The sequence below is a fragment of the Boleophthalmus pectinirostris genome, unplaced genomic scaffold (genome assembly GCF_026225935.1).
Source record: "Boleophthalmus pectinirostris isolate CB_2022bp ecotype Guang Dong unplaced genomic scaffold, ASM2622593v1 HiC_scaffold_16, whole genome shotgun sequence".
Lineage (NCBI taxonomy): Eukaryota > Metazoa > Chordata > Actinopteri > Gobiiformes > Gobiidae > Boleophthalmus > Boleophthalmus pectinirostris.
Genome location: NW_026571095.1, coordinates 19,815,995 through 20,104,352, shown reverse-complemented (window position 1 = coordinate 20,104,352; position 288,358 = coordinate 19,815,995). Strand labels below are relative to the sequence as shown.

At 38.4% G+C, this 288,358-nt stretch overlaps 3 protein-coding genes across 4 annotated transcripts; 2 read left to right on the top strand and 1 right to left on the bottom strand.

Annotated features, from left to right (window-relative positions):
* The first annotated feature begins 21,355 nt into the window (after nt 1-21,355).
* LOC110170439 (LIM/homeobox protein Lhx8-like) lies at nt 21,356-24,292 on the top strand. Its single transcript, XM_055151729.1, has 8 exons — nt 21,356-21,614; nt 21,752-21,907; nt 22,405-22,526; nt 22,639-22,859; nt 22,954-23,054; nt 23,137-23,232; nt 23,320-23,494; nt 23,571-24,292. The coding sequence occupies exons 1-8, from the start codon at nt 21,534-21,536 to the stop codon at nt 23,645-23,647; spliced, it is 1,029 nt and encodes a 342-aa protein (XP_055007704.1). The 5' UTR covers nt 21,356-21,533; the 3' UTR covers nt 23,648-24,292.
* A 188-nt stretch (nt 24,293-24,480) lies between these two features.
* Nucleotides 24,481-35,056, top strand: klhl20 (kelch-like family member 20). Of its 2 annotated transcripts, XM_055151728.1 has the most exons (15): nt 24,517-24,612; nt 25,410-25,473; nt 26,287-26,333; nt 26,383-26,544; nt 26,959-27,067; nt 28,051-28,257; nt 29,185-29,343; nt 29,532-29,626; nt 29,723-29,838; nt 30,357-30,540; nt 30,686-30,829; nt 30,907-31,040; nt 31,280-31,488; nt 31,993-32,099; nt 32,406-35,056. In XM_055151728.1, the coding sequence occupies exons 4-15, from the start codon at nt 26,390-26,392 to the stop codon at nt 32,488-32,490; spliced, it is 1,704 nt and encodes a 567-aa protein (XP_055007703.1). In that variant the 5' UTR covers nt 24,517-24,612; nt 25,410-25,473; nt 26,287-26,333; nt 26,383-26,389; the 3' UTR covers nt 32,491-35,056. The 2 variants fall into 2 exon arrangements, with proteins under 2 accessions (XP_020791708.1, XP_055007703.1); XM_020936049.2 differs by having other exon boundaries at nt 24,481-24,612; nt 26,287-26,544.
* Nucleotides 35,057-171,981: 136,925 nt separating this feature from the next.
* brinp2 (bone morphogenetic protein/retinoic acid inducible neural-specific 2) lies at nt 171,982-287,258 on the bottom strand. The gene is made up of 8 exons (XM_020936108.2): nt 286,897-287,258; nt 252,622-252,812; nt 248,966-249,147; nt 240,936-241,041; nt 225,089-225,325; nt 176,194-176,416; nt 173,276-173,582; nt 171,982-172,803 (listed from the first exon to the last, which is right to left on the bottom strand). The coding sequence occupies exons 1-8, from the start codon at nt 287,256-287,258 to the stop codon at nt 171,982-171,984; spliced, it is 2,430 nt and encodes an 809-aa protein (XP_020791767.1).
* Nucleotides 287,259-288,358: the final 1,100 nt, after the last annotated feature.

Sequence of the window (288,358 nt, the reverse complement as noted above, 5' to 3'; positions counted from 1 at the left end):
AAAAAATCTAGAGTATGCGCTTGACAACTGAGCCACCAAAGTGACAAAAAGAAAGTTATCTAACCAGTTAACCAGTGATAATAATAATTTGTAGGTAATAATTATGGGATCAGCACCCTTTTCTGATGGCATGATATGAAACAAAAATAACTCCCAGTAATTACCTCACCAGTATAAAGCCTAGCAGAGGCAGTAATGGAGTGGGAGGAGTTGAACAAGTACAAATGCAACAGTTAATGGCTGTATCTGTCTCATGTAAAGGCTAAGGTGATCCTTCAACAATGAACACTTTGTTTCCTTGCTTGCTGAATGGAAACAACCAAGTTACAAATATGCAGTTTGGATGTAGCAAACCAAAATTACATTAAGTTAGAGTAGTTAATCAGAAATAATAACATTTACTTCAGGATACAGTTATTTTCATTTGTTTTATTTCACTAATGACAAAGGCTAATGCATACTAGATATACAGCAACACACAATGTAGTGTATTGCTCCCATCAGATTTAATATGATGAGATTTATACATCAAACACTGCCCAGAGAAGCCAATGATTCAACATGGCATAAAAGCTCCTAAGCTGTCGTTTAAAATTATTCAAAAGGGATGGACAATATTCAAATAACGTGTTCATACATACTGTATGTCAGATATTCAAAAGTTCACATATATTTACCACTGAAAGTTTTGTTTGTCTTTTATTTGTGTTCATTTCTTGTTTGTATTATTTATGTATTTTACATCTCATTATAGTGCAATGTCTGTGCTACTGTGTCCAAGTCTAATCATGAATTGTATATATAAAAAAAGACAGATATCAGATATTGGCACTGATACAGAAAAATCTGCTGGATCTAATATCGGCTTGCAAATATCATTTTAGCCAGTATCCTAGTTGGACATATACATTGCGGTAATAAAATTGTTTAATGGTCATATTCTGTTGTTTTGCTGTTACCTGTGGGATAAATAACAGCTACGTAACACATTTGGATGAGTTTTGGCTTATTTCATTTTTGTTTTAAGGAAATAAGTGCAGTTTTTAGCGTCTGCACTAATACTGGGTGATATCGAGTATTGGCAGATAGTAAAGCTATAGCTTCCCTATGGGTTTTTATATTGATCATCAGCAACTCAAACACAAATTTAGAAAAAAATCTACAGTGACTGTCTCATTCACTCAACTTCACTGTACCATCATCACATGTCAGGGCTAATCCTCGTCTCCATTACTCTAGTGCAGGGACAGAGGGACAGTGAAGACCTTTAAATGGAGCTGTGAGCTGGAGGTCACCCCTGTCACCCCTCCACCTCCCCCCACCTCCACACAGGACCCTACCCCCCTCCTCCCCGTCAGGTCGAATGTGACTCCCTCCTCAGCGGGACAGAGACCTTTGTGGTATTGGTCTGTTTGATCTGCTCATATACATCGCCACCACCGAGGTCAAAGGTGACAAATACATGTAGGTGAAAAAGTACACAGTGTGTAGAAACAGGGATAACTCATAACTATTACAATGATTTGTTTGTGTGCACTTTAAACTGAGGTTGTTCATTAGTAATCGGTTAATCAAATAAAGGCTACAAAAACTAAAAAACAGGCAACCGTAAGATAAAACACAGAAGAGATTTCTTGAATAAAGACTGACCGATATATTTAACATCTAGAGGAACGGCCAATATGCCAATATTTTTGGGCCAATTATTTGGGAAATTCTTTAATTTAAATGAACTACAACTAGAGCAGAATAGTGCTGTTTTGTGCAGTTATCTTTTGGCACTAAAGTGTTCAACTAAAGTTGTAGGCATATTCTTTACAGCAGTCGGCCAAAACAAATATTGCCCTATGATGGAGATTTAAGGCCCATAGCCAATATGCTACTTAAAGGATATGACATAAAAGTTATACAATAAAGAAGATCTAATGGTCATATTGCTGTGATGGACAACCACTTTTCTTTTAAATAAAGCAGCAATATATCAGTTTTCTGGTGGAGTGTCTCTGCAACAAGTTTGTCTCTGTGGAAATGTTGCTTTGCCAGGAATGTTCAACAATATGGCATTAACCTTTGCCATATAGACAAGCAAATGATGCCACTAAGCCAAGTTATGGGTCAGATAATTAGAAAGCTGAGTCCACTGACAGTAATAATGCATGTTTTTATTGCAATAAAAACACCTGTAGTGGAATAAATGTGAATACTGTGGAAGATTCTAGGCACAGCAATAACATGTGGAGACAAGCAGGGGTTAGAACCTCCACCAGAAAAGTGACACAGTGCTCCTTTAAATGAATGTGATTTCTCACCATCATCACTGGGGGTAAAGACTTAAGATAAAAGGCTATATTCATTCACTTTGATGATGCACCTCTTCAATCAATTCACATCCCACAGATGCCATATTGACTGCACTTTTGTAACTGTGGAAACCATTGGCCTGTAAACCCAATGACATATGGCTCAATACAACAATACTCAGAGGGCTGTGCAATTTTTAGCAACTGGTTCTTAGACTGTGCCAAGACCATCTTCTTCACATCATTACACCACCAGCCCCCAGCTACACTGTGTCCTTTAAGCTGCGGATCATTAATATCAATTCATGGTAATAATTTCAGCAGGTTTGACTTAGCTATGACATAGTTCAATGAGTTGTACATTTTATGATTGACTATGCAATTAAACTGTTGAATATCAAACTCTTGCCACAATAGGAGGAGTTCAATAGATCGTAATTATATAGATGAAGACCATTCTAAAAGCGGAAAGTTGCAATGATGTCTTATATCAAACACAGGGCTATTACAAAAGGATCAGGTAAGCATATAATACCTGACCAAACAATTTGGCAATAGCATAGCAAAACATTTTATGAGGGTTCAAATGATTTAGTGCAGCCACTCCACAAACTATTGCTTACACAAATCCATGTTTCCTTTACACTGCAGCACTTAGGCAATAAAGCATCTTCTAACAAATAGCTTATTGAGCACAACACTCTACTCATCAATAATGGAGAGATACTTAGAACAGAGGCTGTAAGAGTGACAGGGGAGAGATTCAGTGTGAAGAAGGTGAATCATCATAGGGTATTAACATGTACTTAGGCCTGGAAAATATGACAAATATGGCGTATGAATGAGTCCTTAACAAAGCGTCTGCTCCATTCTTAGATATACCCCAAAGACACCAACAACCAAATTTAAAGGTGCATAATGTAACTTTTCAGGTGAATGACCCATCATGTGCTTGTGCTTGCTCATTATCTATTGTTATGAAGACAAGGAGATGTCACCACCAGGCACAGATCTGTGGAGAGGCGGTCCTGTTTAAAGTAAGAATGTATGTTTTCGAAGGTATTATGGCAAACACTTGTTTATAACACTTATACGTTAACGTTTATAACACTTATTTGTTTATACATGTAAAATAGATTATTTTAATGTCATATTGTGACATTAAACTTTCCAGGCAAAGATATAATATCTCCATTGAAACACCCATCCATAAAAGTTATACCTTTAAACCTGACATAATTTTTATGGTTGATATAGCAACATTGACTTTTGAAGCATTTCCAATAACTTCATGCACAGATAAGCACTCTAAATAAACTTTAGCCTCATGCTGAATGGTAAAGACAGTGAAAAGCATCCTCTGTCTCTCTGAGTGAGTCTGACCCATGTCTCGCCTGGCCCTCTGCTAATCTGGGTGGGATTGTTGCGTGTAATCCAACCAATCCCTAAAGCAGAAATCATGGCATCATCATCACAGCAGCCATACCAAAGTCCCAGATAATCTCCCATACTTCCTGTTCATTGTCAACAGAAACAGAATGAGTTGCATGTTTTTTGTTTACACATAAATGAACTAGCAAATAAATGCAATAACTAACTCACTTTAGGATAGTGATACTGAGTATCTTAATATACCTTATCTCTAGCCTGATTACTTAATATCAGTGGTATTAGATGTGGAAAGAAAAAAGATTTTGGCAGTAAATATGACCTACTTTTTGCACCATTATAGCTGGGTAGAGTGATTCAGTGATTTAAATTGTTACCTTCCAGCTTAAGTCAGCAGCAGTGAAGGCTGTGACTTTTAATGCATTGGTCACAGTAGAAGTAAATGTTGTGCTTAGATACAGATTTCAATTTCCTTCAATATTAGATGCTGCCGATCATCATTGGGATAGAGATATGAGGGACCTGCTATTTTTAGTCTGAATGTGTCACTGTGTGATTCAAAATATAATTTTGGTTGTTTGCTCTGTCCACCTATTGAAGCTCTGCTGTCACCAGGCACTGTAACTCTTCATTTCCTTTTTCTGCACTTTTAGCAATTACACTGAATACTAGGTGCTTGTTCTGTAGATAAGTCTGTCAACAACAGACACATGGACTGCCCTAAAAGTAATGGCCAATTTGCCAAAATGTGGCATTAACAATATCAGTTTGGTATATCACAAATTAAAACCCAGCTTTAGATGAGATAGACTGGCTCAGTTGACCAATCACTGAAATTAAAAGAAAAGTATAATTTAAAGTTATTCACAAATAAATAAGTGCTTATTTTACTAGTTACATGAGGTAATGCAGTACACTGTGCACAATGTTGAAATAAGCCATAATGCTGCACCTGTGTGAAAAATATACCAGTTTTCATATTGATTGTGCCCATTCAGATTATTCTATGAAACTCTAACAATCTTGTGTCTGATTTTCACAAGTTCATCTTAACATTTTACAGGGGGAATCATCTCTCTCAGAAAGGTCTTGTTCCAGTGTTACTCGTTACACGTGATCTGATTTATACACTTGTGTTTGTGAAAGTATGAAATCCTTAATGCAGTAGCATACTGGACAATATGGTAATGAGGAAACTTTCTTGTAAATCATCAGTCTAATGTAGGCCTACCTACTGAGGATGCTCATTCTGAGATGGTTCCCGTCCCATCACTATGCAAACAGGTGAATTCAGACACATGAAAGTGTTCACCAAAACTAAATCAGACAATTCAGGAGCATTGAGTTGCTGAATAAACCACAGACAACATTATTTGCAAGACTTTTGAGGTACAATAGAAAAAAGTCCCACTTTTGATGTTGCTTTACAATAGGTAACAGGAAAATAGACTGAATATAGTTGTCTGAAAAAAGAGCAGACAGGCAGAAATGTGCTTAGGTAGAACAATGTGTCCTAATCCACACAAACTAGGAATGGGGAGAAGGGGGGCGTGTATTGTATAACAACCAGCTTCATGGAGCATCACTTTGAAATGGGCCATAACATTTGAAACCTTAATACACGAGGGATGCTATTGATAACATGCCTTACTGCACTAAAATGGGTGCCATTGGAGTTAGATCCATGATAACAGACCACAGTGTATTCTTATGATCACGTGATTTGAAAGCTATAAGTCATGCAGGACTAGGCCACTCCAAACGATAGAGTGTGGTAAAAAGAGCCCATTGAAGAATATTATAGAAAGGCCAGTACAGTGTGATCGGGACTAGGGTGTACCATTCGGACTGCGGCACCACCATAACAAAGAGACACGGATCCACGGAGCCCTGCGTGAGGCGAGGAGCACCCCACCAAACCTAACACGCCCACTACCAGCTAGCCAGCCCGTGCCTCACGCCTGGGAACACCAAACCAGCAGATCATCGTACAATAGGCTAAATATAGGCCAAATGTCTTTAGCTTAACCGCTGCAGCGAGACAGACCACCTAATAAAAAGATCAAAACATGACACGGATTTCATCAATCATCTTTGGGACGTCGTCGTGCGTAAAATGGCACCATGACACGTGATAATAGAGATGTTATAGTCGTGTAATAGTAACTCACCGTTATTCCACGTTCCGTTTGTAGTGTATTTCAGTGTGGGTCAGTCAGACAGTGAATGTGATGGGGAAAATCTCTCTCCACCTTTCTCCAGGCAGACGAATGCCAGGACTCCAGACGCAAGGCCCGCCCACTTTGAGACCGCTGCAGCCAATGGGAGCGTGAGGAAGAAGAAAGAGCTTTGTACTCGGCTGCGGCGGCTTGTAGGCATGGATGTGTTAAGCTGGAAGGCGACTGGGATGCTGATGATGCTGGCTGGCTGCTTGTATAGGACGGGTTTAGATGCTATTGTATGCTATACGTTGACAAGAGTAAGTTTGAACAGAACAGATCTTAAATCTTATGCTGTTGGCTATATATATATATATATATATATATATATATATATATATATATATATATATATATATATATATATATATATTTTTTTTTTATTTATGTATGGAAAAGCTCTATTAAAGAATAAGCCTGTGGATTTGTATTGACTGTTCATGTGCTGGTACAGTGAGAGTGATGCTAATTGCAGTCATTCATTTAATAATCGATCAAGTGAAAGATTAGGAGTCAAAACAAATCACTGGCTTTGGTCTTGGCAAGGGATAGGCTGCAATAAAGACATTCCCCTAAAATAGAAGTCGGCCTAGATCCTATAGGCCTACATCTGTTATAGGTCAGTGCATGTTTTCATTCATCCTGATGTTTTCTTCTTCTTTAAAAAGTACTGAGATAACTTAAACTTACTCAACAGCAATGTGTTTAGTTTATTCAGTAAATAAGAACAGATGGCACTCTGAAAATGACTAAAAAAGAACTGGCAAAGATTTAAAGTTGGGGACAGCCATAATCACACAACCACTCACTTGACACTAGAACATCATGTTATAAATCCTACTCATGGGTGTTTGTCAGATTTATTAATTTAAATGTGACTCTTTTATTTGTAACATTTAGGTGAATATTTTCCCATATTATTCGCATAAATGAAGTGCTGTTGCTGTGATCACATGACATGGGGGTGTCAGACGGGGCCATGGGACGATCTGATGGGGCTAACCCAGGGACTGTCTGGAGCTGATAGAGAAACGTGGGTCTATAGGATTACAGAGGATTAGATTTCCCATTCCATTTCATTGCTTTGTTTCTAATTTCTCCAATACGGCATAAAATGACACTTTATACAGACGTACAGTTCACAGTTGACATTTACTGCCACTTTGAATTTAATGGTTAATGATGCTTCAGTACAACGCATAGACTGTATGGTACAAAGTCAGCAGTCAAATCAAACTCAAGATGCTTCTATCAGATGCAATACATGAAAAAGGACTCAACAACAAAACTTATCCCTATTACACATTCATTTCATGTAAACTTTGTTGTTACTTACTTCACCCTAACCCTATTATAAATCAAACTCTCGTTGGAATTTATTGCTACATTGACTGATTTCTATATAATGTGTACATCAGTGTAATCAAACAGGTATGGTAATCAACTATCAACTCAAATGCTGGTATATTTTTCATTTTGGATAGTCCCAGCTTTGGCTAGTTGATAGACCTCACATGTAGCCTGTTTGCTTAAAGGTGCAATATTGATTTGAAGTACAATCCCTTGAAAGTACGGACATGGTAAGTTTAATTCTTGGCACCGTCTCTCACATTTGTTGGGAGGAGTCAGTTCTCAGAGTTCACACACTGCGTCACCACAGACTCACTTTCCCATCAGCCCCTTCTCCCTCTTCTTCTGGTCTCTCTCAGTGTATTATGTAATTTCTGCCTGCATCATCTCTTCCTGTATCTATCTCTGTAGCACCAGCACTGCATCTGTCAGACTTACTCTTTCGTCTTCTTTCTGTGTCATATACTCACAACATTTTACTGTGACAATGAAATAATATTAATAATAATCAGATAATAGTAAGATCAATTTTTTGGCACATGTTTAAACTTTACATGCACAAAAGAAATCTGATTATAACAAAAACACATCGTGGCGGTTAATAAGTAGTAGTCTTCCTGAACATGTGAGACAGGCTTCTACTTTGACTGTTAAAATCCAGGCTCAAAACAGCTCTGTTTAGCTGTGCATATGTCTGAAAGGTTTTCATTCTGCACTATTCTCTCTAATTTATGTAATTAATGTTTCTCTCTCTCTTTAATTTTATGATGATTATTCATGTTTTGATCTGTTTTTATTGTGATTTTAATGTATCTCTTATTCTGTAAAGCACTTTGAATTACTTTGTGTGTGAATTGTGCTATACACATAAACTTGCCTTGCCCCTTGCCTTGCCTAATTAGTAGCTTTTTACAAGTAACTTACTTGACAGAAAATTAATTTTACAGCACTTTCACTTTCAATCTTTAAAATTCCTTTTTTATTTTATTTTATTTTTTTTTTTTTTTTTGTCAAAACCTCAACAGATGTGAACAAAGAAATCAGATTATGCACATCAGATGTAACAGTTTACATGACATTTTAATAATCTGCCATTTCACATAGCCCCTGTGCCATCTGCCCCATAGTTGTGAAGAACATTAAACAACAATGTACACAGATTCACTTAGTGTTGCATCTTTGTTGGCATATCAGATAAGATAACCTTTAATTGTCCCACAATGGGAAAATTACAATGTTGCAACACACAAGTTTAAGAAAATTAGACTTAAGTACAACACTGTGCAAGTATAATACAATACAATACATTAAAGGCCAGATTTATTTTAGATAATTACATTGTTACATAAAGAATCAATATCTATAAATAGAAGAGGTTACAAAAGGTGTTCGGGGATGGAGTGTGTTCCCAAGCCCACACACATGTATAATAGATGAATATACTCTGCATTGCCCTTGACTCTCTCACTGGGCACATGCCCAGGCCGGAGCTCCCCCATCAAGGCAGTCTGCTATACCTATAAAATACAACCAAACATATGGAAATTTAAACACACATCATAAATTATTCAGTTTTATTGAACAGAACAGACTAACTACCTCAAGGTAATTTTATCAGTGTGTGTGTGTGTGTGTGTGTGTGTGTGTGTGTGTGTGTGTGTGTGTGTGTGTGTGTGTGTGTGTGTGTGTGTGTGTGTGTGTGTGTATCTGTAAAGTATATAGTTTCCTCAGATGCTTTATGGGAGGATTTTTTTTTTTTTTTTAGAACAAGTAAAATCTTAATTTTGTTATCGTAAAGAAATTGTATGCATGATTATTTATGTTTTTTTTTTTTTTTTTTTTTTTTTTAATAAAACAAAAAACTGTTTCCAAAGTACAGCTAAAAATAATCATAAAAAACAAACAAAATAGCATATGCAAAATAATCTGGCTAGTCCTAAAACAATAAAACCAGGAAGTCAAATAAAAGCAAACACATAACATAGAAATAAATAAAATAATAAAAAGATAAAAAATAAATAAAAGACACATGCTGAAGTTTAGATATTCAGATTAGAGCGTCCTGAGGTTTTCACTAACCAAGGGAACAGCAGTCCATTGTGATGGTAATACAATAGTATATAGGCAAAAAGAAAATATTGGTCATTTATGCTGGTCATATGTCATATAATAATAAACTATATATATTGATAACTTATCCTTTTTCTTGCTTTTAAAGGAACTGATTTAGATTCTTTGTCCCCAACAGATAACAACTTTAATGTTGCTTTATTCTTCATTACAAACACATTGGACATGATGACTGGTTATTAATATCATTTTGGTTTTCAAGATCATTATCCAATCAGAAACCAGAAAGCATTAACCCTTTCAACATATGATGACCTAATTCAAGAGTGGAACCCTACAGTGCCACGAGTTAGCAGACGAACTGACATTTCATACTCACATCACATTATGTTACCACTGGACAACAACTGTAAATTTAACATTTTTGTTTATTTATACAATATTAATGCAGTTGTCATTATCAGTGCAGAATTGAGCAAACCAGAGCTGTACATGACCTTGTGTATATTTATAGTGCTGTGATGATTTGGTTTTGAGGTTGGGGGATTTGGGCCGAAGCAGAGCAGGGGGTGTCTGGGTTACTACATAAGGGAGAGTGGACGGGGGTTAAACATATGGCTGTGAGAAGCTCGAGATATAGATGTGAAAATAAAAGCAGTGTAACCTCTGCACGGTGATCTTTGAAAGTGAAAGGTTAGGTCAGTTTTGATCTGGTCAGTACTTGTTTTCTGCAGCAGCACATATAGAAAAGACTGCCGCTGGCTATAGCCTTTGACGGTTTCTTGTTGCTTTTATGTTCATGTTTAGTTTTTATTGACTGTTGTCCAAGTTGGATCCATCTGTGCAACATGTCAAATTAAAGATGCACTGTGTAGCTTTTTCTCGTGGAAGGTCCTCCTTGTGTTTGTTGAAAGGTTATTTTGCATGGAATGTTCTAAACATCAAACATATGTAGAAGCAGGTGGCGGCACTATTCCAGGCCAAATTACACGCTAGATCTGTGGAGAGACAAGTCTTCCTAATGTAATAACACAGGCAATTCAAGTTTTTCTGTAGCAATAAATTAAATAAATGCAAATTTAATGGCATAGTGTGTGTAGTCAGGCAAAGCAATAACAAAGACGATGAGAAAATGTGCAAAGTGCAACTAAAAGGTCAAAAAAACTTGTGAAATGTAAACAATGGGATAATACGTGACATTTTCTTTTATTTATTGAAGAGTGCCATCTGGCGGAAAACATAGGTACTGCAAGTTTATTCAGTCACTATTTTTTTTCAAGAGGATTTTTAACACATACTGTGTCAAACAAATATTAGTCCTCTATCTGTAGGATTTGCATTACACAAGTCTTGATCATTCAGTTTTATTTCAGGAAGAACCATGACACAGATAATAAACAGATAATCCAAATGTTTCATCTCAACAAATTGTCTAACACTTCACCAAGTTCATTGATAACCTGTGACACTATATGCTCAAATATTCCTATGATTTTATTGTTATAGCATCATAACAAGACAACACAAACTGTCTACCATTGTGCACCGATCATTATTTATAGGTTACTATAATTTAAATATATTTAGAAAACAGCGTTACACTGTGGCCATTTCCTTGAACCATTTTGTGTTGAGTCCAATGTCTCGTCCGTTAGTCCAGCCTCTCTGTACTATCCCTCCATCATCAGCCCATTCATCCAGGCTTCCTCTGACTCTTGTTGTTTGTATGACTAAGACCACTGCTTTGTAAGTGTGCAGCCACGCCGTATTGTTGAGTCATTTGTAGTTCTCTGCTTGTCACCACTTTCAAACCTTTTACAACATTGCAGCCCAAATAGCACCCAAAGGACTGCTCTCAGGTCACACGCGCAGACAGACGAATGCTGTGATTCATGTAAAGTTTCCTCTTAAATGAGACCAGGAAATGAATTAATGCATTGTCACCAAAAGCATTAGCAGCACGTTAAAGAGTGTCTTGCTGACATATGACACATTAAATTTAACACCCTAGTCATATCACTGGGCTGAAATATGGTGAAACAAAGAAAAAATAAATAGAAAATCTATGCTGGAATAATTTATTTGTAACCTAATCACAGTGTATTCCAGTGTCCCTTATCTTAACTAACAGGTATGCAATCTAATAAATGACAATTTCTAATTACAGAAAAAGTGAGTGACTTACATTGTGCTTAAAGTGATGTGTTCCTGTATCACATACACAATAACATAAAAATTAAGATGTTTTTGATGGACCACATATGTTGAAAATCCTGGAAAAAATGGCATACTCCGATGTTTGTTCAAAGGAATGGGAATATGCTGTGGAATTTACATGATCTGACTGTTATTGCAGTGTGTTGGAGTAGAGTATAAGGTTGAATTTGGACCATGTTATTAGTTGAAACTGGAGTTTGCTTAAGAAACTCATGTAAAAGTACAGTTCAGCTATTACCACACACGCACACATGCACACACACTCACACACCCACACACGCACACTGAAATGTGATCTAAACCACTCTCTCCCTATAATGTTTGGTTTAAAATCTCTTACCATTGTGTGGCCGCAGGAACTACCACTGTTTCCTGCCTACATCTGTGTGCATTACTGTATATCCAATACAATGCAAGACATTAGTGAAGATTAAAGGAGAGCCTCATGGATTTGTCACTTTTCCTGTTGGCCAGACAGAAAAACATTGCACGAGGCAGCACTGGATGGCAAAGACACTAATGTACTCAAATGGAACGGTCAGCGGAAATTAGACTATTTTGTTCTCTAAGCAAGCATTAATATTGCAATAGCTACATATAATGGCTTTGAAGAATGTTATCTGATATGCTTATGTTTTTTAATATTTAAAGCTTGCATTGCATTGCTGTGCTCACTGCCAGCCCAGTCCTTGTTATCTTGGCATGCGAGGTATAATACTCTCTACAACTGAAACATAATCACACTACCCTGCACTAGACTGGAATGGACAATACTATCACAGTGTCTTAAAGGTTCCTAATCCCACACTGATGGTAAATAAACTTCTCCAGCGCTAGAACTGCGGCATTCAGTTGTAGGGTCAGTAATATTTTTTCCTTAACTGCTACATTTGATGAGCTCTTCTGATAGTGCTCTATGTTTTTGACAATGAAATTGTGTGTGATTTACATCGATTTAAACTGAAATAAGAGACTGCAATGAAAATATATGGAAAAAACACACAAACTCTAAAAAATATTATGTCTCCCATCAATGCATACAAGACATGATATCATTGTTGGTCCAAAAAAGCAGGAGCCTTGACTGCAGTTTTATTCTGTGAATGGTTTTGACCCTTGGCTTATGCAGCTTGGTCTGTGGTGGTTTCTATGGTGTAACAGGATTTCCTACCAGTGCTATATAAACACACTGGGTCCCCAGGTCTTCCCTTTCTCCTCCTCCTCTCCTCTCCTGCCCTGTCTGCCCGGGCCTGTCCCTCTGCAGCCCTCTTACCCTTTGTACCTGGGGCAAAGTTTGATGTTTGGGTTTGACATCTGACAGGAGTTGAGACTGTTTGGATTAGGCAGCTCCCAGGTCTCACTGTTACAAGACAAATTTCACAGTTTGTCTGAAATAAAAGAAGATTATTGACTAGGGAAATTTTGCACTCAGATTAAAAGATATAGATTCTACTGCAGATGAAGCAGAGCTTTGTTTATTTGTATAAAGACAAATATATATGCAGTATAAGTGAACTATAATAAAATAATTTCTTGTTCTTGTTATTTTGAAATAGTAAATCCTTTTGCTATGCCACAACAAAGAAGGTGAGTGGTTAACCCTCTCAGCGCACAGAGACTGCATGTTTCTCCCCATGTTGCATGCGTTAAAGGATGCATCAGATGCAGAGATCATCTTGAATACTTAATTTCTAAAATGGATGCCATCCAGAACACACCACCTACAACCATTTTGTGACATGCAGATCCTCATGACTTGTAGGTAAATTAGTTGTTGATTATGGTGTATATTGATGCCATAAATCAAAAACAACATGTGTAGTCTGAACAACAGTGGGCAGGTATTGGCAGTGTAAGTGAATACATTAGCCAAAGCAGACAGGGCCTCCCTCACTTCCTCTGTCTGTGTGGCTCTGAGCGTCCCACTTGGCCTAACACCTCCAGACACAGACAGGAAATCCATGTCAGCACGATTTTCATTCAGACTAACTGACATTTGGTTAAAATGTGGCTTTGAACTATTTTAAATTCTGTGTTTCCCTCTGGCTTTCAGTGCAAACTAAAGGTACATGTGCAGTGCTGTTTTGTTAACCATTTGCACTTCATGGGATTAGAAATGTGCAAGTAGGCATTGGATTTAGTGGTATATAGATGCCTTCACATTCTTGTTTGGTCCTGGTTTAAATTAAATCCTGGTTCGAGTCCATGTTTAGTCCTGGTATTGTCCACTTTTAGTTCCAGTTAAGTTCCAATTTTAATGAGGTGTGTGTACAAATAAACACACCTATATTATATTAGTGGGTGAATGTGTTGAGAAAAGCATTTGTTTTATGTAAACAACTCACTGAATGACAAAATGCATGAATCACCAATGCAGTGATAATTGTATTATTACAAATAATCAAACAGGCTTAGTAATAAAAGCCAAACTTTTTAATCTTGCACTGAAAACATGTCCACTAGCCATGAATACATTTCTTAAAATCAAGAAATACATTGCAGTAGTTGATCATGCAAAACACAGCTCCTATGCATGTGAATTTTCCTTCTCTAATTAGTGATTAATAAATACATAACAAACAGAAACAGATGTAAAGCTGTTTTAATATTGTTTTCTAACTAATAATATAATGAAATACAATGTGATAGTATTGTAAGTACTCAGAATACAGTACTCTGATTGAACTATGTGTCAGAATAGGATACAAAACACAGTTTAATTCAGGTAGTCTGTATTATGTGGCTGTCCAATGCACTTAGCACATCTTTGAATTAGACGTGTTTAAGGGCTCCAACCAAAATCTCCAGAAGCTATTGTTTATGCACCACCCAACGAACCAACCAAGGCATTTAGCTCCTCCATTACCTCTGTGTGTTTACCTCTGTGAGCCGCTCAGAATAACCTGTCACTCATCAGCCTCTGTTCACCCGCTTCCTCCAATGGCGTGACTCGAATGGGGCAGGGGGCGGGAGCTAAACTCAAACAGGATAGAGGCAGGAAAACAATATGTGACAGAGAGGTGGGCTTTACAAAGGACCGGAAACACAGAGGAATGAAGGACAGAATGGAGAGATGAATTGGAGATATAAAAACACGGATACAAGAAGAGTGCTGTTAACAAGATTAGAAAATATGTTTTGTGCTTGAATGGGACTAAAAATAAGTGTCTGTAACTTTAAGCGATGTTGGAAGTCCTCTTTTAGAATCAAAGGCCATCCTGTGGTAGTTATGATATTATTTGATAAACAGGGGTGTCCACACTAAAGACATGATGAAAGTTTAGTGACAACAACAATGACTCAGAGCTTTTAGTTTTTTATCAGAGGACTGACTGAGGAGGCTTTGATCTCAGCTTTGATCTAATAAGCAGCCCATAAACAATGTATGGAATAGTATGAATAATAATAATAATAATAAAAAAAAAAAAATTAAAAAGAAAAACTAAAGCTTGCCACATGGTCAGTTCTGTAAATATTTCAAATACAAAATATTTCAAATCTGATGTAAAATGTAATCATTCATGCGGCAAAGAAACATAGCATTATATAGGCAAAAAGGAGCAAGTTCTGAGATGAATACTACGTGTAATTAGAATTTAATATTTTAAATATTTTTGTTATTGGCATTTGGTTTAAAGGTGCATTAGGTACATTTCAGCTGGAGGGCTGTCACCTGATTGTCGCATTAAACTTTCTATTTTCATGATAACAAGCAGGTGAAAACAGTGGGCCAGGTCAGATCTGTAGTGAGGCGACACCACTTACACTAATAATGCATTAAGTTTCAAACTGTGGACCATCCCAGACAAGGCAAAACATCTCCTTGGAGCCGAGCTGTGTCCAACCCCCCAGCAGACACAGATGAGGTATCTTTTCTAAGTGAACTATAATTTTAAATGGCAAAAGGAGAAATTCAATTTGCCAACTGGACAAAGGTTTATTTGGTCGTATACGTTTCTCAGCTCATCCAAGCTGCTTCTTCAGTTCTAATCAGACGCTGGTGGACAGTGCCTTATATCTGTCTGAAGGGAGGAGCTAACTACAATGAAACTACTCTGAAACTAACACCTACTTGTTTACAGTTTCTATTAGTGAGTTGGGCCTACTGAGCTGCACTGAATGTGGGGTCATATTAGTATAATCATTCAGGGCCATAATATAATTTTAATAATTAATGTTTAATTATAATTTTAAATTGCCTTTTTAAAAATAAATCTTAAAGATACTTTGATTAAAAAAGATATTGAACATGTGCAAATGTAATCTATGCCATAGAATAGTATCCGTGAAGTGACTGACAGTTCAGGTGGTAGAGCGGTCCACACCTTGCCTGTGTGAATGGAGTTAGTGTACTCAATAGCATTTGCAGAAATAGTGAAAGGAAACCCAAGCTAACATTGTGTTTTTGTTCCCACATTTGATTTGTTGTACTGCGACTGTGAAGTAGAAGTGCGTGTGACAGAGAAGGAATAGTGAAAGTGGTCTGTCAGCACCACACCAGGCTCTCAGTGCAGTTGGTGCTTGAGTTTTAGGAGTTACTGCCAACTGAATGACAGACAGATCTTTGAAGCCCTCAACACAACTGTAACACAATATACAAAAACACTATTGACAAAATATCTGTGGTTTGGAATTCAACCTGAAGGATTTTTAAAATGTACTAATATTTAAATTTGTCTAGCCACACAGACAGGGAACTATATAGAAAACAAAAGGTTGAAATGGTAATACTGGTAGTTGTATACAATAATACACTATTCTGCCTAGTTTTACCTAGTTAGACCATTCTGGAGAAGTTTATTGGTAGTTTTCAGATTCTAGAATGAGATGATGTTTGACTCTTTGACAAGAGCCAAATTTCCCTATTGGTGACATTGTGCTTTACCATGTCACTTAGTAAATGCACAAATGCTGAACCTGGTATTTTCAATTATTAACTATACGAACTATGTATTACAATATATTTTTTGCATTCTAACAATTTTAATTTTGCCATCTGATTTCATTAATATTGTCCTATAAAATGTTGTGATGTCGTCTGAAACCCGGCAATATAATCTTACTTTCTGGTTGGACATGAGCAGAATGTCCAGCGAGCATGTTGAGGTAATTCTATGACTGTCTCCTTAAGCAACCATATTGTAAACACAATAGTTCTTACTTGCCAAAAAAAATGTATGTATGTATACATGTATGTATGTATGTATGTATGTATGTATGTATACATGTATGTATGTATGTATGTATGTATATAAATATGACAATACATTGATTTAATTAAATTAATGTTCAAGCTGTCAGAAAAATGTGTCTTTTGCATAAAATATACCAGAATTTTAAATGGAACTTCATGATAAAGAATTCCTTTTTAGAACTCAGCTTTTATTTTTATATATATATATTTTTTTCTAACTTTCTTTCCACAAACTGCCACTTGACTGATGTAAAACTATGGTAAATATTTATCACAGGTTGTATCGGACCAAACAATGTAATAATTATTAATAAAACACGAAAGCACGAAACGTTAAAGCTCTTTTTCAGTCATTGTTGTCCATTGGTGCCATTTGCTCTGAAATGCATCTGACCCAGGAGGCTCAGAAGTGCTAAACTCAAATATTTAATAATCGTACAAACAGCCAAACTTCACATGTCAGCAGACAGCTCAATCCATTATTCATATAGAAACCATTTGAGCTGTGACATCAAAGAGAATCATTCCACAGACCTGATGCAGACCTGAACAGGGACCATAGACTCTCAGTGGAGCGTTAGCACGTTAGTTTAGCCTCTGAGGACAAACTGGGCCTTCCTCTGGAGCTGAGGGGAGCAGAGTCTGAAACAGAGAAGGTGAGATGAAGTCTGTTAGGGCTGGTCAAAAAAACTACCTTACACCAGATAGCATCACGCATAAGACTGCAAGCTTGTGAACCATTTAGTTATATGTATAATTGCATTGTAAGTATTTGAAACACTGGGGTTAGTGTCAATAAATGCTTGCTACAATAATTTTATTCCAAACTTCTTCTGATGCTTGAATTGAATTTATTGGGACATTGCAGTTACTAAATAAGTAATTTGTCAAGTGTGTGTACTAATCCGTACAACCTCATTATCGGAAGTCAAAGAGGGACTGACCACTTGTGTCTACCACCTGCTGAGCTCCACTTCAGAGCATTAGTGAACAATTATCTAAACTAGTATTAGAGAAACAGCTAATGGAGCAAAGTAAATGAAAGCAAAAATACTGTACACTTCCTTTTCAAGAATATCACACTTGAATTCATGACCTCACCATGCATAAAACCGTAAAACTGTACAACCATATTAGAAATGTAGATTATACAGTATATGAATCCCTTGAAGTCCACAAATGGCTAGGGGGGCCTATAGGAACCATCAGTTTTTGTGGACGATGTCATTTCCTCCTCTGTCATATTGGACCACCTTCAGCCTCATGTTGCGTCGCCGGGCAGAATATAACTCATCTGTCATTGGCCGCTGATACTAATGCAGCCCAGATGTGGCTCCCCCAGACCTGCTCATTTACTCTTTGTTGTCAGAGAAATACAGTACCCAGAATACCCTTGTTTATTTGGGTTGTCATGGTGATTGGTGGTATTAAGGCTGGAGGGATTGTGGACAGGAAGTCAAAAATGAGGCACTTGTAGTCTACTATGCTATGTTATTTTCTATAATAGCATGTCATTTTTCTGGTGAATAAAATTGTTGTTTGTTTATAAAGCAATGTTTTTTTTTATGCATAAAACTCTATTCAGGCCAAAAACTGGGTCAGACTTAGTTTAAACCCTAGTAAACCCAGTAAAAGTCTATCAAAAACCACTGAACTCTATTGCTCTGCCAGTATGCCAGACTATGGATATACTGTATACACATGAGAGTAAAGTGGTCAAAAATTTTACTCAAGTAAGCTATACTCAAAAAGAAAATTACACAAGTAGAAATATTTACCTTTATAATCATTTGAAGTTAAAGTAATTAGAAAGATAAAACATGAAATGCACAAAATTGATTTTCTTTAGACCACAAAAATTACAACTAAATTAATTTCTTTATTCAAATCATATCTGAAGGAACAGTACAAGAAACTCATTTAATATTGTCAACAAAAAGCTTTGTTAATTATAGACTTACTCACAGTGGTAAAAGTAGCCAAAACTTTTTCTCAAGAAAGAATATTGGTACACTGTAAAAGTAGTAGAAGTATGCAGTCTGAAAACTCCTCTCTGCCATCAATCTACCCCAGACCAGCTCAGGTCACATAAGTAGTTTACTGTGGAATAAAATGAATGAACCATGCACATAAATGCATAAAACTAATGCTTTATTATCTACAAAGTCATTTTATAAGCACTGGCACCAAGTTGAAAAGCATAGCTACTCTCAAAGAAGCCATACCTTTGTGTAGATGATAATACCTGTTTCATTTGCATTTTATTGATTCAGTAGGTCACTAATTATACATGTCTCTGTATTTTAACCCAGGCCTTAACATAGACCTTATAGGCTCAGGTATCCACTGGAAAACCCGCTGGTCTCCCTCATACATACCACATGTACAGTCCAATCTAATCTTAACTTTGTTATAATCAAACTGAACAATCTTAAACCCATGCGAACAGTGACACGCCCGCCCCACTGCACTCCAGTCTCTGAGATAAGTCTCTTCTAAACTGAAAGAAACAAGCTTTAAACCAAAAACAACTGTGTGTTTGTGGGATGCTCGGATGTTTTTGGCTCAAAAAGGGAAACCAAACCCAGAAACAAACATGGTCCAAACGCACGAACTATGACGTAAGGATGATAAAGCACTCAAATAGGCCCTTACCTCAAATGTACCCCACAATGTAGGCTATTTGAATTAATAGTTTGAACAAAAACTAAAAATAAATAGAACAATATGAAACATTGGGACAACTAAACAAAACACCAACCATCATCAAATCTTAATGATGTTCTGACACGCCTGAAGCAAACAAAATGCCTGCCAGAGTATAAAGCATTTGTTTCTAAATTGTGGCAGGTGTCTTCTTGAGTCACTGTAATCCAGGGTTCTCAGACTTATCTTAAACCTTGCATTTAAAGAAGTAATTAACATTTGAGTGCCCCATTACATCATTTGGTCCAATGTCAATTTTATTTTATTTTTTATTATGTAAATTTGTTTATGTGCAATTAAAATTTTGTATTGCATTTATTTAATGAAATCTGATTATGAATTAGCCAAGGCTAAACACTGTGATACAGATACATGTTTCTTGCATGATATCTGTCCAATAAACAAATAAACATACACATTTTCTTCATTGACCATGTGTTTAAAATCTCCTATTTTATGTGGACATAGTGCAGAGATAAGGTCCAGAGGGATTCATAATCTTATTCCTTAGTCTGGACACTTACTATGGTTGAGTGCTCTCAGGTATGGTTTTAATCAGGGTCCATTGACTTTGCATCTGCCATCACCCTCGCTCCAGTCTGAGGTCTGAAAAATAGAGACCCTGTCAGAATAAGAGCACTTCAGTCAGATTTCAGTAATGCACATGCAATTGATTATTTTATTGTATAAATAATTACAACAAATAATTCATCATTTGCCTGTAAGTATTTTGAGATAAAGGGTTGATGACCCATTACTTTTATTCTACATGGTACCATGACGTATAGCTCTTTACAGTGTATTAGAGGACAATAGCGTTATATAGGTGTTGCTGTACTGTACTGTAGGCCTACTAAATGCCCACTACTGCTATTACTGCTACTACTCCACAATTTCTGCTATTATAATTTGCATTAATTTTAAAAATCAAAAGATGATGGAAGTTGATAAATAGTAAGCCTCTAAGTCAAGTTTACAGCGTCAGGATGAACTTTCATTGTGAGAATTGGTATTATAATAGGCCTATAGGCTATTGAAGAGTTATTACGTTATATTTGCTAGTACTATTGTACCTTATTTAAGTTACAATTTATTACATTACAAGGGTCCTGTGGTGGGAGGTGTACAAGCTAATTTGACCTGGTTGAAGTGATGCTGTAGCGGGCTGGGCCTCGGAGTGGGGGCGATGGGAGGTGCAGTCGACCCTGAGCGCAACATACGCTCTGCTTTAAAAGTAAAAGGATCGAGGGGGTAAGGACTCACTACACACAAACTTGAGTCTTTGAGAGGACATTGGACTAGCACGGAGGTCAAACAGAGCTCCCGGTCTCACGGAGCGGCAGCTGCGGGACAAGAACATCTGCCTGACGGGGATGAAGTGAGGAGGCGCACGGATATGTTCAACTCGGTCCCCAACAGCACGGTAAGACAGAAAACACAAGGAAATTTAGTTTAAAGTAAGAAGAAAACGGTAAATTTTAGATGAGCATGGTTTAGTCTTTTAAATAGTTCATTGGTAAAAAACCAAAAAACAAAAGCAAAGTTTTTCTTTGACGTAGGCCTGTGTAATAACGCATAATTTCAATTAGCAAACTTAGCCCATAGGAAGGCCTCGACATAAAAGCTGAAAGAATGTCCATATAGGACAGACTTATGTGGCTACATTATGGCTGAATATAGCTATTTCTATTGGCAGTAATAGAGAACTCACTATTTGTCTAGATATAAAATACCTATTGGTCTCTCATGACCTCCAGTTTTATTACATTGAAACAGAAGGACCTCAACAGCCTGCTGCCAAATCCACAATGTAATACAAGTGGATCTCGTGTTGCGCGTGGACTACAGGCACGCGCGTGCTTATTGCGCGCACCTGCGTGGCTGCGTCCTGATTGGTCCAATCAAGCTCAGGTGTGCGTAGTGCTCTCGGTTTGGCCCCGTGTCTGCTCAGAGCGGCGCCACTTTTTGTTTTAAAAGTCCGTAAATAAAGTTAAATGTATTTGGGGGTGATTAATAAGCCAGTGGTTACCCTGGTAACATGGCCTAGCCGAGGACCTCTTTAGGGAAACCTCAGCTGCCTCAGAGGCAATGAACGAGTTACAAGACTCAGGCTTGGAAGATGTTTTTTCACTGCACCAGCATGAAGACGACAGCCTTTTACTCGACGCCGTAGGTGCAAAGTAGCCCAAGATTTACAAAAACAAACTTATTGATGTCGTCTTCCTACAAAATTAGCTTTGTTTGCTAACTGTAGTGTAGACCTGCTTGCAGCTATAACTCCTGTGTTTAACTGACTATTTTTACAGAGCTCCTCGGGCCCGGATGATATTTTCGAGGAGGACTTGTACTCTCCCTCGTCTCTGTCCAGCTGTTCCTCCTCGGCTCTCGCAGTGACCTCTGTGCGGGGCAATCCTGTGTGCTCTTCTTGCGGCCTGGACATAGTGGATAGATATCTGCTCAAGGTAACACTGTGTGCAGTGCACATACAGCATTATTATTTTTCACCACACACCCACACACACAACTTTCCAGGAGTGGTGAATGGTTCTATTGCATGCCAGTAAAGAAGCTCATTGGAAGATAGCAGAATATAAAACAAAAGTAGAAAAGTGCATTATATAATGTTTGTGGTTTTTAGTTACCCTAAATATTTGCAGCTCCATTTTTCTTTTAAATATACCCATAAACTGTGTATGCAGTCTATGGGTGTACTACGTTTATCATCACCTCTATAATTTTCAACTTTTCATATGCTTGTAGCACATCCCTGAAGTGTATAGACTAGTGCTTTATTTGAAAGACACAAACAATGTAGACCTAGAATGCTTAATAATGTGTTGATGCATGGCTTTATTTATAGAGCTCTTTTGGTTGTGTGTGTGTGTGTCTATAAATACATTGTAGACTATATTTGAATACCATGACTCAGTTTAATGGTTGGAGATTTTCTTGTCCTCAGGTAAATGATTTGTGCTGGCATGTACGTTGCCTCTCATGCAGTGTGTGTAATACATCACTGGGCCGTCACGTGAGCTGCTACATCAAAGACAAACAAGTCTTCTGCAAACTGGACTACTTTAGGTGGGTTGAGCAATGCATGACTTATTTTTAAATTTTTTTTTAAAAAATAAAACTAGTCAACGCCTCTTGGAATTGAGCCAATACTGACTGAATATTGAACATGTCTTTTCAGGAGGTACGGGACACGCTGTGCACGCTGTGGCCGCAATATAAACTCCAGTGATTGGGTGCGGCGTGCGAGAGGGAGCACTTTCCACCTGGCCTGCTTCTCCTGCACCTCCTGTAAGAGACAGCTGTCCACCGGAGAGGAGTGCGGACTGTTGGAGAACCGAATCTTCTGTCGAACTCATTATGACATAATGATGGACAACATAAAGCGGGCCAGAGAAAGTGGTGAGACCAAAATGCATCGAAAGTTTTCAGTTTAAATATATAAATGACACAATAAAATATACATTATACTAACAATCTCTACATGCTGTAACAGAACAACACAGAACTGAAGAAGAGATGTCTGACAAGGATTCAAACTCTGTGCCCAGACCAGCTAAAAGAGCCAGGACCAGTTTCACTGTTGAACAGTTGCAGGTAGGATTTCTCTTGATCAGTGGCCAATGCCAGTTAATCCTTTGTAATCGAATGGGTATGTATTTATTTCTATACATTTCAGATAATGCAAAACCAGTTTGCCAAAGACAACAACCCCGATGCCCAGACTCTGCAGAAGCTGGCTGAGCAGACTGGTCTCAGTCGGAGAGTTATACAGGTATGGACCAATGCAAAACAACAATTTGGAATAAAACTTTAAAAAATGTATTTTATGTATTGGATTATGCACATTTGTGTTTGTTAGGTTTGGTTTCAGAACTGCAGAGCTCGTCAGAAGAAGCATGTCAATCCACTTCCTGCTGCCCCTGCCCTGATGACTCTAGGTCCTGATCAGCTGAGTCCTCTGATGGACGACCTCCAGTACAGCACATATCTGTCTTCAGATACTCCACTTCTCACCACACTCACTTATGTGGACGGTACACATTCATTTAGTTGTTATTTTACTAAAAATTACAAGGTTAATTTGCACACTTTTTTTTTTTTTCCTTCAAGTTCCTAACCCTGATCCACTGTTGCTGCAACCGCTCCTCTCCCACTCTTTGACACAGCTGCCAGTCAGCCACGCTTGAGACTACTCAGAGGATTAATACCACAGCCATGATGCACTCTAAGGCTTTTCTATAATCTGAATATGGATGGAATTGAATTTCAGTTTAGAACTCATGATATTATTTCAGTTTAAGATGAATTAACAGGTGTTTATTAATGTCTAGACAAATATGGCTTTATGCTTTATACAATGTATTTGTAAGCTATTTAATTTATTTTGAATAATATAATGAAATTTGGCACTTTGTTGGAAAATGAAGTAAAACTTGAGTGTACATTTAATTTAAGAATGTTTTATTTAAGAAGGGTGTTGAAGACCATTTTCAGTTTTGATATGGTAAATATAAGTTTGAATGGCAATCAAACTGTGACTGTGGCTTTTTCGTTGTGGTCCTAACAACAACAGTGTCATTCTCTGGTATTCTCAATTTATGTAATGTCTTGATCAAAAGTCAAAATGTAGCTTATGTAAAACAAACATGATAAAGATATCTGCATATTATAAAATGATAATTCAGCTATAAAAGAAACCTTACACAAATAAACTGATGTTTGTAAATCAGACGTTCAATAGTATTGATTCCCAAATGCTGATCTAGCCCCATCTGCTGGTCAAAAGGTGATCATGTGCTGCACACTGAAATAAAATGTTGCTCATTTCCATATTTTCTGCGTATCAAAGTTTTGACTAAAGAGTTTTAAAAATGCCAGAAAACATTTACTTCTATGGAGTCCAACTGTCGAGTTGTAAACGATAGAAGTTTACAACAGTTTTACAGTCTACACGTTTCTATTCAGCTTTAAAATTAAAGAATTACGTCATTCTACACTTTTATTTTGACAGCGTTCTACCCGGAAACGGCGCTTATTATTGGCACATGCGCAGTTTAGTGGGAGGAAAACCATCAGAGCTAAACGTCGGCATTAAACTGTAAACATTAGCGATCAAAGCGACTTCTGTCCACCGCGGGAATGGAAGCACAAGGTAAGCTTTGTTTTAATTATGACTGTATCACAGACGGCTGGATTAGTCGTTAGTTGCATATTTTTTATGTACGTGTTATTCAAAGTTACCCCCAGAGGGGAAGTCTAAAATATTCCTCCTGTGGCTCCGTGACAACGACGACTACACCGATCAAATGATTGTCAAATGCTCTTTGGAATTATCAAAAGCAGGTATTTTTCCTGCTAGTATTTTGTGACTCGATTGATTTAGGTCGATCTGTGAGTTTTATCAGTGTGCTGGTCTGAGTAACTGTGTTAGCTTCAGGAGTTAGCTAATTATTAAACACTACTTAACGCTACGTGTGTTACGTGTTATTTATTACTTCTACTGTAATGTATGTGTGCCTAGATTCTGCTACTCTAAGTACAATATGTTCTCTCAGACAGTTGTGTCACGATGAAGCACAATGCTGCGTTTCTTATGTGTAAGCTAAATGTTAGCATTTTCTGTGCTGAGCAGCAGACAAATGTCACAATAATGTTAAGGATCAAGACCTCAATCTAGTGATTCAAGGAGAAACGCAGACGTTATTTCAAACAAATAGCATTTGGAGTACAAGCGTAAAGAATAGAAGGCAATAACTACTGTCAAATTTCTTAAACATACTCTAGTACTGCGAAGTTACCAAGGTTAAAACTGAAAGGCAGTCAAAATGAAGTATACACATTTGCATTGCAATATTAATGCCAAATGAAAAAGTAAAAGTTTTAAAATTCTCAATTCCATGCATTCAATTTATTTTGTATTAATAATTATTTATTCTTCTTATTTTTAAGGTTAATTGCAAGGTGTGGAGCTCAACATTGTTCTTTAGTGCATGGACGCAAAGCCAATGCGCAGGTAGGTGTGGCCTTTTAAATATTTCTTTTTATTGAAAGAATGAGCCTAATCTTTATTGAAGAGCAGGACCGGTCCCTCATGGATGAAATGTGTTTCCTTTCCTTGCACCTTTTCTCACACTTATGTAACCTCTACAGAGCAAACATGTGCTACTGTCTGTTGGGTATTTGAGTAGCAGCCATAAAACCAGCCTTGTCCTAACTCTCTCTATAGATGGGACTAACTCCAGGCCTCTGGCATGGCTGATGGCTCAATAATAAAGCTTCTGTTCAGTGTCCACTCTGACAGGTTAATGGCACAGACTAAGAGTGGAGTTCCAGTGGGAGTCACCAACTCACTCTTTTCTATTTATAAACAGTGAAATGCTCTCCTTCTAAAAATATAGTAGGGCCTTCACTGCAAGGGGAAACTACCTGAACATATCGAGTGACCAGGGAGGTTTCCAACCCTTGAACCAACTGAGGCAGAAAGAAACTAGACACTTATGCTCAATAACTTCAATTTCATAAATAGAATAATTTGTGTTGTTTTTTTTCCTACTTGAAGAAAATGTTTTGTTCATTTTGTGCAACACTCTTTGACCAGAGGCAAGGAACAGTTTAAGACCTCCTTAAATCAAGTATAAAATGTGCATTTTTTTAAAAATTCAAATATAAAAAATGCAGTATAACTCTTTCCCATCAATATACCACCATACATATTATATTGTAGATGCTATACATGAGTATATTTGAAACTTGTAGAACAACTGTTTACATTTGATTTGGCATTCAATTGTGAATGAATGAATGACTGGTGTTTATCTTTTATAAGGGCCACCAGCGCACGCCAAGACGCCACTGGAATGGACATCACCAGCCGCTGTACTCTGGGGGACCCCAACAAGCTCCCTGAAGGGGTCCCCCAGCCCGCGCGCATGCCCTATGTCTCAGACAAACACCCACGACAGACTCTGGAGGTGATCAACCTGCTGAGGAAGCACCGTGAACTCTGTGACGTGGTGCTGGTGGTGGGCGCCAAGAAGATTTATGCTCACCGGGTCATTCTATCGGCCTGCAGTCCATACTTCAGGTAAAGTCTTATAGTCGAGTAGAGCTGTACAGACATTTGTTTATGAATTATGGACTGGACTTGATTTGTCTATAAGATTGGAAATCAATTCATTCAGTCTATTGTAAGTCTTATGTTGTATTCCAGCTTCATCCTAGGCTATAACAGTGACTACAGTTGCATGCACAGTACATACTCAAAACCTAGTTATTATCTGATATTAAATTCACATGTAAATGAAAAAATCATCAGGTTTCTTTCTGATCATGATCCCGTGACTACTCACATCAGATTTTGCAGTTACATGTTATTTAAGTAATCATGATAGTCCACCAGATTTGGGTGTGAACACAGCCATTGTGCTGCTTAATTGCTACTTAATTGCTATGTGTACTCTATACTTCAGAACTAAATCTTTAAATATCTTTTCAATAGGGCTATGTTTACGGGGGAGCTGGCAGAGAGCAGACAAACTGAAGTTGTGATTCGTGACATTGATGAGAGGGCCATGGAGCTGCTCATTGACTTTGCCTACACCTCACAGGTAAATAAAATAAACTTTTGAAGAACAATTTCTCATACGCATTTAATCTTGTTAGAAAAAGTGCTACAAATAACATTGTAAAATAATAAATTAAGTAATTTATAATTTGTTGAAGTAGATACCAAATATTTATGCGCTGAAAATACAGAGTTGTGAAAGATGCCATAATGTGTTGTTTAGATAACTGTTAAGCTGTGGAGCATGTCTGTAGATCCTCTTAAAGACATTTATGGGATTAAAAATATGTGTGTCTGGCATTTGGAAAAAAAAAAACCAAAAAAAACTATAGTGGGTTTTTGGAACACTTTTCTGTTACGCTACCTGCTTGTCTCCATGGAGATGACATTGCTTTGCCTAGGATGTTCCAGAGTATGACATTAAATTATATTTTACGTTTATTCAATTATATTTATTTTAATTACTCAAAAATACCACGAGAAACACACATTCTTACAGTGGGCCAGGTCACCTCTCCAATGATCTGTAACATGTACTTGAATATATATGATTTTAATGCCATAATGTGGAACATCCTAGGCAAAGCAATAACCATGGAGACAAACAGGTGGTGTGCCCTCCATCAGAAAAGTTTCATAGTGCACCTTTTAAAACTCAACAAAAGGCAATATAAGAAGGGAAAGTTTCATTGGAGCCACAGGGGAAATTTTACGAACAAAGTTTATGTACAGAAAGTCTGCAACAATAATAATTGTACTTTTCAAATGAATTAACTACACCTTCCTATTTCAAAATTGAAATATTCCACCAGTGAAATGCAGTTGGTTTTATAATTGCACACTGAATCAAGGTTATTGTAAATGACTAAATGTACTAAATTTTGTCTAGACATATTTTTATAGTTGTTCATTTTTTATTACAGGAGGTTGGGAGGAATGAGTTGTCACAAATGTCCAACATTCATGTTTTCCCGAGTGCTAACTGTATTAAACATACTAAACTGTAAGTGCCTGGCTGTCCCATAGGTGACAGTGGAGGAGGGGAACGTTCAAACACTGCTCCCTGCTGCGTGCCTCCTTCAACTGGCTGAGATCCAGGAGGCGTGCTGTGAGTTCCTCAAGAGACAGCTGGATCCCTCCAACTGTCTGGGAATCAGGGCATTCGCCGACACACACTCCTGCCGTGAGCTGCTCCGGATTGCTGACAAGTTCACCCAGCACAACTTCCAGGAGGTGGGCTTGCATTTAAATTCACTTAGGGCTGTCCCAGTATCACATAGTGTCGAGATTAGGTCCAGTTCTTGCCCTGTGAATTTGTGTTCGCATACTTAGGGCTGTTCATACATTCCATTAAATAGTATTACTTTGTATAAAAGCAGTTGTTTTTTATTGATGATGATATGACAGCACTTTCTTTAAAGCTCTAACTGGACCCACTTGGCATTAAGTTTAGTTTGAACCAAAGAAAAAGTGTTCTTTTGGTTCTTTTTCTTTTTTTGGTACCCAAATCTTTTTATTTGATACTTTACTGATACAGATTGATTACATCAATCATTGGTACTTACTTGATAGACATGAATTAAGATAATTGAGGTTAAGATTGTTGTCTGAAAGGATACAGCAGCAGTTCATGCATATTGACCCATTGTAAAATAATGCATGAATAGAATCCAATATTTACAGTTTACGTTTTCCTTACATCTATTTTATACGTGATTATTTCTTAAAAGAATAATAGCTGATATTCCCATATTTGTTGTTGACTGTTTGTAGTATACTGTCAAACTAAACTTGGTCGCTTGTCAAGTGAAATTAGTTCCCCAGGATTTCTAAACATAATTAACACAGTTGTTGATATAATTATGTGTTTGTCATTCATCTCACAGAGGAACGTAAATGGCAGAAAATCGGAAACCCGAGCAGCATTTAGATGTTATTTTAGATGCTAATTGCTGCTATTATGCTATTCTAAAACGCAATATTTTGTCTTGCCCCCTGCCCTCAAGATGTCTCCTGAGCTTATTGTCCCCTTATTGCTATGAGGGAGAAAATCTAAAAAGCAGACATCTCTCATTTACATGAATAACTGCTTCTACTTATTGCATGAATGTATTTTTGTGCCCACCTGCTGACTGTCCATTTCTCTGTGGTCTGTTGCAGGTTATGGAAAGTGAAGAGTTCATGCTGCTTCCTGCCAATCAGTTGATCGACATCATCTCTAGTGATGAGCTCAATGTGAGAAGTGAGGAGCAGGTTTTCAACGCTGTGATGGCCTGGGTCAAGTACAGCATTCAGGAACGCAGGCCGCAGCTACCACAGGTTTGATATATGCAGTAGTATTTAATTTTATGGTCTATTCATGTTTTATGCTAGACTTAAACATTTACAGCCACATTTAAGCACATTGATAAAAAAATATTGTTATAAAGATATTGCAAAAGAAATTTCTTTCTGGCAATACTGGCCACCTCTATTTTTCCGCATTTATAGATGTATTGTGTTTTCAGGTCCTACAACATGTCAGACTTCCCTTACTGAGTCCTAAGTTCTTGGTCGGCACTGTTGGATCAGACCCTCTTATAAAAAGTGATGAGGAGTGCAGGTAGGCATGCATTTATAGTTGAAAATGAAAGTGTACAATAATGCTTTCCTATGCAGTTGTTTGTATTTTGGGCATTGACTTAATGCAATGTTTCAGAGACCTGGTTGATGAGGCCAAAAATTACCTGCTGCTGCCTCAGGAGAGACCGCTGATGCAGGGACCCAGAACTCGACCCAGGAAACCCATACGCTGTGGAGAAGTACTGTTTGCAGGTCTGCTTAAACCATTCCATCCTGATAACAAATTTCATTATCAAAATCTTTATATTAGTTCATATTATATGCTAGGCTTGCTTGCAACTAAATGTAACTTTTGAAAACTGATGATGTATATTATTATAGTATATTTTATTTTTAAGCGTTCATCAGACTTTATTTGTTATTCTAACAATAAAAACACATGAAATGAAAAGTCATTTCTCTGTGGTAAAACATAAAACAAACATGTTTAAAATAATAACAAAATTATCTAAAATATTCAGAGGGGTGAGAGTGAGTGGTTAGAGCGCCTATCCATCGCTCAGACCTTTTGGTTTTATGTCCTTAGGCAAGACACTTCACCCACATAGCTGAGAATGAATATGGTTTATGAGTGATAGTTGGTAGTCTGAGGGGGCTATGGTGCAGTTTTGTCGCTCAGTTTAATGAATGTGAGAAGCTTGACAAGCCTGTAAACACCTGTATCCTCTTAGGGAGGAAACTTGTGGCTCATAAGTCTTTTGTATGCTCAGTTGGTGGCTGGTGCAGTGGAGATGCCATTTCCAGTGTGGAGCGGTATGACCCTCAGACAAACGAGTGGAGGATGGTGGCCTCCATGAGCAAACGCAGGTGTGGAGTTGGAGTCAGTGTCCTGGATGACCTGCTATATGCCGTGGGAGGACATGATGGGTCATCATACCTCAACTCTGTAGAGAGGTCAGGGGTTCTATGCAACAATTTACTTTTCTTCACGTTCTACACCTAAACTTGACCTGACTTTGAATACTTTGAATCATCATAGAATATATTAATAAGTAATGTTTTGTTACTATTGCTTCCTAACATGTCTTTACTTTTTTAGATATGATCCCAAAACCAACCAGTGGAGCAGTGATGTGGCTCCGACCAGCACCTGCCGCACCAGTGTGGGCGTGGCTGTATTAGGAGGTTACCTGTACGCAGTTGGTGGACAAGATGGAGTATCCTGTCTGAACATTGTAGAAAGGTCAAAAGAACTGTGCTCTATGTTCACATACTATTTTTCATAACACTATACTTATTATGAATGGACTTATGTCACAGGTATGATCCAAAGGAAAACAAATGGACCCGCGTGGCCTCTATGAGCACCAGGCGGCTGGGTGTGGCAGTGGCAGTGCTGGGAGGATTTCTGTATGCTGTGGGGGGGTCCGATGGGACGTCACCGCTGAATACAGGTAGGTAAAAGTCTTAAACTCTGTAAATCATAAGTTGTTATTTTAATATAACACTTGAAGCTTATTTTCTATGGAACGATTTGAAACCTATATTGACAACAAAATAATACAAACTTGTCTACATAATGAGTTGTGTTTTAGAGCTGTTTTAAAAGCTATAGTTCAAATTATAGTACATTTTCAGAGGAGAGGAAAAAAAATAATCCATCCAATTCATAATTTTATTTTTTTTTTTACAGTGGAGCGTTACAATCCACAAGAGAATCGCTGGCACACAGTCTCTCCGATGGGCACCAGGAGGAAGCACCTGGGCTGTGCTGTGTACCAGGACATGATCTATTCTGTGGGAGGCAGAGATGATACTACAGAGCTGAGCAGTGCAGAGCGATACAACCCCAGGACCAACCAGTGGTCTCCAGTGGTTGCCATGACGTCCAGAAGAAGTGGGGTGGGTATCTGATGCAAAATACTGCTAAAAAATACTAACTGATTGATTTCAAGATTTCAACTATAAATCGGGAAGCAGTTTGAATAACAATGAGTCTTTTTAGGTCATATAATATCCCATTGAAAAGATAGTTGGAAATTCATTCAAGTGAATGGGTTTAGCAGGTTCAATACATAAAATATATTACTAGACCAATACAGATATATAATGAGTTAAGAGGATACTTTCTGAAACTGTTCAGCTTTGATAAATAGAATGGTGTGCTGCTGGGGCAGAAGTAGCTCAGTTGGCAGAGCGTTTGTCCACTGATCCAAAGGATGGTGGTTCATAAACATTATTGGTTGAGCGGTCAGATCCATCTTGTGTTGTGATTCCAGCTCCATACAAGTTATGAGCAAGGTATATGGTCCTTGTTGTAAAAGTGCCTTGAAGGTGGAAAAGCCCTGTATAAAAATGTGAGCATTTACCATAATTTGCTGAGTCTAATGCTCTGTTTATGTACAGGTGGGTCTTGCAGTTGTAAATGGTCAGTTGATGGCAGTAGGAGGTTTTGATGGGACAACGTATTTAAAAACTATAGAAGTATATGATCCAGATGCAAATACATGGAGGTAAGTGTTTTACTTTACATGCAACTTAATAAACAATACATCTACTTGCCTATCTTACATTGCTGTGAAAACTTGTAATTTGTTCAAAAAAAAAAAAAAAAAACTCAGATCAAAATCACAAACTATCTGCAATTTTCTGCTTTTAATGGTAGTTTTGTCAGTAGTGGGTCAACATATATTTAACCCAGTAATCAGAACAATTGAACCAGAGATGCTACCAATCAAAACCAAAGCTCCAAGCTTAGCTAAACCAATATCTAATTTACTTGTCTATGTTCAATATTCATATATGTTTCTGTTGACCAGGTTATACGGAGGAATGAACTACAGGCGTCTCGGTGGAGGTGTGGGTGTGATCAAAATGACTCACTGTGAATCGCACATCTGGTAACATCTGCTCCCCCCGCTCTCACACTCCTCCCCTGTCCTCTGCTTACTGTGCGGACGCCTCTCTTCACTGACTCTTGTGCCTCTGAACACAGACACTGCTTCCTCTTGAGAGCCCTGTGTGAAAAGGGGGGATAAGATGGACACCAGAACGAACTTGAAAAGTATCTTAAACTTGACTCTGTGATCAATACACTCCACATGGGGTCTACTCGGATTGGATTTCCGAAGTTTTTATTGACACAATTTAACTTAACTGTGCTTGTAAAGTCCTGTGATTGAGAACTGCCTTAGAAGCGAGTATACTATGAGGACTTTTTTTTTTTCCAAGACATTTTTCACTTCGAGCATTAATGAAAGCCCATATTGTTCTTGTTTCTTGGTTTGAGATGAGATTTTTTTGTTTTTTAGTTCCAACCACATCAAAGATATTACTTCATGGTATATATATAAAACAAAGGTTACAATTTTTACATTTTCATTCTAGACTAGACTAAAGCATACACTTAGGATTTGGCTGTTACCTCTTGGTCTTTTTGTGTAGCATTCAGAAAGCTGCCAGGCAGTTTTCTTATTATGAAGCTGTTGATGTGATTTTAAAAGCAGCAAAACAAGTACTACGACAAACCATGGACTAAGATTTGAACAATGAACCCACAGTTGTTTAATCAGGCTGTGAATATTGGATCTATAGGAGGCTTTGGTGAAACTGGTAAAACATTTCAGGTCTGATGGCTAGTTGGAAATGGAGAGCTGAATAAATGCGGATGGGACTAGGAACAATTATAATGACTCAAAGTATCAAACACAATTTGAAAAAAAAAATGCTTCTTGTAATGAGAAGGTGAATTTGGTTCAGTGGTTTTCTGCGTAAGCTTTGTCATTCAAGTGACCAGTGATTATTTTTGTTTTGAGAAATTGCAAAATTAGCTTTACACACTCCATACATGTTGGCTTAAAGATCCCTGTATTGAAATGGTGCGTCCTGCCAAGTTGGCCAGTGAAAGCTCCAAATAAGCAAACAACCTGTGTGCACTTCTTAAAATAGAAGAGGCGTGCTAGGAATGGTGTCTGTCAACTAATCAGCTGCATCACTTTATTAGTATTACATAAGCATTATAAGGGATCACAACTGCTGAGATTTGGACACTAATCATTCATTTGACCTTAAAATGAAGATTGATGCACATTACAGATTATTTTGGTACAGAGTAAGGATGCCCTCTCCTGTTGAATATATGTACTGTAATGCTAGTTTAAGATGAAGCTCTGAAGTATTTTTGACCCATGGTTTTGAGAAAAATAAGGGGAGATGACATGGATACGTGGTTTATAATTGCACTCCATTTGGGAATGTTTTTTGTTTTTTTTTTATCTTTTTTTTTTCCATATAATTCTATGAGTGGGTAGGTGGAGATGGGGCTCAAATTTGGTGGGTTTAAGTGACATTTCAGAGAGAATGATGCAAATCAAAGAGCTGCTCATTCAAGATTTCTGCACTTTAAGTTTTGTGCTCTGGATAATGCTACACAGATGTTTTTATGCATTGTACCCAGTGTACTGTATAATGGGTCACATAAATAGCTTTTGTTTAATACTTTTAAGTAGTTTGATATTTGGATCAATGGCTTCTGGAAAAAGTAACATCCCATGCTCTTCCAAAAAGGTTCATTTGATCTTATTTTCCACAAATTACTTTTTTGTTTTCAACTAACAGCCCAGTTTGTTTATCTACCTTCTTTGACTTCTGTCTGTAGTCATCATCAGAAGAGTCACATGCTGTTGCTGTGATGTGTTTTGTCAGCTGATTTTTGGCACATCTCTGGATAAAAGAAGCAATAGAAATCCGAAAACATGCCCATAACACACTAAACCGAGACGAGGGGGTGTTCTCGCTTCCCCACTTGGAATACTGTTCTGAAGAAGTCAGACTGTAGAGGGTGCTTAAGTCCTGCTTCCCCAGACCAGGGAGACTGTGTAAATCAGCCGGCAAGACCCGTCATTGCAACATCATGTGCCTGTTTTGACTACTTGTCTGCAGTCAGCATCACGTCAAGGTAAATCAACAAACCGGTCTGTTAGAGCAGGGGATGTTACTTTCTGTTTTCATCTATCTTTACCAAAAGATGTCTGCCTTCCAAGTTTACAAGTGCGATGAAAAAGTTGATGATACTGTCACGATTATTTTAGAAGTTCAGTTGAAAGTGAAAGTGCGTGTTTTCCATACAGAGTGAGGTAATGTGTTTTTGTTTTGAATGATGAGAGATAACAACGCTAAATTAAGTTTAGAACCATTATGGCAATTTTAGTAACTGCCACTCATAAGGTGTGTTGAATATGTGGTAGATGACATTTTACCCACTTTGCAACAAAAAATGATTTATACCAGGTAATTGTAAAATCATCAGTTTCATACAAAATGTTTTATACAAGCTTGCACAAAATTGCATTGGCCTTGCATAATTTGTTGTACACAAACTTGGAAAACCTTTGTTATTTTATTTATTTTTTTGTTTTTGCCATCTGTTTTACATTTCCCAGTTCAGTGTATTACAGTCAATGTGATTGTATTAAGCAGATAATGGTCCGTTTTTTGTAGTCTGTAAAATGTATTGACAAATGCACAGACACACACACAGACACACACACAGACACACACACAGACACACACAGACAGACACACACAGACAGACACACACACACAGACACACACACAGACACACACAGACACACACACACACAGACACACACACACACACACACACACACACACACAGACACACACACACAGACACACACACACAGACACACAGACACACACGACACACACACACACACACACACACACACACACACACACACACACACACACACACACACACACACACACAGACACACACACACAGACACACACACAGACACACATTAGTGTATAAACATAGCACTACAGCATCAGCTCTGCATCAGTCACCATATTCACTGTAAAATTAAAAATGACATGAAACTGGTCTATGCCTCAGTTTAATTCCACAAAGTGTTCGGAATGTACAAATATTAACTTTAAGTATTCTGTTACACTTTCAATTATTTAATAATTCAATATATTTATTTCCTAAAATCAAAGGTGCTGGTAGTTCATTAGGCAAATAGGCATTGAAGTGCACAGTATTTGAGAGTAAAATAGAAAAGACTACGCTCTCGCGTTATATACATTACAACATTATGTTTTAATGATAAATGTAACATTTTTACAATACCATACAACTCCATGTGAAAGTGTGTTTTTCAAGGTATTCTGGCAACATAAATTCACAAGATTTGGTTTATGCAATACTGTAGAACACAGACAAAACAAACTCCATGGAGACAAGAGGGTAGCAGGCTTCTTAGTTCATATACACTAACAATCAAATGTTTGCACACACTTTTAGTTTTCTTCTTTATTTTCATGATTATTTACATTGTGGATTTTCACTGAAGGCATCAAACTATAACTGGACACATATGGAATGTAGCAAACAAAAAATAAAACTCAAAATAACTCAAAACTTATACTGACATTAACATGTCGTGTGCGTTATTCTATGTGCCTGGATGTATTGGCTTAGCATGGTTCAGACTGCAGTCCCTCTCCTCTGCACTGTGAAGGTCGCTCTGATTATCATGATGAGCGGTGATTACGGAGGAGGCTCGAGCAGTCCGGGGTCAATCAGAATAACAGCTCCAAATGAACAGTGGACATTTGCACACAGGAAGCTGATGGGAAACATCATTATTATCGTGGCTTTTGATGGCTTTTGTGGGTTACAAATGATGTAGAAAAGTAGGACAATACAATACAATGGAGATGTTATCAAAGGGTTAATTAGATACAGTTCTGTACAGAAAAATAAAATAACAGAGAAATACTTGTAAATGTCAACCCAGTAAAGTTTATTTTAATCTGAAAAAAATAAAAGTATCATAAAGTTCTGTAGAGATAGTATCTTCACATCTCATTATAGAATTTTTTGTTTATAGCTAGCCCAATAAATAATATTTTGAGATGCAAAGTTATTTTCACTGTATGATAAAATGCATTTTTACCAGGTTATGCTGATTGTAGGTGCAATTGCATCTACAGCATTTTCACCTTTAATAATTCAAAGTCACTAAATAACATTACTAAAGTCACTTATTGAAGCTCTAATAAATAAATAAATGTGAATTAGTTAAACCCTTCCACTTGGTGTTTTAGTCAAAAATGAATAAATATTTACATTATAAAATTGACCAACCAAATTGTCAACAGTGAACATTTTTCCACAAATAATTGCTACCCAAAACATGCTACATAGGTCTCCAGGAAGAACAGTTGACAGCTAAGGTCAGTTAAATACAATCAGTCAATGAACCTGTCCAGGGACTACAGGTGGAAATTAGCACTGATGCTACAACCTGGTACAATGCATTTTTCCTGTTAAGGTTAATGTCAAAATTGTGTGCTGTCCCTGTCTCATTAAATAAATAAATAAATAAATTGTAAGTATTATTATACACATATTACACATATCATAGCCTACATAATCCTCATGTGTTAATCTGAATACCAATGCGTTTTACTAGACAAACATTAGACCCTTCTTCTCTCCACTTTTCTGTTTTTTGATGATCTACAACTTTTGATTGAGTTTTAAAACTGAGAGCAGCTCCCTGAATGACGGCTGACATTTTTGACTCCTGTCGTGAATCCATTTCTGACCTTGATAATAAATCCTCCATCACAAATCAACTCATTCTACAAACAAGCTAACCCCATCCTCCACGGACGAGGATGCACTTTGATTTTCTGCCTATAGACCACCGACAAATCTCAATACGCTGTGATTTCCTGAACAAAGTTTAATCATGTCTTTTTAAGCGGCATTGACTCTGCTTTGTCTGCCACTTATTTCTATTCTGTGCGTGGATGTAAGAGCGATGTGAGCAATCAAAGCAGAAGGAGGAGTGGTAAACAGCAGATAAGAGTCCGTTATCAGAGAGATGCCCAGACTGTTGTGGTCACAGCATGGCTTCAGCTTTATGTTGGAACTTCTACAAAACTATTATGATGTTGCATGGTTACTTACTTAAATATCACCTTTTCAGTAGTTTAATAAGCACTGATTATTTTGATAAATTTATCATATTCTTTACTTTGTTTTATTAGGGTGAATGCGAGGCCTTTCAGAGCCTTAAGCAACCAAAAATCATGACCGTGAGAGAAATCTTCAGAAATGATAAAAAACTAAATGCAAAACTAGTTTCAGAAGTCACAAGGGGGCAATGTTTCTATGTCGGTAAATATACCTTATTTTGAGCACTTCAGTACTGATTTTGGTGAGTCTTGGTCTCACCATAAACCATTATTTAGCTTTTTCATAACCTGCCAGATACAGGTGCTGGGATCTGTCCAAACTGTCCAAAATTACTCTTTAGGATCAGTGAACTAGTAATGTGTGTCTAGCCTGATTTAAAGGAGACACAGTATGCAAAGAAAACTTTTATGAGCTTTAAGTTATAATGAGCATTAACAAAGCTGCTTTTTGACTGATTTGTATGTTTGAGTAATCCAGCGTTGTCCTGATTTTGAGGGTTAAGAATGTACTTGGGTCTGTTTATATATATATATATATATATATATATATATATATATATATATATATATATATATATATATATATATATATATGTGTGTGTGTGTGTGTGTGTGTGTGTGTATATATATATTATATATATATATATATATATATATATATATATATATATATATATATATATATTTTTTTATTAGTATTCTAGCTACATGAAAAAAGACCATGAGACCATTAGTATTTAAAATGTGACCCCTTCTTTACACTATAATCGTTTTTCACACATTGGCCAGTATGAATCATACAAAGTAGCTTAATGCTTGATAAAAGCATTTGTTTGCTTCAGCAGTCCTCCCACATGTGCCAGCGAGAAAATGAAGAGATTTGACGTGTGAATAACTCGGAGGAGGAGTGAGGCTTCACAGTGGAATGTGCACTGACACAAATACTGACAGACAGGGCCATAAATACGGCTATCAAATGTCTACATGCTGTTAATCTGTATAAGACAAAAGACAATTACAGCACGGGAGAAAGCATGAGCAAATAAGGTCAACAAAAACACAATGGTACATTTTTCTATAATATATTGAACATACATACATTTGCATTTGTTTACATTGTTAGATTGTCTGCGCTAATGGAGTCCTATCAACAAACAGGGAACTAGACCCCTTCTCACACACACAACCAGATGTTTAAAAAGTGATAATAATAATTATTATATAAAAAATGAAGTGAATAACTGTGTGTCAATGTGTGTAATGTAATGTAATTATTATAACATGATCTTCCAATAACATTTAAAGACTAATATAATTTGCTGCCCTGTAAATTAGATTGTGGAAGTTACCATTGAGTAAAATCTGAATAGGGCCATTGACCAATTTATCCATCCATCTATTTTCTTCAGCTTATCCAAGGCCGGTTCATGGGGCCAGATTTCCCTCACTCCAGACACTTCCTCCAGCTCCTCCGGTGAGACCACAATGTGTTCCCAGACCATGTCCTGGGTCTTCCCCAGTGCCTCCCCCAGAACAGATGCCAGAGCCACCTTAGCTGGCTTCTCTCAACGTGGAGCAGTGCCTCTACTCCGAGCTCCTGCCGTGTGAGTGACCTCCTCTTCCTATAAAAAATAATAACAATAAATAATAAAAAATATTTTCACTGTTAAAGGTGCAATATGCAATTTCTGGTGGGGGGGTATGCCACCTGCTTGCCACCATTTTTTCCCCTACATAGTATCCCTTTATCCCGTTACATTATCCATCCATTTTCTTCCGCTTTTCCGGGGTCAGGTCGAGGGGGCAGCAGTCTGAGGAGGGCCTCCCAGACTTCCCTCTCCACACATACTTCCTCCAGCTCTTCCAGGGGGATCCCGAAACGTTCCCAGGCCAGCCGAGAGACATAGTCCCTCCAGCGTGTCCTGGGTCTTCCCCGTGGCCTCCTCCCGGTGGGACATGCCCGGAACACCTCCTGAGGGAGGTGTCCAGGAGGCATCCGAAACAGATGCCCGAGCCACCTCAGCTGGCTCCTCTCAACGTGGAGGAGCACCCTGCGGAGGAAACTAATTTCGGCCGCTTGTATCTGCAATCTTGTCCTTTCGGTCATTACCCAAAGCTCATGACCATAAGTGAGGGTAGGAATGTAGACTGACCGGTAAATCGAGAGCTTCGCCTTTCGACTCAGCTCCCTCTTCACCACAACAGCGACCGCATCACTGTTACATTAATTCTAACTTAACTATATTGCCCACCTGACTCCTTTATGCCTTTTCATATACTAAGCTTTATATATTTGTAAACTTTTAAGGTCACTTGCACTTTTGCAACCTACATAAAACCACTAAAATTAAAAACACCACAACAAGCAGGTGCAGCGCTGAATGTATACAGCCCATCTCCCTCATTTAGTCTCACTGCGTCAGAAAAAGTCAAATAATGTCAAGAACATGCTGTTTACTTTCAAGTGTGGGAGTGCACTTGCCTACGCGCCGATGACATTGAATGCATCACAGTGTACAAGGCCATCAGGTGAAAGTCTTTGAAGAGAGTGTGTCTATAAAAGGAGTTTATTCAGAGATGAGGCACAGGTAAATATAAAGGCAAAACGTCAGCCAAAAGTGGAGTGAATAGGTGAAGTCATTAGAGACAGAAGTGACATATAGAGAGCAATAAATGCACATATGATGAAGGTAAGGCTAACAGAGAAAACCAGGAAAAAGTATTATTCTACCATACTTTTATGTCAATCTATCTTCTGAAAGTAGTTTGATAATTCATTTGCTGTCATGGCTATTTTTTCTTTCTTGTTTGGGGTCTGTTAGAAAAAACCCTGTTAATCCTGATATCTACTTATTTCTGAATGCTTTTCAGGCTGACTTATATGAATTTATACTAAATTTTACTTTAAAAAATCTAAGTATATTTATATATGAGTATTTATAGGGTATATAAAAGTTGTAGTAATGTATTTTTTTCCTTTTTAAATGTCCTGACAAGATCTTAGTGTAAATCATTACGGTCAGAGTAGAAAGAATTTAGATTTAAAAGTGCTTCTCAAGTCTTATCAAGTCACAGACCTCAAGTCCAAATCAAGTCCCAAGTCTTAGTCCATTTTATTAAGTCAAGTCTCAAGTCCTAAAATAGTGACTCAAGTCTGACTTGAGTCCAAGTCATGACTTGCAAGTCCCCACCTCTGGTATTATCTAAGAAAAACACCAGGTTTTAATAAATAGAAGAAAATGTTAATTCAATGAATTATTCCAGGAAAACCAATTACATTTCCATGATGAGACCAGCTTTGACATCTTAGCACGTTCTGTTAAAGGTGTAGTATGTAACTTCTCCTTGCTTGTCTCTATAAAGATGTTGTTACTTTGGCTGGGATGGATAATTTTATTTATTTATTTATTTATTTCGGTCACAGGTATATTTTGACTTTAATTCATAAACAGTCATATTTAACATATACAGACCGAAAAGGTGCAGGCTGAAGCTTAAGCTTATTATGCCTACCCTTTATTCCTTTGTCAGAGCGTCATCTTGACACCAGTTCATCTTCATAAATACAGCAGGAAGAAACAAGCTAATCAGTATCAGAACAACAAAGTATTACAGCACAAACTAAGTCTCATATTTCATGTATCTGTCCAGAGTTAAACATTTAAACTTCTTTATGAAGTGAAAGAAAGTGGTGCACAATTTTAGGTTTTCTGTACAGTTGTTCCAGAGCTCCACCCCTTTAACAGATATACAAAATTTCATAATGTTTGTTCTGATTTTCTTTTTAATAAACCTGGTCGTGCCTCTGAGCTCATATTGGCTCTTTCGGATTTTGAACATGTTCTGTAACGATTTCGACAGGAGATTGTTGTTTACTTTGAACATGATTTTAAGAGTGTAAAGGTCGACTAAATCATAAAATTTCAGCGTTTGAAGGTTTATAAATAATGCATTGGTTGGTTCGTTATAAGTTGATAATGTGATTGCTCTTATTGCCTTTTTTTGTAGGGTAAAGATTGGCTTTGTATTCGTCTTATATGTATTGCCCCAAATCTCAATACCGTAGGTTATGTAGGGCATTACCAGCGAGTTAATTATAATAAAAAGACTGTTTTATCTAGGGTATATCTATATTTATATATAATTGCGATCACTTTGGATAGTTTGTTCCTAATTGTATTTATGTGTGATTTCCAGTTTAAATTATGATCTATGGTTATTCCTAAAAATTTATTTTGAAAGACTCTTTCTAGTGGTGTATTACTGAGCATAATTTGTACATGATTTTGTACTTTTCGCTTTGCAAATATCATAAATTTAGTTTTTTCTATGTTTAGCGATAATTTATTAATGTCAAACCAAACTTTAATTTTCTGCAGCTCCGTCTCCACCATTTGAAAAAGCTGCCTTTGGTCTTCACCTGAGCAGTAGAGGGTGGTATCATCTGCGAAGAGCACATAATTGAACATTTTTGATGCCGAACATAAATCATTTATATACATAATAAATAGTTTTGGCCCAAGCGTCGAGCCCTGTGGAATTCCACAATTTACTTTCAACAATACAGATTTTTTATTATTTATTTCAACATACTGGTATCGGTTTTGTAGATAGCTTTGTAGCCAGGCATGCACAGGTCCTCGCAGTCCATATCTTTCTAATTTTTGCAATAATATATTATGATCGAGGGTATCAAAAGCCTTCTTAAGGTCAATAAAGATACCCACACTGTATTTCTTTGAATCAGTTGCTGTAGATAAATTTTCTACCAATTCCATAACAGCCATTGAGGTGGAACGATTTTTCCTGAATCCATATTGATGGTCACTTAGGAGCTCATATTTTTCTATGAATTTATCTAATCGATGAACAAATATTTTTTCTATTATTTTTGAGAATTGAGAGAGTATTGAAATTGGTCTATAGTTTGAAAATATATTTTTTTCCCCATTTTTGTATACTGGAAACACTCTTGCTATTTTCATTTTATCTGGAAATTTGCCCATTTTAAATGACTGATTACATATATGTGTCAGTGGATCTGCTATGAGCTCTATTGTTTTCTTGATTAGGTTCATGTCTAGGCCAGCTGCATCAGATAAGAAAACTCACAGGCAATTCCAAACAATACATTAAACCAGTATCTACATGGAAACATAGATCATGGACCCCCACCAACAAAGTTACACAAACACCTTTAATATACTCTGTAAAGTAGAGCTTGTTTGACCAATGCAATGCTCTTATGGCTGATAACATAATATTGTATGCACTAGTGTATCAAAGTTTGTGGTCCGTTAGCTTTCACTATATTTTCCTTATTTTACTTAGTGACTCAGTGATTCTGACCTAATTGATTAAGCAATCACCATCTCCACTTTTTCATGACAGAGTGCTCATAACTTTTAAATTCATGACACAGCAGACTCCCTTCCAAAGTGACTCATGGAGGCCACGAATGACATTTAAAAATAAATGACGTGAAGCGCTGTTCAAGCACAAACCTGAGGTGTTCTGAGATGGCATTTGTAGTCATGAAAGTACAAAGAGGACTTAAAGGACACATATTATACAAAATTCACTTTTTTGAACTTTTACTCATGTTATTAAAACAAAACCAATTTAGAATTTTCCAGGTTTGTTACATCACATCTTCTGCACAGTTTTAAGTGCTGCTGCTATACAATGAGGCAACTCTGTGATGTAGAAAGACAAAAATACCATATCACTCATGTCACTAAAACCCTGTATTTATTAAGAAGGTAATTAGCCACGCATTCACTTTTGCGCTGTTAGAACAAGATAGGTCAATGAGAGTGATCATTTGTGACTGTGATAATTGGTGTCTTTTAAATGAGAAAACAGAACTACCAAATTCAATGCCTGCTTGGACTACGTGGCCTTGGGTGTAAATTATGACAGTTTTCTGTTTTTTTGCTGTTACACTGAAGCTAATTTGAAGCTAGTTGTATCATGTTCAAAGCTGAAGAAGATCATGACCCAAGTGAAGTTCTGAATTCTATCCACCAGTATATATTATACTTAGTCAGAAATATCCACCACATACAGCACAGGGCTTTCTGAACCTCAGCTTTGAGTCCTATGCTTTTATTCAATGCAGGGATATGAGTAAGAATGACATGAAGGTCAGCTTTAGCTTTGCTGAGTCACACTGGATTCACCACATCTTATTTGGAAGATCATTTTATATCTATTATATAAGAGTAGGTCTTTTTGTGATGCATTAAAGACTTATATAAGTTATTGACCATGACATAGCAAACTTAAAGGTGCGCTATGTAAATGTGCCACCTGCTTGTCTCCATGGGAATGTTAATGCTTTGTCAGAAATGTTCCATAGTATTGCAATAAACATTTATCTTGCGCTTATTTCATTATGGGTGCTTCATTGCTCAATGGGTGCTTTATTTCTTAATGTATTCTTAGTGTGAGTGAGCTCACCTGTAACTTGGCCTCGCACTGTCACCTGCTTGTCTCCATGGAAATATATATAATATAATTCTGTACTGTGGAACACAACGGGCAAAGCATAAACAATTCAGTGATGTCCAACAGGTGGCCGATCCTCCACAAGAAGCTACATCGTGCACTTTTAAAGGGACAGTCTGGAGTTTTGGACACGGCCTCATTTCCTAGTGAGCCAGAGTGTTGAAGACGTGTGGAGACACTTTTTTAAATATTCCATCCAGTCCTTGTATTTGCAGAGGTCGCTGGTGCTAGGCTAGTGCATGTTAATGGCCATAGTTATCCTGCCACTAAAAATACTTACCCACACCACAAAATACCCGAAGCAAATCTATTATTATGCCAATACAAAATAGGAAAAAAAAAGTAGGAAAAAAAGTTTGCACTGATGAAGGCCGAAGGGCTGAAACACATTGGCGTATTTTAACTTGATCTGCCATGTGGTATTAAAGACTTTTAATTATTTTGTACTTTTACAGTGCCTCAGTTTTTTTTTTCCTACTTTGTATTTGAAACTGGTCCCTACACTGAAGAGCACCAAAAGGACAATTCTGCACAATTTTTGCATATCCAAGTAGCACTCCTGCCCCCAAAAGCTTTGCAGAGCTATTATTACGCCAGACTGTTGATGTAAATGTCTGTGTTGATAGAGTAATGTTTAAAATAAAACCAACCTTGCATCGCATGACTCATTGCATGTTGAGGGACCATTTTCTCATATATCAGTCCACTGCTATCAAGCTTTCTATTAGGAAGTACGACTCGCTGCTGCTGCTCAGACATAAATCCTTCAAATGCAAGATTAAAATTATTCTATCAGCACATTTACACTGACAGTCTGGCATTATAACAGATTTGCTTCGGGTGCTTTGTGGAGTGGGTAAGACTGTTTTTAATGACAGGCTAACTATGGCCATTGACATGCACTAGCCTAGCACCACTAACTGCTGCAGATACAAAAACTGGATGAAATATATAAAAAAAAAAAAAAGTGTCTCCACACGTCTCCAGCACTCAGGAAATGAGGTCCTATGTCCTTTAAGGTCCTTTAAAGGGCCTGTATTAAACTATTTTCTGATGTTCTAATGTTATTTCCTCATCACAAACATACCTGGAGTTGTATTTTGTTTCATTCACACATGTTTAACACACTTCCTGCATATTTAGTCTGAGTTCTTCTCTCAAACAGAAAACACTCTGTTCCACCTTGTAATGTCATGTGGTAGACTAAGTGCTCCATGCGTTTTTAAACTCCATACACCTTTACTAGAATCATTTGGATTATTTCAACCCTGGAATTTCCCATCTCTTCTGAACAAAAGTAAAAGGTAGCTGTCTGGGTCTGTTTTTGAGAAGGTAACAGCATTCTAACATGGCTCATGTGAGTACATTTTCCATAATATAAGGCCTTTAAAATTCATGATATTTAATAAATGAAACCAACATAATTATAAGAATGGAAAGATAAAACACTCTTTCACTAGTAACATATCTGAGAGTTGAGTGTGCGCGCATCAGGCCACTGCGGCACTGTGTAATCCTTTCCACAGGGGATTCAGAGCAATATGAAGAAACGCTAAGACAGAGTTTGACTTCATTTTCTCTGTTACACTATAAGCGCTGGGATTTGCCATGGTCTGCTATCATTTCACAAACCTTAGGCAATTCAAACTCTCCCAACTTTCCCCCAATACGAACTTATAATCCATTAATTTAGCCACCGACTTTATTAGGTTGACTTTTATCCCCCATTCACTGTAACTAAAGGAGTCTATTTCTACTTTTCTTTTTATTTCTATATGCTTTGTTGAATCTGCAGTGATCTAAAGTGAGAGGGAACAGAGTCTTCTATATCTGATCTAGAATGGTGAAAAATCAGTTCAACAATAACTTCATGCATTGGGAGTGCATTGGGTAAAAAATATTTTATTGTCCTGTGCATTCAGATCAGGGTGAAAAAATGCATAGCACACTCAGTTGGCCTATGTCCAAATACTTTTTTATTAACAAAATAACGTTTTGGCAAAAAAGCCTTCATCAGATATTTTTTTCTTGTCTTGGACCACAGCACACAAAATGGTTGCCAGCCCAGGTGCCCATATACCCACTCAATGAATGGGAGGTCCCAAAGTGAGGTCACCCAGTGAGTTCAGCCCATTCTACAACAAGAAACATCTTAAATCAAACTTTTTGTGATAGACCTAAACTATTTCTGTATTTTATAAAATGTTTTTTTTATGTAAACTGTTGTTTCTTGTTGTAAAATGGGCTGAACTCACTGACCTCACTTTGGGACCTCCCATTCATTGAGTGGGTATATGGGCACCTGGGCTGGCAACCATTTTGTGTGCTGTGGTCCAAGACAAGAAAAAAAAAAAATCTGATGAAGGCTTTTTTTGCCGAAAACGTTATTCAGCCAACCGAGTGTGCTATGCATTTTTTCACCCTGATCTGGCTGCTCCTTGCATTTGCACCTCTGCAGGAATCTTGGTGTGCGTTTTCTGTTTCTTTTGATTGTCCTGTGCATTAGCATGATCCACCAATAGAGCCATCGTTGCCAAACCTGGCTAAGAGTACTTAATTAAAGAATTTTAATATCTTTTGTAATTTGTATGAAAAGAGAAATAAACCTTGAGGAAACCTATCCATAAAAAATATGGTTGATGACAAAAATAAATAAATAAATAAATAAATTAATTAATGAATTCATAAATTAATTAAAAAAATAAAAATCCATGCAGAGGTGCACGATGTAACTAGGTTCCACTAGCTCCTTGTCTCCATAGAAATTTTTATTGCTTTGCCTGGAATGTTCCACAGTATCTCATTAAATGTATATTTTTACAGGTATTTTAATTGCTTATCAATTGAGGAGGATGATGAGGATGACGATGATGATGCAGATAATTCTAGGCAAAGCAATAACATTTCCATGGAAACAAGCAGATGGTAAAAAGTACCATTGTTTTTAGTACATGACTCATGGGTAGTGAATTACAATTTTGTAGTACATGAAACAGGAATAGTTTTTGATATTGCCCCCTCGAATCATCCCCTTAATCCTACACCCAACCTTACCACCAGGGGGCAGTGTTGCTCTTCTGTACCTCTCTCCTCTGGTTTAATGCCGTTTTCTGGGACAGTGTGACATTAAAGGAGGCAGTAAAAGGTTAAATACTTTTCTCCTGGGTGCTCTGAGCACCCCCCCTCGCCATACGGTGTACCCCCCACGCCGTATGCTCCCCCCTCACCGTACGCTCCACTCCTCACCATACGCCCCTTCCTCACCCTGTTCCCTCACACCTCTGGCCCTTACCGTACGCTCCGGCTCCGGCCCTCACACGGGACAGGCCCACAGGACACTTTAACTGCACCATAACGAAGCAGACTGTGACACCTCTGTGTGCAAATCACCACATGGAGGGAAATGATTCTGCCTGGTGGATGTTAGAGGGGAGGAGCGCTATAGTTCAAACCACTGTAATATCAGGCCTTTCTCTTTTAAAGAAGCTCTATGCAACTTTTCGGGTGGATGGTCCATCTGTTTGTCTCCATAAAGATGCCATTGCTTTAATTGTTCCTCAAGTAGAATCTGTGGAGAGGTGACCTCGCTCACAGTAGAAGAATTGTTTTCCAAAGTATTTTTAGGCCAACTGCCAGTGAACTAATTAATTAATTATTAATCGTTGCATTTATATAGTGCCTTTCAAGATACCAAAGCACTTTACAGTTCATTACTCACTCACTCAAATCTTGGTGGTGGTAAGCTACTATTGTAGCCACAGCTGCCCTGGGGCAGACTGACGGAAGTGAGGCTTCCCATCTGTTCCATCGGCCCCTCTGACCACCACCATCTCTCTCACACACACACATTGCCTAGTATCACTAGGCAATGTGGGGAAAATGTCTTGCCTAAGGACACAGCGACAGTTTTTGCCACTGGTGCCGCACTGTGGCACCTCATTTTCCCAGTGGTCTCCCATTCAAGTACTACTGGCCTTGCTTAGCTTCTGAGATCTGACGGGATCAGGCTTTGACAAGCCGGCATGGTCTCAGAGCAACTAAATGCATATTATGATTAGATTAGTTCAATGCCATACTCTGGAACATTCCAGGCAAAGCAAAAACATTTCCAGGAAAATAATGGCAGTAACCCTGTATCAAATAAGTTCAATTTTTTATTTGATCTGCTGAATTGTGTTTGCAAAAAGATTCAGGATTCATTTTATGCCCTAAAATTGATATATTCTTTGTGTTGAGTTGGATAATAAAAGGTTGGATAGACTGATAGAGCAATAGATAAATACTTCATTGATATAGAGTTTCTTCCATTGTGTAATTGCACGCTGTATTTTTATGTTTTTTTTATTTTTTATTTTTTTTTCATATCGTGTAATTTTCGAAATGAAATACATTTCAAAGACTGAAATAATTTCTGTGCTATTCAAAAATAAATGAAGTGGTTTTGTCAAGTGAGAAAACAAAGCAAAATATCCTACTAACCAAATAATCTGCTCTATCAACAATGACGATGACTGTCAGATCAATATTTGCATTTCGTTTCAGTATAACCTGAATAATTGCTTGGTTTTGAATGACATCACAACAGTCTACGGGCCAGTGATACAGATGGGGGTAGCTAAAATTTATATAAATATAATAATTATTATATAATTATTATATATAATTATTAATTAATTATTAATATAAAATCAAGTTCAGCGTTTATGAATTTACCTTTTGGATATTTGAATACCAATAGAAAAAAATGCTTCTTGTGCCCCATCTAGGAGTGACATCATTACATTCATTATATTCTTCACTTTACATTTTTTTGGTAACATTTAATAGGGCTTGTTTGTTCCAACTTCCTTATATTAATTTGGCAAATCTTGTGCTATGGGACAGGTTTGGAGTTTGCACCGTAATTACAGATTTTGCATTATGCAGATGAGCCCTTCACTTCAGACACAATCCAATTACTTTGACAATGAGAACAGTCATTCTCAAAATACAAGTGTCTGCTTCTGGTTTCAAGACACAAAAAATATGAGGTTATATATCATTTATAATCCTATAGGGCATATATGATTATAAATGGTTGATTATAACTTTTTGGCATTTTTTTATTGTTCAATGCCCCTTTTAGCGTCGCTCTTTCCAGTTATCGAGACACAGGACTGGCACCATTAAAGATAGACAGAACTGTTGATAGTGATGAATAATGGTAATGTCATTCAAAACAGAACCACTCACACATTCATACACCAGTGTATGCAGCAGAGGTGGGTTAAGTGTCTTGCCCAAGGACACAATGGCAGCATTCATCTGTGGGAGCTGGAATCACACCACCAACCTGTGGGTCAGTGCATCTGACCACTCAACTAATGATGTTTATGTCAAGAACAAGATTCAAACCGCTAACCTTGGATCAATGAACAAGCACTCCAACTGAGCTACTATCCCAAATATAACCAACCATAACTTTAGTCAGTTACTTTATGTATTACAGTTCATCACCTTATACTTTGTACTTGCACTTGAGTAATGAGCAGAGGTGGGGACTTGCAAGTTGTGACTTGGACTCGAGTCAAACTTGAGTCACTATTTTTAGGACTTGAGACTTGACTTGAAAAAACAGACAAAGACTTGGGACTCAATTTGAACTTGAAGGTCAGTGACTTGGGACTTGACTCGGACTTGAGCCCTGTGACATGAGAAGACTTGATGCTTAGACTAATTGACAAATTAACTGTTATTAAGCTCTTAAATCTTAATTCTTTCTGTTTTGTAAAAAGGAAAAAATTGCATTTCTACAACTCCTATATAAATACTCATATATAAATATACCATGACTTTTTAAGAACAATTTAGTTAAAAAATTATATAAAATGGAAAATTATATCTATAATATATTTGGTCTTTTGGTTTAAAAACTTGAAGCTCAAAGCAGACGACTTGGGTCTTGACTCAGACTTGAGGGCAAAGACTTGAGACTTACATGAGACTTGGTCCCACCTCTGAAAATGAGTACATACATTTAATGTAGCAGTGCCCTTATATAGATTGGACAATATTGGAATCTGTCCATTTGGTCTGATTCGATCAATACAAAAACATGTCATACTCCATCATACTTCAAACAGTTACTTCAAACAGTTAATTCACCAATTATTTACTTAATAGTAACCATTGGGAATAGTACTTTTTTACTCCTAAGCATTATTTAAAAATGACAGTACTCTTACTTGAGTATACATTTATTGGCTACAACCTCCTTTGGCTTGGGACTAGCTCACTCTCTCTGTCGATCTCACCATTTCCATATTTTACATTCACTGAATTAACATATTTTAAACAGATCATCCTGAAAATATTATTATTATTATTTTTGACTGTGGCTTTCCTGTTAGAGCACTATACATCCTGGACTACAAAACCTCTTATATTGTATGTCTGTGTCTTAGGTGCTAACTTTCACACAGGGAGATTTTGGTGTCGCAGGAGGTGCAGCTTGTTACTGTGGCCTTGTTACCACGGCAGCATAAAGGCGCAGACAGCCGCTCTTGGGCATACGATCATGCACCACTGCACTTCCCACACTCCTCTTTTAGATCTTCTCATTAGGAACACAGAGCCAGCACAAAGACTATAGATCACACCAACTTTTTCTTTTCTCTTTCACCCAAAAACGGGGGGTGTCAATTGGCGACGACAGGCTGTCATCTCACCTTACAAAGTGCACCAGCTTTTTGATAGTGATAATAAGAGTCGTATTGGAAGGTAAAACTACAGAGGGATTTTCAGAAAGAGTTCATTAAAACGAGGGAGTCTGGGGACAACTTTGCACTGATGTACTTTTAAAGAGACAGCGAGCAGCAATAATTTATCAGTGTGACCACATAGATACCTGCCAATGATCTGTCATGTGTCTGTCTGAAGTCAAAAGAAGAGCAAGCGGGGTGAAAGTACGAGTATGTATGATTATTAAAGGTCCTATATGGGAGCATAATTGAATCTTGTGAGCTTTAAATCATGTTATAATTTTGTTACCTCATCAAAAACATCCCTGGCGAATGGATTTTAATTTTTTTTTTCGTTAATTCATGTTTAATCCTTTATTATTAGTCTGTCTATATCACCAAAGCTCAAAATACTCTGTTCCACCTTGTTTTATAGTTTTCAAGTTAACAAGTTGCCTGCTTAGTCTAGTAGAATTTGGCAATTGGCAGGGCTGAAATGATCAATCATAATTCTAATGTAGGTGCATGGAGTTTAAAAACACAGTGGAGCATTTCCTCTATTACCACATGACATGAAAAGATGGGACAAATTGTTTTCTTTGAGAGAAGATCTCAGCCTAAATTTGCAACCTTTGTGTGTTAAACATGGAAATGAAACAATCTCTCTCTTTTTTTAAAATAAAATTAAATCAAAATATATAGTTCTTGAGTTACTTTTCTGACAAATATAAATACAAAATATTTATTTTACTGAAATCATGTTTAAAGTAACAGAAAACATTGTTTCTTGCGTGTCAATTGTGCCGAACTTTTGGGCAGAAATCTCATCATGATGATGTCATCAAGATTTTTCAGAACTCTGTACTTCCTGTAATTTTCAATATATTTTAAAACTTTTTTCTTGGCAAATGGCTTCATTACTGGTGTAAAACTATAACTTATATTTACAGCAGGTATTATCACACCAAATTAACTTTGTGAATCATAAAATCTTTCATACACACTGTTAGCCACTTAGTCTCTTCTCTGACTCTTGATAATAAACCATGAATGAAATGTAGCTGGATGAAATCCATGTAGCAACAACTGTCTGGGAAATGATAGTAACAGAAAGTTGTTTCTTCATGGTTTTCACTTGTTCATGAGGTTGAATGGACAAAGAAGTCCCAAGCAGTTGCTTCTGTATAATATTCTGGCTGTCATATACTTTTCTTTCAGAAATAACTATACTTTCATATTGCACAGCATTGTGTTTATGAACATTTACCTGTTTTTGTAGTTTGATATTTGTTTGACACAAATACCATGATTGGTACCGGATTGGTACTTTACAAAAATAAAAATTCTGCAGTATCAGTGGAGACCCAACAGGTTTCAGGTTGATTGAAGGATCTGAACATATGGGTTTCTGTAATGTCATGTATTTGTACAAGCTTTGAGAGTGTCTTGCAGATGGAACAGTCGTCAACAAACAGATCGCTTCCTGAAAGCTCTCACCTAATTCTCCGCCTCTTTGCACAGCCAGCGCCCTGTATGTACAAGCAAAGACAACACTGTAGGGACTGTAAACATGAAATATTACAGTGAGTGATGAAACACAATGCAGCAAGTGTTGTCTTTTGGATGGAAAACTAACAATGACAGGATTTATGGTGCAGAAGGACACTTACGAAAAATCACGAGTTGTTAAACGTAATACTACTCAAGAATGTAGAATGCCAACTATAAGTATACAACCAGCCTGTACCTCTACCACAAAATACTACAAAGACCTATGCTAGTACTTTGACTACTTCTGCCACAAAAAAAAAAAAAAATGATAATAATAATGTTGCTTTACCGCTTCTATTACACAAAAGAAGTGTTCACATCTTAGATGTTTTCCTTTTTAGATTATTTTTTTCTTCTTAATTGTTTGTGACTTATAACTTATAAAGGATGTACTAAGAAACTGCATGATCTCTACAGTAAAGGTTATAGTTATACAGTGCCCCTTTAAAGGTGCATTGTGGAAGTTTTCTGGTGGAGGACGCCCTGCCCCCGTGTTTTTTAAGTTTTAGGCACCACGAGCTGGAACTGGCCCTTGGACCTCAGAGTTCGCGTGGGGTGTAAATTTGGATGAGGTCCGATATGTACTGTGGGACCAGTCCATACAAAGGTTTAAAAACAAACAATAAAATCTTAAACAACAACGTGCAACAACGCTAAAATCAGGGTAATCTGCTCATGTTTCTTGGTTCCAGTTAAAAGGTGTGCAGTAGAATTTTGGACCAACTGTAAACGAGAAAGTGCGTGGTGGCTAATGCCAGAGAAAAGTACATTACAGTCGTTTAAACGAGAGGAGATAAAAGCATGTGTGACCTGTTCAAATGATTTAAAAGATAAAAAAGGTTTAATTTTAGATAAAAGCCGTAAATGATAAAAGCCAGATTTAACAACCACGTTCACTTGTTTGTCAAATTTAAAATCACTGTCAATAGTAATACCAAGGCTGCTGACAAACTGTTTCATTGGACCCAAGTCAGGGAAAGTTTCAGTATTGCCAAACACAATGACCTTGGTGTTGCCTTCATTTAAACTTAAAAAGTTGTGGGCCAATCAAGCTTTGAAGTCACTAAGACATTCAAGGAGAGGTGTTGGGGGGGCAGAAGCAAGTTTTTTAAGTGGCAGGTAAATTTGGCAATCATCATCGTAAAAGTGATATTGAATGCCATGTTTTTTAAAGATCTCATTCAGTGGGAGGAGGTACAGAGGAAAAAGAACAGGCACAGAAAGCATGTGTAAAGATTCAGCAGACACAACTGTCTCCACCCTCAGGAAGTCCTTTGTTGTACTACGTGTCCTCAAATGTATGTTAAGTTGATTAGCATAAGTCTGTAAAAAGTCACTCTGCTTTGATATGTATGTAAGTTGTATTTCTGTATAAATACTCAGAGCTCAGATGCTCTAGCAGGGAGATGGAAAGAAGGGACTTGGAGGGGTAACTGGAGAGAGGAGACAAAATGGAGGGTCAATTTTCTCCACTTCACAGAACACCTCCTGTTCAGAGCTCCACATCCCACACTCCCAGTATTGCACTGACACAGAACATTATCTTGCTAATGCTAATCAACATCTTTTTATAGGACAATGTATGTTTCAGCATAAAGCACAGACATGGACTATACTGACAAACGAATGACTCAGTTTATCAGAATGATCCCAATGACAATCCATCAGAAATGAGCTAAAACTACCTGTAAGTCTCTTGGTTAAGGTTCAAGTATCACATAAAAACAGTAATGGACAGTAGTAATATCACTTACATTTTTGAAGGGAGATTACACAGAAAGTTTCTCTTTCTTTCAGCTTTTTATAAACTATTAAACAGCTTAAATAGCTGAAGTTTATTCATTTCAAATAGAAGTGTCAGAATACACATGTTCACTGTCATTTTCTGTTTATTCAGTTTAATCTGAAGCCTATTAGAGCTTGAATGTCCTCTGTAACTTTCTGATGAGGATTCTAATTTCTATAAGAACATCTTGCAGAATATAACTTGTCACTTAGAGTACACCAGATTTACTTTATTTTTGCTTTGCTCAGTGTGATGTTATTTGTCAGACACTTTTTGCTCTTGTTGTTCGCTCCATCAGATGCGTGGGAGTCTGCACTGCATTTCGTGGTAACACGCGCTCTATTTCTTGGATACTTTAATCTCAGGAGGCCACAGCCACACCACAGGTCACCTCTCCGAGCTGCAGACAGAAAATGAATAATTCTCTTCAGAATATAAAATTTGCCTGGATTTTTTTTTTTTTTCAATTTCTGTAAATGAAATATATTTTCTATTGAATGTCATGGTGAAATTTGCAATGCAGGACTATAATGAATATTTTATTAGATCACCAGGCTTTGTTCAAATGGTCAGTACCTTTGAGATGGTCTAGACTTTTAAATAGACTTGGATCATGAATTTGACTCGAACTGTGAGGTCTACTACGCTGAACAATGTTTTCATCTTTCTTTTCTGTTTAGTTTAAAATCCACTGTAAAACAAAATGCAAATACCAACTGCACAATTTGGCAACCCCAAACTAACTTTCTCTGCAAAAGATGTTTACAAATTTTCACAGAAAAAAAACTACTTTTGGATAGAGCCTCTCAGGGTGTGACAGTGCGATGGGGATCACCTGCTGTGTTGCTCACGAAACAAAGATACAAAGTTTTCCTCCTTTTGGATAAAAATGCCAGAGTTAGCATTTCAATCATAGAATTTGTTTCTTGGGAAATGCATACCCAATCTCGTCTGATCTCCAAGCAGGGTTGGGCTGGTTATTACTTGAACGGGAGACCGCTTGGAATATCAGATGCAGCAGGGGCTCTAGTGGAAACCGTCATTGTGTCCGTGTGCAAGACGCCTGTATGAATGTACAGTAGTGTGTGGGTGACACAGATTTGCAGCTTTACTTCAGTCAGTCTACCCCAAGGCAGCTGTGGCTACAATAGAAGTTTACTACCAAAAAGTTTGAAGCGAATGAATAATGTAGAATATAGAATATAAAGTGGTTTGTGTGTCATGAAAATGTGCTATATAACTCTAATCCATTGTTAAGATTACAGATGTCCTACATATGTTTTTACAGCTTTTGTTTACTTTTACACCAGGGGCTGAATAGTTGCTTGGTGGTCTGTAGTCATCCATAAAAGTTTTGATTCTCTCTGGGCCAATCACAGCACGAGGGTGGGCTCCACAGATGTTACAGCATCAGAAATTCCTCAGTCATTCATTCAATTTTTAGACTATTGCACTTTTTCATGGACAAGGCCATTGCACCTGGTCACACTGTAAGATGTTCTTGAAAAGTCCAGTGACTGTCTGCACTCCTTTTGAAGAAAGAGCAGGTGCACACGTCATATTTCTGTAAGTACCACCTTGAAATTACGTTTAAGCAGCACTAGACTGACTTTCGGTCCAGAAGATAATGGAAAGGTCAAATGGCTAGCTGTGCTTGGTCACATCATTGATTTTCTAAGTCTAGCACTAGAGATATTTTTGTACTGAAAAGCTATGTCGGTTGTAAAATCCATGAATAAGCATCACACAGTGAAATAGACTCATTGACCTGCATGTCACTTGGACAGTGCTTGAAGTTTTTCTGAATACAAGGTTAAGAACATCAACAAATGTTTTTAAGTACTCTAAACAAAGTGATCATCTTCACTTGTGCTAGAGTAATCCTACTGATTCCTAAAGAGTCAGTCAACCCGAGGAGGGGCCAAACATGGTGCTGAATACCTGATATTATTATGATATTATACCTGATATTATGCACATATATTTTAAGGAGAAAATCTGCACAATTTGCAACAACTGCACAATCTTCGAACTCACAAACAATGGTGCTGAATCCTGCTGAAATCTGCTAAAAAGTTGCAGAGGACAAAACAATATCCGGTACTCTCACAAAGCTTCTCCAAAAATTCTTCCCTATGTTGTTTAGTCAGAGGATGTGACCCAGTCCATATTTAAAGCACCTTTTACGAGACCTTATTGGAGAACTATAGAGTTAAACAATGAAGACAAGAAAAAGTGGTGAACTCTTTTTCAGGATCAATGCTAATCTAATCAGAGTGTGTCAGAATAACAAGCAGCAAAAGTGGCAAACTCAATAGTTGCACTTTAAGTCATTACCGTCCTCAGACTTCAAGTTGCACAACAGCACTCTTGCAAAACATGAATCTATAAATCACTGGACAAGTACTTTCTGAAGTAAAACTGCAACATGAGGAGCTATACATCTGTGAGGAAACCAATCTATTTTCTTAACTACCTGTGCATGTGACAGCTGTATATCTGAGTTTCTGGGTTGACATGATTTGTGAGCTGTCTTCAGTGTCAGTATTTCATCAGCTCACAGTAAGATGAATGTGCTAGCTACTGTTGCTAACGTGCACACACTGGTCAACTCCAATAGCCACAAGCGAATGCATTTTTGTGTTGACAAATGCAAACAAATATGTCATTCATTGTAGCTGTCACATTATTGAAAGCATCAGCACAAACACACAAATGATATAACGAATGAGATTTTTGTACTTTTTGTTAAAAGTGTACTACACTAGTGGAAAGCAGGGTCCGCAACCTGCTTTCCACTGTCTGTTTGCAAGTAGTACCGTATTTTCCGGATTATAGGTCGCTCTAGAGCAGGGGTGCTCAATACGTCGATCGCGATCTACCAGTCGATCGACAAGGTCGTGTGGGTAGATCGCCTTGTCTCGTCTCGGACTCGCGTTTGGACTCGGTCTTGTCTCTCACTTAAAGGTTGTATAGAGGATTTTCCAAGGAACGAGAAATCCAGCGACTGTTTGTCCTTTTTCAAATGTTGCGCATGCGTGAAACCACCCCCCCTCCCCTACAGCTCCCTACGTAGAAACGCCTCCTCCCGCCTCCTCTTTACGCCAGAAACAGGTTTGTTTACAGCCGGTGCGCTGCACATGACTTGTAAACAACTAACTACAGTGTTGGTTAGGCAAGGTGGAGAAGTGAGGAGCAGGGAGAAGAGCGGAGCAGAGAGAGAGAGAGAGGAGAGGGGAGAGGGGAGCGGTGAGCGAAGATTCCGTGCCCGGAGAAGTGAGGAGCAGGGAGAAGAGCGGATCGGGCAGCGGGGACAGGAGCAGGAAAGGGGTGCAGAGAAGAGTGCGCGGAGATTCAGTGCGAATGAACTAGCTACAACACGCAGCAGCAAGCGGACTCTTTCTTTGCCTTGAAAATTATGTTTTCAGACATAGGATATCGCTTTCGTGTCCTGAAAAACGTTTGTCTAGCTCTTGGAAATAAAGTACGTTTTCATAATAAGCAGAAGTGACCTGTCCAGGAGTAATTTGGCGACCAGTGCGTCAGTCTTTAGACCCTGCGTCTGCTTCAGTCGCGCCATCGCTGGAATGAATCTTCAAGAATCACCTTAGTTTGGCTTCGCTGCTTTTCCCCTTGTCTTCTTCTTTCAGCGACCTCAAAAACGGACTTTCTTTTGCGGCTAACTGCTCCTGGATTCTTGTCTGCCATTGCAACAAACTTTGTGCTAACTGCGAGGAAGATATAGGTCAAAAAAAGCCGCTAAGAACTGTTGCGTTGGTGGAGTAAATTGCGTCTGTGGACTGTGTGACAGGCATATGTAAACCACGTACCGGCGGCGCGCAGGCAAGTCAGTTACGCTAGAAACGTAGGGAGTTTGATTGACAGTTGATCAGCTAACAGATAACGAGGCAGTGTCGTTATCTATTGGCAAATGTTTAGCTGGCCCCACCACGTCCAGAGTTGATGAATTTTTATTCTCTTTTTTTTGGTCATCATAATTACAAGGCTACTGCACCTCTATAATGCTATCATTGACAATTTGAAACAAAAAAAATCCTCCATACAACCTTTAAGGTCTGACACTCAACAAGTGCGATCATATTTCATTATGGCCGCTGCTGTTGGCAATAAAGTTGTACCGGGGTGCAGGAGTGTGTGGGGCGCCTCAGTGCAGCCTGTGCGCTCAGTGCAGCCCGTGCGCTCAGTGCAGCCCGCGGAGACTCTACGGAACATCACAAACACACACGCTCCCTATGCATGGCTTTGTCTGCAACAGCGTGTGCCCTCATGTACCAGCGTGCATCACAGGGCAGGTTAAACTTCCTAAACATCCTACCTGTCCATCTGCCTCACATCAGCACGAAGCACCTCGCCTTTTCACGCTCTCGCTCCTTCCTGCGTACAGCGAACACAAGCCCCTTCCACAGTGCGGCTGATTAGAAGAGCAACACGAAACGTGAAGCAAAAACGAGTCTAAATTTGTGTTACAGTGTTGGCACAAAGCAGGTCTACATCATAGAGCAGATCCTACAGAACAGACCTACTGCCACATTTGGCTGAAGTTTGCCTAACAAAAGTGCACAAATGCATCTGTGTTTGTCACGATGTGCGTTTGGTTTGCTAAACGTGCAGAGGCTGGTAAATATCACTGCAAAACCAGAAAAGAATGCAACTCCAGTTTGGAACTTTAAAAAACAGTTTTAATAATCTTCCTTCACTTTTTTCAGTTTTGTGTAAAGTGCCAGAGGAAGTTCTCTTAAAGAAGGGGTTCTCAAACTGTGGGTGAGGGTCCAACAAAGGGGCACAGAGTGTTTCAGTGCAGTTTGTTTGGCTTTGTATTAGGTAGATCATTATGACTTGGTCATTTTGTAAGTAGCTCGCATGCTTAAAAAGTGTGAGCACCCCTGCTCTAGAGTATAAGTCGCACCAGCCAAAAAATGCATAACGAAGAAGAAAAAAACATAATATATAAGTCACATTTTTTTGGGGAAATGTATTTTATAAAATCAGAGACCAGGAACCGATATTTCATCTTGAAAGGCAAGTTATAGTAACAATAGAACAGAGAACAACAGGCTGAATAGGCGTCTGGTATGTTAACGTCACATATGAACAGTTATTCAGATAACTATAGCATAAACAACAGAACATAACAAGTTTATCAAACTCCCCATCTCACTTCAAATCACCATTGAATTTTTCATCCTCTGTGTCACTTCTGAGCAACTCTGCGACGTCTGGAGGTAAACGGAGCACAGCTTCCTCTTCTGCATGTCTGTCGTCAGAGTCGGCATCAGTTCCAGTTATATTATTATTCTGGCTTTTCTGAATCCCGACCGGATGGTTTTGGTTGTCACTGAAGTCCAGGATTTGTCAATTCATCCAGTGTCTTCCGGGAAAGTTGCCTAGCACACCCTCCTGGTTACCGTGAAGCTGTGTTCTCCATCCCCGCTTTCTGCCAGTCCCTCACAAGTTTCTTGCTCACTCCAAACTTTCTTTCTGCTGCTCGATTACCGTTTTCACCTGAATATTTCACTACTGGCAGCAGGACAGAGGCTTTTTCTGCAGGACACAGTATGCAGTATGGGCAAAGTGCCATTGGTACAGGAATAACAGAAGTAACAGATACTGACACACAAGCCTAGAGCGCCCTCTCGCGGCTGTCAGTGAAAATTTTAATATCACACCAGAGTATAAGTTGCAGGACCACCAAAACCATGAAAAAAGTGTGACTTACAGTCCGAAAAATACGGCAATCACTCTAGAAGTATATTTGTCTGGGTTGCTTGTTTATTAGTAAGTCTTAGCAATAAAGAATCATTTTTAGCAAGATTTTTATGAAGAAAATGAGAAGTCTATACATTAATTCATACAATAATTCCTTACACTTTTAATGTCCTCTACAGTCAAAGCCTCTCAAAGCATCACAAGTCATTTTTTGTTCACTCCACATTCATACCATTAGCATTCAGAGTGGGAAACTACCTTCAGGTTTCTTGGACAAGTGCTGTCACCGGTGTAAAATACATTAGACGTAGTCCAGGTGAAATTTGACCAGTGCAACAGCAGATAATACCTTGACTTATTCAAAAGTATATTTTATTTTGAAGACACATTATACATTTGTACAGTTTAAAACTTTTTTCACTACAAGAATCTCATCTTTTATCTTTTCCTCCCCTTTTATATTTTTGGACATTTGAGTTCTCTTCACTTGTTTCATAGAGGAGTCTTTTTCTTTTTTTATCATATCAAAACCAAACTCACAATTGTGGCTTTTCTTTGTCTCTCTCCAGCTTCAAGATCTGAGCCTGTGTTTGAACTGAGCTGATTATCTTTCATTTTGACACCCACCCTTGTTTTGGCTCTGTGTGTCTTCCTCCTCCCTTGACTCATTCTGGGCATTCTGCATCTAAAGCGCATCTCCTGCTTTGTATTTTCCTTTATCTACAGTAAAAGCACAAAACGCAGTAATTTATGTATTTAAAGAAATGTGCTGGCACCAAAATTCATCCCTTTTCATCATTTTGTTTCTGCGGCTCCACTGAAAACAAAATGGCTCAAAAGAAAAGACAAAGAGAAGTTGATTAGTTAGCTTACATTGTACATCTACAACAGTGCTAAATGGATAACAGGAGGTCCATGGAACAGCTATAAGGATGTTTCAAAAGAATGCATTATGAAACCAATGGGATCCTGGTCGTGGAATAAGTGGTTTGAGTGTGGTTGGTGGTCTGAAGTCGCCAGGCTGGTGCCACCTAGTGCCTCCGCTCAATTTAATTTCTCTCCAGCGACTAGGTCAGGAATCGGAATACACTAAAAGGTTCACAAGAAGCCCAGAAGTTGTAGATCGCGCACCGGCCAAATAGCGAAGAGCTGTGAAGCCATGACTGGGTCCCTTTTGTGGTATAGCACAGCAGTAAACAAAGCGGTCAAGATGGATGTAGACAAAGCCATACATTCTGTGTTGGCAACGATTCCCGAGATCGAGGATTTAAAGTCGGAACAAAGAGAATGTTTGGTGAATTTTATCAAGGGGAAAGACGTTATTGTCCTTCTTCCTACGGGATTTGGGAAAAGCTTAATATACCAGTTAGCCCCGTTAGTGGTGCATTACATATGTCACGACCAAATAGAAGCAACTGGTTAAATAAAAAAACTACCCCCCTACCATTGAGCGAACAAATCCTAATGCTGTGAGGTCAGACAGTTTCCACGAAGTGATGAATCAGGCTAGGTCTGAAGGACTGTTGATGTGGATTGGCAGCCTTGCTTCTGTCAGTCTACCACAGAGGCAGCTGTGACTACAGAATTAATTCCTGAGAGGAGGTGAAAAAAGCTAAATTAACAAAACTGTAAAGCAACTTTGGGCATGGGGAGAGTGCTGTAAAACAAATGGCTCTTATCAAAATAAGCTCATTCGGGATAGGCCCGAGCAACAACAACCCAATGTTTACTGCTGCTTGCAGTGTTGTGCAAGTTCACACTTTTCATGAACTAGTTCAAAGTTCAGTTCACACTTGTTCAAAGTGAACAGTTCACGTTCATAGTTCACAATTTTAATTTTGAACTAGTTCAAAGTTTAGTTCATTTTATTTTTAGGTGAGATATGTAAATGAAAGGCTGCATTTATTTTTCAAACTGACTTCTAGTTTACAACTACTTTACAAGATACACTGTTGGGCAAGTTACTTTGAAACAGTAATGTGTTATTTATGACTTGTTACTGTCATTTTAAAGTAATTAGTTACATTACAATATTACTGCATTTAAAATGTAAAACTTGAGGACCCCCTTGAAAACGAGATGGTGACACATCTCAAGGAGCTTATCCTCCAAACAAATAAATTCAAATTCAAACTTTACACGACCTATACAGCACTTTTGAGTTACTCTCACCAAAATAACTGTGAAGATGCTGAACTTTTGCACTGTATATGGACTGAACCAGGTCTAAACCAGGACTAAACCAGGTCTTAACCAGGTCTAAACCAGGACTGAACCAGGACTAAACCAAGACTAAACCAGGACCAAACCAGGACTAATCCGTGACTAGAACTTGGAATCTAGGACCGCCCCTGAGAGAACCCCCGAGTGCGATTGGGCATCAGCTGCGTTTAGTTTCGTGGAGCGCGGATTTCTACGTTTGTCCTTTCGCTCACGATCATGGTCTACGCGGGCGCACCTCCGGCGTTTCACCGGTGCTGATATCGTGGTGAATTTTAACAAATTTTTATAAAGAAAAATGAAAAACCCACCACTTCAATCCAGGTTAAAAAAGCATTGTGACACGCATTACTGACATTTGTACCGAGTAAAATATTATCACTTTTTTCCCTGTAATGTCGAACATTACTGCTTTACAGCAAAAAGCAACGCATTACAGAAATTCGTTACTTTTATAATGCGTTACTCCCAGCACTGACAAGCTATTAACCATAACCACTATAGAGCCACGCGCGTGGAGCAGCACGTCCTGTGCGTGTAGATTTCAGAAAATAGGATCCATCCTATTTTTTGACGCTCTACGCGAGCATAGGCGCGTGTCCCCGTCAAAATACACAGAGAGCATGAATCTATTGTTGTATTTGTGCATTTACCATCAACACATCGTGCTCCCTGGGAAGCTGCCGGTGGAGTCGCCTTTGCATTGACACGTGGCTGTGGTTTCGCGAGGTTAAGTGCGAGCAGATCGTCACTCGTCAGGAGAAAACAAATTCCGACGTTTAATGAACCCACGGTGACGTACGTCGTTCATCACACATAATTTGAACAAATTCACGTTCAAGTTCTTGATTTTCAAAAGTGTTGCGTTCAGTTCAAAGTTCACTGAAAAATGAACGTGTTCAATGAACGCGTTCTTTTGAACACAACACTGGCTGCTTGTGTGTAATTTCAAATAGCATACTTTTGCTATTCCTCTACTCTTCCTTAAAGAGTGGGTATTTTACTTCTACAGCGTGTTAACCGCTAACACATAACATATTAACATAGATCACCATGTTACCTTTTATTGTTTTGAAAATGTTATATTCGCCAAAAACAACATATTTAATTTTTGAGTCCCTTTGCTCCTTACGCAAAACGATATCACAAAACAATCGTGCATAATGAAACTACTGCACATCCCATCAGGTTTGTGAAGTTATTGTGTGTAGTTTTGTATCACTTATAACATGGTAGTCATTTTGCATAACACCCTCTCTTTAATAGACAGGGACAAAGCCACATTTTTATGGACAGAAGATTAGCATAGCAACTGTAGCTGGTCTGTATTTTCCAATGCAAATGTACCATCACTGTTGAAATAGCGCTGTTTGAGGATCCTTGCTCTATTTAACTCAATACTTAGACTGAAATGATGGAGCTATAACTTCTGGCAGCTCTGCATTTTTATAGAAGACATCGCCAAGATGCTGTTAACTATACGTGACTGAATGGTAAAGGTTTTTTCCACCACATGAACCTTCATATCTGAATGAATTAAGCCCACTTGAGCCCCCCATGCTGTATTTCATGTGCACACTCTGCTCCAGTCTGTTGTGATCAATAGCTGACACCTCAGGCCTTTCCACACTGCACTTAACCCCATTTAACCCCACTTTAATTCTTTCTCTTTGCAGATGTTCATGGGCGACTGCTGGTTTATGACAGTGTGACTGTCTATATAGAACTGCCAATGCGCACATTTCATAACTCTCTCTGTTTTGCTCTCTTTTCCAACATTTGTCTAATTATGGATGCTCGTTTGTGCTCATGAAGTAGCAGGGTTGTTTTGGACAAATTCTTAATAGCTTGTGAGGTTTTTTACTTTTCAAATCTTTTCAGTATTGGTGTTCTCTATTGAACTCAAAGTTGCATTTAGATGATTCATGCATGAGGTAAATGCATTTCACCTGCATGCTAGGTGAAATGCAACAATAAAGAGGTACAAAAATAGCTTTTTAAAAGGCCCTATATTACACAAAATGAATTCTTGTGAGCTTTCAAGAAAAATAAAAAAAATAACTGGAACTGAATTTCATTTCATTCACACATGTTTGAGTAACCCATTATTATTTAACCTGTATCATTAGTCTGTCTACATTTCCCAAGCTCAAAATGCAACAGTGGTGTTTCAGTCAAGTTAACATCTACAGTTTACCTTTTGTTCAGTACAGATGGTAAATTCCAAAGCTGAAATTATCCAAATGATTCTAGTAAAGGTGTATGAAGTTTAAAAACACAGTTGCCCCATTTACATGAGAGCTTTAATTCTGATTAAAATAATTAAATTCCAAATGTAAAGACCATGTAAGTACTTAATTCCTAATGATTATTCGGAATTAAACTTATTCATAATTAAACTTAAATCTGAATTAAGTGGGTAGTTTATTATGATTTTAAAGCCGAATTAATTTATTCTGCGATCATGTAAATGTTTATTTGGCTTAAAAAATAATTCTGGTCAGTGCATGCGCGTTGGATCACTCTTCTGATGTGATGACGCACTGCAACATGGTGAAAAAACTTTGTATCATGGTAAATGGTAACTTTTTTCTATAGCGCTTTTCCACCTTCAAGGCACTCAAAGCGCTTTACAACATGGAACCACTCACCCATTCACACACCAGTGTACACAGACACTGTGGGCAGGGTGGGTTAAGTGTCTTGCCCAAGGACACAACGACTGCATTCATCTGTGGGAGCTGGAATCACACCAGCCAACCTGTGGGTCAGTGGATCTGACTGCTCAACCTCAACCTTTAGATCAGTGGGCGAATGCTCTACCAATTGAGCTCCCCGTACCTCTGTTCCTTGGGGGTGAGCAAGACCACTGGATCCATGCAGCGAAAGTGAGAATGCAGGAGCTGGTACCGAGGTGGTACATCCAGACAGAAGGGTGAATTCTGTTTGGTTGGTTATATGTTGTTTGAGCAGTCCATCCTCCGTGGTCTTGGTTCTTTTCAGCTCTTCTCAGGCCGAGGCACCTAACACCACTCCCTGCTCCAGCTCCTCTGGGACCGACCTGAACTGGAGCTGCTCCCGCTAGTTCCTCACATGTAACAACAAACCAAGATGACAAAAAGCAGGTAGCAGCTGAGGTGTGTAATAATTCCGAACTACTTAATTAGGAATAATAAATTCGGAATTTAAAAAAACTTCATGAAAACGTGGTCAGTGAAGCCCTTCCTGTACTACCACATGACATCACTAGGTGGAACATTGTGTTTTCTGTTCGAGAGAAAAACTAAATATGCAGAATTTGTTTGTTAAACATGTGAATGAATCAAAACACAATTCTAGGTATGTTTGTGATGAGGAAACAGCATTAAAACAAATCAGAAAATAGAGTAATAGGGGGCCTTTAAGGACTTCCAGGATTTGAATGGATCAAGCTTCCTAAAATGGAATTTGTTTAATAATTCTTTGAGTTATATCATTGTAAGACAGTTCTGAACTTTTTTTTTTTTTTTTTTTTACCACTGCTTTAGCAACAACATCATAAATATTTGCAATTAAAAACATAGTGACAACCACCTCTTACATTCAACCAGATGCAAGTTTTTATCCTATCTTTAAGGTTTTAATTAAAATGTGTGTGTAATGTGTCAATATCTCAATACATCAGTAATAAAATAATAGCTTTGTTTAGATTTTTTCCCCCCTCAGCAACAGCTCTTTGCCTTTCTTCATCAACACAAATATTTCATTTAGTTAAAGTGTAAAGCCCTAACACCCATGAGAGTGAATGGCAATTGTTGGTGATGTATCTGCTTAGTGGATGCTACATTGGAGAGACTTCATCAATACTAATTCCAGCTCTGCGTATTGACTGATACAGCTGTTAATATTTAATCAAGGGCCAGGGATGCTCTTATTTACATCCGGTATAGTCCCCCTGTATCTATTTTTCAGGTCAAAGAAGAGGGCGTATGAGTTTATGGTGCTGTAAATGAGATGCTTTTCCATTAGTGATGATGGTTAGGGAATAAATGTCACTGTATTTAGCATCAGCGTTAACACACAGCCTCAATAACATCATGCGCTGTAACTGCTCCCATGTCTCCTTTAACGCCAGTGAGGCCAGAGCTAAAATCTATGCAAGACTCAAATCGATTACAAATGTTAACTCAATTTCAAAAACAACAAATTAGTTTTAGCTGAGACATTTTGTATGCTGCAAATGCATACTATATATCTATTTTTTAATCATATTTCAACATTTCACACGTGTCAGATTCATCCTTTGAGCAATTTCAGACCAACATAAAGTAAATCCAGGAATTGATCCAGAAAGAAATAGATGCTTTTCACTTGCACGTATTAATACTTAGAAGGACATCTTCTGTGTGTATTCTTAGTACTGGACTTTACATATGTTTGTGACCTTCCCTCAGAAAGTCTAAGAGAAAGAAATACAGGCTATAACCATAATTAAAAGACCTTGAACAACCCTGTGCTGTAACCTCATGGAAAATCTGCCAGAAATTGAAAGCAACATTCATTAAAACATTCATGAACATTCTAGTTTCCAGTTTTAAAATTCAACATGGTTTCCCTCAAATAATGTTATTAAAATTATTAAGTGAAATTATTTTCTTTCATACTCAAATATTTCAGTGGGTCTATTTCACAGACAGGAGCTCAGTCGACCCTGAAAGACTCTTCAAGGGTCTTGCAGCTTCATCTATTAAACTATTACACCAAATACATGATGCAATTTGCTTAAAGAGGTCTTCCCATGGGACTACAGTAATACAGTTAAAGCAACGCTTGGATTTTGGCCAAAGTTGCCGCACAGCGTCAAGTACCTGTGTATAGGCAAAATTTCCGTAAATTCCGGACTATAAGCTGCTACAGTAGCTCAGTTGGTAGAGCATTCGCCCACTGATCTGAAGGTTGGCGGTTCGAATCCAGCTCGACATAAAAAACATCATAGGTTGAGCAGATCCACTGACCCGCAGGTTGGCCGGTGTGATTCCAGCTCCCACAGATGAATGCTGCTGTTGTGTCCTTGGGCAAGACATTTAACCCACCTTGTCCACAGTGTCTGCGTACACTGGTGTGTGAATGGGTGAGTGGTTCCTTGTTGTAAAGTGCTTTGAGTGCCTTGAAGGTGGAAAAGAGCTATAGAAAAATGTGACCATTTACCATTTACTTTTTTCTCACACTTTGAATCTGGTGGATAATAAAACCATGCGGTTAATATATGGATGGATTTTTTTTTGGCACATTGTCCATTCTTATATACAGTCTATGGTTTGGCAACACAGCAGCGTACCTGCTGTGCGGCAGAAAATGTCGCTGTCTGTGCGGGTAACACATGGATCTAGAGTTAACATGAAGTTGCTACACTAGCTAGCGATATTGTCAGTGCAGTAAAATAGTTTATCACCTTGTGATAAAATAAGTTATGATGCTAAATTAACATTTGTGAGGGGGATACAACTTACCCATATGCGTAAATGACGAGAAGAAACATCTCAAACTTCAGTAGCCGAACATCCACTTATACCTGATTGACAGAACTATCCCTGCTTCCGGAAGAGCCTGACATCAGCTGAAATCCTCCAAGACACTGACATGATACAGACAGGACAGAGACTCTTTCTGCAGGAGACATGCGCAGTAGAGTGCAGGGAGAGACGGGGTGATGTGCCAAGGCAGATTCTCGTTTGATTGTGTTTTGAACAGTTATTTTGCTATTCATACACACACACCCTCCTCATGGAAAACACACAAATAAATGTAGATAATGCAGCTTTTAAATTAACGGTGATTGATCTGGATGTCGTAGAAGGAAATGTAGCTGCTGCACGTGAGCTCGGCATCAATGGTCGATGAGTCGATGGTGAGAATTTGGCGACGGCAGCATGATGAACTGACTAAATGTAAAAAGACGACAAAAGCTTTCAGAGGTGATAAAAGCAGACAGACCGAACTTGAAAACGTTCTTGAGGACGTGGACACCTGCGGCTTATATTCAGGTGCACTCAATAGTGGGGAAAATACGGTAAGTATAACCTCCCACAAGTAACTCCATTGCAACATGAGCCTGTAGTGAATTAGCAATAGAACTGAAAAGCATTCATGTGTTAGTCAAGAATACTACTATATCTATTCCCCTATATTGTAATAATGTATACAGTCTCTGTTATGTGATAAGTGATGCTTAAGGATGTAAACTTTTCACCATAGCTATGAAAATATTAGTTTAGTTGGACATTCCTCCCACAAATGTGAATGCACCAAGCACTTTGGTCAGTTAGCATAATAATACAATATATTGATTTACAGTAGGTGGAGTGAAGTCTTTCGAGAATAGCAAATGGTAATTGCAAATTTGTTAGATATAAGTTTTTTCTTTTTTATCATATTACATCATACTAGTATTTAGTTAATCTGCTTGCCTGTTATTGACCAATGATTTAATTGTTTTCTATTGATGTATTCAACTATTTTGTTCAGTCCTGTGAGACGACTGCTGTTGTGATTTTGGCCAATAGTTAGACTTAGACTTAGGGCCTGTTTACACGAGAACGCTTCTGGGTAAAACGTCAAAATATTTTATCAGAAGTGCCTTTCGTTTAGATGGTGATGCTGTTTTTGGGGCTTAAAAATGCAAACATCTGAAACCACCCTCCAGAGTGGAAAAGTTGAATACGCTCCTCTGTAGCGTTTCTGTCTACACTGCCCAAGACACAAAACTCTGGTCAGATCTGCTCACGTTGCGTACATGTTTACGTCACATACATCACCACCTGGCATCACTGCCTAGCCACCTGGCATGCATACCCAATCAAATTCCGTACACTTTTGCTTCACCATATGCATGGAGATTTTCTCCCAAAAATGCTGGAAATGAAGTGAAGACGCGACCCCACTTTTGTGTCTTCCGTTCAGACCGTCATCATATAAATGTAGCCTTAGACACATTTTATTGTTAAATTATTTGGACACAGTAACTCACACTTCACAATAAATATAATATCCATCCATCATTCAAATTCCTTCACCCCAGACACGTCCTCCAGCTCCTATGGGGGTACCCCAAGGCATTCCCAGGCCTATATAACTATAATAACAAAGAGCAAAAACAGTAATAATAATAATACATTCAAAGTGAATAGCACAAATTGGAGAGAAAAATAGCAAGAAACTGGTGTCACATACAAAAATACATGGAGCTGAATTACACTTATGATCATGATTATCCAAAATCATGAGTCGTATACTGTATATTTGAAAAACAAACAAAAACAGGAAGGTTTTTCGCAATTATAAATAAAATGTTCCACTACAACTACAGTTCAGTCTTTTAGATCAGTTTGTATTCTGTTTTTATTTAAACTTGTGGACAGCAAATCTTATAAACCACTTGCCCCTGTTCGAGGACACATATCCATAAGTCTCTCTACTTTGGTCGGTGAACTGAAAAAATAAAGTTGGGACATGCATTTTTTTGTTGGGAGGATGTCCTAAATCCTACACAGATCTGAAGTGAATCCCAAATGAATCCAGACCTTGAACAGCTGCTTGGTTTCGTACAATGGGGAAACTATGACAAAGCTTTAAATGAGCACGGGACAGGCTGCATTAATCATTTGGTGTAGTGTAATTTTTAAGTAATATTTAAAGTTAAAATAAGATTAATGTAATGCTGTTCCTTTAATGAAAAAAGTAACCTTTACTAAGCCATATGCTGAAGTGGCTCTGTGTGCCTCTTGACATAATCTGATATAGGTATTCACAGCGACACTCTTTCACTACGAACTGAATTTTAACACAGAGAAGAAAAATGATGGCAGACTGCTTTTGGAGGACTAATTCTTTGAGAGGACAGTTTGAGACATTGAGTGGCTATTTTCCAGTCCTGCTACACTAAAAATGTAATTATGATTCTTAGAAAAGAGGAGATATGTCATGCTCTGATATTATGCTAAATAAAAGTAACGGTAAAATGTCCAATTTAAACACATAATACAATACAAGTTTGTGAAATATTTTGTATGACACTGCCCCATGTCTAAATCTCAAACTAATAATTATTGAATCAAACCAAATTTCCAAGTCAACAGCAAAATTATGAATGCAGGCCCTTATGTGTCATGCAGTTGTTACATATAAGACATACTAAGACAGCATACACTGCGTGCGTAATTATTGGGCAAGTTGTATTTATGTGGATACATTTTATAATTGAACAACTATAGTGCTCTCGGTCAATTCAAAATGTTAATAAACTTAAAAGTAAAAGTGAAGTTTTGGCTTTCTTAGGAGGAATTCTATGTGTGCACAATTATTGGACAACTAATGATGTGCAGAATTATTACACAACTAAATGAAAAATGAACATTTTCCATTCTCATTTGTTTATTTTCAGCTGTCAGAATAGTAAACAATTTTAAATTTACAATGAACATTTCTGAAAAAAATAAATAAATAATAAAAAAAAAAATCCATGACCAATATTGTCACCCTTCTTCTCAATAATGGTCATAAACCTTCCATTCATGTGCCCATTTCTTGCTGACAATCAACTTTTGGTGCAGCAGCAATCACAGCCTCCAAGACACTGTTCAGAGAAGAGGTGTACTGTTTTGTTTCACTGTAAATCTCCTGTTTGTCAGGTTAGCCATGCAGCGGAGTACTTCGATGCATGCGATGAAGCATTGTCTTGCACAAAAGTCATTGTCCTCTTGAAAGATGCAGACTTTTTCCTGTACCATTGCCTGATGAAACTGTCTTTTAAAAACTGATTTTGGAGTTCATTTTGAGTCCATCTTCAACCCGAAAAGGTCCAACAAGCTCATCTTTAATAATAACAGCCCATACCAGTAACACCTCCACCTTGCTGGCATCTGAGTTGAAGTGGAGCTCTGTGCCCATTACTGAATCCAGCTACGGGCCCATCCATCTGGGGCCTCATTTATAAAGGACTGTGTAGGACTTTTCCTAAAGCTGTGCATACCACGCAAACTCCACATTTAGAAAACCCTCTGTGCGCACTCCACCGCGCAGTCTGTGCTTCATAGATCATACCTACAGCTAGAATGTGTGCAGGTGAATCCACATCACGTCACTCCCTCTCCATACCTCCACTTTACCATAAAAGGAGCATGCAAAGTGACTCGTGAATGAGAGTTACCAAAACATGAGTTGATAATCTATGGTTTTGATGGAGACACTCGGGACAGAGAGGGAAGGGGAGATGCCCCACGCAGCACCACGCACTCATCAAAGACTTAAAATAAACACACACAAAACATAAAGGTAACATTAACTGCATGACTTATATCTTAATTTGAATTAGAAAATGACAGATTAAATTAGGTCAAAACAGTCATTGTGTGCACAGTTATTAAGCAAGTGGGTATTTTGCCTAATAATTGTGCACACTGTGCACACCAGCAAGGTATAGATGGGGCATTGGTATGGGCTGTTATTATTAAACATGAGCTTGTTGGACCTTTTCAGGTTGAAAATGAACTCAAAATGAACTCCAAAACCAGTGTTTAGAAGACATTTTCTTCAAGCAGTGGTACAGGGAAAAAGTCTGCATCTTTCAAAAGGACTGTGATTTTTGTGCAGGACAATGCTCCATCACATGGATCGAAGTACTCTACTGCATGGCTAGCCAGTAAAGACCTTAAAGATGAAAAAATAACATCATAGCCCCCTTCCTCACTGCACTGTAGTTGTTCAATTATAAAAATTAATCCTCATAAATACAACTTGCCTAATAATGATGCACACAGTGTACAGAAGCTAAATGTTAACACCAGAATTATATTAAGGTGCACTTATCTTTCAAGTGGAGTGTCTGCCTCCAAGTTGCCCCAGTGGAAATGCTACTGCTCTATCTGGAAGGTTCAACAATATGGAATAAATTTAACTATGCTGCATTAATCAATTACAGGTATTTTTACTGGTAAGAAAATATTGGTTTGGTGGGGTCTCTTGCTCTCCACAGAGATGCTTTTCTTATTCTGGTTGAATGTGATAAGAATTGCATCATGGTATAGAGGTTTAAGATGGATTTCAGTATGCTTAAGATTCATATAGAACACACTGAATGGTCAGTTGAAGGTCAATCAATACATTTTTATTTTTGCCTCAAACACAGAGAAGGATTCTGTACTGTTGTGAGATACAGACTGCCTCCACAATAACATATTTAACTATTTAAGCATATTTAAATGCCTTATGCCTTAAATTATTGCTTATTTTAAAAGCAGAAATATTAAGCATTTATTTAAGTATTTATTATAGCATCACTTCATTTAGTAATCCAGCCCAGTTACAACTGTTTTATCCTTGACTCTCTTGTAAAGGAATGGTGAATTGTAGAATCAGTTCTTTGTGACAGAATCTGATGGCTGCTTGCTGTGTGAATCTAGTGCCAAAGGATGTGAACTCCAGGAACTAGTTAAACAAATTTACCTTTCAAAGATTTAAAGCATGTAGCTTTAACAGTAATCTCTTGTAATTACCTGCAGTGTTCAGTGTTGGCTCAGATCTTAGGTAAAGATTGTACAAACCAGCGTCTACAGCTCCCATGTGAGTTCACTGCAGCACATTTTTAATCTGACTCCATTGATCTGAACATCTGTGTTCCCTCTCTGTATTGGTTAAACACTAAACCGTGATAGGCCTAAAACTACAGAATCAGACTCTAGTCTCAAATGCATGATTTGAATTACAAAATAGTTAGAACTCATATGTAACATTTTCACTTGAAAAAAGGAAATAACATGAACTACACATGCTGCTATGGATGTCAACAGTGACTGCGCACCTCATTTCACATTCATTTTCCCCATAGACTTTCAGAAAAAATACGTTTGAAAGCCATGTCAGATCTCTGGAGATACAAGCCCACTCACAGGAAGAATGCATGTTTCAAGATATTCTTAGCAGTAAAAACATGTGAATCTAAACTAGGTTCATTTCATAGATTAACACCCCCCTAAGGGCTTGACCACCCTGCACAGCAGGTATGGTGGATCACCAGAGAACTATAGACAGCCAAGTTCAGTTTTAAGGATTTTATTACAATAATCTGCAAAAGGGGAATCATCAGGTCAGAGGAGTGGGAGAAGTCCATCGAGTTTGTCAGAAAGGTTAAAAACTTAAAGCTAGTCCAGAGGTCCGGGCATTCAATCGGCTAGCGTGACTCCGAGGCAGGCAAATAAAGGCTGGCACGGCTGGTGTGGCTCCTTGTCCCCAGCTTGCCCCAGTTTCACCCACAGAGTGGCTGATATGGCATGGGAACAGGTAGGTAGTACACCTCCCACCAGAAAAGCTTTAATATTTCAAAATCACTGTTACTCTTCCCACACTGTTCATCCCTGACTGTCCACCAACATCTGAAGGTGGACTGTACATATCCAACGACCACTGATTTTAGCCAAGTCCGCCCAAGCTGCCAATGACTCACTACATCAACTCTCTACAGTTATTTCTTCACATATAAAGCAGCATTAGTAAAGCATATTACATGGATGTATGTCTCTTTCTTTCCTCTCCACCAATCTTGCCCTGTCTAAAAATCACCACCTCCAGCTTTGGCAAAGGTCTGCTACCTGTGGATTAATCTCTCCAGTCAGTTTGAATCGCATCAGTCATTGAGGTTGCTGGCAGGTTACTCTCTCACACACGCACGCACGCACACACACACACACACACACACACACGCACACACGCTCACAAACAGACGCACGTGGACATAACATGATAGATCTGTCATCGATTTGAATGTTGCGACTGCCGAATTCCTGACAGGAAGCGATTTGAAACGTGACTCGGGTTTCATCAGCTGTGAAGGTCAGACCAAGGTCCAGTGATCACTCCCGAAGCCCAGAGTGACAGAGCACATGTTTTATAGAAGTGTGTGGGGGTTTACGTCGCATCTTCACTCAAACATGGATTCTGTCATCAGAGAGACAGCTTTATGTGACAGCCGCTGATGGAGGAATATTGACTCAGAGTATATAGGATTGTGCAGGTGCAGTGGGTTGAGAGTTCATCCACCAACCACATGATAGTATAGACGTCACATAACAGCATATTGTAATGTTGCTGTGTCGTTGAGCAAGACTGTCGTTGGTTGCGCAGGAAATAATTTTTTGTTAAACCCTGCCAAATAATTATACAGTAGCTGAATTTAATATTAAACGGTAACCCATCATTTTCACCTTTTTATTTCACTGTCCTTGATCACACATCTGTAAACGTCTTGAAATGAAACTCTTTAACTGGTAAATAAGAAAAAGAATAAGCAAAGTAAAGAGTAAACAAATGTAACCTGACCATGGGAGGGAGACAAAAAGAAAAGCCAAATCTTATTAGTCTATAAAAGTGCACAATGTAATATAATGTATGTATATAATGTAACTTTTAGTATAGAGGATTTGTCACCTGCTTGTTTCCATGGTGACGTTATTGCTTTGACTAGAATGTTGCTGAAAAATAATCCTTGGCCTTGTTGTGTCACCTGCTTGTCTTCGTGGAGAGAAATAAGCTTAATGCCGTACTGTGGAACATTTCAGGCTAAGCAAAAAACATGAATACAAGAAGGTGAGAGCACTGTACACTGCAAGTTTCATTACTTCTGCTGTCTTAAAGGTCTTATATTACACAACGTTGACTCTTTTAGTCATGTGATAATGTTACCTCCTCAAAAACACTTAGAGTTGTGTTTTGTTTCATTCACACATTTGACTAATCCTTTATTATTAATCTGACTACATCTTCAAAGGTCAAAATGCTCTTTTCCGCCTTGTGATGTCATGTAGTTTTCTTACTTCATTTTTTACCTTATCTGTTGTTAGTAGAGATTGGCGATAACACGACTGACATTATCGAAATTATTCTGGGGAAGGTACATGGAGTTTAAAAGCACAATGGAGCACTTCCTGTATGTTATGACATGACATCACAAGGTGGAACAGAGCATTTTCTGATTGAAGAAGTCAGCCTAAGTATGCAGGGTTTGTGTGTTAAACATGTGTGAATGACACAAAACAAAAGTCCAGGTATGTTTTTTGATGAGGAAACAACATCACAACAGAGATAAAGATCAGAAAAGAGTGGAATATGGGCTCCTTAAATATCATAGTTTGCTTAGGTTTTCTTGAACAGTTGTGTGACTTTTATTATGTGGACAGTTGGTTATCCTGGATAAGGAGTTTGATTTGAGCGTTGGCATGAGATCCAGATCCTCCTCTCCACTCTAAGAGAAGAGGAGCTATGAAACACAGTCATTTTCTACATGAGCTGCCTCCGCCTCCCAAAAAAACATTAGTCATGGCACAGTCCCACCAACAGTGATTAATCTGGCAGAGATGGAAATTCATTACTCTGTTGTGTGGGGGGACTTCAGGCCAAAAAATCAGGAAGTTTGGTTTGGGCATTACAAGAAGATGAAAGTTTGGGGCTAGTTGAAGAATACGCAGATGTAAAAATCAATAAAGGCAGAACATTTGTCCACATATTTGAACAGTGGACATTAGACAAAACGTGCTACACAAACAAAGTGTTCACAATAAAAAAAAAAAAGAAGAAACTAAACCTTTGAATCCAAAATGAAAATCTCCATGGGTTTCAGGCACAGGAATTCAATCTGAATGAGTTGGCATGGCAACGGTTTTCTGTTATAGCAATAATGCAATCCAAATCAAAGTATTATACCTTTAAAATGGGAAAAGGTCATCAGAAAAGTCCTCGAAATCAGAATGGACTCACTTGAAACTTGCTTAAAACCCACGGATAGTTTAAATGCTTCATCTAGCCTATTGAGTATGGGAGACCTTAGGTTTCTCATTAGCAGCCTGAAAATGTTAAAATTCTTTCAAATGTAAGACATGCTTGACTCAGTCCTGTTAAGGTAGTTTACATATTTCCAATTCAGTATCTGAAAAAAAATAAATAAATAAAAAATTCTAAGCAAATGTTTCAAAAGATTCATGCCAATAATTCTTGGATTACTTTTCAACCATGCTTTCCAGGATAAGAAAAACATGGCTGCATGAAAGTATGCACTAAATTGCTCTAAACTAGTGTACACAAAAATGGTCTTAAATACATCTACCAAAGATAAGCTTATACTTTTCAAAATATGTTTATAAAAATATCTAATCTTCTCAATGAATTACTGCCCATCTATCTCCCAAAAGTCTTTCTATCTTGGCTTTATTATATTGATTTTCCTATCAGACATTCTTTATTTAAAAACAGTTTTGACGGACGCCATGATCCGATAATGATCCTCAAATTACATTGTCAACACATTTGCTATTATCACGCAACAATAAAGCACAAATAATGACATAATGGTGTTATGTATTACTTCCATTCATCTTCAGTCACACAAGTTCAGATAGGGACTGTCTGGACATTTTTATCTGAAATGAAATGATTATGTAATTTGTCTGATCAAAAGAGAAACTCAAACCCGAGCGTACAGGCAACAACAATTTACATAAAAGCTAGTGTAATTTAGTTAAGTGCCTGCTAGGATGATGCAACTGTTTAGTGAGATCAAATGTATAGCGACTTAAAATCTCAAAATACACAAAAAAACAACCATTATGATTATTGCATTTCCTATGTGAATTTCCTATTGTAGACTGTTTATGCATTCATTTGTACTCTGCATTCAATTTACTTAAGCACAATATTAGTTCCATTATAAAATTGGTCTGCTAGTATAAGCCTCGCTAACTCCACGTGTCTTTATGTAACGCATGGCTGGTTTCACTTTCTAAATGGTCCAAAAATCAATTAACAGCGCTTTAATGAGAAAAGCTTGGCCGACACAGGTTAAAAACTAATAATTATTTATGATTGGTTACCCACATTATTAATGGGTTGCCGGTGTGGCTGTACATATTGCAGAAGGCTTGTACAGGATGTATTTTGTAGGTGACCACAAATCAAAGTACCTCTGCCATTCTTCTTTCATCTCTAGAGAGAAAAAGTTGGGTAAAAGAAAACATATTTGAGATTAGTGCTCTTACGTCACAGCAAGAGGGTCCTGAGTTTGATGTTGGCTTCTGTTGGGAGTTCTGGTGCACTATTGATACTTTGCAGCTGTCATTCCTCTATAGTGGGACGCTAACTCCAGGCTCTGCTCTGTCTGATGCTTTATTATACTTTAATCAGTGTTTTATTTTAACACAATCTTACCATAAAGAGCTGAACTGAAAATCAAACACCTAAAAGGGACTATGAACGCTCGTGTTGATCACAGGCTGTGTTTTTTCTTGCATTTTCAGACCGTCTTAAAATGTTTTTGACAGTGCTTGTGTTACCATGGTAACTTCTAAACATTCCGCCATAGAGATACATGTAGAACACCCCCTGCATGATGCTACTGCAAAGTATCAATATATAAGCAGTATGTCATGGTCTAGTCTGATGATACAGTAACTATGCATGTTCTCAAGGTATTGTTTTGGCAATAAAAACACATGTTAGTGAATAAATGCAAGATAGATATGTTTAATGCCATACCGTGGAACATTTCGAGCAAGACAGGAACATTATAGAGACAAGCAGATGGCATATCTTTAAAGGTTGTATAGAGGATTTTCCAAGGAACGAGAAATCCAGCGACTGTTTGTCCTTTTTCAAATGTTGCGCATGCGTGAAACCACCGCCCCCCTCCCCTACAGCTCCCTACGTAGAAACGCCTCCTCCCGCCTCCTCCTTACGCCAGAAACAGGCTTGTTTACAGCCGGTGCGCTGCACATGACTTGTAAACAACTAACTACAGTATTGGTTAGGCAAGGTGGAGAAGTGAGGAGCAGGGAGAAGAGCGGAGCAGGGAGAGAGGAGAGAGGAGAGGAGAGGAGAGAGGGAGAGGAGAGAGGAGAGGAGAGAGGGGAGAGGAGAGAGGAGATTCCGTGCCCGGAGAAGTGAGGAGCAGGGGGAAGAGCGGAACGGGCAGCAGGGACAGGAGCAGGAAAGGGGTGCAGAGAAGGTTGCGTGGAGATTCCGTGCGAATGAACTAGCTACAACACGCAACAGCAAGCGGACTCTTTCTTTGCCTTGAAAATTACGTTTTCAGACATAGGATATCGCTTTCGTGTCCTGAAAAACGTTTGTCTAACTCTTGGAAATAAAGTACGTTTTCATAATAAGCAGAAGTGACCTGTCCAGGAGTAATTTGGCGACCAGTGCGTCAGTCTTTAGACCCTGCGTCTGCTTCAGTTGCGCCATCGCTGGAATGAATCTTCAAGAATCACCTTAGTTTGGCTTCGCTGCTTTTCCCCTTGTCTTCTTTTTTCAGCGACCTCAAAAACGAACTTTCTTTTGCGGCTAACTGCTCCTGGATTCTTGTCTGCAATTGCAACAAACTTTGTGCTAACTGCGAGGAAGATATAGGTCAAAAAAAGCCGCTAAGAACTGTTGCGTTGGTGGAGTAAACAGCGTCTGTGCGGCTTGCGTCTGTGGACTGCGTGACAGGCGTACGCAAACCACGTACCGGCGGCGCGCAGGCAAGTCAGTTACGCTAGAAACGTAGGGAGATTGATTGACAGCCTGTCAGCTAACAGATAATGAGGCAGTGTCGTTATCTATTGGCAAATGTTTAGCCCCACCACGTCCAGAGTTGATGAATTTTTATTCTCTTTTTTTTGGTCATCATAATTACAAGGCTACTGCATCTCTATAATGCTATCATTGACAATTTGAAACAAAAAAAATCCTCCATACAACCTTTAAATAAAGTAAATGAATAAATACAAAATCTTATATTGGTGCAGATGTTACCCACAACTTTATCATTTTGTTCTGTAAATCTTGTGTTGTATTACTTATTTAAACAGACTAACAAAACAAAAGAATGAATGGTTTTAGTAATTATGCACAATATGAAATATGCATGGAGCATATGCTAAAACTGTGTTGGATGGAAACTTGCAAATGTATTGAACTGTGGACCACAGTGTCCTGGGAATCTATTTTTTTCCTAGATGAGCTTGGAGAAAAGCCTGGACAGAGGACAAAGTGTGAATATGGTTATGGACAGCAGGCCGGAGCAGTGTAGATCATGTGTTTTTATCAGCAGGGACCAAGATAAAACAGAAGAACTTGACATCAGGTGGACATCTTTTGGTAGATGATTTGGAGATTAAGCACACATTACATATATTGATGGGATTTATGGTTGAAATTAAAAGTTCTTTATTACACAAAATTGACTCTTGTGAGCTTTAAACCATGTTCCTCAAAAACATACCTGGAGTTGTGTTTTGTTTCATACACAAATATCTGAGTAATCCTTTATTATTAGTCTGGCTACATCTTCAAAGCTCAAAAGGCACTGTTCCACCTTGTAATGTCATAAAATTAAGAGCTACTTTTTATTCAGTAGAGATTGGCAGTTCCAGGTCTTAAAAAATCCAAATGGTTCTAGTGAAGGTGTATAGAGTTTTAAAACACACTGGAGTACTTTTTGTATTACCACATGACATCAAAAGCAAAAAATGATGATTAATGCCAGTGGAGTTTTGTATTGTCCAACCTTAATGGATTTGAAAACAAAATTGTGACACAATCTGTTCCCAGTCTTAAATCATGGTTACTCAACACAGTTTCCCTATTAGACGTGATGGTTTGGGCTGATAATGGATTCTGCCTCTGTCAATTAACAACTTTCTGCACAGGGAGTAATTGGCCCCGATATAAGGTTCAATTACTTCCTCAAATTGCAGGCTTTAATTACTTCTCCAAATGCAATCACTTTTTAGATTAGACTCATTCTAAGGTGGTATCAACAGCATTAATGACATTAGAAAACACCAGAGGCCTATGTGAGTCACTCAAGTCTCCAATGAGACTTGAGTGATGAGTGGGTTATAAAATATATCAATGACTAGTTCACCTGTTGAAGAGGGTTAGACTTGTTATAGTAACCATGTACTTTTACCAACTACCAGTATTCTATAATGCAGTGTTTATTTACCTTTTGAGCAATTTCATCATAGTTTAGAGCTATTGTAAACATTAATGGAGACTAATTTACCCATTTGCTAAACTTACTAACATTACTATAATAGACCTATAATGAATTTTGAAATGACTCACTTCAACAAGGTCCTGGATTCATTTGTGGGTCTGGTTGGGTCTTTGAGTGTTTTCCTTGTCTATTTTTTGGTTTAAGGTGCACTATGTAACTTTTTGTAGTGGAGGGCCAGAACCTGCCACCTGCATGTTTCTATGGAGCTAATCATACTTTGCCTTTTAATGTTCCACAGTATAACATTATCTGTCTCCATGGAGACAAGCATATAATGCTTGTAACAAGTAACATGAGGCTGCATGACACTTGCAATTACATGTTTTTTTTTTTTTGCTAAATGCATTCTTACTGAAATCAAAGATCAGACCTGTAACTTTCTCTGGTTGTGTCACATTGTTGTCTTAATCAATGAATTTACACCGTCTTTCAAGATACCCAAAGAGCTTTACAGTGCATTTTTATTCACTCCACACTCAATAGTAGTAAGCTACTATTGTAGCCACAGCTGCTCCTGAGACAGAGACAGACCGACAGATGTAGGGTTGCCAATCTGCGCCACTGGCCCCTCTGACCATCCCCAACATTCATGCACACACCACTTATATACTAGGCAATGTGGGTGAAGTTCCTGGTACTTGGAGTACCAGGTGCCACAGTGGAGCGCCAGTGGCAAAAGCTGTCGCAACTCAATAATATCTTCCTAAACTTTTAAATATTGTGTGTGCCCCACCATACTCCTCTCTATAACACTAAATCCAGTCTAGCGCCGCTGATTAAAACATGTCTGTGTAGATTACTTGTGCATGTAGGTGGTCCGCTCCCCCTGTCTTTCCTGTCTCTGTGCTTCCAATTTCTTTTTCATGTCTCGCTGTGACCTCAACGCGAATTACACTGACCCTGGCCATTGATTGGACTGGAACGTCATTTCTGAGCATCCCATAATTAACACAGGAGTTAATCCCTCCTGTATCCTGTCCCCGGGTCCCTGTGTGTTAGCTGACCTTAGCTATAGATAAAGTGAGCACCTTTCGTTGTCTCATTTGCTTCAACACTCCTGAGCCAAGCTGATAAAACCCACTTTGGACAAGACTTTTCACTCTGAACCTTTCTGTCCCTCAGTCAATCAGAAGTCAATTAAGGAATACGTAATCATGCACCTCTCCAGCCAATATCCTCCATGTTCACTTGGAGGTCACAGACTCCACCAGGTTGTAAAGCCTTAGTACAAGACAAAAACAAGGTATGTTGCTTTTTGGGCATCATTGGATAAAAATGAATAGAAAGCAAATGTAGTCTGTGGAGGTAATGTTTTTGTTAGTGAAAAATGGCTGAGATCAAATGTGTAAAAAGTACAGTTATGTTGTATAAGTGGCTCTGCAAGTTGTTTTGAAAGTGCTTCTAAACTCAATCAGGGTGAATAATTAGGATGCTAGGAATGCATAAGGTAAGTGAGGAATAACTTTGGTCCCCTGCAAAATGAACTAGTTCTGTTTGTCACATTTTTATAAAAGTAAGCTACAGCGTATTTTACTTGCAAATACATGCTGCAAGTAAAATACTGTTGATGTCTTTTTAGGAAGTATTGCTTTATCTTGTAAAAAACTCGTTAGAAGTTACTTTTCCCTGTTTTTTAGATACAGTCCACTTTTTTGTATTTCTGAGTAAATTGAATAATAATAATAATAATAATAATAATAATAATAATAATAATAATAATAATAATAATAATATTATTATTATTATTATTATTATTATTATTATTATAAACTATATGTTGAATGAGGGTTCACTGTCGCAACCAATCTAATTTGAAGCTTTTTATTGATTAAAATATTGATACAGAAGAATCATACAAAACCTAATATGGAAGGAAATCTGAGGAAGTTCATTTTTATATTATTTATTTTGAATGCCAGCGACTTTTATAAGCACAAGCCTTCTGTATGAGCTGAATAATCAATCAATGGGCACTAATAAATAAAATGTCACAAGTGAGATAAATGACATCCAGACTCTGAGGGAATTTGGTGAGGGCCCATCACTCAGTGTCAGCCCCTCCTCTGTCTCTAAGTCCTCAACCCAAAAACATTTAGGTTTTGTCACAGCCACATCTTTTATACTTAGAAAGAAACACAAAATAACATGAAATAACTATATTTTCAAACAACTGCAGTGAATGTAGTTTATTTTGCAATTTTAGCACTCTAAGTTGCATTTTATCTTACAGAAAATTCAAAAAAGCTATTCACTGATATTCACATGTGTAATTTAGTTAAACTACTTCTTTATATCAGTGGGAAGGGGTATTAGCTCCATACAGACTGATGAAAATGGATATTATTTCCTATTAAAAACAAGTAAAAATGACTTTCAGTGTTCATTTTCTAACAAAACAATACAGACTTTTAATAATTGCCATTCAACACAAAAAACAGTCAAAGTTTGAAATCTGCTCCTAACCACTACTTTTACTGACAGAACATTGGCCGTGAACCTCTTGATTAAAAAGACCCAAGCCGATCATTAACGATTAAAAATGACAGGAGCTTGGTCTCACTTAAATTTGGATTAATTACAAAGTACTACTAATAATGTTGCAGTAAATTTAACCCCGTAAAGCCCACTGTTACAGAATTACAGCATCACACTATTCTTTGCGGACCCATTTCGTGCTCTTTTATGGTTTATGCTATAATGTTACGGAAATCAGCTGGAAAGTCCCCCTTGCTGGAAGGTCCCCAAGCTGGAAAGTCCCCCTAAACTGTACCCTTTATGAAATTAAGTTAGTTAATCTATATACATATATATTTAAAAAAAAAAATCATTATCTATATTGTATTAGTTATACATGCAAGATACAATATATCTCAACACATTTATTCATACATACAGACAAAACATGCAAAAATTTGAGTATGAGTATTTGAGTAAATTCAGTGTGTCAGATTACTTTTCAGGAATAGTCCACAAGTGAGGCACACACTTTATGTATAGTCTGATAGTCAGTTTCTCATGTGTATTCACTTCTCGGAATAGTCCACGCTGGAGACACACTGCCTCAGTTTGGGAAATGACATAAACAAGGCCTGAAATTTGGTCTCGCTACAATCACATTTCATTTCATTATGATATAGAATTCTGCTTTTCTAACTCAGTACATCACAGTGTGTGACGCGGCCGACTAAAGGCTGGTGAGAACGTACCCCCTCTCCCAGGCACAGCAGTTGAGTGCACCTGGAGGGAGGAGGGGGACGATTCTGCCGAGAGAATGGGACGCTTGAGTCAGGACTTTCAAGCCAAGGGGACGATCGAGCTGGTATTCAATGTTACATGCAGTAGATCTAATGTTCTCAAACAGAAAACACTTGTGATGTCATGTGGTAATACATGAAGTGCTCCACTGTGTTTTTAAACTCCTTCACTAGAATTAATTGTCTAATTTCAGCACTGGAATTGCCAATCTTTACTGAACAAAAGGTAAAAAGTAGTTGTTAACTTGAAAACTACCACTTCTCAACAGAGCATTTTGAGATTTGGAGATACAGACCGACCAATAATGCAGCATTACTCAAAAAAACATGTGAATGAAACAAAACACAACTCCAGGTATGTTTTTGAGGGTGTAACAACATTCTAACATGGCTAAAAGCTCACAAGAGTCAATTTTGCATAATACAGAACCTTTAAAAATGCATTTCCTTCTCAAAGATCACATTTACATAATGATTGGTCCTCACAATCTTTTTCTATCTTGTACCATCCAAAACTTGTTTAGAAATATTATATATACTAGTAGTGTCAGTTAAAAGTATCAGCTTTGATGCAGCTTCCTAACTTCTTTGTGGAGTTGCAGAAGACAAAGCCCCCAACCGGAGAGGATTTACACACACTTAAATGAATATTGCAAGTTTCAGTGCTGTGTCAGCATTAGACTCTTTTACTGAGCATTAGCGAGCCTGTCCAAACTTTTAATCTTACTTTATGACCGCTCACTCCCCTCGTATCCCCTTCTCAATATGTGAGGAGGGCATTGGTTTTGTCTCAAGTCATTCGCTGAATAATAGATCATCCAGCCACAATAAAGGGCACATTGTACTTTATAAGGTCTTTACATGTGAGCCTTAAAAATATATTAGCTCAGGGTTTCACATTTCGGAGCTCATATTTCCATCAATTTTGAGCAAGCTTGAAACCTTAATCTTAAAATAACACACATTTTTCAATAACAGGTACGGCTGCTATTCAGGCATAACAGAGTGCATCAAAAATCTATGTGTTTTAAGGCAAATAAAAGCTGCCCAAACTAGAGAGGCAGGAGGTTTCATAGTCCCACACCTGTTTTAAAGTGTTGTATGTGAATTGAATAAATATTTTTAGGCAGATTAATTTAAAGATCCTATATTACTAAAATGGATTCTGGGTTGGAGAGTCCCTGCCTCAAGTGGAGGAGTTCAAGTATCTCAGGGTCTTGTTCACGAGTGAGGGGAGGATGGTAGCAGCGGTAGTGATGCAGTCACTGTATCGGACCATTGTGGTGAAAAGAGAACTGAGCTGAAAGGCAAAGCTCTCGATTTACTGGTCAATCTGCATTCCTACCCTCACCTATGGTCAAGAGCTTTAGGTAATGACAGAAAGGACAAGATCGTGGATACAAGTGGTTAAAATGAGTGGTGCTCCCTTAGAGATAGGGTGAGGAGCTCCATCACACAGGAGGCCCATGCCGAGAGGAGCCAGCTGAGGTGGCTCAGGCATCTTTTCCGGAAGCCTCCTGGGCGCCTCCCTCTGGAGGTGTTCTGGGCATGTCCCACCGGAAAGAGGTCCCGGGGAAGACCCAAGACACACTGGAGGGACTATGTTTCTGGGCTGGCCTGAGAATGTCTCGGGGTCCCCCTGGAGGAGCTAGAGCAAGTGTCCAGGGTGAAGGAAGTCTGGGAGTCCCTGCTTAGACTGCTGCCCCCGAGACCCGGCCCCGACAGTGGAAGAAAATGGATGGATATTATATTTATTGTGAATGCCATGTCACAAGGCTGTTACTTCATCAATTGTGATGTCATGAAGAGGTGACAATTTTTAGGTTACCTTTAATCCTTTAGTTAGTGATTGGCAATTTGAAGGATGAAATAATACAAGTGAGGGCATATGGAATTTAAAAATAGAGTGGAGCGCATCGTCTATTATCACATAACATCACAAGGTGGAACAGAGTGTTTTAGACCAAATTTAATTTAGATTGTCTTGATATTTAAATGAGTCAGTACATAATGAACATCCACCCGCAGTCCTTCACCTGGTTTAATTAATCTTCTTTCATCTTCTTTCTGTTTTAGTATAATCTTGTGGCTGACTGTTTTTCCTGTATTTCTATTCTAAAGCAGTGGCTCTAGCATGAACTTTTGGTAAATAAGTTTCCCTCTGGCTGAATGGTGGTGTTGTGGAGCACGCCTTTGTGTCCTTTACCTGTGAAGATGATAAAAAGGTAGATTTCTAAAGGATCCTGTTTCCTCGGGGACAGGCTGACATCAGTGGGACTGGCTCACGCTGCGCCTGCCTCCTCTCTGCCCTGCACCACCCACACCACCACCACCACCACCACTGATTCAACTGACCTAATAAGAGAGGAGGATACAAGAGAGGCTGCAAAATTTTAGCTTCTGTAATTAAAGTTAATACATGATTTAAAACTGAGTGGTGTGTATTGAAACATGAAGAGGGAGTTTGAAGTGCAAGGTAATTTGCCATTTTTACGCATTAGGGGAACAGATCTCATGTCTGTGGTCAAAAACACACACACACATGAATCTGTGAAATGCAGTATGTTGCAATAATCTTATATAACACACATTGCACTTTTTATTATACAAGATAACAACACGAATGTTATGAAATAAACATGGCATGAAAAAACAAGGAACTGAAAGGCACTACTCTGTTTGAAGCTCTGATGCTCAAGCAAGGGTGTAGGTTTGATCTAAGCTTTGGTGAAACCATCTGATAGGTTACTTGATTAACAAATTAATTACATAATAAGAAGTTGCGTATATTTTTTATGAATTATTTCCTAAAACACATAGAATCTGGGCAGCTCCAGAATAAGTGAGAGGTGGTTTCATTTTTCAGTTTGCAAAATGTACAGTTTGTGTCCTTTGCCCTACTAAGATGATTCTTTAGTGGATAACAGCGAAGTAGAAGTTTGTAGCAGATTTCCCTTTGCTTGTTGGTGGTGAGACATTTGTGAGATAATGTCCGTACATTTTTTCATGGAATATTGCCAATAGAGTCAGGCTGCTAACAGCGCACGAGTAGGGCTCCGTTTAGGAGGTGCACTTATGGTGATAGTTGCTCTTTTTCCATGGCGACTCATTATAAGGCAAGTTTAATTGAAGATGAAGCCAAGTAAGTTCCTTTTGAAAAGTTTTTTCGAAGTTTTATGAGCAGCATCTTCACTCACACCTGCTCAAGGCACCATCTTCGGTGCTGGCCCTGTCCTGCCACTTCCACAGTTTGGGCTTCTGGCACCACTAATGACATCATTCTGTTGCAGCCAATGAAACAGCGGCAGGTGTAACCCTGTCATTATAATCACTGCATACATCTCAGAACATCTAAGAAATAAAATGTGAACTAAAACGTGTTCAATTAATACTACTGAGTTTGGAAAAATATCAGAATAAATGTATATTTTTATTTAAATAAAATGCAAATATTGGTAGGAACTATTTTGTCTTCCCCAAATATTGGTTGTGACATGCCCCCACTGTCCCTATGCAAACCTACACACTTGTACTCAAGTTAGACTTAATTTGAGCTTTATTTTAGCACACCCTGACCAGAAAGAGCTGACTTGGTTTGAACTACAATATGTGGGATAATTTGTGCTGTTAAACAAGTGTCACACAGTTAGTCACTCTTGCTGTTTTTGTTGAAAATGAAACACCTAAATAGGACTAAGAATGCAGACAGGGTTTTCTGTGTGTGTTTTAAGATCCATTTAGTATTTTCTTGAGTTTTCAGACTATCTTAAAACATATTTGTCTGTGTTTGCTAATGCCATGGAGACTGCTGAACGATCCATCAATAGAAATGCATTATAGAACACCCTCAGCATGATATCACTGCAAACTATCAATTGGACACATATTTTGTCACAGTTTAGAATTTTTCTTTTTTCGGTCTAACTTTGAAAAGCTTTTAGTAATCACAGAGATGATTTGTATGATGATTTGTGTGTATTGGATAAATAGTTCTTTTTTCTTCTTTCTTTTATTGATATATGCATAATATTACGAACACATTCATTCTGCTGTTTGTGATACACAATTGCCAAACTCTAATGTTATTTCAGGACAGCAATCTATCCATATATCTCTTCAGTGCATGAGTGTAAGTAATGATTGCACATGGGCTCACCTGTCCTTATGCTGCTGAGGGTAAACAAGGTCACAGTCGATCTGAACAGCCTGAGAGGAGATACTCAGCTCTTTTAACCTGACAAGGACTGGTTTAAGAGATTATTGCAGCAGAGTTTGTTGGAGATTTTCATACAAGTGACATGAAAACACCTGCAACAATACATCTTTTCTCATGTTTTCACAGTTTCAGCACTTAAATAGTCCTTGTATTTGTTGTAAGTGTCAACAGAGGGTGATAATAGTATTTCCCTGCCAGTTCAAAAGTCGACAATTTGATCCCAGCTTCAACCAATGCAACAGCTACTAACCCCATAGTATAGGGAATAAATCAGTAATTGGTAGTGTGTGGTGAGAGGCTTGTCAAATTTGTAATGTACAATATAATAGAACATAATTAGTATACCTAATTTGGTATCTGGTTCAGTTTTTACGATTAAAATCTCTTACTGTGAACATATTTCTGCTGTTTTTCTCCCAACCTCAATTATTTCTAATTATGTTCTAAACACTTACACAATCTAAATTTTGCTCAAGTAGAAGGGTCATGTGTAGATAAAGTACTAGTTTACAACATTATACACACAATGTTATTTAGTTTGCAAAATAGATGAGTTTAGACCTTCTGACCGTGTTTTCAGAGGCTTATGCAACATCTCAAGTGTTTACAAAGATTAATCATTAAATAATCCAAGATAATGACTGCATATTACACACTAATTACCAGGTAAATGAAAACAAATGACATACATATTAGTCTTAATGGAATATACTTACAGAGATGCCAAGTTAATGATAATAATTACAATAGTGTGGGCCTTATGCACTGAGGAAAAACATTCAGAACTTAGTATGCAGTTTGTATCTTTCCGCATACAGAAAGAAGCCAATGTTCTCCTACACAGATACAACTCAGCGCTGGAAATGCCTGCTCCAGTGTAATGTCAGCAATTTGTCTAAGCTGCCTGAAAATACCACTAAAGTTCAGTCAGGAAGGCCAGGTAGAGATGTTTCTACTTTTGGAATGGTATTGAGAAAGTGGATTGCAGTTATGTGCAGTTATCCAAGAAAGATGTGAATGTATGTGAACGATGTGTGTCAAACGGGTAGACCAATTATGTCAGTCATTGTGATCTATGCAAATAAAGGGCACAAGTCATTTTTATCTTCATTAACATGGAATCTATACACTACAGCCCATGTTTTTGCACTGTTGTTGCACTATGAATTTAAAACAAACAATTAATTTATTGGGCTATTCATTTGAGATTTTCTATTTCAGATTCATTCTAGATTTAAGATTGTAGCCTGCAATATTTGACACTGCACAATGTGACTTTTCTGTTTGATTCACCATCTGCTTGTGTCCATGTAATGTTCCACAGTAAGGCCCATCTATCTTGCATTTATTCAACTACTTTCTCTTTTTATTTCTCCTAAATACCTTTAAATCATACCAAGGGCATAGGTTTGGTCCCAATTTGTTTTATGAATTCTTTCCAAATACACACAGTCTGGCAGGTCCAAAATAAGTGGAAGGTGGTTTCATTTTTCAGTTCGCAAAAATGTGCAGTTTTTGTCCATTGCCCTACTAAGATGATTCTTTAGTGGATAACAGTGATGTAGACATTTGTAGCAGATTTCCCTTTGCTTATTGGTGATGTGATGTTTGTGAGGTAATGTCTGTACATTTTTCAATGGAATATTGCCAATAGAGTCAGGCTGCTAACAGCACACGAGTAGGGCTCCATTTGGGAGGTGCACTTTTGGTGATAGTCACTCTTTTTCCATGGTGACTCATTATAAGGCAAGTTTAATTGAAGATGAAGCCAAGTAAGTTCCTTTTGAAAGGTTTTTTAAAGTTTGGTGCGCAGCGTCTTCACTCACGCTGCTCAAGCCACCATCTTCGGGTGCTGGCTCTGTCCTGCCGCTTCCCCAGTTTAGGCTCCTGACACCACTAATGACATCACTCTGCTGCAGCCAATGAAATAGCAGCAGGTGTAACCCTGTCCTATCACTGAATAGCTGGTTTCACGTGACGTCACAGGGCTATGTTTGTCAGCACACAAAATCAGATGGAGGGCAGGAAGTGAACTGACTGGAGGAAAATGCCTATGTGTTATGCAGTTTATGGCTGTGCCAATTGTTCTAACCGAGAGAAGGAAAAGCGATTTTTTTTTTTAGAGTACTGAATATAGTCGTCCACAAAGGTCAGAAATGGGAAAAGCCGACAGAACAAACCTGTAAAAAGTGGATTACAAACTTATGTTTGCAGTTGGGAGGAGCAGAATCCGCAAATGCTCATGTCTGCAGTGACTACTTTGACAAAGGTATGTTACAAAGCTAAATAGTTTTTTGTGGTTTACCTAAACATAAACGAATCATTAACGACTAACGGCTAACGACTTTTGTTGACATTAAATAGTTTGGATAGATAAGTTACTGCTGATACACTGCAGTTTTTCCATAAGTCTATACACATAAAATAAGAGAAACACTCACCCTGGCGAAGACCAAACGTTAATCATCATTTAGGCATTTTGCACCAAGGTTGAGGACTCATCCACTGACAAAAAGAGTTATATGCCTCCAAACTTTTGTACGCCTTCATCTGTTGTCTGGTGTAGAACAATGTCTGGAGAACTAGATAGTTTGTGATCCTCTGCCTCGATTGTCGGCAAAGTCGAAAATTCTCTCATTTTCAATAAGATGGGGTCAGGTCCAATATATTTGTGAACTAACTGCTCGTGCTTTTGCCTCGCTGCTGGCTCTAAATCCTTACAATAAGAACTCTTCTCCATATCTGTGTTCTCCGTAGCCATGTTTGTCGTGTTTGTCTTCACTTCCTGCCCTCCCGAAATTCACGCGTCATCGTGATCATGTGACTGAAACCCTCCTATACATCTCAGAACGTCTAATAAACAAAATGCAAAGAAAAACATGTTAAATTAATACTATTGAGTTTGGAAAAATATCAGAATAAATGTATATTTTGGTTTATTAAAATAAAATGGCAAATATTGGTAGGGTCTATTTTGTCTTCCCCAAATATTGGTTGTGACATGTCCCCACTGTCCCTATGCAAACCTACACACTTGAATCATACATTCTTACGAGTGGCGTCACCTTTCCATTGATCTGACCAGTAAGATGACCTGGGGGTGCCACCTCAATATTTTAATGGCATACTGTTGAACACTACAAGCAAAGCATCTCCATGGAGACAAGTAGGTGGCCAGAAAAGTTACATAGTGTAGCTTTAAATGTGAGTTAAATGTAATTCTATGCTGGTAGGGAACTGTTACAAAGACTTTGGATTATTGCAATCTCAAACAAAAAAGTGTTAAAATTTGGTCCAGACTTTCAGAATGTATGTCCTATTTTGTCAGGCTAAATTTAATCTCTTTACATAAGTATTGCTCTTTTTAGATCCAATCACTAACACTTCTACAGTTAAAGCGGTCAAGATAAAACGCTTAATGAACACAATAGAAACCTCTTGTTCACAGAGCTGCCCTGAAACTCCCTTCTTTTAATGTATTCCACGTGACTTACAACTCTGAACAGATGCCACAAGCCCAGGTCTGTTATTGATGGTTAAAACATTATCTTCTTGTCACCATTACTGTCACAAATACAATAAAGTGCACATTATTAACACAGTGTAGGCCTATAACTTCTCTGTCTTCACCAAGGCTTCAAAGGGGATTTTTAGTATAAAGGTCGTTTGGTTTCACTGTGAGTTAATGGGCCAAAATGATCTCACACTATAGTCATTAGGAGGCTCAGTCAGGAGTCCGGCACATCCCTTTGTCCCTCTGTAAATCATAGGGGGAAGAATCATGGTCACTCGCACACAAAGCCCTTGGTTAAAAGCAAAGAAGACTAAAATAAGGCCAAATTGGAGCCTGGGAGTGAGATGAGGACACATAGAAAAGTGTATGATACGATCTGCTGAAAAGTTTTATGATTTGATTGTTGAAACATTGATTATAGCGCATATGTGAGATTAGTCTGTTTCTGAACTCAGCACAGTGGTGTAACAATCCCTAGACAGAGAATATATTTTAACATATAACTTTAACTTTATAATTTCCACCCCTGCAAAAGTTTTTGTATTGTTGATACTAATCACATAAAAGTAAAAGTTCACCAGCTAGGGCGTATAACAACCAGACAATATGCTGCGACAACTCCAGAGAGAAGTCTGCTGTGTACTGCTATATGTACAATTGTATATCTTGTAGTTGTTTTTGTTTTCTTTTCTTCATTTTCATGGCTGTACCTGGGCCTGTAACAAATTTTGAAGCAAAATATATTGCTACAGATAAATATTGCTATAAACAAAATTATGTCACTGACACAGTAACAATACTGCAAAATAATCCTTGTAAACCATTTTAAAATACTATAATTTCCAGACTATAAACTGCTACGTTTTCTCACACTTTGAACCCTGCGGCTTATACAATGATGTGACTAATATATGGATGAATTCTTTGTTTGATAAAATAAGTTAATGATTACATGATACACATGATAACATAAATGATTGGGTTATTTCTAACCTTTATGCGCTAAATGCAGGTGAGTGCGTAAATGACGAGAAGAAACGTCTCAAACTTCAGTAGCCGGACATCCACTCATACCTGATTGACACAACTAGCCTAGCCCCCGAGAGAGCCTGAAATCTGCTGAAATCCTACAAGACATTGACATGATAAAAGACTTTCTGCAGGAGTCATGCGCCATAGAGCGTGGGGAGGGCTGGGGAGAGACGGGGTTGATGCGCAGAGGAAGATGCTTGTTTGATTGTGTTTTGAACAGTTATTTTGCACTTCCTACACACACCCTCTTCATGAAAAACACACGAAGGAATGCAGGTGATGCAGCTTTTAAGTTAAAGGTATTTGATCTGGCTGTAGAAGAAGGAAATTGAGCTGCTGTACGTGAGGTCATCATTGAGTCGATGGTGAAATTTTGGTGACAGCAGCGTGACGACCTGACTCAATGCAAAAAGACGACAAAAGCTTTCAAAGGCAATAAAAGCAGACGGCCCGAACTTGAAAAAGTTCTTGAAGACGTGGACACCTGCGGCTTATATTCAGATGCGGCCTATATATGTACAATTTTAAAATTGAGTGAAAATTTAGTTGATGTGGCTTATATTCAGGTGTGCTCAATAGTCTGTAAATGACAGTAGACAGTATCATTAAAAGGCCTGAGCTGCAACAAATAAATAGCAGACTGATGATTTAGGTCATTCGTTGTTCACTAAAACACCACACAGAGAGAAGCCCTACACAGTGTAGGAACCTGCAGTATGCTTGTTGTGAGGCTAAAGAGCAAACCACTCTGCCACTGTGCTGCACAGTTCAGGTCCAAACACTTTAACACTGGGGAATGCAAAGCTTATTTTTCTGTTATACTTCTTGGCACTGCTTTTATAAGTTTTAATGCATCCCAATAAGCCATTTCCATCACAGAAAACAAAATATGCACTTAATTTATGAAACACTTACATAACACCTTTTATATTAGTCCTTCGTGAAATACAAACAACATTTCTCCATTATTCCAATTTAGAGTTGTGGTGCAGAAATGTGCTGAATTAATCATTTTGTTTGATGGGGGATTTTGACGGTGAAGGTGAGTGCCCACGCTGTGATTTGACGTTAAGACCTTTTTCACGTTCAGATCCTTCCTGCCAGCCTGAATATTATATCACCACTACTCCATTTTCTACACAGAATAATTACTACAAGTGACATTTGTGATGGGAGTTAACACTTTGGTTTATAAGGGTTTTCAGCATGTTTTTTTCAGTATTCACCAGGGGAGAGACGTCTGTGTTGAATGATTTAACTAAAGCTGAGATACTGTAAATCATCAGATGCACAGCACGCATGTGGGATGTGTAGGGGACTGTGGGCCTCACTGAAACGAGCAGGGAAAATATGCAAAGATTTTAAATATTGCAGTAGAAGTTTACATGATTTCCTCTGTGTTTACATTATAAAAGTACATACTTTAAAGGGCCCATATTGTACCATGTTCTGATCTGTGTTCTGTAGTTTCCTCATCACAAAGAGACCTGGAGTTGCGTTTTGTTTCACTCACACATTTAACGCACAAACCCTGCTCTTCTCTCAAACAGAAGCCACTTTGGTCCACCCTGTGATGTCATGTGGTAATACAGGAAGTGCTCCCCCGTGTTTCTAAACTCCATACACCTTCACTAGAATCATTTGGATCATTTAAGGTCTGGAATTTCCAATCTCTTCTGAACTAAAGGTAAAAGGAGTTGTTAACTTGAAAACTACCCCCTCATGACACCACAAGGTGGAACAGAGCATTTTGAGCTTTGGAGGTGTAGACAGACTAATAATAAAGGATTACTCAAACATGGGTGAATGAAACAAAACATAACTCCAGGTCTGTTTTTGATGAGGTAACAACATTAGAACATGGCTTAAAGCTCACATGGCATTATTATTATCATTATTGTTATTGGTCAGTCAATTCTTGGGAAATGTAAAATTAAACAGTTGAATCTAAAATTATATTTCACTACATTTAGAAGCATGTTGTTTCCACTACTTTACTTTCACTATATCTATTACTACAAGTACTACTGTCTCTCTACCACCTAGTGCCTCTGCTCAATCTCATTTCTCTCCAGTGACTAGGTCAGGAATGGGAATACACTAGACGTTATGCAAGAACTCTGGAAGTTGTAGACCGTGCACTGGCCAAACAGCGAAGAGGTGTGAAACCATAACTCAAAGAGATGGATGTAGACAAAGCCATACATTCTGTGTTGGCAACAACTCCCAAGATCAAGGACTTAAAGCCGGAATAAAGAGAATGTTTGGTGAATTTTATCAAGGGGAAAGGCGTTATTGCCCTTCTTCCTACAGGATTTGGGAAAAACTTAATATACCAGTTAGCCCCGTTAGCAGCACATTACATACATCATGACCAAACAGCAGCGATTTGTTAAATAAAATAAAGTACCCACCTTGTGTTAAGCGAACTAATGCTAATGCTGCGAGGTCAGATGGTTTTCACTAAGTGAAACCGGCTGATGAATCAGGCTAATATTATACAACTATCAACCAAGAATATTACTTACAGGATTTCTATTACTACTACTACTACTACTACTACTACTACTACTACTACTACTACTACTACTACTACTACTTCTACTACTACTAAGCTACTACTGATTGATACTGATTTAAATATAAATCAATATATATACAATACATTGTTAGTTTTGAATGTAAGTTTTACAAACATTATATCTTGCACATACAGAATCTATCATTTATCTGTGTCTCATGGTAATTACCTTTGATGACCCAGCCTGTTGTCTCTGCTGACTGCGTAAACGGACTCCTTATTTGAGCCATAAACACTGTATCCATGGAGACCCAATTAGAGCCATGAGCGTCCTTTGAACATGAAGAAGCGTCTGCAGTTGGCTCTGGTCTGGACCCGGGGCTTATGGGAGCTGAGGCCACCCGCTGGGTCATCCACGCTCACAGAGTAATACTGGGTAAAGCAGTATGGCAAAAGCACATCAGTTTGGACCAAATGAATAAAAGATAGAGAGATAAACTGGGGCTTCCAACTTGACATCAGTTATTCACTTGTGTTCCTAATTAAATAGTTCTTTTCAACTGACTCAGATTATTCAGCCCCTCCAGGACCTGCAGTCTTTTTGTCATTTCTGGGGTTGCTTAGAGTGCATATATTTCTTGGTGCCTGCAATATTTAGCATGTATACTTTTATTAAATACTTACTTGAATTATATTTCTGTTTTACCACTTTACAATAACTACACCTTAATAAAGGATTCAATTGTTTAGTATGAATGATTCAGACGCAATAACTAAAATATTATTAAATTAAAATTCCTGATAATATTGTTACTGTTAAAATGTCATGACTTTTGAGGCTTGTTTGAAAGCTCATAAACTTCTCATGTGCTCAGGTCTTGTTCTTATTTTGTGATGAACTGACAAAGACAAATGTCAAGAGCCTTAAATTCCCATTTGACATTTTCATATCACCTTCAGATTTGCCTTTTTCAGCATTTCTCCACATCTCTCAGAGGAGACTCAGTAGGTTTACAGAAGAGTGTCTTTACTGTAAAGGACATATTGGGAGATTATGATGACAATATGCAGTGATTCTGGACAAGAACAAAAACTCAGTAATGTTAAAATACCAATTCACTGTTCCAAGAAATCTCATACTCAGCATCAGCATCTGGAAGAGGGAGTTCTGTTTTATGAATAACTCATTAACAATTACACAAGGAGAAACTGTGAGTCTGTGTGGATACTGTACACAAAGTGAAAAACAGATCAAATGGAGCATGTATATCAAGTGGCAGAGTGGTTAGCATTGTTGAGTTTACTCCATTTCTTCAAGTGCAGGTTGTGACTCTATATGCCCATTCTCACTTTATTATTCCACTTCCACATATATTGTTTTGCCCATATATTGCAATTGTTCATTAGCAATGAAAACATTTACTATGGAAATGCCTCCTGTGCTGAACCTAGTCATTTTGCTCTGGTGACTTTCATCACATACAGAACTAAATATTGCAAAAGTGTCGTTTATAACTTTCCTGCTAAGACCCATTTATTATCTAACGCTTTTCCTCCGGCAATTCAACTTAAAGCTCGATTTGGAGCACACAAAAATACAACTTTTCTGACTTTTTATTATAAAAAAGAAATATTAACCTCAGGGGATGTTGCTAAAGAACTCATCTAGCATAAAACTGGGGTGACATTTTTCATATATTATCTAATACAGTCTGCATAGAATAAAGGATTCAATCCAACAACATATGATGGAATACAACATAGTAAAGTCTGACTCAGACTTTACTATCTTCTTTCAGACTTTACTATAGGAGCATCTTGTAACTTTTCTGGAGCTGTAGTGTCCAATGGAAATGTTATTGTTTTCTCTAGAATGTTCCACAGTACAGTATATCATTAAATTTATCTGCCCTAACCCTAACCCTCTGTTTAGACACCAGGACAAGTGACAGGCCAGATCTGGAGAAAGGCAACTTCACTCACAGTAAGAACTAGTCTCACCTGTAATAGAATAAATGCATGCTAGATAAGTTTAATGCTATATTGTGGAATCTTGTACTCCCCCTTCCAAAAACATACAGTGCAGGTTTAAATTGTATATGTCCTCTATATGCAGGTTTAATAGCCCAAGTTTTTGTGTTTTTTTTTAGCTTTTTCGTTTTTTTTTTTAAGTTTTTGCAAAGTGTGAATAATAGTTCATGCCAGGCTCAGTTGTGATTGTGACATCTTTCTTAAAACATTAAGAGCTCAGGTTACATACAGTTCCTTTAAGGACACAAAGTTTACATGCTTACAGTAAACACGCTAACTTTTCCATAACTTTTCCAACTCTAATCCTGTTAAAAGTGTGTGCTCCAGGGTTTAAACAGTGAAATGACAAACATCGCCCCAGGTGGAGAGGTTATTAGATTGGAGCTGTGCATTCACAATCTCTTTAGGCTCCTGTATTAGTGTGCACCAGTGTAATGAGCTCATAATAATACACTTCATAGGAACACCGTCAGCTGAAAAGCAAACACACAACAACAAACACATCACACGTTTGACATGTGTTGCTAATAAGACATAATAAGTTAAGCAATTAAAAAAAAAAAAAAATCTCACACCAAAGATTAGATAAGAGAAAATGCATCTCTATAATAATAATTGGTCTCCACAATGAAGAACAATTATTTACAATAAACACAAATTTAATATTTAATGTTATGTATTTTTGCAAGCAGATGGGACCTCATTAGATGTAAATATTACATGTATTGCTTTCCTACTAATGTACATTTTTATTTATGTATTTATATTTTCTTTATTAAACTGGGAAAGTCATGCTGAGATTTTGAATCTAATTTTCAGAGAAGTTCCTGGCCCTTAGAGTTGGTAAATTTACTCTGAGGTTTTAATTGGCTAAAGTGTTGCAATAATCATTTCTCTCTCATTTTACAGATCTATTTGATCAAAGGCAGTCATGTTTAAAAAGTTACGCATTTACATGTTGACATAGGTTACATGTTTACACATCTCTCATCAGATTTTCCTTTCGTTTATTCATAACTAAAAAGCCAAACATAGCTCCATAGATCACTCACAATGTTTGTGTCTGAAAATGTGAATGCATTTTTCATCAGTGTGGGGTGTTTTTTACAGTGTTTGTTGTGCACAGACTGACTGATTCTCAAAGAAAAGGATTGATTTGGACGTATCAAAGTCTTAACAGCAGTTACACGTTTTCTCTGTTTGTGCTCAGCTCTGAACTGCACCAGATCAAAGCCGGGCTTTCACACAAGGTGAAACTAAACACTGTGTTCACGCAGTTCATGGACTTAGCTTGCACTTGAGGTAAATGATTGTATCTGCTCTTTAGAGTTGGACTATTTAGATACTGATATTTTATTATTATATTAGGGGTTAGACATTATAAATTGGTACCCACATTTTGTGATATTGACTAACAGGACTGCAGATGGAAAGTAGCTTGTTATTAGTTCTAAATTTGGCGCAGAGCACCTTTTCTCTTGGAGATCAATGTGGTCTGTGAACCGTCCTTATAAATACATAAAAAGATGTTTTTAGAGGGTGTATCATTATTAAAATCAATGCTCAACCCACAAACCTATGCCACTGTTTTTGGTGAATATAACATATTCAAAACAATAAAAGGTAACAACATGATGTGAATATGTTATGATTTATCAGTTTAATACCCCATACAAGTGTAACAGCCCCTCTTTAAAGTATTTCTTGATCTCCAGAAAATAGATGAAATAGATATTGTGGTCTGCATTTATATTTCTCCATATGTGCTAAGGCAAACCAGAAAAAAAAAAAAGAAGTTATATTATATATTTTTTATTATCTGTTTATTTGTACCATGTATATAAAAAATTTATGTTCAAGCAAGGTTCATTTGGCCTTTTAAATAATGCTTAATAAATGCTTAGTAAGAAGGAGTTATTATAAAGTGCTACCGGCCTTTTTTCCAAATTACATACAAATAACAAAAATAACAAAGACCAGACTTTTAGTCTCAAACTCAAAATGTATGAGGCACTAAAAGCTACAAAAAGGTTGGATCCCTCAGTTCCACATGACCTCATCCCTGTTCTTTGGCCCTATGTTGTGATCATCATTTGTAACAAAAAACAAGTCAGATCACAAAATGAACACTGATATTTTTCAAATGTCCATCCGGTGAATGGATGGACATTTGGATTTGAATGGATCACTTTTTCCCTCTTTAAAGTTTATAAACCTCTCTATATGAGCTCTGATCTGAAGAGGACTTGCTGTACCACAGGGGAGATCAATTTCAAGGGTGGCAGAGTAGTTAACACTGATGCAGCTGCTTTTCATACCAGTCGAAAACAGTTCTCTAGATGCATCAAGATGAATGTGTGTCTATGAGTAATTGGGTTTTAGAAGTAATTTTCCTCCCAATCTGTCTTTGATAACTGACAGAAAATGATATAATTTCAATCCCAGATTATTTGGACATTAGACATCATTCACTCTCATTTTCATTCCCTGAGGACAATTTACCAAAACAATTCTCTTCTCTCCTGTGTGTACCATCTACTATCTGCTGAAAAGAGTCAAGTAAAACAAGTACAGTTACATGATTATACTCGATTACAATGAAGTACAAGTAGTGGTACCAACATTTTACTTAGAATTAGTACAAAGCATGCATATAAAACTACTCAAAGTACTAGTTAATAGTTACATTTAAATGTAATTTTAATAACATTTTAAATCTTTCTTTTTTTTCCGACACATGATGCATGAATAGAGCCGGGATATAGGATGCCTCTTGTTGCCCCCATGTGGAGATGTCTCGAGGAAAACCTATGTAAGACACACAGCGGGTATGTTTGGTCAATTTAGTGATAAAATAAAGTGATAGAAAATGTATGGATAGATAATAAAAAGGAGAAATCACATTAGTAAATTTATCTTATATTAAAGCATTGGTTGTGTAGAAGTAAATGAGTTATCAGTTTGACTCTTGCCCCGTGTTGAGTGACATATGTGTTAGTGACTGAGAGCCAGCAGCTTTGACAGTCCTTGCTTATTTCTCCTTCCACATTCCTGTTGTTTGTGTCTAGACAACAGGCCTCCTCACTGCCGCTCTGCTGGTGCCTCGTCTATGCCCCTTACTGGTCGTTACATCTCCGCCTTAGCCTGCCGAGTGTAAATTATAATTATCACCTAACAGTACAGAAATATCCAGGAAACCCTGTGGAGAGAAACATCTGACATTTTAACAGACAAACTCACTTCACTCAATGCACAAACTCTTATTTTATCTTAAGACCTGCTTGTCTCCAGGCTTAGGTTATTGCTAACATTGCACATGATTTCTAAGTTGTTTTGTTTGGTGCTTTGTCATCTTAGACTTACTCAAAGTTGTATTTTGATTGATTCGAATCTTGATTGACTGATTTATGTTTGAATAATTCTATTGTCCTGTCATCAAGGTCTGAGTACTCAAAGTGCCCTATCCCCGCCCACTGCTTTGTACTTACTTTCGATTACTCCAAAAATTCAGATTCCTGGATTATTGGATTAAAAAATTCCGAAGTAACCCTTTTGCAACTACAATTAAATAAAAAATAAAAAATATAAAAACATGTTGAAATACCACTATGGGGCAGGGCATATCAGTTCTGCTGTTTTGAACAGGAAGTCAATAAATAATGGTCAGGTTATTGCTTAAAACCAAATACTAGGAAAACAAAACAAAACAAAACAAAAAAAAACAGACATCTTCTTTAAACCAAAAAGGGCTCTTCTTAATCAGAATCCTAACTATCTGAGGTTCTGAGCTTTCACTTGAGGTGTTGCCTGTCCATAGTGAGAATGAAAAAACTTGTATGTGTTCTCTATCTGCAGGTTAGGTCACTAGCACAAAATTGTGATCCTAGTTTCTCTTTTAAACCAATAAGATCGCAGGCTATATATTCAGATGAATGCTGATAACAAGTCCATTGGGATATATGTTAAATAGAAATAAGAGGTCACATTAATACACTGTAGACTCGCACTTATTATTCACATTTCCTGACCTCTTTACAGTCTCCTTCACACTTTAGACACAGTAGCTCCCATGAACAAAATTACATCACGCATTCAATATTCATATTTCTCTCTTCACCTTCCACCCTCTCTCTATTCTTCTCTCTCTCTTTCTCGCTCTCTCTCTCTATCCCCCCATCTCTGATTTCACCTCCGCCCCCAATCCTCCACACTGCTGCGATGAGGTGTTGGCTGTTGCCCCCGGACATGGCATTTTGATGTAGTGTGAAATAAGCGCGGCTCAAGCTTATGGGCAATTGCAGATGAATACAAATTGAAGGGGGTACGGGCGGGCAGCTCAAGGTCACCAGAGAAAACGTTTTCCAAAGGGGTCCCCCATTGTTGATCCTGTAATGAGAGCAGAGACGAGGGAGAGGGGCAGGTGAATGCACTGCACCTGTCAGACGGAGCAGTTTGGGGCTCAATCATCCCAGTACTGCCAAGTAATCTCATCTCTTAGTCCTGCCAATGTCTGCAAATGGTTTCCTCACCGCAGTTTTTTTTTTTTTTTTTTTTTTTTTTTTTTTTTTTAAAGAGGAGGTATCAGATCTTCAACAAGGCATTTTCAAATAAGGAGCCTACAAAATTGTCCCAGCTAAGAAACATTTTGGAGTGTACTTTAGTGTAGTGGAAATATTATTGTTTTGCCTGAAATGTTCCATAGCACTTTTCTATCTTGAATTGATTCACTTTCTAGTATTTATAGATGCAAAAATACCATGTTAAACATGCATTCTTATTGTGAGTGAAATTACCTTTCCACAAATTGCTAACTTCTCCGTCTCCATTGAAATAGATGAGTTTAATTCCTTAGTGTGAATCCTTCAGACAAGCTGATAATGGACCACCAGAAAAACAAAAAAAGGTAGGATACCTTTGATGTTGGCGCTGCTGTTATCTTTAACCATTTAAACAGCAAGGAAAAATATTTTTGACCAGTGTTTTTGATTTCTCTAGAAAATAAAATGAGAATGATGAAACGTTTTGTCTTTTTTGAGGTTTAGCTTAAACGTGTCTTGTGGGAAGATCTGTAATATTGCAATTTAGTACAATAAGTTCAATTATTGAGTCACTGTCACAGTTTGTAAAATGGTTAAACTGAATCAGGATTGGGCATATTGGAAACTGTGGCCTTCTTTACAGTACGTTTTGCCTCACCTCTTTGTGATTTATCGGCCCAATTTACAATGCTTTACTTGTCCTTCTTTCTAAATAATAGATTAGAATTACAAAGAAAACCCTGAGCTTGAGAAACTGCAAAGCCGTTACACCTTATCCCTCGGTTGTCTCCTTAAATTGTCTGGCGGCTCTAGGAATTATGGGATGTCAGGTAGACAGGTAGGCAGAGAGCCAGCGAGCCCCTTAAAGTTCCCCCATAGACACTTCTTAGGACGGCTCGTCACGCTGTGTGCAGGCTTATCGATCTTTCCCAGGCTTAGAGGAAGAAAGAGGAGAGGAAGCTGCAGATTCAAACTGTGCAGCCATAACAGTGGGATGAGCCTCCATGAAAGAAGAGGAGACCACAGCAAAGACAAAGGCCAGGGTTATACCTGCTCACACACAGGTAAGGCTCCGCTCTGCTCCATGCCCGTCTAAGGTAGGACTTAGAGCAGGTATGCCTTGAATTTTCTCTGGCAGATGGAAATGTACAATAGCAGAATGTGGATATATGGAAAACCCTTACAATGTTATAGACACGTGTAGAAAGGACTCTTAAGTATATAACTGGATTACAAAACTTCTTGCTAAAAGCCGTAATGTGATTATGAAATATACAAAATGGCATGTCACCTGCATGATTCCATGGAAATCAAAACGTTAAGCCATAAGTAGGAACATTCTCCACGGACATGTTCCATGCCATACTGTGGTTATAGCCAAATTAACATAATTACCATGGAAACAAGCAGGAACAGGTTCTCCATGCAGGCCAAAAAAGAGTCGGGTTTGTGGAAATGTAAACTCACTTACAGTAAAGACTTTTATTTGAGTCTATTTTGCTAAAAATGTACATAAGATAATGCTTGAAACAAGTACTTTTCATGTCCCACAGACTTTTTTTTTCTCATTTTTCCATATCCATGTGGCATAATTATTGGTTTTGCATAATTATTTCCTTACTTTCATGCAGCAACAACATAACACAAAGGAGATATTTATTGAATAGACCATCACATCGTCATCATAAGAACCTGCCTTTCAAACATATGTAAACATTATAGCGCACCATGAATACCTTCGTGTGCCTGTCAGCCTGTTATCAGCCGGAACCCACAAAGTCGTAGTAATGACACAAACAACTCTACACAGGCCAATGAAAACAGTGTACTGCCAAGTTACAAGCTGCCCCCATGAGCTAAGAGCCGTGACCACAGCTGTACAGAGAGGGGCCTTCATCATGACATGGACTTATCAAAAAGAGTACTTTAAAATGGTCAGTTCTGTATGAACACTCTTATTGTAAAGCTGATGTCTTTCAATACTTTTGCAATGATTCAAAGCAGGATAAGAAATCACTTCCAAAAACATAAGAGCATCTTATCTGAAGGTTTATTCTCTTTCAGTGTGTAGATCTTTGGGGTTCTGACATTGTTCAAAGTGTAATGCTCCTTTCAAATCTACCAGAAGTGCAAGTTCACCATCTTCAGAGGACCTCTGAACTTGAACCTCAAGCTGAATTTCAGATGCCTCTGTAGAAAACTGGACTTTCCAAAACTAGAATGAGACGCTTTGCTATGTTTGGTTTTTAGGCAATTCGACCCTGAGGATGTTGAAATGTTGATTTCTTTAAATGCATGAGGTAGACAGGTCAAGTCTGAATGAAGAATGCAGCAGGTCTGCCTTTGCAATTATCTTATGCAAAACTACCATAATCTTGCATAACCCTCAATACATATACATCAAAATATCAATTTCAGACTCTTGACTTTCCGACAGACAGAACCCCCCTTTCCTTCTGCCCAATAATGTTATTTTCCTCTCTTGCTATGCGTCGTACAGTGAGCCCTGATTTATTCCTCCCGTTGGCAGAAGCGTGTTAAGTTTAATGGCCGGAAACATTAAAGAGGCAAATATTTGAGCTCCTCTGGTGTGGGGATGCTGCTGGTGGGGAGCAGATGGGATATTAAATGATTTAAAGAACTGTGATCCTCCAGCACGTCATCTGCACATCTCTGGAGCAACATCTGTGAGGCCACACCAAATGCTCATGAGGCTGATGCTCCAGCACTCGGGGAATAGCAATGAAGACAATCCTAAGGGTGGCCATATACAGTACTCTGTTCTGTTTGTAGTAATAACAATAACAGTACTAGTAGTAGTAGTTGCAAAAATGTGTTTTAATCCTCCAAAATATTGGCTTAAAGTTATTTTTATTCAATCACAGTGGTTGTTATTGCTTAAAAATCCATTAAAAAACACGCACTCTTTCTGTGAGCAGGGTTGCTTATCCATAGATTGTGTCACCTGCTTGTCTCCATGGAGATAGGTAAGTTTAAGGCCATTCAGTGGAACATTCAAGGTGAAACAATAGCATCTCAGTGGAGCCAAGCAGATAGCAGACCCTCACCAGAAAATTTATGTTGTACACGTTTAGTTGATGTAGAATACTTTATCAATCTGTTCATGGATCCTTGTATTCTGACCGATATTTTCAGAAAGAAAGTGTACTATTTGTGCCACTGCGAAACCTGGAAAAAACAAAAGAGTTGTACATAAAAATCATGTAAAATGTATATGAAAATGAATGCCCACAATAATGCAATATTTATAAGGAGCAAAAGAACTATTAGTGATCTTGTGTGAAAATTCTACACACAACACAGTGAACGTCCAGGAAGAAAACTACTGTATTCCTTACTTCACTAAAACTTTTGCTTGGTTGAGTCAGTATCTCTTGTGGATTCTCCCTATCTTTGTTTGATAAATCTTAAAAAGCCAAGGAGTTGTTCTTGGGAGATTTACATGTCAGGGCTCAGTCTGTTGTCCTTAAGTTGCAGATGCGCTGGGTGAAGCGTTGGGTGTCGTGGGGAGCCAGTGTCCCCAATCACACAGGCAACATCTGCTCCTACATCTGTCACCGAGCTCTGGAGCAGTCTCTCAGGTCCTGGATACTGAGCAAAAGACTAAATGGACTCAAAGATATGTGAAAAAGCTTCACTTGAGTTTTATGCACCTCTCTTGGTAATTTAGATGAGGTCTTCAAAGACTGTGTGATCATGGAAGTGGTATACCTGATTTTTTGTTGTGAAAGTTGAGAAAAGCACTTGTAAACGTGTTGTGGTGAATAATTAGGATGCTAGGAATGTGGTAAGAAAGTAGGGAAGAATTTTGGACCATTAAAATTGAGCTAGTTTTGTTTTTCACATCTCTCAGAGGGATATCTGTCTGGTCACTTTTCCGCTGAGCCTCGACTCAGCCAAACTCAAACCATGATAATCAGATTTTTTAATTTCAGTGTTGCATGTGAAACAAAGGAGCTCATTGGATGATTTAGTTTTGTTTCATTCACACATTTTTGACTAACCATTTATTATTAGTCTGTCTACAATCTCCATAGCTCGAAATGCTCTGTTCCACCTTGTGATTTCATGTAGTGGTAGTTTTCAAGTTAACAGCTCCTTTTACCTTTGTTCAGTAGAAACTGGCAATTCATCCAAATGATTCTAGTGAAGATGTGTGAAATTTAAAAACACAGTGGAGCATTTCCTATATTGTTACCAGATGACATGACAAAGTGGAACAGAGTGTTTTCAGTTTGAGAACTCATCCTAAATACGCAAGTTTTGTGTGTTAAACATGTGCGAATGAAACAAAACACAATTCCAGGTGTGTCTTTAATGAGGAAACAACATTATAACTAAGATCAGAAAATAGTGTAATATAGATTGTTTAACATGTAACACGTTTAATCCTTTGCTCATTGATTCCACAGAAATCCACAATATCAACTCTGATAAAATGTATTTATTTCTTCCTTGTAAGCAGCTACTTTTGTCCTGATATGGATGAAACATGCTGATTCCCCTGAACCCTGATTGGCTAGTCCACCTGTCAATCACACCCATTTGATCTTGGACAGTTTCAACCTGTGACTAGACTCACATATTGCAGAACACAACTTTTATAGGAGTATCGTGGTAAAATTGAAGAAACTATTACCGTATTTTCCGGACTATTAAGTGCACCTGAATATAAGCCGCATCAACCAATCAGTCACATCATCTGCATTTCTTTGTGTGTTTTCCATGAGCAAAGTGTATGTATGAAGGGCAAAATAACTGTTCAAAACACAATCAAACAAGCATCTTCCTTGGCGCATCAACCCTGTCTCTCCCCGTGCTCTACAGTGCATGTCTCCTGCAGAAAGAGCCACTGTCCTGTCTGTATCATGTCAGCGTCTTGCAGGATTTCAGCAGATTTCAGGCTGAAAGTTTGAAAAGGCTGAAGTTTGAGACGTTTCTTCTCATCATTTACACATAGGGGTTAGACGTATCCCCCTCACTAATGTTCATTTAGCATCATAGCTTATTTTATCACACGGCGATAAACTATTTGAGTGTGCTGACAATATCACTAGCTAATGTTGCAACTTCATATTAACCCTAGATCCATGTGTTACCCGCACAGACAGCGGCATTTTCTGCACTCAGGCTGCGTGTATCTGCTGTGTTGCCAAACCATAGACCATATATATGAATGTACTATGTGCTAAACAAAGAATCCGTCCATATATTAGCTGCATCATTTTATTAGCTGCAGGGTTCAAAGTATGAGAAAAAGTAGCTGCTTATAGTCTGGAAATTACGGTATTAATTTCTGTTAACGTTACATTATAATCTATACAACAGTGATTATAATATGGAGATGGTAGAAGACATTGCTTTACAAGTTGCAATTGAAGAGAACGTTTTTCCTTTAAATATTAAAAATACTACTGTAATACTACGTTGTGTAGAAAATGACAACATGCTAAAGGATTTTACTGAAAAGCATCATCCCATCCCGTTTTGAAGTAGACCAGAGGTAAGAACCAAACTACAGACACATGAGCTGATGCCTGTAGAGCTGCGCGTGTTGAATATGTAAATGCAGATGAGTGTGAGCCTGCTAAAAGATGATAGAAGCTTTAACAGTGTCTCCGGGCTTAGCTGTGATCACACTGTTTCTGCTGTTTATGAAATTAGGGAGGAGTGCTCATAATCTGCCTATTCAACACCTCCATGTTTAATACGCTTAAGCTCGCCTCTATCCTCCTCCACTAAACCTGCCTCTGACACATCCTCTCTTCATTTGGGTACTATTTTGTTTTACACATTCTCAGTTTCTTTGATGCACTATGTAACTTTTTGGTTGGGGGTCCGTCACCTTCTTGTTTTTATGGATACGTCATTGCTCTGCCTGGAATGTTCCACAGTATGGCATAAAGCAGATCTATCCCACATGTACTCAATTACGGGGTTTTTATTTTATCTGACCTGTAACTTGGCCTGGCATCATGTTCTTCTTGTCTCCATGGTGATAGATAAGTTTGGTGGCACGTGCGTTTTCAGGATTTAGCTCGTCTCTCCACAGATCTGACCTGTAACTTGGCCTGGTGACATGTTCTTCTTGTCTCCATGGTGATAGATAAGTTTGGTGTGTTGTCAGGTTTTAGATAGTGGGACTGGCAGCCCAATTGTGAGGCTGATTCTGTTTTCTGTTTGGATAATTGTCTTGAGAATTACAACACAGAAGGAAAACATCAACAACTTGGTTATCATGTCCAATGTTTTTGTGATTAAGAATAAATCAGCTTTATAATTGTTCTTTGCTTGTTAATTGCTGTGATTAGAACGTGTCCAGATTTTATTTGGGGACACAGATAAGCCCCCAGACATGTTTGTGAAATTCTGGATAAAAGGTCTACATACTAGACCTTTTCAAATACTTTCAAAAGACATTTCCATTGCAAAAGTGATTTCATACCTGTATAAATAAGCCAAAAGAAACATGCATAAAACCATAAGTCTCTCTCCACTTATGAGGTCCACTCTCCTCTCCATTTGCTCTGCTCACTTATTTCTGTAAAATCACAGAAAGCTTTCATTTTCTTCTCTGTCTGACGCAGGGACATATAACGCTCTGTGCTTTTATGTACTGTACTGGAGACTGCGTGTGGCCTTCAGATGCCAACAAGCTTTTACTGTTAATTTAGAATCACATCCACCAAAAAGTCACATCTCTTTGGCTACAGCAACTGTCACATAAAAATAAGTGTCTCCTTCAACAATCAGTGCATTGTTTTATTGAAGAAATGGGCTAAAAGCACAGGAGCTGCTAGACCATAACCATCATCTTTTGCTCCATTTCTTTGTGGCCAACATGAATAAATTACTGTTATCTGAAAGGGGATGTTCTCAGTTCTTTTTCATATATGATATTTAGTACAGATATTTTGTTAAAGCAGCTCTTCAAAATGTGAGCTCTGAGTGTTGTCTGCATCTAAAGCATTTTTATTGTCCTTGAACCAGGAAGTAAGGCCGGTGTACTGTTAGCAAAACTCTACTTCAAGTATGAAAGTTGTAGAGTGCTTATCTCATTGCAGTGTAAATAAATAGGAGGCCAATGTGTGAGCAATATATGATGGCAGCAAGAAGTACACATTGAATTGAACTGAAAAATGGCCTTTATTTGTCAATTTCTTCACATTTACATGTACATACAAAGGAAGCGAAATTGAACCTGTCACCCTGTCCATACATTAAAAAATACAATATAATAGACCTCTGTGACGTCAGCACATAGTCAAAACACAGTACAAACATTTCCCAGGACTAGCAACAGGGTAGGAGAGGGGTGTGGAGTTAACCCACACCCCAGACAGTCATCCGGATTCACATCCACTGGATACAACAGACCTGCCCACCAGGCCGGGGGTGCAAAGCTGCGAGGGGAATGAAATATGTAACAGCAGTAAAATCCATCAGTAGCATTTCTACATTAAGGTTGGCCTCTCCTTAATATTGCAATAGGCCCACATTTTGCACTACGAGGCAAATACAGTTATATAATGCGATTTGGATATCATTGCATCTCCACTTGTTTATCTTTGTTAGTCACTTTTAATAGATTGCACCAAACACCCACCCAGAGCTGCCATTTTGAAGCTGCTCTGACCCAGACCAGTATTATTATCCTCATTTTTACACTTGTCAAATCTACTGAACACAACACATCTAACAAATACACTTTTGAAACAAACTGTTCCTCTTATAATATAACTCCCTAAGAAACTGGTGTCATAACTTTACATTACTTTTTTTTTACTTTGTACCATAAAAAAATGCTTTTCTAATTTGAATATCCTGTGCCTGTGTGGATGGTGGCTTGTTTTCAAGTCAAAAATACTGTATGTGCTCTCTTTGAGCTGCACATGAGATGACATTTGCACAACCAAATTGCCTATAGCACCTGTTCCATAATACTCCTATATCGCAAGTGTAAATAGCACAGCTGTTCAATGTGTGAGGTGTAAAGGTAACCGTCAAAATAAGCAGACAGATAGAAAACTGAAATTAATTTAAAGTTTGGAGAGAATTCAAGTCTTACTGGCATGTTCACAAAGAAAAGAAAGTATTCCTTTTTTTACACTCCTACAAAGGATAATTTAAACTTAAGTGTACCATTTCCCATATTCAGAAATAAACAGGTTATTTTGTGTAATGGTACATTTTATGTTTACAGTTTGGAAACTCATTTATGTTGAAATATGAAACACTTTCTTCCAAACTAAAACATCCTTAAGTAAAATCCAGGCAAATTTATAATACTGCTAGACTGTCAGCAGTGTTGTCCCTCTAGATCTGGCCTGGCCAACCCGTGGCTCCCGAGCCTCATGCGGCTCTTTAACTAGTTTCATGCGGCTCTTCAGGAGCTTTCACATAACATGCGTCAAATATGCTTGGCTGGCGTTACCATTCATTCCTCCTACGGCTAGATGGCACGCTGACCAGGTAAGCCTGTTTGAGTGACGTCAAACGCGCGACAAGAGAATCTTTGGCGCGACATCATTTGCGTTGTAAACAATTTCCATCATGTTAGCTCTCAAAATGGCAGGGAAAAAAAGCACAGCCAAACGAAAATATGAAGAAGAACACAGGACGTTTTTGACAGAGTGGGAGAGTTTATATTTTTTTGTTGAACGTAATGGCAAGCCGATCTGCCTTATATGTCACGCAGCATTAGCGCATTTCAAAGCTTCAAATCTTCAGCGTCACTTCAGCTCACTCCATCCTAACATCGAACAAGAATTTCCAAAAGGGACTGAACTTCGCAAGCACAAGTTGGTCGCTTTGAAAAGTCAGGCAGAAAAGCAGATGCAGTTTTTCCAAAAATTTAGGAAACACTCGGAGACCGTAACGCTTGCATCATATCAACTGCCTTGGAACATAGCACGTGTCATGTTGGTGTGGTTATTTTCATTAAATCTGGCTGAGCATAGGTCTGTGTGTGCGTGCGTGCGCGTGCATACATGATTAAGAAATGGGATGATGTTCATGTGTACCCATGTGTATGATGTGGCTCTTTGCAGTAACACAGAAAAAAAAGTGGCTCTTAGTCACCCCTGCTCTAGATGATGTCTTTACAGTAGAATTTTGTGTGGAAGTTGTGAATCAAATGATTGTTTTTTATTAATGTTTGTGCACTCATTGTGACGGAACATGGAAAATTAATGATTTATAAGAGGGAACTGAACATAGGCAAATACCAAATATGTCTAATATGATCAAATACAGGTACAAAATATTGTAAACTTTTGAACCACAAGTTTATCACTATTACAGACCAGCCTTTACTATTATTGTCATGTCTAATAATGACACATCTGAATCTAACTGTTGCAGAATTATAAGTATTTTTCTTATTTTCTATTATCCATTGCACAGATAGAGGGAGTCATCTCATAACCACCAGTCTATAGCCTCTACTACGTATTTATATTTATCAGATGACCTGCGGTAACATCCAAGTTTTATGGCCTTGGATAGATTCTGAATAAGCACAGAGTGCAACAAAGCTACAAGGTTACAGCTCGAGGAGTGTCCCGCAGAAGAAAACCCAGATAGTCACACTAGGCTGTAGTGGAGAGGGGGAAAGTAGTGATATCCTGGTGATATGATCAGGCACAGCTCAAACAGAGGCAGCTGGGACTGATACTGTTCTCCTCTGTCACATACACTACACCAGGGACCACTGTTGTACTCACAGCAGCAGCAGCCTTTCTCTTTCACAAAACACAGTTGAAATTGCCATGGAGTATGCCACCGACTGGTCTACCTACAGATTTTATTGCTTTGCTGAGAATGTTCCCTCATGTTGTGACATATTTCATGAGCAGCTATTTCATTAGGGGTGTTGTCATTGCTTTTACATTTTTTTTTATTTTTTTTTAAATCTACATATATCATAAGCTGTACATATAAATGAAGTGAGCATGGGGGGCTCTTTCGGCTGCATTGACTCTAGCTCCACTTGACTTTACATTGGTCATTTTAGTTTAAAAATGTTCATATTAGTCCACTTTACGTGATCCTCATGTTTTTACTGAAATATGTAAATAATAATAGTAAATAAAGTCCTATTCCTAATGTGGAACTCGGCTCTGAATTCACTCCTATAACTGCTTCTGTCATGAACTTCATTTGACTGGAACCAAACGCTATGAATGATGTCTGAGTCCTTTTGACTCATTTCTTAAGTCTAAGATTTATACATTGAAAATACCTCTAAAAACATTCATTTATATTTTGAGTGGACTAGACATGTACCTTGACCTGGTGACATCTCCTTCTCTCTGTGGACATAGAAAAGATTAATGTCATACTGAGAAACACTCTAGGTAAAGCACTTAAGATCTCCACGGAGGCAAGCAGGTGGCCGGCCCTCAATCAGGAAAGCTACATGATGCAACTTTAACTACAAAAATCATAGATTTGGGGTGCTACTAAATGTGGTATTTTGTAGTTTATCGGGCAATATTTTGATTCCCAGTATGAATCCACTCACCTCCTGCTCCAGTTTACCCCTGTGTTTTGTTTTTTTTTCACTGAATCTCAATCATCTTCTCTGCAGTACATGTGTGATTTCTTCCAGAGAATGCAACAACACAATACAACTTGTTCCAGGTGAAAAGACGCACAAATCCCATGCAGTCTTTGAGTCCCCACAGGCGTAACTTATAGATAGCTATTGATGTCTTCTTAAAGGGAAAAGCACAGGAGAGAAAGGTATATTTTATTCATTACTACAGGGACTAGATGGGCTCTTTTATCTTTTACCTCCTGCGTCTCGCCACCGATCTCGCGTTCTCAAACTTGGCAAAAGGTATACGCAGAAAAATACTCCCAGTGTTGTTTTTCTATATAATCGAAATGCTGCTCTTGCCAATTTCTTGCTGGAAAATGCAGAGGGAAAATTGCTTACAGATGCAAGTATATTTTCAAGACTTTCTGAAATACATTATTGGTATTTTTAAAACTTAACCTTGGGAAGCATGGAGAATAATTTAAATGAGCTCCCCATGCTTTTGAGCAGAAATTAGTCTTGCTCCAGTACAGATATATTGGATAAGCAGCTCTTGAGGTTAAAATATGTCTGCTGTGTGCTGTCTGCATCTTATTCTAAATTATTTTATTGTCCAGAAATCATGAAGCGCACGTTAGCAAGGAAGCCTTTAACCTTACTACAATAGGAAAACTACGCTCTGGTGTTGGAGAGTTGTGAAAAGCGCTTATTACTCAAAATGCTTAAAGTAAATAATTCTGAACCTCTGCAAACTGTTTAAAATAAACTAGTTCTAGTTCATATTTTGAGATAGTAAAAATCAGCTACAGCACCATAAATGTGTAGGTCAATTATTATTCTGTTTCCACCCACAAAATTCACAGAACTGTATTTTTCACAACTCCTACGTTTTTGTTGTCTTCTAAATTTCCAGTTGCCTTAAGAACCACTTTTGTCCATCCACTTTTTATTCACCATTTTACGACTTTTGTAAATGCATCTAACTCCAACATTTTAGCGCACATTGATTGTAGATGGTTCAGTAAATCCTATTGACTTCACAGCAGACCACAGCTTTAAACCGAAATTAGAAGAATAGGTTTTTGCATATAGAATTTACGGCTCGGAAATAACACAAAGACAATATTATCCTGTGAATGGAGAGCATCTTTTCTCATAAGAATTTGAATATCATTATAAAGTCATAAAAACTGTATTCTCAAGATTTTATCTGAACAAAAGAATGTGGTGAATTTTTGGGGGGTGTTCATTGTTTAACTCAAGTCCCATAGAGGTAGTAAAGAGTAGGATGTGTTATAACCAGAGACTGTATATTTAAAGGGACATAGCTAATGCGTGCCACCTAGTCACCACCTTTCAAATAGGAAGTGAGCATAGGCACACTTCTGGCTCCATCGACTCAGCTCCAATTCACTTTGAATTGAAAAAGCATACCCCCTCGTTTCATAACTGCTGCTGTCAGGCTCATCCTTTTGGTCTTAAAATGCTCATATTAACCCGTTCTACATAATCCTGGTGTTTTTATTTAGCTATTTTGTCTGTAAATCAATTCCTATTCCTAACATGAAACTCAGCTCCAAATTCACTGAGCTTGATCAAAATGCACATATGTATGGACATATGTAACAGATTTTTATTATAAAGCTAAAAGCCAGTGTTGTGTATGTCATTTATAATTCTCTGAAAATAAAAGGTATATTTAACCCCTTAACGCTGATTGTCACAAATATGCAACAGACCATTTGGATCAAGATATAAGTCGAGATAGAGTCTGCATTCCCCCAAAGCCAGTTAGTGCATATGCAGTACCTTCCTAGAAACCTTTGGCAAGCACTTGTTTAGTTGTTGCAAATTTACAGCATACCCAAATTTCTATTTAGCTATAGTCAAATTTATAATCTCAACTTACTTTATCATCTACTTAAAGACAAAAACACACACAAACTTTTTTTTTTAAATATACATCTATTTAAATTCAGGCAGTAAGGGGCTATATTTTAATCTTTTCATAGTAGTATTTTATCCTTCAGTATTGCATGGTAACATAAAGTACTGTGCTGCTCAAAAGATAATGGTTTTCCTGTAATTGAGTCCCAGAGCTAACAATAGTTCATCACATGGTTCAAACACAGACATCATTGCACAAAACAAAAATAAATACAGGTTTGAATTGCAGCCTCCCCTTCTGTCAGATCTTACGGTTTGAAAGAACAATTGTATACTCCCTGTTTTGAGAGCTGTCAAACTGCCTGTGAAATGGGATTGTGAGCTGGATCCAGATGGAGACCACAAGTGCACGAATGGACAGTGCATTAGAGACTCACCTATGAACCCACGCGACCCTGGGGTCAAGGGTCGTGAGCTTGTTGTCAATTCAACACCATACAGCTTTAGCCAAGTGTGTACCTGGCTCCACTTTTGAGCTGACTGTGGAAACTGCTCTAAGTGCTCTTACACAACCGAATGGTCATAGACAGGTGAAGTATATGCTCATACATCATTGCTGTATTGTATATTAACGTTTGACGGTGCACTATGTCATGTTTTTGGTTGGGGGCCTGCTCCCAGTTGTCTCTACGGAAATATTTAACTTTGCCCCGAATGTTCTACAGTATGGCCTTAATCTATCTTGCATTTTTTCAGTTGCAGCTCTTTTTATATAGTTAAAACATTTTATTGTGAGTGTGTCTCCCCACAGTAACTTGGCAAGCAAACATAATGCTATACAAATGAATTTGAATTAAATCAAAAACAAAACAACAACCAGACCTAACCAGAGAGTCTACACTTCCAAAAAGTGTTTTAAAGTTTTATATTTAACAGCCAACAACTAAAGCGAAATCCACTTGACCTTCGGTTAAAAACCTTACCATTTGCTCTGCTTTGCTCTAGTTTAGCAGGCGTGCTTTGTTCTAAATCCCAAATACAAAAATCAAATAGTGAGCCTGTGGGAATTACCCGTGGCGCACTGCTTTTACCTGAAACAGGAATAAGCAGAACCCTGAGAGAAAACCAATGACAGACAGGGATCAATACAATCATCTTAGCCATAGACAGGGCATTAGGATTACTCAGTATTGGTCTGATATTATAGGTGGAGACCAGTCAGGCAATTATAAGAAAATGACAAGGAGATCCCCCTAGGACAGGGAGGAAGGGCAACTGTGTAAAAGTAACATGCAGGTAGGGCGTTAATACAGGAGCAGTGTAAGGCCTTTAAATAATCATTACTTCACACACTTCTCCCCTGAGCCAATCATATCGCTGTACGCCCCAGAAGAGTGGAAGTGCAGTCTTCCCATGATGTATAATGAGAGAGAGAGCAAAGACACTGACTACACACAATCCTTTAATGACAGAACAGTTCTTCCACGTTCATGATTGGTTCAAAGTCATGTGCTGTTGTTTAAGGGTCCATATTATGCCATTTTCTGATCTGTGTTATAATGTTTCCTCATCACAAACATACTTGGAGTTGTGTTTTGTTTCATGTTTAACGCAAATCCAGTTCTTCTCTGTGTCGTCATGTGGCAATACAGGAAGTGCAGCACTGTGTCTGGAATTTTGGACATTTCCTAGTGAGCCACAGTGTTGGAGACATGCGGAGACACTTTTTAAAATGTTCCATCCAGTCCTTGTATTTGCAGAGGTCGCTGGTGCTAGGCTAGTGCATGTCAATGGCCATAGTTAGCCTGCCACTAAAAACAGTCTTACACACTCCACAAAGCACCCAAAGCAAATCTATTATTACACCAGACTGTCGATGTAATTGTCTGTGTCGATAGAATAATGTTTGAAATAAAACTAACCTTGCATCGCATGAATCGTCGCATGTTGAGGGACTATTTTTTTGGCAGCAGCAGAATTTTACTTTTTTGGTAAGATAGGTGCCAGTTGGTATCAGTCTGCCCCAGCCAAGCTTTCTATTAAGAAGTACAACGCGCTGCTGCTGCTCAGACATAAATCCTTCAAATGCAAGGTTAGTTTTACTTCTTAAATTTGTCAGTCTTTTGTAATAACAGATTTGCTTTTTAGTGCTTTTTGAAGTGGGTAAGACTGTTTTTAGTGGCAGGATAACTATGGCCATTGACATGCGGTAGCCTAGCACCAGCGACCTCTGCAAATACAAGGACTGGATGGAATATTTAAAAAAGTGTCTCCACACGTCTCCAACGCTCTGGATAAGTAGGAAATGAGGTTCTATGTCCAAAATTCCAGACTGTCCCTTTAAACTTCATACATGTTCAATAGAATCATTTGGAAAAATTCAGCCCTGGAATTGCCAATATTTACTGAAATAAAGGCAAAACGCAACTGGTAACTTGAAAAGTACTGCATCATGACATTGCAAGGTGGAACAGAGCATTTTGAGCTTTGGAGATGTAGACAGACTAACAATAAAGGATTTTTCAAACGTGTGAATAAAACAAAACACAAAGCCATGGCTTAAAGCTCACAAGAGAGAATTTTGCATAATATAGGACCTTTGAGTATAATACAAAACAAAAACAATCACATTAATTTTAGTTTACTAGTCATCGTTCTTCCTTTAGTATCACAATATGAATCATACACACAATGCCTCTAATAATAATAAAGTACTGACATCTAATTTTTTAATGGACTTATTTTTATTTTATACCAGATTCCCTCTCTCATTTAGCAAAAGCTAAACTGTTTGTTACTTTTTCCTGTCTAAATCGGATTCATTATGACCCTATCTAAATAAATGGTTGTTGTATATTATTGTGCATGTTTATCTAGTTATACGAGGTCAAAACAACATTCAAATTACTGCAAATGTGTAGGCAGGTTCTTAAAGTCTAAACCTAGTATTGCAACTGTTTGTGTATCATTAGCATCCATGTACTCATTTATTCTTATTAATGTGCATTGTGTAAGAAGCCAAGATCTAACCCTTGAGGCTAAATAATAACTATCGGATGTCCTTATGCCATAAATCACCAGTTCATGTTTAAAAAGTCCATTATACATGGCGTTATTTTCTATCCTTTCTTATTAGTCATCATTTTTCTAGCACAGTGAATTTGGAAGAACAGTGATATTTCTTGTTTTACATTAACATTTTGACATTTATCTGGTTACCGTGGCAACAGCACCCGGTATATGCGTTGTACTTATGATATATGTACTTTTAGACCAGGCCTTTTGATAGAGTTGAATTTCCAGTGCTACAATTTATCTTCAGAATCCAATCTCTACCTTTCTCCGCACCTTTTTTTCTACAATAAACAGATGTTCTACCCACTCTCCTCTCCCTTGGGCGTCTTCCTAACATCTTTATACATTGTACTGCGCTGAGTATAAGTTTTTCCTTGTATGGCAGGTTGTAAAGGCCCAAGGCGTTCCATGTTTGATGTCATCTTTGGGAATAGCCGGGGAGGCGAGATGCGCGGAAAAGAGTAGCACACGGAGGTCATATAATGCAGTCGCCGTGGGAGACAGATCACCGTTGCTCCGGCCATAGACCCGGTTGCTGTAAGCAGGAGATATATGCACTGGCACAGCAAGGGAGAGGTGTAAAATATGCAGCAGCTTGTGGAGAATAACAATAGTATAAATGTACACATCTTTGCAGTGGCTTAGGACGCAGGCTGCACACAGACCCGGCGCAGGGGAGGGCATTGGGTTTAAAATATTCATATGTTTGCACTTACTGAGGATTTGGATAATTCAATCCATACACTATCTGTAGGCAAGTGAATTAAGACAACTTTGAAAATAATGCTGATATTTCTTCTTCTAAGTATTGCTGTTCTGCATCACATCTTACTTTTCTTCACAGAGATCTTCTTGCTTTGCCTGAAAAGTTCCACACTATGGCATTAACCTGTCTTCTTCTTTTTCTTCTTCTTCTTCTTCTTTTTGCTTTAATCAGTTATAGGTTAGGGTGACCATATTTCCGTTTGTGAAAACCCGGACACCACCCAAAGCGTGATCGGGCAATTACCGTGTTTACCTCTGTGAGGTGCGGAGCTGAGTTGGTCCTTTCTCCTGTGGTCACCTCCAAGCCCGTCCTGACGGTGAGTCCTGTTTCAGTTCTGGTTTAGTCCTGGTTTAGTCCTGTTTTAGTCCTAGTTCAGTCGTGGATTAGTCCTCCTCTTCAGTCCTGGAATCAGTCCTGGGTTAGTCCTGGTTTAGTCTTGGTTCAGTCCGTGGCGTAGGCAGCGCTAAAGTTTGATATAACCTCGGGTTAACGGGCAGGTGCGGTCCTGTCCTGCGCGGGTGCGGTGTTGTACTGGGAGTCTCCAAAAATGGACCCGTGCGGGACTCTGCGCTGTTGGGCTCCATTATGGAATAAATTAATCTTCAGTTCGTTACATAAAGAAGGAGGAAAATAACAAAAGGACGACAGCAGCAACAAGTTTAAAGAAGGAAGTAAAAAGGGTTGCACCTGTCCTGTCTGAGAAAAGTGTATAAAGTTTGTGCTGAGGGGTTTTACAGCCTTAAAACAGATATAATATTTGTAAAATATAAAGTTGACTACTTCGTGGATTTCACCTATCGTGGGTTATTTTTTAGAACGTAACCCCGCGATAAACGAGGGACACTGTACTCTCACCTCACATCCTGTGCACATGGACTCACACTTGTCCCGACCTCGACAGAAAACGGAGAATTTCTTGTACAAGTCATTGTTAAATGCGCATTTGTGCTTCGGTATGTTGCAGACTGACCGACTGTTTGTGTCTCGCTCCTTCTGAGTCACAGACGCCACGAGAGACGCTCAGTTTAATGCCCCCAATGAACTGTACTGAAAACCCGGACATTTGCATCACTTTATAAAAAAAAAAAACCCGGACGCCCCGGACAGGACGCAAAATACGGACATGTCCGGGGAAAAACGGACGTTTGTTCACCCTATTATAGGTGTTATTATTTTTGCTAAATATACCGTAAATTCCGGGCTATAACCCACAACTTTTTTCTCACACTTTGAACCCTGTGGCTAATAAAAATTGACGGATTCCTTGTTTGGCACATTGTCCTTTCATATATACGGTCTATGGTTTGGCATAGGCCGTATATATGTGGTTAACACATGGATCTAGGGTTAACATGAAGTTGCTGCACTACCTAGATATTGTCAGCGCACTCAAATAATTTATCGCCGTGTGATAAAATAAGTTCTGATGTTAAATTAACATTAATGAGGGGGAAACGTCTTACCCATATGCGTAAATGACGAGAAGAAATGTTTCAAACTTCAATTGCCGGACATCCACTCACACCTCATTGATAGAACTAGCCCCGTCCCCCGAGAGCCTGAAATCTGCTGAAATCCTCCAAGACACTGAAATGAAGACAAAACAGCCAGGACGCCATGCGCCATAGAGCGGGGAATGACGGGGTGATGCGCCGCGGAAGATACTCGTTTGATTGTGTTTTGAACAGTTATGTTGCGCTTCATACACACATCATCCTCATGGAAAACACACGAAGAAATGCAGATGATTCAGCTTTTAAGTTAACGGCGATTGATGTGACTATCGAAGAAGGAAACAGAGCTGCTGCATGTGAGCTTGGCATCAGTGACTGGCTGATGAATCAGGCTAGAGAGCAAGGCCTTCTACCAGAAAATTTTGTGTGTCTTTAGTTGAGTTAGACAGCATGGGAATAAACAAAGTAAACCAAAATAATGATTTTAACAACAATTAACTTTTTAACCCACTTGTTTTGTAGTAGCACAAGTACTCAGCACTCTTCTTCAAAGTGACTTGCTCCTTTGGTTGTTGGTTTAGAATTAACAGCCTCACCTTATTAGCTGGTATTTGCTGCAGTCCCATTGAGTGCATCTCTATTTAAAGCAGGCCAAAATTGCCTTGTTTGACTGGGGGATTGATTCCAAATGAAACAATTTGTAATACCTCAATTACAGGGACATCCATACCCCAGTGGGCAGACTCTGTGCTGTAATTACCCACTCAGCCTGCCTCGGTCGGGGGTATATGGGGCACGGAGGAGCCCCGAGCTCTACATTATTATGCATGGGTACCAATGGTTTTCAAAGCATGGGTCAGGACCCAAAGGTGGGGCATGGGACAATTAAACCACTGCCTCATTTTATAGACAGATAGTGACCAAATATCAAGAGCCACTGAAGCAAGTGGGGAATCTCATATAATCTTGTGTAAGGACTGTTAAGTGTATGTGAAGATGAAGCATGTTGTGTAGTGTAGTCAGATGATAGATCAGTGGATCTCATGTGTAGTTTGCTTTGTTGATTTATTACAACATTTACATTTATTGAGTGAGAAGACTTATAATTCACATTGACTCTCTTTGCCACTGAACTTAATCTCTGGCCTTCCTGTACAGTTGGGATATGCCTCACAATTATAGTTACCAATTAAGAGACCAAACTTTTACACTTTCTCCCACCCACTGCTCCTATCAAGATATAGGTGGATTTCACCAATAGCAGTCAAGTGTGAACTCTCAGAAGATACAAGAAGCCTAAATGCATTATAATAATATTAAGTGCATGTGAATTGTAAACATAAAACATAATGTGGACTTTTTTGGCACATTATCCGCCTCTGTTTTATTCTCATTTCAATACTGCCCATGCACAAACATTTTTGTGTCACGTAGTGCTGTTTTTCTCTTGTTTGGTGCTTAGTTGAGCTATGACAGAGGTACTGACCCCTGCTGGTGGTGGTTGAGAGGTTCACACTGGGTCCTGACCAGAGTATGGCCTTCTCCAGTAATGAACAGTGTCTAACTCACCACACCTGACATGCCTGCAGTCCTTGAGCCCTGCAGGGTAAACAACTCCTGAGCTGCAATGGGATAACACATGCAGAGAAAGGGTCAAAGATAGCACAGGCTTCCTCTGATCAGGCCACAAAAACAGGTATACTGTGCCCAAAGTGGTGGAATTTTAATTTTGTAGGATGCATAAAAAGTGGTAGTGTGTATTATATTGTTTGTAATAGAAGTGATTGTGAAGGATGGGTTGTTATGACAAGCAGGAGTGAATACAGTGAATACACATTGAGGTCATTGTAAAGTCAAATCCACAGGGAGCTGATGCACTTTTTACTCTGAATACCAAGTGCTACTGTATGCGCAGCCAATGTGATTCAAGCCTTTACTATGAGAAGTACTAGTAAGAAAATAGTAGAATTAATTTTTTTTTTTTTTTTTCGTGGAACATTGGCGTTAAGAGTCAACATTTGGAGCATTAAAGCTGCATTACCCAATTTTCAAATTATGAAAGGAGGAAGTAAGTATTAAAATATTGTTTATTTGTTTTCTTTTTTTTTTTTTTTGAGGCAAAGTCAAGATGGGGTGGACTGCCAATGCTTCAGTCAATCCAGGCTCCCTTGTAGCATCCAGCTCTTACTTCTGAGTATGTGATCATTATACTCAATAATTAGAAGCATAACAGTCTGATTTGGGCTGATTTTTAAAAACAGAGACATTTCCCTTTGTTTGTACATAACATGCAAGCAGCAAATTTGCCTCTGAAAATGAGTCTTTCTAAAAATGCGAGCTCGAGTGGAGATTCTGGAAAACTATGGTTTTGCATTTGCGTGTAAAGTGAGATAAACAGAGTTTTAGGTGGTCACACGCCAAAAGTGCGACCAGTGTCTTTTGCTATGATAATGATCATAGAGCATTCAGAGCAGCAGTTGCATTTCTTCTGGTGCAAACACTTTTCATGTGTTTGCATTTGCACACACAGCTGATGGATGATATCCATGGCCAGAGACGAACGAGGACTCGGAGAGCAGTGATTTTGCCACTTCTTTAACATATTGTGGAGAGGCCAGCCCGCTCAGTAATGCACGTTTTTCAAGGTATTTTTGAGTAATACTTACAACTGTGATGAAATAAATACTACAGGTTTGAATCTAATCCAGGTGCCACCCAGAGGCTTGGTGTACATATAATGCACTTGTATTTATGTGGGTTGATGGAAAGGAAAACTTTTTTGAAAATGATGCTGATGTGATGATGTTATTTTGGAAAATGGAGGAAGGGAAATATTCGTTTCCCAACATACCCGACTATTTGTAAACTTAGCCTTGATCATAAACTGCTGCTATTGTATGATATAGTATATTCAATACATTACAAGAAAAACATTGAGAAGTCAACCTTTAGTATTACTGGCATGTAAAAATGCTGTAGTAGATCTATGGCACACATATTAACATGTTTACTCATAATACCATATTTCACTTCAAGTAACAAATGAGTAGAGCAGTACTCAGTAATTTATATTTAGATTAGATTAGAACTAAACTAAATCCCATGATATGTTATACCAAGGCAGCCTATAAACCTACCCAAACCATCCTGAGATATTAAAATACATACGTGGAAGACAGAAAAGACCACACCACACTAAACTAAGAATAAGCAGATCCCAGAGGGACATTTAAATGAAAGATTGGTTTTCCCCTCACACATACTGTACATGCACTCTCCTATTTGCAAACACAGACAGACACCCAGCCCCCCCCCCTCACCCCACAGAGGTCACAGAGTCACCCTCTCCATGCCCCTCTTACCCATAATGCCTCACTTGTATTTCGTAAAGCGCTCATCGTCACATCTAAACCCATGCACAGTGGAGAGCTCCACTCCAGCCTCTCCGTCTGTGCCTGATCCCCCTCTTCCCTCTTTAAATTAATCTGGCCTCGGAGCGTGGAACCAAACGGCTGCATTTCAATGAGCTCTGGAATTATTATTAATGAAACGTTTTTGCAGAAAAGGACACATTCAAAGAAAAATATGGACATTTTCATTTTCCACATTTTGTGCCTCGGGTTGTTTTTTTTTTTTTTATTTGATATGCAATGGTGGATGCTTAAGGGAGTGATGGTTTGTAAAAATGCTATTTATGTTTGTTGCCATTAGACTGGATTCATTGTATTCTGCTTTTTTTTTTTTTCCAGTTTCGCTTTGCTTGCTAGGTTTAATGAGCATACTGGTACATACTTAGTTCAACAACAATACATTATAATGAATGGTGCAGCTGTGCTCTGTAATTTTCACAGCACTAGCATGAACAAAATCACTTATACTTATGTTTGTCAGTTAAAAGCACTTAATCGCTGTTAGAACTTTGTTATGCAAAGTGAAAAGAAAACTTTGTAAAACATAACAAGTACACAAATAAATGTTTTTATATATTTTTATAACTAAAGTGTGTGAGTAAATTTAGTTTTATCTAAATGCAGCAAGAAATATGATGACAAAAGCTGGAAGATGTTTTATAAATATTTTGGGGGGAAAAAAATCTGAATTTTAATATAATACAAACTGCATTTTTTTTTTAATTTATTGCACAGCTTAGTTTGCAATGGCAACTTCCCAATTAAATTAATTCAGACAGTACAAGTATGATTAGGTTATTACAAGTAATTTATGTGTCATTGGCAGTATAGTTTTGGTAGTAAAATAAAATGATTAAAACATCCAGACTCCCCTTCACCTCCTCTCACTTTCTCATTTTCTCATGTCTCCAGTGTTTCCAGTGCTCTGTGCTGTGGTTTGTAGCCCGTGTCGGTAGCGTTGTGGTCTATTGAGTGCCAAATGCTGACTGATTGAGCAGTGAAGAGCAGGCGGCAGGTGCGGCAGGTGTGCAGCTGACAGGCGGATAAGGGCTCGGACACGGGCCTTCAGCCTGGCACCGGCAGATAGCGCGGTGTCACCTGCCACGCTGTCACCTGCCAGAGAATGACCTCATCACCTGCTGCTGGTGCTGTACCCAACACACTCTCTATCAGACTTTGAATCTGAAGTGAATCAGTCATCATTTCTCTCATCTGCTCGTTTTATATTGCACAAAAATGTTCTTCAAAATGTCTTTTAAAGTTTCACTGAGTAACTTTTCTGGTGGAGGGTCCGCCACTTGCTTATCTCCATGTATAAGATGTTCAAGAGTTCTCAATTACAGGTGTTTTTATTGCTCGAATTCTTATTGTGGGCTCGTTCACATCTCCACAGATCTGACCTCTAACTTGGCTTGGAGGAAGGACTGGCTTATCTCATTTAATGGCTATAAGTGGGTAAATTATTTTTTGGTTATGCTTGATTCTTCATTATAAATACTATACTTTATCTTGCTGCAGTTATACTTTTGAACACAGTCAAACACTAAAAAAAACAGAAGTGGTAAGGGAGACTGTGATGTATTAAATTAATTTTAAAAAGCAAATAAACTGAAATGCACTGTTGGCATTTGTTAAATTGGCTCTATTGACCTTTGGGTTGAGTCCAAACATAAACAATGTTATTTCCAAAACCTTAAATTGTAGAATAACAACTGGCAAAGTTCATTTCAGAGGACAGTGAGAAGCCAAGTCTTTCATTCAAAGAATACATTTGTGCAATTAAAATCTTGGCTGCTACATGTACAATGCTAAAGGCAATGGATGAGTACAAGAATGCTGAGGTGAAAATTGGTTTAGGTTTTTTATCATTTTGGAGTAGAAAATGTATTGACACTATTGAAATCATGCACTATAATTCTGCACAAAAGTCTACTCATAATCAGATTAAAGTTGAAGCAAGTTTTTTGTCTTCCCACTGACGATAAAGCTAAGTAATTAGGGTTACGTTTTGTAGTACAGCCAACTCCAATTATAAGGTTTTGGACTGAACAATGATGTCCTCAAATTTCAAACAGAGGCCAGGAGTCTATAACTGCACGGGAGATTTAGTGTTCAACTTATGATCCACAAATGTTGTCCCTTGTAATTATTTCATTATTTCTAGGCATTGGCTCCACAAACTTCCCATATTAATCTTATAGCTTCAAGCTCTTTCAACTGACATCAATCACTTCTTTGGTGTTGAATAATGGCACCATTTTCTGAAGCTGTTATTAAAAAGTATTTCCCTTTTCTTTATTTATGTTGACAGAGATGTTTATGCCAGTTTTGTTTCTCGTGGAGAGGCCTAGGAATTACAGATACATTACATATTATCAACAAATCTGCCACATCAAATTTAGACTCATTTTCAAAAGTCCCATGGCATGCCTATGTATATCATCATCTATTTTATAATGTTGTTTTCTTATCAACTTTAATCGCTAATCTCTTTTGGACTTAAAGTAAAAAGTAATTATTAACTTGCAAACTGCTTCATGACATCAGAAGGTGGAATAGAGCATTTTCAGCTTTGGAGATGCAGACAAACAGTAATAAAGCGTTACTCAAACATGTGTGAATGAAACAAAACACATCTCAAGGTACGTTTTTGGGGAGGTAACCGCATTCGGTCAAACTTTATTTTAGGGTACACTTATTAACATCTAACTACCTGCTAATTACCATAGTTATAGATGATTAATTTGTCATTAATTCGTATTTTTCAGCCCTTTTTGATGTCTAATTCCCCATAAGCTTATTTTACTATTAGTTAGACATTTACAAACACATTCCTGTTAATACACTCACACTTATTACTCCTTATTAGTATGATACTAAGCCATTTTTGTCCATGAATTATGATTCTAATAAGCAAAATAAGCGTGTTGTTAAGGACTAATAGCACAAGAAATGTAGTTTTTACTTATTTGCACTTAATACATTTTGCTCTTATGTAAGAAAATACTCTCTTTTAGGTGTTAATAGACTTCAGCTCCCATGAATTAAGTCATTAAGCTCTAAATAAAGTTATATTTTGATCATAGTTAATAAATGACGAGTTTGACACAAATTGAAATGAATACGGTCCTTATTCTAAAGTGGTTTCTTCTTCACATTTAATTCATGTATTGTGACATGCATATTAATAATTTACCTAATGGAGTGTTTTATTACATAAGAGTAAGCTAAATGTATTAAGGGCAAATAAGTGAAAACTACATTTCTTGTGCTACTAGTCCTAAACAACACGCTTATTACTCAAAGCTTATTAGAAACATAATTCATGGACAAAAATGGCTTAGTATCATACTAATAAGCAGTATTAAGGAGTGTATTAATAGGAAATTGTTTGTAAATGTCTAACTAATAGCAAAATAATCTTATGAGGAATGAGACATTAAGGGCCGAATAAATACTAATTAATGACAAATTAACCATCTACATCTATGCTAATTAGCAGGTAGTTAGGTGTTAATAATTGTACCCTAAAATAAAGTTTTACCCTGCATTCTAACAAGCTCAGAAGAGTCAATTTTGTTTAAACTATGAATGTTGTGATATAACTTTTACAACTTTCCATGTCTTGCTTAGTGTCTGAACAGCCAGTCTTGCTCTTTTAATAAGAAGACAGTGATAGGCTGTTGACAAAAATCCTTCATTGTTATCCATGTATATGTAACTCCATATACTAAGACTGGATGAAGTCATTTTAACTTGCTTGCTTGAGCGACTGCAGAGCTCAGACTGCACTGAGTCCCACTTTAATTGAACTTACTGAAGGATCTAAGAGCAGTGGGGCTTTACTGTCAGAGCGTGTGCAGCTGGAGACTGAATGCAGATGAATGAGGTGTGTAATCCGCTCCGGCCTGGCCATTACAAGTCCTAAATGTGATCAGCAGAGTTTAAAATGTAATTCAGAAATCCATGGGGAGACACTGAGTAAAGACGTTTCATTGCTACCATTAAACTTTTTAGTCTGTAAACGTATTACAAGCAGCTATATGCAAGACAGGAGAGGAAGAGATGGATGGTTCTGATTCTAATATGGATTGTAAAGAGGGTAAACAGCGAGAGAGAGAGACTCGCATATGTATATGACAGGTTTGACTGCTCATTTCACTATAGTTAACATAATTATATTTCAAATTTTAACAAAAATCTTGCCTAGTTTTTAAATGTTATTGAAATTTCAAATTTTATTTCCTAGTTGGTCATGGAAAGCAGATTTAACATACACAGTGGTAATGACACTGTTAACAAAAGGAACAAAACATGTCTAATCTGCACAATATGAATACACTCATAAAAAATGACCTTTATCTTATGAAATAAGGAATGAAACTTCCAGAAAAATGTCTTTCTTGTGTATAAACTGTATGTGCATTTTGGATGAAAAGTTCTCTTAATGTTCTGTTTGTGTGTATTTTGCAGCCTACTTATCTTCGTAATTCTTTCTATAATTTGTCACCAAAATGATGTAAATGTATAGCTGTACTACAGGTACCAAACTTACCAAACAAAGTAATAATGTCATAAAAACCTGTCATACACACTTCAACTTAATCCAGAAGAGCAGCTGTGAAGGCTCTTGAAATGGTCGCTCTACAGATAGGAGCTTGTTGAGGAAACTGATTGGATTGGTTTCCGATGTTTTCTTCTGCTGCAGAATGAGCCTCTTGTACCGTGACATGTCAGATAGTACAAAGACCTTAAGCTCGCTGACCTTTAACACACACTTCCTCTTTCACATAAGTTATCTGAAATAGTGTGACAGAAAAGTGTAACTGAGAAACAAATGTGAGAGACAGTATGATACCATCACTACCTCAGTGAATGTAATCATATTTATTTCATTGAGAAAATATGTTTCAGATAAGTTTTTACATAGAATAAAATTCAAGCACTGATAATTCAATGCAAAACAATGCAAAGGACGACATCACAAGGCCAATTTACAGATCGGACTGGGTAAGTAAAAGTTTTTCAAGTTACTTTTAATTGATCTGTACCATTCAAAAAGTACTATCAATCCACAACATGAAAAAATTAAATTAAATTAAAAAAAAAATTCTTCACCTCAGCCTCATATCTACGTAATAAACCAATCAAATTGTATGTTCTGATTCAAAAAGGCCTTTTTTATCAACCAGCTGTGTTTTTAAAGTTGTTCAAAAGTTTTACACAATGAATCAAACAGAATCTGTATGAGGACTTTTTGAAACGTCATCTTCTTCCTGATACACGGTGATGAAGATGAAGACGGTGGAGACGAGAGATGAAGAGATGAAGCAGAGAAACATGTCAGGAACACAGCACGAATAGGCTGAGATCTCTCTTCATAAGCCCACAGCACAGCACCCCACCAAGGCGTACACCCGCATTCATCATCCAAGACCGAAGGTAACTTTCAACCATATTTGTCTTTCATGTGGAAATATTTTAGCCGTGACAGAGGCAAAGCTGAAATAGTATCTGTATCAGCATAATAATGAGAAGATGGAAGAATCAATGTGGCACCAAACATTGAGCAAAAATTAATCTCATGAAGACAGAGGAAATATAGAAGTGTAGTGCATGTCTCATTTACTTCTTTGTTTATCCTTATTTTTCAAGTGTAAACGACAGGTCAACACTAAAATGTAACAATTATATTCAACTTTTAGCTAAAATTGTATCTAGTTTTTCCAAGTTTTACATTCTTACTTAGTGGCGTGAACCTAAAATATAAGCCTGGCTCAGTTTTGTTTTTATGTTTGTTTAGGAAATGAAGACCAATCTAGTTTAAAGGTGCACTGTGCAACTTTTCTGGTGGAGGGTCTGCCATATTCTTGTCTCCATGGTGATGTTATTGTTTTGCCTGGGGTGTTCTACCTTCCCTATTTTACATTAGCCAGCTCACCAGAGTCTTTTTCTTTGGTACTTTTTTTTTTTTTTTTCAGGGGCATGGGTTAAGGGTTTTTTGGTTCCATGATCTAAAATACAAAAAGTGAAAAATAAAATAATATGAAATCTGTAACTTTGTTTTCTGTGTCCTTTCCTAAATATGTGATCTATTTTGGGTCATAACAATGGCATTAAACAGAGATATCTTGCATTTATTCAATTATTTCTCAAAGCTACCACAGAAACATGCATTATTACTGTGTGTGGGCCCATGTTTTCCACAGATCTGACCTGTAACTTGGCCTAGTGATGTGGCTGCTTGTCTCCATGGAGATAGTTCAATTAAATTCCATACTGTGGAACATTCCTGAAAAAAACAAAACAAAAACAGTAGCATCTACATGAAGTTTTAATTTGATCTACATTTTTTTTTTAGCATACTGTAGCTTCTATCCATATCTGTGTATTACTCTCTTAGTTATTTCTGGGGTTGGGCCACTTGTACATTTGTATAGTAGTGTAATTATACTTCATGTAGCCTTGTCTGGAATAAATCGAAATACTTAAGCTTTTTTTTTTTTTTTTTTTTTTTTAAACAAATGTTACTGTATTCGTGTCTGTGTTTGATTGATACTATTCTTTTGCTGAGAATATGCCTGTTCTCTAAGAATTCAGTGAGCACTTAGTAGACTCTTACTTACAGATCATTGAAAAATACTTGAAAAACATTATTTTGAGGGTTCTCTCTGAGGCAGCAATGCAGTTTAAGGCTCCTCATAGTGTTCCCATTGCACAAAGTGTAGGATGATATAATATATTTCTTTTCTCTTCTTCCTTTTCCATTGCATATTTTCTTTATATATACATATATATATATATTTATATATATGTCCAGGCATTTGTGAAGGATGTCTTTGTTGCCCTTCTCTCCTTTCTCTCCTTATGTCTGACCTGGGAATGACTGAGAAGAAAATCTGATTTCATCTTGTTCTAACCTTAGGTACTGTGTGGCCACTTCTTTTCAATGTGATTTCTTCCTGTCTACAGATAGGCTGTGCTGATGAGCTGAAGGTCCTCATATTGATTGTTAAATGGATGATGAAAAAGCCCAGTGCCTGGTGGTCAATTGGCCAACCTTGCCTCTATTGGCAGTGTCCGGAGTGATTACAGTGTGCAGCCTGGAAATGTAATCCACTTTGGGTGCCACTTGTCAGCAGGAACAGTAGAGTCCAGCCTTGGGTATAAGTGAATTTTGGATTTTCAGTTGTGTTTTGTACATCACAATCAACCTTTGAAAAGACCTCCATTGAAAAGACCTTTTTTAATCTTCAGAGAGGCACTTTCTTAATGGGGCGGACACACGCCGAACTATTCAACTCTGTTTTTTGGTGTACAAGATTCTGGAAGTTTCAGTTTGGAAGCATTATACAGGTATAAGTGTTGTATGACCCTTTGAAACTTCAGTATTAGACTCACATCAGGGCCTACAAAGCCATAACTTATTTAGAAGTTTAAAAAATGTCTTTAAAGGTAACCTGAGTTCATAAGACAAAGACCAAACCATATTACTCAACTTGCGTGCAGAGTCCATGTACACTGGTGCATCAGTGAGTGTCTGTTTGTGAGAGCAAATGCAGGACATCGGATGTGATGTAGCTCTGGAATATTTAGATCCTATAAACTTGACATGTGAAATCAGTATTATTACTACAATACAATCAACCCATTATGTTTAATTGAACATACATGCCACTCTCTTCTGTGATTAAAATCACTTAACTAATAATTAGATAGTTGGAACTTAGTATTAAGAAAGACAAAAACTTTTGTTATGAATGCCTGTGCAGCAAAAGAGAAGAAAAGCCATTACCAAGTTACAACTTTGCTCATTTGCAGAATAGCTAATTACATTCTCCCCAGCTGAATGGACTAATGGCCCCAGACACTGTAACCACTGCCTGTTGCTGTCTTCATTAGCACATAATACATTGTCCAGTTATTGTTTGGGGGTATTTGACCTGGTAGGACATAATGTGCTATGCTACATTACACTTGCATTCCTCAGGGGAAGACAGATGCTTTGCTTCTGTATTCTGTAATTGCAGCGACAAGAGGAGGGTTCAAAGTTCAGCCACTACAATAACTCAAGCTGATTTGTGTGTGGCTTATTACAATAAGATGGCGGAGGCCCAGACACACAATTGCCCAGTGCACTGTTCGTGTTGGAGGCAATATTTAAGATGTCAGCTGGAGTGAGAGGAGGCTGGCTAAGGATCAAGATCTCATCAGGCTGGCCAAAGCATCCATCCAGTAAATCAATAGACACAAATAATATTCCTCTAAATAAATACAGTATTTTTTATACAGTGGTAGAAGAATACTTTCTATGTGTATTCAAAATGTAAAGGGTTGTTGTAACCTTGTAACCTTGTAATGTTTCATTAATGCTGTTTGTGCTGCCACCTATAGCTGCATCTTCTTCTAGTTTATTTATTTATGATCTAATTCCAATTTTGGCGCATCAGGTTTCTAATATAACACTGTCAAGTTCTTTTACTGCAAAATCATTATAAATGTACTCTACCAGATTTTTATTTATTCAATGTATACCACAACTTCCAGTGGCCAAATTGGAGTTTTGCAGTCACGGTAACCCTAACAACAACAATACTAAGAGCACATATCTTAAATCTCAAAGCATAAGCGCTTTATAATTAGATGCAGACAGCACTTTAGTCACATTTCTACACTGAATATATACTGAGCTAAAACACATTTTGCTCAACTACACAGAAAAAAAGTACCGCCAATATAGAGACACTGTGTATAATCCCATACAGGCTTTCTACACTGGTTCAGACGATGTTATACAGAGACAGAATTATCACAGAACATGTCGTCTTGTGAGGGTGAAGTCTGCTGTGCTTAGCGGCTCTTTGATTCTTGAAGTCCAACTCTTGTCCTGTCGGCTGCACTAACTCTGAACCTAGACACTGGCCGCCACTTCAAAGCCTTCTCAGCATTGATCAACCATGAATCAAAACCCGGTGCAGGTGAGTCGCCCTGGGGTGCTGTGCATGGCCATTCACACTACAGCAGTGTCACAGCCAACGTTCACATCTTCAAATGTTTATATTTCTTGCCACTTTTTCATTGAAGGAGGTGGCAGTGAATAATGGGATCTAAGAACTGCAACACTTTACACAATCTGTTTTAACTGAACTGTAAACCAACTCCAGGTATATGTTATAGGAATCTATAGCATAGAGCAGTGGTCACCAAACTTTTTTCTCTGAGGGCCACATTATCGCTCCTGACGGTGATGGGGACTGCGGTCGTGTAGGCTGTATAACAGAATTGTATTACCCTGATGATGCAGATTATATTCTTTGAACAAATCCACACTTTCTTTACGTATCAGAGAAACTGCACGGCCCTTACACTGAAAAAAAATAAAAAATAAATTGGTCGGACACTGTTCTTTGAAAACTTGCAACTCTCTCTCAACTTTTCGTATTTTAACACTCACCATTTCACTGTCCTTAACTGCACTACAGAACTCTGCGTGTACGTTGCCTGTCACTTTTTGATCTCAAGCTTGTCAGGTGAAGAAAATTCGTCAGAAAAGCGGCAAATACATCATATAATTGTTTAAATATACATATAAATTCTTCAAATAAATATTGTGTTTTAATTTAAAAAATCTACAAAATACAAGATGCAGACGTATTATTATTTGCCAAAAAATATTTTGAACAAAATTGTCCATGACAACTTTTGAGGATTGCTTCATAGGGCCAATTCAAGTGATGGGGGCAGAAGGGCTGGGGAGCCGGTCAAAGTGGTGTGGAGGGCTGGAGTCATCCCATGGGCCTTAGTTTAATGACCCCTGGAATAGAGCATAGTGTAAAGAATCGTCACTCTTGTCATTCATGAATGTGGATGGAGATTTGCAGATTTGCACACCTTTATCAGTTAGCTTTAAGTCATGTTAGAATGTTGTCATCCAATCAAAAATGTACCTGGAGTTGTGTTTTGTTTCATTCACACGTGTTGGAGTAACCTTTTATTATTAGTCTGTCCACATCTCCAAAGCTCAAAATGCTCTGCTCCAGCTTGTGATATCATATTAGTGGTAGTTTTCAAGTTAACAGTTACTTTTTACATTTTGTTTTTTGTTTAGATTTTGTTTGGGTGTATGGAGTTTAAAAACACAGTGGATCACTTCCTGTATTGCCATATAACATCACAAGGCGGAACAATGACTGAAGAGCTAGAAAAGAAGTTTAAATTTGTAGGGTTTGTGTGAATGAAACAAAACACAACTATAAATATGTTTTTTGCATTGAAACATTATAACATTGATCAGAAAATAGCATAATATGAACCTTTAATCCTAAATACCTGGCAAAAACATGATGTTGTCTATTCTCTAAGGAACTTGAGTAAGTGTTTAAAAAGAGACAGCACCGCCCGAGCATCTCTGCCATAATGTATGAACATGCACCATTTCCTTGACTCCACAAGCTCTTTATTTGATGCACACACTTGTCCTTGCACACACAGTCCCATGGCTGCAGAGGAGCCTACAGAGACAGTGGACAGACACAGAGCAGAGTGGAGACTGGCACCTCTCTCACCTCATGCATGTCATTGACCTTTCTGTGCACTCGTGAAGAGGCCCTAGCCATTTCACACCATGTACATAAGGCGTTTGTCAGAGTGGATGGATCTATAGGCGAGGAAACAGAAACCACTGGGAATTTCATGTCTAAGATTGTTTATGTACATATGTGTGAAGAAGAGACACCTTTGAAATGAGTTTAGCAGTGGTAAAGATTGATTCTCATGTGTTTCTTGCTCTCTTCTATCTCGTCTATATCTAAAACAGGGTTACATGGGTTCAGCTGTTGTTATATGATCACACTGCAGCACAAAAGTAAAGAAAAGAAAGAAAAGGAAAGTGGTACAGCCCTCCTTTTTGTTTTATCATTTTATGGCAATTTTGCATCTAACAAAAAGTTTAAAGGTGCACTGTGTAACTTTAAAAGAGGATCCATCAAATGCTTTTCTTTACTGGTCATATTTGTGGAGAGGCAACCCCACTCACAGCCAGAATGCCTGTTTTTATAGGTAATGTAAAGCAATAAAACCACCTGCAGATCTGTTTAATGTCCTATTGTGGAACATTCGAAGCAGAGGAATGACATATTCATAAAAACGATTGAAAAGTTACATGATACACCTTTGATATCTTGAGGTCTTTTTCACCTTCAAAAAGTTATAATATTTAGTTTTGAATTGTTAATTGCAAGGGTAACAATGCCAAATTTTCATCACTCTGCAGCCCATGGATAACTTAGCTATTTTCTTTGAGATAAACAATAGCCAAGTTGATTAAACGGACAGTCCGGAATTTTGGACATAGGGCCTCATTTCCTAGTGAGCCAGAGTGTTGGAGACATGTGGAGACACTTTTTAAATATTCCATCCAGTCCTTGTATTTGCAGAGGTCACTGGTGCTAGGCTAGTGCATGTCAATGGCCATAGTTAGCCTGCCACTAAAAACAGTTTTACCCACTCCACAAAGCACCCGAAGCAAATCTATTATTATGCCAGACTGTTGATGTGAATGTCTGTGTTGATAGAATAATTTTACAAGTAAAACAAACCTTGCATTTGAAGGATTTATGTCTGAGCAGCAGCAGCGAGTTGTACTTCCTAATAGAAAGCTTGGCAGCGGCGGACTGATATACGAGAAAATAGTCCCTCAACATGCGACGATTCATGCGATGCAAGGTTAGTTTTATTTCAAACATGATTCTATTTTTAGTTTTTAGTGGCAGGCTAACTATGGCCATTGACATGCACTAGCCTAGCACCACTGACCTCTGCAAATACAAGGACTGGATGGAATATTTTAAAAAGTGTCTCCACATGTCTCCAACACTCTGGCTCACTAGAAAATGAGATCCAATGTCCAAAATTCCAGACCCTTTAAATGCAAATGCAAGTTATTTAAGTTTAATGCTCTACTGTGGAACATTGCAACATTGCAGGCAAATCATCTCAATGGAGACACCCCAAATGGTTCAAGAGATACACTGTTATTTGTAAATCAGCATTAACAAGACATATATACAATCAACCAACAACATCCAATCTCCAAAAACCCAGGTATAAAAAAAACAACAACAAAAACGTAAAGCTATTCCTGTGAGAAATCACATAGCAAAGCTAAAACGTGCTGCCTGTATTCTTTATACGCACATCTACCCTCATTCACTCTGCCTCTTTTAAGTTTTCACCCCATGCACCACTTCCTCTGTATAAACATGTTTGTGACTTATCAGGGTCTCTCCACGGGGACTGTTTCTAAGCTCTTGTCAAAATGTCAAGATGTCATGCGCATGTACGATTTCTATTTAGCATGTTTGAGACCCTCTGTTGCTGCTTTTGACTGCATTTTCAATAGTGTTTACTCTTACTGTGAGTGAGGAGAGACACGTTTTAATTCCTGCATATAACTATTTATGAAATCCAGTCGCAAGGCCAGTTCAGTGTTATTTTTCAGACTGTGCAAGCTTTTCAACCTCAAGGCACCACAACCACTTTTGACTTTTAGCTTTACCCGTCTTTATATTTCTCATCCCAAGGCGGATCTTGCAGAAAAAGTTGGGAATTTTGTGAAATATGAAGTCTGGTGCTGACATAATAACCCCACCAGAGTCATTACGAAGACAACACAGAAGTCCAAATGTAAGAGCGAAGGAGTACAGAACAAAACGTGTGAAATCGCCTAAACTTTAATGACTTCCTATGAGAACGCAGTGAGCAGGTGAGGAATTGATTTTGGCTCTCGTTTATTCAAGCGTATGGGATCAACCTCAGCAGCCTACCAAGTCAGACAAAGCAAAGTTTTAAGAGCAGCAATCGTTTAATTTTAAAACCTTATAAACTACTTTTGAATGTGTACAATGCTTAAATATTCAGAACTCAAGGACTCTTTCTTAGATTCTTGAGTATCCATTAAAAAACATACTTTGAGATATTTAAAAAACTTATTTCTGATCACTGGAGTGCTTAGAAACACAATGTACCTACATCTCGTCTGGAGCTATTAGCTTTTTCCTTGAGATTGCATAAAAAGCAAATGCCATATGTTAAGTGTTTTATGTAATGTTTTCTTCTATATTTCATAGATAGGTGGAAACTGGTAATAAAATTAATCCTGTTTTTTCCCATTACAGAACCATTATGGCCAACTCAACAAGAATTAAAAAAAAAAAAAACTTTCTTTGAGGTAGTTCAAGTTGAAAGTCCACTTGTGACTTTTGAATGTGAAGACAGCAAATATATGAGATTAGCTTCAGGAGCAAAATGTAACAGGGACAAATTGCTACCTTTGTCAAGTACTGCACATTTCAAACATCTGTATTAGAAAGATACAAGTTTCCAGTGGTTCAGATGTACTGCTGTGAGGTGATTGGCAGCAGTACATCAGTACAGCAGTACTTTTTTATTATGCGATCACACTTGCTCTTGTCTGCTCCTGGTTTGAGCCCAGTTTGGTGCTACTGTAGACTTGATTTGGTTCTGTTATAGTTCTGGTTTAGTCCTGGTCTAGTCCAGATTTAAGCTTACCTGACCAGTCAGCGCCAGAGGTGGGACCAAGTCTTTGTTTTGCAAGTCTCAAGTAAGACTCAAGTCTGAGTCAAGTCCCAAGTCAAATACAAGCAAGTCAAAGTCGAGTCTCGAGACACTGGCCCATAAGTCCAAGTCAAGTCCAAGTTGTCTGCTTTGAGCTTCAAGTCATTTCAAGTCTTTTAACCAAAGTAACAAATATAGCTTAGATTTCTGCAATTTATAAAAATTTTAAGATAAATTGTACTTAATAAAATCATAGTATATTTATATACAGTATGAGTATTTATAGAGTATATAAGAGTTGTAGAAATTAATTTAGATTATTTTTCCTTTTTAAATGTCTTGAAAATATCTGAGTGTGAATAATTATGGTCATAATAGAAAGAATTCAGATTTAAAAGAGCTTCTCAAGTCTTCTCAAGTCACTGACCTTAAAGTCCAAGTCAAGTCCCAAGTCTTAGTCCATTTTATCAAGTGAAGTCTCAAGACTTAAAAATTGTGACTCAAGCCCAAGTCATGACTTGCAAGTCCCCACCTCTGGTCAGAGCCACACACTTTGACAAATACAAGAGGATCTGGAGCCACATTAGGTTTCCCTGGTTTCAAAGAGTGTGACTGACAGGTGGATTAACCAATCAGAGAGACACATGGTCCGTTTGCATCAAAACCAAACATGGTGGTTCACACTAAGAAAAGAGAAAAACAACATACAGAACTGAGAAATGGGGCAGATTTTTGCAGAATGAACAATCAAAACACCAAACTATTACTTATCTGAAGTAAAAAAGGTTATATATTTTATTCTGAATGACACGAGAACTGGAGAGGACATGATACAAATAAGCAGCTGTGGTTGAATCGTCTCAAATTCCAACAAATTTTCACTTTCACTTTATTGTCCGATTCCAGACTCTTTTGGATTTGAACAGAATGTAGACTGGCTGATCAGAGAAGGTTTAAGTACTGTTTACCATTATGCTTGTACCTTACCTCATGGCCATAGCTACAATTGTGAACAAAATGGGGTAATTTATAGGTGGAATATAGCTAATTTGTTACTGCAGGAAACTCTCTTCATTCTATTGACTTTTTCCAGTCCTATCCCACCTCTGCTTTGTTTTCCATCTTTGCTCAGAAACCCATAAACTCTCTAAGTCAATTATTCTTGTGTAAATTTCCCCCAAGACCACTGTTATATAAAAGAAACTGAATTCATATTTGCTAACAATTTTCTCATTTGTGGAGGCTTTGACAAACAGCTATGTGAATTCAGCATTTGCCCTTACACCAAAGAGAGATGGACAGACAAAAGGGCAAAACCAGGCCAAAATAAGACGTGATTCGGGTGGTCTGTAGGTTAACAAGATCCACAGGAAAGGCTAGCAACATCCGTATTGACGCACAGCTGAGCAAACAACCCAAGCAATCTGCCAACCACAATACCTGGGCAAACGGGAGCTTATGATATGATCTGGTGCAAAGAACAGGCAGAACAAAGAGGTAAGAAATATGGGAGAGATACAAGGTGAAAGGGCAGCCTGTGTAATGTGAGGTATTTTGATGGGTTAGCTGTTAGCGAGATCACCTTGAGCTTGACATTTATTTCTTCCTCAATTTCTCAGAAGGAATGGAGATTCTGAGACATCGAGGTAGACTGAAACTATTTAATAATAATTCCTGATATACTGAATTTCTTCATTGCAAAACTCCTCTTGGATATTCAGAACAAATCAACCATGAATCAAGCAGTTCCTCCCATTGATTCATTGATTGAGTTTTGCAAAATTTTTGCATCGTTGCATTCTGAAAAAAAAAAGTCTGTTTCTCAGTCCTCTATTTTAAAATTTTTTTTTAGCTGACATGTTTGTTATGACTTAAACAGACCACGTGTTTCTTCATCCACCTGTCAATCACACCAATCAGAAATCATGGAGATATAATGCTGGCTATTCATCTTTGTCAAATTTTGTAAAATGGAGCTCAACAGTGACTGCCAAACCCCCTGTTCCAAAACTATATTTTTCAATATTTTTTCTAGAAAAAAAAAAAATTAGGCTCAGGCCTAACGAGCTGTAACTAATGACCACCTATAATTGTATTTAACATACATTTCTGAATCGTTATAAAATAAGTTATGAAAGCATTTAGCCAAACCTTGCATTTTAAGTGTGTTTTTTTGGACTTAAAACAACCGAATCATGGATATTAGTTACCGCATAGCTGGTTAGCCTCCATGATGCCTTGGAAATCTTAATATTTGCATTTTTTGAAAAGTCTATGAGAAAAATGAATGAAAAATTTACTTCTGAAACCAGAGCAGACAGTCAGCGTTGAGCTCCATTGTAGTTTTGGACATCCTGGGCATGCTTTATACACAATTCTATGTTGAACTTGCATTACTATTATTATATTTCAATGAGAATATGGAAAAATACTAACATACTTTCCTTCTCGATGTCTTGTGCAGTAATATTGGTACAAACACAAATGCTTATAAAATGGTGTAGCACAAGAAGAAGTCAAGTGCTGTATAATTACATCCATTAGCAGCTAAAGGCCACATTCTCTGCTGCAGGAAACAGCGGGGCGCAAAGCCCACAGGAGCACGGCATGACTTCACTGACAGACAGCAGTCTGTTCTCACCAATCAGAGAATGGCAGATTAACACCGAACATTTCTGATCAAGAACATCAAAGTACACAGGACAGAAGCTACAAAACTGCACAAGATGTTTCATTCTTATTTGATAGTGTTTCTCCATGGGTTTCAGAAGTATGAAATCTTAAGACCCTTAAGACCATACTGATTAACAATTTAAAACTAAATATTGTATAATTTGAATGGAAATAAGCCCTCAAAATGTTGCACATAACAGGAAGCGAAACCCATGAATAACAGGTAATTGAGTATATCTGGTTGAATGTCTCTCAGAGCATCTACGGGAAATGTCAACAGACAGGACTGCTTTGGTTCAGTGTGCACACTTTTACAGCAATGTATCTGTATTTAAAGATCACATATTGTACTTGAGCCTGCTATATAGCTAAAATGTACAACACGCGTGGATTATTATGTTATTATACATTTTTAATTAAAATAGTCATCTAAAACCATTTAATAAAAAAAAAATAGTTTGCAAACTTTCTTTAGAAAGATGCGGCGCAAAACGGGAGCTGACGTTGCCTTAAACATCATCACGACACAGAGTCGGTGTTATGGATTTGTTGGGGCTGATGTGTTAGTGGCTCATATCGAGTAAGCCACAGAAAGCCGCCGTCTGCAGACAGACGCACAGGAATCTGAGCAGACACCTGTCCCAGGGCCTCTGGGCTTCTTCTGTGTCTTCCTTTCCTCCATGTCTGAAGTGGAGATCTGGATTTACATACTCGTCCACCCTAAAGGAAAGCAGTGAGAGAAAGGTTTGTCTATCTGCGACCCACCGTATTTAGTGTTTCCATTGCAGTATTTAGTGTTTCCATTGCAGTCAATGCAAACAGGCCGTGTCAGTCTAAAGCAGTGCGCACTTATCGCTACATTCACGCTCAAATGCGCTGACACGCCAGCGAGCAGCAGATTTTTTTTTCATTCGTACCAAAATGACTACGCTGCTCTGCCAAATGTGGTACGTTTTACTCACTGAGAAAATAAAAGTGTACAACAAAGTTAGTACAGAACTGGTGCTATAACAAGATTAAAACCTCTGAAAAGTCGATTTTGCATAATAGTTCTCCTTTAACATCTGCTTTGGTGCTTCTCAGAGTCTTTAACGTGGCGATGTTATACTCCCACATGGAGGGCAGGAGCCACTTTTTCCTATTGGCATTTACATTGTACTTTGTTATGAATTATCTAAAAGGTAAATGCACAAATGTTGAACCCGATCATTTCTATTTATCCATTCCATTTCTACTTGGATTAGTGACTAGACCCAAGAACTAACAGAAACCTGCATTTTAATAATATTCATTTTAACAGATCCCATCTGTATTAAATACTAAATAAAGTGCCCATGATGCTGTGATGCTTTCATCTTAATTACCCAAATGGTAATGGTCGGACAGGCATTGCAAATACAGTATATTTTGTAGCAATACTGACTTACCTTACCTTCGTTTTGCATTTTATTTCTTTGGATTCTCAAATCTAGCTTCCTGCACACTTCACAGGAAACTACGTAAGCAGACATGTCACCATTCCCTTTTTTCTTGAGATGGGTGTAAATAGAAGAGTCGTATCCATTGAACCACCTAGGGTGCAAATAGACACTCCGATTAAATAATACTGGCCTATAATGTTGTGATGTCATCTGAAACACAGCAGTACTTTTGATATCACTGGTCAATATTAATATAGTTTCTCTGTCAGATTCACTGAAATAGCCATAAATCCCACTCAAAACAAGTTTCATGAAATAAATTGTGTTTTACTATCCATCTGTGAGTAACTGTTGTTTGTGCTGGGTCTGGCAGTGTAAATCCACCTTTTAAGGCATGCTTAGCTGAATAAAAAACGCCTATTTTGATGACTGAGAGACAATTTTTGAAATCACATATTATTTTGTATTTGTATGAATTATATATACTGTCCCCATCCTGTATGCCAACATGGGGCTCCTATAACACTCACTCTGACAGATATGCAGTGGGAATGTCACTAAAGCCAGCTGTCCCCTTCTTACCTCAGGGTTCACTGCACACTGTGGTCCTGGAAGGCTGGAATAAGTTACTGCTTAGAAAGCAGCCTCCAGCAACTATAAACAGAGCTTTATTAGCCTTTGGATCTTTTGGGAATGGGACAATAGGTTTAGTTCACAGTTAGTTAGTTAATATCAGTTATTTATATATATTTAGTACTGGCTATTTTTGTTTTGTTTTCTTTTATCTTTTTTCTTCCTTTCTTTTTATCTTTTGTTTATTTGTTATTTGTTAATTATTTGTTGGCCATTTACAGGCACAAAATTTACAGGCTAATGTATACTTGTGCTTCAAATTTATCTAGTATAATAATACTACTAATACTACTACTACTAATACTACTACTAATACTATTAGTAATAATGGTTTCTAGTGGATGTCCACCATCCGCTAGTCTTCATGGACATGTTATCGCTTTGTAGCCTGATTCATTAGCCGGTTTCACATTGTGGAAACCGTCTGACCTTGCAGTATTAGAATTCATTCACTTAAAGGTAGGCAGGTACTTTTTTATTTAACCAATCCCTGCTATTTGGTTATGACATATAGTATGTAATGTGCCAAATCTTGTAGGAAGAAGAGCAATAACATCTTTCCCCTTGATAAAATTCACCAAACATTCTCTTTGTTCTGGCTTTAAATCCTCGACTTTGAGAAACTTTGTCAACACAGAATGCATGGCTTTGTCTACATCCATCTCAACCGTTTTGTTTACTGTTGTGATGTACCACAAAAGGGACCCAGACAGGTGCTTGAGTTTGACATCATGACTTCACAGCTCTTCACTAATGTGTGGTCTATAACTTCCAGGGTTCTTGCAAACTGTCTAGTGTATTCCAATTCATGACCTAGGCACCGAGGCACTAGGTGGTGCCAGCCTGGCTAATTGCTTTACCTAGAATGTTCCATTATATCTATCATGTATATCAAGTGTTTTTATGGCTAAATTTCTTGTAAAGCATGTAAGCAGTCAAGCGGTTGACATTACAAATGTGCCTTTAAATGCAGGTTAGTCTGTGCCATCTGCTTTGTGAGTAAGATGGGATCTGTGATGGAGAGTAGCATGGGAAAATTGAATTCACAGCCACCATCAATAGTACACTAGATGCAAACCCTAATGTGTCTCACAACATGTATTCAGCCTGATTGCATATTCTTCATGGTATCTTTCTTGTTTTATATTCCCTTCATCTGCTGTTTTCTCACCTGTGTATTAACACTGAGATGGTGAATTCTGCCTCAAAGCCCTGCTCCATATGGTTCTCCTGATCTCAGACACTTTAATCAATATTTGAGAGCAGCGCAAACATGTTTCAGCCCCAAAAGTTTTCAAAAATAAAAGAAAAATAAACATTGCACTGAAAGGAGTGGTAAACAAACCCTGGGGCTACCTCTGGGATTAACTCCATACATCAGTTGCTTTTGTTTTCTCATATGAACATTATGACAGTAACAATGCACAATAATATATCATCCTGCTTGGATGAGATCTTCAAATATTCCCAATAAAGCAATGCAAATCTAGCCCATACCATTCTATTTAAAACCATGCTGAGTTCCCTCTCTGAGATTTATTATAAAGAAATAATTTACATTTTCACATTGTGCTAATCCCACAGAGACCGTATATGAACTGTATACCTGTTGTGTGCTCATTCACTGACCAATGTAAAAGCATGGCATGGGATGGATTATTTTAAATTGAATCCTATGTAAGAGGGTCCGAACAGAGTGATTAGAACCATAAATAACTGAAATAGTACTTCAATTTACTTCAAATTACCAAAATTATGGTATTCATATAAAAATCACATTTTTGCGCATGTGGGGAAAGTAAATTGTATAAGTGTATTTTTTATAAACTTGCATCCATCTTTGTAGATTTTAACATAGGAATGTGTTGCTTAATCTCTTTGTTTTCTGTTCCACTTGTTTGTATTCATGTAATGGTCTATTCAATGGTCTTTCAGTTTTATATTTGAAAAAATCCATAAGTTAGCACTAGATAATAGGGGTGTAAGAAAAAATTGATTCAGTGATATATTGTGATAGTTTATTGCAGTTCATATTAGGATCTAAAACATGTGATATAAAAAATATGAATTGTTTTATTGTATTGATTCAGTGATATATTGTGATAGTTTATTGCACAGTTCTTGAATCGATGCAAAATGGATCCGAATAGATTTTTTAAATAAAATGTTTTACCAAACACATTGTAATCGTGACATGCAAATCATGATATGTATTGTATTGTCAGACTCAAGGTAATACACACCCCTACTAGACAAGTAATTTTTTTTTTTTTTACTTTTCACTTCCAAAATGTGAATCATAAAAACACCTAGCACATTTAGAGTATTCATTTGGTAAACATTTTAGGCCAGATAGGCCCCAATACTATCCTGTCCATGTACACTTTTTACAATGTGATATCTAGAAACTCTAGTATTGCTCTGATTTTAGATAATGCACACAAACTGAGAGCATGGAGTAAAATGCACTCTGAAAGTTGCATTTTGATTTGAAGAAACCTTTAAACTTTGATCTTCCACAGCACAGTTCATGTCGGTGTGCGGTATATTTATGCTCGTGTATGTTATTGACAGGAACCTTTGCCATCCACAGCTGGTTCTGCCAAACTCAAACTGTACTTTATGGTAGGCATTTTACTTATTTCCATACACTGCAACTGCAAACTTAACTTTATGACTTGAAGCAGTTTGACAGTTTAACCTGTTGAGCAGAGGCGGCAATTATAGCTAGAAATAGTTTTTAGAAAATTGCATTATATCATTTTCTGTGTAAAGGCTTTTTAAGGTTTTTTTTATTGAATAACTGACAAAACTGTCAGAAGAGAGTGTGAACATGTATCTTTGATCCTGGATGTTTCAAAAATGTTTTTCACATTTAAAGCGGTTTTGCAGGTGTTGACCAAATGATCTGAGTATAAAGTGATCAGACACATCAATCACTGTAATAGTGCTTAATCATTTTACACGACTCAACTTGCAGCTTAAAGGTGCACTGCTCTACTTTTCTGGTGGAGAGTCCTCTATTTATTTGTTCTTGCTTTGCCTGGAATGTTACATGGTATGACATTAAACATATACATCTAGAATTTATTCATAATGGGTGTTTATTGCTCAAAATTCCTTGTATGAATAGGGGCAACTCTCCATAGATCTCAAGTGTAATGTAGGTAACCTGCTTATCTTCCTCGTGATAAATAGGTTTAGGCTACGTTTATATGATGACGGTCTGAACAGAAGACACAAAAGTGGCGTTGCGTCTTCACTTTTTATTCTGCGTTTAGACAAGAGTTTTCGGGAGGAAATCTGCATGCATACGGTGACGCAAAAGTGTGTAGAATTCGATTGAGTATGCATGCCAGGTGGCTAGGTGGTGATGCTAGGTGGTGATTATTGTGAAATAAACACGTACACGACATGAGCAGATCTGACAAGAGTTTTGCGTCTTGGGCAGTGTAGATGGAAACGCTATAAGGAGGAGCATATTCAACTTCCACTCTGGAGGCTGGTTTCAGATTCTTGTGTTTTTAAGCCCCAAAAACAGCGTCACCATCTAAACGAAAGGCACTTCTGATACCCACAAGTGTTCTCTGGAGACCAGTAGGTGGGAGACCTTCCACTAGAAAAGTTACAGTGTAGCTTTAATGTGAGGTAATAGGATGTAGGTTTGATGTAGAATTCTTCAGCTTGTAGAATCTAACTGACAGGACAATAGTGGTGCAAAATGGGTTAAAGAGGAGGAAAGACATGCAGTAAAGTATCAGAAGTACAAGTTGTAGTTACAGGTCAGATCTAAATATATTTAATGCCACTTTCTAGAGCTCTTTACCATTTAATCGTCGCTTTTCATGCTAGTTTTTACTCTGCACTTAGATCTTACATAAGGTCCATCAGTGATCCATACCAGACAGTAGCCATTAGATAATTACTTGAACTTGCTCATGTGTTGCACAGTACATTATTTACAGTACTTACACCAATTATATTCATTACATAACATGTTCAGAGATAAACCACTTCTTCAGGGACTTTTTATTTATCAAAACTGTTCACTCACTCTTACACTGGAGTCCAAAGTCAAAATGTAGCATTGCTCTTTATGCCTGTCCAGGTCTAGACAAGAAGACGTGTATTAGGACCAGCTGTAGAAAGTAACAAATTACAAATTGTAGGCATCTGCACGTTACTTAAATACATTTTACAGTGGATATTTTTTACTTTAACTTTTTTACTGCACTGTATTTGAGAAAGTGTGTCTGTACTTGCTACTCCACAAGACTTAGACTTAGATCTGGACTGAAAAGTAAAAAGTACTTTTCTTTACAATGTGAGACCTGCTGAAAAGGCTGAGACTTTTTTTTTTTAGATTGGTCATTTAATTTGACCAAATCAAATACACAGAAACACAAATACAGCGAGAAAAATTTAGAAATTTATTGAATCACTTAAAATCTGCAAATTTTCTTCAGATTCACCACACTGCAAAAATCACTACATTTGATGATTTAATTGTTCTAAAAATCTCTGCAGAATACTTTTATTTCCATCCATGCAGTTATTTTCTTCTGTTTATCCAGGGCCAGGTCGTGGGGGCAGCAGTCTAAGCAGGGACTCCCAGACTTCCTTCACCCCAGACACTTCGTCCAGCTCCTCCAGGAAGATCCCAAGGCGTTCCCAGGTCAGTAGAGAGACATAGTCCCTCCAGCGTGTCCTTGGTCTTGCCTGGGACCTCCTCCTGGTGGGGGAACACCTCCCAAGGGAGGTGCCCAGGAGGCATCCGGAACAGATGCCCGAGCCACTTAAGCTGGCTCCTCTCGACATGGAGGAGCAGCAACTCCAAGCTCCTCCCATGTGGCTGAGCTCCTCACCCTATCTCTAAGGGTTCCTAGGGTACTTTTACTTTTTACTCTTTACTTTAATACTTTTATTTTAGTAGATTTTCTTATGTGATACTTTTACTTGAGTAATATTTTCCCCCGTATCTGCACTTTTACTTACGTAACAAAATTGAGTTCATCAATTACTGATCAGGACTGTATCTCATATTGAAATGGGCCAATGGTTCTGGGAGTACATGGACTTCTTCTATATGATAGGCCTATATTTTTTGCGAGACCCTTATTTAGCCGTATTCAAGACTATTCTTTCCAGTTTTCCAGTTCTTTTTATGAACCTTCATAATACTACACTGAATTCTTCTCACCTGAATCTAATGTGTGTAAAGTATCTGGTGCTGCATAGGTCTAGACAAGATTGGTGGAGGTTAGGTTCTATGTGGTTTGACAAGTTTGTGTTTGACAAGCAGCAGAAGATGGCCGACCTTAAAGCCATGGAAATCAGTGGAGGATTCACTCAAGTGTGTCCAGCATACAGAGAGGCCCCAGGGGGAGAGATAGGACCACCTCCACCACGGGTCCCTCCACACCTCACCGCTGACAGCATCAAACAGACACTCACATTTTCACTGGATTCTATGACCTCTGACCCCAACAATCCACTGGTGCACTCCAAGCTTTCAATACTAAGGGCTGAAAGGAAAAATAAGAACATAATAGTTTGTGCAGGTCAAAAACAGTGCTCCTCCACAAAATACCAACCATTTCACGTTTTTATTTTAGCAAAAACATTCCACCATGATACCTACTACTATTCTGTGATTGTGATTTAAATTGTATCTTTTGGAATTTATATTTCTGTTTCCAACTAAAGGCAAAGCGATGTAACTTTCTGAAGGTGGCATGTCACCTTCATTATTCAGTGGTAATAGAAATTTAAAATTATACTTTGGAGATATAAGTTTTGTTCTGTGGGAGATTATAGGCAAAGATTACACTGATTTCTTTAAAAACAGCACTTGATTTATTGTATTAGGGGTCTAAAGATATCCAAGTCTAACAATATGATATCGTCACGGTATGAACCTCATGGTACGATATTTATTGCAATGATTAGGGATGTAACAATATCCAGATCTCTAGGTATGATATTTTCACGATATACATCTCATGACACGATATTTATTGCGATATTTTGTGGAGGCTAACAAAACTGTGAATATGATACTTTTTCCTCTTAAAATGCCTTGACAAGACATAATCCAAATAACTAAGACTTTAAAGTGCTTAGAACTGTTATTTACTCTTTTAGTCTGCACTGGAATGAAGCAAAGGATCATGGTCTATACGATACGATATCATGATATTTTGGTTACTGTTACATCCCTAGTGATCAGCAATATGAAATGACCAGTATTTTAGTAACTTGGATACACCATACACCCAGAAGCTCATTTCATATATTTCTTACTTCTTTCTTAACTTATGTTAATTTGTTCTGAGCAGCTGTGCGGATGCTGCCGTTGACAGCACTTTTCATTCAGACTCACTGGAGCATATCTGCTGATTAGGAAGAATTATGTACATCATTTTAAACAGAAATGTGCTGAGTAAGCTTTAAAACTTACTTTAGACTGGTCAAGAATGATTGACAGAACAGCCCATGTCACTGCAAGCTACAATTTACATCTGGGTAGCTCAGCTGGTTTGGTGTCAGTGTGTCCTTCAGCAAGACACTCCACTCACTTTGTGTTTGCATACATAATGACACTTTTTACATCGTACATTTTAGCTAAATGTAGGATTATTTTAAAGCCTTTTTGGTATTACACATCTTTATTATTGTTGAAGCTTGTCACTTGTATCGCGTTTGTACTGTCCTCACTGAGACGTTAGCAGTTCCAGCTTGACAGCGAGCTAAACTCTGATTCAATGACGAGACAGTTGTTGTAATTTTCACATTTAATGCTCATCTTCTGAATGCTAAGTGACACTGCAAGAGAAAATACAAAAATACAATTAGAGATCTCTTAATAATTTCACATTCCAGTACATGTATATTGAGAGCTCAGTAACTTGCAGTAAAGCAGTTCTGACAAATTACCTATAAAAGTTAACTTATTTTAACATGAAAATAAATACATGAATTTATCACATCATATTATGTGAACATACGTGATACAAACATGCCGTTAACATAAATAACAACTAACTACTTTAAATAATAACAATGTCTTTTTAACTTTACAATTTTTTACTGTTTATGTGCCTTGCTATTGAAGAATGCAGTTTATTGACAGACTGGAAGAAGAATCTTAAATTACTATCTTGTTTTTATTTTCCCAATTGTGCATTTTTCTCTAGTTTGGAGCTACACATTCCCATTTTTACTCCACTTTTATCCTCACCCCCCCTCAGATTTGAACCCAGAATGCACCTCTGCGCCTGCACAACCCCCATGACATATCCACAGTGACTTCCACATCGTCGTCGGGGGCTACAGCTTTGACCTTGGGATCCAGCGTTGTTAGCGCCCAAACGCTAGCTCCCTCTGTCTCCTCTCTCTCTGAATAGCAAAACACAAGGCTGATGGTAGAATATGCTTTCACACATCAATGACTTCCCTTTGGTCCAGGCTCTGTCAAAGCACTTTCTTTTCTTTTCTTTTCTTTCTTGGATTATATGTAGCCTCTCCAGTCTTGGTGCCAATCCCTGGTCTCACTCCTACTCTGCAGCCTCTTATTGATACTTTGCTCTGACATCACGCTGGGGGTCTTACATGTATCTCTAATGGTGAAACGTTACCATAGTGACATACTGCACACAGTTTTAAGATTAAACATGAAAAGGATTTAGACATTTTCAGGAGCCTGTGATCATAATCAGAGTTCTGTTTAGGTGTTTGAGACTTTTTAAACAGCACAAACCAGATCACCTGTTTTAGTTCTAGCTACATCAGTTCTTTATGATCAGACTATGTTTAAACAAAGCTCAGATTAAAGTCTAATAAAGCCTCAGACAGAGCAGAGCCTAAAGTTATGGAATGTTGATGGCATCAGCCGCAAAGTATCAATATGTAACAGAGTGGTTAGCAGAGACTAGTTTTTTTCCTACTGTAAAGCGTCCGCAAATGCACTTGTCAATGCGTCGCTGTGAGTGGCTCCTTTAACTTCTAGGGTTCTTTTTAAAGACAATGCAGTAAAGTGTGTTTACCTTGTTTACATGTTTCAGCTCCTGCTGCAAGCCATCTTCAGAACTGTCACCGGTGTTGGTGGTGACGTGTCGTATATCAGCTGTTGTTACTTCCTGTAGGCGTGGTCAGCCTGATGGACCTGGCAGGTCGCTCAGACTGACCACGCCTCCCGTCGCCCGATGTTCTCTGGAGGAGGGTGTCCCAGGTGTGTGAAAGGAGGAACGCGCCGTCATCACGGTTAATGCTGCCCGTGCCTCGTTTCCTGATTTCAATGGCCTCCTTAACAAAGCCCACCTCAAATACCTCAGCACATGCACTTTAAGTACCAGTTGGCACAGCATTCTTGTTTACATAGCACTGGCACTTAAACGTATTGTAAATGTAAGGTTTAACTAGTTGGTTTGTTTTGTCATGAATGTTTGGTTTGAGATCACCAATTAGATTTTTTGTGTTTTAGTTAGGGGTGGGTTGAATCCTGCATTTACAAGGGTTGAGTTGTTTGTGAAATGAAATGAAATAGTTTTTAAATGTCTAGAATATTAAATAAAGATTTGTAACTTTTTATACCACATTGCCCTTGTCCTTTTTTATGCTAGAACGAATTGCATGAGTAGTTTAATAAAGGGATCAGTCGGTTACAAACAAGTGTGTGCAATAAGCCAAATAGAGACAACATTTCCCTTCTGAGACCTTTCCCTTTTTAACCTTTATTATGTCTCCATCATGGCATCTGTGTGAAAGCCATGAAAAAATGTCCATGCACAAAAAATGGCTTTAGCTTTAAGTTACAACTAAGAATATTAGGTTAGATAAAAAGAAGAACATTTATTTTGGAGTGCGTATGGATCATATACATTACTTCATTAATAAGTAATCGTATTTCTCTTTCAAACTGTGAGGTTTAAAGCTCAGTGCAGTACCGCTTACATTTACTGTTGACTGCTAACCTTGTTCCCTGACCTCCACAACATTACAAGTCAAACACGCTGAAGTAGCTGGTTGATCTATGCTCTTTATGCATGAGGAGCTCCCACTGCCCACAGGACCCTGGCCTCACTGCTGACCGCTCACTTTGAGGTGAGACCAGTCTGCCAGATGCTTGCGCCCCCTGCTGGTGCCCTTCAGCAGGAGGCAGACGAACAGGTCAGCCTCAGCTTCAGATTTCATGTCTTAAACTGGTGATGAATTATGTAATATCTTTCTCAGTATTGCAATGAAATGTCAAGGAAACATGCATTAAAATGTCTGGTTCACTGGTCAAATGCAACTACCAAATATGTCCAGCAGAATGGGGGGTTGTGCTATGTGCAGAATTCAGTTTAAAATGTATATTTGAAATGAATAAATCTATCCACACCATGAAGCCAGAGAGTGCATGAATCTCAGCTGAAGTTTGACCATTTCCTCACTGTAAAATGGTAAATAATCATGTAGACAAATGTATTTTATTTATTATCTCAATCTCAAGCAATCCAGAGCAACAAAACAAATGTTTTCCTTTAGTTCAAATAATTGAAATTTAAAGCCACAGTAACCAAAAGATAGACTAAAACTGGTTGTTTTAATTACCCTGAAAAACAAAACAAAACAAAACACAGAAATCCTCAAAGTTAACAGGCTTGCATCTCCACAAACCTGACTCTTATTTGGCCTACAGGAGGGCCTCCTGCTGCTTGTTTCCATGGAAATGTTATTAATTTAGCTATAATATTCCACAGTATGGCATACAATGGGACTTCACACAGAATCATGCAGGTGACATGCCACTTCCAGATAGTTACACAGTGTACCTTTAAATATGACATAAACATTAACCCCACTTTTACTCAGTTTTTCTCTAACAAAGACCATAAGACAGAGGCTACAGAGCTATCAAAGCATGACTTTATATAGATAGAAAAAGGTGTCGTTGCAAAAGAGCAGCACTGAATTCCAAATCCATGTCTATTTGGATTTGAAAGTTCATGTTATTTCTCTCTATCTGCTCTATGTTCTCATCCACCATAGTGCCTTTGATATGCTGGAGCTTTGATAAGGCCCCTTCATCCTCCACCTGAACGCAATATTGAGACTTTAACATCCCTCCTCCTCCTCTCTCTGGAGTCATTCTTAACTCTTCCCTTTATTCCATTTTTCAAATCAGGCTTTATGCATTTACAAGTCTCCCCAGTTCTCGCCTGCAGCATACTGTTGAGATCAAGTAGGGTCGACCAGCTCCTGCCTATTTTATTTCATTATTTTTACAAAAATGTCTTCTGCCTGCTCACTATCCCGAGGACATGATGTGGAGCCAATTCCCAGAGTGCACCAGTGTTTTTGACAATAGCAGGTCCTGTGTTTTTCTGTCAGTTCTCCCTCTGCTATTTTGCTCTTGACATGTTTCTGTCTCTCACCACAAAGTTTTCACATCTTCATGGCATTCTGAAGTCATACTACACTACTACTAGTTATCTGGGGCAGTTTGAGTATTGATTTCTTTGTATTGAGAACATCAGACCCACATGGACTGTTAATATTTGAGTGTGATGTAGTTGAGTACTTCAAGTGAGTCAACATATTTGTATTCTGATACTGATATATATCAACAACTGAACTGTCATTGAGTCCATCACCCACTTGTCTCCATGGAGATGTTATTGCTTTGTCTAGAATGTTCCACCGTAGGGATTAAGGGAGACAACTATAGGCTACATTACAGGTCAGATCTGTGGAGCGGTAACCCTTTTCACAGAGAGAATTATTGTATTTTTGAGCAACAGAAACACCCCCAGTGAATAAATGCCAAATAGATATGTTTAATGCCCTACCATGAAACATTCCAGGCAAAGCAATAATAGCAACAACGCTTGTCTCCATGGATGATGTGTGACAGACCCTCCCCCAGAAAAGTTTCACAGTGCACCTTTAAGTGATGATGTTATAATCCTACACATGGGTCCTACAAAACTCCAGAGTCCAATTGACCCCACTGAACCAGCTCCAGGATTTAGAACAGTTTTTTGTTTTTTTTTCCATTATTAGATTGCACAAACAGTTTTCATCAGTTTGTATCTAGACATGATTTTCACATACACTTATTTTCGCAATTATAATGATTTAATCCTGTGCAAGGTCCCTTTTTATTCACTTTGTGTTGTTGAAAGAGTGACGTCCCAAAAGCTTTGAAAAAGGTAAGGTCCATTTTTAGCTTGAAATTGAATTTCACTGTAGGGCATGCAACATGATTTTCAAAACATGTATCCTAGCAGCACTGGTATAATCTGAATATTAATATAAATGCATGTTGACGTGGCTGTAAACTGGCTGAGGTCCAGTCTAACAAAGAGAAAAGATGTGTTTGTTTGACCAAATGAAACGTACAACCAAAATGGAATAGAATTTATCAGGGATGTAACAATGTCCAAATCTCTCGGTACGGTATTATCACGATACGCATCTCACGGTACGATATTTTGGATATTTTGGATATTTTGGAAAGGCTGATATAATTGTGATAGGACGTTTTTTTTGCTTTTAAAATACCCTGACAAGATTTTGGTGTGAGTTATTACCAGAGGTGGGACCAAGTTTTCCAAGTCTCATGTAAGTCCCAAGTCTGTGACCTCAAGTCCGAGGCAAGTCCCAAGTCAAAGACGGGCAAGTCCAAGTCGAGTCCAAGTCGCCTGCTTTGAGCTTCAAGTCATTTCAAGCCTTTAAACCAAAGTACCAAATCTAGTTTTATCAATTTATATGAATTTTAAACTAAACTATACTGAAAAAGTCATGGTGTATTTATATATGAGTATTTATGTAAGAGTTGTAGAAATGCATTTTTTTTGTCCTTTTTAAATATCTTTACGAGATCTTATTGTGATTGATTAGAGTCAGAATAGAAAGAATTAAGATTTTTTAATAACAGTTATTTTTCGTGTAGTCTGCTCTGAAATGGAAGGATCATGTTCTATGTAGTTCCCTCTGTTTTACTGTATTGTACTGTATATTACTGTAGTACATTTGATGACATCATATCACAGTACTTCAGTTCCATCCAAAGTACCAAACAGAAGTGGAAGCGACATGTTCCAGTTTGCATTTATCAACTGAAAAGAGAAAAGTATTTTCTAAAAACATATATATTTTTAGCAGAGGCGTCAAGTCTTCTCAAGTCACAGAACTCAAGTCTGAGTCAAGTGTCCAGTCACTGACCTTTAAGTCCAAGTAAAGTCCCAAATCTTAGTCTGTTTTATCAAGTCAAGTATCAAGTTCTAAAAATTGTGACTCAAGTCTGATTTGAGTCCAAGTCATGACTTGCAAGTCCCACCTCTTGTTATTACTGTCATAATATCAAGAATTCAAGTAAAAAACATATGTCTTCATGATGGCTGTGCTGAAATGAATCATGGGATATGTTGTTCCAATATTTATTAGCTATTGCTACTATAAAAAATGCATTTAGGCAAAGGAACTTGTGATTCGATATATTGTGACAGCCCACCGTATTATTGTGACTCTTTTGACGATACGGTATCATGATATTTCAGTTATTGTTACATCCCTAGAATTTATACAGTGTGAGTTTTTTACACAAACCAATCAACCAAAAAAAATATAATATATATATATATATATATATATATATATATATATATATATATATATATATATATATATGGCACGGCTGTACAACTTCTAATGTTCTGGAGTACATTGACATATTGTATAGACATCAACCTATTTTTACATTTGAGTCTTTGAATGGGCAGATTTGTTCTAAGGAGTTACACTTTAAACCTCATACACATTTGCATGTGAGGTCAGAGTAAATGACTCCTGACACCCTTCTCCTCTGCTCTACTTGTATTAGCAGTGAAAGCTTTAGTCGCACTCACTCAAAGCTTTGTACACTACTGCACCTGTCAAAGTTTTATGACCCCGTGACTCAGCTCCGTACCACCTCGTCACCTTTGGACTTCTGTGCTGTTACCATAGAAACCCTCTCATCCATTCTTAGAAATCCTGATGTCCAACCATGCCACTAGATGTGCTCTCTTCTTGGTTAATCATGACATAGGCTTTCAAATCATACCTTGAAATTGGACTGGTAGTGGTGTTCTTAATGTATTCAAGCTGGTAACACTTACTACTCATAAATCAACTGGGATGACATGAATTTAATGAAATGTGCATGATTTTTCATCTGGTTTGAAAGCATAAAAATGTCCAAAAAGTATTCTGACATTATATTGCATGCATTTTATTGTAGTATACATTTGTAGAATACATTCATAGTCCTGGGCCCATCAACAAAAATTTGGGGGTCCACAAATTTCACACACATAGGCCACCCTTTCATATAAATTAATATAATATATAATATATAATATAATATAATATATAATATAATATATAATCTGGGTCAATCAGAGTTGGGGACTTGCAAGTCGTGACTTAGACTCGAGTCAGACTTGAGTCATTATTTTTAGGGCTTGAGACTTGACTTGATGAAGTAGACAAAGACTTGGGACTTGACTTGGACTTGAAGGTCAGTGACTTGAGACTTGACTCGGACTTGAGCCCTGCAACTTGAGAAGAGTTGATGCTTAGACTAGTTGACAAATGAACTGTTATTAAGCTCTTCTGTTTTGACTGTAATAATTCGCACACCTGGACAAGACTCTTTTTAAAAAAAGAAAAAAATAACATTTCTACAACTCTTATATAAATAAATAAATATATATAATATATATATATATATATATATATATATATATATATATATATATATATATATATATATATATATATATATATATATATATATATATATATATATATATATATATATATATATATATTATATATATAGGCCAGCCGAGAGACATATATGTCCTGGGTCTTCCGGGGCCTCCTCCCGGTGGGATGCCCGGATAGGGAGGCGCCCAGGATAACAGATAGCCACCTATATATATAGCTCCTCCCGTGTGATGATACCCTATATGCATATAGCGCTTGTATCATCTCGTCCTTTCGGTCATACCCAGAGCTAATATAGAGTAGGAACGAAGACTTACGAGAGCTTCGCCTTTCGAATATATTTACCGATTAATCTCACGTATATAGTATATATATATGTATATATTATATATATATATATATATATATATAATATATATATATATACCTACTTGACTGCTGACCTAATTGTATTAGCGTGGTTACAGCCGACAGTAACCAATTCAGTTCTCGCAATAAAGCCACATCTTGTGAACTCCATTCATTACCTACAGTAAGACGCTACAATATTAAAGGGCCTCATCGAGAAAATACTTGGAGTTGTGTTTTGTTTCATTGTCATTCATTCATTGAAAACACTTCCACCTCGTGATGCCATGTGGTAATGCAGGAAATGCTCCACTGTGTTTTTAAACACCATACACCTCACTAGAATCATTTGGATAATTTCAGCCCTGGAATTTCCAATCTCTACTGAACAAAAGGGAAAAGGTAGATGTTAACTTGAAAACTACCACTTTATGACATCACAAGCTGGAACAAAGCATTCTGAACTTCGGAGATGTACAGACTAATAGTAAGGCATTACTCAAACATGAATAAAACACAACCACATGTATGTTTTGGATGAGGTAACAACAATATAAAATGGCTTAAAGGTCACAAGAGTCAATTTAGCATAATATTGGACATTTAAATCTCATTTGGTTTGATAATAACATAATTACATTATTGTTAAATTATTATACTATACAAAGGAAACTTTGCCAGTACTTACTTAAGTACTTACTTACTTTTCACTTACATTTCACTTTAGATACAAAAAGCAGAAGTACCAGTTTCATTAATTACTGTATAAGTCCCTATGGAATTTTTATTGTATTTTTTAACGCCAGCCATTTCCTTTAAACATAGATGAACTTGAGCACAAATTATGGCCACTTCTTCTGCCACTGACATTTTAATAGACTCCTCCGCTTTGAATAACAGACTTAGTGCTACTTAATGCAGCAATTGTCTTGTCAAACTAAAATATGTGTATTATGCATCATCTGTATTGCGCGTGGAGCCGACCCTGTCACCTCCTGAACTCATTTTACCCTCCGCAAAATCAACTGCTGGAAGAAAAAAAGGTCAGATCTGAATTTCTGATTTATATAACAGTATTGTGCTTCCTGTGCCTGCAGCTAAGTGTGTGCCCTGTTCAAAAGCTATATTCCACCTCCTCAACAGTGCCCCCTAGAGACGCTGCAAAAGTTCACACCACTCAAGGAACCGATATCTACACAGTGTTAAACCAGACCAAGTTAACATTAATACAAGTGGATTTAATGGGACCAAAACACATTAGAAAGATCCTATCAATTATATAACAGTGCATTAGCTTTGGAGCGTTTAGCACTAATGGACTGAGTGGCAAAAGGAGAAAGTGGTCAGCTATTCTTTAAACATTTAAAAACATTGCCTGATTTTTATCTCTTTAAAATACAAGAGTGGGTTTGTATTGAGTGCAAATTGAAGAGATAAATTACCCAAGTTTGGATGCAGTTTTCAAGGCAAGAGATGAAATGTCTTGCCTAAGGACACGACAACAGTGTATACCAGAGCCAAAGTGCTCCATTATACAGCACCTGTTTTCCCACTGGTCTCCCATCCCAGCACTAACCAGGCCTAACCTTGAGATCAGGCAGTCTCAAGGTTATATGGCCATGAAATATGAATCTGAACTCAATTTGAGGACAAAGATTCATTCATACCCAAACTTACTACAATTACTACAATTATTGAACATGACTTAATACGGGTAGTTGATATTTTGCATCTTTATATATGCCAAAAATCTGATCACTATGAGCAGCCCACTCACTGTGCTCTGAGGCTGCAGGAATCTCCAGTGCTGTGTCTCTCCATTGATCGGGCTCTCTTCCAAAATACTGTGTTTTTGTTTGTTTAAGTTCAAATGTTCAAGCACCAGACAGACAAAGACTTTCATTTAACTTTGAATGTTTCAAGAACTCTCTCTTTGCTGTCAGATTTTAACTACTGAAAATCAAGCTTTTTTTGCATAAATATATAATGTCCAGATCTAAAAAAGAAATGCTGGAATTTTCTAGTTCAAGAGAAGCTGCTGTCTAGTATATTGGTGCTACTTTTGTCTTATATATAAAATACTATAATCTGGGTGTAACTACCCCTCACTGATAAATAATAGAGTCACTAAATATAATGTAATATATAAACTCTCCTTCTTGGTGAGTGGAGTCTTTCACCATTATTGTAGTTCATACATTTCCACTTTCTGTCTATAAGCACTATTTTGAGCATTTTCATCATTCAAAAAATATAATCTTTTCTTTTGAATTATCCAGGTCCAGATCACGGGGCAGTCTGGTAGTCTAAGCAGGGACTCCCAGACTTCACTCCCTCAAGCTCCACCAGTGGGACCTCAAGGCATTCCAAAGCCAGACATGGTCCCGCCAGTGTGTCCTGAGTCTTACCCGGGGTCTCCTCATGTTGGGACGTGTCCAGAACATCTATCCAAGGAGGCGTCCAGGAGTCATCTGGAACAGATGCCCAAGCCACTTCAGCTGCTCTTCATGATGTGGAGGAGCAGCGACTCTACTCCGAGCCCCTCCCATGTGACTGAGCTCGTCACCCTTTCTCTAAGGGAGAACCCAGCCAATCTGCAAAGGCAACTCATTTCGATCTCTTGTATCCATGATCTTGTTCTTTGACCATAGGTGAGGGTAGGAACATAGATTGAGCAGTAAATCAAGAGCTTCAGGTCCTTCTTCACCACAACAATCCAATTCAGCGACCGCATCTCTGCAGACACTGCACTGATTCTGCCAGTCAGTCTAACAATATCTTGGATATTTTTGTTAGATTTAGGTCATAATAAATTAAACTGAGAAATGACTATGCTAACTTGGTTGATTTCATACTTTCCTTTGATCCAATAATCATAGTAAGGACTGGTTCCATAGCAATTGACAATTTAAAACAAAACCATAATATCACTTTTGAATCATGAAAAGACCTCAAAACGTCACCTATAACAGAAAACTTAACCCCACATATAGCTGTATAGCCCAAGTGTGTAGACCTAAGGCCTCCCCTGGTGTGCTCAGACAGGCGTAACATGGACCTCGCCTTCACACACTCACCCTGCTCCTGATCAACAATTATCATTCATTACTGTGAGCTGCCAGCCTTTCTGTCACTCTCTCCTAGCTCCTTCCTTTCCTTCCCCCTCACTCCCTCCCTCTAACCCCCTGTCCTAGCGATCGGTGTAGACCTGTCATTCTGTCGGCCTATCGATCGCTCTATCTTTACCCAACCGTGGACAAATGCTTGCATGCCAATTCCTCTGCTTTCTAGCTTACTCCCCTGTAGCCCACGACTTCAGCACTAAGTAGTTTTGGCAAGACGGGTAAATAATCCATTCTAAACTTTATTTCACACTGACAAGAAATATCGCTCTTTTTGGGTGAGAGGGGAAAGTGGTGCCAGTCGTATTTAAAAAGAGTGATAGAAGAGGAGCCGTGTGGTATCTGAAGTGCTCCTCCTCAGCTTTCACACGAGAGTCGTCTTTTGCCTCATGGACACTGGGGATTTACTGGTCTCAAGTGGTTTGAGCCATTGGGAGAACTGTATTTCTATGTAGTGTTCAGTGCTTGAAACCGATTAATGTGTTTAAAGGAATTGTCTGTTCAATATTATTTGTAATAGAGTGACAGTAAATACAATAGAAAATCTGTTAGTACCAAATCACTTCACACAGAGACAAAACAAAACATACGGTTGATTAATATTATTATTTTAAAGTAACAATATGTACTGTAGAGGTTTACTCTTAAGCTATGTTTACATTACTGAACATCAGATATGATTTACATTTTATATGTTTTAATGTCGGTTCATAGAAATACTGATAATCGGTGTAGTTCCCACTAATCAGGTTAATGTTTAGGTAAAGGACTCATATTAAGCTATTTCCTTATTCTAAACATACCTGGAGTTTTGTTTTGTTTCACTGACACATGTTTAACACAAATCTTATTATATATTACTAGCTGTCTAACAATATCCAAGTCTCAGGATACGATATCGTCACAGTATGAACCCCACAGTACGATATTTATTGCAATATCATGAAGCTCACGATATGGTGGGGACTATCGATTAGAGATGTAAAAATATCCAAATCTCTCTGTACGATATTTTCACGATGTACATCTCACAGTATGATATTTACTGCGATATTTGGTGGAGGCTAACAAAACTGTTAATATGCTACTTTTTCCTCTTAAAAGACTTAATCCAAAGAACTAAGACTTAAAAGTGTTTAGAACTGTTATTTCTTCTTGTAGTCTGCACTGAAATGGAGCAAAGGATCATGGTCTATGTAGTTCCCTCTGTCATTTTTTAACTATTGCTGCACCATAACTCTTAATTTAAGCAAAGGGACTTGTAATTCGATATATTGTGATGGTCCATGATATTATTGTGAGAGCTTTGACGATATGATATCACAGTATTTCAGTTATTGTTACATTCCTACATATTGCATATTAAAGGTGGAGTTCTTCAAACAGAAACAACTATGTTCCACCTTGTGATGTCATGTCTTAATACAGGAAGTGCTCCTTTGTATTTTTAAACTCCATACACCTTCACTAGAATCATTTGGATAATTTCAGCCCTGAAATTGCCAATCTTTACTGAACAAAAGGTTAAAGGTAGCCATTAACTCAAAAAGTTCAGCTTCATGACATCATGAAGTGGAACTAAGTATTCTGAACTTTGGAGATATAGACAGACCAGCAAAAAAGGATTACTCAAACCACATTATAACATGGCTTAAAGCTGACTAGAGTCCATTTTGCCTAATATATGACATTTAATTGTCCCTATAGTGAAATTTGTCCTCTGTATTTGACCCATCCTTCAATGCCTGTGTGACGACAGGAGCAGTGTGGACTCGTCTCCACCTCTTGACCTTGGCTTGGTCAGGACTAAACTAGCACATTTGTACCTATTGTGCAGTGTATAAATAGCAGATTTTTGTATTAGGAGGTTTGCAAACTGGCACATTTTGTTCATTTTTACAATTAGTATTTTCTAGAGCGCACCATTGCAGAGTTTATATGAGGAAAAAAAAAAAAAAAGGTTGGCACATTATACTGGGAAACATAAAACCTTTATAGTTGTCTGGTTATTGTTGAGGCAGATGTTGAATAGCAGCACAGATGTCCACGTGAAAGGAGAAGCACAGTCGACCTGTGCCCAGATTTAGCTCAACACCAAACTGTCTCTTACGTGATAAATATGTTTCTCTACAAACACCATATGTAAATTATACACTCGCTCGTAATTTATGTCAAAAACAATTTCTTTTGTGACAGGCCTTTATTTGTTTTTACCTTTATGTGTACTAGTGCTTAAAGGGCCTATGACAGGTTGGACTGCTCATTTTACTATCACAGTTAAGAACATTATACTTAAAATTTTACAAAACAAGATTTTTATTTATTTTTTTCCAATTTGGCCTGTTTTTAGGTTGAAAATTTTGCTTCCTGGTTGGAAATCATGACATTACACTAGAGAATTTCATAACTGTTCCCTATAACTATGTCGTACACTGGGCCAAAACTATTCTAATGTACACAGGGATTATTATTTGACAAATAAAAATACAAGAATACACCTCTATGTTTAAAATATTGTAAAAATTTGTTTTTTGAGTATAAATTGTGGTTTTTTTTGGACAGAAAAGTGTGATGTTGTTAATATGGAGCTCTCTACTTCCTGTAATTTTCAACATATTTTTTAATTTTTCTTTACAAAATGCTTAATTGTTGTAAAACTAGTATTTATATTCACAACAGGTATTATCCACAAAAAATTTTGTTGAAATTTGAGACTAAAACTGAAGATGAAGATGTTATTGTGTTGCTCTGAGAATTTCGCAGTATCTCAGCAGGTGATGCTACAAAGTTGAGTCACAGTTTACTGTAAGAATACATGTTTTTTCAGCAATAAAACACTTGTACTTTAATGCATGCAAGGTAGATCCGTTCAATGCACACTGTGGAATATTCTGCTCCATACAACACAAGAACATCTCCAGAAGCACGCAGGTGGGGGAGCCAACAAAGTGACATAATGCAACTTTAAATGTCATTGCCTTATTGCAGATATTTCAGGTCCAAAACAATAGATTAAAGATGATTGGAGCTCAAATGTAAACAAGCAGTTGGAAAATGTCAAGTACTCATTAATTTAAATCTGTAGCACAACATATTCACTATGTACCTTTTATGTGACCTTTTAGTTGCACTCAATTATTCTGAGTTATTTTTGCAGCTTTATTCATAAATTAAAATTGCTCTATATTTTGGGGCCACAATTGTTTCCATAGTGACCAGTTCAGTATATACCAAGCAAAATCGAGCCTTCAAAATTAAGATTACAATTTTGAAAGAATGGTCATATATAGCCCATATTGCGCTATTTTCTGATCTATGTTATAATGTTGTATCCTCATAAAAAACATACCCAGAATTGTGTTTTGTTTCATTCACACTCAAATCCTGCTTGTTTACTCTGAGTTCTTTTGTCAAACAGAAAAGACTCTGTTCTACCTTGTAATACGAGAAAATGTTGTTTTTGTTTACATCTGGCTTTTCCGCACATGCGCAGTGGCTGGTAGGCAAAAAGTCAGTGGGGCCTCTCGTTTGTGTTGACAGTTGTGTTGCGTATGTCTGTCATGAGACAACTCCTCTTATTTTGAAGTAGGTTTTGCATTTAATAGTTCTGACATGACTTCAAGATCTTACTCTAAGTCACTGAATGTTGAGAATGAAAAATGTTACTGTTACTGAAAAGTTAAAACTCGCAGATAAGTGTCGACGATGTTGATGCTGTACTGTTGTATGACGATTGCTGATGTTGTACACTGATAACTGTTGACGATGTTGATGTACTGTTGTACACTGGAAAAAAAAGGTTGCTACACATATTTTTCTCAGAACATGAACATCACTTTTTCATGTTGATGAAATTTGATCAATTCATGCTGAATATGCATATTTATCTTATGGTACCTTATCATGAAATGTATAAGTATGTATAATTTAATTTAATTGATCTAATTCTGTAAAATAATACAAAAACAGTCTTTAGTTTTCCACAGTTTTGTATTGTCTTAACAGAATCAAACACACAGAGAGCACAAGTACAGAGACACACAGTTTGGAGCAGGACAGTGTGAAGATTTATTCCAGTGAAGAAGCTCTGGTCTCTGTGGACACCGGAATAACACATGATGATCACATTATGATGATCTACTCTGTTGTACATGTTTAAATACACTTAAATACTTATTACTACAATAATGGACCAGAACAGAATCACAAGAACATTAGAACTGTATCTGCAGAAACAAAACTCACCGTGTGCTGCTTTTCTTCCTCTAAACGCAGTAACAGGGAGGGCATCTGGTATAAAGTCTCCTAGTGCCACATCACCCTGTAGAAACACGATAACTGTTTCAACAGGAAGTTCATTTTGAAAAATTTTAAAATAATTTTAGTTGTTTACTTACTTTGTTCATCTGTAGTCTGTGTTTTGTTGGTTCTCAAACATCTTCCTTTTTTCTGAAACATCAGCTGTAACATTCATGAACTTCCCCACAGCTCCAGCAGAGCTCTGGACGTCACTCTGTGTTTGTAGACGACTCTGGAACAAACACATTTAAATCTGAGTACAACTGTCACACTCTTGTAGATGGACAGTCAAAAACAATTTGTTTCAAGGAGTCCTTACATTAACTCTAATTTCAAATAAAACACCACAAACATGTTTTAACAATGACGACATTCTAGGCCGGAGAAGCACATAATAAAGTCTTTGAAAAGTCTCACCTCCAGATCAGCTCTCATAATCCTCCTGCTCCACACTGTGTGTCCTCTGCTCCTGGAACTCTCCTGTGTCCTGTTACATTTGAATTTTCCCCCCAAAAGTTTTTGGGAGGAGAATTCCAGAGGGAGGAGCCTCACCAGAAATTATAATAAAGTCATGTTTCCTCAACATGATTAAAACATGCAGGTCTCACATCGGCCACACTCAAGCGACTTTTGTAAGATTTGAACATGCTGGACAGAGAAACATAAAAAGTCATGTTAATGTTGTCAAATTAGTTTTTGCAATTTGAGCAACCCCTCTCAAACCATTTTTTCAGTGTATGATTGTTGATGTTGTATGCCGATAACGCTTTTTGCCTACCAAAATGGCTGACGTGACATCATTGTGTTTTCTCATATGTCATGTGGTAATACAGGAAGTTCTCCAACATATTTTTAAACTCTATGCACCTTCACTGTAATAATCTGAATCATTTCAGCTCTGGAATTGTCAATCTTAAAAGGTAGCTGCTAACTTGAAAACTACTGCTTCATGCCATCTCAAGGTGGAACGAAGCAAAGCAAACAGTGAATTTAGCATAATATAGGAGCTTTAAACTTAATTAAACAGTGTCATGAATTCATTTATTAACAAGTATTTGAAACATCCTATTTTATATCGTGGTTTGAGTCTTTTGAGGAAGGTTATTGTTATCCCGTCATTGTTAAACCACCATATCACCAAATCCTGTACTATTACTTGACTTGACATTAACCTTCATAACACTGTTTCAGAGTAATCTACACTTCATCTTGACAAAAAATAAATATATAAGAGTAGAAACTGGCTCTCAATTAGCGTCCTGAGAGCATGTTAGCGTTTGTCAGATATGAGTGGATACAGCTCTTGTGTAGTGTCCCTCCTCTCCTCTCTTTCAGGCGATAGCTCAGATGACAGAATCACATGAGCGCGGACAGGGATACTCCTCAGGGAGTATTAGCACATCAACCATCAACTCTTTCTTCTATGCTCTAGTTGTGTGCCCCATAGTTGTTGTTTTTTTCACTATAAAGGCACATTTAACTACTGAAAATGCGGTTTGTGTGTGTGTGTGTGTTTTTGAACTTTATACCACCTGTTATTAACCAAATTTGTCTTCATCTTCTTCTTATAATCTTTCACACTAGTTCTGTAAAACATAAATAAATAAAAAATATAAGTTCTTTATTTTGGTAGAATTGTGGTTCTTTTTCTTTCTGGTATTTTCACAAGGTTCAGGGGCATCACATCTTGCAGTTTAGAAGGACATTTTGAGGAATCTGAATTGAAATTCTAAACTGCTAAAAGAAATTCTTCCACTGTGAGAAGTTGTCTGATCTAATCTTTTCAGAAGGATGAAAAAGTGTGTTTTTGAAGGGCAAATGGGCAAAATAGCAGCTTTGCAATCACGGTACCAGTTTGTTGATCAAAACTCATTAAATTCGCAAACAGAGAGAGAGCCAAGACTTCCTGACGCTGAAGCCCAAAGGTCATCCAGGACCCTGGTTAGAAGGATCACCCTTGTGACCTTCTCCACATATGCTCCATCTGAACCTGCTGCTTTCACCCATGCTAGAGCCATCCCATGTCCCAGCTGCCCCAGCTCCTGCCTGGACCATAGGAGCACCTCTGATCCTCTTATCTCTGAAAGCACTTCTGCTGGATTCATGCCATTACACAGTGGGACCCACCAAGCTTTCACAACTTGTACAATCTACTGCGGAGTAAAGTCTATATGTACAGTGTATTTAGGGTCCCTATTGCTCCCAAGCTTATTTTTCTGAGATAGAATCTCAAAATTAAGTATTATCATTTAGGAATGAAACTCAGCTTTAGTCCCTTAGAGTTGTGAAAAGTGCTTATAAACTTATTGTGGTAATAACAATTAAGATGCTGGGAATGTATTAGCATGTGACTGCTGCTAACAGTTTGAAATGATCTAGTTATGTTTTTCATGTTTTAAAGATAGTAAAAATCAGGTACAGGAGCTTTTAAAATATTCAGATAATAATATTTGAATTTTATTCATGAGTGCCCTTCAAAACACCCAAAGACACTGTAAAGAACAGGTAGAAACATAAAAGCTGGTGGGTAAATACACAATACAATACAAAACTGGATGAAGGTGTAATAGTGATTGGTAACGTGCTGTAAGATTGTCTGAACAGTTACATTTTGAGTCGTGATTTTAAGAGAAAGGGAATTGATTTTGCAGAGGTCGGGTGTGAGTGAGTTCCAGAGCAGCAGATATTTTCTATAGGATTGCTAGAAGTTCATATAAGTTTATACAGTGGTAAGAAATGAAAATGTTATGGAAGTTGAAACAGACTGTGATTTTTATAATATTTTTATAGGTACAGTGCAGGCTTTCATCGTCGTCCTTGTCCTCACCCTTTACCCGAGCTTGTTTGTTTATCCTCCTTCAGCAATCTGGATAAGGCTCTGCATTATCCCTGCTGTCATGTTTGGACTGTGGATCCTCTTAGATTCAAAGTTTGGTTTGGACAAACATCCACACTGGAGCTTATTGCACTAAGATCAACCAAATTCTCTTCTTTATGAAGATGTGAGTTTGGTCATTGTTTAATGTGTTCAGATGGGCATAACCAACACGTGGGTTAGCCAATCAGGGACATACAATCGGTCCCTATCAAAAAAAAAAAAAAGTATAAAAAACCTGAAGTGACACAAGTTTAACTTTGGGGATGGGTTAAAAAAAAAAAAAAAAAATCTAGCAGCTGGTTCAAAAAGTGACAGAGTTAGTAGTGACCAGACTAATATTCCACTCTATAAAAAAAAATACAGAAATATTAGTCTGGATTTGCCAAAAAAGCTAACAAATTCCCCATTTCTAACACGTAAAAATAAGAGCACTTCCATTCATATGAAGTGTCTAATTTCTGGCTTTGGTGCCGTTGTTGTTGTCCAGTGTCCCGATACAACCCCATCACATGTTATGCAAATGCCTTGACCTCCGTCTGGGCCCGGGGAGCCGCACTAATTGCTGCTGTGATTAGAATACACAAACAGCACGACACACAAATTAGTCTTTGAACCGACCCCGAGAGCTTTAGCACTGCTGTCTCTGAGGAAATCTGCCCTTTTTATTGGAGATTTCTGCAAAGAGCTGTTTACAAGAAATTCTGTTGGCAAAGGGCATTTGAGTAAAAATTGAAATTTAACAAAATGCAGATCTTTTTAGGTTGGTTGGCTCAGTGTGTTTGGAATCATGCTGAACTCAAAAGCAGACATGAATCTTTATGGAAGAAGTATACTTATAACATAACAGTTAGTAAAAGTTTTGGCAAATTATATCCAAGCAACTAAGTGTATATGAGCCTGGGAAGAATAGCAGACTGCACCATTTACAGTTACAGGGCATCTTTTCTATCATTCAACTCATTTAATGATGCAATATATAACTTTTCTGGTTGGGGTCCTCCACCAAGTTGTCTTCATGAAGTCTTTGATAACCTGTTTGTCTCCATGGAGATAGAAAAATGAAAGAGCATACTATGGAACACTATGGCAAAGTTATAACATTAGAGACAAGCATGCATACAATATTGAATACCCTGTTGGAATACTCTCCTTTGTCCCCATCTAACAGCTTCAGTTTCTCATTTGTGGAGGTGTGTGTTTGTACATTTCTGTTTTGTTCCTGTTGAAAAGGTGATTTTTCCATCTTGCTCATTAAAAAGAATGATGCAGCTAAGGTCACTTTTGCAGCTAATACATTTCAATGCATATCAGTCTGGATGTTGGCTGTTGGCCATTAGTCTTCACAAATCAGCGCAGCCTTTAAAATACACCATTAGAGTCCACGCGGAAGCACATTGGTGTGATTTATTCTGGTTTGTGGGATAGAAATGCACTCTGTTCCCGGAGATGTAATGCTGACAGGACTAACAAGCCATTTTTCACCAAACTTTGTCCAAAATGCTGACGAAGGAGAAGAAAAGTCAGGCGCCACACAAGTGAATCTGTAATTTGACCTTGTCTCTTCTCAGTTGGAGGTAATGAATGAGTTTACCAAGTGCAAGCAATTTTGGGATAAATAATTTCTGCGAGCTGTCATGGGAAACTGACAAGCCCGGTACGGATTGGTCATACACAATACAACGGCTAACCATTAAAAATCTCTCTGTGCTTTTGCATTTCCCCAAGGTCAGGCATCCTGTATGTAGCCCTGTCAAGGTCCAACCCAATGTCCACATAAATCATATGGAAACTAATGCTGATTTCACTCTAAAAGTACATACTGTATGCCATAAGTATAATGACTTATAAGGACAAATGTTTTGCCTCTAATGTCCTTCCTGATACTTTGAGGGATCAGGGTTTGCTCACACTGCATCAAAATGGAAACTAAAATGAGTTTCAATGGAGGTTTGTTCCTAAACCAAGGATGTTCATTTTGTCTTCTTATATACTTTAACTTCTTGGGTTCTTTTTAAAGACAATACAGTAAAGTGTATTTACCTTGTTGATGTGTTTCGGCTGCTAGCTGCAAGCCATCTTCAGAACTGGCCCCGGTGTTGGTGGTGAGGTGCTGTGTATCAGCTGGTGTTACTTCCTGTAGGCAGGTCACTCAGACTGACCACGCATCCCGTCGCCCGGTGTTCTCTGGAGGAGGGTGTACCAGGTGTGTGAAAGAAGGAACACTCCGTCATCTCGGTTAATGCTGTCCGTGTTTGTTCCTGTTCTGGTTTAGTTGAGCTGTTTAGTTTTAGCTGTTTAATCTCAATATAGTTTCAAGTTCGATCTGCTGTTTATCCAAGTGTGAACAAGTGTAAAAATGCAAACATAACAATAAATTATAAATTTTGGTTTATCTAGAGCATTGTTTCCCAAAGACTGGGTTGTGACCCTCAGGTGTGTTGCAAGAGATTTTTTTGGGGTGTCCTTGTCACAATCTGCATGTAGGTCTGCAATGTAAGTTTAATTTTGTTCAGAGAGACACAATCAGTCAGTCAACTATAAAATATCCTCATTAATGGCCAAATCCACCGTTAATTTGTGATTTACGAACCATGTCTATTGACTTGGGTCACAAAGGTTTGTGACTTTTAAAATATGGGTCCCCAGAAATTTTTTTTTGGTAAACACTGATCTAAGGTCCTCAAAGTCAAAAGTCCTCAAAATGGCGTCCATCTGTTTATTACATCATCACTGAGATTTAACTGCTTGATTATACTAGTTCAATATCTCTAATCGCAAACCTAAAATCCATATATTGTTATTGATCGCCATGATAAGTGACCCACACCCACAGTGGCTCAGTTTACCAGTCCATTTCACCAATTCACGCTCATTAATTCAAAGAGTCTCCCTCTCCAAACACCATAAATCACCACACGACGTCTGCATTCCGACTGGTCTGACTTCTCTCACCACCTCATCCTCACTCCATCTCCCCCTCTACATCACACATTCCCTTTTCAATCACGCTCGCATTCACTTCTTGTTTTTTCTCGCTTGCTTCTTTGGGGAGGTCCGTGAAGTTTGCTGTATAAGAAGTAGTATAGCTTTTCTGATGGATCGGCTGTCTCCTACAAGCCTCAAGATTAGCCCAAGGGCAAACCCACTCTTAAAGGTGCCATAGTAAGATGAATAACTATATATTAACGCAATGCAGAGTGACTCCTTCCACAGCTCATTACGGCAAAATGTGGACCAGCGACTCACTCTCTCTCCTCTCTTTTCTTTCTCTCTCTGTCTGTCTCCCTCTCTCACCAAGCAACACCCAAAGTCTCTGTCAATGCCGCTCGCCCGACAGATGAACCAGTGGCTTGATAGAAAGTGACAGAGTGCATTTGGTTCTTGTTTGTCCCGTGACAACCAGGGAAATTGGCTTTTCATCTTACAAAAAATAGCTGGCGCATACTGGAGGACATCTGTCTTATTATAGGGGGTCGGGGGTAATTGGATGTATGCACTGATTTTTATGGCAATGGGAGATGCACAATAGACTTGACATTACATTAGATTAGATGTTACAGCGAGTGCGTCTAGCCTCACATGAAACACATCAAAAACATCAGGTTAATGGAAACAGAGAGGAAAAACATTCATGTCAATTAATTTAAAGATAAATGGGACTTTGCAGTACGATGTAGAACTAAAAGCTGTTTGCTATTTCTATAGAATTATATTGTTTTATTATTGAAAATTGTATAGAAGCTACTTAGTTTAATTGATTTAAACCCCGGCACACACTGAATCACAAAGCAATTTTCTGCTCTTCAGTTTTGACAATGATGGATTAAAAGTAAAGAATATTCAAACAGGGAAAGAAAAATAAATCGACGGCTAAAACGCAATAAACATGCACCTAGATTATTTGTTTATGCATTAATAGTATTTGTGGTATGGCAACTAAACTGAATGCACTGGTGAAAGAAAGAAAAGAAAATTGAAAGTTGGAAAGATGAAAGACTTGTAGTAGAGATTAAATATACTGGTATCTCTTGTATTTTGCAGGATACATTTGTAAAACCTATAATGCATCATGACATAAATTACTGTACTTGATGAGTTGACGCAGCTTGGACACTTGTTTTTAATGCCTCGTGTTATTCACCTCGAGAAGGTACAGTATTTTAGGAACACATTCTGGCATTCGGTTTGAAACAAAATGATGAGGTGTCTGGGGAGAGGGAAATCTTTGTGCCTTTTCTCATATACTGCTGCTTCACCAATCCAGCCTGGGGGAAAAACAAGTGACAAAAAAAGTTGCGTATATTTTAAAGATGCACTGTGGAAGCCTGCTGGTGGGGATTCATCAGCTGCTTGTCTCCATGGAGATGTTCTTGCTTTGCCTTGAAGGTTCCAGAGTATGGCATTAAATATATCTATTGTGCATATTGATACATTTTAATTGAGCAGGAATATAGTGAGTGCACTGTGAATGGGGTTACCTCTCCGCAGATCTGACCTATAAAGCGGCCTGGCAGTAGTATCGCCTGCTTGTCTCCAATACAGTTTAACCTCATACACCAGAAAAGCTACATAGTATATCTTTAACTTTCAGAAGATTTTTAACTCCAAGAACTATAATGCCAATGTTCTGTATACTCACTTGATATTTTATCTGTAAATGTTAGCATCGTTATTAAAATGAACGTAAGGAAGAGGACAGGATTGTAGAAAGTGTTACATGAAGTAAACTTTATTCTATATAATCTCAAGGACAAAGAGTGAGCCACCACAAAAATATCTGACGTTCAAGTCGTAGCAATTTCAAGATGGTGTCAAGGCTGAGATTGAAATTAGATTCGGTCTGACTCAAGGAGTAGCCCCAGACCAAAACAAAAGGAGATAAGCAAGCTACAGCTGCAGTGAGAGGAATAGCAGGTGTACAAATAAAATACATTTTGAAATTCAAGATAATGCAGAAGATCACAAGCAGTGTTTTAGTTCACAACAGATCTATTGATATGAGAAACATAGAATAAATGCAGATAAATCAGTTTAGGACAATAGCTGACTACAAACCAACTGTAACCAGATTTTAATTTAGCATTTTTTGTTTCTCCTTGTGTGGAAGCCAACATTTTTCATGGACTTTAAGATGAGCTAACAGCGGTACACAACATTAAAGAGTAACTCACTCCTCGGAGTTTCATCCTTAAAATAACAAGAGAGTTAAAATATGAGTGAAAATATATATAAAAAATAAATAAATACAAAATCAACATCTATACTTTTTAATAAATAAAAATGAAAGAAAGTATCGGCCATGTAATCAAAAGTTGTTTTAAGAAATGAGTTACTCTTTGATAAATGTGCAAGACAGTAGTTAAAAGTTAATCCAAAAGCTGCAGTACCTCGAGTGGACATTGATGGCAGTGTTGTTCAGGAGATTTAAGTGAAACAAAGAAGTGTGCATTAGAAGTAAGCATATGTACAATGTTACTTCACCTGGCATAGAGTTAAATAGCTCTGTATGTATAGGCGAATAATAGCAAGTTAATAGATTGCAATGTTATATGATAAGTTGAAGCAAAGCAAAACACAATCCTTTGTTGCATGTTATAAGGCCACACAGACCAACTGCTATGTTCAACTCCAAAGTGTGTCCTGTGAGCTTTGGCATGCCCCACATTACTATTGGCCATTGTCCAGAGAAGGATTTTTCTGGACATACTGTATGCATTTATAAATAAGTGCAGCTGTGTACTGTGAGCAGATTTTTAAATTATGATCAAGTAAAAAATAAAATAAAAATAGAAATTGCAGGAAGGGACCAGCTGACTTTTACATATAACTCTACATCACCACATATTCAGGAGAATGTGTTCATTGTTCTGTCTTGGTAGAAATATTGGGAATATAAAAAGCAACACAGCCTTGGCTTGAAAATCAAAACAGAAATCAAATGTGCTTCTTCGTAACATTGACCCTTCAAATAAGGCATGAGTTTCTCATTATAAACATTTTTTTGGTCTTTGGGTATCTAAAAAGCAATGTGCACTTTTTTACACACCAGGGTTAGATGGAGCGGTATGTACAGCGCCACTTGGATCTGCAGACTTCAGACTCACCACGTCAATAGATTTCTTGTTTTTAAGATAAATAAAATAGTACGGCTAGAAAAAAAAAAAATAAAGAAAAAGAAAAAAAAAAAAAAAAAAAAAGAAGAAGAAGAACATAGTATTTTGCAATCCAATTTGCCAATGTTTCCCTTTGGGTTAGACTCAGCACCAAGGACAGAACATCACTGACAGGTTTCTCACTGGGATGTTAAGCGTAGATACATTTTGTACAAGTTTTAAATGCCAGATAAAATTTTAATTCAATAAAATCAAATTTTACTGTTAAGCATAACAACTCATTCACCACATATATAATATTATCCTGATTCCCTTCACTCCCATATCCAAAGAAAATAGGGTTAGAAAAGGGCATATCTTCTTCCACTGGATCATTTCTGAAGACCCTTCAAGAGTTCCTCTTTACATATCAAAAATGCCTTCGTCTTTGTAAGGCAAAGGTCTTATTTGTCTGCTTTTCCTCAGTCGCTAAAGTGGACATAGACTCCAGTGAGTTTTTCTAGGTTTGATGCAGGGCAGTATAGCACAAGGCCTGTTTCTGCACTGTCAATGGCTCTGCTAGTAAACTCCAAACATTCAAAATTAAGACACCAGAAAGTCCCCTGACCAATCACGGGACAAGCCTGGCAGCGAGTCCCAAAGGTGTCTATGAGGCCGACCTGCCCAGTCTACATCACATAGTCTGGTGCAGCCTCTCCACTAGCCTGAAGTGTGCTAAGCTAGCTAGCTGCAGAGCTGGGCCATCTCGGGCTCGGGGGTGGAGTTGGGTAGTTTGGAGCTGAACAGTTGTAGAGAGTCTTTGATCCGCGCCACCTCCCCGGCCGACAGTTTGAGGCGGTGACGCAGCAGACAGGAGAACAGGTCCAGAGGCTGCGGGGCGGGCGGGGACAGACGGTTAATCCGATCTCTCATCTCCAGCAACATGAGGAAAGCTGCGTCCTGTGTGCCCTGGGTGTACGGGTAGTCCAGCTGCAGGATCAGATCCTTGATGCCCTCGGGGTCAAAGTGCATGCTGTATCCAAACACTTTGAGGGTGTTGATCTTCATGTAACCCATGTTTGACGTCTGATCATCCAGGTCCAGTGGTTCGTAGAAGAGGGTCTCGTTCACTGTTGGGTCATCTGTGACAATTCGACTCCGAAGGTAAATGTGCACGGTTTCGAAAAAGGACTTCCACTTGGCGCCCAGAGGCAGAGTCCAGTTGTAGCACTGAGCTGTGGGGCCAGTCTCCAATCGAGTTCTCTCCCAGTCTGGAAACTCGGGCTGGGTCACGGGCATGAACCAGCTCTCTGAATGACTCCCACCAAAAGGATTCACATAAACCGCAGGTACAGGCTCCAGAGTGGAATTTTTAGTTGCACATATTTGGAAAGAAATGCCCATCAACATGTGGATAAGGTTGGACTTGTTTTTGTTGCTTTTTAGTGTCAGTAACATCCTCTTCCTCCAGGCGGGGTTAAACCAGCTCCCCAGGCGAACGTCATTGCTGATGTAGATAGCGTGTACTTCGATTCTGCTGTCCAGACGCTGCAGCAGGTACTTCACCTAAAGTCAAAAATACAGATTGTGAGTACAAAGAATCATACAAGTAAACAGAGGTGGGGAGAGTAGCCAAAAACTGTGCTCAAATAAGAGTAGCTGTCAGGGCATAGTATCTGATTTATAAGTTCAAGATAAGATGATTGGAAGAACAAAATTATAATTGATGCTCAAAATCTGATATCATCATTACTCATATCTGATGGAGCAGCACAACAAACACCAATGTTGGAATCATTTAATACTGTCAAAATAAGGTTTTGTCACTTGTAAACTTATTCACAGGGGTACTTCAAGTAAGAGGAAAGTGACTGAAATATTATTTATATATTTATTTAAGTAAAATATTATCCAAGTAGGAGTAAAAGTATGTTGTACAAAAGGTACTAAGAATTTAGTCAAAGTGACTTAAGTAAATGTTACTAAATACTACCCACCTCTGTAAGTGAACAATACAAAAAGCACATATTTGCACTACCTCAGCGTCTGGCATGTCTAGGTCCAGGTTGAGATAGTGATCCAGTGATGCTGCGATGCTCGGCCGACAGGAGCCAAGATGGAGGAGGTCGCCGTGATGGCAGGCTCCACAGCGGGTGGCGTTGTCGGATGCACAGGAGGAACAGGAAGTGGAGGTGGTGCCAACCACACAAGGAATGACTCCCTGGCAGGTGGGCTGCTCCACAGGGCAACTGCAGCTCCTCACCTCCTCAGAGAAGGAGCCAAGGACCCCATGTTCATTACAGTAGAGCAGGGACTGGACGCGGCCCAGCCAAAACCCCACGGGCCTGAGAGGCACACAATACACAACACTTCAGAACTTTGCACTGGGCCAAAACCTATTTTTATAACAATCATTATTCCTGCACTGCGGAAAAAAGCCTATTACAATTAATCACACAAGCATAAGTATGTCTGAGTACCACAGCTCCAACAATATCTCATTACTGAAGATTGGAATGTCTCATTTCCTTATAATGAACCCAGAATAAAAAAGTTAAAGATTATAGAGAGATGAGAACATAATAGTTTCCTAAATGATTCTACAATAAAAATGTAATGGTAAACAGCATAGACCAATGGAGAAAAAAAAGTTTTATACCACATGTGTGAGGTTAGACTTAAGGCTTAGACACACTTTACTGATCCACAAGGGAAATTACTTGGACAGATCAGATCAGTTCTCTGTTACAAAAGCATCAGTGTGCAGTGTGTAATTGGGCTCATAATTGTACACCAAAAAAGAAATCATTAACAAGTCTCAAACTTTTAATTGATACATGTGCCTCTAAAAGTCATTAGGTTAATTAGGCCATGGTAAGAGCAATTTGTAAAATGCATCTTTCCATATTATTTGACAGACCTATTTGTGCTCTGACTGTGGTAGTATTTGAAAGAATTTGAGTTTAAACTTCACATTTTTCTCTTTAACTATTTGCACAAGAAATGCCATTTTGGCACCTCTTTGTAATAACTACACCATAAATGGCATTATTAAATCATTAACAGACATAATTCATAATGGACAAATAGTCTCAGGCTTATATAATTACTCCATTAAGGGGTTAGTAGTTATGGCTAGCATATTTATTAAGTAGTTACTAAGCCTGTATCATTTTAATACACTATTTGTTTATTATTAATTAAGGCTTTGTTGTTATTATAGTGTTACCATACATTTGAGTAAATTCAATAAATAAATTGATAAGTGAAGTTTTCTAAGTACTTTAAGACATTTTAATAACCCTAACCTACATTTTGAAAATACAGAATGGATGCCCTGATACTGGTACTGAATATCAGCGCGGATCCAAGAAAATAGATCGGGTATTGGTTCCATAATGTTGGTTAAGCAGATATCTTGGTTGGCCATTTAATTGGATGTTATAAGATTAACTTACATACTAATTTCTAGAAAGTTTCATAATGTTTGATGTTTTAATTAATTTTTCTTCATGCGGAGTTGTCCAGTGGTTATTTGAAGAATAAATCATAGTTGGATCTCTTGTGTAGTGAGCTAACTGTGTTTTACAGAAATTAGTCACTAAAACTTGTATCAGCAGATGCTTAAAGTCAAAGTATTAGTATCAGAACTGAAAAAGCTAGATTGGTTCATCCCTCCAAAATACTGTCCACATTTCCACTATACACTCCCATCTCTTATTTTTAATAACACTATATCCGACAAACAGTTGCAGCCTAAAAGAAAACCTGAGCCAAGCCCTATAGTGTTTGTTGTATGGTCTGCTTGCGTCCATGGAGACCCAGGTGAGTGATGCAGGGAGAAAGCGTGCAGAAGTGCAGGACATGGAGTGATGGGTGGAAGGACGGGGCTGTCTGAGAAATGAGAGGCCTGGGTAAACAAGTGTTGTGCTGTCAGCGGCTGGAGGACTTGATTACAGTGTGCCACATCAATAGCAGCCTCACCTGACACAGGCTCTGCAGCTGGTAACGAGACCTCTCCATCTGTCTAATGCCCTTAAAGTCGTACAGCTATTTCAGGCTCTGCATCACAACTACCACTCCCACAGCACCACACCACCACAGCACCGCATTGTACTGGAGCGTATTCTCCTCCTCGCTGAATTTGAGGAGGCAACATTAAAAGTCTCTCAGATTGAATTTTCACTAGTCATTCATTACATTGTTAGTTATATACAAAATTAAAATAAGTATAAAATGTATTCGGGATGTAACAATTCTCAATGGGAAACATTTGTCTTTCTTTCTTTAAAATGTAATGGAGCTGTATTGATATAATGACCCCAGTACTGAGATATAATATCATGAGAAAACTTTATTGTTGCATCAGTAGAGGATAACCACATGTAAATCATTAATATATCTACATTTTTGTATAAAGTCACAAACTCCCAAGTTCTACTTTTACTGTGTAAAGTTTGACTGTAAATAGTGTCTTTGCCCGACTTCACTGCTGGTGTAACCTGCTGATACAGGATCCGGCTGAACCATGGCGCACAAATGCCTTTGGCCATGCCATGTACAATATTCTGTCAGCAGAGATATTCTGAGCTAAATCCAACTAAAACTGGAGTCACAAATCTAACAGTTGGAGATTGCATCCTGCTGTAGCTTAAGGAAAAACTAGGAATAGTCCTGTATCACATTACACTGTACGCTTCAGACCTCTATTTACACATTATCATAATTATGTAAAATCCATCTGCTATTACACAATTATGGCAATAATAGCCACTGGGGCAAGAGTAGGAGTACAAAGATATTGCTACACAAAGAATGGGATGAAATGAATAATTACACCAAAAAATATTGTACATTTACATGTTACACAACAACATAACAACTATATCCCTCTACAATATTTTGTCCTAATAAAGCCTAAAGAAAGGCTTGATTGATAATGAATAAATGGTATACCTCTCTCGGGGCAGACTGATGCGGGGCTGTTTGGGGCAGCGTTTGCTCAGGGTGAACAGTTTCCTGATGATTTTCTGAGCCTTTCCCAGGACCAGCGCAGTGCTCGACTCCAGCTGGGCGTAGCGCTTCTGGATGGACAGGTCAGCTGACCAGAACTTGGCGATCATGGACACATTCAAGAATCGATCAGTGGGCAAGCGCTTCAGAAAGGATTTGAATTCATCTGCGAAAAGAAAGAGACACATGGGAAATGGTGAATAAATTTCATTTCATCTTCTGATAATTTATTTTAAAAGATTCCTTTTTTCAGACCCAGGTTTAGTTTGTTTTCATGACAGTTTTGACTGCTCACTAGCAGTCTTCCTCGCAGTGGTCAAGAGCAGGCTAAGGAGAAGTTGAAACTGTCAGATATGAAAACTAACTAAACCTTGCTCTAGAAAAAAAAATCTATTAAAATAAACAAGTTAGAGAAAATAAGGAATAGAAGACAACTGGAATCTGGCAGCATACATTTAAATGTAAATACATTTAAATTAAATTTAAATATTTAATCTCTCTCTCTCGCACACACACTCACACACTCACACACACACACAATGTATACACTGAAGTTTACAACTGCTGCAAAACTACCAAAATGTACCATAATATAAGTTGCAGTTTGATTTCCTTGGCCTATTTTTTTTTAATATTAATATTTTAATGAATAATTAAATTAATATTTAATACTTAATTTTTTATATATTTTCATATATATCAAATGCATGCAATGCAGCAAAATCTGAAATATTTATTTGTTTGCAGTTCAAGTGTAGTTAGCTCCTCCCTTCAGATATAAGGCAGTGTCTCACCAGAAATCTGACCAGAACTGAAGAAACCAACTGAATTGAATTTTTCATCTGCTATGGAACAACCTGAACAACTGAGGGATAACACAGATACAGAGAATAGAGACAAACTAGATGAATGGGGAAGTCAAAGTGTAATATGGTATTTCATGCATATTTTTTTAAATTCCCATTAGTTTTAAACTTAACCGGACCGTAACCTCCACACTCCAACTGACCACCGGACCAGATCTAATCATCCAAAAGTATTGGACCTTAAACCCCAATGCAACCCAATATAACTCCTTTTTTCAACACACTGTCCCAGAATGGAATCAACTACCAACTTAAGTCATTTTAAGATTTTAGACACCTTTAAATGTCTACTGACAAAACCTTAAGATTCTCTCATTGGCCATTTGAATTTTACTGATTAACCAATCAGAACCACAACAAATGCAAATTCATTACATAGCACCAGTTTAGTTTTGGTAGTTAAGTGTCTAGAATCAGGTCTACTTTGTTGTACTATCCATTCTGACATGTTAGTCTCCTGAAGAAATGAGCAGTGGAATCCAAATGGGACTATTAAGTAAAAAGTGTGTGAGGGAAACATAAAAAGCTTGGCCATTGTGCTGCAAATGACAGTGAGGACAGGACACAGATTGTAGGTTTGCCAATAGCATTTCAACTCCTAAGATCATTTCAGTTTCATTATGGACCACTGGGCAAATATTATGCCAGTCTGAAGCCTTGGGGAGACCTATTATTTCATTTTCGGTTTCAAATCCAGCACAGAGAGACCTAGGATCATTGAATTCCCATATGCAGTCTTGGCAGAGAGTGGAGAAGATCTAAGCCAACCAGAGCAGAATCATACGACAGTTTGGTGAGCACATGACTACAGTGATGTCATGAAATCTTTGAGTATTAGAGGATAAATCTTTATGTTGCGTCAAAAATTATAGCATTTGGATGGTATAAAATGAGCTTTCAAATGAGATTCATCTAGAAAAAGATAGGACATTTAGTTCTGATAGGGACTGGAAATAAGACTTAAGCCACCAGGTTCCAATACATTCATTTAACAAGAAAGTCTCCGCACTGGTATCGATTGGTATTGGGATTCGGCAGTCACTTTAAGCCTTGGTATCGAAATCAGTATCGAAACTGAAAAACCTGGATCAAAGAATCTCTAATTATTACCATACTTGGGTTACTTCATTCTATCCATACATCCATTTTCTTCCGCTGATCTGGGGCTGGGTCGCGGGGGCAGTAGTCTAAGCAGGGACTCCCAGACTTCCTTCACCCAGGACACTTCCTCCAGCTCCTCCAGTGAGACCGCAAGGTGTCACCGGAGGCCAACCCAGAGACATAGTCCCTCTAGCATGCCCTGGGTCTTCCCCAAGGCCTCCTTCTGGTGGGACATGCCCGGAGCACCTCCCAAAGGAGGCGCCCAGGAGGCATCCGGAACAGATGTCCGAGCCATCTCAGCTGGCTCCTGATGAAGTACCCAGTAGCTTTGGGTACTTCATTCTAAAACAAGACTAAACAAGGATTAAACCTTGATTAAACTTGCACTACAGGTTATCAACCATCTATGAGGCCAACCATCCACTAGAAAATTTAAACCAATACTAACCAGCTCCACTGTCCAGGCAGTAAACAAAAAGCCTAAAACAGCATTCTTTCCGGCTGTAAAACAAGACCTGAACTGCACAAATTCCCACCAGAGGAAGCCTGCTATTCCCATATGTTGTGGTTGGCAGTGGAGGAGATGTAGAGCCTGGCTGACAGAGCACAATCCTATTACAGTGCTCAGTGATCCCTGATGACATGCCCATGCCCCAGTCCTTCACTCTCTCTCCCCTCTTTGATCCTCCTGCTCGGGACAGTCCTGTCTAGGTGTCTGTTTTTCTCTCTGGAGCTCTCAATCTCAGCATTTCACCACACTTTGTCAGGGCTTTGTCTCCAGGATCCATTGTTAAACTCCCAGTCCACTTGTCTCGGCCTGTGTCTGTCTGTCCCCTGCCGCAAATCTTTGGAATGTGAATAAGCGGACATTTTGGGGGTTATGTCCCAGAATGTAGTTTGTTTTGAAAAGTTGTATAAAGCACTCTGAATGGAATTGCAAAGTAGAGAAAAGAATACATGACTTTGGTTCTGGTGTTAAAGGTGCATTATGTACCTTTTCTGGAGGATGGTTAGCTACCTTCTTGTTTCCATAGGGATGATATTGCTTTTCCAAGAGTGTTATACTCTATAAATATGAAAATATTAAGCATCTATCTTTAATTTATTCAAATACTGATGTTTTTATTGTCCAAAAACACCTTGAAAAACATGTATTCTTAGTGGTTTCGCCTTTGCACAGCTTTAAACCTTAACCAGGTCTGAAGTGGGGGCATCGGTTGCTTGTCTCCATGGTGACATCAGATATGAAGTCTCAAAAACAATAGTTGGACCAAAATGGGCAAGTTTTTCCAAATATAAATAGGCCAGTCTCATAAATGATTTTTACCATAGACAACAGCGGTATAAGTTTAAAGTGCTAATTTTGCTACCAAAGTGACATTTCTAAACATTACAATGTAACTGCAGGGAGTTGTAATGGACTGAAATATGTTTAAAATAGTATAATCACAATTGAGCATCTTTGTCAATTAGTGAGGTCCTGTAAATTACAGTGAGATACTAATCCCAAAATGGTTAAAACTTCTCAAATGTTTCCACTCTTTAATTAAACTTTCACTTCTGAACTGCAAGAACCATAATCTGAGCAGGCCACACCATAATCCCCAATGCACACACTTCATTATCAAATATGGCCGCCGTGAGAATATATTACCTTTGTCATTAGCTGACTTGGCTCATTAGATTATCCCCAGGGCCTCACAGCAGCTCCGTCTCAAACCCACATTTTTCTCCTGGTACAAAGACATCCACAGAACGCCATTTTGGCTCTGGGCCCATGAAATCAATGCGTCCGCCCTCGTCAGCACATTCTTCTCCTCCTCTTTCTTCTTCTTCTCTTCTTTCTCAGGCATCATTCTAGTCTTTCATCAGCACTGATTAACTATAGGACCGTCTGGATGTTTTAGTCTCCCCTGTAAACGGATTCTTCATTTCACTTTTTGTCAGTGACTTAGAAACTTTTCACTTACCTCAGACATGTCAAACTCAGGCCCAGGGGCCAAATTTGTCCCTCGAAATAATTATATTTGGCTCACGAGATCATATCAAATATGTATCAGAGGTGGCTCACCGGCTACAGATAGGCTATAGAGACATTATTTATTTAAAATGATGTTATTGTGTTTTATATTTTGCTGGTTCTGATTTAGTATTTAAGCAGAAAATATTATTAAACATTTATTTTAATAAACATGTAGATGTTGAAATTTTTCAATATTTAGTTTGGCCCATGACTTAGTCCCAGTTTTAAATTTTGGTCCTCTGTAAATTTGAGTGTGACACCCCTGACTTACCTGAACTACATCAGGAAATGTTTGGATTTTAAATGTACTATATACATATTTGTCTAGAATGTTCCACCGCATAGATTAAACTATCTATTACATGGGACATGAGCAGGATACAGCACCACGTTAGATTACAATTCAGATCTGTGGAGAGTCGCCCATATTCACAGAAACATCCTTAATGAATACAAGCTAGACAGAGATGTTTGATGTCATACCATGGAACATTCCAGGCAAAGCAATAACATCTCAATGGAGACAAGCAACTAGCAAACCTTGCCACCAGAAAAGTTGCGCAGTGCACCTTTAATCAAAGGAATCTGTGAAATTTAATAATAAAAAAAATACACATATATTATTCCTCCAAAGATTGAAATCACTGGATGGTCGAGGTCTTTACCAAACCTCATCATTTCAGTGCTTAGGTTGCTTCTGTTAATCAGTTAGTAGTAGCAGAAACAGGCGTTGCGCCATCTGCTGGTCCTTTTTTATAACTGCATGCCATAACTACATGATAATCTAAGGCTGAAGGCACACATAACACATACATTATTGTAAATAATGCAAAAGAAAATACTAAAAGTGAGTAGTGATAGTTGTAATAATTTAAATCAACAATAAGACATGTCTTATAAACTAAATTAAATACGCATCTGACTTCTAGTGCTTAACATACCTCTCCCACCCCTACAAGGATGGCCACCCTGTTCCTTCCCTCTCCATTCAAAATCATTAGCAACCCCATCACGGCGGTTAAATCTGTCTGTCTGTTTGCCTCCTTATTCTTGACATTTACGAGCCCATGTCCCGAATTTATGGACAATTTGGCTCACTCAAAATCTATCAGATAAAGAGGCTGGGGGGGTTCTTTTCCATAATGGCTGACCGCGCGCCCTAAAAATCTCCATCTCCGCTGTGTTGGTGATTCATGGCGTCACGGGGTTGAGATGACAGCTAAGTGACTGGCGGACGGAAGTCTGTTCATTTCACTTCCTACAAGGACATGCAGGATTTAGAGCCCAGAGAAGAAATGGGAGAAAGCCTGTAAATTTGCACACTGCTCACAGCAGACGGTCAACTCGAACTCAGAGTTGTGGTGTGGTTTAGCTCAATAAACCAACACAGAAAGAGCAAAGGAGAGCGAAGCGTTGGAATCCTTGTCCTTATGGGGCTGCATCAAAAATCGGCCTTCTCCCTGACTGCAGTGATCCATATTGATTTGATTTTTTACTTTTTAGGACAGATGCACTCAACCCCAACAAGTTACCTTGGGTTCGAGCCATGAGATTATGCTGGCTCAATTTTCACAGAAAAGGATTAGAAAGAGATTAGGAAAAGCATCATGTGTACATTGAGTGTGGAAATACGCTCAATGAATATATGAATATACGTCTTCAGAATATAAAACCCAAAATATATTGGCGCCAGTACTGAAAAAAATTGCTGGATCAGATATTGGCTTCCAAATATTGGTTCAGTTGATATCCTGATTAGGCATATATATTGATGGAAAACAAAACAAAACAAAACAATTTAAAATGTCTTATAGTCAGCCCAGAAAGTCTCATGTTTTAACTTCTTTATGCAAAGTTGTTCTGTTATTTTTGTGTAAAGAAAATTTATGTTATTTTCAGTCTCTGCACTGGTATTGGTTGACATTGGGAATCAGCAGATACTTTAAGCCTTAGTATCGGAATTGGTATCAGAACTGAAAAACCGATTGGTGCATCCATTATTACCATACTTGGGCTGCTTCATTCTAAACCAGGAGTAAACTAGGACTAAACTTGTATTAAATTTGGATTAAATTTGGACTATAGGTGATTTCAACCATCTATGAGGCCATCCTTTAACTAGTAAAAGGACTATCCAGCTCTATTGAAAACATTAATAATTAAGGTCATAGCTAAGTTTAAAGGAATTGAAAATAAAGAGTGGTAAAAAATTCTTTCCCCAAAAACTACCGCATGATCGGCTGTATTACTTTGTTTTATCCAGACAAAGAAACAACTCATAAAAACCAACATCAAACAGAAATGAGATGGTGAAGCTATTCAAATGCTCACAGAATAATTAGCTGTGACAGAGAGGAGCCATTTTCCTCACTGACTTGTTGCTAAAAAGTCAACAAATCTAAAACTCTCCCTCAGGCGACAGCTGACAACATGCTGGAGCATTTAGTGCATTACAGGTCTTTTATCACTCAGAAATACTTTGAAATATATGCATTCTTACTGCGAGTGGGGTCACCTCTCCACAGATCTGACCTGTACCCACTCACTTACACTGTCACGGGTTATGATTATCATGGAAACATATGACTATCCACTATAAGCCTAATAACAAAGATATGTGATTATATATCCTGATATTTCTCTTATTGACTGAAGATGGGCAACACTAAATATTTTTTATAATTTTTTGGGTACCTGAAGATTTTCTGGTGGAGGGTCAATCACCTGCTTGTCTCCATGTTATTGCTTTGCCTTGAATGTTCAATCTTATGACACTGACCACATCTATGTAGGATTTATTCATTACAGGTGTTTCTATTCTCACAAATACAATAATTCTGTCTCAGAATAGGGTTGAGTCTCCACAGATCTGACCTGTAAAGTAGCCTACAAGTCTCTACCATGGAACATTCTAGACAAAACAATAGCATCTACACGAAGACAAGCATGTGACAGAACCTCTACCAGAAAAGTTGTGCAATGCATCTTAGACTTTAGATTATAATAACAAAGAGCAACAATATAAATGGTAATAATACATTCAAAATAAGTAGCATAAGTAGCAAATAGCAAGAGACTAGTATCAAATAGTATAGTTACATAAACGTATAATTACAAGTAAGCAGACGGGTAAACGTCGCCCCTTGAGAAAATGCAGTTCCTACGGTTAAGTCTTTGTACAACATATGCAAAGTACTTCCATGTCCGTTTCCTGCCATTGCACATTGGCAGGTAAGTGCTTGTCATACACTGATGCTGCACCAGAATTTTTGGGTGCATTTCTTCTTTTTTTCTTAGGATCCCATTTGAGCTACCCAATCTGTCAGCCACATCTTAACGACAATCCTCTCATTACATCCCAGCAGATTTCTCGCAACAACAACTTCAATAATCGTCCTTCTTCTTCTTCTGCTCCTCTAATACATCCGCAAACATGACAGGCACAAAGGTTAGAACTGGGGATGTCTTCAGGCGATTCTTGGTGTCTTTTATCCCAAAGTGACAGAGAGACAAAGCGGAAAAACAGGGGTCCAAAGCTGTCAGTGAACAAGCTATCTCCATCAATACAAAGAGTCTAGTGCACATTTTACAGAAGCTTCCATCACGCATCGCTGCAGAGCTCAAATACAGTAGTTAGTAAAGATGATTTTACTCCTGACAGTTTTTATAGCTCCCCTTTTGCATTTAAAACCAGGGCTGGAGTGGCTTTGTAAAGAAGTGTAAAGGAAGTTACTGTAGATGGACAGTTTTTCATAGGACCAAGATCCAAAACAGCACAAAAATTCTCAAGCCAAGGTAGTCCTGACCTAGCCAGACTGGCGCCACCTAGTGCCTCTGCTCAATTTCATTTCTCTCATTAGACGGTTTGCACGAACCCTGGAAGTTGTAGACCGCACACCGGCCAATCAGCGAAGAGCTGTGAGGCCATGACGTCAAACTCAAATGCCTGTCTGGGTCCCTTTTGTAGTGCAGCACAACAGTAAACAAAGCAGCTGACATGGATGCACACGATACAAACTTTGCATTTTTTATTGCACCTTTAATTCACAAGTTCACTTCACAGAAATAACAATGATCACTGGCAGACATGTTCACTCTCTGCTTTGCTTGCTGTTGTGTTGGCAATTACTTGGACACCCCTGAGAGTTCCGGTGCATTACATACATTACGACCAAATAGCAGCAATTGGTTAAATAAAGTCAAACCAACTGATGAATCAGGCTAGTCCTGACCTAGTCCTGACCTAGTCCTGACCTAGTCCTGACCTAGCCTTGGTCAAGATCTGGAGGTGGGTGTCAGGTTCAGATGTTGTCCTAGCAACATTGAAGGATGGGCCAAATGTAGAGGACAAATTTCAGGGGCAATAGCTATTCAAAAGCTATATTTTATTTTGCTTTGTTAATAGCTATGGCAACGGTGCTAAGCTGGCATCACTGTCCATCACTGAAACCCACTGATAGACCAAATACAATAATCAATACAGCTTTAGTTCAAATCTCCACACTATGAATTATTCAAGACATGGGCCTATCCGCAGGGTTACAGTGTCAACACAAACCATAACCCAAAATGCCTAGGAGCAAGACCCCCCTGCCACTGTTGAATTGTGACCCAAATATTAACCTCCATTTTGGTTGTGATCCAAGCAAACTTCTGCCAACAGCTCTCGAAACTGTTGTGAAAAATACACAGTAAAAAGCCTGCTTGTCCTACTTGATAGCTCCCAGAACGGTCCGATCTGTAAAAATATGGAGCTAATTTTTATGTGATTTTCTATGATGCATTTTAATTACATTTGCTTCTTAATAAAGTCAGCTTTTTGTTTCCAGATTAGTCCATAATCCCCGGAAGAAATGTGTTTTTTTTTCCAGTGGCATCTATAATTAATGGAAAAATCCTTGCAAGGACAAGAGCCTGCTTTGTTAATAATGCATTTTCAGCATACTATACTTGTGCATGTGTGAGCCTGGCATTTAATTAGATGCATTAAAGTGTAGTTCTAATATTGAGTTAATAGAACATGACTAGTTTATTCATAAATTAAAACCCAAGAGTCTTTTAAATCCACAACACATTTTGCACTGGTGTTAAATTCTTAGACATCTGAAAAACACTGGTAACATCTTGCAATGGTAAGTTCTCATAGGGGCCCTTTTAACATGTAAATGATTTAGAAAGAGAAGCGAATGAATAAATAAGCAACGGCATTTTATTATTTTTATTGTGACATTAGAGACAATATAAACAGTATAAGACACTAGACATTTTGACAGCTCTCCTTTTTTCCTTTCATTTCCATATGTTTTCTTTTTTCCCTTTTGTTTTTTTCTTTCCCTTCCTCTCCTTCCATTACCCTTTTGTTTTTGTTAATTATTTATTTGTATGCATCTCCTTCATTTTCCCCACTATACTGTAATCTAATGCATCAATGATGTGTAAATTCAGAAGAGCTGGTTACATCTTTTGCTGCTGTCTTTACACGGCGTTGCCTCAGAAAATGACCAGTCTTCACTCATAGATCAAGCACTGACCTGAATTGAAGACAGATATTTTTAGATGCTCCAGTGGGGAAATATGTTCATCCTACTTTTAAAGAACATTAACGAAAGTTATTGGTGCTGTAAGGGCCAAATCGGGTGAGTACTGTACCTTCATTAAAAATATATATCTATATGATGTACAGTAATGCAGGCCAAAGACGTCCATTTTGTCTTCTTCTGTACTTTAACTTCTTGGGTTCTTTTCAAAGACAATCCAGTAAAGTATATAAGTTTAATGTTGTACTGTGATGCAAAAACATCTCTGTAAAGTATGAAGAAAAGTTAAACAGTGTACATATGTGACAGTATATTTGTCTGTGGGGCTGCATTACTTTAACTTCTTGGGTTCTTTTTGAAGACAATACAGTGAAGTGTATTTACCTTGTTGACATGTTTCAGCTGCTAGCTGCAAACCATCTTTAGAACTGTCACCTGTGTTGGTGGTGATGTGTTGTATATCAGCTGTTGCTACTTCCTGTAGGCGTGGTCAGCCTGATGGACCCGACAGGATGCTCAAACTGACCAGGCCTCCCGTTGTCCGGTGTTCTCTGGAGGAGGGTGTCCCAGGTGTGAGAAAGGAGGAACGCTTTCGGTGGCCTCCCTGATCCAGAGTTAGAACTTGTTGTTTTCCGAGCCAATCCAACAACCATGCCTACAGGAAGTAACAGCAGCTGATATACGACATGTCACCACCAACACTGGTGACAGTTCTGAAGATGGCTTGCAGCTAGCAGCCCAAACATATCAACAAGGTAAATACACTTTACTGTATTGTCTTTAAAAAGAACCCAAGAAGTTAAAGGAATGCAGGAACAGTCAAATATATTGTCAAATATTGACACTGTGTACATTTTCTTGATACCTGCTTGTCCCCATGGAGATGTTTTTGCATCACAGTATGGCATTAAACTTACCTAACTTGCATTTATTCAGTTACACATGTTTTATGACTCAAAAATGCATTGAAAACTACTTATTCGAGATCTCCTCTAGACAAATTTGACCTTTAACTTAGCCTTATGATGTGACATGCTTACCTCTACATTTATAGATAAGTTTAATGCCATTCTGCGAAACATCCCAGTTCAACAATAACATCTCCATGGAGGCAAGCAGGTAGTGGACACTACCCCTGCAAAGTTATACTGTGCACTTATAACATACATGATGTGCGATGTGGGGTTTGTGAGATATTTGTTTTGCTCTCCATCATGGACACTCCTGCTCACCCACTGCACCACACTATAGATGGACAGAGAAGATAATACTCCCTACAACTGTACAACAACTCACCCACTGCACCAGACTATAGAGGGACAGAGGAGCTCATTCTTCAACAGGCTCCTACAGCTCCACTCAAACAGTGAGAGATACAGGACTGCATTCATATCATACTCCATTCACATGTACAACAACTATGTCAATAATTATTTCATCTTTGCACTTCTCCTCTTGTAGCTAAAAGATATATTTGTATATATATATTGTTAATTGTAAATATATATTGTAATACTAGTACATTTATGCAGTTATGAGTTATTTAACACCAGTCTCTTGCTATTTTTGCTACTTATTTTGAATTTATTAGTGCCATTTATATTGTTGCTCTTTGTTATTATCATATACTGTGATAAGTGAGTTACTCTGTCCAAATAATTTCCCCGGTGTATCAATAAAGTTTGTCTAGTCTATAAGTCTAAGTGCACTGGGTTTTAAAAGGATCTATATAGAAGTATTTCACTGTCCAATAATGCCATAGGCTATAACACATGGCACAGACTCATAGACTGAACAGGGAATAAACATTGCGACTTCTTGCATTTTCTGTGCATACTTGGCACACCTCTTCCCTTGTATCAGCGCCCACTGTTTGGCACAAGGACAGACTGACTTCACACCCCCACACTGGCACAGTCCTTTAGGTGTAGGTGTGGTATAAAAGACAAGAAATGTTCAGCAATGAGCATGATAAAAGGAGCTTCAGAATGTACAGGTCTTTACATAACTATGTTGCAGTATATATTGCAGAGTCTGAATGCAAATGATGGTTTAACTTTTTTTTTTCCCCCAAGATACAGCATATACATGAAGAGATAAGATGAGAAAATAAAAAAAACACAACATAATACAGAACATAATAAACCAATACATTTTTAAGTGATGATAAAAATGGGGGTCAAGGCTATAAAAATAGCATTATAATATCAATTAACGACCCTATATCACACAAAAAAATGTCTCTTTTAGTCATACCCCGAGTTATGGTATGTTTCATTCACACATGAGTAAAAAATAAGTAAACATTTATTATTAGTCTTTAGTTGAGTAGAGATTGGCAAAAGCAGGGCTGAAATGATCCAAATGATTCTAGTGAAGTTTAAAAACACATTGGAGAACTTCCTGTATTACAGCATGACATCGCAAGGAGGAACAGTGTTTTGTTTATTTTGTTTAGTTTATTTGTTTATTTATCAGGGACAATGTTAACTCACATAATACAGAATCGAAATAGCCTCAACTTATTTATCAGATCAAGTACATTTGTGTCTTATCAAAGAAATTAAAATTGCGCTCATTAATTAAAATCTGCTACAAAATGAAATGCTTAAGATTATTAAGATTAAAAAGGCTAACATTTACCACTCTTCTATTTGGCAGCAAAACTTTAATATCATTTTGGTTTGATGATTTAATCAAAATCACCTAAAATATATTGCATAGATATTTTTTGCCAATACATCCACCACATGTCCAAAATAATCATCATCATTATGGGTCTCAGCTTTCTGTAACATTTTGTGTACTTTTCCCATTCAAAAGACATTTAGTTTTGCTAATCGCTATGACAACCTGCCTTTACATCATTCTGAAACCCACATATATCTCCATAGCCTTCCTAAATGTTGGGTTGAGTGGATGTTTGTGCTCTGCATGAACAGGACACCTTGTACCACTAACTCTCATTCAGATTCCGGCACCGGACCCCTGCGCCGAGGCTTTTCACTGGAATACAAATGACAGACCAATTCCCTCCATGTCAGCCATCGCTGCAGGGGAAGCTAGCTCTCACAGCGGGCTAATAGAAACTTTGTGTTACTAAAACCCAAAATGACACCGGTGCTTTGCGATTCTAGACATGCTATCACAGATAAATCCTCTCGTGAGACAGTTTTACACTTGACACGTCCCGATCGTCCTTTAAAAGCCTGAGAAACGGGACTGTCTTTGTTTTTTTACGATATGTGCGCAGGCATGGCAGTTCCACAAACTTACGGGACTCCTGTGAGATGCTGAGAAAAAGGAAACAACATGGATGTCTTCAGGCCAAGACATGAGGAAGGTCAGTTGTGTTTTTTACTCAAGGTTATACTGTATAAAATGTTGTTTCTTGTTTTCCTTTTTGGAATGTGTTAGTGTGTCTGAGAGAGATCTGGAAGGTTGGACAACAGTGGGTATCACGGTTTACTGGAGAGTTTTCAATTTAATACAAACAAAAACACCATTTCTAATTCATGCACCAGTCTCTAAAAAAGGGACTGTGGATTGTAGCTATATTAAATTAGCTATATAAACTTTATCTCAAGCAAAGTGCTTCTCAAAACATTTTTCACCTATAATATTTGGCTGATAGCATCAAATCAAAACAAGGAATGTATCACCTAAATCAAGAGTAAAAAGAAGAAGATAAAATAAGTAAACCAGGTTTAAAATGAGACAGAACCATGGATAAGATACATGGATACTTCTAAATAATCATTAAAGGGCCTATATTATGCTATTTTCTGATTTCTTTTATAATATTGGTTCCTCATCACATACCTGGAGTTGACTTTTGTTTCGTTCACACGCAAATCCTGCATATTTAAATTGTGTTCCTTTCTCATATAGAAAACACTCTTCCACATGATGATGACGTGGTAATACAGGAAGAGCTCCACTGTGTTTGTAAACTCCATACACCATAATTATTTGTGCCAAACTGTGTTTTTAAATGTGGCATTACACAGTGAATAAATGAGCTTTAACGTTCTACTTCTGTTGTATTTCTGTTGGAATATTGTATGTATTTGACTTCTTTACTTGGGCTTAAGGACTTGAATTTAACAGTTCACTCTTAAAACTTAAAATAGTGAGCAAACCTGTTTTTTAAGTTCATGGCCCCAACAAGAGTTGATAAGTTAACAATTTTTTGGGTCAACTAATATTAATGACTTCACTAAACAGCAAATAAAGAACTTGCTGGACTTTAGGTATGTTTTTGTGTGAACTAATAGTCACATGTTTTGTAAAATAGCAATGATTAGTTGACCCCAAGAAATGATTAACTTATCAACTCTTGTTGGCACCGTCAACTCAAAAAAGCTTCCAAGCAGGTTTGATCACTATTTTAAGTTTAGTCTAGTTTTTTTTTAAAAACACTGCACCAGAATCATTTGGATGATTTCAGAATTGCCTGGAATTGCCATTCTCTACTGAACAAAAGGTAAAAGGTAACTGTTAACTTGAAAACTACTGCTTCATGACATCACAAGGTGGAACAGAGCATTTTGAGCTTTGGAGATGTAGACAGAGAAAAAATAAAGGGTTCGTCAAACATGTGTGAATGAAATAAACACGAGTACCGTATTTTCCGGGAGATTAGGCGCGGTCTTAAGCCTCCAAAAACGACTGCGCGTTTTATAATCCGGAGCGCCTTTTATATAAATTTACGTGAGTGTTCCAGTACAGCTTCAGTAAACGACAACGCCGCACTACTTGCAGCATTACGGCTACTGTAGTCAGGAGCATCGCGGTGTAATACGTACTGTGATTCCTTATTTTTCCTGTGGACGAGGAAAAGATGAGCGACTGGCTGCGAGAAGTTTACCTTAAGAGACAGGATGGCTTTTTCCACACATCTCCGTCCCTATTGATCTGCGACTCCAGCGCAGTAACAGATTGTTGTCCAGATGCAGCCACGATTCATTTTCGAATTATTTTACCAACAATGGCCAATACAGAGAATGTAATACTCGAAGATCAGAGCAAGTACCAGTGTGCGAACATGTGGCTCCAGAGTGAGTCAAAATTGTGTGTGTGTGTGCATCTGTTCACGACCTGCACGCACAGAGAGGTCCCGGTGTTTCCCGTGATCATGCATCAGCATCAGCATTTGTTATTTTAGGCTTTAATTAACCAAATAATTTTATGGCAATAGCCTATTCAATTGATACAACTTCAAAAAGTCCCTGCTTTTAGCCTCGTGTGAGAAATACAGTCGGACTAGATCCAAACCAGAGTCCCAAACCAGCGGGGGCAGCTCTGGTTCAGGCCGGGCTCAGAGGAGCTGGAGCGGGGAGCCTCGACCTGAGGAAAGCGCTTTCCCCGGGAAGAACCAAATGCGCGGAGGACGGACACTCAGAACAACATATAACAAACCAAACTGGACTCACGCTTCTGTCCAGATGCTGCACCACCTCGGAACCAGCCGCGGTTCTTGAGCGCGGAGAACCGGAGCAGCCCACCCGGACCTGTAGTCCACAGCGCATTCTTGCTTTTCCCGCACGGAACCAGCGCGCAGACGACTGAAAGTACCCGCTCGGACTCAGTCCATCAAGCACTGGTCTTGCTCGCCACAGTCTGGAACCAGCACATGGAGGATGGAGCCTCCAGACCATCTGACCAACGCGCTTGTAGGACGACAGAAGACCAAGGACCAGACCCCAGCCCCGTCCTGAGGAGCTGCGCGCTACTGAGAGCGCTGTTGGCTGCTGCTGTTACCCGAACTCTGGGCTGATGCGGTGAGTTTGTACAAAGTTCTACATGTTGCTGTTTTATGAGTTCATGATGATAATTTGAGATGAGGACGGCCTGTGGTATTAACAGGAACATCGGTGTTGGTAACTGGAGTATCGCTGTTTTCCCGTGAAACAGAGACACGTCAATCGAACCAGTTTTGGTTCGTTTGCCGGTGTGAACGCGGACCACACTGGAGTGTATTTGCTACATAATAACAATTTTATTGCCTGGTGCGGACCAAATAATCGAACTAGCGGAGTGAAAACGCCCTAATGTGTTATTTTTAGTTATAACTGAACAATTATGAGTTATTGTGAATACGCTGACAATTTATCGGTCTCAGACAGTTTTTTGTTTTTTACGTGTTACAAATGAACAAAGCTGAGAGTTAACGTAACGAGTAAACGCGTTATATAAAGTTTGACTGATTTACTTAACTGTTGTGTTTCGTTTAACGCGCCTTATAGTCCGGTGCGGTTTATATGTGAAAAAAGTTCGGGAAAACGACAGTGCGTCTTATAACCCGGAGCGCCTAATCACCCGGAAAATACAGTATGTTTTTGAGGAGGTAACAGCATTCTCACATGCCAAAGTTCACAGGAGTCATTTTTGTGTAACATCGGGCCTTTAAGTTAAAGGAGGGGGAAAAAAGCATATTTGTCAGTAAATACTGCTCTAGTCTATAGTGAATAGTCCCCCATGGTGTCCTATGTGTGCTGCTCTGGGAATATGGGGTCCAAATCCACTGCTAAAGGCTGTCCAGTCCCAGTATATAAAGAACAGGAGTTTGATTTACATGGAACCACGTTTTATAAGTTAACAGCACAAATTCAGCTATCAGAATTTGGAAATAGCCTAATAATTATAATATTATTTGCAATAGTTAACAGTGCTTTTCAAAATACCCAAGGACACTTCATGTAATCAAGTTATTAAAAATCAGTGAGTCACATTACCATTACTATGACTTAGATACAATTGCACAGAGTTTAATCAAGGATTTTTTTTTTAGCTGCTTGCTGTTTTGAGACAAATCTCCTGACTATTTCTCCAGACACGCCCCTATGCTTTCAGTTCTGCTTCATACTTACACAGTTTTGCAGGTCTGTGAAGAACCTTTGGGAATATAGTGGGGAAAAAAAGCCTGGTAAAATCAGAATCAGCCACTGCAACGGTTCAGTGGAGCATCCGGAGGTCAGCCAAGGACACACCAAAACAGCTGCTAAAGAATACGTGAATCTCATTGGTTCATTTACTCTGCCTATCCACCATGATGGATAGAACGAAGCTGTGTGGTGGTGCACTGTCACTGTAAAAGAAAGGATTCTAAATGAAAGATGTGAGGAATAGTGGTTTTATATTTGTCTCACTGTGTGGTAATGAGGTAGGAAGGAACAACAGTTACTCTCCCATATGTGTTTCCATTCATCTATTAGAGTACTTAAATGTCAAAGCTTCACCGTAAAAAAAACACTAAGGCACAGTGGAGCAGATGTCTTCCTCGTATGGCAGGTTGGTTGTAGCTTTGCTAGTCTGAAAAGTTACAAAAATACAGTCTGTTTTCCCATTAATGAAATAGATTCTGTTTTACAAAAGTAAATTCTGCAATACAAAGTTGAGTTAATTTTGTTTGTCTGCTTCTCTCAGTCAGACTAATGTGATTTATGAACTATTATCCTACTGCACTCTGGAGAAAATGCTCTGTGCATTGGTGTAGTGGGGGTACACGATTCGTGACTGAACCACGAGGACTAAACCAGGACTAAACCAGGTCTAAACCAGGACTAAACCAGGACTAAACCAGGACTAAACCAGGACTAAACCAGGACTAAACCAGGACTAGAGAGAGAGAGAACCCCGAGCCTGTGGAGCAGAGTGGCCGCAAAGCATGATCGGACGCTGAGTCCCATGGGGTGTGGAGCTCTTCAACGGTCCCTTCACCCGAAGCTCTACGCAGGCGCACCTCCAGGCCCGTACTGACACTCAGTCCTGGTTTAATTCTGGTTTAGTTCTGGTTTAGTCCTCCTTCATTCCTGGTTCAGTCCTGGTCCCTCAAGTCTCAGGTCACTAAAGGACAGTACCGCAGATATCAAGCAGGTTCTTTTCATGATGGCCAGTAGCGCCAGTTTGACATTTAAGTTGTAGCTATTTTATATTTGTTATTTTTTAGATCTCACGTCGGGAGAAGTGGGTGGACGGCGTACCCCCTGTGTACCACACCCACTACACCCCTGGCTCTGTGAGGGGGACACAACTAGACTTTGACCTATTTTTAACATTTTGACAGGACTGGACTTAACTGACATTTGATGTTAATGTTCCCAGTGCTTTTTGTGTAGTTTTATGTATGTGTATGTGTGATGTTTTTTTTTGTCTTTTTTAATGTCTTGTTTTTGTGTGCTTCATTAAAAAAAAAAAGTAAATAAATAAACAATAATAATAATAATGCAAATTGAATTATAATAAAACTATGAAATGTATTAACCTACAGAATAATGCAACTACACTGCAATAATTTAATTAAATTGATTAACTCTGCTCTGTGATATTAAAGCACTTAGAAAATGTTATCCTCACAATGATGTTCACTTGAATTCTAATTCTATATAGCAGTGGTTAAAATGCTCCTTTACTGCCCCCTGTTGACTTTACTTGTTATTTGAAGATGTAATAAATCCACACATTAGAAAAACCTACTGCAAAAACATATCACAGCTGAATTTCAAGTCCCCCATTTTGTCTCCATTTTGTCCTTAAAGACCTGGTGGCACTCAGAAGGGCACATTTTCTTATTATCCTATTAGCAGACAGCTGTACTCTGCCCTGCCTCTGTTTACCATGCGGACCACCGACGTGAAGGGGAAGCCAGCGTGGGTCTAAAGCTGGGCCTCATAAAGGGACATTAACCTTGAGTGTCCCCGGGCCGGCGCTGGGACAGGTACGCAGATGCCCCAGTGTTTACCCACACACAGATGGGCTTTTACTACGCGCCCACCAGAGCTGAACACCGCCACGCTCACTCCAGTGCCCACTTTATGTTTTATACCCCGGGCACCAGCACACTGCCCATTTATGTGTGAAGGGTAGAGCAGGGTATAAAGCCAAACAGGTAAATAGGTAAACAGCAGTGGAGTGTTAAAGGCGCATTCAGTAACTTTTTTGGATGAATATCTTTTAAATGTTTTCTCCATGGAGATGTTATTGCTTTGCATGTTTCAGATCTGTGGAGAGGCAATCCGCTCATAGTCAAAATGTCAGTTTTTCTACATATTTTTGAGCTATAAAACCACTTGTAATTGAAGAAAGGTAAAGTAGAGCAGTTTAATGTCACACTGTGGAACATTCCAGGCATATCCATAGAAACAGGTGACAGAAGCAGGTGACAGACCCCCAACCAAAAAGTTACATAGTGCACCTTTAAGATATAAAGAAAGAAGAGGAGGTTGATGAAAGTTTAGAGGACATAAATTGTACTCCTACATTATTGTAGGAGTAATATCACTTCAAAGCAATATTACACAAATAAAAGTACTAAGTAGTGGTCCAAGAAATTACTCAAGTAAGAGTAAAAAGAACTTGAGGATCTACAACTTAAAGGTTGTATGGAGGATTTTTTTTGTTTTTGTTTTATGTTTCAAATTGTCAATGATAGCAATATAGAGATGCAGTAGCCTTGTAATTATGATGACCAAAAAAAAGAGAATAAAAATTCATCAACTCTGGACGTGGTGGGGCCAGCTAAACATTTGCCAATAGATAACGACACTGCCTCGTTATCTGTTAGTTGACAGGCTGTCAATCAAACTCCCTACGTTTCTAGCGCAACTGACTTGCCTGCGCGCTGCCATTACGTGGTTTGCGTACGCCTGTCACGCAGTCCACAGACGCAAGCCGCACAGACGCTGTTTACTCCACCAACGCAACGGTTCTTAGCGGCTTTTTTTGACCTATATCTTCCTCGCAGTTAGCACAAAGTTTATTGCAATGGCAGACAAGAATCCAGGAGCAGTTAGCCCCAAAACAAAGTCCGTTTTTGAGGTCGCTGAAAGAAGAAGACAAGGGGAAAAGCAGCGAAACCAAACTAAGGTGATTCTTGAAGATTCATTCCAGCGATGGCGCGACTGAAGCAGACACAGGGTCTAAAGACTGACGCACTGGTCGCCAAATTACTTCTGGACAGGAAACTTTTGCTTATTATGAAAACGTACTTTATTTCCAAGAGTTAGACAAACGTTTTTCAGGACACGAATGCGATATCCTATGTCTGAAAACTTAATTTTCAAGGCAAAGAAAGAGTCCGCTTGCTGCTGCGTGTTGTAGTAGTAGCTAGTTCATTCGCACGGAATCTCCGCGCCCCCCTCTCTGCGCCCCTCTCTGCCCGTTCCGCTCTTCTCCCTGCTCCTTACGGAATCTCCACGCACCGCTCCCCTCTCCTCTCTCCTCTCCTCACTCCCCGCTCCGTTCTTCGCCCTGCTTCTCACTTCTTGTCCGCGCACGAAATATTCGTGCACCCCTCCCCCCGCTCCTCACTTCTCCGCCTTGCCTAACCAACACTGTAGTTAGTTGTTTACAAGTCATGTGCAGCGCACCGGTTTCTGGCGTAAGGATGACGCAGAAGGAGGCGTTTCTATGTAGGGAGCTGTGGGGGATGGGGGGTGGTTTCACACATGCGCAACATTTGAAAAAGGACAAACAGTCACTGGATTTCTCGTTCCTTGGAAAATCCTCTATACAACCTTTAAGTAAGGCCCCATCCACACTAGTACGTATTCGAGTCATTTTTGTTGCAGATGCCGTGTTCGTCCACACTAATCCGATGGAAAACGGCTCCAGAGACGGAACGATCTAGTGCTGCCAGTTCCCATGAATTCATCTGAGTATGAATCTGATTCAGCACTGTGTGGACGCCTGAAAACACTGATACGCTGACGTAACTCTAGTAGCGTCCTTACTGGACCACGTCACTGTGACTTGTGCCTTCCTGATTCGCTGGGTACGTGACATCAGTCATGTGACACTATTGTGGAAAACAGTTTAAACAAACCATAGACAAAAAGGAAACAGGGTAGCTAGCCATCTTCCTCAGGTCGAAATTGGCTGCTGGAACTTACTAGCGTTTCAGGCGGTTTTGTGTTAAAAGGTGAAGTACAGTTCTATAGATCTATGTGTATGACCTGCATGTATAATCTCTGAACAGTTTAACATGAACCATCTCCACCACAATAGAAACACAGAACAGATTCACAATTAGCAGAACACCCCTCTGTCACAGAAAGAACACACATATTCCACTGAGTCGTATCCTTTTTAGTCCAACAGAAGCTGAACCGCATTAGGGCACAAGAAGCAAGCTGTTTTTCTGAGTGCTTAGTTTATGCAAGTTAAAATCGTAAAACGTAAACAATTTAGCACAAAGTTGGATGGATAGGGAAAGCTTACGGACACAGAAACGACGTGTCTGGACGCAAATCGTTGATGCGGTGATTTGTTTCAGTGTAAACGCAGCTTAAGAGTAATAGTCAGAATAATAATGTAAGTAGAAGAAGCAAACAATAAATAATGCTCAAAATCAGATATATTTTCAAAGGATAGACCACAAAATGTGAAAAGTAAAATCATATTTGAAGAAGTTATGAAAGAAACAAACATATTCAAATAGTTTAATACTGTCATAAACTTTTCTCTGTATTGTAACTGGAAATAGATTCGCAATTTACATTTTCAAATTTAACTAGACTGAAATGTCAACTGTTAAACTATAAGAATCTCATACATTAATCAAGCCCTAGCGTTTTGCCCAAGAACTATAAATATCTGCAATAGAAGCATCTAAACCTTTGGGCTGCATCCGCTTAAATTCTTGAACGTGAACAAAATATGTTGCAAATAAAGTTACAGGCCACTTGCTTTGTCAAAAATTCTATAGAAGTTGTTGGACCTGCAGAGAAATCTTGGTCCACCTGCAATCACAAGAGTCTGGACCAAACTACTTAACTATGTTCTTAAACCTGACTGCTATGGCAATTACCCTGGAGGTGGCTAATGTAGCTGTAATATAGGAGCTAATACTGCCACTGCTTGTGACTCACTCCTCTCATTATACAGCAATAGAGCACCGATGGATCACAGCAGATGGAGAGAAAATTAGCTTGGCTCCCATCAAGTTTCTCACACTTCCAGTTATGTTGGCTAATTATACATTATAAGTTCCTCTAACACAATGCTGGAATAAGTCACTTTACCGGTAGCAAGAGGTAGATGTTGTAACAAAGTGCAATTCGTTCCACCAGAAATGAACGATACAGTGAGAAGGCTCCAATGTTTGAGTTAATGAGGAGCTCATTATAGAGGATAGGTTTGTGTGTGTGTGTGTGTGTTTGCATGTGTATGTGGTCGTATGGTGGGCTGTGATCACCTGTGGGGGCTAATTGAGTCTCCAGAGAATAACACTGGCTTACACTTTGTTCCTTTGGTCACACCAGGATACAGGAAGCACAGCTATATTCACTCATTTTCACAATTTAACAATGAAACCGTCCCTAAATGTCTATTATTAAGCCGGGTGTCTACTGCATGCATTTTGCCTATCTGCAGTGAAAGATTGAAGGAAAACTTTTGTATCGTAGCTCAAAAATGGTGGTCGTATGTCAAAAAGAGAGACAAAAGGAGACAGTGATTGAACTTAGAACTGTCGAGCAAAGACAAGTTATGATGGATATCAACAAGTGTAATATTTTGGAGTCTTGGGCTCAAAATTTTAAATGCTACACATCTTGTCAAGTGCCAATGGAATTTTAAGTCTTGTGCTGTTTCATTTTTTATTTTTTAAATGCTAGTTAATTGGGATAATGCCTGAATAATAGTTGCAAAATGGCAAGTGCCCCCAGCCTTCATTTGACCTTCAAAGAAATGCAATGTGTGTGAAGGTTTAATGGTGCTGCTCTGGCAACCACACATTTGCATGGAAACATTAAAACTTTGCTCATGTCATCTCGTCACAGAGGGCCTGGCGCTGTCACCTGCTTTTCTCCATGAAGTTTAATGCCATACTGTGAAACATTGTAACTATTGTAAATACAAATAGTTTCACACCAATCAAGAAGCAATCTGTGAAGAAAAGTTGAAAAAAGTAAAAAAAAAAAAAAAAAAAAAAATACACTTAAGAAATATATATATATATATATATATATATTATATATATATATATATATATATATATATATATATATATATATATATATTTTTTTTTTTATACTTTAAACAGGATTTCAATAAAATAAAGGTGTTGTTGCCAGATAATTAATTCCTGTGTACATTAGAGTGAGTTTCGCTGGGTAACACTGGAATTCCCTAGTATGATGTCACAAAAACAGGAAACAGGAAACACAAAACAGGAAGTAAAATTTTAAACCCTAAAAAAAATTCAAAATTGTGAAAAAAGGTGTGAATGTTAAAAATGGTAAAATGAGGTACATAACCTAATGTGTTGGGAAAATTCATGTTCTACATGAACCAAGTTCAAAGTTCAGTTCTCAAATTTCAAAATGACATAATTTGTTCATTGTTTATAGTTCCAAAAATGAACTAGTTTATCATTCTTTTTTTAAAATACATTGCTGCAAGCTATTATTTTTCAATATCATTATCAGACAGCAATTATTTGATCAGTTTTAACAATGAAACTATGTGTCATCTTCGTGTCAAATTTTGAATTCTTATCCAACCAGGGTTCACATTAACATTTAAGGGACAGCATGTCCCTATTGTTGCTGTCGTTCAGTCCACACTAGTAGCAGCTGCAGCTTTCACCCCGACAGTACAGAGGGATTATTTGTTTATCAGCACAGTGGATGTGTGCAGCCTGAGTGCTGCTGTCTCTGCAGTTAACATGAAGTTGCAACGTTTGCTAGCAATTTTGTCAGTGCACTAAAACAGTTTATCACTGTGTGATAAAATAAGTTATGATGCTAAATGAATATTGGTGAGTGGGATACGTCTTAATGATGTGCGTTAAATCAGGTGCGTCTGTAAATGATGAGAAGAAATGTCTCAAACTTCAGTAGCCGGACATCCACTCATACCAGATCGAAACCTCTATTCCCCCATCGCATGCAGCGATACAAGGCTGGTGGCTATTGTTGTTGCCAGATTTAATGTTTTTCCGCTAAATATTGCAGGCTCTTTACGGTGCGTTTCGCCTGGAACACTAAAGTAATCTGGCACCCTACTGAACGAAGTTAAATATAACGCATGTCATTCACACAAACCAGAATGAATGCGTGCACAGTTCATTCATCAGGCAGTTATACAGTGCATTCAGTTCACATTTGCCCAAAATATGAACATTCAGGTACAACATTGTTAATCTGTCATAGGCACTTTCAGTACATGTTTCATTCCTTGTCTCTACTTGCACGTTCTTATTGCGTCCTCAGCTCTGCCCAGTCCTCTCATCTCTCTCTTTACAAAACCATCTCAATTTTTCTCATATTCCCTTCTTCCTCCTCTCTTCTCTCTGATTTATCCCCTTTTCTTTCTCATCCTTCCCCTCTTTTACACATGTTGAGGGATTCATCACGGCCAGGTCGTGCCTCTCAGCTCCTCTTCGTCACCCTTCCTCTCACCCGGAGCAGCGACCCAAGATGAACCGCCATGGCTGTCCCATCCTTCAGCTCCAGGCCTCCTACCCCACGGCTATTTAGGACCAAGAAGCAAGGAGTCAGAAAGAGGGAATCGCGTGAAGGGGCCTTGATGAGCAAACGCCTTCTGTAGCACACTTGATGCCGTAGGGTTTTTTGTCTCTATCAAAAATCTATGGCAGCCGACTTGTCACTTCAAAGCACGCCTCGCTCTGCCGTCTCATATAATCCTCCAATCCACCAGAGCCTTCTTCCACCCTGTCACAGCCTCCCCTTTGCAGGCTTTAGTGAGGTTGAGAGGGGTTCAGATGCTGCTGGTCAGGTCTTAGGGGAAAATATTTTTACCAGAACGAGTGACTAAGCATTGGGCCTGTCCTCGAATGCTTTCTGCCTCTTAATATCTAAACGGGAAAATTGTGTGTTCTGTTCTGTGCCTGTCATGTTTTTCACCAAGTTCGAACTGTCAGAGGAGCATGTCAAACTAGTTTTAGATTTAAAACATGTTGCTACTGGGAAATTGGTTAATTTTAATATCACAATGGTAACTCCAACTCTGCAACACAGCCACAAGCTAGTAAGTTAGATTTGAAAGTTATTAAGGAGGATAGAGTGGTCAAAGTGGCCAAACTGTTTGATAAAATAAACAAACACTATCACAGTATAATACGGGCCCTTTAAATGATAAACACAGTCCATTCTATTTTCTGATTTGTCTTATAATGTTGTTTCCTCATCAAAAACATACCTAGATTTTTGTTTCATTCACACATGTTGAACACATAAACCAAACCCTGCTTATTGAAACTGAGTTCTTCTCTCAAACAGAAAACACTTGTCACTTGATGTCATGTAGTAACAGAAAGTTCTCCACTGTGTTTTTAAACTCCATACACCTTCACTACAATCATCTGGATAATTTCAGACTTGGAATTGGTAATCTCTTCAAAAAAAAAAAAAAAAAAGGGTATAAGGTAGCTGTTAATTTGAAATCTACGGGTTGATGAAACTAAGAATTTGGAGATTTGAAGATGTAGACAGACTAATAATAAAGGATTACTCAAAGGTGTGAATGAAACAAAACACAACATTTCAAAATATATAACAGTGATATGCTGCATCACTCTCAATTCAGTATGCTTTCAACATTTCAATATGCCATGGGCCAATATGATTCCATAGTTTTCCCTTATATTTGCACATTTTTTGACTATTTTGCCTCGGAAATGTAATTATGTGATTATCTGAATCCGCATTGTTTTGGCAAAATTGCATTGCCATATAATCACATCTCTAAAGACTTCATTAGTTTGCATGCTGTTTGTAAAATAGCACAAATCCGCTGCAGCTGAACATTTCATATGGAAGAAACTGTGATGATTACAGTTTACAGCGAGTTTAATAAAACAGTTGGCTTTGATGATGGACAAAGACTCTTATGACAACACTAACACCTGAGGAAGATCTAAACTGGAAAGAAAACCAGAACAAAAAACAATGCAAGTGCCTTAGTACATTTAGGTAGTTTCTTTAAAACGTAATAATTGGTTTCAATCGGCCTATCTACCAATGATACTACATTCATCACACTACAAAATACAAATGAGTAGTTCAATAGCAAAAACAGATTTTTTATTTATTAAACAGACATATTAGCAACGGCAATATTGTACAGTGGATTTTATCAAGAAATGGAATTACTGTATATTTTGATAGTAAAATAGATTTGGCTTTTGGAAATATTTCTATATAAGTAAACTGCGAGCCTCCGATGACTTTTTTAAATGGCACATATTTGTTTTTGCTAATAAACTTTTCAAATATATTAATACTTTTGCTTTACTTTTACTACAATCATGTTCCCAGGTATTACTCTTACTACAAATAATCTTTTAATGTTACCACTACACACTTTCCATTCTGTACAAACTCTTCTTACTTCTTTTCAAGACTAGAAGGACAGGACAAAAAGTCATGTTATCATACTAGGTGTTCTTGTGAAAAATACTCCACAATGGCTCTCTTTCTCCACAGAAAGCTGGAGTCGGCAGAGGGTCAGTGAGTCCAGTAAGTGTCATGTCATCCCTCTCCTGCAGTCCTCCAATCCTGTTTTACACTCAAGTCACACTTTTAATAACATCATCATTACAGTGGAAAATAGCATTACAGTCTTAGCGCCAACAAGTAATAAGCTTAAACTTTGACACTCTCAAAGCCTATATTGTAGTTCAGTGTGGTTAACTTGTAGCTGCAATGCATTATGGGATTACACAACCATGCTGTATTAAGTGCATTAGGACATGAGCTGGGAGGTTCACATGAGTAAGGTGCAAAACCTGAGGAATAAAAATGAGGTAAGATATTTGATCATTTCATACTTTTAACCACGCATTTTTGTGTACAATTTATACATTCATTTATGGTGCAACAGGAATAAAATAATTGTGAGTATCCACGTAGTATTCAAAAGAGTTAAGGTACCTCCATGGGTACATAGGCAGTCCCATAGGACAATAGGCAATCACCAAAACTTCATCCAGCAAGGTTGACAAAAGACATATTCTGTCCAGAATTTATCCACAACTATCAAGATAAGAAAGACGAAAATATAAAGGTGAACAATGACTAGTATTAGTGAACTACTTCTGAGCAAAACATTAAACATTATGGTCATGAATAAAACATAAGTAATAAGAAATTAAAAAAATAACTTGTTAACTCAGAAGATTCTACAATTAAAATTAAAAATCAATTTCATGATGAAGATATTGGCATAGACAGAGAGATTTGTGCAGTTCGAATGCTACAGATGTTCACAGATTACATGTCTGTCTTTTAAACTGCACAAATCTCTACAAATTTTTTGTAGAATCAGTCTGAGTGAACAAGTATTGTGTTTTATTCATGACCATAATGTTAGTTGTGCTCAGGAGTAGTTCACTGATGTTAGTCATTGTTTGCCTTTAAGTGTTTGTCTTTCTTACCTTGATATAGTTGTGGATAAATTCTTCATGGACGGAATATTTCCTTTGTCTACCTTGCTGGATGAAGATTTGATGATGGGGCAGATTTATGAAGCTGGTGGAAAACACGCGAGACATTTCCACAGATATTTTGTCATAGAAAAGCATGAACATAAGTGACGTTTACCCTACATCGCGGCACTTCCGACCGTTGTGAAAAAGATCTATTATAGAGAATATACTTACTGAATGTCAAGACTATTTGTTGATAAAAGGAAATACAAAAGCTGGTGAAGTTATGTCATCTCATTGATTCAATGAAGAGGGTACATTATGCAACATCATCTTTTTAAAGCTTTCGACCATGTTATAACTTTGTTCATCAAAAACATGTCTGGTGGTTTGAGTTATCATCCATCCATCCACTCAAATGAAGCGGTTACAGGAGCAAATCTGGAGCCAGGACAAAATAGCGAAAAAAAAAAAATCTGGATCAGGTAAAGTGGATTAATACGGACATTTTAAGACCAAAATGACGAGACTCACTGCAGCAGTTACAAATAGAGAGGTGACAAGATCCCAATGTAAGTCAATTAGAGCCAGGGTCAGAAGGAGCCGGAACAGCCTCCTGGCAAACTTCCTATTTGGCACATGGTCCATATACAGTCTATGATTACAACCGTCCTTATGGTTAACTGTAAGATTCTGTCCAAAGATCAGCCCACAAGCCTAGATTGCTCATGCTCCCACTGCAATACTCCATAAAATAAACAAAACCATGATAGAAAACTATACATCACAAGTTCACAAACCTGATGTAATGTACAGTATTTTCATTAGCGGGTTGCATAGCGATTATAATGCAATGGTGCTCAGAAGGGGGAGTGATATAGCACCCAGAACAAAGGTAACATGATGCTCTAGATGTGTGTTAGCATTTAATACCAGACAGAAGTAAAATACCGCTTATTTAACAAGCATCACCAGGTTTAGTGCATATCTTTATCTCTGCATCCACACATCACATCTTGTTATCTTGTTTTTTTTGTTGTTGTTTTTTTCTGCTTTGGGGAAATGCGTATAGCTTTTCATTGCATGTATTCACCTTTTAAGACCGCCAGTGATACCACCATCAGGACTGAAATAAATGAGAATGAAAATGAAGATACTATTCCTAACTAAATTTATGCATAGAATTTTCTCAAATTTCTTCACAATTTTACTTGTCAAAGAGTTTCCAAATAAATCTTAAAACTATTACTACCAATCTATCTGCAAAACACAGTCATTAGTTTTTGTTATTCAGATTTTCAGTATTCATGGCAGGTTTAAGTGGTTTCATCAATCTATCCACCTGTAAAAACCAAGAAAATTGGGGTGAAATTTGAACCTTTGAAAAACGTGTAAGGAATAAAAAGAATTTAATTTGCACCAAGAAATAATAGAAAAGAATGACTTAATTGTGATAATGAGAGTGATTATGAAAATGACACCCCCAGATGTTAAAACTCGGGTGTGTTTTTTTACATAGGTGATGTGTGGCACTGACTTAAAACCTGTATTCATTCACACTGACAATGACAAAATAACGTTTGCTCAGCTTGCTCTCAGTCAAACAAATGGAAAGAATCGAAATACTTTTTTTTTTTTACAACAGGTACATTATATTCTGGTCCATATCAGTAAATATTTGTACAATATTAATCATCAAAGAAACGACAAAAAAATCCAGGTTTTATTGCTGCAATTTTTCTAGTCCGCTATGATTGTTTCCATGGTATTTACAAAAAAAGTCCAATCACTCCTCCATTGCTATGTCCTCAAACATGCCAGTCCTGCAAAGATTTTCCCAGCCCATAGCCTAAATAAGTGTTTCATTTATTTAAGTAGACAGCTACTGCAGGAATCCGTACAAAACAAGCATAATTAGCAGAGCGATGTCTTTTTCTAGGTCTATCATTTGCATGATTAAATTCAGGCGCAAGTACGAGGTTACAGTATATTTAAATGTGACTCACCTAACATATAAATCTCTCTTTGCAACTAAATACAAGTGCAAAGTCATTTTGCCTATGTGCACTTTTAGACATTTTCTAACTTACTAGATAAAGTGCACTTTCATACCATAATAGAGTTAAAGGTGCAATCTGTAGCTTTTGGATAGAGGACTGACCATCTGCTTGTCTCTATAGAGATGTTACTGCTTTGCCTTGCGTATTGCATACAGTATTTCACTTTTCTTGGTGCATAGTGCACAGTTAATGACATTCTGTATACAGATACATATAACCATTCCATTCCATTCCATTTTCTTCCGCTTATCCGGGGCCGGGTCGCGGAGGCAGCAGTCTAAGCAGGGACTCCCAGACTTCCCTTTCCACGCACACTTCCTCCAGCTCTTCTGGGGGAACCCCAAGGCGTTCCCAGGCCAGCCGAGAAACATAGTCCCTCCAGCGTGTCCTGGGTCTTCCCCGGGGCCTCCTCCCAGTGGGACATGCCCAGAACACCTCCCGAGGGAGGTGTCCAGGAGGCATCCGGAAAAGATGCCCGAGCCACCTCAACTGGCTCCTCTCAACGTGAAGGAGCAGCAGCTCTACTCCGAGCTCCTCCCGTGTGACTGAGCTCCTCACCCTATCTCTAAGGGAGCGCCCAGCCACCCTGCGGAGGAAACTCATTTCGGCCGCTTGTATCCGGGATCTTGTCCTTTCGGTCATTACCCAGAGCTCATGACCATAGGTGAGGGTGGGAACGAAGACTGACCGGTAAATCAAGAGCTTTGCCTTTCGGCTCAGCTCCCTCTTCACCACAATGGTCCGATACAGCGACCGCATCACTGCTGAAGCTGCACCGATCCGCCTGTCAATCTCACACTCCATCCTCCCCTCACTCGTGAACAAGACCCCAAGATACTTGAACTCCTCCACTTGGGGCAGGGACTCTCCACCCACCTGGAGAGGGCAAACCACCTTTTTCCGGTCGAGAACCATGGCCTCGGATTTGGAGGAGCTGATCTTCATCCCAGCCGCTTCACACTCGGCTGCAAACCGCCCCAGTGCACATTGCAGGTCCTGGTTTGATGAAGCCAACAGGACAACATCATCTGCAAACAGCAGAGATGAGATCCTGTGGTCCCCGAACCGGACCCCCTCCGACCCCTGACTGCGCCTAGAAATTCTGTCCATAAAAACAATGAACAGAACCGGTGACAAAGGGCAGCCCTGGCGGAGTCCAACATGCACTGGGAACAGGTTTGACTTACTGCCGGCAATGCAACACAGCTCCTGCTCCGGTCATACAGGGACCGGACAGCCCTTAGCAAAGGGCCCCGAACCCCATACTCCCGGAGCACCCCCCACAGGACACCACGAGGGACACGGTCGAATGCCTTCTCCAGATCCACAAAGCACATGTGGACTGGTTGGGCAAACTCCCATGAACCCTCGAGCACCCGATGGAGAGTGTAGAGCTGGTCCAGTGTTCCACGGCCAGGACGAAAACCACACTGCTCCTCCTGAATCCGAGGTTCGACTATCGGGCGGATTCTCCTCTCCAGTACCCTGGAATAAACCTTACCGGGAAGGCTGAGGAGTGTGATTCCCCTGTAATTGGAACACACCCTCCGGTTTGCCAGTCCAGAGGTACTGTCCCCGACCGCCACGCGATGTTGAAGAGGCGTGTCAGCCAAGACAGCCCCACAACATCCAGAGACTTAAGATACTCAGGACGGATCTCGTCCACCCCCGGAGCCTTGCCACCAAGGAGCTTGCCAACCACCTCAGTGACTTCAGCCAGGGTGATGGACGAGTCCGCCTCTGGGTCCCCAGTCTCTGCTTCCTCCTCGGAATACGTGACGGTGGGATTGAGGAGATCCTCAAAGTATTCTTTCCACCGTCCGACTACATCCCCAGTTGAGGTCAACAGCCCCTCCCCCCGCACTGTAAACAGTGTTGGTGAAGAACTGCTTCCCCATCCTGAGGCGCCGGATGGTTTGCCAGAATCTCTTTGAGGCCGTCCGATAGTCCTCCTCCAGCTCCGACGCTTCCCACGACAGACCCGCCTCACTTGACGGCAACGGTGTCCTTCGGGGATCCTTACGCCCACAGGTCTTTCCCCACTCAGGCTTCTCCTCCCACCGCCAGACGTCCGGATCCAACTCACTCACCAGGTGGTGATCGGGTGACAGCTCAGCCCCTCTCTTCACCCGAGTGTCCAAGACACGCGGCCGGAGGTCAGATGACACGACGACAAAGTCGATCATCGACCTCCGGCCTAGGGTGCCCTGGTGCCACGTGCACTTATGGACACCCTTGTGCTCGAACATGGTGTTCGTTATGGACAAACTATGACTAGCACAGAAGTCCAATAACAGAACACCACTCGGGTTCAGATCAGGGAGGCCGTTCCTCCCAATCACCCCTCTCCAAGTGTCACTGGCGTTGCCCACATGGGCGTTGAAGTCCCCCAGTAGAACAACGGAGTCCCCAGTTGGTGCACTGTCTAGTACCCCTCCCAGGGACTCCAAGAAGGCCGGGTACTCTGCACTGCTGTTCGGCCCGTAGGCTGACACCACAGTGAGAGACCTGTCCCCGACCCGAAGGCGCAGGGACGCGACCCTCTCGTTCACCGGGGTGAACTCCAACACGTGGCGGCTGAGCTGTGGGGCTATAAGCAAGCCCACACCAGCCCGCCGCCGCTCCCCGCAGGCAACACCAGAAAAATGGAGGGTCCAACCCCTCTCGAGAGGTTGGGTACCAGAGCCCAAGTTGTGCATGGAGGTGAGGCCGACTATATCTAGCCGGTACCTCTCAACCTCCCGCACAAGCTCAGGCTCCTTCCCCCCAGTGAGGTGACGTTCCACGTCCCTACAGCCAGGTTCTGTGTCCGTGGACTAGGTTGCCGGGATCCCTGACCCCGACCACTGCCTAGTTCACATCACACCCGACCCCTATGAAACCCTCTGTGGGTGGTGAGCCCACAGGAGGGTGGACCCACGTCGTCCTTTCGGGCTGAGCCCGGCCGGGCCCCGTGGGCAAAGGCCCGGCCACCAGGCGCTCGCTTTCGAGCCCCAACCCCAGGCCTGGCTCCAGGGTGGGGCCCCGGCTGCGCCATACCGGGCGACGTCACGGTCCTTGTTTTAATGCAGTTCATAGAGGTTCTATGAACTACTCTTAGTCTGCCCCGTCACCTAGGACCTGTTTGCCATGGGAGACCCTACCAGGGTCATAATGCCCCGGGCAACATAGCTCCTAGGATCATTCGGGTACGCAAACTCCCCCACCACAGTAAGGTGGCAGTTCAAGGGGGAGCAGATACATATAACTAATTTGTAAATTTATACCAACATACAAATCACTGGAGGTACGACTACTTTAAACTGGAAACCTTGTAATTAGAGATGCACCAATCCAGGTTTTTCAGTTCTGCTACCAACATAGGTACTCTGATTTTAAGTATCTTCTGATACCCGATTTTCCCCACCATACCAATTTCAGAAGTGACAGAAAATGGGTTGAGCACTGAACAGAATTTTAGAGCTAACTGTAAGGGGGGTTTGAATAGAGCCCGGGAGAGATCACTAAATCCTGAATGGATGACATCTAAAACCTCTTCAGGCATAATTTTTGATGAAATAATAACATTAAAACTTGTTAGAAAGCTAAAAAAACAAAACAAGATTTTGCATAATACCCCCTCAACTTCTTCATGAGGCTTTGAACTTTTTAAAATCCCAAATGGTGCAGCCCATTTTTCAATATGGCGCATCTCCCCTGGCTGAGCGATCATGTCAGCCCCTGTACAATGTGCCAGTCCTCTCAATGACTTTCTCCATATGTTCCCTTTGGATGGAGCTCGGAGACGATTAGCACGGTGCCTAAATACATATGTTTGGAAGCGCATCAACAACTGCAGCTGTGGGGCCTCGTGCAGAGACTGTGGGAGAATGAGCTATAGGCTTATCACAGGAAGTCAAATCTGTCATGGGACTGCTTCCATCAGATGAACAGATCATGCAGGATCATTATGCCAGTGTACCATAACCCCAACTTTGAAAAGAAGTGAAGTGAAGAAGTACTTTTTTACTTTTACTTTTTAAGAGTTGAATAGTTATTTAATGGTCCTATATTACACAAACTCGACTCTTGTGAGCATTAAGACATGTTATAATGCTGTTACCTTATCAAAAACATACTTGGATTTGAGTAATACTTATATTATTAACGTAATTTTCTATTTAGTATGCAGTATAGAACTTTTCTGAAAGAGGGAATGGCAACTTGAATCAGTAGAGATGTACTGTATTTTTCTCACTTTTTTCATGGTTTGGGTGGTCCTGCGACTCATAATCCTGTGTGACTTATATATATGAAAATTTTCACACTGACAGTCGAGAGAAGCTCTACGCTTGTGTGTCAGTATCTGCTACTACTATTACTCCTATACCACTGTCACTCCACTGTACTGGGCATGCCTCCTGCAGAAAAAACGCTGTCCTGCTAAGTAGCGAAATATGCAGTTGAAAACAGTAATCGAGCAGCAGAAAGAAAGTTTGGAGTGAGCGAGAAACTTGTGAGGGGCTGGCAGAAAGCAGGGATGGAGACACAGCTTCACGGTAACAGGGAGGGTGCACCATGCAACTTTCCTGGATGTCACTGAATGAATTGACAAAGTCTGGATGTCAATGGCAACCAAAACCATCCTGTCGGGATTCAGAAAGGCCGGAATAATTATAACTGGAACTAATGCTGAGTCTGACGACAGACACACAGAAGAGGAAGCGGCGCTCCATTTACCTCCAGAGGTCCGGAGGTCGCAGAGTTGCCATGGATCTATAATAATTTATTATAGTTCTATGGGAGTTGCTCAGAAGTGACACCGAAGATGAAGAATTCAATGGATTTAGTGATTTGGAGTGAGATGGAGAGTTTGGTAAACTTGTTCTGTTCTGTTGTTTATGCTATAGTTATCTGAATAATTGTTCATATGTGACGTTAACAGCCTGTTGTTGTCTATTCTGTTATTATTATTACTACAACTTGCCTTTGATGAAATGTCAGTTCCTGGTCTCTCCTTTTATAAAATAAATTTCCCCCAAAAAGTGCGACTTATAGTCTGAAGCGACTCATATATATTTTTTCTTCTTCATTACGCACTTTTTGGCTGGTGTGACTTATACTCCAGAGCGCCTTATAGTCCAAAAAATACAGTAATTGATTTTCTTATAATGTATTATTAATCTAGCAGGTGGTATCACAAAACCAAATTACATGTGTGATCTGTGGAGAGGCAAACCCGCTCACAGTGCACAGTGGCATAAGACGAAAACCTGCTGTCTTTCCTTCACTTCATCCAAGAGCGCACTGATTTCCTGTAGACTGTTAGCCTCTCTCTTTGAAGCAAGCTACTATTATACACTTTTATGCAAAAATGTGATACCTTCTGTTGCCTTTGGTCACATCTTGTTGTGATTTTTTCTGTCACCAAATTGAACTGAGCTGTTTCAAGTTGCGAAACATCCTTCAACACCTGAGCCTGTGTATTCAAATCTGGTGTAAGATTTGTAGTTTTGCTGAATAGAAAGAACAAGTTAAATACAAGCCTTACTCCGGGCTCCAACAAAAGTACATAGCTCTTAGCGCACATTTAAAGAGAATGACGATTGCAGCAGAGTGGGAAGACTTTGTTGGAATAAAATGGATCTAAGTAGACAGTAGTTTTGCCAATGCCAAAAGCTAGTCTTGTACAAAAGCGTGTTAAACAAAGACATTTAGCTAGGTGAGGGAGGCACAGGGTTTAGCGCCATCTGTGGACTAAAATAATCCCTTCATTCTTTTGTTATTCTGACAAATCGGACTACAACTTCCCAGCGAGACAGCATGTTTTATGGCAGTAATAAAGGCGGAAATGGCTCAGATTCAAGGCAGCGGGTTCCTGATACAACTGAACATGAGCGCTTGCCAGGGCTATTTGTAGCAGTATCAAGTATCAAGCCTATCCTCGTGAGCAATGCTTTTTAATTAACATAATGGAAGGAAGACAGAATTAAACGGTCTGCGCAACAATGAGAGATGGGGAGGAGTAACGGATGTAGAGGTGGGGTGGTATTTATCACTTTGGGGAAAATAAAATCTGTATAGACTTCATGGGGATTGCCTCCTTTATGGTGAAATATCAGGTCTCTATGACGGAAATCCTTCATTATTAGATTAACACCATGATTTAATCTCAGACAAGTTCAAATAGATTTTAGGTGTATTTTTCTGATGGAGGGTCCAGCATCTGTTGTGTCTTGTTCTACAGTAAGGTTTTCAGTGTATAAGGTGATGTCACTAAGCCAAGTTACAGGACAGATCTATGGGCAAGATGCACCACTTACAGTAAGAATGCATTTTTGGTGTATATTTTTTATGATATTTTGAGGAATGAAAAGAAACAACATCTCCACAGTTTAGGCTAGGATCAATTTCCAGGAGATGAATTTAAGTCAATATAATGTCCCTAAAATGCATGGGAACTCAAAGTGTGTGTGTGTGTTTGTGTGTGTGTGTTGAAGATAAACCGTTATATGATCTGAATTTATAGGGCTGAGTGAGATGCAAAGCTGCCAATTGGAAGCTGAAGTGACGAGGCCATAATCCTGTCACTGTGTGGGCAAAGACAACATGATCATAAAGCAGGCCGGGATACTTTAGAGGTTCAATTATGAAGTGCTGTAATGAATTTGTGGAGTTTTTAACTTTTACTAGTCAATTTAGCAATAGTGCCTCATCATTAGGAGAGGGGAGTTATGTGCACTCAAAATTTTAGTGCAATACTGACACAAGATATACAACATCTTTCTACTTAGAATTTTCATTCCATGGGTGTAATGGCAAGTCGCCTGTCTCCTTGTGTTGAGTTTTCAATATTAAGATGTTTTGTGCTGGATGCCCTCCCATCCTATTCTATCCTAATTTGGATCGATTTTTAATTTGATTCTATAAAACGGAGTGTCCACCTTTGACCATCTGCAATGAAACCAGGGCAGTGATTTTTGCTTCCTTTTCATACACTCAATCTTGACTATGGCAACCATAGAGTGTTCAAAACGAGACTACCATAAAACAATAATTCCGTATTAGGGTTTACAAATCAGTAGAGTGGCTAACTGCATTTAAACTTGTTTAAAACAGTGACCAAACATGGCAGGGGGTGGGGGATGTGCTCATATCCATAAAAGGCTCTAAATCAGGAGTCTCAAACTTGCGGCCCGCGAGCCAAATGAGGCACCCGAGATCATTTCTACTGGCCCACAAGACGATTTCTAATTTCTATTGATAGTGGCACGCCAATAAAATGCATAAATGCATAAGAACTGCAGTTCCCATAATGTATTGCTGCCTGTTGTGCCAATTCAGCTCCTTTCCTGCAGCTGGGGCAGCAGTGGTAGAAAACAAACAGTGGGATAGAGTGAGAGGGGCAGATAGAGTCAAAGGGGGAGTAACTTTCAAACCAGAGGAGCAGCCTCATGAGCTACGGCTACACAAGACAGGGAGAGAAGTAGTTTACCACCGCACTGTGTTGTGCATCACTCGTATAGTACAGTAGAGTACACTCATATAATATCTACTCAAAGGTTGATGGTTTGGTGAGTCTTTGCAGAAGTGAAGATTGACCCTGAATCTGAGACTCCTGCTCTAAATTAACATGTTAAAAGTGTACCCCCATTGAAGAACTTCACACCCCACAGTTTGTCCAGCCAAAAATGCCTGGCACCGCCCTTGAACGACACACGACTGATCATGGGGTGAAATCTTGTGTTGTAGTTCCAAAGCGTGGGTTGTGGGTTATAAAGTGGGACTGTTTTAAAAATTGAACTGGCTAAAAACAAAGACATGCTGCAGTAAATACCAAGCAGTGTCTGATATTTGAAATCTTGGTTGCTGCATCTATGCATGACCTCAGTCAAAAATGAAAACACTAACAGAGAAACAGAAGCACAGCCACAAACGGGACCTTCTTTTCTCTCATTAACGAGCACAAACTAAGTAGAGATCTTAGAAAAAGGTTGCTACTATACAATACCATAAAGCTAATGACGAAACACTTGTAATATTACACCTACATCACCTATAATTAGTTTCAGTTTTCTTACTATTGTGAAATAAGTGGTATCAATATAAAAGAGCATTTCGATTTCAGATCTGGAGGATTAAAGCATGTCTCGACTGCCATCATTTCCCTTACATTAGGATTTAATAACAAGGTTTATTCTGTATATGCATGTGGAGCCTATTGGATTATATGCTATAGGCCTACACTAATCAAATAATGCCACTTTAATGGGGGTTATAATTACCATATCAATATAACTGTAGAACCACACTAACCATTAAGCTATGAGAAATTAGCCCAGCGGATGTGCAGCTCATATAGCCGTCATACATACATGCAGAGGAGATGGAGGAGAAGTTGTTACTAAATAATGAGGTCAGCCATACATGAAATATAAGGGCGAGCTCCAGGATAATTGAAATTCAATCCCGCATATTCACAAGATGGGAGGAAGTACTAGTGTTGGCTTATCCCACTGGCTACATGAAAACCAGTGGAGAGGGAACAGGGATATTCATATGAGAGACTGTTCATTGATATCCACAGCTTTCATTACTGCAGTAACGTTACATATACTGGATTAGGGGAAATAATCAGAGTAACTGTAGATATATGCAGTATTTTAGATTCACTAATGTTTAATTTATAGGGAAAAAAACAAAAAACCATGTACTTTTTTTTTTTTACATTATTTGGATGAATACCAGCAGAGATAGTAGGCAAACAGGTGTAATTTATTGGTTTTATTGGTGTTTATTAGAGATGCTTTACACCAGATCTCGCTAAAGCTTTTTTTAAAAACTTCCTTAATACTTAAAATACATCTAAGTACCTATCCATTTACTATCAAACCATGCATTCTCCCATTCTTTCATTTAACACTATCACTCTACACATTTAGAATAACTCAAATACTAAGTCAGATATTACCATAGAAGATATCACATGCAAATACAAATCAGTGCTGACAGTCCTGACGCTAAACGGACTTCTCTAACAGTATAAGAGAAGTCCCTGAGGTCAGAGGAGAGTTTCAGCTAGTCTGGAGCTTGTTCCATTCTTAAAGGCCCTGTATGAGAAGGCTCTCTGTGCAAACCTGAACAAAGCTGGACAAATCTCAAAAGTGGTGAAGGTGCAGCATTGTTTAAAATTGTATGTATTAATCGCACATCCAAATACACCATCAGATTCTCAAAGTTACAATTTTTACATTTTGTAAGAATTTGACAATGATGATGCACTTTTACTGCCTGATTATACAAAGATTTGAGTGGTTTTAATGGTGCATTGTGTAACTTTCCTGGTGACGGGTTTGTCAACAGCTTTTTCTATGGTTATGTTTACAGTGAAATGAATCACCATATCATCGTATCGGAAATGATTTGCGTCCAGACACGTCCTTTCTGTGGCCGCAATCAAAGCCTTCCCTATCCACACAGTAACACAAAACCGCCTGAAATGCCAATTACATGACTAGGCTGGCGTCACGTCGTAATGACACCATGATGTCACGTGAGCGGTAAAAACAAGGAAGTGGAGCACCGTGTCTGAAGTTGCAGCGGCCGATTTCAAGCCAAGGAAGATGGTAAGCGTGAAAACGGTCTTTTTGTGGACAGACGACAAGGTTCAGTTGTTACTGATCGTAACACTGGAGTGTGGACTGGGAATCTGTGCAGACCAAGTATGGGGACATAATGGGCCGCTGTTTCCCATTTGTCTATGTTTGTTTAAACTGTTAAACTGTCCGCTATAGCGTCACATGACCGATGTCACAAGTCTAGTGAATCAGGAAGGCGCAAGTCACAGTGACGTGGTCCAATAAGGACGCAACTAGAGCTCCTATGACAGCATATCAACGTTTTCAGGCATCCACACAGTGCCAGATTAGATCCGTACTCAGATGAATCTGTGGGAGCTGGGGGTACCAGATTGTTCCATCTCTGGAGACGTTTTCCATCGGATTAGTGTGGACGAACACCACATCCGCAACCAAAACAACTCGGATACATACTAGTGTGGATGAGGCCTATGAATATGTCATTGCTCTGCCTTGAATGTTCCACAGTAACCATTAAACAGCTCTACCTTATATTTATTAAATTGCAATTGGTTTTATAGCTCAAAAATAATGATAAAAACAGGCATTCTGACTGTGAGCGGTGTTGCCTCTCCACAGATTTGACCTGTAACGTGATCTGGTTTGGTCTCCATTGAAGGCCCCTCCACAAGAAAAGTTACACATTGCACCTTTCATATTGCCTTGTCTTGTCTGTTTGCTTGAGACCAACTGAAAACGCAATAATCTGTATGAAATAGCCACCACAGAAGAAGCCCATTTTCACTCATATAATAATACTTGAGACTTTGAAATTACAATATCTTGAAGTAAACGTATTTCAATACAGCCTTGAAGTATTTTTATACTTCTAAACATTAACAATATTTTGGCATAACATTTTGAAGTCTATTTTCCAGTTCCACCTTGAACATTATCACAACAGCACCACTTACAATAGAGTCCTTTCTCTCCAAGCATCCACTTAGTATGTATTATGAAACTGCACTTTATGCTTTTGAGTAGCACTTGTTCAGCTGTCACAGAAAATAAACGACGATTGTTGGGAAGGTATTGCCTTAGAATAAGAAATTAGTAATCACAAATGTTTCTGATGGCTTTTGTTTTTAATTAGATTTATGTAGTGGTGTGCAGCAAGAGCGATTATAGTCATGCTGTGCGCAAAATATTAAAGATCAGAGAGTGTATTATAAATAGGGGCCTCCGTGGTTGCAGTTCTTTCAAGTGTAATCCTTGTACTGTTTTTTTTTTTTTTAGATTTAATTCAACTTTTTTTTATATATATATTCAGGTTGGTGGATCACATCTTAACATGCTTGTCTGCATGGGGATGTTATTGTTTTGCAGGTGTTCCGCAGTGTGGCATTAAATGTAAATGTAGCCTATGCCCAGATCTAACCAGGCTTCCTATTTGCTTGCATCCATATAAGTTCAATGCAATACTGTGGAATATTTTAGGCAAAGCAATAACATCTACATACAGACAAGCAGGTGACAGACCCTCTACCATAAAAATAACATAAAACCCTTTAAAAATTAGCCAGTTTCACTTCATGGAAACCATGTGACCTTGCAGCATTAGAATGCGTTCTCTCGACAGTAGGCGGGTACTTTTATTATTTAACCAATCGCTGCTATTTGGTCATGACGATATGTAATGCGCCACCAACGGGGCTAACTGGTATATTAAGCTTTTCCCAAATCCCGTAGGAAGAAGGGCAATAACGTCTTTCCCCTTGATAAAATTCACCAAACATTCTCTTTGTTCCGACTTTAAATCCTCAATCTCAGGAATTGTTGCCAACACAGAATGTATGGCTCTTCGCTGATTGGCTGATGCCCGGACTCGTACCTCCAGGACCATGCAAACCATCTAGTGTACTCTGATTCCTGACCTAGTTGCTGGAGAGAAATGAAATTGAGTGGAGGCACTAGGTGGCGCCAGCCTGGTAATATAAAAATACCAATCCAGTCACATATAAAATTGTAATTTAATGCTTGTACATTGAACACTATGACAGCAGTGTTGTATTCAAACTATCACATGGTATTACATGTTGAAGCTGGCTGTGTTTCCTATTTCACCAATCCTGAGTGTGACTGCCAGTCCAGGTACAGCCTATTCACAGCATCACAGCACCTTGTTTGTACATGTGGAAGGAAGGTAGGTGCAGATAAGTGTAGTTCAGTGGTGGGTAGTTTCATGTTATCTCAATACAATTCCACCAGTATAATGATCAATCACTTGATCACTCTACCACATTACCACATAGTCAAATTTGAACTCTTCCTAAATTTATGCTTTTACTGACAGAAAAATGGCCGTGCATGTCTGAAATAACTGTTCATTCATTAGACAATACTAAATTTGATTAATGGTCCTGTATTAGACAAAATAGATTTTTTGTGAGCTTTACTCCATGTTATAATGTTGTTACCGCATCAAAAACATACCTGGGGTTGTATTTTGTTTCATTCACACATTTTGAGGTATCAAAACTCAAAATGCTCATTTCAGCCTTGTCATGAAGCAGTAGTTTTCATGTTAACCGCTACCTTTTACCTTTTGTTTAGAAGAGATTGGCAATTGCAGGGCTGAAACCATCCAAATGATTCTAGTGAGGAAACAACATTATATAACATAGATCAAAAAAATCATTTAAAATATGGGCCCTTTTATTGCAAGACCTACTTTAAAAACATATCTTTACTTCAATTAGAAAAACACTTAAAGTTTTATGCATACCATTGTATCAAACTAACTGGACTGGACAGGCTCTAGATTACAGCCCCTCTCTAATCACCGCACATAAAAGTATCTCCAGTGTTTATCAGTGATTTATACGGCAGCATCATGGCTCCTCTGATTGTGCTTCTGAATGAGCTGAGCATAAACAACTCCTCTTTAAATGCTCTATAAAGACCACTTCAGGATCATGGCCAAATTCACACTAAACAGCCCCTTGGTGCAATGTTCCTCATGCAACAGATTTTATGTACTACAGTGGTAAGGTGGCAACGCACACAGTATTATCTAAGTGTATGGGGGCAGACGTACAAATGCATTATGGGTATTTGTAGAAGCAGCACTTTGTAGGAAAAGTGGGAAAGGTCAAAAGTTAGTTGTTAGTGAGATGTGCAGATGGCCATTTGTGACGCTAAGATGGTATTTTTGTGTAGATGACGTACGACTTTAATATTGTGAGAACGAAATTCTACAAGCTGTACTTTGAATAATAGTTTAATATGTATTTTTGCATAATTTGGATACGGCTAAAAATGAAACCAAATTGTCCCGAAAAATATAAAATTCTGTGCAAAAGTCAGTCTCTATTGGCGATGCTGGCATATAACTGTTTTTAATCATTTTTGTACTGTTTGTCTAACTAAAATGGAACACAACACCAAAGTAAAGCTGAATTGTAACTGTAGTTGTATTAGTCATACAAGTACTATATGAAGTAAGAAAGCTTTAAGAAATATTTGTGTGCATAGGATAGAAATCTGTGCATACTTGGCTGCAGTTTAGCATAAAATAAATATTCATAAACTCTCGAATGTCGTACATAAAATGTGTTGTGTGTATTTTATTCATCAGAATATGAATTGAAAAGTTACGAAATCAAGAATTGCATCTGTGAACATGAATTCAATTTACTCTACTGTCAAAAATACATCATCACTTCACAGGCATTATTTACTGAGCAGAGGGAACATCGGTCGAGATGCCGGAGTTTTGCATCGCATACAGATTGAACCAAGAATAAACCAGGACTGAACCAGGAATAAACCAGGACTGAACTGACTTTCTTCTGCTCAATGAATAATGCCTGTGAAGCGATGATGTATTGAATTGATGTAGTGAATTCTTATTCGTACTGAAGAAAGCATAATTGTAAATTTTGATTTTGTGATTTTAATTCTTGATGTCGTAACTTTTCAGTTCGTATTCTGATGGATAAAATATACACAACAAATTTTATGTAGGACTGGACTCATTTGAGAGTTTCCGAATATTTATTTTAAGCTTAAGTACAGCCAAATATGCCTGGATTTCCCAAGTATGCACAAATTTTTTTGCCAGGCTGGTGCCACCGAGTGCCTCCGCTCAATTTCATTTCTCTCCAGCAACTAGGTCAGGAATCATAATACACTAGACAGTTCGCAAAAACCCCAGAGTTCATGCAGCAGCCAATCAGCGAAGAGCCATACATTCTGTGTTGGCAACGATTCCCGAGATCGAGGATTTAAAGCCGAAACAAAGAGAATGTTTGGTGAATTTTTTCAAGGGGAAAGACGTTATTGCTCTTTTTCCTAAGGGATTTGGGAAAAGCTGAATATACCAGTTAGCAACATTAGCTGCGCTAAATAAATAGGTCACCACCAAATAGCAGTGATTGGTTAAATAAAAAAGTACCTGCCTACCGTCGAGCGAATGAATTCTAATGCTCAGGTCAGACGGTTTCTACAAAGTGAAACTGGCTGATGTATCAGGCTACAGATTTCTATCCTATGCACACAGATATTTCTGAAAGCTTTCTTACCCCATAGTACTACCTTAGTAATAATATTTGTAAGTATGTCATGAACACACTATCTTTCGTACTTTTGTCACTTGTGAGTAGTAAATGCTTCACCACTTTTACTTATGTTCACAGTAGTCCTGTTTTCTTTTTTTTAATACTTTATTATCATCTGCATTTGACCCATCCCTCAAACCCAATTAACACATCCCTTGACTTAGACCTGGTTTATCCTAGTTATATCCAAGGTTTAGTCCAAGTTTAGTCACAGTTTTGATGTGGTATGTGTGCAAGTGTTTTAAAATCATTTCATTTTTGTTAACTCTTATATTTTTTCTTATATTATCCTGTATTTGTATCCTCCAGTTGTGTGCATCCTATATGACTGCATGTGACAGTGTATTGTTTTCCATTACATAAATCTATTTTCCTGTCCTCTCTCCATCTCTCTGACACTCTCATGAATGCACACACTATTCCTGAGGTTTATTCCTCTTCGAAACAGCATATTTATCAGACGCCACAGCAGACCAGATTGAGTCCAACATCCTAAGCAGCCCCAGCAGCACAAACACACTGCAGTCGAAAAACAAAAAAGACAAACGCACAAAAAGAGATCTTATACAAGAGCAACGTGAAGGCTTTTCAAACTGTATATGTCCTATTCATATGTTCACATCATTTTTACCTCAGTCTGAGTGTGTGCGTGCGTGTTTGTAAGCATACAAGGCTGCACACTAAAACAAATGTTACTGAAGAAGCTATAATTGGCCTGTAGGATTTTTGTTAAATGTCGAGTTTTAAATCTGGTTTAGTCTTGTTTGAGACCAGGTTTAGACCTGATTTATTTAAACAACAAAAGAATTTCAGATATATTTTAGATTCATGCTTTAAATCTGCTGTACTTTAGTTATACTTCAGAAAGGTGGTACTTTTTATTCGAAGATCCACCCCAGAAAATAATGATTTGACATGGACTTGACTAGAACTAAATCAGGTCTAGACCATGACTTAAAGGTGCACTACATTTTTGTGTGTGTGTGTGTGTGTGTGGAGGTTATGTCACCTACTTATCTTCATGGAGACGTTATTGCTTGACCTGGAATGTTCAGTAGTATGGCATTAAACTCATCATTCTCCACTAAGAAAAGCAAATTGTGCTATCAGGCCAACTTACAGGTGGGAATGTACTTTTTTTTTTACAATCTATTTTTGAGTGGTAAAAATATGTGTGATAAAGTACTAAAGAAATATGTTTGAGGGTACATTTATATGATGACGGTGTGAACAGAAGACACAAAAATGGTGTTGGGTCTTCACATTTAGATAAATGTTTTCAGGAAGTAACGCTTTTGCATACAGTGATGCAAAAGTGTCTGGAATTTGATTGGGTATGCAGGCCAGGCGGCTAGGTGGTGACACCAGGTGGTGATCTATGTGACGTAAACGCGTATGCAACATGAGCACATCTGAGCTGAGTTTTGCGTCTTGGGCAGTGTAGATGGGAACGCTACGGCGGAGGGTATTCAACTTTTCCACTCTGGAGGGTGGTTTCAGATTTTTGCCTTTTTAAGCCACAAAAACACACTATCTAAACAAAAGGCACTTCCAATAAAATATTTTGTCATTTTTACTCATAGGTGTTCTCGTGTAAACAGGCCCTAAAGCCCTATTGAGGGACATTCCAGGCAAATTAACAACATGTCCATGGAGAGCAGACAGGTTGTGCAGTGCACCTTTAAGACCTCAATGTGAAATGAAGAAGTTTTTTCATGATCGTTGTATAAACTCTGTTTAGTATTTAAGTATTTAACAGTTTCGCATCATATTACAACATTTAACTGACAAAACAAAAAAGAACATACCAATCTATTACAGATTTTATAATACAGCTTTAGCAAGTACACGCTGTTTGCTTTTTCCAAATGAGATCAAAGTGTGATGAGGACCCCGGACACTGCCTGCAGGCTACAGTACACTGCTGTCTATTCCTCTGTGCGCTCTCCTAACCACAGAGCTTTTATGATATTTTTAGCTTTCACACACACGCCTCTATGGGAAGCCAAGGCCTAATTTTTCATGACAAAGTTAAGCTCCTGACAAAAAACATCACATCAGCAGAACAAGAAGCGCCTTACAACTACAATCCATCCCGCTGTCTCCCCAATCCTCATTCACCTTTATAAAGATTTAATATGCGGTAAATAAAATAGCAACTCCAGCAAGCAAGATGTCAGGTGCTTGTCAAAGAACTAGCTAAAGTGAACGCTGTCTCTTTCAGTAATGTTACTCCATAAGCACTTTTCACGATGGAAGCACACAAATCGCTTGAAAATAAATTGCAAAACAACACACCCACAAGTTTAAGAAGAGATGCCAGGATTCTGTACTGGATTAAATGGTGCTTATGCAATGGTGGAATGTATCAAAGTAAAATCAGTAAATTACTGCACTTAAGTAAAAAAAAAATGAGGTAGCTGTACTTTGCTTAAGTGCATTTTACAGTGTATACTTATTATTTTTACTTCACTTCATCTAAGAGCAGGTATCTCTACTTTCCAGAGGTAGGGACTTACAAGTTGTGACTTGGACATGAGTCAGACTTGAGTCACTATTTTAAGGACTTGAGACTTGACTTGATAAAATGGACTAAGACTTGAGACTCGACAAGAACTTGAAGGTCAGTGACTTGGGACTTGACTCGGACTTGAGCCCTGTGACTTGAGAAGCACTTTTAAATCTGAATTCTTTCTATTCTGACCGTAATGATTCACACTAAGACCTTATCAAGACATTTAAAAAGGAAAAAATTACATTTCTAGAACTCTTACATACTCTATAAAAATCCATATATAATTTTTTTAAAGTACAATTTACCTTAAAATCCATTTAAATTGCAAAAATCTAGCTATATTTGGTATTTTGGTTTAAAGACTTGAAATGACTTGAAGCTCAAAGCAGACAACTTGGACTTGACTTGGACTTATGGGCCAGTGACTCGAGACTGGACTTGGACTTGCCTGTATTTGACTTGGTACTTGACTCGGACTTACGGTCAAAGACTTGAGACTTACTTGAGACTTGCAAAACAATGACTTGGTCCCACCTCTGGTACTTTTTATTCCACTATATTTTCCACTATATTTTTGAATAGGACTGAAAAGTAAAAGTTATTTTTTATGATTGTTTGAGACCTACTAAAAGGTTGGGGGGTCTATTTACCAATAAATTTGTATACAAATAAAAAAAGAAGAGAAGAAAAAGAAGAAAAAAAGACTAAATTCAGATCTAGCTCCATTAGATTTTCAATTCTACTTTTCCTTTTTCTACAGTTTTAAACAGGTACTTTGATATTTTTACTTGAGTATTTTTTTCATGCGACACTTTAACTTTTACCTGGGTATTTTTAACTCAGGTATCTGTATTTTTAACAAAATTGAGTACTTATTCCACCACTGTGCATGTGTGTTCTAATGAAACTACAACCAAGGTGTGAGGCCTAAAGAGAGAAGAAAGGAACAGGAGACGAGGAGCTAGGAGGCAAGGGAGTAGGAGGCAAGGCTTGGGAACAATTTCTGAAGTTTTTCCGCATCACTGTCGCCATTACATCACACACCTGTGCCTAGCCCGCGGTGATGAATGGTTTTGGTAAAGGATGGGGGCTGCTGGGAAATAGATTTAACAAGACTTAGATTGTGCACCTGATGGAGCTCTGTCACTGAGTCCCCTCACATGTCTCCTATAACACTGCTTCATCTCACAACTAGACATGGTCCATACATTCTCTGCAAGGATAGAGAAATTACACTGTAACTGAGAGTGACTGCCTGAGTTATAGAATTTCATGATGTCATAATGTCAGAAGGTTGGCAGGGCCTGTATAACTCTACGGGAGGTTCATTTTTCACAAACTTATGATCCACAAATAATGAACCTAATCATTATTTGTTGGCATTTGCTCGATAAACTTGTCATATTAATGTCGTGCCTTTAAGTTGTTTCATCTGACAACTATCGCAGATTTGAAGGGTAATATCACTGCTTTCTGATATTGTGAGCAAGAGTGTTTCCCTGATATTCAGTTTTTGCCAGTTTTTGTTTCATGTTGATAAGTTCAGTAATTACAGAGAAGGGTCCATTTTATGCTGTTTTCATTTCTGTTGTTTACCCATCAAAAACATATCTGGAGTTGTGTTTTGTTTCATTTTCACATGTGTTTTTAAACTCCATACAGCTCAATAATTTGTATAATTTCAACCCTGGAATCTCTACTAAACAAGGGATAGCAGTTAATTTGAAAACTACCACTAACAACAGAGTATTTTGAGCTTTGGAGATGTAGACCAGGTAGATAAAAAGTTGCTCAAACAAGTGTGAATGAAGATAAACACAATTCCACGTATGTTTTTGACGAGGCAACATTTTTTAAAGTGCAATTTTGCAAGAACAAATTTTAGAAAATAATTGTGGCCTGTCTTCTATTGCAATCTTTTGAAAATTTGGGGTTTTACTTTTAATTATTTACTGCATTTTTAGTGGCAGATGCAGGTAAATAGTAGCCAGGCTGGCATCACTTAGTGCCTCCTCTCAATTTCATTTCTCTCCAGCGACTAGGTCAGGAATCGAAATACACTAGTTCACAGAAACCCTGAAGTGCGAGTCTGGGCACCAGCCAGTCAGCGAAGAGCCATACATTCTGTGTTGGCAACGATTTCTGAGACTGAGGAACAGAACAAAGAGAATGTTTGCTGAATTTTATCAAGTGGAAAGACTTTATTGCCCTTCTTCCTACGGGATTTGGGAAAAGTTAGCCCTGTTAGTGGCGCATTACATACATCATGACCAAATAGCAACGATTGATTAAATTTTAAAAAAAGTACTGTTCAGACAGTTTCTACAAAGTGAAACTGGCTGATGAATCAAACTAGGCAAATAGCATATACCTTTTAAATATGGAATTGCAAATGACCATTTTTGAAGTGAAAATACATAGACAACTACTCCTCCTCCTACAACTACTACTGCTTTTCATTCATACATTCTATTTGTGGTCTGAATGTTATGCTCACATGCACACATATGCTGAGAATCATAGCTCTGCAGGACACTTCACTTGGGCTCTATAAGTGTGATCTAAACAACATATACTGCCTGCTATGGCTGCAGTATAGCATTAGTTCACATAATGAGCAAAAATACAATAATGATCTCTTCAATAATGATTAACTAAACTAAATTAAACTAAAACTAAAAAGGCATAACACCTGATGCCACAAACAAGACTGCTGCATCAGATATAAGAAAATCTTTAAAATTATTACTTTTAAACAGCAATTATGTAAAAAATCCAACAACTACAATTGCTACTTATAGTCTCTGTTATATAATAAATATAAACACATCAATTTCCACTATATATTTAACACTGAGGTGCAAACATCTTTGGTGCATAACTGCTGTTCATTTATATTTTAGACAGTGTACTCAGACATATTATGAAGTCTACCATAAAAGCTGAATAGAAACAATATGCTTATCCATGGGTTTCAGAATGATTCAAAATTAGGTCATTTGCCATAGCAATTAAGATTTTCTTCTGAAGAGGAAGATTCAGCCAGTGAATAGGAAGAAAGTAGCAAAAATATATGCAAGATATTGACTGACAGATAAGGAGCCAAACCTTTTATCTGGTGACCTTGAGGGACATACAAAACCATAAGGATAACCCGGAAGTACCTACCTGACTCCATGAACTCCAGGTTGAAGTTATTCCAGGCCTCTTTGCTCTTCTCCAGATTTTCCTCCATGACTTTGATGTCGGCGAAAGGACAGTTGCATTCTGGGAAGCGCGAGGAGCATCGGCACCAGCAGTCATTGTTGCGGCAGAGCAGTTCGCCCTCGGAGTTACACGCCACGTAGCTGAGCGCGGCCTCCACAAAGCGCCCGCGCAGGAACTCAGGGAGAACATCTTGTAATCCTGGAACACAACAAACTGGAGGTCAGGGAGTCTGCTCTGTTACTCAGGCTGGGTACATCGATCTGTTGTTGGTAACTGTGGGAATACAAAACTTTATCATGTTGCAAAAGAAAACTTTACAATGGAAAATCGGGTACAAAAATTGGCCTGCATTATATGTTGTACTCTATATGGCAAGGTCAAAAATATATTACTTGAGAATTGAAACCAACCATGCACCTTTGTGTCATGATTCATTCTAAATTGACAAGTCTGTTCCAAGCCTTTTTTTCCATTGATCCAAAATGAATTAGATGTTTTTATCACCTAAAGTAAGTAATAATCTTACTTAAAGGTGCATAATATTATACATATTTACAGAGGAGGGTCCTGCTTATTTACCACAACCAGCTTATCCTCATGGAAATGTAGCAAGTTACAAGTCGCATCTGTGAAGAAGCGACCCCACTCACAGTTTTAATCAATTATCAAACCTGTAATTGTAGAAAAATGTAAGACAGACAATCAGATCTCTATGGAGGTAGCCGATTCTCCATCATATAAAGTTATATAGTGTATAGTACGAACAGAAAAGATGTAAGTATAAGAAAAACACACGCACACACATAAGCGCATAATAAACCTTGGGTCAGAATGTCTGTACTTGAAACTTTCTCTGCATTTACATGACATGTTCTCATTGTTTTGTCAAAGTAAGTGAGCAATCTCCCGAGCCATTAATTTCATAGCATTGTATTACAGCGTGATGGTTTTAGCTGTGAATGACTGTGGTTCTATTTGTATATCATTGAAATGATAGCTCTGACTCCAGTCATCAGCGTGTGTCATCAGCTGGATTGCACTTCTCTTTTGCAGTCTGTGGACCGTGGCTGTCTCATAAACAAGATTTCAGTGACATTAATAACACGCTTTGCCATGCTAGAGGCCAGTGTAAGTGACGTGCTATGACAAGATTTCAGCTCCTGCTCGGGTTATGAGGTGACTCTCGCAGAAATGGAGCAAACACTTGACTGCATTTCAAATAACCATCTGAGCCCATTTACATAGATATAAGAAAATGTAGTGTTTTTATTAGTATACCAGACAAGAAATGGATTTGGCGAGTCATTTTGTCACAGGCTTATATATCAGTCAGGTAGAACACATGGCAACTTGCTTATTAATTATGAGACTTGAGGGGTCTACTCACACACGTCAAGCTAAAGTTACAGCCACTTTCTAAATATTAAAGATGCATTGACTCATCACTGTTCTATCCAGGGCTGCTTCTGATAGACACTAATCATTGTGACTGAACAGAATATTTTGGGGGGGAGAAGCCCACCCACAGTTTGACCCTTAAAGACCTTGCTTAAATGTCTTGTACCCAGTAATGCTGAGAATACTTGAAAATGTATTTAGTTACACAATACTGAATACCTAGCCAAGCTGGTACTACTTAGTGCCTCCGCTCAATTTCATTCCTCTCCAGCGACTAGGTCAGGAATCAAAATACACTAGACCCCAGAAGAGCGAGTTTGGGCACCAACAATTAGTGGAGACCCATACATTCTGTGTTGGCAACGATTCACAAAATCGAGGATTTAAAGCCGGAACAAAGAGAATGTTTGGTGAATTTTATCAAAGGGAAAGACGTTATTGTCCTTCTTCCTATGAGATTTGGGAAAAGCTTAATATACCAGTTAGCCCCGTTAGCTGCACATTACATACGTCACGACCAAATAGCAGCGACTGGTTAAATTTTAAAAAGTACCAACCTACCATCGAGCGAACAAATTCTTACGCTAGGAGGTCAGATGGTTTCCATGAAGTGAAACCAGCTGATGAATCAGGCTACTGAATACCTGCATTAAAATGTACTTTGTAGCATATTCTGATATCCCGATGAGAGTATTCTATGCTTTACTTTTACATCGAGTTGCATCAAGTACTGCAATGTATTCTTTAGATTTTAGGAAAGTAACTGTATCGGAATACAGTTACTCAGAATATGTATTCTGAAAATGTATTCTCAATACATGTACTCAGTTACTTCCCAACACTGCTTGTACTCGGCTATCTTTTCTCTTGTAAATTCTTACATTTTGTTTCTTCCCCCATAAAGTACAGTGTAAAAGCAGTACTTTGTGACAGCATCTTCATGCTTTGTAAAACATTTTATAGATTAAAAACTTGTGAGAAAGAGGCATTTGCATTTATTTGAGATGAATTGATGCCCACCCTGCTTCACTTCTCTGAGCCTTAATTAAAGGGAAAAAAAACAACAAAAAAAACTGAATGATATTGCTTGTGCATTTTAAAATCCAACTTACTGGATGTGAAATAAGTGTGTCAGTACTTGCCAGGTGTCTGTCATAGTTCAACCTAAGATTGAAAGAAGGGTCTAGTTTTGAGGAGATACCAGTTATGTTATGTTCTTCACTCATGATTCAAAATCTGTACACTTGTTTTCTACATCACTGCTATGAAAACAATGCTCCCTTGAATGTGATTTTATTATGTTTAACTCATTTGATGTCGGTGGTCCAAATGTTATGGATGATCTGTTTGTCTCTACAGCAGCAGTCTGAGGACATTACCATCTCCCTAAAAAACACTGCAGGAGACTGAATTGGGTTACTTTCCCCTCTGCTTATTTCATGATTCCTTTTACTATGGAGATGCTGTTTTTGTAATATCTGTGGAACGGATGTGTCGGTGGTTGTTTATGCGATCGATGCATATTTTATCTGCAGACAGAAGAGGAAAGCAAAACTGTTCCTCTTTGTCAAAGTTTTCTCTGCATAAAACACACCAAAGCCTTATCTTTTTTGTTTACTTTGGTCTAGCTTTTGAAAGTTAAAGTAACATTCAGTGGCCATGGAAGCTTTTATAAATGTGATGATATGAAAGCAATACAAATGCCATGGAAACTGAAAATCTTTTTTTGCCTAAGAATAAAATACTCTGCTTTGGCTGTACGTTCTGATAAAGTGAGACAAACCCACAGGAGTTTTGTTGCTTTCCTCCATCTCCGTCCTCCATCTCCATATTGATGCTTTAGCTTCGTCGATCCTAGGTTAGCTGCAAACTTATCAATGGCAAATATGTAGTATACTAAAAGTAATAGAAACCCCACTCAAAGACATTGCATCATCTGTCTGGCTCGCTAACCACTCTGCCACTGCGCACTCCTTGTGTTTAGAATCACTACTGAATTGCTTAGACTCTGAACTTGGCATATGTTTGCCCGTCCCATCTGTTGTGCTGTTTAATGCAACAATGAAAAATAAACAACTTTCACACTGTTGCTAGGCTACTATCTTGTGCACAGCTGAGGTCAGAAGTGGGGAGTTGGTTTAGTGAAAGAACTGTCAACTCTCAAGTTATTGTAGTTCTCACTTGTTGTAGATAAAAACAGTTCTTTGGCAATTCCCGAATGAAATCTCTCTGTATCTTTTATCCAGATCTGGATTAAACCCAGGAGTTTCTTATTGTGAGGTGAGAGTACTACTGAGCCACAAGACAATGTTAATGTTGGGACCATTACATTAAATTGTTTACTATTTCAATTTGGCCGAATCTGAACCTTATCGTGGCTTCATAGAGTTTATGGCCAACAAACATCTGGTTTCAAGACTTAATAGTAAGAAATATATTGATGACAATACATCCACTAACATCTTGAGTCACCCCAACCATACATTGTATAAAGAAGTGGACTAAGGCACCATCCACACTAGAATGTATTAGAGTCATTTTCATTGCAGATGCCGTGTTTGTTCACACTAATCCAATGGAAAACGACTTCAGAGATGGAACAATCTGGTGCCGCCAACTCCCACAAATTTATCTGGGTATGGATCTGATCTGGCACTGACACCAGAAAACATTGATACGCTGACGTAGGAGATCTAGTTGCTGTCCTTATTGGACTACGTCACTGTGACTTGCGTCTTCCTGATTTGCTGGGTCCGTGACATCGGTCATGTGACACTATTGTGGAAAATAGTTTAAACCAACCACAGACAAACAGGAAACAGCGTAGCTAGAACTACTTGCTAGTAGAAAAGAGTGTTTTCACAATTGCCATCTTCCTCAGCTCCAAATTGGCTGTTGTAACTTCAGACACAATGCTCTACTTCCTTCTTTTTATCGCCCACGTGACGTCCTGATGCTGTGCCGCCAGCCTAGTCATGTGATTAGTATTTCAGGCGGTTTCTCATTACTGTGTGGATATGTCTGGACGCAAATAATTTCCGATATGGTGATACAGTGATACGGTGATATGGTGATTCGTTTCAGTGTAAACGTAACCTAAGGGAGTGTGTGTCCATACACAGTGTTCGGCTCCAGTCAAATGAAGCTCACATTGCTAGCAGTGAAAGGGGTGAATTTTGGTCCATATTAGGAACAGGAATTTATTAACAGACAAAATAGCTAAATAACTACACCAGGTTCATGCAGAGTGGGTTAAAACGGACATTTAAGACCAAAATAATGAGGCTCACTGTAGCAGTTACAGAGAGGGGAACCCAGTGGCGATGTTAGCAATTTGGTGGGCCTAGGTGGCTGCTTACTTTTGCCTAATGGTAGCGCCGCCGTAACAATTTCTCAATGTAAAGTCATAAAGAAATGAAGGAGCTTCAAGTGCCCCCAAGCTCACTTTCTGTATGGAACACGGCACACCCAACACATGCTTTTGAATAGAACTAAACATCAAACATGCTAAGAAATGTATCATCCTCTATAAACATGATGAAATGAATGTAAAAATACTTTACATTTCTCACCATAGATAGAGGAAAATCAAATGTACGTCATCTTCATCCAAACAGGACTTTTGTATTGTGGTTTGTGTGCGAGCAGCAGTTGTGTTCATGCTGTTTTGTCTCTGTGTGCCTCTCTAATAATCACTGATGCGTCGCGTCAAAAGCTTCCTCTTCCCTGCCTTCCCACTCTCCCTGGATCACATTCAACAGCCAAGTCAATCCTGCCGTGCCCCCATAAATATGCATGTGTCGTCTTTGGTATTTACTCTTTCAATGGTTTGGAAAAAGATGTAATTAGTCACATTTTCCCCTTCCAAGGCTTGGCAGGTGCCTTCTGATGTGTGCGTCTGTGTTATTTGAAAAACTGGAAAGAAATCGTGTATTTTGGGAGGTTTTTCCAATCATCAATCCAACTTTGTGTTTGTTGAAGCTAAAGGTTAGTGAGATTTTTTCATTTCTGTTTCAACAAAAGCGTGAGACAATTTGCGATGGTGGAGAAATACAAAGCGTTCAGGGAGACAAGGAATAATAAACATGCTTTTTATGGGGCCGTTGTGAGATGATGAGGCAATACATTATGGCCAAGTGAATGATAGTCTGACAGTCTCAAAATTATTGCATCTAAATTTGAGCAAATTGGTAGCACGGTGGCTAGCACCCTCGCCTTACAGCAAGAATGTTTTGGGTTTGATATGAGAATTTGAACTGGAATTAATTGTGATGGCTGGAGAACTGGATCATGCCACTTCTGAAAAGGTACTGTGGTTAAATATTAGTTAAACAGTCAACACTAGTTTTAAAAGAAACATGTCAGAAAAGGTTTGGTTCTAAAGGTGCACTTTTTTCTGCTGGAGGGTGTGCCAGCTCCTTGTCTCATGAAAATGTTTTTTTTTTTTTGTTTTTTTAATTTGGAATATTCCAGATGGTATTAACTTGCCTATCATCTATTAATTTTTCATTTTTTTATTGCCAAAAATACTTAGTTTGGTTGAGTCACCTGCTTGTCTCCTTGGAGATTTTATGACATTCTGGTCCTGCAGATTCTGGTAAGAGTCTGTCTGTGTGTGTTTGTCTTGTATATTTTCCGTAATCAATGTATTTGAATAAAATATTATAAAATATATTTGAGTAAAATATTTTGCTGCTCCTACTGCGGCTGTACCAATCTTAGAGCCCCTCGATAATGAGATTCCTCTTAAACTATTGAAATGTTAAACATGCACCATAGTACAAGAAACACAGCTACTAAATGAAGACCATTTAAGAAATATAATTTTGCTAATATGCAAATACCTAAATATGACTGTAAGTTTGAAGGTTAAAAAAAAAAAATACTCTAATTCCACAATCTAATTACAGCAATATTATAAACAGCAAAAATGCCAATGAATAGACATTGGACTAAAGTAAAGCACAAGTGCATTACCGTGAGGACAATCATACAGTAGTGGAGTTTCTTTCCCTTTCCTCAGACTTGTTTTGATTTCTCTGTCACCTCTCAGATTTATTCTGTGTAACAGGCAAAACCAGGACAGAGTATTCAAGGAGGCTGACAGGCAAAACACACATGGACGCTTAAGTCATTATGGCAGCATGCAAATTACCCACAATGCATTTCACCTATAGACAGATTCAAACTGGAGGAAAGTGTGTGTTTCAAAACGTCAGATAATTTGTCTGGGAGGAACATTAACCCCTATTTGACATTTCAAATTCAAAAGCGACGTGAGCTTCAAAGATGTAATTAAGGCTGCATGGATGTGGCTGAGGTGTGGATGATAGGGCTGATGATAGGGGCCTTCCATGCTGCTCTCTCAAATTGTCAGATACATATTGACTGAAAGAGATTAGCTGAAAAGTGGTAATTTCCCTCAACATTTGAATAGAGCGCCGAAATCAAAGTCTTTTCATCAGACGAACAAGTCACTGAACTCAAGATCAGGACTTTACAATTCAGAATATATGCTTAAAAAAAATAAAGTGCTTTTTAGAATAGAGAATGAGAGATACATTTTGCATGGTTAATAATAACACCATTACCTTCAGACATGTTTCAAGGATCTATAAACTTTACCTAGGCTTTTTAACTACCTTGGATATTTAAAGAGGGGGTAATATATTTGCCATATTTTTCGGACTATAAGTCAGTCTGGAGTATAAGTCGCACCAGCCAAAAAATGTGTAATGAAGAAGAACAAAAACATAAATAAGTCACACCAGACTATAAGTCACACTTTTTTGGGGAAATGTATTTTATAAAATCAGAGACCAGGAAACTACATTTCATCTTGAAAGTAAAGTTATTGTAATAACAATAGAACAGAGAACAACAGGCTGAATAGGCGTCTAGTATGTTAATGTAACATAAGAACAGTTATTTAGATAACTATAGCAGTAACAACATAACATAAGTTTACCAAACTCTCCATCTCACTCCAAATCACTAAATCCATTGAATTCTTCATCCTCATCTTTAAAAGTCTCAACTCCGCAACCTCCAGAGGTAAATGGAGCGGTGCTTCCTCTTCTGTGTAGCTGTCGTCAGACTCAGCATCAGTTCCTGCTAGAATTATTCCAGCTTTTCTGAATCCCGACAGGATGGTTTCGGTGTCACTGAAGTCCAGGCTTTGTCAATCCATCCAGTGACTTCCAGGAAAGTTGCATGGTGCACCCTCCCAGTTGCCATGAAGCTGTGTTCTCCAACCCTAGTTCCCGCCAGTCCCGCACAAGTTTCTTGCTCACTCCAAACTATTCTTTCAGCTGCATATTTCACTACTTGCAGCGGGACAACAGCTTTTTCTGCAGGAGACAACTGACACTCAGGCCTAGAGTGCCCTCTCGTGGCTGTCAGTATGAAAATGCTAATATATAAGTTGCACCGGAGTATAAGTCGCAGGACCACCCAAACCATGAAAAAAGTGAGACTTATAGTCTGAAAAATATGGTATATTACTATTCACTGATAACACATAACATATTTAGATCATCATGTTAATTACCTTTGATTGTTTTGAAAATGGTATATTCACTTTAAACAAAGTATTAACACATATCATATGTTTTTGATTCTCTGAAGTCACTCCTCCTTCAGAGTATAATCATTACAATCGGCTCGCATCCCACTAATGAAAACAACTCCACATCGGATCAGGCTTGCGGAGTTGAAGTGCATTGTTTTGTCCTCCTTTAGTGTATTTATGGAAAACTGTTGTGTGGGAGTATGGATGATATAGGCTTGTGGGCTGAGTTTTGGACAGAACCGCACTGCTAATCCTAAGGGGTCAGCAAATGTCTGTTTTCAACTATCCCTAACTCCTACCCATATTCTCATACAAAATCTGATTGACACATGTAGGACCGTTTTTGTCTTGTTTTGAAATTACAATTCAGTGCTTGCTACAGTAAAATATCAATTGTCCTATTTGTATTATTACGCTGTTTTAGATCAATATTGCTTTACGATGAACAAAATGCCAAATCATGATCTGCTTACGCTGTAGTTACAATTCTAAGCATGTCTTCAAAAACCTCCATTGAAATTGGTCCCACAAAAACAGGGGATTTTAGATTGCATACCCTGGTGTAAAATGCAATGTAGTTTGTATCTAGATAAGATACACTGTCAAGTCAAAGAAAGCAAGTGGGCACTCAATAGTTACATTAAAAACTAGCAGCTTCAAAGCACTGATAACAAGTAACAAAAAGGTACTGCCATTATTCAACAACAAAGCATCAGAACAGAATAGAACTAGAGATTCCTGTTTCAGTCTTTCTCCAAATAATTACAGCAAAAACTACTTCCATTCTGATATCGTGAAGAAGACGTCGGATTGGCCAGGATGGTGAGTAAGTGGTTAGTGCTGCTGCTTCACACTAATACGAATCATCTATTGGGTTATTTGTATTCTGCCTTGCTTCCACTATTTTTGTACTGCACAGGCTTCAAGTCGAGCTCTGCAGTCTCGTGTATTTGCAAATATCAATGGTTTTATTTACTTCCTTACTTTTACTTTACGTACTATACACACAATCAGTCAAAAGGATTATCAAAAAAAGAAAAATTGTAGTTTTGTCATTGGAAGTCAAGTAAGTCTTAATATGAAGTACTGTTGAATTACAAAGACTGTGGTCATGTAGTTTCCAATGTCATAACTCTCTTGTCCCAACATTAACCTGGCAGACATTGAGAGACTTCAATATGCAGTAAGTATGATAAGTGAGGTGATCCAGAGACTAAATGCTCTTTATTTCAACCTCAATCAGGCCGCGGGGTGTAACCTTATTCAGAACCCCAACTAAATTACACACCAAGATGAATTTGAAAAAAAATAATTGGCGTAATTTTATTAGAAACATGTCATTCTGTGATGGAATATGAAGACAATAATTATAGTGAGCAATGACCTAATCGTTCACTATGTCGCTACCTTTAATTATGTGCAGACTGATTGCTGATGGTCAACTTTGGACTGGAGTTTCTTGTACAAGCAACAAAATATATATTATATAAAATACATATTATAAATGAATGCTTTCTTTTTGTCTGACTTTAATAGAGTCTTTATAGATTGGCTTTTGGACAGCGATAAAAATCAAACCTTATCTACTTTATCTTGTGCTACAATGGCAAAAATATAAAATGGAAATCGATAGAAAATGTTAGGGTTAAAATCGTGAACGCACCATTTATTCAGTACAAGTTCTGACAAAATCTCATGTCTTCAACCAAATCTTGTGTCTTGTTTCACCCTTAGACTTTTGGTATGAATTCAGGCAGCAAAGACAAAAAAACCTCCTGTGTCTGCCTTTGATAAAGCACACGCACTCACAGCCATTACCCACAAGGCTTTGCTTCTGCTTTAGATCACCCCAGCACACCAGAAATAGCAGCTCTACACGTCTGTCTTCTATCCCTCAATCTCCTGCAGAGACCCCACTTTCAATTTGGAGCAATTTAAAGCTCTTAAGCCTCGTGAATGACCACCTCCTGTTAGCAGTGTGGGTCTGTCCGTGTGGTGCTCTGTCCAGGTGTGTTTCTGTAGCCCCTGGTCCACTGCACTCAGATGCACTCTGATGTGGGGAGCTGGGGGCTGCAGCCTGACGGGTCTTGCGTCTGTGGACATACAGTATATGTACCGCTCACATCCACCACCAGTTCTGTTTAGATGCACACCCAGTCAGATCATTTATGTCACTTTGGACTGATCGGGTGATTTAAATGATATGTAAAACAGTCACATTTAGGAGGAGTCAAATTCCTTTCTGATTGTTCTAATTGCTTTGACAAGGACAATTATGCAAAAATGACAAAAGAGATTCATTTTAACAATTTTGAATTCATGACACTTTTCAAATACAGTTACTGTAAAAAGACATATGTCACCATGTATTTTACATAATCAGGTTTATCTTGTGTAAACACTGGCCATGTGCCCACTGATTCAAAGCGGTTGGCTCCTGTTGATGGACTAAACAGTATTCTAGACAAAGCAATAACACAGAGACAAGCATATGGCAAACCCTCAGTTACCTTTAAGTTGATCCATGGTGCTCTTTGTGTGTTTTGACAGCTATGCAAATGGCACAATACCTTTTATTTGTATATTAAACAAGCATCAAATGTCATATTCTTTGCAGCTCTTGTTTCTAGCCCCTCACTTGCTTCCTCTATTTTGGTCTGTGATGTGAAAGGAGTCGGCACTAAGATGTTGGACCATGGTTTTCCTGTATTGCCAAGAGGCTACAGGGCCAGGTGGTGCGCTGAGCGAGTTTGAGTGTAAAACCGAGACTTTGGCCCCGCTGAAGAGAGCCACTTCAGAGAGCCCCTGCCCTGGAGGAACCCACCAGAGCTCCAGCACATCCGCCTGCTATTGAGCGGGCCCCAGCCGCGATCTGAGGGCCGCTCTGGGGACAATTTCACATCCAACCATAAAAGCCAGTGAGCAGATGTCAGCAGGCGACACAGCACAAAGTAGAGCCTCCAAATTCATCTTATAGTGAGTAAAGCCAAATGCTTTTAGAAGAAAAATAAATTATAAGGCTGTTTCGCTCAGTCATGTTCTCAGCATGTGCTGTTGGAGCTGTTCTGTTAGCAATAATGGAGGATAGAAGTCTGGTAACAATAAAAAAATAAAAAATAAAAAAAAACTATTGAACATTTATTTTTAGACAGTAATGTCATTTAGAGAAATTTGTCTTCTGTATTTTACTGTTTCATCCAGTCCTGGCAATCTGTCACGAGCAGAGCAAAACCAGCTAGAACTGATATGGGACAGGTACCAAAAAGCGACTGAACCATTACAATAGACTTCATAGTCTGAAATAAGTGAGGGTGACGTCACCCATAGCATTCAGCCAGTCAAATGAAGCTCACTAAGGCTGGCGGTTATGGGGTGAATTTGGAGTACAGTTAGATTTTTGAAATATCAAAGCAACCAAAAAGTCAATCCATACACTGATGGAGTTAAAATAGCTTGTTTTAGGTACTGTACTATAGTAAACAGGAGGACACCGGTCGAAAAGTTCCCAACGGAAATAAACAGTAGGTGTGGGGATAAATGTAGTGTGGACAAGGTTAGTGCAAAGAATTGGAGTCTGATTCAGTTCTACAAATAAAACTTGTGTGATGGGCTGTGTGCTGGAGCCCTCACAGACCCCTTACCTCAGAGGGGGCTAAATGGAAGCTGTTTACCTGCTCAGGAAGGGCCAAGAACTGCTGCATTTACACATACAGTTACAGTGTTGCTTAAAGTCAATATGGTATCTAATGCGACTAGTAGAGATCAATCTGTTCCTAGAAAAAGCAAGTTTGAAAGATAATACGGCAGCACACAAGTTTTACTAATATGTAGGTCAGTTTCTATGAGTTTTCATGAAAACTGACAACCCCCCCATCTCCTGGTAACTAAAATTAGAGCACACTTTATCTTCATTGTAACACAGCGTTCCTTTGCACTTGCAGATAGCATGGGGGAGTGTTTCATCATACTGTAGTGATTGGGTAGAAATTCTCACTGCTGTACTTTTTCTAGGCGAGCAAAGCCAGTGTCTTTGTATTTTATTCCCTGAGCGTTTTGCCAGTCCAGTGTTCCAAAGCGTTCTAATCTTTGACTCTGATTGCATGTCTATATGTGTGTGTGAAATGAAGACCGCTGCTTTGGGGCACACAAGTGGCTATACCTTTCTCTCATCTAGCAGTGATGGCTGACACAAACAATCTGGATTCAACCCAGAGTCCCATCAGGGCATTTTGAAGTGGAATTATGATTACTATGTGCACCACATGTTTTCAAAAGACCATCAGTAGTGTGTGAGAGCATATAGGCAGCTATTGGGGTAAGCAAAATATATACTCTAAAGCATAGGATTGTCCTCAAAAAACTCTCACAGGTATTATAAAACCAGCCAGTATATAGTGTAGTGTATATATCTGTGCAAATGTGGCCTGAAATAAAACTTTAATAATCTGATGTAGAGAGGTATTGAACCTTTTTTTTTTTTTTTTTTTTTCTGCCAAGATTCTGTATATTTTCAGCTGACACTGAACTATACACAGTGTGTCCTTGCACTAGGCATAAATGTATATTATTTGCATCATTCTGTAAGGTATAAATTCAAGTTTTAATATTATATGGCATGATGGTCTTGTATCATTCATATATCAGTGATTACGAACATAGTAGGACTATAGTAGCTTGGTGGATTTGAAAAGGACAAGATGGATTTCAAGCTCTATATTGTGTCTAGTTAATGTACGACATAAGCAGCTGGGTAAATGTAAGCATAATAACTTGCAGCCTTTTGGAGGATCTATATGTCGGCACAGTGGCTGACTGGCTAGAACTCACATTCCTAGATCTGTGTGGAGTTTGCATCTTTTCCCTGCGTCTGGGTTTCCTCCAGGCACACAGTTTCCTCTCATCAACCCAAAACATGCACAATAGGCAAGCTCCTCCAGTGAAAGCAGTTCTAACCAAGACTAGCAAAAAGATCATGGAGATGGTCCCTGGGCACGGCACTGCAGTGGCGCCCTCAGCTGCTGACAGGCGTCCCAAAGGCGCTGAAGAATAAGTCAAATGAAGAGGACAAATTTCCCAATGGGGACAGTAAAGTCTGCCTTAACCTTAAATACAGAAGCCATTTGCAACAGTTAAGGTTCTGAATTGTCTGAAATTGTATGTAATAAGAATAGTTTCTGATAAATGGTTTCCTCGATGCAGTTAGTCCCTGTAGAATAGACTGTCCCCTCAGAATGCAATGCCGATACTACAGCACCACAGCACTTTTTTTTTTTTTTTTTTTTCACAAAACAAAAACAAATGACACACAGTGAAAGCTATACTTGGGACTGGGTTTGCTCAGGACAATCTCAAATGATGTTTGGTGCCACCTTGTCTGTTTTTTTATTTTTATTTTTTTTTAAACCATCGGAGCAGAAACTGAGAATATTTCGTCATCACAGCCTGTACAAGAGAGTGGACTCAGGATGTTTTTTGAATAGGCTACAGAGAGTACGAGAAGGCATGATCCTAATCAAATGTTGCACATGGTCTATTCACTAAAGCCTCTACTTCTCTATAAATTAATGTGTGTGTTGCACTTTCTTCCAAATACTCGGTTTGGCATTGGAGTGCAGTGCTCTCTGAACTGTTTACAACATAAACACACAAATGCTATTAGTGCGTGGCATATAGAGCAGGTGGCATTCATGACAGCTCAATATGTTTCCACAGCAGAGCAAATTATCAAGACTTGTATCAATTAGAGGCAGTCGTGTAGCTCTGAGTGATGTATAGTGCAGTGCCAGTGTGGAGAGACATGTGAGTTGGAATAGGAGGAGGAAATTGCCAAAGTTGGATTTGTTAATTGGTTATTTGTCAAACATTTGAGCATTTCTTTGGAAGATGCTCAATTACTGTAAGGAAGACTTTATATTATACAAATTTGTCTGTAATTTTAGTTTAATGTGTTACGAGTGTGTTACAACAAAATGCCTAAAATAAAAAAAAAAAAAAAACAACAACAGGAGATGCCAGATCAGGTTTGTCAGATTTGTGGAGAGTAAACCTTACTCACAGTAAGAAAGTATGTTTTTAAGGTATTTTTGAGCAATAATAACATACCATCTTAAACATATGCAAAATAGAGATGTATAATGCCATACAGTGGAACAATCAACACAAAGTAATTACATCTCTTCGTCCATAAGGAGCCGGCGTTTTGGGTGGGCAAAGACACTATTTTTTGAGAATGGGTTCCAGAGTGGGGAAATCTGAGGACGCCAGAGTTGCATCGCCAGGGTCCTCCGATGCAGCAAAGCCTGCAGCTCTTGAACTAGCCTCCGCGGACCACAAGATCGTTGTCGAAATGGGACAGGTGTAGCCTACGGAGCTACTGCTGTTGCCCTGCAACCGAGACATGCTGCTATTGCTAATGCTAACAACACACACCACAGAATACACACATGGACCAATGACAAAGCTTATACACGGATAATCAAACTGTTGGATTTTGAGACCAAGTTATTCTAATAATTCTCATCTAAATCTGATGGCTAAAAACAAAAACTTATGTTTAACTTTTGCAAAACAAAATGGCTATATTTCTGGAATACGTTTAAAAAACCTGTGATGGTATATCAAGCCCCCAGGTTCCAAAATGGCCGCCCATTCAAGTCAATGGGCTGAGCTCAATGGCGCATGATCCCAGATTAGCCTAGCCCGGCTAGGTACTTCCGGCGGCTGTGGGCCGACCGAGCATGCGCACTAGTGCTCTATTCTCCCACAAGCACACGCGAATGCAAGCGACCGCACGCACGGTGAGCGGGCTCGTGTGTCACGTGATCGTTTTGACCAATCAGAGCGAGAGGAGCTAAAGCGGAGCAGAGCGTAGCCGAAGCTAACGAATATAAACTGTTTTTTAAGACAACTGAAGGATTTTGAGCTGAGAAAAAGTTTATGATCTAAAAATAGGTAAAAATCGCTAGCAAATCCGACATTTTTGAAAGCTGTAGGTGACCTGTCAGACGAACACGAGCAGTTTGTGATTACATTGCACTCTATGAGAAAAATCTTGTCTCGGCCCATGGGATTTTTTCTGCTGAAGTTCCAATGAGTGGCCACTACGTCAACTGGAGGCAGCTACAAGCAGCAATACTGTATCCAGTTATTTTAATAGATCCATGTGGTATATGCATTATTAAATATTATTATCATTGTTAACAGCACCACATATAGGTGTGGCATATGTATTACATCATTTTCACTCAGTGCTACATTGTCATCTGGACGTGAATATTCATTCATACAACCTGTGCGTGGACGTGAATTTTTTTCAACCCCCCCCCAAAAAAAAAGCCTAAAAAAAGCATGAGTCTTTTTCTTGTTGACAGACACAGAAAAGTGTCTAACAGAAAGCATTCTAACTAAAACTCTATAATCTATAAACCTCACGCATCAAAGTATCCATGTCTATTATTTGAAACCTTTTCTTCAGGTCTGACTTCTCTGCAGTGTTCCTTCACCCTGCTTTATAGTGTACAGTATCTGTGGATAGGGTTGTTGGGGGTAGACCGGGGTCACAGTGTGGTCGGACACGGTTCATCTGCAGTTTGGTATAAGATAACAGATTCCCCTGGAGACCGAGCAGCAGCATTCAACCAGAACAGATACATAAACCCATGCAGCAGGGAGTTAAGGGTCAGCCCTCTACACAGCGGTGCTCTCTGGGGGCTGAGGAAAGGGAGCGGGCGGGTGGGTGGTCCTGTAGCGTCCTATGCATTCAGTGAACCTTGTCTTTAGGCTTGAAGTGGGTTTGTATATGTTCTGGGTGAGCAGGGAGGGGAAAGGAGGGAGACTTACCTTTTAGATGGATCTTATTTTCCGGACTGTGCACTAAAACGGAGCTGACCGAGTCCAGGCTGTCGTAGTTACTGCAGCCGAGTGGGCCTGTCCTGGTCTCTGTCACCTGGAGAAAAGGAAAGACGTGTATTTAAGATGTGTTCATTGTGTGGGTGAGATTGTCCGAGCAGCCAGTCCCTCCTACAGGCTATTCGAACGTAGAAGCAGTATTGGGAATTGAATATATGTACAGAAAATATGTATTCTGAATACTAATTTTGAGTACCTGTATACTTGTTCAGTTACTCTTTTGGTGGTATTCAGAATATAGTTACTTTTCTAAATTAAGTAAAAGGACAACATGGTGGAAATTTTGACTTCAACTGCATGATATTAGTGAGAAAGAAAAGAGAATACGGCTCTAGTGGTGTGTGTATGTGGGATTTTTGTAGTTAGTTACATGTTTTACACAATAATACAATAATTTAATGTAAAAGTATTCCAAGTATTCAGATTGAACCATGCATTAGAATATGTTACAACATACATTTTAATTCAGGTATTCAGTATATTCTTCTGCAGAAGGATCTGGAATGGAATAAAGTATGACGAACAACCATCCTCATTTAGAACAGTACAACCACTGCCAATTAGAAGCACGTCTCTCAAACACAGAAGACATCTCCTCCGGAATTTTCTTGTATCATTCCGAACTAAATATGTAACTTTTGTCTTGCTGAAAGTATTACACAGTGTGGCATGAAACCTGTCTTTCTCCTTAACATCTGGCAAAATCACAGGTCAGAGCTGTGGAAGGGCAACCTCGCTAACAGTAATCATAATATGGTTACAAGCTAAAAGTAAAAAAATAAGGCATTTTAGCATAATATGGCCTTCTTCAGGTGGTTAGTGATAAATTGTTATATCTTGACAGTTTGGTTAATTCAACAGATCAAACCATGCAGCAACATAAACAACTGTGCTATTTGTTTTACACCTCTCTTTAGGACACTACCTAATTATGTTTGCATTAAGAGTACAGGCCGAGGCACATATTTGTTGTTCTCAGTGGGGTACGGGGGCTGTGGCAGGTAGATGCAGCTTCTCTGTCTTCATTCTCTTCTCCCTCTCTTATTCTGTCTCTTTACCCTCTCTCTGCCCTCCTACTCTTCTCTCCTTTCTCATGACCCTCTCTCTCCTCACTCTATCTCTTTCTCTCTCATAACTCTCTCCTCTTTCTCTCCACTCTCTTCTCTCTCTTCTCTCCCCCACTCTCTCCTCTCTCCTCGCTCTCTTCCCTGGTGCACCTGCTCCTCAGTACCTCAGTACAGCTGGCTTCTGCAGCGCTGTCACTGGAGCTCTGCCAACACTTCACAGCACACATGAGGTGAAGGGCCAGGGCGGCTGTGTGAGAGGTGCAGACTGGAGGAGTTTTAAACTGTCAAAAATATGTTGGATATTAAACCACATTGCGCTGAGTTTGAAACACGCTCATAATGTTGTTTACAGCTTCAAACCTTGGAATATTTTCTTTTTTTTTTACCCTGAAAATTATTTAATCAGAATCATAATTACTTTCATTAATTGATTTAGAATTTCTACAAATCGAGTAAAATCGAGGTGGCTTGGGTGGTAAAGCAGCCGTATTTTAGCGTGATGTTTTGCAGTTTGATCCTGTCTCTGACTGATGGCACTCTGTTGCTGTGTCCTTGGGCAAGACACTGCACACACAATGCTGTATGTGGTGTGTGAGTGAGTGATGGTGACTGGACAGTCCATGAGCACATATTGGAAGCGATATTGCATTTCCAACCAGTTTTGTTCATGTAGCTTGTCACCATTGAGTGTGGAGAGTGTTTTATGTGTAAATATGTGTGTTAAAAATATCTTTTCCATCACCATTTTATTATTTTCAAGTGTTTTCTCAATTAGTGTAAATGCAAAGCAAAATCATCAGTTTGTCATAACAAGAAAACCAATAAAGACATAAACAAGCTGCGGCCATGGGGAGAGGCACAGCAGAAATAGCTCCTGCCGTTTTTAGTGCAAAGTGGTGACTAATGAGCTTTTTTATTCTTCTAAATGATGTTTCCATGTAATCAAGGCTTTCTATCATCTTTTGAATGCAATTACAGCTATTGTGTGAATGGACCTGAGGATTCATGTTTTTAGATTAGAAAACCTTTTATGTCCCACACTGTGTTCTCCACTCATAACAACGCCATTGGTGTCTGAAACATGGTCATTCATATCCACTTTCTCGCAGTTTTCCATATACAAGTATACGTACTTGGAGCAGCTGACTTTTTCTCAAAATATTAAAGCCACAGTGTGTAAAAAATAATAAAATCATAGTACATTTTTGTGTTTGTTTCTTTTTTCTTTTTTGCATAAAGTTCACAAACGACTGATAATGTCCTGCTGCTTGTCAATATGATAGCCAGAATGAGAAGGAAAAGAGCAGAAATAGACAGAATGAGAAGGAAAAGAGCAGCAATAGGTAGAAGAAATGGTTAAATTTCAAAGTGCAACCAGAATTAGCATGAGAAGATTGATATAGCCTGCAGCACAGACGTTCAACTACTAAATCACAGTATTTGGCAAAAGACGTGGCATTAAGCAGAGTTGTTCATCTCATCCTCTCTCTCTCCTTCACATTAAGATCACATCTATTTCCAAAAAGAACAAGAAAAAGAGAAAATCCACCTGAAGGCTCGTCAAAGAAACATATCAAACACGGCTGGCAAACACAATTGGAGGTAATATACGTAATGAAAGATTGAAATCAGTGCACAATAAAACCTGGAAAGAGCATTAGACGATTAAATTACATTTGGTTTGAGTCAGTTAATTTTGTTTATAACTGAAGCAAACAGAAAGAGCTAGACTTATTGCAATTGTTAGTGCAAAAGTTCACTATGTAACTTTTCTGGTGTTGCCGCTCAAAAATATCTAATAAAACAAGCATTTTTACAGTGAGTGGGCTTGCCTCTCCTTAGATTTGACATGTACCTTGGATAGATAGTATGGCATTAAACGTATCTACCTGTGGCAAATTTCAGGCAAGGCAATAACATCTAAAAGTGGACAAACAGGTGGCAGTCCTTCAACCCCAAAAAGTTACACAGGGTTACACTTGTGATGAATAGCTGTAGATCATGCTATAGTGAGTAGTGTATTTAATTATATATATTTTTTTCTCATTTGTATTAAAATGTCTATGCGACACTGTGATATTATACGTGTATCACCGATTAAGAAAATAAAATTGGAGAATGAAGCGTGCATAGAGCAGTGGGCGTACGCTTGTGGCAGTGAAAACAGGGTTTCGACAGTAATATGGCATCTTGAAATTAAAAGATTAAAGATAACTCAGACATGTACAAACCACTCCAAATACAACTCCGGATGAGTGGTCTCATGGTTTGGGAGCATCTCTGCTAAAAACAAGAACTCCCTGAATCAGTTGGTTAAATGGGCAAGTGAGGTGATTGTCCATCCTCAGAGCAGCCTGGACTCCCTGTACTCAAGACAGTTACAGAGGATGTCCCAGAGTATTATAAAAGACGTGTAACATCCATTAAACTCAGAGTTTCAGCTGCTTCCCTCTGGTCAGAGGCTTTTAGTCCCAAGATTTAGAACAAATTGTTTTAAAAGGAGCTTTGTTCCAGCTGCTGTCATGCTTATGAATAAATTGTAATCTATTTAAGTATAAATTTTTGTATGTTTATGTTGGAAAAATCTTGTGTTTTTATATATTTAATATTTATTGTGTTTTTAGCCAAGCCTGATGGATGAATTTAACTAATTGTTTATGGAAAAAAAACAAAAACATTCTGCACTGTAACACTTTATTTTGTAATTGTGTTTTTATAAGTTATTGTATATAATGTGGATAATGAAATGTGAAATGTGGGGGACCTGCCTCTCAAATCTGCAAAATAAATTTACCTATGGATACGAATAAAGTAACCTAACCTAATCTAACCTAACCTGAATGTTGTGAGGATATTATTTAACATGATTAAAACCTCTAAAATGGGGGTCTCCAACCTTTTCTCTCCAGTGAGCTACCTTTACATAACAAAAATGCCAGAGAGCTACCAATTTCAGCAGTCGCAAAGAAACTGAGTAAATTTAAGAGCCATAGCAAACCTTAAATGGGGAACAGTTACATGATTATAAACCATAAATCATTATCCATTTATTGGTGCACTAAGTTGGGCACCAAAATGATACATATTTATTGGTATTTAATCAAATTTGTATTATTATCCCCAATACATAGAATTCCAAAATCCCTTGGCGAGTTACTTGGAAGGGGGTGGAGAGCTACTGGTAGCTCCCGAGCTACAGGTTGGAGACCATACTCTAAAAAGTCAGATAGGTCTGCATTAAATGTATTATGCATGTATTTTTCTGCATGCATTTTCTTCTGAAGAGAATTTGGGCAGCTACAATAATTGGTCTACTATGAGCTTACTGCGCAGGTAAACACAAGCCCTGTTCTGTCAAATCTATAGCATATTTGACTCTTGAATGCAGCAGGGTATGTGCCTTCACTCACAGCAGACAGCAAATAGAGTTTTGAAAAGCAGTTTCCTGGCACAGCTCCTGTCTGCCTCCAGCACACAGCAGCAGCAGTAGCAGCAGCAGCAGCAGCAGCACTACATCCACTGTACTCTCCCTGCCTCCACCATAATAACTGTAATGAAACTGAAAGCTGTGTCAGATCTGATGTGTTTGTGAGTTAAACTATAGCATCTCGCCGTCTACCGGGTTTGATGGAGTTTATAATGATGTGCGCTGGAATCGCTGTGTGAAAACTTGCACAATAATACACCTGAGAGCAGCCACCCACCCCCAGCTTTTGTGTGACAGTCCCAGGAGCCCTTCAGAGCGCGTTCAACCCACCACAGTTTGTTTGGAATGTTTATTCAGCACAGTGTATTATTCAAACAAATGGGAGCTCCGCTTTTATGTGCAGCTAATATCAGTTCTGACGTACAGCAATCGCATAGAATCATCTCTGTGCATCTCTACTCACAAACTCACAGGCATCTAGTTTTATAACAATACAAATGGAGTTCCTCAAAATAAAAATGTGCCTGTTAATCTCTTTACAAGCAGACTTTACTTTAGTGGAATCAGAAATTAGGATTATGTGGAAGTTGTTGTTTTTTTTACAAATCATGTAAAGTTTACTATTATTGTCTATTAGGGAATCATCTCTTTTTCAATGGAAATTATTTACCCATGGACATGTTCAGATCTCAACATAGAATTGGTTGTTGTTGGAGTTGGTTTTAGCCTCCTTATTTTTAGGTAAATCAGGAAGATAAATAATATCATCTAAGATAAAGAAAAAGGCTGAGATACCACTATACAACATTTATTTCAATAAATTAATGGCACTTTTCTAAGGTGTCAAGTCCTTACCCTGTTTAAGCCAGACATGTCAAACTCGGGCCCAAGGGCCAAATTTGGCCCGCGATATAATTATATTTGGCCCGCGAGATCATATCAAATATGTATTAGAGGTGGCCCAGCCTACAGCTAGGCTATAGAGACATAATTTATTTAATATTGTGTTATTATTTTATATTATGATTGTTCTGGATTCAGTGTTTAAGCAAAACTATTATTAGACATTTATTTTAATAAGAAAAGGGTTAAGATTACATATCTTGAAAGAAGAGAAAACATGCAGATATTGTTGAAATTTTTCAATAAATATTTAGTTTGATCCACGACCCAGTTTTTAATTTTGGCCCTCTGTGAATTTGAGTTTGACATCCCTGGCATTTCACACCATTTAAAGCTGTTTTGTTTATATTGTAGATATTTTTTGGGATAAAAGTGTTTTGCCCAAAGGCACAAAGGCGATTTGTGGTGTGGGGCAGCAGATGTTGAATGGCCAACATTTGATTACAGGATGACGTGCTTTAATACAAGACCTTCAACCTTCAACAAGGTTTGTTTCTACCTTCCCTCCCATATGAAAAGTGTACTACTGCAAAGTACACTCTATCTCTCCAAACCACAGCAGATTTCAGACTTGAGTTTAAAGTCAGTATTTTAGTCCACTTCGCTACAAGTACAGAAAATAATGCATTTCTGTCTCTCTCTCCCTCTCCTCCTCTTCCTCCTCCTCCTCCTCCTCTTCTTCTTCTCGGTACAGCTCAGGGCCCACAGGCGTTTCATGGACACAGGTCAAGCACATCCCACTCAGTGTCGCTGGCTCGCAGGTTGAACTGGCAGAGCGGCAGGTGGCAAGCACACGCACATCCTCATATAGCAGAAAAACATGGAAATGATGCTCCATATCTCTCTCTCTTTCTCTCTCTGTCTCTCTCTGTCTCTCTGTGTGTCTTTGTTTCTCTGTGTCTCTCTCTGTCTCTCGTCTCCATGTCTCACTAACAGTTGAATGTGTGTGACTCTGGTGGTGGTTGTGAGAAATGGCAGTTTGCAGCTGTGAAGGATTATTTAGCGTATAGCTGCCTGTCAGCTGCTCACAGACATGATACATTATTAAAATCACCACGGAGAGAATAAACAAGATTTATTTTTGAAGGTATCAAAGCTTTAAACACCCACAGTCCCATGTGACTCAAAACAACTGCATTTGGATGCCCATATCTTTGCTTAATAATATATAGTCAGGTTTGGAGACATACTATTACTACTACTACTACATACTACTACATACTACTACATACTACTACTCCTATCACTACTACTACCACTACCACTACTACAACTACTACTCCATACTGCCACCACTACCACCACCACTACTGCTACTACTACTACTACTACTACACTACTGCTGCTACTACTACTACTACTACTACTACTACTACTACTACTACTACTACTACTACTACTACTACTACACTACTGCTACTACTACTACTACTACTACTACTACTACTACTACTACTACTACTACTACACTGCTGCTACTACTACTACTACAACTACTACCATTACTTACTGTTACTGCTACTGTTACTACTACTACATTGCCTGCACATTTGAATCATAGGAACCGTCCACACAAACACGTCATTGCAAAGTTCATGATGTTTTTTTTATTATTGAGTTGTGGACAAGTTTGTTCTAAAATAAGCCCTGATATGATTTTTTTGACTGGACACTGAGTCACACAGACTCAGAGCCCAAGAGGCTGTCAGAGCAGCTGTGGGTGTGAATTTCCAAATGGCACATGTCACACCTCCTCCTGCACCTTTCATATGTTTACTATACAATATTTATGGACTAATAAAACATGGATGAATGGTATAGGATGAAAAAAAAAAATTTAAATTCACCAGAGATTGGAGGAGTACTCAAACCACCTTCAGTAAAATAATGTTCAAAACTACTGCCACAGTCAAGAAGTCACCAAACAAGTTAGCATTGTAGTGAAATAAACCAGTAGCCTACAGCGACCTTCCTTTCCTATTACTAAAAAGAAAAGTTTTTCTATCACAAAACTATTCAAGTTATGGCATAATTTCATAATTGACAAGGTTTTCTCTTCAGGTAAAAGCAATTTGGGCCGAGTCCCAGAGGTTTTGGTGCACTCTAGTTCAAATACTCAAGGCTATGTCTAAGAAAAAAAATGAAATCAATGAAATCAGTGGCTGCTGCTGAATCTTACGTTGTTGCTACTTCAAACTGGCAACACGTTCTGAACATTATTTATAATTATTACTTCATTTGTTGGGATAATACCTGTGGTAAACAGAAAAAAACATGATTTTCTGGGGGCAAATTACAAGACATAGTGCTGAATTCTAAGATATGTATAGCAAGCAGTGTTTCCTGAAGCAGAGAAAATAAAAGACAAATCACATACAGGCCGTTTTTGTAAGAAGTTTGGTCATATCCAGGTATAGCTTCTTCAGTTTGGACAGGTTTCTGGTATGTCACTGCTTTATATCTATTTCTAATCTATAATCTATCTATGTCTATATTTTTAAGGACATTTTAACCGCATATGCAAAGTTTGGATGTTATTGTATGTGTCGCTGTATTAGGCTCACCTTGATGGCAGACGTAGCGATCTGAAGGTGGTGCAGTCGCCTTAAGGTGCTCTCGCGGTCTGTGAAGTAGGAGGCGGCAAGCTGGTGGAGCAGTTCCAGAGAGACCACAGAGCTGTTACTGTTGCCTTCAGACTTCTTATTCAGCTTCTGTTTGTCCAGGAAAATGGTGAGCGACTCCTCCCCTGTGAGTAAAACAATGCTGTTAGTCTTTGGCAGAGTTATAATGCTGTGATAGCTTTGCACAGTATTATCATGGGAGAAATTCTAATATTAAAGAGCCCACTATTTTCTGATCTATGTTATAATTTAACCTTACTTGATATTGTGAAAACACTCCACCTGGTGATGTCATGTGGTAATACAGGAAGGGACCCACTGTGTTTTTAAACTTCATAGAGCTTCACTAGAATCATTTGGATAATCTCAGGTCTGGAATGGCAAATCTGTAGCGCACAAAAGGTAAAAAGTAGCTGTTCACTTGAAAACTACTGCTTCATGACATCACAAGGTGGAACAGAGCATTTTGAGCTTTGGAGATGTAGACAAACTAATAATAAAGAGTTACTCAAACATGTGAATGAAACAAAATACAATTCCAGGTATGTTTTTGATGAGATACTAACATTGTAACATGGCTTAAAGCCCACAAGAGTCAATGTATCTGTCATAAAAAAAAGTGTAATGTCATTGTAAAATCATTTTTGACGCTTTTTGGTAAACTTTGTCTTTATGGAAATGTCGCTGCTCTGCCTAAAAATGTCAACTGTATGGCATTAAACCTTTCTATCTCCATAGTAACAAGGCAATAGATAAGGTCAGATCTGTGGAGAGGCAACCCTGCTCACTGTAAGAGTGCCTACAGTAAAAACACCTGTAATTAAATAAATGCAGGATAGATAAGTTTAATGTCACGCTGTGAAACATTTCAGGCAAAGCAAAACATGCCTATGGAGACATGTGTTACATGGGCATTTACAAAGAAACATACAGGTAATAATTAGCACATAAATCAGGAGCATTAAATTACAATAGTCATTTCTCAAGGCACAATGTAATATCATGATGACAGGAAATGAATAAAAACATATATTTAGCAGCTTTACTCATGGGAACAACTTGCCAAATGTTTTTAGTTTGCATCTTATCTCTTTAATATAAAGATGTGAAGATAAACCCATCAGAGCAACACAGGAAGCGCCTGAAGCCGGATGATGCTGTCTTACACTAATTATCTCCATGGCGATGTGTGGGCATGTTTTGACACAACTACACATCTGTGAATGAGGGAGAGACTAGTGACACCTAACCTCGCCGCCTCTGGATCCAAAGAGATCTGACGAGACAATTAATATACAAAAATAGATTTCAGCAAAACAGGACAATAAATAAAAGCTGGAGGTGTGGTGTATTAACATGCACGCTGCTGTGTGTTCAGAGAAGGGTGTTAATTACACACAGGCTTAGCATCAGGCTATGTCTATACTGAGGCTCACACATCTGCAGCTGATGCTCCACTGGCTCCTGTGATGAGAGGCTCTGCAGGCAGCACAGGCTCCTAAGACACTATACTTTTCTCTTTATCCTATACAAGTGTCATCAGACAACTGTGACTTTTTTGTTTGTTTGTTTGTTTATTTGTTTCCTACATCATAACCTATACAGTACATTTATTGTGTGTCCTTCTGACAATTTGACTACTTGTTTATTCTCCATAGAGACAAGTAGGGGCAGCAGGCCAAGTTACAGGCCTGGGGCCTCATTCATAAAAGAGTGTGTCAAATTATAATTGAAAGAGTACGTACAGACAGAATCCAAATTTCACATACATAAAAATATTGGTATTTATAAAGCTCTGTGTGCACACTTCCTCACACACTTTCCTCTTCATAGATTATACCTGCAGCAAATCTAAATCTGTGCACATGATGGCACCTCACAGCACACCCCTGTGACACCTCCATTTTGACATAAAAGAACAATGTAAAGTGAGTTCTGAATAAGAGTGACTTAAACATGAGCTGGTAATGTGCAGGTTTGATTGACACACAGGGGCAAAGAGGGAGGGGTTCAGGGGGAGACGCTGCAGCAGAGGACACAGGCTCTTGGAACTTTAAGGACAAAGTAAACTCAGCTTCTCTGATCAGCATTTTAACACACTGACATTTCCTGTCATAAACATTTAAAACAAATGCTTTATTGAAATGCCTGGTGTTTTGGAGTAGTGGTAAAGAGGGTGAAACACACACAGAAGAGGCTGTTTCATTCTCGCTTCACTTTGTGCTCCCTCATGCACACAGAGGTCTGGGTGTGTCAAGGACATGTCAGTGCCACGGTCCACAACTGCATGTGTGGAGGGGCATGTGGAATACATGGGGTTTAGTTTTGGTAATGGCTCTGAACCAAATACCATATTCAACCATCACAATTTTTTATTCAAATTTTATGTAGAATATTTATATAAATGAAGAGGTCAATATTAATTTTCTGAACAAAATGAATACAGATCATTCCCACAAAGGAACAGATACATATACATACATATACAGATACTCTGTTGCAAACCACATTCTTTAACAGAGGTTTGCCTGGGGACCTTTCAATAGACCCAAGGATATCACTGACAATTTGAAGTAACAGACTTTTGGGATTAAAAATAGAAAGCAATTCCTATACCTCTATAAATAAGACAAGAAGAAGAAGAAGACCAAAGGTTTGGGCTGTGCCAATGGTTTCATCCACTAAACTTTCCTGAAAACCACATTCAACAGAAATCAATGAAAGCTCTATTTTTATGCTGGTGAGCCTCTGTAATGGGTTGCTGGGGTTGTATTCATAACAAGAGGTCAGTTTGTGATAGGGGAGCAGGTCTCCACCGGTGGAGCCTGGTGCAATCAATAGAGCAAGTGAATCAGTTTGGTAAGCTGCTTCTCTTCTGTGAGGCACAGCCCAAGTAAAAAGCCAATAAAGAAAGACATATGTTAAGAAATGGGTCAATTTAATCTGGTGGCTTGTTTGGAGAGCTCTCACAGCTGTATGCTGCCTTCAGTGGAGAGGGCGAGGGTGGAAAAAATCATTCAGAAAACAGCGCCCGCTCAGTGACAGGTGAGGCAGGTGCGATGTGAAGGAATTGCATAAATAGTTGTTTTTATTACACTAAATTCCACCGCCCTCAGTGGATTTTACTGATTTACTTTATTTTTATGGATATATAACCTTTATTCAGTGTGTGAGATGACGAATAATGCAATACTCCTGTCCATTTTTCAAGGTGTACTATGTAATTTTTCTGAATGAGGGCATGCTATGTTACGTCCTTGTCTCCATGGAGATTGTTATTTCTTTGCCTATAATGTTACACAATTTGACATTAGACTGTTCTGCTGTTTTTTAATGCTAAAAATACCTTGCAAAGCAATGTAATCTTACTGTCAGCAAGGTCGCCTCTCCACCAATCTCACCTGCACTTTTTCCTAGTTTTGCCATCTGCTTGTCTTCATGGAGCTCGATAAGTTTAATGCTGTACTGTCCAACATCCCAGGCAAAAGCAATAACATCTCCATAGAGACAGGCAGCTGTGGTACCGTTCATCAGAAACATTACACAGTGTACCTTTAATAATAATGTATTTTTGGCACATCTGAGTCATTTGTCCTTACCTCCCAGAGTGGCTGAGATGAGAAAGTGGGTGCCGTATTTCTTGATGAGGTTGTCGTTGATTTGCTGTAGTGTGGGCCGTCGCCCCAGCAACCGCAGGTTTCGAAGGAACTCAGGAGCTAAAGGCAGCGGAGAGCGCTGGAAGTCCCTCTTCTCTGTGGCCAAACTGTTCACCTTCCAATGGCTGAACTCCCTGGAAACAGAGAGAGAGAGAGAGAGAGAGAGAGAAATAAATGAAAACATTTGGAAAGATCATTTTCTCATATTTTAGTCAATACTCGGCCTCATACAAAATGACTACAGAATGGTCTCTGAGTCACAGAACTGACACAAAAACTCACTCCCACGTTATCTGACTGATAATTTACATAAACAATTAAACAAAGCTACAAAGGATAGACAGATAAAATAATGGAAGTCATTTAGAACAGTGGGAGGCACCATCTGTGGTTTTGCTATGTGTTTGTACACACTGCTAACAAATCACCCCACACTTTGACAATAGTCTGGTTAAACAGATGCTTTAACTTAGAAAAGTTTGACTCATAAATCTGCCTTACTAATTGTGTACAACAAAAAAGCAGGAAAAAAGGATTCTTCTTCTTATTAAAAGCACCATGGTGTATCCATGGATTTTTTTCACCAACATAAAGTTTTTTTTGTTTTTTTTTTTACTTTATGTATTTGAATGGGACAACATGTGTGGACAGCAAGTGGTGTAAATACTCTTTGGCTAGTTTCCATCGCAACTGAACCTGGAACGCCACTGCGATTTTCATAGAGGACACAAACGTTTTTTTCCCCTTCATTCTCAGAGTATGAACAGCCCTCAAGTGAAAGCTCAGAACCTCCAGAATTGACTCACTGAGCTGCTGAGGCTGCACTAGATTCATGATTGTCTGCGTGTGCTGGGGTTTAGGTAGTGACCATTCAGATCAGATCCGAGAGGTACCAAGAGTAATTAAAAATAAATCAGCATTATAGTACACTTAAAGCTATATTTGATTTGAACATGTGTATTGTGTACCTGCAGACACAGATCATATTTATTTACAATCAAAATCTTTCCAAGAGAATGACTCAGACAGTCCAGGTCAAAGGTAGCACATAAGTTTTGCAAGTTTAGTGCAAATTAAAGTTTACCTACATCAAAGTTTTCCTAAAGTACACTCCTGCACTTTTAAAAGCAACTTCCCTTTCAACACTGGGGTCATTCACTGGACGACAGCCAGTATTCTCAATGGGGGTCGGTTCATATTCATTTTAATGATGTTGTGATTAATAATTGATGTCAGAAGGTGCTTGTGGGATGTGTAATTAAGGCACACAGAACTGGGTTTGACCACATAGGGCTTCCATAGACACGCTAATGATTTTGGACTGCTCTGACGCCAACTATGGTGTAATTAGAAAGTTCATATTACAGATTTCTAACATAGGATACAAGGCATACAATAGCATTTGATTAATAAAATGTAAAGCTTTTAAGGAATCCTCCAAAGCTCCATCATGCTCCATACATTCATTAAGCTCTGAACAATACTACATTAGATATGCAGCCAGTCCAGCCATAAAGAAGTCAAAGATAAAGGGAACCACAAAAACACAGAAGATACACACAGTAAGAGTTTCTAAGTTCCGTTTGAATGTCTGTGGAGTATGAGCAAAAGTAAAATATTGAATCACCAAGTTTTCAAATTATCTCATTAAAGTTAAAGGTCCTAGATCATGCATTATTCAGATGGTACACTGTTTTATTCTCTACTGGTGCACTCAGGAGTTTAAAAAGAAGAAAAAAGCTATAACAGTATCAGTATAGCAATGCCTCATAGTGATATAAGCACTGAAATGATCAACTCCAGTCTACCTTCAAAATGACAATTATGTGAAATATATCAAAACAGTGGGCCAAAATGCAAATAATGTATAGGTTATGTTTTACTATTGTAACGTGGGCCGTGAGAGAACCGTGTTTTTCCTTCCAATTATTTAAAGTTAGATCGATTTAGTAATTAATAATAGATAATAATGTAAGTGTATTAATTTAAGGTAGATGTATTTCTATGTGCACGTTCATTTTCACAGAGAATGAAAAGCTCACATTATATATTTAGTCTTTTTTATTGTTTATTTCATATACATTCTTTTGTGGGTGTTTGGAAATGTCAGTTCTCTCTTACTATCTTGCTTTTTCTGTGTCTCCTCTTTTTGTCCCCTTTACTGGTCAGTAGTTCTACTGAGACTCCACTGTCTTATAATTACGCAGTTGATCACAATGTGCTGTCTAGATATAAAAAGAACACAAGTGACCCTCACCAATTTATGTGTTCACAACTCCAAGTGGCCATGAGGGCACAATTAGTGTTTAGGTGCAGTTTGCTGGAGCTCAGATTTACAATGTTTAGCAGAGATCACAACAAAAGCCTCTTCATCAGAGGGACTATCCTTGAGTGTACAGTCTGCTAGGAGCTTCATTAGGAGTTCATGCAGCCGGCCACACTCACACCCACACTCACACATGTGTAGAAGACATCATTAGGTGGCCATATTGTTCTAGTGGACAATGAGCCAGTGCGCAAGAGCTAAATGAAGATTCATTAGCAGAAAACACTAGAGGAGTGGGGTAACAGCAACTTTATGTGTTCCATATAAGCAGCATAAACTTTTTTTTTTATATTATAAGGTGGGTAAGTCCATCTGTATTCAAGAAACTTAACAGAGATAGATTAGCCAATAAACTGAGCCAATATTTGCTCTTTTTAGTGCATTGGCATTGGCTTAAATCTCTAGCAGAGACTGATATTTTGTTTGGGCCAACTGTCTAAAAACTGAGAATAAATATTTGAGCACTTTTGTGTGAAGAGGACATTGCACAAAATGGTACCACAATGTCCTATTTTATTTCTTCTCTTGCAATGTCATTATTTCTAACATGTTTTATTCAATCATTTGCACGTGTTGTAATATCAAATTAGCGAAGTTCACTGGTATAGAACTAAAACAAATGAGGAAAAAACTAAAACGCTGACTGGAGCTACAATGTGATTTTTCATGTAAGTGAATCACGATTAGTCTAACTTCTCACGGACCATTCAACTCAACATAAAAAAAAAAAAAAATGAGCTCAGGGATTGATTCAAAAATATTCTGTAGTATACTTTCTTTCTTTGTGTTAGGAAAAAAGAACAACAAAACTTACCCAGAATCTGCTTATAACAAATAAACAAATCTCCAGGGGCCTATGTGCTGTGCTGTCCCATATATTTTGGGTAAACTGTCTCCAAAGAACAAAACACGGAAACGTACATGAACGCAAACAAGTCTAGACACTTGTCAGGTTTCATCAAATATCTACTGAAATATTAAATCAAAGCGAAACAGAAATACAACGATCCATCTTTTCATCTCGTCTCTCTCTTATATTCTGATCAAATATGTTTCCCTCTGACTCAGCACTCACTTCCACCTTACTTTTGACTTCACTTTTCACCTTAGAAACTTCTAGTAGTTTTAAAAAAAAGGTGAACTGTAACATTTCTGGTGGAAGGTCAACCAAGGTCAGTTTGAAATGTTCCACAGTATATCACTAGACTCGTCTAGCTCTATACAGGCAAGTAGGAGACGCCACCAGGCCAAGTTATAGGTCAGATTTTTAGTCAAGTTATTTTTGAGTGAATACTGTAATTTCCAGACTATAACCCACTACTTTTTTCTTACACTTTGAACCCTGCAGCTTACACAACAATGCAGCAAATATACGGACGGATTCTTTGTTTGGCACATTGTCCATATTATATATATATATATATATATATATATATATATATATATATATATATATATATATATATATATATATATATATATATATATATATATATATATATATATATGGTCTATGCTTTGGCAACACAGCGCGGATACATGCAGCCTGAGTGCAGACAGTACTGCTGTCTGTGCAGTTAACACATGTTTAACAACAGTTTATTGCTGTGTGATGAAATAGGTTACCATGCAAAATTAACATTAATGAGTGGGATACTTCTTAATAACCCATATGCATTAAATCAGGTGAGTGCGCAAATGATGAGAAGAAATGGCACAGACTTCAGTAGCTGGACATCCACTCATACCTGATAAATACAACTAGCCCCGCCCCTGGAGAGCCTGAAATCTGCTGAAATTTTATGAGATACTGACATTATACCAGACAGGACAATGACTCTTGCACACACATGCACAATGATTATGTTTTGAACAGTTGCGCTTCATACACACACCCTCCTCATGGAAAATACATGGAGAAATGCAAATGATGCAGCTTTTAAGTTAAAGGCAAAGGCTGTCAAAGAAGGAAACAGATTTTGGCGACGGCAGCGTGATGCACTGACTCGATGTAAAAAGACGACAAAAGCTTTCAGAGGCGATGAAAGCAGACAGCCTCAACTTGAAAACGTTCTTGAAGGCGTGGACACCGCGGCCTATATATGTTAAAAAAATATTTATCTTTTAAAATTTTGTTGATGAGGCTTATACTCAGGTGCGCTCAATAGTCCGGAAATTACTGTAAATGTAAGACATAGAAGTTATACTATGTAACTTATTTTCTGGTTACTGGATACTATAAATGTTCCAGAGTATGGCTTTAAACGTATCTATCTTGTTGAAAACACATGCATTACTCCTTACTGTGAGTGGGATTACCTCTCCACAGATCTGCCCTGTAACTTAACCTTGTCCTAACTGTCTCCATGGAGTCTTCACATTTTCTGGCAGTTTTTACGTCTTCAACTGAAAAATGACACAGTGCTCCTTCAGTGCTGTACAGTAAAACATTACGAACAAAGCAACTATATCTCCATGGAGACAAGCAGGCACCAAGTGACATAATCCTTCTTTAACTAAACCCAAACACCTTTAAAGTTGAGCTGCCATGTCTTTTAGTGAGAATAAATGAGCGGGGTGTCTTGGTCTGAAACGGTGCATATTGTAATTAGAGCCAGAGTCACATGACAAATCTCCCCTAAGTAAAGGCCATTCTCCACTGAGTGCCTGTAACCAAACAATTAGTCTGCTCTATCACACGCATCGGCACACATTAGTTTTAGCCCAGCCTTTAGACGGGACCGTACATTAGTTTTAGCCCAGTGTTTAGACGGAGCCGCTCGGAGGGATCAAAGCCAAGAGTACTAAAGTGATCGCCCCCAAAAGACAGAGGGGAGATGACAAGAGAGAAGAGGTGAGAAGAAGACAAGACAAGCAAGAGGTGAAGAAGAGGAGGAAATAACAAACAGACTGGAGAGGGTGCGAGACAGAGATAAAGGGGTAGAGAGAGTGAGAAGAAGAAGTAGAAGTAGCCTATTAATTTGGTTATTGCATAAATTGTCTTATTTAATAAAACAAAAAAGAAGTAGAAGTACAAAGAAAAAAGAACAAGAAAGAAAAAAGAACAAGAACAAGAAGCACAAGAAGGTGAGGAAGGAAAAAGCAGGGAGAGGGAAGAGAAAGAAATGGGAGACAAGGAGAAGAGAGAGTAAGAATGAGGGGGTGGAGGAAAAGGTACCATATTTTTCAGACTATAAGTCCTGGTTTGGGTGGTCCTTCGACTTAAACTCTGGCGCGATTTATGTATTAATATTTTCACTCTGACAGCTGCGAGAGTGTGCTCTAGGCTTGTGTGTCAGGGTCTGCTGCTCCTATTACTCCTGTACCACTGGCACTTGACTCTACTGCGCATGTCTCCTACAGAAAGAGCCTCTGTCCTGTCTGTATCATGTTAGTCGATTGCTTCATTACTTCTGTACCACTGAAATTTTTAAATTTAAACAAACTTATTAAGACAACTGAGAAGACTGAAGATTACAAGATTCACTACTTGCAGATTACAAGCTGCAAGTAGCAAAAATGGTAATCGAGCAGCAGAAAGAAAGTTTGGAGTGAGTAAGAAACTTGTGACACCGGGAGGGTGCACCAAATTTCCTGGAAGTCACTGGACGGATCGACAAAGCCTGGAATTCAGTGACAACCAAAACCATCCTGTCGGGATTCAGAAAGTAAGTAATTCTAACTGGAACTGATGCTGAGTCTGACAACAGCTACAGAAGGGGAAGCGGCACTCCGTTTACCTCCAGAGGTCGCGGAGTTGCTCACAAGTGACAACGAGGATGAAGAATTCAATGGATTTAGTGAGTGAGACGGAGAGTTTGGTAAACTTGTTCTGTTCTGTTGTTTATGCTATAGTTATCTGAATAACTGTTCACATGTGACGTTAAAAGGCTGTTGTTCTCTGTTCTATTCTTATTAGTACAACTTGCCTTTCAAGATGAAATGTCAGATCTCTGATTTTATAAAATAAAATTTTTAAAAAGTCCAGTGTGACGTATATGTTTTTTCTTCTTCCTTATGCATTTTTTGGCTGGTACGATTTATAGTCCAAAAAAATATGATGTATATCATAAACTGGAATAATACATTAACTGGCTGTGTTCACCAAAGAGTTAACATAAAAAAAAGTTTGCCTGGCAAGCCCCTACTCTAGTTATTTACTTATTCATAGGTCAAATATAAATGAGCTGAAGATCACACGTCATTGTGGCCCTGTACCTGCTTTGTACCTGCTGTACTAAATATTCTAGAAGTACATCCCCTGTCTTTTGTACAGGCCTGATAGTCTGTCCCATGCTGATTAGCCGCTCTGATGCAGACTGATGTGTTTGGGGAGTGCCTCTTTACAGTGACCGAACACCAGGCTGACCACAACAAGGCACACAGGAGGTCTGCAGAGCAATGCATGCTGGTCTGTGGCCCCTGCCCTGCACTTGAAGGGTTAAGACTGGAGCGTGACTATTTGGCTAATGATGATCGATGGTGTTAATTAAAAGGTTTAGCACAGCGCTGATTGCACCTGCAGCTCTGGCACATACTTCAGTCTTGGACCTACAAAGTGCCGATGTAGAAATTTACACTCAATGTTGTTGTTGGCAGCATCGAAGGCAATAACACCTGGATAGAGTTAGCTGCCAGGTCTAAGGCTAAAGTCTTCTCTTCATCACTTGTTCTTTCTTTTATTCAGTACATTGTGTCATCTGTCGTGTGTGTTGTCTAAATGAATAGTGTTAATAACTATTGAATTCAGCGCACCGATGAGCAGCTGTTTGTTTAGCTGTGGGAGTACGCAGTATCATCCTTTACTCGTGTCAATCCCTTTTAAAGTTTGTTCACATCTGAAAAGTGTAGCTACTATATCCTGCTGCCAGAGGTGGGTAGTATTCACATACATTTACTCAGTTACATTTACTTTTTTATGAATACTACTTTTCAGAGTACTTTTCTATAGGAGCATGCTTTTACTCCTACTTGAACAATATTTTGATTCATTTTTATTCATAGTTACAATATTTTTTACTGAAGTAACAGTACTCCTACTTGAGTAAAAGTGTTGTTTACTCTTCCCACTGTGAGTAAGTGACAAAAGCTGTATGTTGACACTATTAAATGATTTGAACATTTGTGTTTCTTGCTCCGTTCCATCAGATATTATGTCGATTTTCAAATTTTTGTGTCTATCCATTAAAAATACCAAAGCTTTTGTATTACATAATGTTTTGTCCTTCAAATTACATTAACTTCAAATGATGAATCAAATTTTATGTCCTGACAGTTACACTTTAAGTTGCTCATACTTGAGTAAAGTAAACTTTGTTATTGCTCTACTATTTTGTATTTCTAGTTAAATAATATTATTTTGAGATTACTCTTACCTGAGTACAGATTTTGGCTCCTGGAATGGAATACAAAACTGCACAAAAATATATAAAATAGATCTATGTTTTAAAGAGATGGTAAATAATGTCTATTTATACATTAGATTATTTATTATTATTTATATATTTTATTATTATTATTATTAATATTATTTATTTTAATGCTCTACTGTGTCCAAGTCATTTGCTTTGTGGATCAATACAGTGTCTGCGTCTGGTTTGTTTGTAACATCCCTCCAAAGTAATTTCCTGCTTCCATTCTAATCAATGACAGAGTAATATACAGTACACAGATGCAAGAAGATTCCAGTGTCACAATTGTCCCATTAAAATAGAAGGAAATGACTGGAACAATAGATGCTTATTCAAAACAAGTAGATCATAATGTAAATTTGTCTGTCGACTAGGTAGTTATAAGTGTTCATTTGGTCGCGTTTTGCATTGATAAAAAATCAGAATAAATATAACAAAGTTTAAGTTTATGAAAAAACAGAAGTCTAAATATTGAGAGAGTATGAATGATGATGTTAACAGATCCTTGGCGGTTTTGTGCTGCTTGAGTTCACTTGAGTTCACGGCCCTGTGGATAGCGCTGGCTCTTTGACTGACTGAGACTCTGTGATGAGGTTTGTTGGAAGTGAAACTTTATAATGAGCACCTCCACCTGAATCAGGGAGAGACTCGCCCATTAATAAGAGCTGACCCAAATCCTCTCCGAGCTATTTCAGGAGGAGCAGAGGATCGGTGCTTTAGAGCTCGCTGCAATCGCCATGGAAATAAGCCTGATCCACGGAGAGGCTCACTGTGCTTACCGGATATTGCATCAATCGCATCTGAACTCCTGTTATGTAACATGGACGCTGCATATTTTGACACTACATCAAAATATATTTTTGATCATTTTAAACAGGTACTGTGTAACTTTTCTGTTGGAGGGTACATTGCTTGTCTCCATGGAGATCTTATGGTTTACTGTTTATTCTTTGATCTTTGCGTTGCACCGCTGTAACTATCCCAGTGCTGTAGAAATAAATGTTTATTTTATTCTACTGCTTTGCCTAGAGTGTCTCATTAAGCCATTAAACTATTAAACTTATATATCTCCACAGACACAACTAATAATACATAATAATAATAACAATACATCTTTATTTAAAAATCACTTTTGAAAACTAGGTTTACAAAGTGCTGTACAAGCCGCAAAGAACAGTACAAAAAGCATAAAAATAGCAGACAAAAACAATTACGCAAACAATTAAATAAATTGTATAAATAAATTAATAAAAATATAGAATAAAAATAAATAGTAGGGATGTAACAATAACCAAAATATCGTGATATCGTATCGTCAAAAGTCTTACAATAATATCGTGGGCTGTCACAATATATTGAATTACAAAATCCTTTGATTAAATGCATACTTTTATAGTAGCAACAGCTTATAAACATCGGGAACTACATATCCCATGATTCATTTCAGTGCAGACAACATGAAGAAATATGTTTTTTACTTGAATTCTTGGGATTATAATGGTAATAATTCACACTTAAATCTTGTCAAGGTATTTTAAAAGCAAAAAAGTGTCCTATCAACAATTATATCAGCCTCTCCAAAATATCGCAATAAATATTGTACCGCGAGATTTGGATATCGCTACATCCCTAATAAATAGGGAATAAAATAAAGCTAAAACCAGTCAAAGGAAGGCCAGTTGATAAAAAATGTTTTTTAAGAAGTGATTTAAAAGATGATACTGATGGTGCGAGCCTTATCTCCTCAGGCAGGTCATTCCAAAGTCAAGGCGCCCGGACTGAAAAGGCTCATTCACCTTTCGTCTAGAGCCTGGACTTTGGACACCTCCAGGCCCAGTTACAGGTCAGATCTGTGTAAAAGCAACCTGCTCACAGTAAGAATGTTTTTCAAGGTTATTTAAATAAAAACACCTCTAATAGAATAAATGAAAGACAGAGACAAGCAGGTAGCAGACCCTCTATCAGAAAAGTTAAAGTCTGAATCTCTATGAAAACGCTATTATATAAGTATCCCTTGAATATAGCGATGAGAATTACAATAACACTGAAACAGCCACACAAAAGAACACTGAGTACATCCAAATTCATTAAAATAAATACAAAGTAAATTGCTATGTTGTGTCTACTCCCAAATAGACAGGCATGTTATTAAAGCACAGACTCATTTTCATTCAATCTAAATTTCAATTCACTTTTGCAAACACCTTTTTAACTGTAGGTTCTTCACTAGTATAGGCACTAAATGGGATGTTTCATAATAAAATGCAAATGTTTTGACTTCCCGATAGGACCGGACACAACCATTACATTCCCATCTCAGACATTTCAGGTAACTAGGTAACTTTTGTGGTGCACTTCTTCGGTACAAGGTTATTACTCCTCTATTATAAATACACGGACCTCTGCTCATTTCAAACTGCAGACGAGCACTATGTCAGCTCGCTCGTGGAGTAGAACCTGTTCAGATCCACTCTTTGTCTTGGGGATACAAGTTCATTAAAACTCACTGCTGCCTTCTGGGGACACACTGAAAATAGAGCCTCTCCACTCAAGATACAGAACCCAAACCAAAGCATGATCTTTTTTTAATGATTGCTGAGTTTTTTCCCCAGACTTATTATGTATCTCCAGAAAAGAAACGCCCTGTGAGAAACTGGAGGCTGGAGAACCAATATGGCAGCTAATGGGAGCAGTGACATGAGACGGAGGAGGGGGGTGCTGATGGGTAAAGTTTTGAGAGATGCAGAGGTATGTTGACAGAGGAGTTTGCGTTAGTATTTTAAGAATGATGTTAACGTAATTACTCAAAGAATATTAGTTAAAAGTACTATTAACAGAGGCTGCATTTGTGGTTTCTTATGTTTTCTCAACTTAACTTTCTAGAGTTTCCAGAAAGAGCATTTGGAAAGTGTTCTTTTTACCATGAAGAGGAGCTCAATCCAATTTAATAACATTAGCTTTTCTGTGTGCGTCCTGAATGTGACACATCAGTTGCCTGCTTTACTTCCCAGTCTGGCGTATCTAGGTTAACTGTCTCTGTCAGCTATTTTTACATTTTGTCACACTTCACTAAAACCTGTTGCCTTACGCAGGCAAAATACATTTAACATACGGCACTGGCATTCTCCCAACGTGACGCAGTGAGAGCAGCTGACAGGAACTATTCTGAATTCAGACAGAAATTGAGGAAGAAAATGGAATATTAAAAAAAAAAAAAGTTGATGGTGCAGAACCGTGTTGTCAGTGATGCATATAGTGCATTGTCAATGTCCACTACTTAAGAAGACCCACAATGCACTGGCACATTACATAGAAGGGGTATATCAGAGCTAATGTTGGCATCAGTGATACTGGAGATTTTCTTCATCTATTGATATCTGTACAATATTAACAGCTACTATATTTCAGAAAAAAAAAACATACCCGGAGTTGTATTTAGTTTAATTCACACCGTTTTGAGAAACTCTTTATTATCTGTCTGACCTTGTGATGTCCTGTAGTGGTATTTTTTCAGGTTAACAGCTTCTACCTTTTCTTTAGTAGAGATTGGCAATTCCTGGTCTGAAATTATCCAAAAGATTACAGTGAAGGTGTATGGTTTAAAAACACAGCGGATCACCTGTATTAGAACATGACATCACAAGGTGGAAGAGTGTTTTTAGTTTTAGAGAAGAACTAGGTAACTGTAGAACAGAAGCAATGAACTATGTGATGAAACAAAACACAACTCCAGGTATGATTTTGATGAAAAAACATAACATACGTAAGATAAAAAAAAAAAAGTTTCAATAATCGCCACCAATATTTTTTAAGATTCAAAATTCTGTGATTTTTTTTTCACATAAATGACAGCAAATATGTGTTTAACTTCATTCCACACACGTCATACCTGTTATACAGTTATAGAAAGAACCAACACTTAGATACCACTCAAAAGATACTGTGACAACCATCTTGCCAAATAAAAAATCTTTTATTTTTATTCATCATCCACACCTACTGTATTTTTGAAACATTGTCTTACCACCAAAGATTCTTTGAGTTGTGCAAGTCTTGTAAAAGTTTGAGTGATGAAATGGAAAAGTCACGCAGGAAGTGTATTTTGGGTTGAATCAAAGTGGGTGTGCACATATTTGAAATAGAGCAGAGCGAAAGCACCCAGAGGAGGTGACGCACTGACGATATTCACCAACACAACCACTTTCCTCTGTTAGTCATAGTCCTCATACAAATCAACAAATGCACCTTGCTCCAGTTATATGTCACTGCGCTATTTTGATCACCTGTGCATGTGGGTGTGCTTGGGGGCTGGTATGGCCTAATTCTGTTCTCAAATTGTTTTTCCATATCAAAGATTTAACGTTTAGCAACAGTGCATTTCAGTTTTTTGAATGAGATCTAAGACTGGTGGGTTTCATAAAATAAAATAGAAGGCTGCTCTTTTTATCATGTTTAGACTTTTCATGTTTCAGGCGCTATTTTTGTTAAAATGCCTGACTAAGATCAATCTCAATTCAAACTGAATCAGATTTCTGAATCCTGTGGAGCACAGACGAATGGCTGGACTCATTGTTAAGCCGAGGTTCTGTAGTTTGGGCCTCTGCCTCTAAATGTACTCTGTACTCTCATTTGCATTGGGAACAAGCTCTACTCTGAGGAAAGTCACATTTCAAATTCTGCCTACATTTTTGGGGGTAAATATAAGAACAGGTATAGCAGGTGTCCCTGGGGATGGTCTGAGAGACAGTAGATCGAGCATTTGTTGGGTCTTGACAATTCCCATGTCAAAGCTGAAGCATATTTTACTAAACATGAGATGTAGGGACTTGTAATAAAAATTCCAGGTGGAATGAATATAAAATTCCCATTTTTTTCTTTTTTGTTTCTTTTAATTATTATTTTTGTATTTGTAGGTTTGGAGTACAGACTGGTTCAGATTCTTCCTGTCTTAAATACCTGAGAGTCCAAATCATGAATAGTCTCAGCTGGTCTAATAACACCAGTTGCATTGTGAAAAAGGGACACCAACGCCTATACTTTCTTAGGCGCCTAAAAAAAGCAGGTGTGGGCCCCTCTGTCCTGAAGGCCTTTTACAGGTGTGCGGTGGAGAGCATCCTCACCACCAACATGACTGTGTGGTTCAGCAGCAGCACCAAGGCAGAGAGGAAAGCTCTGCAGAGGATAGTTAGAGCTGCGGAGCGCGTCTGCGGCTGTAGCCTACCCTGCATTGAAGATATTTACATCAGCAGGTGCAGGACAAAAGCCCACAGCATCATGGAAGACTCCACCCATCCAGCACATGAACTTTTTACAGCTCTCCCATCAGGCAGAAGATTGCGCCACCTACAGGCCAGGACCACGAGACTACGGAACAGTTTTTATCCTGATGCCGTGAGACAGATTAATTCTGTCAGAAAAAACATTACAAAACAGCACTGACTTGGAACGCACTTTAGAAAATGGGGGCGGGTTGACATACAATATTTTTTACTATTTTATTCTTGTTATAACTATTTATTCTTATTATAACTATTTGTTCTTATTGTGATCTGTGCTGCTGTTGACCTGGACCTGAGTGCATTGTTTCGTTTCTGTGTATTTTTTATACTGGAATGACAAATAAATTTGATTCTATTCTATTCTCAGAATGATTGATTTAACTGAAAATATGCAGGTTACAGATTTCCATTCATGTTTTAAGTGCCTATGAGATTGAGAGTTCTCTTTTATCAGAAGCTGGACAAACCAAAATTAATTAAGAAAAAATACAAGGGCCTGTATCAGCCCCCTCAGAACATGAACAGGTTAATAAAACTCTTAGACCGAGAAAATAGCCTGTTGCCAGTGATAATTTATTTGAGTTACGCTTCTGTAACTCACACCATTGCACCTCTGATAACACGGCTATAGGAATCTGCATTATTCATAGCCCCTATAGAGAAGAGAAGATGAGATATTGATGTTTTGGCATTCTCAGATTAGAAAATTAGAAAGATTAAATTCAAATATTTTATTTTAGCTAGCCCCACCCAGATTTGACTTCAGAAATAGTGATGGTGTATTGTGTAACTTTTCTGGTGGAGGTTTTTTTTTTTTTTTTAATGCTGTTGTTTTTTGTCTGGAATGTTTCACTGTATGGTATTAAACCTTTCAAACAACCAGACCAAGTTACAGGTCAGATCTGTGAAGAGCCCTGCTCACAGTCAAAATGCCTGTTTTTCTGGGTATTTTTTATGTAATCTAATACATGTAAGGCAGAGCTGTTTAATGTCATACTGTGGAACATTTCAGGCAGAGCAATCATCCACACATCCACAGAAAAAGAAGGTGACGGACTCCCAACCAAAAAGTTACACAGTGCACATTTAAACATTGTTTAAAGATTTAGGTTTATAGGATTATATTCTCTGTGTGCCAGTAGTTGAGACCTTGTAAAAAGCACATTATTCTAAGTATAATAGCTTTGGCCAGTGTGCTCAAAAGTCCATTTAACAGAGGCCTATTATGCAAAATCAATCATTATAGTTTTTCTCCTTCTTATGTACCCACTCAAAGTGGTATTTAGCCTGATTCATGCATGTTTGTGTAATGTTTATTCGATCTACCCCTGTTTTCACTGCTACAAGTTTACACCCACTGCTCTGTATTTCCTTCGATACTCGTAGGCGACACCATTTCCAGTGCACACTTGTTTAATAATGTTGTTTTAGATCAATAACGCAATTTAAAATGTCCAAAAACACAATGATCAATGGGTGTCATAGACTAAAACTACATAACAGACACAAGCACAATACTTCTAAATGTCTATGTCTTTAAAAGTCTGAATAGTAAATAAAATAAAGGACCAATTTGGAACAGACAAACTAAAACAACACAAGGGGAACATAAGCATAGATTTATACTAGAATGTGTATATTGAAAAACTAAATCTCAGGACATACTAACAAGGAATTGTGTCCTCTGTCAAATTCAGATTCGGGATTTCACATATTGTTTGCCAGAATTTTAATTTGACCTCCCATCTTATTCAATTGCATTACATCTTTTCGCAAGTCATACCATTCTTATTGCTGTCTTGCCTATAGTCAAATGAATCATCCATTTGGCCTATTTTGCATTGTACTGGTTCTTATCCAGCCTGCACAGCACTTAGTCAATAGAAGCAAAACCTTTTACAACACCAATTGACTTGAACATTTTAAGCCCTTCCAAGAATACAAATGCGCTGTATTTAATTTTCCACAGCCTAAAATGTATTTCCCTATAGGCTTTATCTAAAGCAATAAAAAGAAACACGTATTACTATTTATCTATGCAGAGAAGATTTACTCAATACGTCAACCAGTACCTGTGCAATACCGGCTATACAATTTATATACTGCAAGTACTAGACAGGCAATACAGTGTCAATTACCATCCAATTCCCCCTGGCAACGAGGTGAAGATTTTCCCCTAACCCCGAGTAACCAAGCTCGGCGCAGTTTGACAGTTATTAGAATCTGCTGATGGCCTGCATTACACTCTTCCATAAGGATGCACCCAAGTCTAAATTAGTTCCAATCTAGCCACTCCTACACAGCGCTCCACCGTGCCGCCATGTTCAATATACTGTAAGCAAATAGATTCTGCCTCCTGTAGCATCCAATAATTACATTACTTAAAACATTTATAAGTTTGGAATCGAGGGAGTTATTGACAGTGACATATTGCTGTTTGCTTCGTATAAAATGAGATCCGCTAACCTTCAGGATCTTGTAATGTGGCCTATTTATATAATCTAGGTTATTATCGCTCCCCCAATGCGCGAGTTAACTTCACTGCATTGCGGAGCTTTCCTAACTAAAGTTGCTCCTAAAAAGTGGAAGACCTCTCTCTTTGTCAAAACACATTTATCTAATTTATGACTCTCATTACACATTGTATATAGAGGCTTTATTTGATTGGCTGTGCTTGTAAACTGCCCCGTATTAGATTCTGTGTTAAATGACTTGTCATAATTTTTGATGTAACTGCATTAAGGCACTCCATTAGTATCTCATTACTTTGGGGTTTTAGAGAAGCTCTCGTGTGCCAGCAAATGCACCTTGTAGTGTCCTCCAAGCCTCTCTGAAGTGGGTCCTGTGCCACTTTGCTGGTTTCATTAGTTACTTTGCCAGTTCGCCCTGTGCTAAACATTAGGCCCACTGCCAAAACACACAATGGGTACTACGATAACTGCAGCCCAGACACAGAGACTGCCCGTAGACTGTGACTCTGGCAAAAATACGAAAAACTGTTAGGGTATTTTCAAACCGGCAAAAGCTCAGAAAATAGTATAGCAGGACTGAAACAGGAATCCATTACAGTTATAATGGTACCAACTGCAGAGTAAAGAATGACTGCACATTATAGCTGCAACGTTAATGTATTTTTAGTTGATAAATATGCATGCTTTTCTTATATATTTGTGGTGACTATGCAAATACAGAAAATGCATAACTTTTTACTTTATTTTTCTTATTTTTTTCTATGTATATTTGTGATGTAATGCAGAATGGAGACTAGTTGATAGCACAGACTTTCAGCTAATGGGAATCCCTATAAGCATAAACAAATATTATACAGTGTTATGTGCCTATAGCGCAACTCCTTAGAACTGTCATTCCTTTCATCTTTCTGTGCGTTCTGTAACTTGCATACAGGCTATTTACTGCGGGAAAATGCTCTCTCAACTTTCTCTCTTCTCTTTATCGTCCTCTCACTTATGCGTCCTCTTTCTTCCCCCTCTCCACCTGTGCCGCTCTCTCGCTATGTCCTCCTCTCACCTTTGCTCCAACTCTCGTTCTCCTCCTCCTCCACTCTCTCTATCGCTCTCTGTCATTCTTTCACTCTTGCTCCCTCTCGCCATCCCTTTCTTTCTCTTTCTCCCCTTCTCCACCGCCTCCTCCTCCTCCTCACTCTCTGTCTCTTTCTCTTTCTCCTCCTCTCACTCTTGCTCTATCTCACCCACTCTCTTTCCCACTTCTTCTTTTCTCTCTCTTTCTTTCCCCTCAATCTTACTCCCTCTGCTTCCTCTCCTCTCCTTCTCTTTCTACTCTCTCTCTCCTCCTATCTCCTCCTCTCTCTGTCTTTCTCTATCGCTCTCTCTTCCTCTCTCTCTTGCTCCATCTCTCTTCCATCTCATCCACTCCCCTCCTTTCACTCTTGTTCACTCTCTCTCCCACTTCCTTTTTTGTCTCTCTGTCTCTCTTCCCCTCTCACTCTTACTCCCTCTGCCTCCTCTCCTCCTCTGTCCTCCTCTCACCCTTGCTCCCTCTATCGTTCTGCTTCCCCTTCCACTTCCTCCTCTCTCTCTAGCTCATCCTTTCACCCTTGCACCCTCTCTCTTCCCCTTTCTCTCTCTCACTCTATCTCTTTTCCCCTTCTCCACCGCCTCCCCCTCTTCTTCTCGCTCTGTCTCTTTCTCCTCCTCTCATTCTTGCTCCATCTCTCTTCCATCTTATCCACCTCCTTTCACTCATGCCCCCCCTGTCTTTTTCACTCTCTCTCCCACTTCCTCTTCTCTCTCGCTCTCTCTCTCCTTCATTCTCTCACTCTCTCTCTCTCTTCCCCTCTCCTCTCTTCTTCTCTCACTCTCTTTCTCTCTACTCCTCTCTCCTTCTTTCCCCTCCTCTCTCTTTCTCTCTCCTCCTCTGTCCTTCTTTCCCCTCCTCTCTTGTCCTCCCCCTCTCGGAGTGTGTGCAGGTAGCGCGTGTGGCTCTGTGGTCATTGTGGCTTGCAGTAGCAGCAGCTTTTATCAGTGGTTTCACAACAGCAGCTAAGTACACCATTTGGCTGGGGTTATCTGCGGAGCACAGTTTATTCCTCTGACAGATTTGAGCGGGGATCCGAGCGGTGAGGGCTCAGCATCAACAAAGCAAACATAATACAAGGAAGTCACATCTCAGCACAAAGTGGGGACCAGCAGACACAATCTGGAGGAATTCAAATGAGGCTTCTGAGAAGATGCAGCATACACAGTTGATACGTGGAGAACAAAATGCTACATCTTTTTTCTGCCTGACCAGCCAGTCCCTTCGACATTTTGTTCGAGACCAGTCCTCTTTGTTATTTTATTTCTCCTTTTTTTTTTCAGCATTATCCGACATGTTTGTTTTTACCCAAGTGGAGCATGCATCTCTCTGATTCGTTAATCCGTCTGTCAATCACATAATCTGAAACTGGGAAAACAGGATACGGCTCCAGATCCACTCCTCTTTTTAGTTTTGTCAAAGCATGTGGTTCTGGTTGGCCAGTTGAATAACATTTAATCCTCATGGCACTAAAGATAATAAATCAAAATAATTTTTAAAATTGGGTACAAGATATTCCAAAATTACGGCAATGACTCTTCAAGAGAGTAATTTAATAATATTGTTTAGATTAAAACAAGCAAAGTCATAAGTAGTTTAAATATCCACTGTGTAACGCCTGCTTATCTCCACTGCCTGGAATTTTCCACAGTATAATAATAAACTGATCTACCTCCATGGAGAAAGGCAGGTGACATCTCCAAGGTCACATCTGTGGAGAGGCAAGTCTACTCACAGAAGTAAGATTGTCTTTCAAGGTATTTTTTGTGAAATAAAAACATCAGTAATTTAATGAATAGATAGATAATTAATTGACATACTGTGGTAGCCAGGCTGGCGCCACCTAGTGCCTCCACTCAATTTCATTTCTCTCCAGCGACTCGGTCAGGAATCGGAATACACTAAGCGGTTCACAAAAACCCCGGAAATGCAAGTCTGTCAGCGAAGAGCCATACATTCTGTGTTGGCAACAATTCCCGAGATCGAGGATTTAAAGCCAGAACAAAGAGAATGTTTGGTGAGTTTTATCAAGGAGAAAGACGTTATTGTCCTTCTTCCTATGGGATTGGGAAAAGCTTAATATACCAGTTAGCCCCGTTAGTGGCGCATTACATATGTCATGACCAAATAGAAGGGATTGGTTACATAAAAAAAGTATGTACTGCTGTGAGGTCAGACAGTTTCCACAAATTAAACCAGCTGATGAATCAGGCTAATACTGTGGAACATTTCAGAAAAAAAAAGTGAATTAGAGCAGATTTCATACTGTCAGTTTATATCTGCCATATCTAAACTATTTCTATGATACCATTGTGCTAATAGTGGAATATGGTTTACACGACAAATGTATTTCGAACAACTTAACAAAACATACTCTCCACTTGTATTCTTAAGGTCATAAGGCTGTTCTTGCCTGTGAATAGAGGAGAGAAAAGCACTGCAAAATACATTGGAGATATTCAAAAACTTTGACCAGGCCAGAGAACTCCATTTTGAAAAGAAAGTTTTCATGCAGCTTACTTTTGAAAGGGCACAGAGGACATCTTTATCTGTTTAGTTTAAGAAATGAAACCTTAAAGTTTAACTATTTGGGTAAGTTTGTGGCCAAAAATACATTGTTTTATTTAAAGTTCAATCAGATCGAACCCGTGTAAGCCTAAACTTTTAAACTCAATTTCTTCAGTAGTAAATAGAATGACTTGGGTTCACTACAGCAATAGTTATAATATTACAGAGCTGTTTCTCTGAAGGGCTGACATCTCATTATCAGATTTAAGACAGATAGCGCCTTAAATGTGTCACAACTGTTTGAATTTCTACACATAATTAACAGGTATGTCGTATCTTTGAAAAAAAAACGTTTCACAATAGATGACAGAGAAGTTCCTACCATGTTCAGAACATGTCCAAACTGAAAACAATGAAATCTGGAATGACCATTTGCAGGGTGACAAGAGGGCTGGTTAAAGACTATCATCCAACCCTGCATCAAAACAGTGTCACAGTGCACTGGCCCCAATCAGCCTTCAGACTTCAAACCACACACATTTTTGATCATACAACAAAGACATGGCCAATGGAGTTTTGCTATCATTAAAATGTTATTGTCAGCTCCACCAGTTGTTCAGCAAGTTGACTTTATTATCTATCTAGACTCAGTACACTCCAACTTGAAATTAAGGTTAAGGTTGCTTCATTTATGTATGTATTGGTATATGAGCAGATGAAATGAGCTAATTGCTGCAGAATGGTTCCATATGGACCTAAGTGAAGAAGGGCATTACACAGGTAGAGGAAATAAGCTGCTAAGATAGGACTGAAAATAACATACAGTCGTCCCTCGCTATATCACAGTTCGCTTTTCGTGGCTTTGCTGTTTCGCAGAATTTTTTTGTGCAATTTTGCAAGCTTTTTTTTTTTACAGCGTATGAATGCATATTGTGTTCCTGCTCCTGTGACCTGATTAACTAAGGGACTGTAGACCATTATCAATCAATCTCCTCCGTGCCGTGTTTCCTGTACAGTACAGAATGCGTTCAGCTTGCCAAATTTACGTAAAAGTTCGATCGTTAGCAGTGTTTGCAAGTTTTTTCCCCAACAAAGACTCCTGTGGTTGCACCCAAAAGGCAGAGGAAGATCCAAACCATCGCACAAAAAGTTGGACTGCTGGACATGCTGAAGGAAGGGAGAAGTTACTCTGCTGTAGGGAGCCATTACAGAATAAATTGATCTTCGTTACATAGTTTCATACATAAAGAAAGGAGAAAAATAACATAAGGACGACAGCAGCAAAAGGGTTGTAACTGTCCTGTGTGAGAAAAGTGTATAAATTGTGTGGTGTGGGGTTTTACAGCCTTAAAACAGATACGATAATTGTAAAAAGTAAAGTAGACTACTTAGCGGGTTTCGCCTATTACGGGTTATTTTTACAACGTAACCTCAGCGATAAATGAGGGACCACTGTACACAATATATTACATAATTAATATATTTGCACATGACATTATGCAATATATCACTATTTTAAAAGCACCAAATGTCTTGTAATAACTGTATTTCTTTGTTAAACCCCTAACGGTATGTACATAACACGAAAAACACCTACTTTAATCATCGGAAAGGTGAATATTTCAAATGGGTTGCATAAACAAATGTCATTTTTCGAAAACAAGCAAGGAATTGTTTGCCAGGCTGGCACCACCTAGTGCCTCCGCTCAGTTTCACTTTTCTCCAGCGACTTGGCAACGATTCCTGAGATCGAGGATTTAAAGCTTTTATTTTTTTATCAAGGGGAAAGACGTTATTGCCCTTCTTCTAGGGGATTTGGAAAAAGCTTAATATACCAGTTAGCCCAGTTAGTGGAGCATTACATACATCACGACCAAATAGCAGCGATTGGATAAATTAAAAAAAGTACCCGCCTACCACCGAGCAAACAAATCCTAATGCTGCGAGGTCAGACAGCTTCCACAAAGTCCACCGTCTGATGAATCAAGCTAAGGAATTGTAGAACTGTCACACAAAAATTTGTAAAAATTACAAAAAAATTAATAAAATTGGGTTTCTGCTAATATGCATCTATATAACACACAATTACGAATGCACAAAATGCTATTGCCCATATAGCTTATAAAAGTGGTTCTTCAACTCTTCACACCAAGTACCACCTAATAAAATATTTGAACTTCCCAGTAGTACAAGATAAAGATCGGATCCAAAACGAGTATTCCAGCAGTGCATATTGCTATACTAGTTCTACACAAGGACTGAGGCAAAGGAAGATGAAATGTGGATTGAATTTACTCTGCAAATATTTCTGAAAATATTTGAACTGCTGAATAAATCTGTGAAACATCTGAAGAAGCTCGTGTACCAAAGTTCCAGAAGCACATAGCATCAATCTTTTGAACAATCACCATTTTTCTACGAATATAAGATGAATTAACCAAAATGAACACTCCTCTCTTCCTCTCTCTGCTCTCTCAGCTAACATATGGATCAGTGATCACTGGTCATTTATTTGTTTATATTTAATTAAACTCAAAGTTGTTCATTAAATTACAGATGAAAAAAGCATGTTATTAAGAACAGCCAATTTCAAAAGCTAATGTAGCACATATAGCAGAAAACTCAGCTATCTCAAAAAGCTGATCTAGTTACTGCTGAATACGAGAACGCGTTATTTCCTCAGCACTTTCAGTAATATCATGTTACTCTCTACAAAGTTGCTCAGCTATGAACTTTAATACCATGACATGACAAAATCTGTTGGTCCAAACATTTTTTATTTATTTTTTTCTTCTGAAGGCAGGGAAGCAGACCGTTTAAAACCAAGGACCTATCTTTTTTGCTGTAGCATTCAACTGGGCTCTCTGCCAGTCTCAGCTTTGTGAGATTTGCTGAATGTCTCTCTCCTCTCTTCACCTCATTTCATGCTCACATCTATTCTGTCCAATCGTCTACCAGAAAAAGAAAAGAAAATACAGCTAATTAAATGAAAAAAGACTGGTGTTTGCTGTGAAATAATGTAAATGGGCAGTATTGTTTGCAGCTTGTATTCAGCCATATGTCAAAATGCACGACATGCTGGGAGACAGATGTGAGAGTCGCAGTGAATGAGACAAAATATGGGATCTCATTATTTTTGCCTGGGTTGGTGAATTGTGACAAGCTCAGAAATTGTAATTTTTAAGATGTACAATGTAACTGTTCTGGTAGAGGGAGTGCCATCTCCATGTAGTTGCCCAGAATATTCAAATGAAACATTAAACACACACAAAGTCCTTGTAGAGGTGCAAAGGCAAGAAAGGCACACTAAAGCTACGTTTACCCCATTTATGAATCACCATATCACCGTCTCGGAAACTATTTGCATCCAGACACATCGTTTCTGTGTCTGCAAGCCTTCCCTATCCACACAGCTTTCTGCATATTTGTTTACATTTTACAGAAACAAAACTTAAAACTGCATGTATAATTTGCATAAACTGAGTGCTCAAAAAAACATCTTGCTATTGTGCGCTGATGCGGTTCAGCTTCTGTCGGACTAAAGGACACGACTCAGTGGCATATGAGTGTTCTTTCTGTGACGGGGGGTGTTCTGCTAATGGTGAGTCTGTTCTGTGCTTCTATCGTGGTGGAGATGGTTCATGTTAAACTTTTCAGAGATTATACATTTGCAGGTCATATGCATAGACCATATATATGAATGGACATATATTCTAGCCTCTTAGTGTTTTGGCAGTGAATTACTTTACGTCACATAGACCTACGTCACTGTGTGGATGCTTGAACACACTGATACGCATGTTTTCAAGCCTCCACACTGTGACGGATCAGAGCCGTACTTAGATGAGTTTGTCGGAGCTCGCAGCACCACATTGTTCCATTTCTGGAGCTGTTTTCCATCGGATTAGTGTGGACAAACACTGCATCTGCAAGTAAAACGACTCAAATACACACTAGTGTGGATGGGGCCTAAGATGGCCAATGTCCAAAATGTAGCTTATTTTTAGATCACATTATACAAAACCAAACTAATGATCTGATGAAGGCTTTTTGCCAAAACATTCAAATAAACAAAGTTTTGGACATCAGACATCTGAGTGTGCTATGTATTTCTGTATAATCTACGTAATGACATTAAAAGTATAAATAGAGAAAAGAAGGTGACAATAAGGCTGTGGAGAGTCAAGCCTGCTCACAGTAAGAATGAGTATTTGAGTAGGCATGAGCATTTTTGAGCAACACATGTACCTGTAAATGAATGGTAAACAGTTTAATGTCATAATATTTTGGAACATTACAGGCAAAGAAATCTCCACCTCCATGGAGACCAGAACGTGGCAGACCCCCTGCACCAAAAGTTGCTTAGTGAAATTTGTGCTTTTGATTGTGTCATGCATTAAAACAAGAGCTGGATGACATCTTGAAACTGCAGAGACAAACTTGAGATAGTCTTGTCTGAAAACCACCATCAGACGTCTTTCCTAATAGACTGTTCCAAGGACTAGTATTTATTAACGTCGTAGCAAAGAGAAGAATGACACATAAATGATAGTGTAGCTCCGTGCATTACCAGGAGAGTGCAGCCTCCCGTCATACTGTTAAATACTGCGTGTGTATGATCCAAAGCTATAAATCACATGAAAAGTCTTAGGGAGGGTTGAGTCATGAAGACACACTGCTCCTCCTCACCACACCCTGCTGCCTTTCATACATCTACATTGTCCCCACTTTGTTGTGTTTAAAATTCAATGGGCTCCTACCATCTAATTCATGTTGTCATACGCTCCCTCTCTGCTGCCCCCTCTGGAGCCTGGTGTCTATCACAGATCAGCAGGGCCTTTATTCGACTAATTAGCTTCAGTTATTTTTCCCCTGGATTCCTCAGTGGGAGGCCCCAGCAGACAAAGATTGTGATTAGATAAAAGCATCCCAAATGACTTCTAGGCAAATTAGCTAAAATCACATTTGTCTTTTTACCAAAAAATCCCTACAATACTTTTACATTTAGTGAAAATGAAATGTGCTCTATGTAACGTTTCAGGTGGAGGGTCCGCCACCTGCTTGTTGTTATCGCTTTGCCTAGAGAGTTTCCCAGGGTTGTTACAATTATCTATCTCGGGTGGGCAAACATGACTCGTGGGACCCAAAGGGTTCTAAAATTTGATGGAACAACCAGGAGCAAATGGATGGAGTTTTTTGGTAATCCACCTCATAAGAGAAAAAAAATATCTCATGTTATTGAAATATCCCTAAATTGAAAATCATTACAAAGCATTACAACAAAATATCTCACTTTCAAATATTTACTATTTATTGAAATGACTTTTAAAACACTGAAAATTATTATTATAATTCAAGTTCGGCAGGCCAGATTAAAAAGATTAATGGGCCGCATATGACCCTGGGCCTTAGTTTGCCCACCCCGATCTATCTCCATGGAGACAAATATCTGAAGCCACAGGGGCAAGTTACAGGTCAGATCCGTGGAGCGGTAACCTCACTAACAGCATGAATGGATTTTTTTTAGGTCTTTTTGAGCAATATAAACCTGTAAACATCTGTAATTATTTAAATGCAAGATAAAAAGGTTTGATGCCATAGAGTGGATTGTGTAAACAAAGCAATAACATCTCCACGGCGACAACCCTACATCATAAATATTGCATAGTATTTTGTGCTATCTGTCAGTGACATTTCCAATTATCCAACATGGTAATTTCAACATCGGTCATGATCATTTTGAGTAGACGGCAGACTGAAGGCACACTGACGCTATTCAAATTTTTCAAACGAATAACAAGAACATATTATGACACCAATTACATATGGTACCAGTCGGCATAATTTTCCACCAAAGAGAATAACAGTCAAATAAAAGACATGTATAAAAGGTCAGAGAGGGTGTACACAACTCAGCGCACACTAATCAACAAGACTGAAACCAAATGTGTTATTTTGTATTCACATTTCAAATCATGAGCCCGGAGCCAATCTAACGCCACAGTTCAATCTAGGCATGATTAGGTAAACGTACTTCTCTAAAATGGCAAATAGCTTAAATGAAGGGTCGATTTGAGAGTGCGTTCTTGGCCTGCGCCGCGTCAATATGTCAGGAGCCATTTTGGGAGAACAAGCCCTCTTTCATATTCACCTGCTCTCTCAGCTCTGGTCCATTATTTCACACAATCATTTCTATACAGACTAATATATCAGTCATTACTGCCCTCCCTGTGAGCTTCAGGTTAATTTGACACTTCAGAACCCCATGTGGCCCCAATTTCTCCCCTTTTCCCTGCGCTCTTTTACATTCACAAAGCAGAAACATAGCATCGAAGTGTTGCATTTCGACTGCATGAAAAGGAATTATAAAACATGTGACATAAATTGCAGTTAACGTTAAATTGTAAATGTAACTTTTCATGTGGAAGATCTGCCACTTGCTCATCTCCATGGAGATGTTAGTGCTTTGTCTGAAAGGTGACAAGCTGTTGATCCCACAAGGCGTGTTACAGTATAAGTAAGATCTATGGAGTGGCGACATTGCTCCCAGTGAGATGCTTTTTACCACTAGACTCATAAATGCAAAAGTTACATGTTTAATGCTATGCTTTGGTAGTCAGGCGCCACCTAGTGCCTCCTCTCAATTTCAATTTCTGTCCAGCGACTAGGTCAGGAATCGGAATACACTAAACCCAGGAAGTGCGAGTCCGGGCACCAGCCAATCAGCAAAAAGCCATGCATTCTGTGTTGGGAACGATTCCTGAGATTGAGGATTTAAAGCCGGAACAAAGAGAATGTTTGGTGAATATTATCAAGGAGAAAGACGTTATTGCCCTTCTTTTTATGGAATTTGGGAAAAGCTTAATATACCAGTTCATCCTGTTAGCGGCGCATTACATACATCACGACCAAATAGCAGTGGTTGGTTAAATTTAAAAAAGTACCCGTCTACCATCGAGCAAACGAATTCTAACGCTGCAAGGTCAGCCGGTTTCTACGAAGTGAAACTGGCTGATGAACCAGGCTAATGCTGTGGAACATTCCAGACAAAACAATCACATCTCCATTAAATTAAGATATGCAGGTTGGCATACTCCCACTAGAAATGTTCCATAGTGCTCCTTTAATTTATGTAAGGTATCGAAATGTCTCCATTCCCATTGCAGGCAGTTTATTATTTCTTGGGCTAGAGTGATTTAATTGGCAAGAACCAGCTAGTAACTGGAGAATATTTCAAAATCATAATTGTACTTTTATGTTCTTGAAGAATAATATGTTATATCATATGCGCAGAAGTGTGATTTAACTAGCACCAAAAAGGTCTTCTAAATTCTGCTCTAAAATCCAGACTTATATTGACAGAGTTGGCTATGGACTTCTCAATTAAAATGACAATAAGACATGACCTTATCTTCATATGGATTAAAATGACCTTTAACCTCAAATACAAACAAATAAATAATTACACACACACTTAATACACAGCAAAGATTGACTGACTAATGAATAATATAGTCCCACAGCCTGAAATACTGCAGTTTTACATGCCATTGTTGACTTGGCAATTTGGGCCACAGCTCCATCTGTTGGACCTGGCAGCACATAGGAGTGACAAGAACGAAGTTACAGAGAACTCACTTGTGAATTGATTAAAACGTATCAGAGGAGTAAAAAACCCAGACTATTTCACACTTATCACACAATTTAATAACAGGCTGTGAAGACGTTGCTTTTGTCACTGTCTTCCTATAGCTCGAGAAATCTTCACTGAGTCTGAAGTGATGTCAAAGTGTTAGAATGTCGGACGTTTTTCCTAAAGGTGTAATGAGACATAAAATGGACTTATATGAGCTTAACCATGTGTTAACACTATTCCATCCTCATAAGCTTACTCCAATGGGTATTTAGATTGATTTTAGACCTGAATTGTTTTGTACAAAAGGCCTAAGGGGCTCAGAAAGCTGCCGTTTTCACCTACCCCATATCTTAGTTGAAAAATGTCACATTGCCTAAAGTAAAATATGGCCTCTGAAAAAAAGTAAAAAATAAAATAAAATGTGTGACTATGGCTCCTATACATATTACACAAAACTGACTCTTGTGAGCTTTAAGCCATGTTAGAATGTTGTTACTTCATCAAAAAAATACGTTGTTTCATTCACACATGCAGGGGTCTCCAACCTTTTTCCACCAATGAGTTACCTTTACAAAACAAAAATGCCAGAGAGCTACTTGTTTTGTGGCCACAAGAAATTTAGTATATAACAGAGCCACAGCAAACCTTAGATGAAGTACAGATAGATTAGGGTGACCAGATGTCCCCGTTTATCCAGGACAGTCCCAGTCCCAGAGACCTGTGTCCCCTGTCTTAGCAGATTTATACAACAACTTTAACTTTTAACTTTTTCTTTTTTTTTTTTCCAGTTTTATACAAGAAATGTCCTAGGTGTCCCTATTTTGACCAATCTCATACCTGCCAACAGTAAAGAGAGGCATACATTGTCATGTGTTTAGATAAAATATAGAAAAGCTGCTTAAAAATGACCAAAACACAAAGAAAATGTAGCTAGTCATGAATGGGCCGGGCACAGAAAAGTTTTCTTTAATTATGCACTTGTTTCACAATTTTATTATTACCAACCACCTCAAACCAGGGGTGTCCCAGTTTTTGATTTTGAAAATCTGGTCACCCTATGTTAGATGACAATAAAACATAAACCTTTATCCATTTATTAGTGTACAAAGTTAGGCATCAAAATGACTCATGTACAGTGGTCAAATTAATCAGGTTTTACTTATTCAGCACAATACATGTAATTCAGAAATTCCTTGGTGAGCTACTAGGAAGCTCCCCAGCTACAGGTAGGAGACCCCTGCTTTAATTCATCTCTAAAGTAAAAAAAAAATGCTTGGTTCTACCTTGTGATGTCATGCAGCAGCTGTTTTCAGGTTAACAGCTACCGTTTACCTTTTGTTCAGTAAATTCACTTCCAGGGCTGAAATCATTCAAATGTTTCTAGTGAAGATGTATGGCATTTAAAAACACAGTGGAGCACTTCTTCTATTACCACATGAGATCACAAGGTGAAAGTGAGTGTTTTCTGTTTGAGAGAAGAACTCCGCCTATAAATTTGCAGGGTTTGGGTGTTAAACATGTGTGAATAAAATAAAACACAACTCCAAATATGTTTGTGATGAAGAAACTAAATTATAGATCAGAAAATAGTTGAATATGGACCCTTTAAAAGTTTAAAAGCCATGGTGTTTTATATATTTGAATACAAAGGCAACACGTAGTAAACTTCACCAGTCCCTTTCATCTTCTCAAGTACAAAACCTTTAACAACACTCAAACTCATATCTCTTCTCAAGTTGCTCTTTTTTGTGGTAATAGTGCAGTGAAGTTTGTGTGTCTGATGTATACTGCTGATCAAACTCATAGTTAACAGTTAATTATTTTTCTTTAATGTGTGAAACTTAAACTGTGACATTTCGTTTCACTTTCAGAATATAAACGCACTTTGAAAAACTAATCAAACTATGTGAGACAGTAATTGCAAGGATTGCAATTTGCCAAAATAAAGCTTTGACTAATTTGAGCTATTTAAATGTCAATTTAACTGGTGTTTCTATCCATTACAGATGCTTCAGATGGTGGAAAATAGCCCTTTAATTATTTGCACACAACAGACAAATGACACCTTTCAGACCAATTATAATACTTATTTCTACAAGATGTGCATACCAAACTGTTGAAAACTTTTAGAATTTCAATATAGAAAGATGTTGACATAACTGACCTTTTAATGTAATATTGTGAGGTTCTTTGGGGAGTTTGGATTTTTGCGTAGCAGTAGTAGTATTAATATTGGTATTGGTAGTATTAATATTAGTATTAGTAGTATTAATAGTTGTAGCAGTAGTATCAGTAGTAGCTGTAGCAGTAGTAGCAGCAGCAGCAGTAGTAGTAGTAGTAGTAGTAGTAGTAGTAACAACAATATCAGCAGTAGTAGTTGTAGTAGTGGTAGTAGCAGCAGCAGCAGTAGTAGTAAAAGTAGTAGTAGTAGTAGCAATATTAGTTGTAGTAGTGGCAGTAGTAGTAGCAGCAGCAGTAGTGACAGTAGTAGTAGCAGTAGTAGCAGTAACAACAATATCAGCAGTAGTAGTTGTAGTAGTGGTAGTAGCAGCAGCAGCAGTAGTAGTAAAAGTAGTAGTAGTAGTAGCAATATTAGTTGTAGTAGTGGCAGTAGTAGTAGCAGCAGCAGTAGTGACAGTAGTAGTAGCAGTAGTAGCAGTAACAACAATATCACCCGTAGTAGTAGTAGTAGTGGCAGCAGCAGCGGTAATAGTAGTAGTAGTAGTAGTAGTAGTAGTAGTAGTAGTAGTAGTAGTAGTAGAAGTAGTAGAAGTACTAGTAGGAGGTGTAGTAGTAGTTGTATCAGTAGAAGTAGAAGCAGTAGCATTAGAAGTGGCAGCAGTAGTAGTAGTAGTAACAGTAGTATTATTAGAAGTGGTAGTAGTAGTAGTAGTAGTATCAGTAGTAGTATCAGTAGTAGTAGTAATAATACTGTGATTGTTTATGTGTTTTATTTGGAGTTTGACATCCTTTATATTGGCCATTTTTCCAAGAATTTTTGTTTTTCATGGTCTTTTTTCATCATTTTATTTTCAGATTCGTATTATTGTTTGTAACCGTGGTAATTTCCAACTGTAATCCCAGTAAGACAAGATGAGATTTCCAGACAAAAGCAGAGGCCAGACCCCACGCCCCAGACCCCTGACAGTTTTCCAGCTTGTTTGAGGATGTAGTGTCTGATGTAACTGGAGGAGTGATGAGATTAAAGGATTTGAAAGATTAGCGTTAGTCCAGGAAATTTGAAGCTAACATGTATTCCCATTTGCATTAGGTCTTATTAAAAGCTAATGAGGTCAGCCCTTCTCTGAGGAAAGTTAATGCAGAGACAAGCCTGACATGCGTATTTTCTTCTAGAGGCATTAGTCAGGTCACAGGGGGGCAAAAGGAATACACGTGCTGGGCTCGATTGTAACTTATCATGAAGCCCGAATTTTTGTATTGCATCGTACCATTGTACTTGAATCAAAATGAATACAATAAACTCTAATATTGGTTGCAGCCATAGAAGAAAACATAAGCAAAATTCCATTGTAAAGGAAATGGAAATATCAAAAATAAATCTGCAAGTAAATCTGTATTATTTGCTGTTTGTCTGTGAGGTAGTTTTTTTTTTTTTTTTTCTTTTGCTGTTGTTGTTGTCAAGATAATAAAATCTAAAACTCAATTTCAATACTATAGAAAAGGCTTGATGCATAATATCATTTTTTAAAACACACTGATACTGACCACTGTCAATCCAGAAAGAATTTAAATCCAAAATACTAGATTTTTTTGTTTGTTTTTTATATATATATTTCCATGTACTCTAGTTCTGATATAGAAAAAGATCCTACAAGTAAAACTATTCAGGAATGGCTTATATAGATGTGTGTTTTCAGAATCTATATCAGTATCTATATCTGTATCTATAAGTATCTAGTTTGAGTTACAGCCATAGAAGAAGACATAAGAGAAATTCCATTGTAAAGGAAATGAAAATACCTAAATAAATCTGCTTTTTTGTTGTTTGTTTGTTTGTTTGTTTGTTTTGTTTTGTATTTTGTTGTCAAGATACTAAAATCTAAAACCCAATTTCAATACTAGGCTTGAAGGCTTGATACATTATCTAAATTTTTACACCACGCTGACACTGACCACTGACAATCCGGAAAGGAATTTCAATACAAAATACTAGTAGTTATTTTTATTGATTGATTTATTTTTTATATATATTTCCATGTAGTCTAGTTCTGATATAGAAAAAGATCCTACAAATAAAACTATTCAGGAATGGTCCAGTTTTGTCTTATGATGAAGATATGTTTCAGAATCTAAAAAAGTATTTCGTTTTGATAATAGTCAGAGTATCTGGGTATTGACGATACTTTTGACAACCCCCTTTTTTTTTCACCAGCTAAATGCTAAAAATATCACCTTTAACAAGACTATCATTTAAAAAACAAGAAAGCAGAGTCAGTGAGGTTCATTTGGCCTTCCGATAATTTATGTTATTAGGTTCTGTTTAAGAGTTTGTTTTCATACCTGACAGTTTCGACTGTTCACTAGCGGTCTTCCTCAGAGTGGTCAAGTGATGCTGCTGTGACGTGTCCTCTCAGCTGATTTATACTGGTTTTGACACTGTCTTCCAACCAGAGGAGGCAGGATGACAGCACCATCTGCAGTCCGACTTCTTCAGGACAGTATCCCAGGTGTGTGAGAGTAAAAAAGGCCCCTTGTCCTGGTTTATAGAAGAAGTCGGTCTCTGAGGAAGACCGCTGGTGAGCAGTGAGCAAACTTTTGGTCTGAAACAAGAACCTAACATAAGCAAGCAAAGCCCATATATACAGCTCAATGCCATGTTTTTGTCTGGTATATCATTCAGAGCCTTCACACTGTATAGAAATATGTCATCTGTTAAAGTACAAGTCTGTTTTCTTCCAAAAAGACAGGAATATAACATGAGTCACCGCTAAAGTCTTAAAGGAACTGTATTTATGTGTGTTCTTTAAATCCATCAATCTTACTGTCCTCCAACAAAAATACGTTTTCGTTATCTGTCCCACTTATGTCAACAAAACCTTCACCTGTCACTCCACACCTCTACTCGCTCCCTCTGGAACTTCCTCTGGAACAAGCCACCATCTTGAATGATAATGAAAACAAAAGACTGAAAGAAACTGGCGAGCACTGTCAGTTATAAGTACACACACAACGTACCTTTGATACTGCGTTGGCGGAAGTACAAATACTTATACTGAAGGTAAATTGAGATGGTCTTATTTACTTTAAAGTGCAGTGTATGATGTTTGAAAAGCCTGCTTCAGAAACAAAGAGCTGCAGGAGATAATTAGCTGGATGTGATTTCAAAAGCTGTCCACAGTCCTGGCAGTACAAACAGCGCTGACAACTTCCAAGAAAATCTATTTTTAAGCAGTTCATAAAAGGAAAAAAGGAAATTATATAAGTGCAGAGTTCTGTATACGGTCTGAAAGAAAGTGATTGGAGGTAAAGAAATGTATTCTAATTTAGTTATAATGAACATTTAGAATCTTTCTTTTGCAGTGTACTGGCTGAGGAGACTCTTCATGTTTCACAAAATAACATGAAGTGAGTGGGAAGAAGAAAGTCAGTGCATCAGTTATTACAGTTATATTGTCGGAAAATCAGATAACTGGGGTAATCAGATAACCCTTTAATTATATCAGATAACTGTATAGTGTTTACTTCCAGTTTGATAATCCAACACCAAATGTACACGCGCTATGGGTCTTTCAAGAGTAACAATTATAAGACTGGTAATGTTTTAAGATTTTTACTCTTTTAATCTAATCTTGCTTCACTGAATTTTTGCTCTATTAACACATACAGATGTAGAAAATCATAAGAAAAATGCTCATATCACACTATGTATTTTATATGACATTTCAATAATCTGACAGCTCCAGAAATCAGATAATGATGAGATTTTCATTTTAGAGGTCTTGTTTTGACTGTTTCTCATAAAGATCAGCCTCACAGACGTCAATAAAAAATACTTGAGTGAGTTTAATTGCAGCCCCTATTGGACATGTGCCGTTAGTGAGATATTACATAACACTCAAAATAAATTATATTTCATCTCTACTGAGAAATTATCCCACTGTGTGCACAGTTAGAAGCTCCGAGTCCATTTGCACTTTTCCAAATGTTTCTGTCACTAAATGTCTTCATTAAGGGTGGACCTTTTCAAAGGTCAAGTGTAATGTTCTCTAACAGATCAGTGGGACATTATCAGGGTAGGCCAACAGCACTCTTAAGTTACATTTTAGGATCATTTACATATATTTTTGGATATTTATTATTTGTGCTAAATGTTAACTTTGAGACTGCTCGTGTATTCCCTTGCACATTTTTAATTTCCATTTGCTTAAGTATTAAATATAATTTCACATTAATTCACAAATTCTGTATTTTAAATGTCCTCCCATAAAATGCTAGCCTGATTCATCATCCGGTTTTACTTTGTAGAAACTGTCTGACCTCAGAGCAATAGAATTCATTTGCTCTACGGTAGGCGGGTACATTTTTAATTTACCCAATCGCTGCTATTTGGTTGTGACATATGGAATGCAGCGCTAATGGGGCTAACTGGTGTATTAAGCTTTTCCCAAATACCGTAGGAAAAAAGGCAATAATGTCTTTCCACTTGATAAAATTCACCAAACATTCTCTTTGTTCTGGCTTTAAATCCTCGATCTCAGGAACCGTTGCCAACACAGAATGTCTGACTCTTCGCTGATTGGCTGATTCCCGAACTTGCACTTCTGGGCTTTTTGCAAACCGTCTAGTGTATTCTGATTCCTGACCTAGTCGCTGGAGAGAAATTAAACTGAGTGAAGGCACTAGGTGGCACCAGCCTGGCTATTAAAATGGAGAAGTACTGCATAAATACTATATGTACCTAAAATGCATGCACTGTTGAAGTTACACATTTTTACTTGCATAATATAATGTCCATATATTTACTAAAAGAAGTGATTATTCATATACTTTTATACATATTAGACGTGTAAAAAAAGTGAGTGGCTTCACAGTTGCACAATGCATTCTAAATAGTACAACTGCTTGTAGTAATTGGGCTGTAATAGGGATAAATATTACTGAATGAATTAATGAAGTGAGTGCAAAAATAGCAATAGTCATGATAGCCAAAAACTTTTTTGTTTTTTTCAATTAAAGGTGCACTATGTAACTTTTTTGGTGGGCCTACTAGTCTCCATAGCGATGTTATCGCCTGGATTGCTCAAGCAGTTGACACTGCCACACAAAGTTACAGGTCAGATCTGTGTGGTGCCCTCACTCATACGGTTTTTCAGTTTAGCTTTGACCAATAAAAACACCTGTAATAAATGCACAATAGACAGATTTACTGCCATATTGTGTAACATTCCAGGCAAAGCAATATGATCTCCACGGACACCAGAAAAGTTACATAGTGCAGCTTTAACTTATTGCACATCCCTCTACGTTTTGCCCATCTCTCACCTGTATATTTTATATCTGGTGGAAAATCCTCCTGTAAACCGCTCTCTGAACTCCGTGTACTCTGGACATCTGTGAAACGGCCCCTTCTCTGAGAGCAGCCAGTCCAGTTGGCCTTTGCTCTGCCGGGCGTTGAACCCCCACGCTGTTGAGCCGGAGGGGTTAGAGGGCGATGATGACGATGATGACGATGAGAGGGGTTTCCCACCATTCGCTCCAGGGGCTCCCACTTCAGCACCGCGGCCGGGCCACGGCAACCACAGCAGAACCCACGGCAACCATAGCAGCATCAAGGAGGACCATCTAACAGAGGGGGCGGAGCCATGGGTGTACCTCTCTTTTCTGATTGGCCAAGGAGTCGCCATGGTCCCGGGTGTAATGTCCTAGGGCACCTGGGACCAGCATTTCTTCTGGCAGTCTCCTCCCGCCGACCTGAAAGAAACAAAACAAAACAACATAGCACAAGGTTAACTGATTGGTTTACTTTACATTTTTGATGTTAAATTTCTCATTGCAAAACGTAACCGAGTATGATTGCAAAGTCAGTTATTATTGCCTGATATGACAAGGGGGTTCAAGAAGGATTTATAGAGGCACTTACTAACTTCTTACAAAATGAAGACTGTAAAGGCAAAGGGATAAAACACAGCCTACAAAATGATGCAAGTGTGCTGTAATTCATAGTAGAAGCTGAGATACACAAAAGACCAAAACATTTTGCATCTGTGTTGTGAGTAGTATGGGAAATTACATGGGTAAAATTAAATATATCAGGGGATCACCATGTCTCTAACAATTCAATACGAATCATAGAAGCCTAAACATTCTACTTTTATCAAGCACTAACATAATTACTACATACAAATAGGCTTGTCACGATAATTACTATATTGACTTATCATTCAATGTATGATAGCAGGAACAATATATTTTGAGGCTTAATATTTACCATGGTACATTTTCTTTGCAAAATTTGGGAGATTTGTTTCATTTTACTTGTAATACCTTGAGATTTGAGGTGTAGAGGGTTGAATAAGTGAAATATATGACTAATTATTGCTTCATTCTGCTGTTTATTTGTCGGGTCTTTTGAATGATATTGTGTATTTAAAAATGGTTTTATTGGAATTATATCATTTTATTTTCATTGTATCAGTGGCATAAAATAGTTTCAATATTTTCGTTAGCAATATATTGTGCTTCAAAATGTGTGTCATGACAGGGCTACTTACAAATATTATTATTATTTTTACATTTTGTTCATTGTAAATTGCAATATCAATCTAAAGCAACTATAATGAAGTAATAAGATGAGTCTATTCACTTCCTGTAAAAACAAAAACACAAACAAAACAATTCAAATAAACTACAAATATATCACTGTTTCAATATTTGGTTCTAACATTGATTCACTGTGGCATTTTGTCCGCCCAGACACTCCACAATAACAGAGAAAACTCAGCAC

What these genes read in the sequence shown, in the direction of transcription:
- LOC110170439 (XM_055151729.1), top strand. Translation starts at nt 21,534, where the DNA reads ATGAACGAGTTACAAGACTCAGGCTTGGAAGATGTTTTTTCACTGCAC. An exon ending in TGCAAACTGGACTACTTTAG is followed by an intron (nt 22,527 to 22,638) that starts GTGGGTTGAGCA and finishes ATGTCTTTTCAG; the next exon opens with GAGGTACGGGACACGCTGTG. An exon ending in TCACTGTTGAACAGTTGCAG is followed by an intron (nt 23,055 to 23,136) that starts GTAGGATTTCTC and finishes TATACATTTCAG; the next exon opens with ATAATGCAAAACCAGTTTGC.
- klhl20 (XM_020936049.2), top strand. Translation starts at nt 25,451, where the DNA reads ATGGACGCAAAGCCAATGCGCAG. An exon ending in TGTCTGAACATTGTAGAAAG is followed by an intron (nt 30,830 to 30,906) that starts GTCAAAAGAACT and finishes CTTATGTCACAG; the next exon opens with GTATGATCCAAAGGAAAACA. An exon ending in TGACGTCCAGAAGAAGTGGG is followed by an intron (nt 31,489 to 31,992) that starts GTGGGTATCTGA and finishes GTTTATGTACAG; the next exon opens with GTGGGTCTTGCAGTTGTAAA.
- brinp2 (XM_020936108.2), bottom strand. Translation starts at nt 287,258, where the DNA reads ATGGCGACTCCTTGGCCAATCAGAAAAGAGAGGTACACCCATGGCTCC. An exon ending in CATCTCAGCCACTCTGGGAG is followed by an intron (nt 249,148 to 252,621) that starts GTAAGGACAAAT and finishes TTTTACTCACAG; the next exon opens with GGGAGGAGTCGCTCACCATT. An exon ending in TCGCTACGTCTGCCATCAAG is followed by an intron (nt 241,042 to 248,965) that starts GTGAGCCTAATA and finishes CCTTTTCTCCAG; the next exon opens with GTGACAGAGACCAGGACAGG.